General features: G+C 40.4%; 2 protein-coding genes, 1 long non-coding RNA gene and 1 pseudogene across 7 annotated transcripts; 1 reads left to right on the top strand and 3 right to left on the bottom strand.

Moving 5' to 3' along the window:
• Window positions 1–10,033: 10,033 nt before the first annotated feature.
• On the bottom strand, window positions 10,034–34,079 carry Ccdc198 (coiled-coil domain containing 198). 3 transcript variants are annotated; one of them, XM_070032805.1, is made up of 7 exons: window positions 33,975–34,079; window positions 33,663–33,896; window positions 32,064–32,155; window positions 21,771–21,857; window positions 20,128–20,226; window positions 18,574–18,733; window positions 10,034–14,575 (listed from the first exon to the last, which is right to left on the bottom strand). In XM_070032805.1, the coding sequence occupies exons 2-7, from the start codon at window positions 33,883–33,885 to the stop codon at window positions 14,340–14,342; spliced, it is 897 nt and encodes a 298-aa protein (XP_069888906.1). In that variant the 5' UTR covers window positions 33,886–33,896; window positions 33,975–34,079; the 3' UTR covers window positions 10,034–14,339. The 3 variants fall into 3 exon arrangements, with proteins under 3 accessions (XP_069888906.1, XP_069888896.1, XP_069888915.1); XM_070032795.1 differs by having other exon boundaries at window positions 33,663–34,067; XM_070032814.1 differs by lacking the exon at window positions 20,128–20,226 and having other exon boundaries at window positions 33,663–34,069.
• LOC138834084 (tumor susceptibility gene 101 protein pseudogene) lies at window positions 27,308–28,878 on the bottom strand (annotated as a pseudogene). The gene has a single exon (XR_011373998.1). The product of XR_011373998.1 is annotated as a tumor susceptibility gene 101 protein pseudogene (transcript).
• A 22,021-nt stretch (window positions 34,080–56,100) lies between the features above and the next one.
• On the top strand, window positions 56,101–66,107 carry LOC138834086 (uncharacterized). Its single transcript, XR_011373999.1, has 3 exons — window positions 56,101–56,352; window positions 65,500–65,727; window positions 65,984–66,107. It is a non-coding gene; the product is annotated as an uncharacterized lncRNA (long non-coding RNA).
• Window positions 66,108–75,996: 9,889 nt separating this feature from the next.
• Slc35f4 (solute carrier family 35 member F4) lies at window positions 75,997–282,960 on the bottom strand. Of its 2 annotated transcripts, XM_070032771.1 has the most exons (8): window positions 282,637–282,960; window positions 105,966–106,151; window positions 100,694–100,991; window positions 94,997–95,216; window positions 84,398–84,523; window positions 81,953–82,145; window positions 79,023–79,112; window positions 75,997–76,437 (listed from the first exon to the last, which is right to left on the bottom strand). In XM_070032771.1, exons 1-8 carry the CDS (start codon window positions 282,737–282,739, stop codon window positions 76,196–76,198), a joined length of 1,458 nt encoding a protein of 485 aa, XP_069888872.1. In that variant the 5' UTR covers window positions 282,740–282,960; the 3' UTR covers window positions 75,997–76,195. The 2 variants fall into 2 exon arrangements, with proteins under 2 accessions (XP_069888872.1, XP_069888882.1); XM_070032781.1 differs by lacking the exon at window positions 84,398–84,523 and having other exon boundaries at window positions 76,037–76,437; window positions 282,637–282,881.
• Window positions 282,961–288,358: the final 5,398 nt, after the last annotated feature.

Below are 288,358 nucleotides of genomic sequence, written 5' to 3'. Positions count from 1 at the left end.
CTGAGTGTATTTGAATCCAGAAGTGACGGAAATACTTGGAACAGGTAAAAAGTGGACAGTAATGGACATGGAAGCTTCAGAGCTAGAGTTAAAGAAAAAGCATGTTGTGCCTTAGGATATCTTGAGATCTCCCATATGATTAAGAAACCTAGGGTTTATTCTTGACCATTTGTCCTTGAGCATTCATAGATTTCTGTTGCAGAAATGCTGAGAAATAGTTCGCAAACACAGTTGATTTAAAAAGTATTTCCATATACCTATTTAATTCCATTATTAATTTAATTCCATTATTAATACTAAGAAATTTTCCAGTTGTTTCCTTTGAGTAGTCTAAATACATAAAATCATGCTGTCTGTAAACCATGATAAATTTGTTTCCACAATTCCACAGTTATATACCGCTGGCTTTTGTTTCATATCTTGTTGCATAGACCAGATTTCTAAAACCTCACATAATGCACACAAGTACTTATTTTTATTTTTAACTTAAATGTGAAGATACTGGTAGTTTGGTATATATCTTGTAGTTATGTGTTAAGATATTGCCTAAGCAACTTACATGTGTTAGCTAATTTCTGTCCCAACACATTGTGAGGCAAGCCTACCTTTTATCTCCATTTTCACAGTGTGTATGCTGGCCAAATAGGTTAAATGACTTGTTTCAAATAGGAAGCAGTGGAGCTGAGATGTGATCTCTCACTTTCATGTCTGGTGGTCTTTACCTCTGGCCAATTGTACCAGTGTATGTTTGTCATCCAGCTTTCTGGGTGTGTGGCGGGAGGCGGGGAAATAAAACCCGTGATTTGCTCATTTTTAAAAAAATTTTTTTTATTGTAAAGATATTATACAGAGGGTTACAGTTACATGAGTGAGGTAATGAGTACACTTCCTCTTGAGCATTGTTACCCCCTCCATTGTTTTCCCCCTACCATCCCCTCCCTCCCTCCCTTCCCCAAGCTTCTTTTTTTTTTTTTTTTTGATTGTGATTAAGTGATTACTTAATTTCCGGTAATTCACAGTATTGTGGAATAATGATGCTCGTTTAAAGTCACAAGTTCATTCTAACTTTCCTGGAGCAAATTGTCTATCACAGTCTGTAATATATATAACAGTGCTCACATGTTATATACCATATATGTGATCAGCAGCATGGGGATATTTGGTAGTGGTTCAACCAGATGAGTGGGAGTTCTTTGTTTCTTAAGTCCTGTTAGTTTTGTCATATCACCTAACATTTTGGATTTATCATCCACTTATCAGGGAGACCATGTACTGTTTGTCTCTTCGTTCTTGGCTTACCTCGCTCAACATGATTCCTTCTAGCTCCATCCATTTCCCTGCAAATGCCATTATTTTGTCATTTCTAATGGCTGCATAATATTCCATTGTGTATATATACCACAATTTTTGGATCCATTCATCTGTGGTGGGGCATCTAGGTTGTTTCCATATCCTAGCTATTGCGAACAGTGCTGCAATAAACATGGAGGTGCACGTGTCCTTGTATATTGGTTCCTGTTGTTCAGGGTAGATGCCTAGAAGTGGTATGACTGGGTCGTAAGGGAGGTCAATCTTTAGCTTTCTAAGGACCCTCCAGACTGCTTTCCAAAGTGGTTGTATGAGTGTACATTCCCACCAGCAGTGTAATAGGGTTCCTCTTTCTCCACATCCCCTCCAGCATTTGTCGTTGGCTGATTTGTGGATGTGGGACATTCTGACTGGGGTAAGGTGGTATCTCAGGGTTGTCTTTATTTGCATTTCCTTCACCACCAGGGATGATGAACATTTCCTCATGTGTTTCTTTGCCATTTTTATTTCTTCATTTGAGAAGTCCCTCTTTAGTTCCCTTGCCCATTTAGTAATTGGTTTGTTAGGTTTGGGAGGGATTAGTTTCTTGAGTTCCCTGTATATACAGGATGTTAACCCCTTGTCTGATATATTGCTGGTAAATATTTTTTTCCAATTAGTTGGTTGTCTTTCTAGCTTGGTTGCGATAGCTTTATCTGTGCAGAAGCTTTTTATTTTAAGGTAGTCCCATTTGTCGAGTCTCTCTCCAACTTGTTGTGACCCTGGGACTCTGTTCAGGGAGTTCCTTCCTGTGCCTATTAGTTCAAGTGTCTCTCCTACTCTGTCCTGCAGTAGTTTCAGAGATTCAGGTTTAATGTTAAGGTCTTTAATCCATTTTGAGTTGATGTTGGTGCATGGTGATAGGCTGGGGTCCACTTTTAGTTTTCTGCATGTGGCTGCCCAGTTTTCCCAGCACCAGCGGTTGAAGAGGCTGTGTTTCTTCCATTGTATGTCTTTGGCTCCTTTGTCGAATATCAGCTGGCTGTAGGCCTGTGGATTTATTTCTGGATCTTCTATTCTGTTCCATTGGTCTTTGGGTCTGTTTTTGTGCCAGTACCATGTTGTCTTTGTTATTATAGCTCTGTAGTAGAGTTTGAAGTTCGGCATGGATAGCCCTCCCATATTGTCTTTATCCCCTAGAATTGTTTTGGCTATTCTAGGTCTTTTGTTGTTCCATATGAATTTTTGGACTGTTTTCTGTATTTCAGTGATGTACGTCATTGGGATTTTAATAGGAATTGCGTTGAATTTGTATATTAGTTTTGGAAGTATTACCATCTTTACTATATTAAGTTGGCCTATCCAGGAGCATGGGAGGTCTTTCCATTTCCTAGTGTCTTCTGCAATTTCTTTCTTTAACTTTTTATAGTTCTCATTAAATAGTTCTTTTACATCTTTGGTTAGGTTAATTCCTAAATATTTTATTTTTCGGGAGGTTATTGTGAATGGGGTTGCTCCCTTTATTTCCCTCTCTTCCTGTACATTATCAGTGTATAGGAAGGCAACTGATTTTTGTGGGTTTATTTTGTATCCTGCTATTTTGCCGAAGTGATTTATGATTTCTAAGAGTTTGGGGATGGAGTTTTTGGGATCGTGGAGGTATAGTATCATGTCGTCTGCAAAAAGGGATAGTTTAACTTCTTCTTTCCCTATGCGGATCCCTTTAATGTCTTTTTCTTGCCTTATTGCCCTGGCTAAGGGTTCTAGGACTATATTGAAGAGGAGTGGAGACAGTGGGCATCCTTGCCTTCTTCCTGATTTTAGGAGAATTGGTTGTAGCTTTTCCCCATTAAGTATAATATTGGCTATTGGTCTGTCATAAATGGCTTTTATTGTTTTTAGAAATGTTCCTTCTATTCCTATTTTCTCCAGAGCTTTTAGCATGAATGAATGTTGAATTTTGTCAAAGGCCTTTTCTGCATCTGTGGCGATAATCATGTGATTCTTGACCTTGGCTCTGTTGATATGTTGGATTACATTTATTGACTTACGTATGTTAAACCATCCCTGTGTCTCTGGGATGAAGCCTACCTGGTCATAGTGAATTATTTTTTTTTATGTGTTTCTGGATTCTGTTAGCTAGAATCTTGTTAAGGATCTTTGCATCTGTGTTCATCAAGGAGATTGGCCTGTAATTCTCCTTTTTGGTTGGGTCTTTGCCTGGTTTGGGGATGAGTGTGATATTGGCTTCGTAGAATGAGTTTGGGATAGCTCCCTCCTTCTCTGTTTCTCTGAAGAGCTTGAGGAGTATGGGTATTAGTTCTTGTTTAAAGGTCTTATAGAATTCTGCTGTGAATCCATCTGGTCCTGGGCTTTTTTTTTGTTGGAAGACTTTTGATAGCTTCCTGTATCTCATTATAGGATATTGGCTTATTTAATTGGTTAACTTCTTCTTTGCTCAGTTTGGGCAACTTGTATTTCTCTAAAAATGCATCCATTTCTGCCCGATTTTCTTCCTTTAGAGAGTATAGCTTTTGAAAGTAGTCTGTTAGAATTGTTTGGATATCTTGGGTACATGTTGTGATGTTTCCCGTGGCATCCCTAATCCTATTAATATGGGTTTCCTCTCTTCTTTTTTTTAATTAATCTAGCCAATGGGCCATCAATTTTGTTTATTTTTTCAAAGAACCAGCTTTTTGTTTGGTTTATTTTGGTTATGGTTTTCTGATTTTCTAATTGGTTAATCTCTGCTTTTAATTTGGTTATCTGGCTTCGTCTAGTAGCTTTAGGTCCCATTTTTTCTTGTTTTTCTAGCTGTTTTAATTGCAACATGAGATTATTTATTTGGTCTGTCTCCATTCTCTTGATGTGGGCACTGAGGGCAATAAATTTGCCCCTCAGGACTGCTTTTGCTGTGTCCCACAAGTTTCTTTGTGAGGTGTTTTCATTTTCATTGAGTTGTAGGAAATGCTTTATTTCTTCTCTGATCTCTTCTGTTATCCAGGCATTGTTAAGGAGTGTGCTGTTCAATTTCCATGTATTAGAGAAATTTCTGCGGTATGCTTTGTTATTGAGAGTTAGCTTGATTCCACTGTGGTCAGATAGGATACAGGGGATTATGTCGATCCCTTTGTATTTGCTTAAGTTCCTTGCATGAACTATGATATGGTCTATTTTGGAGAAAGTTCCGTGAGCTGCTGAGAAGAATGTGTACTGTGTTGTTTTAGGGTGAAATACTCGGTAGATGTCAGTTAATTCTGCTTGAAGTATGGCCTCTCTTAATTCGGTAGCTTCTTTGCCAATCCTCTGGTTGGTAGACCTGTCCTTTGGTGAGAGTGGTGTGTTAAAGTCTCCTAGTATTATCGTATTGGGATCTATTTTATTCTGTAAGTTTGAGAGCATTTGTTTGACATATCTGGGTGCACCAATATTTGGGGCATATAAGTTGATGATGGTTATATCCTCCTCTTGGATTGTTCCCTTTATTAATATGTAGTGTCCGTCCTTGTCTTTCTGTACTGATTTTAATGAAAAGTTTATTTTGTCAGATATCAGGATAGCTACACCTGCTTTCTTACTGGGGACGTTTGATTGGTAGATCCTTTTCCACCCCTTCACTCTGAGTTTGTTTGTATGTTTGGCTGAGAGGTGGGTCTCCTGAAGGCAACAGATGGACGGGTCTTGTTTTCTGATCCAGTCCTCAGTTCGTTTTCTTTTAATTGGCGAATTCAGCCCATTTATATTAAGAGAAAGTATAGAGAGATGCATTGTTGTCCCTGCCATTCCGTTTTCCTAAGTTTTTCTTCTTTCCTTTCCTCCTGTGCTTGCTCAGTTAGACTTTGAGTAACGCCTGTTTGGGGCAGGCCCCAGTTCCTGGTTGCTTTCTTCAGGTTGTGTCCCCCCTCTTAGAATTCTTTGTAATGCTGGCTTAATGTTTATGTATTCATTTAGTTTTTCTTTGCTATTAAAAGTTTTCAGTTCTCCATCGAATGTGAATGCTAGCTTTGCCGGGTATATCAGTCTGGGTTGGCAGTTATTGGCTCTCAGGGCTCGTATGGTGCTTTCCCAGGCTTTTCTTGCATTCATTGTTTGTGTGGAGAGATCTGCAGTGATTCTTATTTTTTTCCCGTTGTAGTATAGCTCCTTCTTCATTTTTGCTGCATGCAGGATTGTTTCCTTATTATTCAGATCTATCATTTTTACTATAATGTGTCTAGAAGTGTTTCTCCTGGGGTCTTGCTTGTTGGGTGTTCGATAAGCTTTTGTGATGTAGTTAAGATGGTCATTTTTGAGGTGGGGAAAATTTTCATTGATTATATTGTTAAATAGGTGTTGCATTCCCTTGCTCTGGAATTCCTCACCTTCGTCCACTCCAATTATGCGAAGGTTAAATTTTTTAGCATTATCTGCTTGCTCTTGAATTTCCCTTTGGTTTAATTTGAGTGATTTTTCCATATCTGTCACTTTTTGGTCCAGTTGGTGTATTCTGTCTTCTGTATCTGACACTCTACCTTCCATTTCATTCACTCTGTTGACAGTGGCTTCTATTGTGGTTTGCATGGAGGAAATGGATCCCTTTATGGATTCAATGTTGGTTCTCAGAGTACTGATCTCACCTCTCAATGAGGTATGCATTACCCCTAATTTGGCGTTTATCTCACTTCTTACTGAGGTTTGTGCAGCTTCTATTTTTGCATGCATCTCTTGTTTGATACCCTGTATCTCTTTGGATAGTTCATCCTTGTGCTCTTTCAATTTCTGATCAATTTCTCGCTTTATTTCTTGAGTCATTGCCTCCAGCAACCCTTGGATGTAGCTTTTGTCTTCCATTCCTGCTTTGCTCCCACTGGGGCTCTCCCCTGCATGGCTGCTGGCTTTTGAGGTGAGCTTGCTGTCCTGGGTGGTGGTAAACCTTGTGATTTTTCTCTGTGATTTTCGCATGGAGGTTCAGGAGACTGCTCTTCAATTTTGTTTTGGTGTGTCTGTCTTTGCTTGGTTGCTGATTCTGTATTGGTAGAGAGAGTCTGTGCCTGATCTGGGTTCTGTTGGGAGCCTATTTCCAGCTGCTATTCTGACTTACTTAGGATTCTCAGCTCTCTGCTGTAGATTGCTGGAAGTTCCCGCCTTTGGAAGGGTTGAGCAGCCTAGACTGCTTGTGTTTGCTCCTACGGGTGCTCTTGTGAAGAACAGATGCTCTGGATGCACTCTCCCAAATACTGGAGTCTGCTATGGGCTCCTGATGTGTTTTTGTTTGTTTGTTTTGGGCTGGTTGTGGGCTTGAACTCTAGGTTTGGGTGCTGTCCCTCAGCTTTTCAGCTCAAGGCTGGCACCCTACCATTTGAGCCACAGCACCACTTCTGACCCTTTTTGCTTTTGTGATGCTGAGGAATCAGATCCAGGGCCTCATACATCCAAGACTATCACTCTATTGCTGAGCCACCTTAACAGTCTGAGCTCCTGCTTACTATCAGGTGCTGGCAGCCTGTGTTGCCCAATTCCCAGTCTAGGGTATATGGGTGGAGTTTTGGTGGGGTTTGGGCTTCTCTTGTCCTGGGCCTCCAGGTCTTTTGTTGTCACAGGCGTGCTTCCCGGGGAGTGTTGTTTCCTGGTTTTCTCCCCTCTGTTGAGGCGTATGCTCAGCTTTTTACTTCAGTTGGGAGGAGTTGGTTGTGTTGTTCAGGCTCCGGATCCCCGGGCCTGGTTCCGGCCCCAGCCTGGAGCGCGCTTGTTAGGCCTGTGCTGATGTGTATACCACCTAGGTTATACAGCCTGGGGGACACAGTTCAAATTTCTTCTACTGTTGGTAGTCTTGACCCAGGGGTGCTGTTCCTGGCTTGGGCATTTAAGCTCCCTTCCAGGGGCGCTCTTGCTCTAGCCTGGCCAACTGTGTGCTCCACGGGCTGGTGGAGCTCTCAAACAGTTCCCAGTTTTAGTGGGTCCTGTGGTCCGGGTGTTGGGGTAGGGAGTCTGGGTCAGGGTCTGGGGATTCCCTCCAGCTCTGGTCTCCCTTGAGGGATACACTTCCCCTGTGGGGTACTCACCCTGGAGCTGGTTGTTTCTGTGTGGTGTAGGTCATCAGTTGTTGTTGCAATCCGAGTTCAGTTGGGGTGGTTGTGGGCTGGGTTGTGGCTCTGTGTGATTCTTTTCTGTCTCCGCCTCTGTCGAAGCTGTCGGGTCAAAAGTGTCCACGCTCAGGCAGCTTCTTCACGGTGTCTCTGGGGCCCCAGCGGCCCCGCCGGGTCGTTGCGATCGCGATTGGGCGGGTGATCTGCCGACAGGTCCCTTTGTCGCGATGCTGGTGCCGAGTGGCTTTGGCGGGATGGAGCCTCTCCGCTCGGGTGGAGAGTGAGGGGTGGGGTTGGGATCCTCGTGGAGACTCCTGGCTGGTAGGTTTCTCTGTTCCTGGTGATCCGCTGTTCTGCAAACCGGTACCTGGTGATCTGAAAGCGGCCCCCTGTGTCTCTGGGGCTCCCGCAGCCCCCGCTGGGCCGGCTGGCCGGCGGCTTGGCGCACTGCCGTGCCAAGCTTTTCTCTGTTCTGAAATTCTTCTTTTCCTCTCTTTCTTCTTTTGTTATTCTCCGCCTCTGGTTTTTCTCTGAGTGTTCGTCTTTTTGTTGTTGTCAGTCTCTTGGGGAGATTAAGCGTTGGAACTCAAACTCTCTTTTTGGTTGGAGAGAGCTGTGGCGTTTCCCTACTGCCCCGTCGCCATCTTGGTCCCCCCTCTGATGTGCTCATTTTTGTAGCATCAAGACTCCCACTATGGTTGACAAGGCATTCCTAAACATGAATTGGGAAGAGAACCTCACAAGAGGGGTTGGGAATGTGGCTTAGTGGTAGAGTGCTTACCTAGCATGTATAAAGTCCTGGGTTCGATTCCTCAGTACCACATAAACAGAAAAAGCCAGAAGTGGAGCTGTGGCTCAAGTGGTAGAGTGCTAGCGTTGAGCTAAAGAAGCTCAGGGACAGTGCCCAGGCCTAGAGTTCAAACCCCAAGACTGGAGGGGGGGGAGGAGGGAAGAGACAGGGGGAGGATCTCACAATTGTACTTTGTATCTGCAGCTGGCCACTCAACCAGATTCCACAATACCACAGCTTCTAAGGTTGCACCAAAAGGCAAGAAGGTGATTACCACCTAAGATAGCCAGTAATTGTTATTGTCTAGTTTTAAGGAAGGGAAATCAGCTGGATCTGGCCCAAGTAGAAAGTAGCATTTGCTATAAGCACACAGTCTGAGAAGGGGAGGGCAGCAGGGCACAGGGAAGGGCTGGGATGAGGAACTGATGTGACCTGGGACTTCAATGTCCCTCCTAGACTCGCTGTCTACTGCAGGTCAGTTCTGTGCTTCTCTGGCTTCTGTGGCAGAACACTTCCACCCATCACTACAGAGATGGAAGCCCTTCTGATGGTCTCAGTAGGTCCAAGGTCAGCCCAAGGTCAGACTTTAGAATGTTCACCTTTGTTTATGATGGAGAGGTCAATCTCAATGAGAACCCCCTCTCCCCCCATCTCCTGTTACATCTCAAAGCCACGGTTGTACTATGGCCTCCTCCCATCTGGCCATAACCACCTTTGTGATCACATCCCTGTTTGCTCCTTCCTGCTGTTGTTTGGCTGTGCTTTGCTCCCCAGTGGTTTGTGTGCTGGAAGCTGGGTCCCCAATGTGTTGGTATTGAAGTGGTGGAAGTTGATTAGGAAAGTGATTGGATCATGAGGACACAGTCCCTAGAGGGAATTAATGTAGTTTTGTGGGACCCCAGTTAGTTTTTACAAAAGTGAGTTCTACAAAGAACTTTAAGGGATAGGTTAGGGACGGTCAAGTTATTAAAGATCTGAATTTACATCTCATTTTAAAGGAAATAGTTTTTAATCCAAGGATAGAATAAACAATAGCACAATTGAAAGCTATTCAGTTCAGTAAGCCTGGCTCCTGAATCTCTCCAGCTTTGTGTCTCAGCATGTGAACTCTTCTGCTCCTGTGCCTACCCCCATGTCACCATGTTGCAATGAAGCCAGGGGTCAGGAGGAGGGGGGGAAGGGAGGAGGACCTCACCAGAAGCCCAATTAGTGGTGTTGTCAAATCTGGGACTTGTAGTCTACAAAAATGTGACCTGAATAAACCTCTTTAAAATAAAGCACCCAGACTCAGATAGTTTGTTATAGTGATAGGAAACTAATTGAACAGAGATTCATTTGTTCACTCTGTCATTCTAGCCTTCTTGTCGGGACTTTGAAAATTATAATCTCATTGTTACCTCAGGGCTCTTGCTCCTGGCTCCTTTGATGTCTGGAAGCTGATTTTTATCTGTCTTCTTATTGTTCACTTCCTGCCTCCACCTTGTTTTTGTTTTTTTTTTTTTTCTTTCCTTTAAAGAGTTCCTTCTTCAGCATCCTTTTCCAAACAATTTACTGCATTCATACTTATCTCTTGCCAGCTTTACTTTTCTTCCTAATGGTTAAAATCACTTATAATTACATTCATATACTTGACTTTCTGTTCATTTTCTCTCTACTGGAATGTAATCCAGAGGCATAAAGACTTTATCCTGGTTTTGGCTATATTTTTAGCATGGATACTCAAAAGTTTATTGAGTGGAAGATTAAATGAATTGCAGATTTACTAGGAGGTATATACCTAAAAATGAGCCTTAACTTCAGTTTCCATTTTTTGAAAGTTGTAGCAAAAATTTATTTTAATATAACAGGTTAAAGTAGAGAGAAGTAGAAAAACAAAGAGAAACATCTCCTGTTTTCCTCACAGAAAGTTTTCACCTGTAGCTTTTATGTTGTGAGGTGAGCAAATACATGCAATCATATCATCTAGCAACTCTCAATACTTAAATAATCCCTCCACCCTCAAAACACAGGTAACCTTTAAGATTTCCTTTTACCAGGTCATGCCTTTCTAGCTACTAATCCTGCTTTTCTACTCACTCATGAAGAGGTCCAGATCATCACCATTTCAAAGAAAGCAGATTTAGATAGCCCCTACCATATCTGCTAGCCTTGTAACATATGTTAGTATTTATATTCTCTATATTGTTTATTACTTGAATAAGATAGTGTTTCTTTCAAAAGGAAATATAATTCAGATTTTTGATAGCATAACATTCCCTAACTTACTCTTTAGTATACTTCTCACAAACCCACTGTCAGTACAGTAAGTTAGTGAGGTTTTGTTATTCATTCAAGACAGGAAATTGTTAATATTAATAGAATCTGATGATCAATATACTTCCATGGTAAGAAAGGCATCAGCACAGAGTTGGTGTTCTGTGTTCTACCTTGAAAGGTTCTGTTTTAGTAGCAAAAGCTACCCATTTGTTTACAAGTCTACCAATTCTTGTAAAAGTCATCTTTAGTTAAATCTTAACTCAGTAGCTCAGAATTATCATCAAGATAAAGTCAGGAGCCAGGTACTAGTGGCTCTTACCTGTAATCCTAGCTACTCAGGAGGCTGGGATCTGAAGATTTAGGGTCAGTCTGGGCATGAAAGTCTGTGAAACTCTTTTTTTTTCCTCCTTGTCAGTTGGGGGCCTGAACTCAGGGCCTGGGCACTGTCCCTGAGCCATAGTGCCATTTCCAGTTTTCTGGTAATTAATTGGAGATAAGAGTATCATGGACTTTCCTGCCCAGGTGTCTTTGAACCATGATCCTCAGATCTCAGCCCTCTGAATAGCTAGGATTACAGGTGTGAGGCACTGGAGCAGGGCTCATGGGACTCTTCTCCAATTTAACACCAAAAGAAGCCAGAAGTGGAGCTGTGGCTCAAGTGGTAGAGTGCTATCCTTGAGAACAAAAGCTCAGGGGTTACACTCAGGCACAAAAACAAACAAGAAAACTCACCTTACCTTAGAAGTTGTTGCTTTTAGAGAGAAGTTGGCATGTTCTGGCAAAGTAGAATATTTATAGGTGCTAATGCTGTGATTTTCAACCTTAAGAGTGGTTTAGGTTTACATGGAAGCTAAAATCCCTAGCTAACTAAACAAAAAACAACCTATCAGCCCCATGTCAGCACCCCTCCGCTACTATCAATGTGAGCACCCACAAATCTTGACTGTTATTAATTTTTGATCATTCAACAGGGGTGCTACCTGTCACCAGCAGTGAGCACTGTTGTTCTCAGCCCTAGATACAGTATGCAACTCTATTTTGTCTGGGTGGGTGGACTGGGGAATGCTTTCCCTGCTACTCTTAGCCCAGACAGGGAAGATGTTATGTTAGTGCCTACTTTCTCATCTCCAGTTTTCAGGGGGCCTTTAACCTTTTCCTGTGCCCACAGTTCAGCTGTCAGTTAATTTGGAATAATGAAGCTGGTGTGTTGGAAATAAAATTGGGGAGAGGAGGGACAAGCCCCTGGCTCCCAGCAATCCATTTTTGGTAAACAATTGTCTAGCCTGAAAGGAAATTTTGCTGGGTGAATGTGGAAAGTTACTAAAAAAAAAAAATCTTTCCGTGCCTCAGTTTCCTCATCTGCAAAATGTTAATGGTATTAATACCAACCCACAAAACCTGATGTGAGGATTAAATATGTAAAGCATTTGAAGAGTGCCTGGCACACATAGGTAGTTATTGTACACAAAGGCAGTTATTATGATCATAACTTATCCATGTCTAGTTCTTGAATTTATTAACAGGTGAGGAAGAGTTCTATACAAAGGAAGCAAATAACAAAAGAATTCTGACTGGTTGTCTTGCAGTTAGTTTTGAGAAATATATTGAGCTATGGAATCTTCATTGGTATATATGTATAGCTTATGTACCCTATGGCAACGTTTAATTTAGGCCATCTATTTAAGAGGTACAAATTTTGAAAATATCCCTTTCTGGGCTTACAACCACCCTTGTATATATAAGACAATTGAGAAATGATGGAAATGTGCAGGAGCCACTACATGGCAGGGAAGAAACAAGTGCTTCTCTAATTGACTAGTTAATTCAACACATTAATGAATGAATGCAGCAAACATTCAATAATAAACTTAGTGCCAGATGTTGTGCTAGGAAATAGAGGTACCACAGGGAGAAGGTGCTATACATGCCCTCATGAAGCTCACAGTCCACTGAGTTTGGAGATGAGGGCTTTATCTAATTTAAGTGACAAAGCAGAGCTGTGAAGGCTGATTTGGTTCTCTTACCTTCAATGTTTGGGAGTTTCCCATTGTACTTTAAAGGCTGTTAGATCCACCATAATAGATGAGGACGCTAGGGATGGTTTGGATTCATTTTTCTTCTCAAGGGCCTAACTGGAGAAGGCTAACTGGTTAAGCACTTTATTTATTCATTCAGTGCAAATAAGCTTATTGCCTGACACACACACAAAATGAAACAGCACATTTTTAAAAATTAAAATGCAACAGAAATTGATGAGGTCATTTTAGTACCATTAGGTAGTTAAAAATTCCTTCATACCTGCCCAAGCCAGGATAGCCTAATTGCCCTGCATAGTCAGAAGAAACTTTGCTTTTCATCCCCTGGCAGTTCAAACTTTTCATCTCCGTAGGGACTTGTCTGAACTGACTAAATGTCAAATTCACATAGTGTTTTCTTCTTCTTCTTCTTCTTTTTTTTTAGTTTTGGAAGTTTCTTATTGAAGACTTAAAAGGATGTTTTTGTTTTGCTTTGCTTTAAAGTTTTACTAAATCCTTGAAAACTTCTGGATGGCTTAAAATTATTTTTCCATTTAGCTTTTTGTTTTGTTTTTGCTTGTTTGTTTGCCAGTCCTAGGGCTTGGACTTAGGGGCCTGGGTACTATCTTTTAACTTTTTTGCTCAAGGCTATCATTCTACCAGTTGAGCCACAGCACTATTTCTTCCTTTTTGGTAGCTAATTGGAAATAATTGTCAGGACTAGCTTTCAGTCTCGCTCCTCAGTTCTCAGCCTCCTGACTAGTTTAGGACTACAGGCATGAGCAAGCACTGCTTCATTTAGGACTTTTTGTTGTTGTTGTTGCTGCTGATGTTCTGTTTGTTCTTTTCAGTCAGGAGGCTTGAACTCAGGGCCTGTGCACTTAGCTTTTTTTTGCTCAAGGCTAGTGCTCTACCACATTGACCCACAGTACCACTTCCAGTTTTCTGGTGGTTGATTGGAGATAAGAGACACACAGACTTTCCTGCCTGGGCTGGCTTTGAACCATGATCTCAGATCTCAGCCTCCTGAGTAGCTAGGATTACAGGCATGAGCCACCAGTGCCTAACTCTATTCAGTTTTTAAAAAACTCTAAAATCTACTTTATAATCTGAGGAGTATTAATATTTTGAGTTTTAATTCACAATGGCCTGATATGCCAGACATTATTCCACATCTTTTTTTTTTGAGGTTTTTCTGTTATGTAAAACTTATGAAAATGTGGCCTAAGTGAGCTGAGAAATTAGCATAGCATCACTGACTTTTCTTTAAAACAACACTTTATTTATATCAATACATATTTGGATTTGTATTATTTGTTTTATAGGTTCTAATTTATTCTTAAAAGCATGGTGTAGTGGAGGGTCTGAAAATGGATGCCAGTGTGCCCTTGTATAGACCCTTTTCATTGGCTAGCATCCGGCACACAGCTTGCTTCCACAAAATAGGATGTGGCAGAAGTGTAGAGTCAGTTCTCTGACTAGAGATTGGCAGAGTTTGTTAGTTAGAGGCTTGGGCAGGTATGCAGGAAATTTCACTACCCTGTCATGGAGACCTTTGTGAAGAGGCATGGAGAGCTGGCAAGGTGCAGTTGGCACCATATCCTGATTGGGCCTTCAAAGGACTACAGATCTAGTCACTGTCTGATTTCAGCTACATGACAGATGTGCAGAGACTAGCAGAAGAGCCACCTTGCTGGCCCAACCACAGACAGAATGGTGAGGAAGAAAATGATGGTTGTTTCAGCCCTTCAGTGTGGAGGCGGTTCTACAGCCGAGGTGAACAGCGGGTGTGATACCGGCAGTAATCCCCATAGTTTGCCAGAGTGAATCACTTTGAGATTCATATGCGAACTTGAAGGATTTTAGTTTTCACCAGAAAACCTAGCTTTCAATACCCTCACTATTTGGGGGGAGTGAGTGGCATTCTTATTCTTGGTCAAAAAACTCATCATAAAGTAGGATTTTCTCTGTCCTAGTTCTCACAAGAGGGCGTGGTTTTGTCTCATCTTTCTCCAGCTCATCTGAGTCTGAGCTCCAACTGTCCCAGACGAGCTGTCTCCCAGCCTCTTTTTCATGGAGCCATGTTTCCATTTTGCCATTTTGTTGGTGACAATACTCATTTCTTGCTTGATAGTCCAAAAGTTCTGAATCATGAGAATTTCCTATGAAAGATGAGAAGGTCTTTTAATTTGATTTTTTCTAACAATGATTGTTTTATTACATGCCTAGATTTTTATGAACACAGAAGAATCTGCTTGATATTTTTATATATTCCAGCTAAACGTTTTTCAGTTGTTACTTTTACAAAGGTGGAATACCCTGAATATCACAAGACTAGTAGAATATGCATCTATATCCCCAACCCATCCACAATGTTTTGCCACAATGTTGCTTTCAGCTGAACCACTCAAAAATTAATTGCAGGTACTCCTAAATATATTACTATAATCTTTCAAGAATGAAGACTTTTTTTCTTACATAATTACAATAAAACCTTACATTTAGGAACTACAACACTGGTAGAATATATGCTCATAGAGGATCCATATTCAAATATCTATGATTAGTCCAGCAATACTTTTTATGACTACTTCTTGTTTGCTTGCATTTGATCTTTTAGGTCCTGGGTCCAATCTTGAATTATCTATTGCATCTTTTTCTTTTTGTCTCTCTTCAAAGCTATGTATGCATGTACATACACATATGTAAGCATGCAGCTATGTGTCTAATGTGCTGGTTAATTAGAGATGGAGTCTCCCAGACTGTTCTGCTCAGGCTGGCTTCAAACCTCAATCTTCCAGGTCTCAGCCTCTGAGTAGCTAGGATTACAGATGTTAGCCACCAGTGCTCAGCTTTATATTTTTCATTAGAGGATACTTGTTTGTTTTTTGCTGTGGAATTTGATTTACTTTAGCTTTTCATTTAAGAAGTGCCCACCATCCTTTTAGAGTCTACAGAAACAATGAGTGTGTTACTGCAGACCACTCCCTCCAAAGGGTCTTAAATAAATGCAATCTCATTTTAGTGAGAAGAATTAAAATTGCCCTCTCTCATGCTAGCAAAATCTTCCCTTTCTAAGCTCATTTTGTCATGTGTATTCACACACAGAGTTATTAAAAAGAAAAGGTTTCTCATAAAGTTTGGGTGTTGAGAACTTTCAAAGGTTATTAAGTTCATCTATGTTGGATTAATCCTAAAAATCACTCAGAAAAATTTTCAACTGTAAGATAACACCTCCTCCCACCAATCCCCAGAGATTCTGATTCAGGAAGATGAAGTTGGGACTGGTTCCCCAATGAGTTGCTGTTTATGACCTGTTTGTACCTGTTGACATAGCCATACCTCCCTGTCTCGAGCAGGACTTGACTCCTGAATGAGCTACTCTTTCTGCCACCTTGATCCCCTGAGAGATCAAAGGCAAAGGATTATGTAGGCCAATATCTGAAAGCTGCTTCCACATCCATTCAGAACTTACAGAGTATAGATTTTTCTTAAAGGATCAAGAGCCATTTAAAGGTAAAGAGTCACTGCTTTTCAGATCTGTAGGCTTTCCTAAGGTGGTGGGCCTAGAGCCTCGAGTCATCTGCATCCTGATGAAGCTGTAAGTGAGTAGATAAAAACAATTCTGGTCTGGAATCCTGCCTCTGTCACAGAGGCGATGGTAACTCCTACCTTCCATGCTGCATAGGAGTTGAGGGGACCACAGTACTGGCTTACAATGAGCACTCAACAAAACCATAGCTGGAATGTTAGGAAGGCTCAGGAGAGCAAAAGAAAACTCCCTTCTCCACATGCCATAGTCTCTCCTGGGCCACTCCAAACCTGGGGCATCTGCCAAATCCTTTGCCAGTATTGGTCTTCTAGGCATGCTGTCACGTGATGACTGTCAGTGCCTAACTTTCGCAGAGGCCCTTTCCTTGGTGGTTTTGACAGTATTTTTTCAATTATGAAAGTTGTTTGTATATATGACTACAAAATAGATCTCATTCTGAGACTTGAAAGCGTTGGGTGAAATGGATGTCCTGAGTAGATTTTCAATTATTCAGCCTTTTCTTATTTAATCACCTTATTGATTAAGCATCTTGTTCTCTGAGCAGAGACAAAATCTATTTTAGCAGGTGATTTTGCACTTAGAACTTAAGACCTCCAGAGACACAGCCAGCATTTCTGCAGCGCTTCAAGTGATCAGTACTGCTGATGTGAAGATTTGGTCTACAGCACAGCAATTGTGTGAGTGTGAACAATATGGATCATTTGCAACCTTGGGGAAATATGGACAGGAAGAACTTAAGGGGCTCTCTAATGGGTGGGGCAGTGCAATAGAGAGTTATGAAAACAGATAGATGGCGGCTGGACAGCACAGAACAACCCAAGGCTGAGTTTGCCATTGGGTGTATGAAAGGCTGGAAGCCAGAGATGGAGATAGGAAGATAGGTACCAGCAGGCTCCTAAAAGGCCTAGTCCATATTAAGGAGTTTAGCTTTCGTTTTCAGGTCAATGGGGACTACCCGAATGAGACTGTTTTTTCCCTCTTCTGAACTTGAACTCAAGGCCTGGGTGCTGTCCCTGAGCTTCTTTGTACTCAAGGTTAGTGCTCTACCACTTGAGCCACAGCACTACTTCTGGCTTTTTCTGATTAGTTTATTGGAGATAAGAGTCTCACGGACTTTCCTGCTGATCCTCAGCTTTCAGCCCCGTGAGTAGTTAGGATTACAAGCATGAGCCACCATTGCTTGGCTGTGGTTTGTTTGTGTTTAGGAAGGAGATTGACATGAGCAGAGTTGCATTTTACCATTGGTACAGTGCTTCTAGAATGTCCATATGGGTGAGAATCACTTGGGGATCTTGATAAATGATCCTGATTCAGAAGGTGTGGGTGGAACTTGAAATTTGTTCTTGCATTTGTACTTCCAGGTGATAACAATACTGCCAGACATTGGGAATACTGGAATATTTTGATCAGCCAGAAGAGTAAAGAAATATTCCTAGTTCCTTGTTTCTTAAGGTGTGTGTGGTTTTTTTTTTTTTTTTTTTTTTTTTTTTGCCAGTCCTGAGGCTTGAACTCAGGGCCTGGACACTGTCCCTGAGCTTCTTTTGCTCAAGGCCAGCACTCTACCACTTGAGCCACAGTGCCACTTTGGGCTTTTTCTATTTATGTGATACTGAGGAATGGAACCCAGGGCTTCATGCATGCTAGGCAAGCACTCTACCACTAGGCCACATTCCCAGCCCCTGTTTCTTAAGTTCTGGGGCTATTAGGACCCTCCTGGAAGGCTGATTAAATCCAGGTTGCTGGTCCTCATCCAGAAATTTCCATTTCAGTCACCCTGACTGAAGCTGAATGTGTCTCCAGCTGGCTGGCCTGAAGCCACATTGAGAACCGCTGAAGTGAATGTCCAAGGGGAGGTAGGTAAGACCTGAAGTGGAGAACCTGGTCAGGTGGCCCTGGAGTGACAGGCTGAGGACCAGATCCAAGGCAAAACCATTGGGAAAGAAGGAGATGGCAGATTCCAGCACTAGAGAACATTAACAGTCCTGTGTGCTACTATTCTTCCGTAATAATAGAGATGTTAATGGTCTTAACACTTACCTGGCAAGGAGAGGGAGAGAAGGGATGAAGAGGGCTCTGGCTTGAGTAACATGGCATGGAGGGGGGGGGCACCCACTGAGACAATGGAGGAGCAGCGTAGGGAGGGCCATGGTGTTGGATTCATTTTCAGTGTTCTAACTGTGCCCCTGAGTGCTGACACTAGGGGGCTGTGTGACCAGGCATGTACATAGGACCCCAAACCAGCACATGCAATTCCAACACATGCCACAGCAAGTTAATGTGTCCCCATGAGCTTCATTCTCTAGAAAATGAAGCTATTTTTTTTTTCTCCTCCTGGGAACAGGACAAGGATTCCCATAATGCATATAAGGTATGTTGAAGGCATAAAAGAAGAGAGAGAAAATATCTTATTACAGAGCTTCTGTCTTGTCCTCCTAGGATCCAAAATTATGTGACAACATTCTCACTGTATTCTGAGATGTAAAATACCAGCAAAACACGGAGATTGTTTTCTGTCTTCTCACTTTCTTCACTAGACTCACAGCCTGGGAGTTTACTTGAAGTTTGGAAAACATTTGAAATACTCTCTTCTACAAAAATATGATTTACCTGAACGTCTGTTCATGGTTTCATCAGGCAATATGGTTAGAACATCATAGTCTCCATTCTTTGGAATGCTTTCAAGTGTTTTCTTGGCTTTATGATTTCTCTGTTTTTGCTTATTGTTCTTTGCTTCCCTGGGAAGATTTTTCTTCAGTTCCACCTGGGCCTAAAAATGAACAGCCATAAGTAGTTAATGTTTTCACTAACTCCCTTTGCTAGAACACATCAGCCCATCCACCACTTGGCAACTTGTAGCCTGTCCATAGACACCTGTAATCCCTGAACATAATATTTTTTTCCCTCCTATTAGAAGGTATGAGAGCTTCCTTTGTCTCAGGCTTATTGGGAGGGAAAGGTACCCACATGCTCAAAGAAGTATAGCTTCCTTACGATGAGGATGGAATGGCAGATGGCAATAGGTTTGGGCTCATTCCTTTACAGGGGAGACTACAGAGTATGACAGCTACAGGACATTATTAAAAGAATTGGTTATCAGAGGTCTGTTTTGAATGTGTCCCCTCAAATTCATATATTGAAAAGTGTGTGTGTGCATGTGTGTGTGTGTGTGTGTGTGTGTGTGTGTGTGTGTGTGTGTGTGTGTGCATGCGCATGCGCGTGTGCGTGTCCCTATACTGGGGCTTGAACTCTGGGCTAGGCTGTCTCGTAGTTTTTTTACTCAAGGTTAGCATTCTACCACTTGAGCCACATCTCCACTTATGGCTTTTTGGTCGTTAATGGAAGATAAGAGTTTCAGAGACTTTCTTGTCCAGGCTGGCTTTAGCCATGATCCTCAGATCTCTGCCTCTTGAGTAGCTAAGATTACAAGCAGGAGCCATCAGTGTCTATATATAACGTTGGAAACTTAATCCTCAAATTTATATGTTGATGGTATTTGGAGGAAGAGTCCTTTAAGAGACATTTAAGGCTCTAGCCTCTAGGCAGATTAAGGCCTCGATCACAGGAGTGGGTTATTTAAAGAGTGGGTTATTATGAAAACAAGTTCCATGGCTGTAGCTTTGTCTTATTCCTGTCTTCTCACTCTCCTGTACCCAATGTCTATGAGATATTCTCTACTATGTTATGACACAGTATGAAGGCCCTAATTAGATGCCAATGAGTTACACTTGTCTTAGACTTCCCAGCCTGCAGAATTATGAAAGAAAAAAGTCTTTATAATTGCCCAGTTTCTGTATACCAGCAGAAAATAGACCAAGACAGGTCTTTCTGATTGGATAATTATGCAGCATGAATTATAGACAGAGGCCTAGGTATCAGAATAAAGATCCAATCCCCCTTACTAAACCAAGAAACATCATCATATTTTCCCACTGGAGCCAGAATATCAGAGGAGCAACCTTCTTTAAAAGGAGACATTCGAAGCCTCTGTATATCCTTGAGAGGACTGAAAACAGATTCAACCCAGCTGTTAGCGTTAGTCGTTGAATCGTTGATTCCAAAATGCTAAGTACTGACTGCTAAATCATCTATTCTCAACAGTAGTCATGTGTCGGGGTTGCAATTATGTGGTACAAATTTGGTCAATATGACACTTTTATTTACCTCTTGTCTTTTACGGTTCATTTCCAGCATCTGCAACTTATGCAAATATTGTCTTTTCCCAGAAGTATACATGGAAGTTGGCATTTTCTTTTCTATTTCCTGCCATGAAAGATGACATACTCAATTAGTATGGGGTAATTTTTTACTGATGATGTGTAATCCGCATTGTTAAATCCTTTTTGGAACAGAGTAAGACCATAATCCATCCTAATCTATACAGATCTTTTTGAGGATACAGATAAAGTATTGTGTGGCTTTAGCAAGTATCATTATTAGTGAATGAAATGGCATTCTGCTATATATATTACATAGTTGCAAAGGCCCTTAAAGAGTTTTGCAAACGTGGCATCCAAGAGTTTTGACAAGTTCATTAAAATCTCATTTCCTTTGCCAGGAGATATTTATTACTAATTCTCCAGAGATATTTTCTGGTTTGATGAGACCTTTCGTTCTCTCCTTACCATTGACTGATGGTCAGGTTATGAAATGAGAGGAGAACCACTGAATGGTTAAATAGGATAGATTTCACCATGGTGTAGTCTCGCGTGCCCATGTAAGCCACCAGGTGCCTTGCAGCTAAGGAAGGATGTGACTTTGATTATCTATGACTCTGCTGGTCTCCCTGAGGGATATCATGAACTTCAGTTGGGACAGTGCAGACAGTTTTTGAGGGCAAGTGAAGGTGACTAAATCTCCATTTGTCACCTGCTGTTGCCAGCAAAGGAAGGGCTGCATTGAGTGATAGCTTTAGTGCTGCCGCATGAACAGTGACTGTGTCAGCCAATAAAAGACTCAGGGAGGGGCCCACCTCCACTGTCAGCAGCACAAATGTGGCCTTGAGGACCTGATAGTATCTGGGCATTGCTTACCCAATCAGCCAGCCACATAGCAACCACCTAGCCAGCTTCAAGATGAACCGTGTGTGTGTGTGTGTGTGTGTGTGTGTGTGTGTGCGCGCGCGCGCGTGTGTGTGTGTGCGTGTGTGTGCATGCGCACGTGCGCGCGCGCACACGAGAGAGAGAGACAGAGACACAGAGAGACAGAGAGACACAGAGAGACAGAGAGAGAGAGAGAGACAGAAACAGACACAGAGAGACAGAGACAGAGACAGAGACAGACAGACAGACAGACAGACAGACAGAGAGACATGGAGACGGAGGGGGAATTCTCAACAGAACTTTACAAAAGTGTAACAGTATCAAGATCCATAGAAGACCTTTCCTGGGATTAGATTTTGAGGCCATGACAGAGGCAATAGGAATAAACTATAGATAGGTTTCGCTTGCAAACAGAATGAAGAGAAAGCTTTAAATGGAGAGAAGAATGAGAGAGGAGAGTTGTGATGTATTTTTCACAGATTTGAACGTTTCTAGGACCATCAATTTCCATGTAACATTCCTCTCGCTCATCTACATGGCCATTTTCACCACAAAGCAGAAAGAGCCTAGAGTTCACCTAAGAGGAAAAAAGCAGTGCACAGCTAGAGAGAACAGACAGGTAGCCTTGCAATGTTCTGACTGTGAAGGACTTAACTATTTGATGTGGCTTTGAGTTTTCTGTGTAGGGAAATCATGACAAGGACCACTCACCACCCCATACAGTCCCACGGTTAGCCACCACCTCTGGCGACTGCCATAGCTCACCTTTGTATTGTGCCTTGTCCTGGCTTCTTGCCGGCCCAGGAACCTTTCAGAGGTAATTACTTGTGGCAGGTCAATGGCCTCAAGCTTCTAGAAGTTTAACATTTAGAGTATTCAGCACTTGTCATACCATGAGATGATGAAATATAAAAGCCAGATATTAAACTACTTTAGCACATTGCCAAAGCAGCATTTGTACCCACAAACATCCTGGGAAGGCGATTCCAACAGTTTAACAGTTACAGCTGTGCTAAAGGCTCTTCAACCTGTTTGTTGCTTCCTGTTCTGTTGCACTGTTATCAATGGCTTAATAATTGAAACCTTGCTCAGTGAGTTAAGAGACTAAGAGTCCTTTCTCTAAACTGAGGGGTCATGTCCAAAATTATCACTTAGCCAGGCTCTTATGCTATTAGAGATGAAAGAGGCATCAGGAAGCGACTTTATTATAACTTACCCAGTCCTCAGGGAAGTGACCTGAGAGACACTTCCTCAAACACCCCAGCGATAATCACAGATAACTCTGAGACTCGTAGCAAGGGAGAGTGCATCTCTAACAGATCTCAAGAGATCTGTTAGACATCTTTAAGAGATGTCTTTTTCTAACAGAGTTTGGATTTATGGTGGACACAATGCTGGAGCTTCAAAGATCACTTAGACTGAACGCAATGCATGACTGTGGGTCTGCTTTTCTTACCTTGGATCACTTTATGCTTCTCAAGATAAGCACTGGGGGCATGGAGGTAGGTGGGGGGCGGTCCTGACTGAGAAGGCATGGGAGAAAAGCTGGTTTTCTCACATTGATGTACCAAGAAGGACCTGGAGAGTTTATTTGCTCACCGCATACTGTTTGCCAGGTGTGGAGATGTAATGGTAATCAATAAAAATGGACATGGTTCTTTGTGGAGCTTGTAACTATGCAACACAGACTTGTGTGATTGCTTGGCTGATAGTTGTGAAGAGTGCTCAGTGCTTGGAAGAAAAAGTCACTTGGGCATGAGTAGGACAATAAATAACTCGAGGACACAAACTTGAAAATGAATGTAACAAGTCATATATTGAATTAATCTGTACTCTCCATGTCTTCAGAATATGACCTTATTTAGAATATGACCCATCCCACATCCCCAACAATGAACACTGTCCATAACACAGAGGATGGACAGTGTTCATTGTTGGGGATGTGGGATGGGTTGAATTTAGAAAAAAATATACAAATTTGATTTGGAGCAACTTGAGTTGGAGAGACCTTTAAGACAGTGTAAATGTTGAGTAGATAATTAGATACACAGGCATACAGCTCAGAGGAAAGATCTGTACTAAAGATGAATACTGGGAATCACCCCTGAGTAGAACATGATTGAAACCAGAGTGGCAAGCAAGGTCAAGAGTGAGAAGTACAGAACAAAAGACTGTAGACTTGAGAAAACTGTGAAACTGATAGATTGGAATGATCTGGAAAGGAGACTAAGAAACAATGACTCTAGAGTAGGAGTGCTAGGCAGACCCCGTGCTACAGCCAATGACATCAATACTGCTCAGACATTACAGCAACACTCCTATGTCAGGAAAAACAAGCCATAACTGGGAGAAGCTATGGATAGAAGGGGAGATCAAGGAAGTGTTTGTGTCTCCTCTTTCACTGGTGGGTTCAGGATTTAGGTCTTTGTGTTGAGTTCTATATGACTTTGTAGTTACTGATGTCTACCAGGTCTAGGAATATCTGTAAAGCGTCACTTAATCCTCACGTGAATCCTGTGTATTTCAGATAAGTTAATGACTTGTCCAAATTTTCACAGCTACAAAGAGGCATCACTGGGATTCAAGCTCAGGTCTGTCCAGTTCCAAATTTCCCATGGGAAATTTCTTCCACTGTTTCTCAAAAATACTTTACTTTCAGATAACCCTGGAATTAACTAAAGAAATTCTAGGCAATTCACTGGAGATGGACAGTCTCCAGGTTTTAACTGTATCTTGAGAGTAGATATTTTTCTGAACGTTCCCAAGAACTCTAATGATTTCTTTCCAACATGGGGTTTATTGGCTTCCACAGCACTTCTAGTGAATAAACCAAATACAGCAATACATTAGTAGGCCACAGAAAAGTTTTGGTTTTTTTTTTTTGTTGGTCATGGGGGCTGAACTCTGGGTCTGGATGCTGTCCCTCAGCTCTTCAGCTCAAGGTTAGTACTCTACCACTTGAGCCACAGTGCCACTTCTGGCTTTTTCTGCTTATGTGGTGCCAAGGAATCAAACCCAGGTCCTCATGCATGCAAGGCAAGTGCTCTACCACTGAGCCACCTTCCCAGCCCAGAAGATTTTTTTATACAGTATAATTGAAAAAATTGAGTTTGAAGAAGGCAGATATTTAGTCACTTAAAATCATCTGCTTGTGACTTCTTATACCCAAGGTATTGCTTTGATAAGAAGAGATGAGAACTCTCAATCCTTGTCTTCTAGTCTCAATCTTTCAACTTAAATTTACATTTCAGGCAAGGGTTAAATGGTAGATGTCTTCAAGACCTCTCTCCAGGCAACTAATTGCTTGTCTGCCCTTGAAAGAACTAAAACACCCACATCATTCCTCCACAAAAACCACTAGATGGCAGCAATTGACACATAAACAGGGTCCATTTGCACTTGTTCTGAGAATTACCAAAAAACATGTTAGGAACATTGACCTTATCTAGATAAATATACCTACAGCTTAAGAAATTAAATTCTCCAAAAACAAACCCCCAAAGAAACAATCATCCCATTAAAAAGTGGGCAAAAGACTCTGAAGAGGAAATACGAATGGCCAAGAGACACATGAAGAATTGCTCAACAACTCTAGCCATAAATGCAAGTCAAAACAACATTGAGATTCCACCTTACCCCAGTTAGAATGGCCATTATCAAGAAATCTAATAACAACAGATGTTGGTGGAGATGCAGCCAAAAGAGAACGTTTCTACACTGTTGGTGGGAATGCAAACTTGTCCAACCACTTTGGAAAGCAGTATGGAGGTTCCTCAAAAAACTAAACATAATAAAAGGTGAAAGATTTATATGATCTGAAGAGAAACCGTACTCATGTAACTGTAACCCCTCAGTACAGTATTTTTACAATAATATATATGAGGGAAAAAAAGACTAAACATAGAGCTTCCCTATGATCTAGCAATCCTTCTCTTGGGCATTTACCCAAATGGCCACAAACAAGGCCATACTAAAGCTACCACCACAACCATGTTCATTGCAATATTATTTACCATAGCTAAGATATGGAACCAACCCAGATGACCTTCAATAGAAGAATAGATCAAGAGGATGAGGTATATATGCACAGTGGAGTTCTGTGCTTCCATCAGAAAGAATGACATTGTTCCATTGGTAAGGAAATATAAAGACTTGGAAAAAATTATATTAAATGAAGTAAGGCAGACCCAAAGATAAGTAGGTTGCATGATTTCCCTTATTTGTAAGAACTAGAATATGTCTACAATATTTTTAAAATATTTTTTGTCTACAACATTCTTTTTTTTTTTTTTGGTCGGTCGTGGGGCTTGAACTCTGGGCCTGGGCGCTGTCCCTCAACTCTTCAACTCAAGGCGGGCGCTCTACCACTTGAGCCACAGCGCCACTTCCGGTTTTCTGGTGGTTTATTGGAGATAGGAGTCTCATGGTCTCTCCTGCCCGAGCTGGCTTTGAACCACAATCCTCAGATCTCAGCCTCCTGAGTAGCTAGGATTACAGGCGTGAGACAGCAGCTCCCGAGTCTACAACATTCTTAACAAGGGATCTCAATAACCCAGCTGCTTAGCGCGTAGGACCATATATAATAAAGCATATCAACATGAACTCCAATATATGCAAACAAGAGGTTCTTATGCCCTGTAGGTAGATTTTTTTAAATTTCTCTTCATTTTCTGTACGTTGTACCTTATATATAAGATTATTCACTATGTGGAAGAGAAAGAGAATCACAGAAACAGCAGGACAAAGGATGAACCAAAGCAACATTGATACTTAACACTATGTTGGATATAAACCTTACAACTTGGGGGAGGGGAAGGAAAAGGAGCAGTGGAAGATAATGAAGGATGGGGTAACAATGATTAAAAACAAATGTACTCATTACCTTACATAACTGTAACCTGCTCATCACTTTTTCAATAAAAATATAATTTAATTAAAAAAAGAGAATTGACTGCATCTAAATAAACCAGTCAAGTGATATTGCCTCAGGATTTGGGGCTCCTATGCATGGTCCTTTTCTCTACCTAGGAAGTGACATGCCTCAATTCATCTTCTTCACAAAGAACATGATGGAAAGAAGTACTAGACAATTGATGGAATGATACTCCTCCTTCAATTTCTGAATTATCTGGCTTCTTATACAAATCAATGGTCAGCATAATCAGTTGGAAAGTCTGCTAGACGGTTCAAGCACCAGAATGAGACCATAGACCACAAGTCTCTGAGCTTGGTGATAGACACTGACCTGAATGTTTTTGCTTTTGTTTACTTGTAAGAACTGGAAGATGGGCCCGAGCAACTAGAAAAAATGTAAACCTGGGCTCACATCAAGACTGAGGAATGTGTCCTTTAAAGTTCTAGGAAGCAGAAAAGGTATCCAGGACACCTTTTCATCAGTATTGAGAAATCACAAAGCTAAGGAAGAATTGCTGATCAAGGCCTTGCAAACAATTCATGTCTTATTAACATCCTTTTCTCCGAACAACTAACAATGAAAAACACAAAAGTGAAAAAGATATAGCTAGCTTGGCCTTAATACAAGACAAACATTTCCTTAGGCTGAGAAACTGAATAGAAATGTTAGAATGTGTGTGTGTGAGGGGAGGGAAGAGAGAGAGAGACAGAGACAGAGAGAGAGACAGAGACAGAGACAGACAGAGAGACACAGAGAGAGAGAGAGAGAGAGAGAGAGAGAGAGAGAGAGAGAGAGAGAGAGAGAGAGAGAAATTAGTCCATAAGGTGTTTAGGGCTTCTGCTGGTTGTGAGTTATTTCTACTTGTTAAAAGGGATCTAAAATGCTCCACAGGGCAGGAAATCAGAGCCAGGCTCTCAGCTTAAAATTAAGATATGAGTTGAATATGAAGAAGATGAGACTGTACAACAATAAATCCAAACACTTAGGTAAATGGACAATTTCCTGGAAACATACATTAGCAAGAAGAATAAGCTGTGAAAATAAACTAAGAGACATAAAAGAGATTAAGTTAGTAAGAAAATTTCTGATTTCCCTTAAAAGGACAAGTGGCCAAGAAAAATGGTATTTAAAGATACTTTAAAGATATTTTACTAAACTTAAGAGGAACAGATAACACATGTTAGAACAAACATTTTAGAGACTAGAAAAGAGCTAGAAGTAATCAATTCATTTCACAAGACCACATAGAAATAAACTACTTTAAGATCTGTTTCACTTATTAAAATAGAGAACACAAAGTATTAGAAAATCCAATTTATCAATGTATTTACTTATTTTTGTGCCAGAACTGGTGCTTGAATTTTGGGCCTAGGTGCTGTCTCTGAGCTTTTTTTTTTTTTTTTTTATGCAACAAATTTTATTTAGCATAGTCAGTCCCAACATTCAGCACAAAAAGTTTACAGAGGATAGAAAGTGCATTAATAAAAGCCAGTCTTTACCCAAAGAAACAGAAAATATATTATTGATTCAAAATATTTTACACTTGAATGATAAACTGCAATAACTTATCTGGGCACCTACTGATAAGAGAAAGAAAGAAAAAAGAAAAGAATCCTTTAAGAAGAGGTCACTCTCCAGCCGCTATCAGAAGTCAGTAGAGGTCACTAAGACCGGCAGTCTTTCTTGCTTTTTGCGTTAGTGCCCTCAGCTGGAACTGTTTTCGGGACAGTAGACGTACATGCTTCAGGAAGACATCCAGGTCTATTACTCCCCGCCTCAAGGCTTCTCCCAGGTAAAAGATAGTATCTTCAATAGCATTTTCCTCTGCATACAGATTTAGGATCTGTTTATATAGCGGGGCTGTGGGAATGATAACTTCATCAATGTCATTGTTTTCAGATTGATTTTCCATTTTCTCCAGAGCAGAACTTAGTTCTTCATCCTTCTTTTTCAAAAGTTCTATGTTTTTATCAACTTCAGCCACTTCTTGATCTAAACGGTTGACCATTTCTTCCAGTTTTTGGTGACCCTTTTTGAGGTCTTCCTTTGTTCATTTCAAGGCATTGAGCTCTGCCTGGGCTCGGTCCATTTCCTCCTTCATTGGCCATCTCAGTTTGTCACTGACTGCTGAGATAAGAGAGGCTCGAATGGTGTCCTCGCTGATTGTGCCGTCTCTGCTAGGACCAACAGTGGTCACAGGAGGCTGGGAAGGGTACTAAGAGCTTGTTGTGGCAGGGTATGGGCCACCAGGTGGGTAAGGACAGCCCGGATAACCACTGGGATTAGGAGGGTATCCAGAGGGGTAAGCAGAGATTCCACTTGGCATGCTTGGCATGTAGGAGGTATTTGGTGGCCCTGTAGCCTGATATGGTGGATATGACGCTGAAATAGTAGGACGAGAGAAGACTGGAGGTTCCTCTCCAAATACCACAATCATGACCTGAATAAGCCTCAACAAATCTGACTGTGGGTGTTTCCATTCATAAGGAAGATATATTTTCCCATTTGCATCAACATGCTTTCCTGTTTTAATAGTCATTGAAATAGTAGGCTTAACGAAACAGATAGGGGGGTTATATGGGTATGTGTCCAGCAGCCATAGGCATATTGGGATATTATATGTATTACCTCTGTAAGGCACAGGAATTGTTCCAGTGAGGTTCATTAGTTCTCTGGAACTGCCATCATTAAAAACATATGACTCCAATACAGGTTTGAGATCTTTGTATAGAGTAATAACATTGACAGTTTCTCGTACAGTTAGGTCTCTGTATTTGTACTTGGACACCATTTTCTTGAGCTGGCTCTCTGACACCGCCATGACGGCCTCCTCACGACTCCCGTCCCCGCAGGCAGAGGGTCAGCCGCTGCGGGGCCGTCCCAGGCCGCCCCAGACAATCGCCAGCCGAGCGGCCTGCCCCCCACCCCCCACTGTCTCTGAGCTTTTGCACTCAAGGTGGTGCTCTACCGCTTGAGCCACAGCTCTACTTCCATCTTTTTGGTGGGTAATTGGAGATCAGTGCCTCGTGGACTTTCCTGCCTGGGCTGGGACACTATAAAATATCATTGAAAGATGAAAAAGAAACAAAGAGTAAATAGACTATATTCATGATTCAGGAGACTCCATGCTGTCTGATACCAAAAATAACACCTCTCACAGCAGATTCCTAATACTTTTTCTCTCTTCTTATTTATTCATTCAGTATTCAATACAAACCTATTGATCACTTAGTATGTGTCCAACACTGTTCTGGCCCCTTGGATATATTAGTCAAGACAGAAAAAAAAAATCCCTGCTTCCGTGAAGACGATTTTCTAGCATTGAAGGCAAGGAAGTAGTGAAGGAAATACGCAATGAACACAGTGGATATGATTAAAGCATTTGATATGTTAGATGGAAGATGGTATAGAGGTAAAAACAAGATAGTGAAGGGCAAGGGAGTCAGAAGGGCTGGGATGAGGGTTGTAATTGTTAACAAGTTGGTCAGGCTTGGCCTTATAGGGATGGTAAAATTCTAACAAATTTTGGAGATAAGGGAATTATCCAATTATCAATCTAAGGGTGAGCAGTAAGAAGGGAGTGTGTGTATGGTACCCCAAGTTAAGCGGGGTTGGGGATATTATATGAGAAGATGATGAGGGGCTTTCCTGGTCAACTCTTTCACATAGGGGAAGCATTCAATCCAAGGTCCCTGGCAGAGACTCCCAGTTCTGAGATGAAAAACCTTAGTTCATGACCTTTATATACTTGAGGAGTATACTTGAGGAAGTAGAGAGTGCCAAATGTGCAACTCAAATTATTTAGGATGCAATTAAGTTTGGTTTAATAATTAAAAATACTTTTAGAATTTTCTTTGGCAGAGATCAGGCTATTAATTAACATGTCATGGGAACCTAGCATTTATTATTCTCTCAAAAACCCATTTGTGGTGGAAAATGTGCTGAGCCTCATTTGTGAAGATAATTATAGCTGATATCTTTGGTAGTGTCTGCCAAGTTCCTAGTGATTTCCCTTTTCTCTCAGAGCTGACTCCAGAATCTACAGGGTGACTCCTCCGCCCACAGTTCTACTGTGTGAACATGTCTTCTGCTCAGAGCTCATTGGATCAGAGCCGAAAATCACAAGCAAAGCTGAACCAATAAGATCTTTACCTCCAGGAATTTGGAATCAGAGCCTGGAAGGTCCAGACAATCTGTCCACTTGACTGGAACCTAAGATGTAAGTCATATTTTATCAAATAGATCTGAGGAGCAGAGAAAACTGATCTTCAGGGGAGGTTAAAGCAAATGTACAGAGGAGAGCGTAGAGTTGGCACTTAAGGCATAATTCTTCCCTAAGTTTAGATGATTCTCTGTTCTTGTGTTCACTACGATATTTATCTATGCTAATAATTAAGAGACATTGATTGCATTGGCTAGTCAGTTGGACTTCTAATACAGTAATATTGGAGGTAGCAGTAGCAGAGAGTACCTTGATTGTGGAATGTTGGGTCTCATCATTCATCTGTTCATTCATTCACACACTTTTTTGTTGTGCATATTGCTAGTGGTTGAAGATAAGAGATGTAGTAAGAGAGTTTTTGCATTAAAGTAATTCTTTTCTTGAGTTTTCATTTTTAAAGCTGTCTGTTAGTATAGAGGTAAAGTGTTAGAGCTGGAAAGATCACTAGGAAAATCAAAATCCAACTACAAGTTGGGTGCTGGTGGCTCACACCTATAATCCTAGCTATTCAGGAGGCTGAGATTTGAGGATTGTGGTTTGAAGCCAGCCATGGCAAGTAAGTCTGTGAAGCTCTTATCCTCCAATTAACTCCTAGAAAACTGGAAGTAGCACTGTAGCTCAAAGTGACAGAACATTAGCCTTGAGTGAAAAAGCTCGGGGATGGTGCCCAGGTCCTGAGTTCAAGGCCATGACCAACCAACCAACAAACCCAAGCACAGCTTATTAAGGAATGATAGATACTAAGAGTACTTTGTAAACCATAGCATATTATACTAGTTATAGTATACTTCTGCCTGAGTCAATCCTTGATTCAATCAGCTTAGCAGTTTCACAATGATATATCTTCAACACTCCTTAAAAAAGATATTTGGTTTAAGAATAAAACAAATTTTAGCGTTGTTTAGTTTATTCAGAGATACACTCATTGTTTTTGCACACAACTTTAAAGATATTAATTTATTACAGATATGCTTTATTTTTCTTAAACTAAGCAATATAATTCAAGGCTTCTAATTTTTGGAAAAAGGTGCTTTTTTCCCCTGCAACCACAGACCATAATAACTTCAAACAATAATTTTGAGCTTCTGGAGAATTAAGTAAATAAAACCAATGGAAATAGAAATAATCCTTAACAAATGAGCTCCTGGGTTTGATCCAGGCATCTGGGTGATTTGTAAGCAGGTGGATTGGGGCTATAATTCCTTTTCTCAAATGTCAGTGATAGATCCTGCTCACAAGAGAGCACCAAACCCTCCTGTTAACTGATGCACATTTTCAAAGACCACTCTGATTCCTTTTCCTTTCTAGGGTAAGATTTCTTAGAATTTGTAGCGCTCTAAAGGAAATCCATTAAAGTTTTATTAAGGTGAATGATTGAAAGCTCTAGCTTTATTACCTTAGAATCCAATGCCTCTAACTTAAAGAACCAGTTGACATCTAGGATGATAAAAGGTTAGGGATTGAAAGAGGTATTAGAGATCATATACACTGATGCAAAAAGTGCAGATTTTAAAGACTGGGTGTCTTTGAGCAAATAACCCTCTTTACTATATCTATAAAACAAAACTAAGACTTTCTCATGGGGGTTAAGTGATGAAATGAATGACATAGATCAAGTTGCCTAGTGTAGTAGTTGACTTGTAGTAGGTAATAATCATGTAAGTGGCTGTTATTTATCACATGTGGTTTTCATAACCCTCAACGAATCACTGGTAGATCACATCCTTTAAGTTTCCATGCCTCTGTCTTTGCTGCCACACTCATTTTGGTTGCCTTAAAAAGCAAAATCATTTCTGAAGCAAATCCTAAGTCGTTTCTGCAATTGGCCACATTTTCTGAAAACATTTTTCATTAACAGCTTAGTTAATAGTTACCATTAAATCCAAGAAATTCCTTATGAAGCCGTTTAAATTCATCTTACTTGAAGTCTTCGGGGTGGATGCCTTTTAATAATACTTGTTTCTCTAGGTTCCAGTGGGATGTCAAAATACATGGCCGTGGGTACTTGAAGGACTGGAGGCAGAAACAAGAAAAAACCACTAAGCAAACAATTTACCATTAGATTAGGAAATTAGACTGACCATGAGTTAGTAGACTTTGTCAACACAATTTTTCTCCTTTTAGTCACGGATGTATAACCCATATATCAAGTGTGGAGATAAACCATCTATAGCAGGATCCCTCCATAAATGCAAATGATAAAATATTGGCCTAAAATCGTGCTTCCACATTCCATTCCCAGCTTGATATTTAAAGGAAAATAATTACCAAAACCTTAAACATCTGGATTGATGGATTGGAAAAAGAAAGGGGGGGGGCAGAAATCTGTCAGTAGAACTAAGGAAAATTTCCACTGCTGTGCTGAAGAAGTTGAAAGAGTATTATTTGAAAATGCTGTATAAGTGACAACTAGTCAATGTTGTCAATTGTGTGGAAAGTAGCCATGGAGGTCATTCTGGACATGATTTGCTAGTTATCATAAGAACATTCAAAGCACTCTCACCAAGTCATCCATTAAGAAGACATATTTATATTGTTGATCCAGAATATGAAGAAGAAACAAATGAAATACATATATGTATTATATGGTATATGTGCATGTACTTTTCTACCCAACTTAGAATGTCTGCTTAAATATCATTTTGATTCCCGCAAAACATGCTACATGTCTTACAAGATATCCCAGGATAATTTCTAGGCTCAGAGCTCCCAATCATCATGGAAAATATTTCCCTTAGTTCTGTAGCTAACCATGAAAAACATGGTTAGCTACAGGCAAGGGTGACTCATCCACTGTTTGTCCTACAAAATAAATCATTTCTGCTTGGAGTGGTTGCAAAATTCCCATTCCTAAAGTGCGACTTTGTTTTTGCTGATACTGAGGCTTGAACTCAGGGCCTGGGTGCTGTCCTTGAGCTCCTTTGCTCAAGCACTCTACCGCTCATGCCATAACTGAACTTCTGGCTTAAAAAAAATTATTGGAGATCAGAGTCTCACAGACTTTCCTGTGTGGGCTGGCTTCAAACTGCGATCCTCAGATCTCAGCCTCCTGAGCAGCTAGGATTATAGGTGTGAGTCTGGTGCCTGACTAACGTTCTGCTTTGAAAACCACAAAGCCTGATGCATTAAACTTTATTGGAGATAATAACTTAAATTTAGAATCTACTGAAACATAATTGTCATCATTTATCACATCCATACCCATATGATGTCAACAGCCTAACAAAAGCAAGCATAAGCACAGAAAGTAGTAGAAGCTAAGGTGAAATATAATAATTTTTCCTTCTCATTTGGAATGGTGAAAAATCCCTTTGTACACGATGGGGTTTGTACAATCGTGGAGTTTACACAATCATTCTTACATACCAAAAGTCTTTAAATTGGCGACCATTCAATTCTCAGCTTAACCATCCAGACTTCATTCTCAATCATCTACGCTTTGTGAGATCACAGTCACTTAAACCTAGTAACAGCTTCCTTTAGTCCAGACACGCAATCTCATGCTGAATTTTATGTTTACCTGCAGAAGGTCCTCTGTACCAGGATTCTCGCAGAGGTGGTAGCTGCTCTTCCAAAGCTTTATTCCCATCCTGCAGTTTTTCAAATGAATAGGAACTCTTTTCTTCCAACTTCTGACTGGATGACAAGTGCGTAGAGCCAGCTGAGGGAATCTTGGCTTGTTTGTTTTGCAAAGGAGTGACTTTGGTCACCCGAGGGTGAGCCCTGGAATGATTCAGGCCCATTCCTCATGAAGCTATTCAAAGAAAAACCATGATGGTGGGTTGAGAACCTTAATGTAGCTTTTAAAATTAAGATATTTCCAGAAGCTTACCCCAGTTTTACAAAGCAATCATTTCCTTCATGACATCTTTCCATCTCTATTTCACCACACAGTAAGCTTTCTGGCCACTTCCTGGAAGACTGGTTTCTATGGAGATTTCCTTCCAACTCCTAGTTGGCTATTCGAGACCAAAAGAATGCAGTTAAACATTGACTTGGTTATGCCAGCTTCTGAAAAACTCAGTGCTATTGATCATTAAACAAATAGCTAACACTAGGAACATTAACAGAGATGCAGAACATAGATTTAGAGAAGTCTTAAACTTGACCCTTTCATTGCAAGTAATAACAGAAAAGTTAAACCATCTTTGGAAATGCATATCAATTACAGTGGGCTTTGATAATCTTTCCTTTCAGAGAACATGTCTTCCAATTAGGACAGGAAACAGCAGAATAGCAACAAATCCATTTGAGTTTTTTCTGTTCATAACTTCGGAGGTGAAGAGTTCATGGAGGGCAAAAATACAATGTAAGCTGTTATTTTTTTTTCCTGAGAATGAGGGCCCAAACTTGCATTAAAAAATTTTGTTCTTTATGTACATATGACCATATAAGATGATGTTAAGCGAACTGAACCCCAACATAGGGACACAAATATTTTTTCTTGCTTGCTATTGTTTCTAATGTATTTATAATGTACCATGTATTTTTTTCTATGTATGTTCCTCCCCCACAGTATAACTGTATTTGATGTCGGTTCCCTGCATCTTGTATATACACTTCTCTAATTTGGGGAGGGGAAGGGAAATAAAATGCTGAAATAAGGATACAGGATGATCCATTGTATCAATGAGATGTACAAAACAGTGTATTGAAAATGAACTTTATAACTTTGTGGGGGAGGAGAGGGAGGAGTTGGGGAGGTGGGGAGGAAAGGGATGGTAGGGGAAAATAAAGGAGGGTGTAATAATGCTCAATAGGAAATGGACTCATTACCTTGCTCATGTGACTGTGATCCCTCTGTATCTTTACAATAATATATCTATATATATCTATATATAGATATATATTATATATACAAAAAAGTTTTGTACAAATGACTTTCTGGGCTGCAGGTCTTTAGGTCAGGAGTCCACCTGCAGTTTCTGGCTTTCTAATAAAGATTCCCAGTTTGACCTCTCAAGATGTGGCCTCTCTTTATCTCATAAAGGAATTCCCGTCTAACATTCTCTCTCTCTTTGCTTTCATGCTGGTCTTGGGGCTTGAAATCAGGGCCTGGGCACTATTTCTGAGCTTTTTTTGTTTAAGGCTAGAGCTCTCCTACTTGAGCCATACCTCCACTTCTGGCTTTTTGGTGGTTTATTGGAGTCTCATGGACTTTCATGCCTAGGCTGGCTTTCAACAGCAGTCCTCAGATCTCAACCTCCTGAGTAGCCATAGAACCTGCCTGCTTCTCTTTTGATTACTAGTCAATTCCAAACTTGTGATTTTCACAGGTTATCAATTACCTGACCTATAAAATGAGATTAATAATAGTATTTCCTGAAGAATGAATCAGTCAATCAATGGAGTCCATTTCTAGGACTTAGAATAATATAATGAGTTCATAGTAAACATCAGCCAGTATTCTCTTCCTCCAGTACTAAAACTTGTGGATGCTGAAATCTCTCATCTTTACATATTCTTGAAATAATATCTAGATTGCTTATAATGCTAATGCCATGTAAATACTTATGCGAAGGCTAGTTATATTGTTTAGGGAATAGTGATTTTAAAAAACCAAGTCTGTACAAGTTGAGACTTAAAACATTTTTTTTTTGCCAGTCCTGGGCTTGAACTTAGGGCTGGGCATTGTCCCTGAGCTTCTTTTTGCTCAACGTTAGCATACTACCACTTGAGCTACAACACTATTTCCAGCTTTTTCTGTTTATGTGGTCCTGAGGAATCGAACCCAGAACTTCATGCATGCTAGGCAAGCACTCTACCACTGAGCCACATTCCCAGGTCCAACTTTGTTTTTGTTTTTGGGTCCGGTCGTGGGGCCTGAACTCTGGGCCTGGGCACTGTCCCTCAGTTCTTCAGCTCAAGGCTAGCGCTCTACCACTTGAGTCACAGCGCCACTTCGGCTTTTTTCTTTTTTGCTTATGTGGTGCTGAGGAATCGAACCCAGGGCCTCATGCATGCAAGGCAAGTGCTCTACCACTGAGCCACCTTCCCAGCCCCCAACTTTATTTTTGATTGCACAGTTGGTTAGAAATGTGGATGGAGAGCCTGGTATGGAGACCAATTGTATTAAGCAGATGACAACTGCTCAGGTAAAATTCCTTAGGTTGGGTGGTGGCTATATGAATGCAGGTTGGTTAAATTGCTTTTTGTTCCTTTGGCATATAGTTTGCTTGAAAGGGTGTTAGATAGAATTTAAAATAATGTGTACATAAATATTCCTTGGGGTTATATTTAATTTCACATATAAGTTCATTATTATGTATTCAGTCAGTAGGTTTAAATCCCAAATGTTTACAGGATTCCTAAATTATGTTCTAATAAACTAACTGCCCTTCTGCAATTGATCTGTAATGGATAAGCAATCACTGGAGCTTTTCAACAATGTGAGTTATGTGATTGCCAACTAAGCAGAGTCAGTGTATGACCCCAACCTTAATTTTCCTCCTAGTCATGATTTTGCTTTATATTTCCTTCTACATTGGGTAGTAAGGTAACAATGCAACCAGATCTACTTAGCTTGGAGGTGCTCAGGCAAAACACATATTAAAAAAGCATTCTGAAATTTTTCATGTTAAACTGTTAAATGAATGAAATTTTTATCTTTACACTTTAAATGTAGTCTGCCAGTACACCATTGAATGAATCAGCTTGTCACCTGCCTGTGCTACTCTGAAAATAGCCAGTGGGTGACTTTCACAAAAATGCATTGCTAAGGGATTTACTTAAATGAAAAAGTAATTGTATATTTTATCTTTCATTGGGCATATCAACCTTTTGTTATGCCAATACTTTTTAAGTCATCTTTGTGAAATCATCTTTTCTCTCTCATGCGTGCATGCACACGCACACAAACACACACACACATACACACACAGAGACATACAGACACATACTGTAATTTAACTATATAGAGTCCTTGACCTTGTTTGATCTAAATGATCACTTGGGATATATGCCTAAGTAAATAATATCTATTTTTTCTCCTAAAGCAAAACAAACAAAATAACCTTGCTCTGGTTGATTTTGAGATGTTTTTAATTTTGAGACATTTAAATTGTGAAGAAGTTAGAGGTACTCCAGCTTCTGAGTAGTGTGGTGAATCAGATATCCGAAAATTCAGGTGAGCTGAAATGGCTCAGAGTGAAGCTTCTGCTGTTATCCTTGAAGTACATGTCAGTGTAGCCAGCACTAGCGCTTGGGCACCAGAAATCCCAACTGTCAGCAGTGGGCTTTGAAAAACATTTGCACTGGGGTCAGCCCAAGATAGTCAGTTATCCTATTGTGGGGAAAATCTTCACTTTGATGAAAATAATATTGATAGGAAACGTAGAGGATATCAAATAAGAGACCAGTCCCAAAGATTCCTCTTTCCTTGCACTTTTTTTTTGGGTGCCAGTTATGGAGCTTGAACTCAGGGCTTGGGCACTATGCCTGAGCTGCTTTGGCTCCAGGCTAGAGCTCTACTACTTGAGCCATAGCACCACTTCTGGCCTTTACTGCGGATGTTATTGGAGATATGCATCTCACAGACTTTCCTGCCCAGGCTGATTTCAAACTGTGATCCTTTGAATTCAGCCTCCTGAGTAGCTAGGATTACAGGCATGATCCACCAGCTCCTGGCTTCCTTTCACTTCATTCTTTTTATTTCTCATTAAGAATATTACATAGAAGTTTCAGGGCTTCTGAGATTCTGCTGTGTGTTTTTCTTCCCCAAGGATTGCCTATCTTTTTTTTTTTTAATTTTTATTGTGAAAATACCATACAGAGGGGTTACAATTACATGGGCAAGGTAATGAGTACATTTCTTATCTAGCATTGGTGCCTCTTCTTTTGTTTTCTCTTCCCATCCTTTCCCGTCAGCCCCCCCACCTCCTAAAGTGATAAAGTTCATTTCTCAACATAATGACTTGTACATTTCATTGTTGCAATGGGTCCACCTGTATCCCTATTTAAACCGTTTGTTTTTGCCCTTCCCCTCCACAAATTATACTAACATCAAATACAGTGAAAGCAGGGGTTATACCGTGGAGGAGGGACATACAAAGCAACAAAGAAATCATCTTATAAATATGTTAGAAACAATCGCAAGAAAGAAAAAAATCATTTGGATACTTATCTTAGGGTTCATTCCCCTAACTTCAACTTATCTGACCGTTTCTGCTTGACTCAGACATATACTAGTTATTGCAAATAAGGGAAACCATGGGACCTATGTTTCTTTGGGCCTGGTTACTTCACTTAATATAATTTTTTCCAAGTCTTTCCATTTCCTAACAAATGTGGCAATGTCATTCTTTCTGATGGAGGCATAGAATTCCATTTTGTATATATATCACATTTTTTGGATACATTCATCTACTGAGGGGCATCTGGGTTGGTTCCATATCTTAGCTATGGGAAATAATGCTTGATAAACATAGTTGTGCTGGTAGCTTTAGTATGGTCTTGTTTGTGATCATTTGGGTAAATGCTCAAAACTGGGATTTCTGGGTCATAGGGGAGCTCTATGTGGAGTCTTTTAAGGAACCTCCATACTACTTTCCAAAGTGGTTGAACAAGTTTACACTCCCACCAACAATGCAGTAGAGTTCCCTTCTGTCCACATCCCCTCTAGCATCTGTTGTTATTAGAGTTTTTGATTATAGCCATTCTAACTGGGATGAGTGGTATCTCAATGTTGTTTTGATTTGCATTTCTTTTATGTCTAGAGAGGTTGAACATTTCTTCATGTGTCTATTTCTTCATGTGTCTATCATGTGTCTATCCTTCTTTCCTTTTCAGAGAAGTTTCTCTAAGTCTTTAGCCCACTTACTTTATTGGGCAGTTGTTTCTTTAAGGATTTGTTGTTGGGGGATTTAATTTTTTGAGTTCCAGGTATATTTTAGATATGAGACCCTTGTCCGTTGTATGGCTAGTGAAGATCTTCTTCCAATCCGTGGGCTTTCTATTGATCTTGCTAGCTATGTCCTTTGTCATGCAGAAGCTTCTGCAGTTTTATAAGGATTGCCTATCTTTTACTCAGGGCCGCATGCTTTTACTTTTTTTTTTTTCTCTCAAGGCAGGCCCTTTACCATTTGAACCACAACTCCACTTCTTTTTGCTGATTAATTGGAAATAAGAGTCACAATGACTTTTCTGCATGGGCTAGTTTCAAACCACAAACCTCAGATCTCAACCTTCTGAGTAGCTGGAATTACAGCCATGAGCTGCCAGGGTCTATCTAGGGTTGTCTATTTTACCGTCAACTTGTACCTTTAAAATTTTGAAGTAATCTCAAGTGCCATACACAAAGCCTTTCCAATGTTTTGTCTAGCTGCCTGTCTATGTATCTAATTGGCTTGTCCTGGCTCACCTTAGGCTGTTCACAGACCTGGCTGCTTAGGGCCAAAATCTTGGGATTCTGTGCATCAGAGAAGTAGAGTTTTCCACGGTCCTTTCTGGGGCTTTCTTGGTTATCCTGTGGAGGACAAACCCTTCATACCAGACTCACACGGTACCTCAGATGCCCCCTGTAGAACTGCACACTTGGATTTCAGACTTTTCTGATTAGAAAAGAGTAGATAATTTCTATTCAATTGTTTGTGGCCGAGGTGACTGTGAATGAGACATGACTACTCTGACTCCATCCAAACTCTTATCATGAACTGTGAGAAGGCAAAGAAGGGGTGAAATGATGGGGGTCTCCTAAATGACACAGAGAGTTGCCTCTCAGAGTGTTTCAACAGCTTTCCTGCTCCCCTTGGAGCACAAGCTTTCCTCAGATAAAGCTTCAAATGTCAATGATTTATTTGAGAAGTCATTCTAGGAAACAAGCAACAGGTCAGAGGAGAGAGACTCAGCAGAAGGCAACAATTAAGCTAATGAAGGGGTTATCATCAGTATATTAACCCAGAAAGAGAAGTTGATACTGCTGCAGAATTCTGCATGTTCCCTTGCAGCCAGGCAACCACTGGTCCTGACTCAGGAGGGAATATGTATAAGTATGTTTAGCATTTGCGACTTTCCAGTCTCCTGGGTCTTCCTGTTTAAGGTTAGTTGCAAGACCTGTTTGTCTCTGCCACAGGGCTTTCTCTACTTTCTAGGGCCTCCTCTGACTACAGCCAATTATGGATGTGGCTCTCTAGAAGTGCTAGGGAAATAATACCTCTCAGAAACTCTCCACCCATGACTGACAAAGGTTGAAGCACCCTCTGGTGGGATGCCTCTGAGGTAGCATTCCACTCTACTTTCCAGAATTCTGCAACAAGACGAACTTACCCAGATTTATTCCAGGCAAAGCTGGGCTCCTCTTTGCCACTCAAGCCAGCCACCACAGGTCCTGAATAAGCAAACTTCCTGCTTCTACTTCTAGTTATGCCCAATGGAGCTAGAATGTTACCAGATCTTGTTGAATCCTCAGATAGACTCCCAAAGCACCCAGAAGAATTCTAACATCACTTTCCCATCATCCTTGACCTGGCACCCTGCTCTAACAATCAGGTGCATCCTGGAGTCTAGAACTGCACAGGGGCAGCCCAAGGCTGAATTGCTTTAGCTGCTTCCCTGATGACCATTGATGCAGGCTCCTTTGTCCATGCCTCTCTTCCTCTCTGCCCTACCACAACATTAGTTTGGTTTAGGTAATGTAGTGATAACGCAGAGAGAAAGCAAGATGCAACCAATAATAATAAGAAGAATAATAAGAATAATAACTGCAGTTTGGTCTAAAGGATAAGCCCAGGAATTTGAAGCATATGAATGAATGCTGGGACAATACATTTAGAAAGGGCTGTTACTATCCCTTTCCTCCCACCTTCAAATCTCACTGGGTTTGCAAAAAACACGTGGAATATCTATGGGAGAAAACTAACAGCCAGATTTTTTTTTTGTAAAATTTCTGATCTTATTTTGTTCCTGTATGGCAGGCCAATTTCTGTATGAGAGGCAAGTTTTTTTTAAAAAATATTTATTTATTTGTGCCAGTTCTGAGGCTTGAACTTAGGGCTTGAGGGCTGTCCCTGAGCTTTTTCTGCTCAAGGCTAATGCTCTACCACTAGAACCACGCCTCCATTTCCTGCTTTTTGGTGGTTAGAGATAAGAGCCTCATAGGCGTTCCTACCTAGGCTGCCTTTGAACTGTAATCCTCAGATCTCAGCTTCCTGAGTAGCTGGGATTACATGTGTGAGTTATCAGCACCCAGCAAGTTTGTTTTTTTTAGATTAATTTATTTTATTGTTATTATAGAATTGATATACAGAGGGCTTCTGAAAGATTAAATGAAAGATTATTAGACATTGCCAGAGAACCACACAGATGTCCAGGTACAGAGAATAAAGAAAGGTTTATTGCTGGAAAAGGGGCTGGCAAGACTCCTTCTCACAAGGGAGAAGTGAGAAGAAGCGCCGGCTATTGTCTGAGGTGACCTATATAGCTTAGGAGGTTTAGGAGGGGCTAGAAGGGGCTAGGAGGCAGAGATCCTGGTGTGGACATGAGGGCAGGGGCTTCATCACGGTGGACTAGGATTTATGGCTGCTATCCAAGTAGTAGATAAGGGTCCTGCAGCTGCCAAGACCTGAAGGTCACTCTTAGGGGCTCTTGTTGCCTTATATGGTGGTAGCTGCCCCAGAGAAGTGCCATCCCAAGGTAAAGGGGGTTGAAAGCTGATTATTTACTGCCTTTACTACATGGGCCTAGTGCTGCCTAGGAAGGGAGCATGCTAAACTGTGAAGGCAATGAATGGACTAAGCTATGGGAAGGGAGCTCATTTTGCTAACAGATTCCAATGACATGCGTTAGGTAATAAGTACATTTCCTTTCATACAGTACCTTCTGTTCCCTCATTTTCTCCCAGTCTCTCCCTCCTGTCTCCACCTACAAGTTGCATAGTTCACTTTCATCAATGTTCAGTGAGCTCCACTGTTGTACCTTTTCACCCTTTTCCCCTTGAGTTCTGTCTCCTCCCTATGACCCTTCCGAAGATGTATACTTGAATACCCCGTACATAAGGTAAAGATGGAATCATCAAAAATTAAAAAGAAAAACAGAAAGAAAAAAAATAAAGAAGGAAAGAAGGAAAGAAAGAAACAAACAAAGAAACAAAGAAAGAAAAAGAAAGAAAGGGAAAAAGAAAGATAGATCTTTTGTTTCCATAGCTTGAAGTTTGTTTCAGTATCTATCTTTTTTTTATTATTATTAACATGAAGAGACACATAGGCATTGAGCCTTTCTGAGTCTAGTTCTAAAGAAAGACTTTGAGGCTAAATGAGAGTGCAGTATAAATAGAAGGAATCTGGGCTGGGAAGATGGCTCAGTGGTAGAGAGCTTGCCTTGCATGCCTGAGGCCCTGGGTTCAATTCCTCAGCACCACATAAGAAAAAAGAAAAAAGCTGGAAGTGGCGCTGTGGCTCAAGTGGTAGAGCGCTAGCCTTGAGCTGAAGAGCTGAGGGACAGCGCCCAGGCCCAGAATTCAGGCCCCATGACCAGGACCCCCCCCCCAAAAAAAAATAGAGGGAAACTGGCATAGCAGCTCTGTGGCCAGTGTAGCAAGAAGATCCAGAAAATCTGCCCTTGTACTCTTTTCAAATGTTTTGTAGAACTTCTAGTCATGCAGGAAACCAAATTATTTCAAAGTGTGTACCTATCCAAAAACCTGATGTTCACCTTTGGCGTAGTGATTTTCCTCTGGTTGTGATAGTTTATCATCACAATAACAACAAATAACTGCAAGCATCATCTGTGTTCTAGGCATTCCACAGAAATTTGATACACGCTCTGTTAGCTTTCCATTGTTGATGACAAAACGCCTAAGAAAATCAACTTAAAAGGAGGAAAGGTTTGTTCTGGCTCACAGCTTCATGCTTCTAAGTCCATTTGGTTAGCTCTGCTTTGGGGGATTTATGGTAAAGCAGAAAGAACATCATGGGTGGGAGTGCACGGAAGATGGCAGAGAAAAGTTTTTACCTTGTAGGTGGCTGGGGAAGAGGAATGGAAGGAGAGAGACAGACAGACAGAGAGAGAGAGACAGAGAGAGATACAGAGAGAGATCCCAATATCCCCTTCAAAGTCGTGTCCCAATGCCCTAAATTCCTAGTAGGTTCTAATGTTTCTACCACTTTCCAAGAGTCCTTTAGAGGATCAATTAGGATCCAAATCATAACACATAGTTCTGTTTAATTCCTACAGTAACAGGATGGTAATTCTATCACTTAACAATAAGGAAATGATAGCAGAGAGAGTGTCATTGGCCTGAAGAGGCACAGCATGTGTCCCCTAAGATTTGAATTCAGGTAATCTGGTTTAGAAATGCAGCTCTATTTGTGTCTTTAGCATGCCATGAATGAATTCCTGGAAGGGAGTAATTATACGCTCTCTTATCTTTATGCCATCTTTTCCCTTCTCTCCACACACCCAATCCAGAAATGGATGTATAATGGCCCCTGTAAGTATTAATGGGAAGAGTAGATATCTTCTTTCTCCTTCCTTCTGCTTCAGGCTCTAGGGAAAGACTCTGGGTTTCTAATTAGTGTTAAATCTTTAGAATGACATGAAGAGGGGGAAAACCCCCTTAAATTCTCATTAAGCTCTTAATGAGTTTTGTTATTTCCACAAATGAAGAGTAGTGGCCCTTTCGGATCTTGCAGCTGTCGATCTGTAATTGTCATGTACATTTGTGAAGTCTCCAGTGAAACCTTTTGAGTCCTTCTCTTTGAAAAAAAAAATCCTTGAAAGCAGAAGGTGCTTTTTAGAAGCCAAAATACATGCTGAGAAAGTGTACTGTGAAGATGTGGTATGCCCATTCCCAGAACACAGGAAGAGAGCTTCCTTCCCATGTTTGCGCTGTGCTTTGGATTCCTGGGGGCTCCATGCTTCCCTTCTGCCTCTGGTCTTTCCACCAAGTCTGCTGAGGAGGACAGCCATCTTGGCACAGTGGAGACAGCTCCACTGTGATAAGGGTATGCTAGTACGCTTCACAGGCAAGAAGTGATGTCTAGCGGCTACTGAGCCAGTTGTATAAGCTCACTTGAAGCCAGCAAGGTTTGGAGCTATTATGCCATGCTTTTGACTATCCACGATATGCGGTCATCACACAAGAGTGAATCAATAGCATTGCAATGGTGAAACTAAGCTGAACATGCACATACACTAAACCAGACATGATCTGATGCAAAAGATCTAAGAACATGTCTTGGGATGAGATTTGACCTCTACTCTTGTGAGGTTCTACTCTGAATCATTTTAGCCCTGATTTCCTCTGTGAACAGTGGCTAGTTCTTTTGTCATCTTTCTTTGCTCTCCAGGGATGTTGTGAATAAGCTGACCAAGAAAGCATAGTGTCACAGAGTGAACCTGGGCACTGGGAGCCTTGCACTTGTCAACTCGCTTTCTCTAGTAATAATATTTAGCATTTTCTTCATCTCTTGTCACATGCAAGACATTGTATCATGCTCTAGAGAAGTATAGTAGCTTGGATTCAGTGAAGTGCAGTGGCATAGGCCCATAATCCTAGCTCCTTGAAAAGCTGAAATCAGGAAGGTTTTATCTAGGCCACCCTAGATAAAAAACTGACCAGCCCCATTTCCACTAATACAAAATCTGATCATGGTGGTGCATACCTGCCATGGTAGCTATATGGGAAACATAAATAGAATTGTAGTCCCAGTCAGCTTGGGCATAAATGCAAGATCCTATTTGAAAAGGGCTGGAGGTATGGCTCAAATGGTAGAGTGCTTGGACTTACTATGGAGACAGATATCTGCTCAGAATCCTGGTCCTACCATAACTTTCTAGCTGTGTGGCTTATGTACATGTTGCTGGGATGTAAAAAGGAGTGATCACCACTTTATCCACAGTAAGTTATTATGAGGACTGGTTGCGTTGTTACATGAGGAGTGACTGGCATGGAAGTTGCTTATAAATTCATTTCCAGAACAAAGAAACAAAACCTCAGAACTCTGGACAACTTTTTATGCCTGTTTCAAGGGCATGGAAATACTGATTTGAAGCAGTTGCTAAGCTGCTTTCAACCCAGATATGCAATGTGGACTTAAAAGCATATCCCCTATGGCTCCTTTTTGGACTTCAGTTTCCTCAACAGTTAATAGGGGACAGGGTGGGTTCTGAGGCTATTTCTTTTTTTTTTTTTAATAATTTTATTTTATTTTATTTGTGAACATACTGTACAGAGGGGTTACAATTACATGGGCAGGATAATGCGTACGTTTCTTACCAAGCATTGCACCCTCCTCCTTTGGTTTACCCTTCACATCCCTTCCCAGCCTCCCCCCTCCCCCCCCCCGAGGCTATTTCTAACTCTAACCTTCCACAAACCTTGCATCCCCACCTTCTCCAAAATGTCTTCAATCCCAAATAGACTCGGATCTCCCTTAATCTAGTGTCTTTGTTGTACCCATTTGTGGGTGCTAGCTTTTGTTTTTCCTCTGCTCTCCTGAAAGGACATTATAAAGTGTAGAGAGCACAGCCACTCATCTCCCGTGATGTCCTTGTATGTTGTTTTCTTACCTCTAGTGTTCAGCTGAAGGTCGGCGAGGATCTTTTTCCTATTCAAATGCACTTGCATTTTCTTCCTCCTGACTTTGAAGAATATGAAATGTCCAAAGGTAACGATCCATAATGATGCATCCTCTTTGGAAGATCTTTCTCTCCATTGCTCTTTTCCCCACCAAATGCACAATTACCTGCAGTTTCCAATATTGTGCCACCCCTCACATCAGTTCAACATTATTGCTAAATATCTTCCATAGCAGGTCATTGCAAACTGCCTTATTCATTTTGATGGCTATATATTACTTCAAATTCATACACATACTTAACCATTCCCCACTGGATGGGCATAAAGATTGCTTATAATTTGTTGACTGCAAACACTACAGTGAAAGACAGTGAATCCCCTTGCATTCACTCCTTGTGCACAAGTGTGGATATTTTTTTCTAGGATGAAGACAAAGGCAAACCTTTCTTGGTTAGAAAATATTGAATTTTAATAGATGAGTTATCTTTACTATCAGTCGCCTCTTAGCTTGATCTAGCTCAAATCTAGTATTCAAACATTTGCCTAGCCTAGGAGGAAGCTGTTAGGAGATTCTACTTCATTGCAGGACTTATAGTAATCTAATTTTGTTGGAGGGCCACCTGTGACTGTGGTAACTCATTTGAGCTCTGGCTTGACTTCCCTGCTCAGTTATTTGCTATGAGAATCCCATGTCTGGATTTCTCATCTTTACAGCAATGTCTCTAAGGCACTTAATAGTTACTTTCTGGAGTCTCCACCAACTACAGTTCTGTTCTCCTCCTCCTGCATACTTATCCATTCACCAGCTCTTGGCCCCTGCCCCGACCCTTACTTGTGGGATTTTGATCCACAGTTGTCCTTTTTCCTTACTCCAGAGATTCTCTTAGAGTATATATTCCACAGCTTCTGCAAAACAATCATTTTTGGGTTTCATGCCCTATCCTTCAATGCTGCGTGGATTTATCCAAACACATGTTTTTCACACAGTTATACAATACTGATAATTTTCTATTTCGACCCACATCTCTTGGGTTTTTTTTCCCCTTTATGAAAAACTTGTCATCTTTTTTTCTCCCTCATATTCTTTGATATGCTCATACCTTTATTGTTAATAATTCCAATGTACATTAATAGACTCAAGTACTGTTTTTGTTTTACCAAGTCAACATGTCTGGCCTTCAGCCTTCCCTGTGCTCCAATAGTGCCTTTCTACCACAGCATCTCTGGCTGGATGTTTCCTATCACGTCATTTTCAATATGTCTAAACCCAACAGAACCATCTGCTACCAACCTACCCCATCTGTTCTCATTCCAGTTTTCCTTATCTCTGTAACTATAGGAATCTTGGAACGATACCTATTTCTTTCCATACCTCTTATATAGAATCCATCACTAATTCCTGTTGATTTTTTTCTCCTTTAAAAATAACACTGCAGGTGACTTCTGGTTGAAAAAGTAAGTGCAGGTGTACATCTGTCTTTTCTCTTTTCTAAAACTTTCTAAGATGTGAATAAAGATACGATTTAAGGGAAAAAATGTATGGTAGAATGAAAAAGGAGAAAGCTGCAAGTTGGAAAGGAGATGGATGAGCAATAATTGATTTAGCAAACTTAAAAGAGTCACATCATAAGCCAGGAATACAGAGATCCTAGGAACAGCACAGTTTTTACATCTCTGAACAACTTAATGGCCCAGAAATTGGAGGCCCTAAACAGCTAAAAAGAATTTTAAAGTGTTTTTTTGAAGCAATAGAACCTAGTTGTCCTTCCCTAATACTCTCAATTCCATAAAAGATTAGATATTTATTCTTTGGTACAGTGTGTTTCTGGCCTGGGAATATTAATAACTATAGTCGGTAGTAGTTAACTACCAAGTATGAGCTATCAGTTCACAGTTTATATTAGAGCGCTGAGACTCTTCCTCAGCTGCCTTACAGCTTAAGCTTCTCTGAAGGAGGAAGGGAAGGATTCTTGGCTGGGGACTCAGAGACCTAGACATCAGACACTCCCTTGTGACAACAACCTTCAGCAAGCTCCATCCTATATCTTTCCAAGACAGACTCAAACACAATAGCTGATGCTTTGGCTCCCTGTCTAGGCTTACTGGCCACACCTCCAACCTTGGCCCCCTTCCTACTTAAAAGAGCAAAAAGTCTTCCAGTATTACAGACTGGACATCTGAAATTTAGGGTTCAGCAGGGCCATATTTTCTCTTAAATATGTATGGGGAAATCCCTTTTTACTTTTTCTAGCTCCCTCCTATCTTCCTTCCTTCTTTCTTCCCTCCTTCCCATCTTCCTTCCTCTCCTACATCATCTTCCTCTTCCTCCACCCTCTCTTTCTCTTCTGCTTTATGAACAGACAAAAAAAGATTACCTAGGCCTTTGAGGAAAACCCTAACATAATAGAAACAGCCAGGTGCCACTGGCTCACACCTGTAATCCTAGCTACTCAGGATGCTGAGATCTGAGGATCATGGTTCAAAGCCAGTCCAGGCATGAAAGTTCATGAGACTCTTATCTCCAATTAATCATTGAAAAGTCAGGAGTGGAGCAGTGGATCAAGTGGCTTAGTGCTAGCTTTGAGCAAAAAAAAGCTTAAGGACCATGCCCAGATCCTGAGTTCAAGCCCCAGGACTGGTGCCAAAACAACAAAAAGAAATTAAAACAAAGCAGTGAACAAACCCTGCAGTGGTATTCACTAGACACTATGTTGAGATGAACTATACAATTTATGGGAGGGAAAAACTGGGAAAGATGGGAGAGGTGACATTGTCCAAAAAGAAATGTACTCTTTACCTGACTTACGTAAGTGTAACACTTCTGTTCATCACTTTTGCAATAACAATAAAGAAATAAAAAAAGAAACAGAGACTCATATAGGAAGAAGGAATATGAGCTAAAACTCCTAGATTTCTACTTACTATCCTAGGTGATTCTATTATGATTCTATGAGGAAAAAACAACCTACAAAAACAAGAAATAAAGCAAAAACAAGCTAAAGATGTACACAACAACCAAAAATGAGCTCTTAAAATTATAGATATTACCTAATAAAAATTTAAAAATTCAATAGAAATTTTAAAAAATTCTGAAGAAGAGTAAAAAATCAAATAAGATAGAAAACAAGCAAATCCCAGAAAAGGGGGTAGAGGGAGTGAAGGAGCAAAACCAGAGAAGTTATCAAAGAAATAATCTGCAAAAATATCCCATGACTGAAGGACATTGGTTACCAAACTGGAAGTGTTCAGGAGGGCCATGTGGATTAAAACACCAAGTCCAGTTCTTGTGCATTCTCAGAGTACATGGGATTCAGAGAAAAATCCACATTCTTTCAGAAAAGAGAACACCTAAAATATCAAGAAAGTGATGGGAGTCATAGCGCAGTCAGAAGTTAAAAACAATGGAACAATGGAATAATGTCTTCCTTCCTTCCTTCCTTCCTTCCTTCCTTCCTTCCTTCCTTCCTTCCTTCCTTCCTTCCTTCCTTCCTTCCTTTTTCTTTCTTTTTTTCTATTTGCCAATCCTTGGGCTTAAACTCAGGGCCTGGCCACTGTTTCTGAGCTTCTTCTGATCAAGGCCAGCACTATACCACTTGAGCCACAGTGCCACTTCTGGCTTTTTCTGAATAATTTTTATTGGAGATAAGAGTCTCATGAACTTTCCTTCCAGGCTGGCTTTGAACCACATCCTCAGATCTCAGTCTTCTGAGTGGCTAGGATTATAGGCATGAGCCACAGGTGTCCAGCTAGCAATGTCTTTAGAATTTTGAAGGTATATTATTTGCATTTTCAAATTTTGTACCTAATAAAAGCAGCATGATTCAGTGTAAGGATATAGGAACGATGTTTTCAGGCATGCTATGACTCAGAACATTTTTATCTACCATACTTACACTTGTATTGGTTTATCTATTTGGGTGATTGAACCTTTAACCTTGAACTTTCTAGGCAATAACTCTACCTCTTGAGCCAGGACTCCAGCCCTCCCATGTACTTCCTTAAAGAATATAATGATGGATATGGCTCACTAGAATGGTAAACAAAGAAAGGTAAAAATGTAGAACTTAGGAAAGATGATGCAACCTAAGAGATAGACAAAAGGAATTTGGGGAATGAAGATGAAAGGCAGACACGAGTTATGAGATGTATATTGTGCCTGCAACAACATACTGGAACAGATCAGAAGGTCTGAGAAGAAATTTCTTCATGATGAAATTGATAGTTATTTTCTCCTCTTACCCTTCCCTCCTTCATTATTTCTTTCTCTTCTTGTTACATGGCTCCTCTTTAAAGTTTTTTTTTTTTGGGGGGGGGTCCGGTTGTGGGGCCTGAACTCTGGGCCTGAGTGCTCTCCCTAAGCTCTTCAGCTCAAGGCTAGCGCTCTACCATTTGAGCCACAGCGCCACTTCCAGCTTTTTTCTTTTTGCTTATGTTGGTGCTGAGGAATCGAACCCAGGGCCTCAGGCATGCAAGGCAAGCACTCTACCACTGAGCCAACTTCCCAGTCCTAAAGTTTTTTTTTTTTTGCCATAGGTATTTTCCTTTTATTTCAAAAGCATACTTGATCACTGTAATGAATCAAGCAGAAAAAAACAACACCCCAACAATCCACATTAATCAAGTCTTTGCTAGGCTTTAATCATCCTTAAGTGTAGTACATGGATTATCTCAATCTTCATCCTGAGCTAAGTAGATAAGAAAACGAGGCACAAAGAGAAAAAGCAACTTGTCTAATGACTCATCTGAGAGGTGCCTCAGTTGGTATTTGAACCTAGTCTAAGGCTGGCACCCATGAGCTTAACACTGTGTTCTGTACAAAAGTCAACTTACGTAATTGAAACCTCTCTGTACATCACCTTGACAAAGTCAGATCCTCTCCATTACCTCGTTTGTGAGACAAACTTGTATGAACACACATATATAAGACTTCTTTTTCTTTAAGAAAATTGAACTATCATACCTATTTTCATTTTATTTCAACTAACGTTTATTGAAAGTCCCTATTGTGCATGAAACTGTGCCTAGATATTAGGACAACATTCTGCATATTCCCTGTGTATAAACAGCTATATTTGTAAACTGACTGTCCCCAAAGTGCTCATCCTAAAGCACCATTTTTTCAAAGAATTACAATAACTGTATTTAATGCTTAAATTAGACCAATTCTGAGTTTTCCTTTGGTTTCAGATATGGCTTTATAGTCTAAAATTGCCCTCGTCTTTTTTAGTATGAGTGTCAGTTCTATCTGAGTAGTCCAGCCAAGAGTTCTGCTATTTGAATTTTCAGCTGTTTGGATTTCAGGGAAGTAGTTCTATGACACATTTTTTTCCTGTCATTCTGCCAACCCTTTTCTTTTAAATGCCATCCTCTCTCACACCGTGCCAAGTAACCACCAGCATCTCCTTGGCTGTAGGCCATATAACTATGTAAATTTAAAAACTTCTAGATAGTGTTATCTAGGATGTTTATGTGTCTGACTCGTGGGTTTGTGACAGACTTTATGGTATAGTTAGCAGAGATTTGCTTCCTCGCTTCATCACTGTGAGAGAGAAAATGACAATAACTCAAAAATAAAGCCTGTTAGTCTAAGATGAATTGTTGGCTCAGGGTGATTCTTGTATGCTAAGTCTAGTAATGAGAAAGTGGATTCTTGCAAACGGTTTATCTTGAGAACTACTATGATTTTTTTTTGCCAGTCCTGGGATATGAATCTAGTCCTGGAGTATGAACTCTAGTCCTGGGTGCTGTCTCTGAGCTTTTATATTCAAGGCTTGAGCCAGCACACAATGTCTGACTTTTTCTGTGATTAACTGGAGATAAAAGTCTCAAAGACTTTCCTGACAGAGATGACTTTGAACCATTATCCTCACATCTCAGCCTAAGTAGTTAGGATTACAGACATGAGCCACTGGTGCCCATCTACTATGATTTTTATTACATATGTTAGTCCAGTTAGGTTAGAGACAGCTTGAACTGTATCTATTTTAACTGGAATTCAAGTATAGTCCATCTGAAATTACTTTGTGCTAACTAACCACCCTTCTTTCCTTTCCCTTTTTTCCTCCCTCCCCCTGCCCCCCCTTCTCCTTCCAGTCATTGGTTTGAACTCAGGGCCTGGGCACTGTCCCTGAGCTTCTTTTGCTCAAAGCTAGCACTCTACCACTCCACCACTTGAGCCACAATGTCCCTTACAGCCTTCTCTGTTTATGTGTTACTGATGAATCAAAACCAGGACTTTATGATTGCTAGGCAAGCACTCTACCACCGAGCCACCTTCCCAGTCACTAACCACCTTTCTCATCTGTCATGTTTATCCTGAATAGCTTCCTCATGGTTTTGAATTTTGTCTGAGAACAGGAGAAGAATGACTGATGCTCAGTTGTGTGAGAGAGTAAGGTAAAAGGTCCATCTCCAGTGCTCTTATCTGTAGAATGTAGTGTTTTGTTGCAAGTGGTGGTGACTTTTGTAAGGCCAGAGAATATATCACATCCTCCAGTGACAGGAAATACTTACAATCTCTGCAACGAAGTGGATGTTCCAGCATCTGGGAGCATGTTTGCTGGTTATAATCATATTCTAGAGGCTGCTGTGGAGCAACTGTGATTACAATCCACAAATCATTTGTGAAGAGTGTCTGAGCATGCTGGCAATAAAGCAATTTGTTTGCTGAACAGCTTTAATGAGGTATAGCTAAAAACAAAAACTGCACAAATTTTAGGTGTACATTTCAATAGGCTTTTAGGCAGGGCTGTATGATCATGTAATTCTTACTCTTTCTTCTTCATCATCATCTTCTCTCATGCCATACACTCCAGGTTTCACATCACCCCTGGCTGATATTTGTCCTTTCTAGAGTCTTACATAAATGGAATCAGATCATTTATTCTCTTTCAGGTCTGTCTTCTATAGCTTTGTATAACTTGGGGTTCATTCATGTGGTTTCCATTGTATGAATAGACCAAAATTTGTTTTTCCATTCACCTATTGATGGGTTATTTCTAATTATTGGCTATTACTACTAGAGCTCCTATGCGCATTTGAGTTCAAGTCTTTATGTAGATATAGATTTCCTATCATTTGTGTTAGTGTCTAGAAGTGGAACTGCTCAAGTCATATTTTGTGTATATTATTTTAACTTTTATTTTATTTTTAGTTTTTGCTCAGTCATGGGGCTGGAACTCAGGGGCTGAGTACTGTCCCTGATCTTTTTCACTCAAGGCTAGCACTCTACCACTTTGAGACACAATGCCACTTCTGGTTTTCTTGTGATTAATTGGAGATTAGAATCTCATGGACTTTCCTGCCAGGGCTGGCTTCAAACTGTGATCTTCAGATCTTAGCCTCCTAAGTCACTAGGATTACAGGAGTGAGCCATCATTACAGAGTTACTTACCTTTTTAAGAACTTCTCAATTTTGCTTTTTAAGTTGAATCAGGCCCTTGCGTTTGCTTGTCTGATACTCTACCCTTTGGACCATGCCTCCAGTCTTACTTCTGGCTAGTTTTTTGGAGATGCAATCTAGCAAACTTTTCTGCTTGAACCTTCGTCTGCTAGAACTCAGACTCCTGAGTAGCTAGGATTACAGGTGTGAACCACCAGCACCTGGTTGCCAACTACATTTATCAAAGGGTACAATTTTGCATTCTCACCACCAGTATATGAGAGTTCTTGTTTTAAACCTTGCCAACATTAGGTATTTTCAGCCAATTGAATTTTAGTCATTCTAATGAGTAAGTAGTAGTATTGCATAGCAAGTTTAATTTTCATTTGTATATTTGATATCCATCTAAACTCTTGGGCAAAGTATCTATTCAAATCCATTTCAAATGAGCATGTTTGAAATTTTGTGCATTTTGTGTTTTTGGTCCTCCTTATTCTTCAGTTGTATTTCTGATGTATTCTGAATAAAAGTATTTTATCACAAGATGCTTTACAAAGGGTTTCTCCCATTTTGAGGCTTGTCTTTCTATTTTCTTAAGAGTATTTTTTGAAAAGTGCTTCTTTAAAAATGTAAATGACAAGTATTATTTCAAGTTTATGTGATTATTTTATTATATTCGGAGAGATCATTGCTTAACTATTCTGCTATTTTTAAATGTTTCTTTTATTCATCAAAATGAATTATTCTCAGATAATATAACTGTGTGCTTCTTGAGAGCAGAGCAATCAATTTAACAATAATGAGAGCCAAGAAGAAAATTAAATAAAGCAATTGGAATGAGATTCAGATCTCAACTTTCTTGAACAATCATTTGTTGGGGAGTTGGGAGAATAATACTGATGTTCAAAAGATGTGGCTGAAGAAAATTTGATGAAAATAGTATCTATGCGGATGCAGGCAGAGTCAGGTACTTGATCTTAGCAGCAGGAAATCTCCACGAACTCTAGACTTGATGTCTCAAAGGAATAGTACAATTTCTAGAACCAACTATTTATAGCTATAGGACAGGTCCATCCAAAGGAGAAGTGGCTTTTGGTAGAGGAATAGAGTTTCTGCCAGTATGTAGTATGTGACTAGGTGGACAGACAAAACCTTATTTTCTTAGAGATTTGATTCCAGGTAACTAGAGATAGGTAATGGTTTTGTCATTGTGTGCTAGGGATCATCTGTATACATTTCACTAGTGGACACTTGATCATATTAATACCTTTAAATCTAACCAGGCCATAAAAGAAAATCCATATTTTCATCTCATAATTCTTATCTCCTGAGACTACTCTAGTTTTGTTTTTTTTTTGTCAGTCTTGGGGCTTGAGCTTGGGGCCTGGGCACTGTCTCTCAGTTCTTCAGCTCAAGCCAAGTGCTCCACCATTTGAGCCACAGTGACACTTCCAGTTTTCTGGTGGTTTATTGGAGATAAGAGTCTCACAGACTTTCCTGCCCAGGCTGGTTTTGAACCATGATCCTCAGATCTCAGCCTCCTGAGTAGCTAGGATTACAGGCATGAGCCACCAGTGCCAGCTCTATGACTATTGTTTTATTTCAGCTCTCTGGACTTCACATATAGTCTTATGTTGTCTAACTCCAAACCAAAGCCAATTTGTAATTCCTGAACTAAATTAGCATAATACAATCTACCACACGAATGTAGACAGGTTCCTTTTCTACTTAGCCAATGATCATCAGACTTTTCAGATTAGTAAATTATTTCCAAAATTAATAGAAGGTGAGGAATCCTGAAATCATTCTTAATGTTATTTAAGAAGTAGAGCATTTTTGGTGTTAAAATTAACAGAGAGAAAACAATTAATTAACAGAGGATTTAATATGATATAAAATATTCTTTTAATTATAAACAAGAGATTTATTAAACATTTCATACTTACTATTCTACCACAAGAATTTGTTTCAGACATCTAAAGGACTTGCTTTGGCAACATCAGAAATTTTTCTTGACTAACACCAAACTCATAACTTTAGTAATATTTCTGCCTTTCAGAAGGTCCATTCCTTGGCCTACAATCTGTGTAGTTAGGGTAAATTACCTGAACTAATCTGCATGATTTTAATTTTTACCATCTTTAGGGCAATGGTGAGACCTCTTGGAGCAATTAGATTTTTGTGAATTAGAGAAGCTAGAGAAATAGGCAGGATTAACAAGTCAACCCTAAACTACTGCTATTATATGATTTTGTTTTAAAGGTACTCAAGGTCATATGACTAGGGCATTTGAACCAAGACTTTTGTTTTTATGATTTCCTGACATTATTGACCCATCTGAATGTCTTGATAGATCTGACTTTGGGTTTTCCATTTGATTGTTATTAATATCTCTGTGGTGTTGGACTATTCGATATAATTGGAAGATGTTAAGAAACATTCCTGCACTCTGTCTACCCACTACAAGCCAGTAGTACGTTCCTTCTAATTATAATAAGCAAAGCATATTTCCAGCCATTGCCAAAAGGTCCACTGAGAACTAAAACTACCTCTCTTGAGAACTAGTGAGTGAACTTCAGTACAAGGGATATAGAAATATGAATGACAGAGCTGAGAGAAATTACTTGGGGATGCTGTACATAGAAAAAGAAAAGGTAGAATGGTGGGAGAAGATCTGCTTTATGCTTATCTGCAATAACAAAGGCCTTTAGATGTTCTTCATCACAATGCCTGATTTCGATGGCAACTTCAGTGACCAGGCTTATATAAAGGCAGGCTCAAGTGCATGTAAGTTCTTCTTTCTAAAAACAATGCCACGTGACCTTCTATATACTGCACTGTAACCATTTTTATTCTAGGGAAGCCTACAAAGGTCTGGCACAAGTACAAGTCGTAAGTGTGTGTGTGTGTTAGGTGGGATGTTACCATTGGAGGCAGGCAATGAATAGAGTCAGAATCTGGAGCCCCAGATTCTTTGTCTCCCCCAGATTCTTTGTCTCCCCATTCTTTGGGCACAAGATTCTGGGAAGCATTCTCAGTGCTTCTCTGAAGGGCCCTATGGAGCTAACATGGCAGTGACCTCAGTGTTGCATTCGTATTCGTTTTCTCTCTTTCCCATCTCACACTTTTCCCTCCCTTGACCTCAAATCACCCAAGTGTTTAACCTGAGCTCAATTTCAGAAAATCAAAACTAAGACAAGCCCCTTTAGTTTTCACAGCAAGTTATACAACCATCTAAAAACATGCTTACATTCAACATTCAGCCATCAGAGGAAATTCAGTTTGTTTCTACAGCAAAGTGAAAGATTCCACAAGGTAAAAGAACATTGTCTTCCTTTCCCCTTCCTACCTGTTACATTATTGAATTTATTTATTATTTAACATATATTTGTTTGGTTTCTGATGGCTAAGGAGCTAAAGGATATGTTCTTTGAACAAAATAGGCAAAAATAGATGCCAGGGCCTGGTGCTGGTGGCTCATACTTGTAATCTTAGCTACTTAGGAAGCTGAGATCTGAGGAGCCAGCCTGAGCAGGAATATCTATGAGATTTTTATCTCCAGTTAGTCACCAAAAAACTGGAAGTGGAGCTGTGCTTCAAGTGGTAGAGTGCTAGCCTTGAGCAAAAAGAGCTCAAGAACAGTGCCCAGGTTCTGAGTTCAAGCCAGCATGCGCACATACACGCACACGCGCGCGCGCGCACACACACACACACACATACACAGACACAGAAAATCTATATTATCTATCTAGCTATCTGTCTGTCTGTCTGTCTGTCATATGAGTTGTAGACTATAGCATAAGCTACTGAAGTTAGAAGACGAAGGGAAGGAGCTGTTAGAAGTGGGATTAATATTCTGAAACCCGAAGCCCCGACTTCGGTGTTTCTATCTCTGACTTTGTTGGCCTCCCACTTTGTTGCCCAACCTTGTCTGACGTGCCAGGTCTTTGCCACGCCCAACATAACGCCATGTTTCTATCAGATCTTTTTATTCCCGTTCTTTCAGCAGCTTTATCTTTCCTAACACTTGACTGTTCCCATCCCACAGAAGGGTCAGTGCCTCTCTGGCATCTCCCTCTGGCTCTGGGCTGTGACATTTTCTCCAATTACATTTCCAGCTTTGTCTTTTCCTGACATGTCTAATTCTTCTGCCACCATATATGCTACCGTGTTGTCGCTACAGTCATTGCTTCTGATCTTAATTTGTAAATGTCCATTTTTCCATGGGATGAATCGAGCAGAGTGAGTGAAGCAAAACAATAATACCTCATTTGGTAAATAGAAAAGTGTCAGGGCCAGGTACAGATAGCTCGTGCCTGTCATCCTAGCCCTAGCTACTCAGGAGGCTGAGATCTGAGATTGTGGCTCAAAGATAGCCCTGGGAGGAAAGTCTGTGAGACTCTTATCTCTAATTACTTACCAAATTCTGGAAGTGAAATTGTGGCCCAAGTGGTAGAGCTCTAGCCTTGAGCAAAAATACTCAGGAAAAGCATATAGGCCCTGACTTCAAGCCCCAGGACCAGCACACACACACACACACACACACACACACACACACACACACACACACACACACACACACACACACACACACACACACACACACACACAGAGTGTCAGCTCCACTGGGGCATAAGAAATGTGTTGTTGGGAAACATAAATAAGAATGGCTGTAGGAAATAGACTGCATTAGAGGTGGGGTGATGGTTTACAAATGGACTATACATAATTTCCCTTAGAGAGATTCAGCAGACTCATTCTCTACCACCAATGTGATTTTCATATCAAGTTTGTCTTTAAAATAAAGGGTAATTGTCAAAGGACAGAGCAAACACTTTCTTTTTGTCTACAGAAACTGATGTTTTCTAGCAGCTGGGAAAAGAGCAATGCCACTCAGATTTAAAGTACTTCAACATTCTGAAATGTTTTGGAGCTTGTGGGGATGGCTGGTGGCCTGTGTGGTTTCACAAGATCCAGAGGTTGTATGTAGCCTAAAGCTTTGGAAACTGCATCATGCAGCTTGGAATAATGACTTGGATCTTGTCTTTCTCCATTACTCAAGGTGGTTAGGGACTAACCCTGACCAATGATCAAACCAGAATGGGGTTGCATGAGGCGGGGAGCTAACTTGTGCTTCACCGACTTCTCTCCTCTCCCAGCTTAGTCATAGAACTTGCTACTGGAATGTAGATAAGGTGACTAGGGTTAAGCTAATGGTCTCTAGTCTGACTTTCACAGTGGAGGCAAATCTTAAATCCAATGTCAAGTCAGAAAATCTCCTGGGAGTTTAAGGAAACAGTGGAAAGTCATAACTATATGCTTCTTTTCTATGAATAGTTTCTATTAGGATCTGCTCTCCACAGATCAATTCATAACTTTTAACTTAGCAATAGAAGAAATAAACTCAAAGAAATAACCTCAGAGAGGCTGGATGTCATGCGCCATCACTTCCAACTTACCATCTGTTCTCATCAGCTTTTCAAGACCTCTACTTGAGCAACATGATTTTTTTTTCTGGGAGAGAAAGTATCAGATGGAGAACGTTAAATTCATGGGTACACACACATTTGAGGCTAAATGTTGGAGGAATCATTACAGAGCCTATCTTAGAGGCACAATGTAGCTTTTGGAAGGTGTTTCTCTCTCTCTCTCTCTTTTTAAAAACAACAGCAACGATGGATTTGGATTTTCCTAAAGACTTTCATTGTCCTGCCTAGCCAAGATCCTGGAAAAAAATCTCTACTTTTTCATATCAAGGCCGTCCCTTTTTCATTTAGTTGTTATTCACCGGGCCTCTCAGGACATTTATTTTTGTATCATTGATTTTGTTTGACACTCCAACTTAACAGGTAAGGGGAAGGAGGTCCAGAAAGGCAAAGTAATTGACTTTCATAAACAAAACAAAGCAAACACACAAAAACCCACACAATGTTGGTCCCATTTATTATATATTTTTTTCTTTAAAAAATAACCCAAGGGGCTGGGAAGGTGGCTCAGTGGTAGAGTGCTTGCCTTGCATGCATGAGGCCCTGGGTTTGACTCCTTAGCACCACATAAGCAGAAAAAGCTGGAAGTGGTGCTGTGGCTCAAGTGGTAGAGCACTAGCCTTGAGCTGAAGAGCTGAGGGACAGTGCCCAGGCCCAGAGTTCAGCCCCCATGACCAACAACAACAACAAAAAAGAAAACCTAACCCAAGCCAGGTGCTAGTGGCTCATACCTGTACTTAGGAGGCTGAGAGCCGAGGATCACAGTTCAAAGCCAGGCCAGGTAGGAAAGCCCATGAGACTCATATCTCCAATAAACCACCAGAAAAACCCAAGTGACCTTGTGGCTCAAGTGGTAGAGTGCTAGCCCTGACCTGAAGAGCTGAGGGACAGCGTCCAGGCCCAGAGTTCAAGCCTAACGACCACAAATAAAAAAATAAAAATAACCCAATGGTAGAATTCATAAATGAGGAACTTGATCCTTTGAATGCTAAAAAAGACTTAAGGTCATGGATCCCCTGGCTCCTCTTGCAGTACTAATTCCAATAGAGTATGGAATCGTTAGGAACACATGGGAGAGTATATTTTCTGTTCTTGGCATTAACTCTGTTATTTTCTAGGATTCCATGGGATTATCCTGTCTCTCTGAAGGCCCAGCCCCTCAGTACAGAGCAAACTCCATTTGGTGTCCTTGAAAAACCCCAAGTAAATGAAGTTATTTACCTACTCCTCCTGTGAATCACTTCATTTGTTATCCTAAAGTAAATGATAAAAGCAAATGTGAGACTCAAGTGAGCAATATTATTTTCTGCATGCACTGCAGAAAATGTCTTTCATTTTGCACTGCAGATTCTTACTGAGCAGAAGCCAGGTCACTTATTTGCTTAGCACCTAGAACAAGAAGTAGAACATAGCAGACATTCATTAAATAGTGGAAGGCATGAATGGAGTTTCAGAGCCACTGTCAGTGAGACTTCTATTTTCCCCCTAAGGATTAGTAATTAAAGACTTAGAGGGGGTTGGAGAGTTAGCACAGTACAAAAGCATTTGCCTGGCAAGTGCAAGGCCCTGAGTTCAGTCCACGGCTTTGAAAAAGAAAAAAAAAAAAACAGATTTAGTATGCAGGGTGGCCTTTTCCTCTAACTGACTCTATACACATATGTGAACTTTTTTTTTTTTTTTGGTCGGTGGTGGGGCCTGAACTCTGGTCCTGGGCGCTGTCCCTCAGCTCTTCAGCTCAAAGCAAGTGCTCAATCACTTCAGCCACAGCACCACTTCTGGCTTTTTCTGCTTATGTGGTACTGAGGAATCAAACCCAGGGCCTCATGCATGCAAGGCAAGCACTCTACCACTGAGCCACCTTCCCAGCCCCTTATGCGAACTTTTTTTTTTTTTTTTGTGAAAACACTGTACAGAGGGGATACAATTACATGGGCAAGATAATGAGTACAGTTCTTATCAAGCATTGTAGCCTCCTCCTTTGTTTCCCCTTTCCATCCCTTCCTATTCTCCCCCTCCCCCCCACCCAATCCTCTTCCTCCCCCTTCCCCCCCACCAAAGTTGTAAAGTTTGTTTTCGACATAACAACTTGTACATCTCATTGTTGCAATGGGTCCACCGGTATCCCTATTTAAATGATTTGTTTTTCCCCTTCCCCTCCACAAATTATGCCAATATCAAATACAGTGAAAGCAGGGGTTATACTGTGGGGGAGGGACATACAAAGCAACAAAGAAATCATCTTATAAATGTGTTAGAAACAATCGCATGAAAGAAAAAAATTTGAATACATATCTTAGGGTTCATTTCCCTAATATTAAGTGAAGTAAGCCAGGCCCAAAGAAACATAAGTCCCATGGTTTCCCTTATTTGCAATAACTAGTATACGTCTGAGTCAAGCAGAAAAGGTCAGATAAATTGATGTTATGTGAACTTTTTTTAACTTCTCCAACCTTCACTTTTCTCATCTTTAAAGTAAGAAAGGTATAAGGTAACCTCTTTTCCTCCCTAGGTTCAAAACTCGGTTGCTTTTTCTTAAAATATCGTTTCAGGAAATGAGAAAAGCACTTCAACTAACTGTTTTATATAGAAAAATCACTTCAGAGAACTATTTTATATTTCATGGCCAATTTCTCATTTTCTAAAGTTTATATGGCCAAATTATTTTTCTTCCTATCAGAAGAAAAGGCAGTCAGTAATTCTTGAATGCTATCCTTGGGAAGTTATGTTTGAGTTGAAGAAATACATCATGTTCTGGGAGCTAGCCAGTGTGGGTCTCTGTGACTCATTTTTTATTTGATACAACCAAAACTTAGAATAAATGAGAGCCTTGGGAAAGAGAGAGCCAAGTCATTATGACGAAAATGAACTTTACAACTTTGGTGGGGGGGGGGAGGGTTGGGTAGGGGGTGGAGGGAGGATGGGACAGGAAGGGGAAACAAAGGAGGAGGCTACAAATCAGTGAATTATCTGTGTTGATTCATTATTATTTTCTACCTACACAAGACTGAATCATTTAAGTTCTTCCCTCCCCACTTCCATCATCTGGTCTGAGCTTTTTTGTAAAAGTGTGTGCCAGTACTGGAGCTTGAACTCAGAGCCTGGGCACTGTCCTTGAGCCGGGTGCTGGTGGCTCACACCTGTACTTTGGAGGCTGAGAGCTGAGGATCACGGTTCAAAGCCAGGCCAGGCAGGAAAGCCCGTGAGACTCATATCTCCAATAAACTACCAGAAAAACTGGAATGACCTGTGGCTCAAGTGGTAGAGTGCTAGCCTTGAGATGAAGAGCTGAGGGACAGTACTCAGGCCCAGAGTTCAAGCCCCATGGCCACAAATAAAAAAATAAAAATAACCCAATGGTAGAATTCATAAATAAGGAACTTGATCCTTTGAATATTAAAAAAAGACTTAAGGTCATGGATCCTGTGGCTTTGATTTTAGATCTCAGTGCCCAATGAGTTATCAGTTCTAGACTGATTTAATGCTAATATATTGACTGTATTTTTCAGGTAATATAAATTCAAATCCCTCACCCATATTGGTACAAACTTGATTTTCGATATTTATGTGATTTTCTTGCCATTCAGAGTCATAGGCAGATGGGAAGATTTTTTTCCCTCCCTTTATCTTAGAGGCTAGAATCTTCCTACATGTTTTCTGGATGAAGCACTCACCCTAGAACTCGTAGCTTTATTTAAGTAGTTCAGTTCTGGCTCCAACTATGCATGAGACAGTTGGGTTTTTTTTCTCCGAGTTTTAGCATCCTGTGCTCAAGATGTAATGAGATAACCCTGTAACTTGGTGGCCTTTTTGCATTCAACTTTCAACACTTTTAGATCATTATTTCTGGCACTTCTTTATTTCTCTTTCTTTGTTTCAAGTTATCATAATGTGGTGTATGAAGAGTAATAAGCTTTTTCTCATCAATATAATCCACCACATTTACTGGAAATTGTCCTAAAGACAGTTCCAGTAAGACCACATGCATCCTTATATAATTTATGCGTTTTTATGCATAAGTCTATGGTTAGAGCATTGCTCAGTTATCTGTAAAGATGACTTCAAAGGCTTCCTTGGAGAAACCTACTTTTGTTCTCTCAGTAGCCATCCTCTTTTTCCTCATACTATTCTTTTCATCTAAAATTTCTTCATCATCCTCAGATATGCAAAGGAGACATATTAACTTTTCTACAGTGAGACAATTTTCTTTTCACTCCTAGAGCCCATTTCCCTAAGAATCAGAAAGGTCAATGTGCTGATCATTTGCAAAGTTAATGCCTTTCATTTATTGACTAGTCTAAACTCCGATTTTCTTTATTCTCCTTTTTGTTTGAGAATAATAGAGGTTGGGATGGGAGCTGCTTCTATTTCTTCCTCCCCTTTCCTACTCACTCTGAATCTCAGACCCTGATTCTTCTCTGAAAATAGATCCCCTCATGCTGAATGAAGCTCATCGAAATGTCAGTGACTCAGCAGCCTTAAGTCTTAGATGGAGATTTTTAACCTTCTGTTTATCTCCAAATGGAGAGGGTCACTTATTTACAAAGGTTGTGAGATAGGTGAACCATTAAAATATAAGACTGTGCTAGGAAGGAGGTAGATAATGTTAGCAAGATAAATGGCAGAAGGCATATCAACTGAGATTCACTCATTGCCTTACAAAGGCCTAGTTGCCTTTTAAATACTTCGTTGAAGGGCTTCTCCTCTGCTTTACTATACTAAGGATATGAGCTGACATCTTCTCTCTATGCTTCAGCGGCACTAGAGAAAGACACAGAATAACCTACAACTCATGATAAAGGTAAAACACAAGAAAGGAAGATACTTGGAAAGAGGGAGAGAGAGAGAAAGAGAGAGAGAGAGAGAGAGAGAGAGAGAGAGAGAGAGAATATGTACAAGGGAAAGAGGAAGAGAATAGGAGCTCTAGTGATTCTGACAAGAAGTTCTGCTCAAAAGCCTGGGATCAACAGCCTAGAAGAGAGCTAGGAGACATATTGAACAGACTTGCGTGAATGGACTTGATAGGACTTTTTTTTTTTAAAGCATGAGGTCTGACTTTCTCTAGAATACTCTCTGTGTACTTAACTGGCTGACTATAAAGATTATTTTGTTTAAGGTTTCCATACTGTCACCGATGACACTGTGTCACACATCATAGTAAACAGTCCACAGTCTGAAGATTCTGAGTCACTCACACAGTGTCTAACATCAAGTCTACTTGACTCTCTCTAGCCCCACATCAACTGTATATGAATAATTAGGATTGTGCTGTGATGATTTATAAACTCCTTCCTCACTAGCAGTGTTATGAATAATTGGTGCTGCATGGAACACTCAGGAAATACAGCAAGAATTCATTTTCTGTCAGCCAAACCCAAGAGTGACTCTTGGGCCAGTCAGCTAATATTGGATCAATTGGCCAGCCAGTTAACTATGCACATGGGTTAAAAGATAGTTAATGATGAAATTGTAATATTTCATGAATCAAGACATTTACATAGCTAAAAACTTCCTTCACAAAATGCAGGACTTTCACAAATTATTGCTGAACAAATGAGTACTTTAAAAATGATGCTCCAGGATCTAGTGTAATTCTCTGCCTTTTGTATTTTTTAAAATTATATTTAAGTAGTTGTACGAAGGAGTTGCTATTCAACAGTTTATGAATACAGCGCATCTTGATCAATGTCACCCCTTTCAACATTCTCACCCACCCTGCCCAACCCCCTCCTTCCTCATTTCCTTAATTTTTAGGTTATGAATTGAATCTTCTTGCTATTTAACAAACTTACAAGTTGCTGTTTAACAAAAACACAACTTGTGTAGGTTGTTTATTTTTTAGAGTAAAAGTACTTTGATTTACAGTGTATAACACAGAACTTATTGTCTTATCTGAAATAGTAGAAACTTGCTCTACATTCTAACCTAAATAAAAAAGTTTACAGAAGCACAGTCATTAGAGACACTGAACCAAGAAGACATGCTTATCAACTTGCCATTTCTGTACACATTGGCCTTGAAACTCAATGACAACTGTAATTCACTGATTTGGAAGAGAAAACAAATGCTACTCATCATCCCTGTCTTTTACAGAAATAAAATGTCCTTGCCCACAATGAGACAGAAAGTTAACTGTAATGAAGAGGGCAGTGAACCAGGAATCAGAACAGGCTAGACATGGAGCACAAGCTAATGAGTAGCCTTGAGCAGACCCTCTTCCTTTTCATGGGTTTCAGGTTTTCAAAGGCACTCAGATAAAGTATAAGGTTCTTTCCCACAATGATGTCTCTAATACCTTATCAATGATGGGCCCACCTTTCTCAGCACTCAAGCCAAGAGTTTGGGATGGATAAATGGATGGATGGATGGAGGGATGTGGATGTATGTATGTATGTATGTATGGATAGATGGATGGATGGATGGATGGATGGTGTGTGTGTGTGTGTGTGCTTGTGTGTATTGTATATAGTGTATGCTTTATTTCCCACCCACTGTTCATCTTGTCAAGAAGGTACAATCTTGGGCTGGGAAAGTGGCTCAGTGGTAGAGCGCTTGCCTTGCATGCCTGAGGCCCTAGATTCGATTCCCCAGCACCACATACGCAAAAAGAAAAAAGCCAGAAGTGGCACTATGGCTGAAGTGGTAGAGCCCTAGCCTTGAGCTGAAGAGCTGAGGGACAGTGCCCAGGCCCAGAGTTCAGGCCCGATGATCAGAACCCCCCTAAAAAAAAAAGAAGTTAAAATCTTACTGTGGTAGGCAACTTATAAGTTGGTCCCTGGTGATCTTTCTTATCTTGTATTCATCCATTGAATTATCTTTTTAACTCTTGCCTTAAATGTGGGCTGTACTTACTAATTTACTTCCAATAAATACAATGCTGTGTGTGGGACGGCATTGCCTTCGGTTAGGTTACCAGGTTATTAAAATATTGTGACTTCTGTCTTGCTTACTCTCTCTTGCTCACTTGCTTTGAGAAAAGCCAACCATCATGTTGTCAGCTGTTCGAAGAGAGGATCATATGTATAACAAGGAACTGCTGTCTCTCTCCGACAACCAACAATGACGTGAGACCTACAGACAGCTAGCTACTTGACTGACTTTGGAAGACCTTGGTGCCACACTTGGATTCCTGACCATAAAAATCTCTGATATGACAAAAGAATGTTTTAATCCACTAAGCTGTGAAATAATTTCTTATGCATCATAGGTTAGTTAACATACTCATCAAATGTGTGTCTTCTAATTTGCAAGCTTCCCTCTTGACTATTTCCAAGTTTTCACTCTCCATCCTCAAAGTATGTTTATGTGGAGGCTGTGGACAGTGCTAAAAAGAGAAAGGTCAGATCTTCTTCCCCTAATTTTTTTAAAATGAGAATTGTGACAATTTACTATTATTGAACACTTCCTATAGTCAAGGTACTAGTTGATAATGGACAAATAATGCTACTATCCTCTTTTTACAGATGTGGAAGGTGAAAATCGAGGCCAAATACTGAAGGATAAAGAACTCCCAAGCAGGCTTGAAATAAAGACAGCAGTGGGTCAGTGGTTGCGACATCAGTGTGACACTATCTGTGCCCTGTGAAGCCGGTTAAGATATGTAAGGACAATTGAGTCTAGGATGGGGAATCTCACTTTGAAATGAGTTTGTATAGATTGAAGTGAGCTGGCGTTCCATGGGGTGTTATTTCATCTAAGAAGAAAGCCATAGAAATATGGCCTTCCTTCTGTGAGCAAAGAACTTCTATTCTTTATGTGGCTTCAGATAACAGAACCGACAGGGGATAGTTTTAGAAAGGCAAACATCAGCTTATTATAGGAAGCAATAGTGATAATTACAATTAAGAATTTGAAGTAGTTACGAGTTTAAAAAAGATTGGGCTACTTCAAACAGCCACATTTCCATTTGCTTGGGTGTTTAGGTACCTGAGGGCTTCCTGCCCAGTCCTCTGGGACGTTTTGGAGATTTGGCATTGTTTGGAGTAGATGTTTCACAGAGAACCTTTCCAGCTGAGATTTGGCGATTCTGAACCTTGACTGACATTACAGGAGGAGCTAGACCCACAGGAGAACTACGAAATTCTACTCTTCTTCTCAGTCAACATCCATGTAAATCACCTCGTTTCCCCTTCCCTCCTCTTCTTTTTCCTTCCCTCTCCTTTCCTTTCCCTCTCTTCTTCGTTCCTCTGCCTCCTTTCCTCTGTCTCCTGTCCCTCCACCTCTTCCTTCCCCTCCCCCCTCCTTCCCTCCCATCCCCACCCTCCTCCTCTCCTCTCCTTTCCTCCTCTACCGTTCTCTCCCCTCTCCTGTCCTCTTCTCTCCAGATGGAAACTCAATACCTTTGCTATTCCTTATTGTCCAACAGGGAGAAGTCTATGTACATAGAGGAATGAAAATTAAAATGGAAATTTTAAGAAGGGAAGAATTTAAACCACGTAGCTAACTCTGCTTGCTTTGCTTTTAGGCTCATGGAGCAAACTTTTTCTTTTTAATATTCAGCTTCCAGAAAAGACTGTACTAGCTCTACTCATGTTAGGGTTTGGGTCCACATGACAGTTAAATTTGTGATTATCCAAAAATTCATTTTATGCTATAATTCAGTGGTCATCAATCTAGTAGTGTGCCAACTTCAGTATGAATTGGATCACTTGTGTATATTCTGGGTTAATGTCAAGCAGGTCTTGTTAACACAGATCTCTGGACTCTATCCCCCACCCTCGCAGAGATTTTGCTTTGCTAGATACGGCTAAGGCTCCCAAGTTTACATTCCTACCAAGTTTTCAGGACACACTAGTGCTTTTGGTCTAGAAGCCACACTTTGGGTACCAACAAGACTTAGTTTCTAGCCCTATAGTGTAAAGGACCAGATGCAAAACATTAATGATACAAGGAATCTTCTTGATGGTTTACTTGCTTGCTGGACACATTCCCAAAAACAGAGAGCATCTTTCAATCATTGTTTCAGAGTTATCACCTATTGGTCAAATGTTTCCTGACTTTGTGATCTCTAAAAGAAAACATGTAATACATATACATCATGGAATGCTGTCCAACCATAAAAAGAGTAAAATGTTGTTATTTATGTCAACACAGATGGGACTGGAGATAGTTACGTTAAGTGAAATAATCAAGGTACAAAATATAAAGTACCTATGTTCTCACTCATGTGAAGTATAAAAAAAGTTCATCTCATCGCAGTTGAAAGTAGAATGGTGCTTACCCTAGGCGGGGGAGAGCATAGGGAATAAAGATCAGGAAAAGGCTGACCAATAGGTATTAAGTTATAGTTAAAACAGGAACAAGAAGTTCTGGTGCCCTGTAGGGTAACAGCAATTATGTATTGTATCTTTCCAGAAGCTAGAAGAAAGGACATTGAAAGTTTTCACCATAAAAATGATAAATATTATTGAAGATCATTAGGATGATGATGATGATGATGTCATTTGAACTTAGGTTTGAACTCAGGGCTATGGCACTGTCCCTGAGCTTTTCTGTTCAAGGTTAGCATTCTACCATTTGAGCCAAAGCCCCATTTCTGGTTTTTTGATGGTTAATTGGAGTTAAGAGTCTCTACAAACTTTTCTGTTCAGGCTGGCTTTGAACTGCAATCCTCAGGTCTTAGCTTTCTAAGTTTACAGGTGAGAGCCACTGGTACCCAGCTTGAGATGTATAATTTTAACCTGATTTAAACATTATACAATAAGTACATGTATCAGACCAACACATGGTACCCCATTGATGCATATAATTTATGTATTTTTATTGTTTTGATTAAAATAAATTGACATTTAAAAAGAAACTTAATAAATTCTTGTTTTGCACCTTGAGTCCTTGCATTTAGCAATGTTATGGGAGTAGGCATCTCTGTTACATTCTAAGGAATAAAATTTGCCTTCTTTTCTACAATTTAATAAATATCTGAGAGTCAAATATTTTCTTCCCTGAATATCATGACTTTCTTTGCACCTTATTCTTACCAGGGACTTTTTGCCTTTTATTATTCAAATCAATTTCTGTCACTTTTGCGTTAGTAAGAAAGGGTATCAAATGACAGTTTTGGCTAGTTTCAAATCACTTCTCCCAGTTCTTCCCAAAGTTTACCAATTAATTGTGGTTTCAAAATGCTGTCCTGGCTTCTGTTTATTCCCTCTGTCCATGGCTGGCAGACTCCACTTATCTAATACAAACAATGTCTGATCAAATAGTTGTTTCTGATCAAATAATTGTTTCTTTCCATAGCTGTTCTGTCTATCCTGATTCCCTCAGGTTGTTCTTTCCATCCCTCTGCTATGGTCAAAATGGTTGTGTCCTCCAAAATTCAAATGTTGAAGATAATAAGGCAATAAACAAACATACAAATAATAAATAAATAAACCAGCATAATTGCAGAGGAAAAAGTTTAAACATTGAAGTGCCATCCTCTAAAGCTATGGTATAAAAGGTGAGGGCTTCTGGGATGTCATAAGGACATTGAACATGCTGAAGGATTGACCCTCCCCTATTATCCCAAGTGCATATCGACAAAACCCCAGGCATGTGTAGACATTCTTGACACAGGTAGGGCAATACGACCTAAGCCTGGTCATAAACATCCCGTTGTGGACCCAACTGAAAGTCCCTGCCTTCCCCAGCCCTAACAGCCTTTTCTATAACCTCTGTCTCCTTGCTCATAAAAGCCTAATTCCAACCCCAGCTCATTGCACAACCTCCATTCCTACTGGGAGGTTGCTTGCCCCTGGCTACTGCAGTAAGCAGTCCTCACCTGTTGAGCCCATGTCCAGCCTGTTCCTTTCTCCTCCAGTTTCCTAACACTTACCATTATGAACATGACTAGTGCCTTTATAATTATAAAGGAGGTCCAAGGGGATTTGTTCTCCCCTTCTGCCATGGGAGGATACAGTGAGAGACACTTTCTATGAACTAGGAAGCAGATCTTCATGAGATTTGGAGCTGCCAACTCCTTGGTCTTGGATTTCCCAACCTATACAATAGTTTTATTTCTTCTAGTTTTGTATATAATTTTTTATTGTAAAGATACTGTACAGAGAGGTTACAATTACATGAGTAAGGTAATGAGTACATTTCCTATCCATCATTGTTACCCCCTCCTTTGTTTTCCCCTACCATCCCTTCCCTCCCCACCTTCTCAACTCCTCCCCCCACCTCCCACGCCCAAAGTTCTAAAGATCATTTTCAACATAGTGTCTTGTACATCTCATTGTTACAATGGATCAACCTGTATCCTTATTTCAGCATTTTGTTATTTCCCTTTCCCTCCTCAAATTAGAAGATATATACAAGATGCAATATACAATATACAAGATGCAAGGCATCAGTATCAAATACAGTGAAAACAGAGGTTATACCATGGGGCAGAACATATAAAAGAAACAAAAAAATAACGTAGTACATTATAAATATATTAAAAACAATAGCAAGAAAGATAAAGCCTCTTGTGTTCCTGACTAGGGGTTCATTTCACTTCGAATCATTTTATCTAGCATATGTAAATAACTTTTGACCTTTTCTGCTTGTACTAGACATATACTAGTTATTGCAAATAAGGGAAGCCATGGGACCTATGTTTTTTTAGGCCTGGCTTACTTCACTTAATATAATTTTTTCCACGTCTTTCCATTTCCTAACAAATGAGGTGATGTCATTCTTTCTGATGGAGGCATAGAATTCCATTGTATGTAAATATATATAATATAATTGATATAATTGATAATATAATATATAATTATATAAAATATAATTATGTACACTATTATGTATTATAATATAATTTGCCTCATTTCCTGAGCTGTCCCTTGCTAGTGGCTAATGTGACAGTAGTTTTAGAGTTCCCAAGTTCTACAAATATATTCATTATTCAGCCAAAACAAGGTAGTTTCTCCCCCCTCTCTCTTATTTATTTTATTTATTTATGTATGCCAGTCCTATGGCTTGAAACCAGGGTCTAGGCACTGTCATTGAATTTTTTTGCTCAAGGCTGATGCTCTACAACTTGAGGCACAGCTCCACTTCTGGCTTTTTATTGTTGTTGTTGTTGGTTGTTTTTGGGTTTTGGGGGGGTAGTTAATTGGAGATAAGACTCTCATAGCCGGGCACTGGTGGCTCACACCTGTAATCCTCACTACTCAGGAGGCTGAGATCTGAGGATCGCAGTTCAAAGCCAGCCCAGGCGGGAAAGTTCGTGAGACTCTTATCTCCAATAAACTGCTAGAAAACCGGAAGTGGTGCTGTGGCTCAAGTGGTAGAGTGCTCGCCTTCAGCTGAAGAGCACAAGGACAGCACCCAAGCCCAGAGTTCAAGCCCCACGAGTGACAAAAAAAAAAAAATAGACTCTCATAGACTTCTCTGCCTGGGCTGGTTTTGAACCACAATCCTGGGATCTCAGCTACCTAAGTAGCTAGAATTAGAGGAGAAAGCCACTGGTGCCTGGCTCAGTTCTAGAATCTAAAATGCTATTTTATAAAATTGTTTTAAGAACGCAGGGGGTTTCTGAAGTCTGCCTTTGAGCTCAAGTTAAGGGTTGTTTTTCTGAAGATTTCTCAAGCTCCAAACAATATGGCACTTCTGTCTCCTGCAGATTGCTTCTGCTTTGGTGGTCTCCATGTAGATCATACTAGACATGCAGAGTATTAAAGTGTCTTCTTTCTTCTCTGAGTTCTTAGCACCCCCATTCCACTACCTTTAGACACTCCCCGCTTTCACTATGTTTCCAGTTGTCACCGATATGGAAAAAAGACAAAGAAGAATTAGAATTAATAGAGACTTCTCCTTGTAGGGCGTCAGATCACACAACCAGGATTGCACTAGATATTCTTTGTATTTCTGCCAGGGGTTTGTGGATAAGCAAGAAAGAGGATTTGTATTTAAATACTAGAAACATTCTAATTCTTGGCTGGGTAGATTGTTCACTCGCTTATCTTTCATATTGTTTTTGTCTTCTCCCAATCATTTGTCCTCTGGATCTTGACAAAATGTCTGCATGAAATTAACAGGCATGCAAAGCCTGGATGAGCAAAACTGATTTGCCTATAATCTGTTTGTGAAGAGATCAGGACGTGGTTGAAGTGATTTTAATTCCAGAGCCCAAGTTGCTAGTCTGTCTTTTTGTCAGGCAATTAGTTCCACTGACTGGGCACAAATGCTGGGATGTAACCTGCCCAGGGGAGTGTGCAGTGGAAATGGCACAGTCTTTTCTCTTCTTCAAGTGATTTTCATGCCAGGTTTTTTTTGGTTTTTTTGAGGGGGGGTTGGTCTCTTTCATTTATTTTGGTAAAATTCCCTGCTCTGAGACCTCTCAATGACCCAGTGTCTGGCAATGGGTGGCCAAAGAACAAGACAGGACAGAAATCTGTATGTGAATGTTCCAGATAAAGACCTCAAGGGAGGTAAACAAACTCTGGCAGGATTATTGCTTTGGATTATCTGGTTGTGTATTTAGATCCTCACACATGATTTAATTTTTTTCAGCAATACTAAATGATAGCTATTTGTATCCACTTTTGCTGATGATGCAATTGAGGGTTCAGAGGGAAGTTAGCAATTTGACAAAGTCACAGCTCTGCAGAGTGCAAATTGGAGATACATAGGGATATTCTTTCCCCTGAATCATGCTGGCTCCTCAGTAAACTTGAAGCTATTGCCTCTAGGATTCCAGGTGACGGTCATTTCATAGCACCTCCACGTACCCAAGCAGAAGTACCTTAATTATCCTCCAGACCCAACTGAATCTGCTTCATTGAAGGCACAGCTTAGTTATAGCCATGTTTGTTCAGTGATGGAAGTATATTCTTCCATCTGGTTCTCATGGTGAAGATGAGAAGTAACAAAGAAAGATATTATTATCTTTACCTATGAGGATTTCACCTGAATTAAAGGGAGCATTGTACATTTCCAAAGCCAAGTTAAGTGCATTTCTGAGTTGTTTTCATTAAGGTGACAACTTACCTGTAAAGCTGTCACACTTCTGCAAGCAAAGACCCTTCTTCACACATTTTTGTGTCCCTTTTCTATAATGCATAGAACATTTCTATGGTCACAGGAAGCTGACAACCTCACACAATACTCTACTTCAAAGTCAGAGATAGAGATTAGTAATTTTTGAATGAGTAAATAAATGAATGCCATCATGGATGTATTTTCTTAATATAGACTGAGTTAATTATGTGCTGAATTAGTGTTTGCCAGGGGAGTGGACTCTATTTTTTCAGAATGAATCACCAAAAGACCCAAACAACTCATTTCTTAGAGGTGTCAAAATGCAATTATAAATGTCATGTTTAAATAATAGCAAGATGCTGGAGAAGGTTATTTGGTGATTACCATTATTTAATAGTAACTTAAAAACAAGGCAAGAACAATGTTTGTGCTAATCTGGCATTTAAACAGTCAAAACCAACTCTACTTAGATAATGAATTAATTCATATTTACTAAGAGCATATCACATTTAATGTTTTACCGTCTTTTATTTAGCTTAAAATGTGTCATGAGACTTAAAACGTGTGTGTTATTTTAGTATCCTGTCATCTATCTATGCCAAGAGTCTAATGTTGCCTTTCAGCACCGTAGCATTTTAATTTACCATGATGCCTAGCCAGTGAGTGTAATACTCTGTGTTTCTTTGTCTTGATGTGAATGTCTCACCTACGCTTTTATGGACACTTGAGTAAAAGAAAAAAGCTGTAGTAAGACATGCCACAGAGATTTGATTTCTTGGGCTGAATTTCCCGCCAACATAAAGTACCTTCAATTGCTAGATGCCCTACCCAACCTCTCAGCATAGGAATGTTTCTTACTGCTGGTATTTTATGGAAACGTGGTAAAGGCTATGGTACCCTACAGTCCTTACATTAGCCAGGCTCATCTATGAGAAAGATTGTCTTTGACCAAGGCTGGTCTCATACAGTCAGAGAAGGACATTATCTCCAGTAAAGAGCTGCCCGTTGGTTTATGGGTAGAATGCCTGTCAGCGCTACATTATGGGAACACAACAATGCCACACAGGCTCTGCTCTCAAGGAGCTTATGGTTTACTGGACACTCCATAGACTGGTAGTCTATCATCATAGATGGTGTTATCATAGATCAGTATCCCCCCAAACTGTTAGCTTAAATGCTTGGTTTCTAGGCTGTGGTGTTATTGAGAGGTAATGGAATCTTTAGGAGATGTGACCTAGTTGAAGGAAGCTAGTTAGGTTGTTGGGACATGACTTTGAAAGAAGATATATTGGAATCCTACATCCCCTCCTCTGTCTCTCTTCCACTCCCTCCCCCCCCTCTCTCCATATCTCTCCATTTCCATCTCGAATTCCCTCCTTTTTCATCTTTCTCTTTTCTGGTTATCTTGACATAACCATGCCTCTTCTGTCACATGTTCCTCCCCTTATATATTATGCCATCATAAGCCCAAAACACTAGGTCCAAGCAATCATGGGCTCAAGTCACCATGAACTCAAATGTTTGAAACCATGAGCCTCAAAGACACCTTTTTATATATAAATTGTCTCAGGGATTTTGTTGTAGGGCAGGGTTGGACGTTGACTAACAGGAAAAGCAGTCAATGCTAAAATAGGGGTAAGCAGAGACTGTTAAGGAACCACATTGTTCAGACTGGAAGGTTAGACTAGATTTCCCAGGGAAATGGCAACAAATAATGTCATGAAGCCTAGGTTATTTAGGCCCTGAGAGAAGGAAAGTAAGCAAGAAAGAGAGCGAGTCTTGATTAAGAGCTGAAATGGGCATAGAGTCATGGAAACACTGGGCATTCAAGGGCTTTCCAGCTGTGCTTTCTAATATGGTAATTGAATGACAAATACATTAAAATAAAATTTAAATGCAACACCTCCATTGTACAAGTTATATTTGAAGTACTTAATAACAACCCATAGCTACTGGCCTATAACAGTGCAGATACAGACCATTTCCACCAGCACAGAAAGTTCTAGGAGACATTACAGCACTAGAGGCTGGTGGGGGCCAGTCAGTGATAAGCTTTGAATGATATGCCAAGGTGTTTAACCTGTATTTAGTGGACAGTGGGATGCTATTGAAGGATTTTATATAGAAGAATAAATCTATATGTTAAAAATATCAGTCTGGCCAGGTGCCAGACCATGGCTATAATTCTAGCTACTTAGGAGGCTGAGATCTGATTATCATAGTTCAAAGCTGGCCCAGGAAGGGAAGTCAGTGAGAAACCACAGAAAAAGCCAGAAGTTGTGCTGTAGCTTAAGTGGTAAAGTGCTAACAACCTTGAACAATAAGGAGTTCGGGGACAGCACCCAAGCCCAGAGTTTCCTTCCAGTCCCCAGGACTGGCAAAAATAAAAATAAAAAATCATTTTGCAGGGCACAAAAGGGATTAGAAAGAGGCAAGTCAAGGAGTTAAGGAGGCCCTCAATAAGAGTGCTACATTAATAAGACAAGAGCAATGGGGGCCTGGAACAGGTGGGAAAGTGTATATATACAAGAGATACCAGAAATAGGGTTCACAGGACATGTTAAACAATATGGAGCAACAACTTCACAGATAGGCAGCGGAGGAGGGTGGTCACTGGCTTGGGTAGCTGAATGACAGGATATTAACCTAAATAGGAAACCAAGAAAGCAGTCAGTATGAACAGTACCATCACTTCATTGTTGGTTTTGCTGTACTTGAGGTATATAAGGAGCTATCCAACTAGAATACATAAGGCCTTGATCCCAAGCCCAAGGGGAAATCTGGTCTGGAACAGAAGATGTTGAAGTTATCAAATGGCTGAAGCCACAAGCTCCCTGAGAGAGAATGTGTGTGGGGCTGCGAAGGTCAAGGACAAAACCCAGAGAACACTAAGGTGAGGAGCTTCCCCTGGGAAGAGGAACTAGAGAAGCTGTCTGTGAAATAGAAAGAGGACCAATGGGGATAAAGCATTTTTTGGGGGGTGGGGAAGAGGCTATTGTATCAAGTGTTTCAGAAGGCCCTGCAGGGGATAGAAGTTTCATTGAAGTGGGCTGAAGAGTGAATGGGAGTTGGAGATGAAAAGGCAGCAATGTATACATAATTCTTTCAAGAGACTTGGTGGCAATGGACGTTAGGGCTGGGAGGTGTCCCCTGCAGATGAGGGCTCTGTGAACCCAATTTTGTCCTGCACTGCTTGAAGCATGTTAGAAACTCAGCTGGATCTTCACCTTCAGCTTCATTATTTCAAGTGGAGGTTTTGCATAGAAGCTCCATCGAGATTTGCTTAATGACTTCTCAGCTTTCGAAGCATCAGGCTCTTAGTTGACTTAATTAAATATAAAGTTGTCTCGTTTTCATACATCTTTCCTCTTAGGTGATTTTCTGTGATTGAATGAAAATGCCTCTGTCCTTTGAGAAAAAGATGATTCTACGATTTAAATAAAGCTTATATTTTCAAGAAATCAACTGGGTCACCAGGGAATGACTCTTCCCAACCCTCAAACAGAATAAACAAGGACAAATGTTTTAATAAAAAATTTATTATGATTATTTACATCAGTTCCTTGATAAGCATATAAATGTAAACCTTCATTGTTGGTCTTATTTCACATATGATTTATCCAAATTCAGAGTTAATACTGTCATTTGAGTGTTCAGGTAGTGAGAAAATTTTATTATATTCACAGAATATACATATGTGTGCATTCAAATTGTGTCTCTCTTTAAGCCAGTGGTATAGACACTGTCCCATTGACCCTGCTTCTGCTCCGCAGGTGGGCGCTGGAATCGGTCAGGTCCTCCATGTGCTCCTCGTTCTTCTTCTCCTTCAGGCTGTTGATGAATCTCAGGGTGATTTCATCCCATTCCTCAGGCAGCAGCATCAGCAGGAACCCAATGCAGATAATGATGGTGGCAGCCAGGCGAACAACGTTGAATATCACCTCCTGCTTCAGGAGGTCCACAGCTGGAGAAGAAAAGTCATGTCAGACCCAATCAATGATTATTTCCAAGTTTCTCTGAAACAAGTGGCCAGACTCAGTGTGCCTTTTCAAGATTTCCCTAGGTAGTGTTTCCTTTTCCTGTATCACTACACTTGCTCTTCATTCTTTGTCTGGACATCATGCTTATCCATCAAGGGTTAGCCAAAATTCCTTGTCATCTAACTCTATCATTTCTCCCGTTTTCCCTCCTAGCACTTTTCCTAGGTATGCATTTACCTAGTTCTAGTTTGGACCATTGAAAAATAATGTGTGTGTGTGTGTGTGTGTGTGTGTGTGTGTGTGTGTGTGTGTGTGTGTGTGTGTGTGTGTGTGTGTGTGCGTGCGCGCGCACACACGCGCACGCAGTTACTAGGTTTAGAACTCAGGGCTGTGGACAATGTCCCTTAGCTTTTTCACTCAAAGCTGGTGCTCTACCATTTGAGTCACAGCTCTTCTTCTGCATATTTGGTGGTTAATTGGAGAAAAGAGTATCACATGCTTTTTCTGCCTTACCTGGCTTAGAACCAGGATTCTTAGATCTCAGCTTCCTGTGTAGCTAGGATTACAGGCATAGACCACTGGTGCCCTACCTAGAAATTTTTCATATGAACCAAAAGTTGTTCATGTTGGGTATGTCTTTGTACATGTTGTCTGTCTTCTTTCAGAATTTGAAGTGGAATTAATATAACATAACATCAATATTCCAAAGTGACCTTGGCAGCATTTATGATATTGTTTAAACATCCTCTGTCTAGTTCTAAAACATCTTTATCACCTCAAAATAAAACTCACACTTGTTAAGCAGTTACTCCTCAACCCTATTATCCTTATTCCCAAGCCTCTGAAACTTAGCAATCTGTTTTAGGTTTTTTTGCTCTAGGTATACCTATTCTGGATCTTTCATATAAATGAAATTACATAATGTTTGGCCTTTTAGACTTCTCTCATTTAGCGTCATGTTTTCAAGGTTCAGTTTTGTAGCACGTGTCATAACATGAATGGCTGAATAGTAGTCTATTATATGTGTCCCAATTTATTCATCTGTGGGTGAACATTTGGGTGTTTCTTCGAGGAATAATATTTCAATAATAATTCAAGTACAAGAACATTTTCAAATCTATGTCTTCAATTTTCTTTTTGGAAATATACCTAGCTATGGAATTGTCTGCCACATATATGCTGCTCTTTTTGCTGTTTTGTTTTTGTTTTCTGTGCTAGTATTAGGGTTCAAACTTAGGGTCTTACACACTCATTTGGCTTTTTTTGCTTAAGGCTGGAGCACTATCCCTTGAGCCATGCCTGCACTTCTGGCTTTCTGCTGATTAATTGGAGATAGGAGTCCCACAGACTTTTCTGCTTGGGCTGGCTTTGAACCATGATCCTTAGATCTCAGTTTCCTAGTTGTGTAAGATGCCCTTCCTTCCTCATATTCCATTCCATCCACCCAAACTCCCTAATTAGAGACCTAATTAGGTCTCTGCCTCTTACAGGAAGCCTCTTAGGGATGCCTTGCTCATGTGCTTCCAGTGCATCCAGTACCTGCCTGCCCTCTTTATAATGACTCAATTCCTTTGCTTTTTCTCTGTGAGATACATGGTTTTGAGGCAGGAACTGCACTTACTTGGGACCTATCACTAATGCTAATGGTGTTCCCAGCATATGCTAAGTGCTCAGAGGTTATTTGTGGAATGAGCGAATTATGGTGGAATGGATGAACTTCCTTGGCAGCTCTGCTTCGTTGAGCTATTCCTTTCCTCTGGAATGTCCTATCGCTTTTGGAGTCCAGCTCATGCAATTTAGAATCTACTAATAAGTGACTTTGTACAGTTCCATGTTGTTTTTGTATACGTTGCTTTGCTTTGCCAAATTCAATTGTAACCATCTTAAGAGAACAATAATGTAATTTTTTTTCTGTCCTGTTTACAGCTCTGATCCTTTAATACATGCTCAAAAAACAGCTGCTGCTTGTAAGGATGACTCTAGGCAGGACTTGGAATCACAGAGTTTTCAAGCTGGAGGGACTGTGCAGTGATTACCCATTCTCATTCCTAGTCACACTAAAAAGATAATCCTGGAAAAATAGCTTTTCCTGCTGCCCCTGAAGCAAATCCAGTTGCTTTTCCTAGAGGACCACCTACTCAGCCCCAGGAAGAAGTTCCCACAGCTCCCCATGGATAGCCTGAAGGGGAGCCAGTGCCCTACAGGGTTCTTGCTTCTTCATTAGTGACGTTTACTTGAGAGTCCTCTGCTGGGATGCCTTTTGTTTCCACAGGACTTCCTCTAAAAATACCACAAAATTAGGTTGTCAGGGAGATTACATGAAACCTAAATGATACATTTGGTATTTATTTCTAAGAGCACCACCAAGTTAAAAAACAAAACAAAACAAAACAACCCCAACAGTGTTTTTGTAGCTGTAATTAAAAAATCTGCTGCATAGTGATTCTGTTGTCTGCCACCTTCATGAAATTTAAGACCATCTGAGGCATAATGCATAACTGCTAGAGAAAACATGCCAGCACATACGGCAAACATGAACAGGAGACTTATGGTGGTGGTCAAATAATACCTGCATTTCCAGGGACGCTGAGCACTGTGCCAATGGAGATTAAGATTGGGTATGTCAACACCACGCCCACATTCACCAGGATGTTGAAGGCTGTAACATCAAAGAAGATATTACAGAATGAAGGGGAATTGGGATACTAGACGTCTTAATGTAAAGCAGTCATTGTTTCTGTACATGTGCCTTCTCAAGTATCTGCACTTTGATCAATTAGTCCTCTAATCTTGCCTGAATTAGCCATGGTCTTTTGTCCTTCCCTGCCAACTGTTTGCCTGAGCTCTTGCCAACTGGCTGGTAAAGGCATGTGAGTCTACATTGCTTATTAGCACTATAAAGACCAGCTAGGGCTAGCCAGAGGTTGAAAGCAAATTACCAAATGAAGTTTGGCACTTCATTACTTTTGTCACTTGGCCACGTTACGGCTCGACCCTGCATGATGAAAAGTTTGCTCACTTCTAAAGGGAGAGCTATAGTCTGATAGCTTTTGCTATTGTTTTCCTTCCTCTCTTAAGGTCAGTATCATACACACACATCCTCCTTTGACAACGTAAGGAAGAGAATATCATTTTAATGTGCTATCTAAATCATGGTACTCAGTTCAAATTTAAATGCAATTCAGGCAAGTAAAGTGAATGGATGAGCAGACCTACGCTTGGGCGAAGGCACTATCCCTGGAGGATAAGAAGTCTGCAGCCATTGCTACAGGAAATGTGAGGCAGTTCAGAGCACGGACTGCGGTCTCCCAGATTTACCTCTGAGCAGGCCCGAGTAGGTTGTAATGGATTCCCAGGAGAACCTTAAGATGGTGAGTACGGAGGACTCTAAATCCCCAGGGTTTGTAAGCAGTCAGGAAAGGGCCTGTCTCTTCAAATTTGTCATAGCCCAGCTTTGACATAGTGAACTCTATTGTATACTGTGTGGGTCTGGTTGAGCAGTTACAGTGTTCAGCTGGTGCTAGGCCCAGTAGGGTAGATTTGGGGCAATATTGGGCACACTAAGAAATACATACATTTATAGAAGGCTACTTGCAGTGAAGTGGAAACTATATGTTTGCAGTAGGGGCTAGGAGTCAGTGAAATGTTGGTTTTGTTGGCAGTTAGGTTGTTTTTGGCCAGAAAATGATCCAGGCACTTTTAATTAGGATACTTCTGTCTTATAGAAACACTGCTATTGATTTCCACTCAACTTAGCAGAGGTAATGAGTGATGCTAGCCATACCATTTTTGGCTTTGAAAAGTAGAACTCCAGGGACCAACAACTAATGGCTGACTTTTCTCCTGAGTGTTTTCTGGTTGTTTTAGACCTCCCCTTAAGAGTCTGGAGGTGGGGTTGAAGTTGAAAAATAAGTGAGCCAATCAATACCCTGGCTGGAATCACATCTTCTCCTGGGAACTGCCATGCTGCTGCTAATTCAGATGCTATCAGTTTGGTTAAGAAGGTCAGCTGAGGGTAGGCAGAAGTCCTACAGGTAGACACTCTACCTGACACACCACACTGGTGGGTAGATGTGGGGCAGACAGAGGGACTAAACTTGGGCAGTGTGTGGAAAGAGGAGTCAAATAGGAATGGTTTAATTCTGAGTAAACAGACACTAGGGCATTGGGTGATTGCTGTCTTGACTGCTTGGAGAGAAGAAATCAGGTTCATTCTTTTTCCGGCTCCTCTTATTCTAAGGAGTGCAGCTTGAAAGTGGGAGCCGTCCTTGCTCCGAAAATGAGAAGGGTAACAACAAACGGACTTGGGTAGGAGCCTGCAAATGAGTGAGGAGCTCTTCAGAATCAGTCAGCCTTGTAGTCTTGTGTGTGTGTCCCGAGCGCAAGGCCACTAGTGGCACATGCTTGGCCAGGAGCAGTTGTGTCCGGGATTACAGACAATCTGTTCCATGCTGAGGCAATTGTAAGGGTGGCAAGCCAAGGGACACATCGTTTGCTTTTCTTTTTAAATAGGAACTAATTTTCTAAAACTAAAATAACTTGGAAGTGTCTGCCAACAGCATCTCAGTGTGCGTTACTTTTTGAGTAACGCACAGTAATCTGTAAATGGGAATAAAGGAAAAGAAAAAAAAGCCAAGGGGAACGTGGGAGTCTAGAGCTGAAGTAAGGAAGATAGACTCCCTGGTCTAGGGAGCTGGAAGGGAAAACATGAAAAAGGATTTTTGCTTGGTTTATGACTAGGCACGGTGGACTCAATCTAGACAGCCAAGCACCTTCTCCTGGTAAGGGCTTCCTATCACCAAACATGCTCTCTAAGCTCAGCAGTCAGCTACTTAATACACAGTTGTGAGCATGGCATCTCTTGGATTACCTACTAAGTACATTTTAAACCAGGAGCCCGCACGAGCTACTTCTGTCTTGAGTGCCATCTCTTTCCTTTCTCTTGAGTCTGCTTCTTAGGCAATTTTGGTGTCTGGTCCTAGGGTTTGAACTCAGAGCCTGGGCACTGTCCCTTAGCTTTATTGCTCAAGCCTGATGTTCTGCCACTTGAGCCACAGTTCTACTTCTGGCTTTTTGCTGTTTAATGGAAGATAAGAGTTACCTGCCTGGGCTGGCTTCAAACTGTGGTCCTCAGATCTCAGCCTCCTGAGTAGCTAGGATTATAGGTAGGAAGCCATTTTGAACACTGAGTTTCTTAGATATTCCATACCCTCTCTCACCTCTGCCTGACACTCCATAGCACATATGTGCAGAATAAGTCACCTAGCACATCATAAACATTGGATGAGGCTACCTGAAGGCCAATGGAAAGCAGTGTCCTAGACTGCCACTTGCATGCCTTAGCATGCCACAGATAGCTATGAAAAGACCCTTCTGAACTTTCAGTGATATGAACTAGTGCAAGCTTGAGCAATAGAACATAGGGAATACTACTACTAGGACCATCTGGCAGAGGATAAGTTGACATAGGAAATAAAGGCAAAACATGTGCCCACTTACCCAACCACAGCCCTGCCATCCCACAGAGACAGCCCCATGGCAGAGCTGCAAAAGAAGACCAGTGCTCCACTTTGGTGAAATACAGGATGACAGGGGTGAAGGAGATGAAGATCAAATTGAAGAAACCCAAGGTGGAGACAAAGTGTGCGGCTTCACCAAAGTTGGCACTTCCCAGAAACATCTTAAACAGAACCTGGAAAGAGGAAGAAACTCTTCAGCTACACAGCTGGAGATTTGGTTGGAGCAGAAAGGCGAGTTCTACTGATGGACACAATGAGCATACTGCTCCAGAGTTTATCTCTGTGTCTTCTGGCTCTGTCAGCTCTGTGGCACAAAATAGACTGCTGAAATAGGGAACTAAAATACCCTAGGCTGGGCGTCGGTGGCTTACACCTGTAATCCTTAGCTACTCAAGAGGCTGAGATCTGAGGATCACAGTTCAAAGCCAGCCCAGGCAGGAACGTCCATGAGACTCTTATCTCCAATTAACCACCACAAAACTGGAAATGGTGCTGTAGCTCAAGTGGTAGAGCGCTCGCCTTGAGCTGAAGAGTGCAGGGACAGTGCCCAGGCCCAGAGTTCAAGCCCCACAACCACAACCACCAACAACAAAATACCCTAGATCCCTCACAGGAAACAGCAACTGCTATGAGATGGATTTCATATAGTGTTGAAAATAGCCGGGGGTACTATATACTATGGAAAGAGCCACCATCAGGGTGGGTACAGGGGGAATGAGAAATCACAGGACAGACGAGCCCAGCAAAGTCTAGGATAGAAATGCCATCCACTCTTCCTTTCAAGATGGTATTCATTGCATCCTTATTTTGATAGATAAAGAAAATTAAATTGAACAGAGAGCCTGTTATTAGGTTGTTGAAATACTAATGCCTTGAATTTCTAAGCACTCTTTCTATCTGAGCTTATAATGTCTTCAAAAACATTATGTTAATTTATTTTATTTTATTTTTTTCTGGATTGCATATCTAGGTACAGAGAATGAATGCAAGAGATCTAATTTGAAGCCATAGAACAGGCTAGGGCAGAAAGCTAGCCCTAAGCCCATATTTTGTGTTTTCTTAACCCCTGTTCTGGGCTACAGGAACAGCTCAAGAGGTAGAAGGCCTGTCTAGCAAGCATAAAGTCCTAAGTTTAAACCCCAGTACTACCACACACATTCACACACAATCATACATAATGAATCTCTCTTCTTCCTTTACTAACTCACTAACCAATATTATAGAATGAAGCAGATTATTTTTGTCTAGAGTCATGGTACAGATATGATTTTGTACATGCCAGCAATGATTATAGAATGAATATATTCTATTACCTGGTCAATACACATATCTCTGTAAAATGGCCATTTTGGCTTTCTAGCAATTCCATGGACTGTTTTATGTGAATTTGTTAGTTTTTCTCCTGAAAGATTTAGTCAAGAGCACTTGAACACATATTAGTCTCTGGTCATTTCAGACTTCTTGGCTGAATTTCCACTGGGGAGCAAGTTAGGCACTAATGGCAAATAAGTAACTTGTCAAGCTTGTCACACAGAATCAACGAGCCAAGAAATGTCAATAGGGAAGTAAACTTACCCACAGTGAGCCACAGTGGTGGTGAATAATCAAAACAGGGCTCCAGAAAGATGTAAAGGATTTTTTTTTTCACTGAGGTGAGTTTTTTTTTTAAAATAGACACTAGGAAAGGTGAAATTGGAATTGTCCTTTAGATACATCCAGAAAGTATACTGGGTCTTAAAAGTAGAACTTCAGAGAATAACCCTTTAGATCTGCTCTCTGAGTCTTTGCCCGTGAAGTCAAGTGCAATGAACCTGAATGACATTTTCATGGATGACAGAGAGAGCCCATGAAGAGAAAACAGTGAGCAGATAGAGCAGACTCAAGAAGAAAAGTGCATTTGAACATGGGCTCCTGAAGCCTGGGGTCCATATGTAGTCAATATGAAGGTTTCAAATGACAGCTTCTTTGTTAGGCTTACAACTCCTTTGGGTTAAAATCATGATGACTGATTGTAAGTGAATGAAACACAAAGGAAGCAAAGTCTTTCTTTTCTGCTCTCATTGCCTGATATATGGGGGAGGAGAACATGGCACCCGGGCTGGGAGCCGGCTAGTCCAAAGTATCCTCTTCATTCTATCACTTCCTGGATGTATGAATTATGGCTATTTACTCAATCTTTCATAGTCTCCATTTCCTCATCTGGAAAGTCGCAATAAATATCTGTGCCTCATAAAGTTGTGTTAATATAGGTGATATTTTTCTGGCAGGCATCTACCACATAACATGTACTTGGTAACTAGTTCTTATTATTGTCTAAACACACCTACTGTTTTCTAACCAATGGTTTCATTGTACTCCCCTATTTTCTCCTTTAACTCTAAGCTGTGAGTGACAGATTGACGACTGGCAAAGATGTATAACCTACCTTGTATAATGCAGACGTGGAGGCTGAGCCCACTGCAAACGCCACCCCTATGATGGAGTCAGCATGGAAATTATCTGCATATGCCATCATGACAATGCCTGTAATCGCCATTATTGCAGCAACTATCTGTCAAGTAGAATGGAAGAAAAAAAATTATGCCTTCATATCCCAGATCAAAAGGCTGAAGACTTCATGAAAGTTGTTAAGTATTTCCTTCAGTCTAATTAGCTCTCTCTATCCTTATTAAAGTGTAAGGAGGGTTAGTATTAAAAATAAGTCAGTATGCTCATGAGACATCCAGGCAGAGACTATAACAGCTCCTCTCACATTTTAGTTAAGGAATAATCATTTTAGCTTAACTTTTCAGCTCAACTTTCTGGAAATTTTTATCCATACTGATGAAATGGATTTAATAGGAAGCTACCTCTAAGTGTTTTCATCTGTATTCTTTTCATACTGTATTCTTTTCCTTCAGATAATTCAGTATACATTGCCATCTTGTTCTTTGGACAAACATACACATTTCTCATAGTCTCTATATAACTAGGACTTGATTAGGGAGACATAATTTGAGTACAGTTAAGAGGCAAGACTTAGACCAAGGACAAACAAGACAGTGAATAACCTTCTCAGTGATTTATGCAGCAGCAAGCTGAGTTTGGACGATCACTTGGAATGTTAAATAGAGGCCACATCTTCCTCTTGTTTACATGCAAATTAATTCAATTTTAAGGTAAACTACAGAAAGATAATATCATTTAATTATGCTATGGCATTCATTAATTGCATAAAGTGAAATATTCATAATTTGACTGACATCATAAAGCTAGGATCCTTGGTATATTAGAAGTCCACTGCCTTAGTTTGTATCTATTTAATTGTCTTATACTGGAAGCAATTCAGAGTAACAACAAAGAGGAAAACAGCAACCCTGGAATGGGGAGTCATGTGGCATTTTCTCACTGACTTTAAAGTTAAGATGAGATATTTAAACCTAAGTGGAGATTAATTTTGCTAAACTTCACTTCTAAATACTCCCAACTAACTTACTCTGTAGCTAAGCCTTTCATGTCTCTGATGTTTGGAATCTCTTGAACATTATGGGTGAATTACTTATTATAAGAATACATCGATTGTTAGTTAACGTGTGACTCTGGACTGGAGGACAGGGTTAACTCAGGTGCTGCAGCAGCAATGCCTTTGTTAATGACCACCCAAGGTAAATACAGAGGGCGATGGTTTCACAAGTGTCTCCACACTGAAGTATCCTTTGTGAAAACCAACAGGAGGAATTGAGAACAAACACCAACAGTGAAAAACCACCTTCATAATATGTTATCCAGAAAGCTGTCAGATGAGAGGCATTTCTGTTACTGAGCAAATATCTTACTCTACATCACTGCCAGGTCTGCTTCTAGTCATCTCTGTCTCAAACTGTGGGTAATAGGATTTAATACACACGCATGCCATATCAAGGAAAATTTCCAAATGAGAAGTAATATACTCACAAATAAACATGGTGAGAGGGTTACCTGGACCTAGAAATTGTTTGAAAGTTATCATTTTCCTTGATTTGGGGATTTATGGTTCAGCCAGAGATTGCAATCATTTTGGGAATGATCTGATTTCAGAGAAATGAACAGGCAGCTTAAACACTGACATACTGTTTTGTGCTTAAATGATGTTCATGGGCTATGTTATTCATGTGCATAGATAGATTTCCATTATAATACTGAACATAAAAGATAATAAACTTGAGTTGTGTTAGCCAACCATCAGTTATAGGTTCTTGGCCAAATAATCGTGGTTATTTCGCGACTATGTTAGAAAAGATAGTGGTATTGTGATGTATGGTTTTTATCACTGAAATTAAAATTCTTATGAAAAATTTTATTGTACAATATTACGTGTAGATTATCATGTATAATATATAATTCTGAGTTGAGGGAACAAATGAAAACAAGAAATCCTGTCTCTAATGACTAGCATATAATTATCCCAAGGTAACAGGTAGAAATTCTTCCTTTTCTGAATTAACCATTAGTAAAAATATAAATGTATGAACTTTGTATTTTTAAGTTTTCTCAAGATAGGAATTGGAGATGGATAAGATGAAATAATTTTATAGCAATTCTAAATTATAACCCTAGCGAGTCTCTTAAAAAGCTCTATTACTTGTTATATTCAAGTACTTGTAAAAAAATATTCGCCTCAACTACTTAAATTGATGTGTCAATTATACCAGTGTCTCTTTCAATTGCTTTCATAGAGAGAAGCATTTTTCGCCTTAGGGAGCCTGATAATGCTGTATGTGAAGTTCTGACAGCGTGAAAAGCTGAATATTCGAAATGTTAGACAAACCCTTCTTCATGGGGCAATCATTTATATAGGTTTGATAGTAGATTCCTGGAGGGAGGAGATAGGATAAATTACAAACAACATTTGAATTTATAATTTATAACTATCTGATAGGATAAATCCTCTATGGTTTGTTGTAAGAAATTCTCAACCTATTTTCTAAGTATCCCTATATACCAGCTCATCTTGAAAATGCAGGAATGTTGAATGGGAGGCCCAGTTGAACCAATTCATTTGAATGATTTCAGAATAATTCTGCTTGACACCATTGGAATAACATTGGAGAAGAAGTACTCTTTAAATGTCTAGAGAGCAAATAACCTAAATGTAGATTTGAGTCACACGGATTTTCAGAATCAGTCATCAGAGGAAGGATTCATAGTTTTCTCTTCTCAGCAAAAACACAAGAAATATTCTTGTTTGTGCTCAAGACACTGGAAATTCAACTCCAGGAAGTTTGGGTTTAAAAAATTATCTGCGGGGCTGGGAAGGTGGCTCAGTGGTAGAGCACTTGCCTTGCATGCCTGAGGCCCTGGGTTCGATTCCTCAGCACCACATAAGCAAAAAGAAAAAAGCCAGAAGTGGCGCTGTGACTCAAATGGTAGAGCGCTAGCCTTGAGCTGAAGAGCTGAGGGACAGCGGCCAGGCCCAGAGTTCAGGCCCCACGACCGGACCCCCCCAAAAAAATCTGAAAAAAATCCTACTATATGCTTTTTACTCAGTGACCAGGACAAAAATACTTCTGGCACATGCTAGCATCTGAGGTCCTCTCCCGCTAAAAATGCACCATTGAATGAATGGTCCCAGTTTTGGGATTCTTGAAAGTATGGCTCTGCTGACAACCTGTTGCAATTTCAGCCTCTCAACAAACCACAAATGTCTGAATAAAATTGAGAACCCAGCATGACCATGACTTGAATCTTTGTGATGTAGCAGTACTAAATAGCAATCGTTATAAATTTATCTTTCAAAAAAAATCACGCTAGAGAAACATTGAGCATTGGCTATTTTGTTTGTTTTCATGTATCTTTGCTTTTTCCATTTCCCACTCAGGTCCTCCAAAGGCCACAAGAGTCAGTCTTCTCTATCTTTCCATGAAGGCTTAGGAGCCTCATCCTGTGTTCTATTCACACATTGCTTCCAGTGATCCGAAGGTATTGAAATGAATCTTCAGTTCAATTCCCTTCCTATAGTGTTCCTTTGAGGATCTTATAGGTCTAACAGAGAATGTCATCCAAATCTGTTTCCTTGAGTCTATGTCTGCTTTTGGAGAGTAGGGGAACGTGAAGGATTCTCGCTGGTTTAAGGAACCCTCAAGTCCCAAAGGCAATAGCAATTCCTTAAATAAAGGTCTCAAACTACACTGCTAGCAGAGGCTATGCTCAAGTTCAAGCCTACAGGTCTGCAGTTAAGGAATACATTTATAGCTTGGCCAGTGATAGCTGCATTGATGATCATCAGTGCATTTATCTATTTAGGTAGATCCATTGGTGAGCAATCATGGCGATGTAGAGTCAAACTTCTGCAAGAGTTATAAAAAGAACTCTTTCTTTTTTTTCTTTTACAGTGGTAGGGAGACTTGACCCCAGGGCCTCACTCTTGCTAGGCAAACACTCTATTACTTGAATCACATCCCTCAGCCCTTTTTACTTCAGTTATTTTTCAGATAGGGTCTTTTTGTTTTTCTGGTATGTTCTTTTCCTGAATAACTGAGATTACAAGTATGAGCCACCAGGCCCAATTCAAGAACTATTTCTTTTACTCAAATCCAATTAAATTGAACATGGGCTGAAGTGTGAGAAATGACAACCTCTCAGGTTGTGCATATGAAGAGGAGGAAACGGAACTCCAAAGGGGCAAACTCAAGGGAGTTAGGGTCTCTGGATTTCTAGTTCCCTTACATCTATTTATATGTGTATAAAATCCAGTTAAATAAGATTTGTAAAGAAGGTCTAGATGGAAAGTATGTGTGTGGGGGGAGATCCAAGAAGGAAAGATTCAAGGATATATTTGGAGGGTAGACCCACTATACGTGGATGAGGGAATTCTGGATTCGTTATGAGCATTGAACCTGAGAACTATTACAACCCAGATTTCTCTCTTGATTCTATTCCTTGCCAAAAGAGGATGAGAGGCATGGATTCCATTTTCTATCCTCCACTACTTTTGTGACAAGCACAAAGTTTCCCGATTAAGTCTGTGCTGCACATGAATGAGCACTCATCAGAGGCAGCATGGAAACTAGTGGTCACCTTGAATATTTTCTTAGTATCAACTCAAGTCGATTGCAGCTCAGCTCCCAGGCCCTGCTTTCAAGTGTACCATAGGCCCCACTGAAATTTAAAGTGCAGATAATGCAATCAGTTTAGCTGACATACTCCCGTCAGACTTCGGTGGTCTCAAAAGATTCCTAAAGAACCAATGTGTGAAATGAACTCCCTAGAGATCCACCTATAGCTGGAAGAGAGCTGGGTAGCACAGGAACATTTATTAAAAGTTTACAAATTCATCCTAGAACTGCTAAGAAAGTTGGGGTCTGCTGAGCCATTCTCTGACCATTAATTTTCTCCAGGTCTTCAAGGAAATTTGAAGGTCAAGGAAAAATGTGATTATGTAACTGTCACCTCTCTGCACATCACCTTCACAGTAACATTTAAGAAATTTTTAAAAAGGAAGAAAAATGTGAAATAATAAAAATAAAATAGAAGGGAAGGACAAAATCTGAAATAAAGCTAAGTTTATGACAGCTACCTTCCATTGCAGTGAAACAGGCAGAGTGACAGAGAAGAAAATTCTCAGTCAGCTGGTTGTTATTGTTTAGTATTGTCTTTGTGGTGCTGGGGATTGAACCCAGTAGACTGAACCTGGGGCAGGCGAGGTAAACCCTTTATCACTGAGCCACATCCTTGGAATCAAGAACCTTCTTTCAGTAAAGTTGTAATGAGTTCTGTAGTTCTCATGAGTTTAAGAAACATAGCTACATTGTACATGATCTCAAGGATAGGAAAGCCCCTACATTCAAAGCTGCAAAAACTAGATGAGCATTTTCTAATATTTTTGCAGTATTCTGAAAAATTGTAATCTCTTAAAGAAGTATGCTCTTTTCTATGTACTGATCATGCATGAACTGTAAACAACTGCTCAGAAAAGTCTTTTACTATACTAAAGATTACCAGTACATCGGTTGAAATTACTTTATAATAGAAAATGAATGTCTCAGATTACATTTCTGCCTATAATCCAGTGGATAGTCCAAATAAATATTAATAAACTGTTCAGATTATAAAATTCATTTTTATGTGAATATTGCCTTTCGCAGTCCAGGTGAATATGTAACTATTAACAGAAACTTATTTGGGGGAGTGGGGTAGGGAGAAGGCTCATACCAGAGCTTGAATGAAGGCCTTATGTTTTCACTTGGTGATTTTTTTCCCCTCATAACCAATATTCTACCACTTGAGCTATGCCTTCAGCTCTACATTTTGCTGGTTAGTTGGAGATAAAGAGTCTGAGATCCTCAGATCTCAACCTCTTGAGTAACTCAGATTACAGGCCTGAGCCACTGGCACCCAGCCTGATATTATAACTTCAAGCATCTATTTATTCGTGTTGCCATTAAAACAACACAACAACAACAACAAAACCAAAGTAAGCTAGGTGCTGATGACTCATACTTGTAATCTTACTCAAGAAGCTGGAGTCTGAGGATGGAGGTTTGAAGCCAGCATGGGCAGGAAAGGCCTGAGACCCTCATCTCCAATTAACTAGCAGAAACCTGGAAGTGAAGAAATGGCTCAAAGTGGTAGAGCACTGGCCTTGAGCAGAAAAGCTCAGGGACAATGCCAAGGTTCTGAGTTCAAACCCTACAAAGACCACCACCACCAAAAACAACAACCAAAGTAAAGCTGGGTGCTAAGGCTCATACTTTTAATACTAGCTAGTCAAGAGACTGAGATCTGAGAATTGAGGTTCAAATCCAGTCAGGGCAGGAACGTTCATGAGATTTTTACTTCCAATTAACCACTAAAAAGCCAGAAGTAGAGCTATGATTCAATTGGTACAATGTCAGCCTTGGGGAAAAAAATCTAAGGGGCTGTGCCCAGGCCCTAAGTGCTACCATTGGCACAACTGAAAACAAACAAAAGCACAAAACACTGAAGAAGGTCAGAACTTTTCATTTGAAATATGATCCTTCTTAGAGTTTAGCAAATGAGAATTATAACCCAATCATTATCTGTCTTGAAACTCCTGAAGTTTCAGCATGAACAAGAAAGATAAATTTTAACTTGATAACTGACTTACAGCATCTCTTTACTGTTTTATTTGGAGTCCAATGGGGTGATATCTGGAGGGACTGAGCTTCAGATTATTTATAGATGTAAGCAATAAGAGCATCATTTACAGTGCCAGTGCTGTATTTGCCCTCCTTTAATTTCTCAAATGACCTAATTATACATGTTCTGTATATGTCTCACAAGGAAAAGAGTTGCTGACATTGTCGAAAGGCGAAATGCTGAATATGTTTTGGTGCTTCTCATATTTCATGGCCTAATTGTGGGCATCATGAAAATTACACCTTGGCATTCTTCTGGAACTTGGTCTTGAACACTTGCTAGTGTTTAATAGTGAGAATTAGAACCCTTTGTTTGGCTCAAAAAAAAATCTGACTTGGTTGACCAACTTGCCTGACATGAATACTTACTAGTTGGCTATCTAGGATGTCCTAAATTATGCGCAGATTTTATTAATAAGTACTTGCTGGGTACTTAACATTTCTTCTTTCAGGATTCATTTCTTATCAAGCCTAGATTAGTCAGTTACCTGAGTCTGATGGAACAAATTACCACAAATTCTATGACTTAACATCATAATCTCTGGTGGAAGTTTAAGGCTGGAAGTGTAAAACCTAGCAGAGTCCTACTCCCCCTGGTTTCTCTAGGAAAAACATATTTCCTGCATCCTCCAGGTTGTGGAGCTGCCCTGACACTCCTGGCCTCTGGCCATGTCATGCTAGTTTCTATATCTGTGGTCACAGTACCTCTGCTCTCTGTGTGTCTCTCCTGCATGGATTTCTTGTAAAGATAGTTATTATTGGGTTTATGGCCTACCTAGATCACAGGATGATATCCCTTTCTCCAGATCCTTAGCTATAAAAGCTCCATTTCCCTTCCCCCTGCCAACAAGTAAGGTCACAGTCACAAGTTTTGGAAATTAGAGCATGGACAGCTACTTTTCAGAACTGCCAGAAACCCACTGCACATGACAGCTTTAAAATAGCAATGGTAATTTCCACTAAGCAGATTTCTTTTTCTTTTTTTTTTTTTTTGCCAGTCATCAGGCCTGAACTCTGGGCCTGGGCGCTGTCCCTCAGCTCTTCAGCTCAAGGCTAGCGCTCTACCACTGGAGCCACAGCGCCACTTCCGGCTTTTTCTGCTTATGTGGTGCTGAGGAATCGAACCCAGGGCCTCATGCTTGCAAGGCAGGCACTCTACCGCTGAGCTACCTTCCCAGCCCCTAAGCAGATTTCTTAAACTTGTTCTTTAAATACGTAGTACACAACTGTTTCTTTTCCCTTTAAAGAACCTCAAATTAACATTATACCTTTAAAAAATGCAGTCTCTTGTACCATGGGTAGGGTCCATAAATAAATGTGTTCATTCACTCTAATACAACTGAATTTCTCACTGGTTAAGGTAACAGTGACTGTATTGATTTTTTTTATTTTTTTATTTTTTGGGTCCGGTCGTGGGGCCTGAACTCTGGGCCTGGGCTCTGTCCCTCAGCTCTTCAGCTCAAGGCTGGTGCTCTACCACTTGAGCCACAGCACCACTTCTGGCTTTTTTCTTTTTGCTTATGTGGTGCTAAGGAATTGAACCCAGGGCCTCAGGCATGCAAGGCAAGCGCTCTACCACTGAGCCACCTTCCCAGCCCTGTATTGATTTTTTAACATTTGGTATCTAGATGCTGCTGAGCAGAAAATAAACCCCATATCTCCTGTCTTTTGCCATCTGCTAACAAGACCCTCCACAGCCTTACAAGTGGCTGTGGTCTATCTATCTATCTATCTATCTATCTATCTATCTATCTATCTATCTATCTATTGGTATATTGATTGATCTATCGATTGATCTATCTATCTACGACAAGAAAGCTTTCATGAATTCATTCCTTGTATTTTCAAGTATCAACTGACCTCTTCTTATCTTGTGCCCTGCATTATTCTAGGTGTTGGATATAAGGCCAGGGATGACTTTATGGTGCATGACCCATACGAAGATATCCCTACCTGATTTCTTGTTCTGTGGTTACTGTGTTAAAGTTACTTTTTGTAAAATTTATATTTGGGGTCGAGGCATGGTTCTGTTTGGTAGAGTGTCAGCCAAAGAGCAAAAGCTTCAGGTACCAAGTTTGAGTCCAGGTCTCAGACAAAAAAAAAAGCTATTTATACTTTAGTGTTCTAAAGCACCCCAAAATGATACAGCTCATCCTGAATAGAATAGTAAACAATAGAAGAAAGGTTTTTATGGTCAAGGACTTGTCAGTGTCCTTGATGGTAGCCAGCCTGCACTGGTCTTTCCAGTAAAAATACACAATGCTGAGTCCTATGTGACAAATCTAAGGTTATGCTAGTAGAAAATTGGATATCAGATTTGATATATTCTAATGGTATCATGGACTGACTCATGGTTTCCCATTTTCTTTTTTATTAAAGCTTTCTCTTTATTTTTATGTCAAGCTTCAGTTCTAAATTTCTGAATAGCATTTCCTGAAATATACCCAAAGTTTTTGAGTGGCTATATTTCTTTTTTCTAAGAGGTAGGCTGGCCTTGAACTTTGGAGCCCAAATGATCTTCCCGCCTTTATCTCCCAAGTAACTGGCACAATACACAGAGCCTATTTCTTAGTTGGTTACCTATTTATTTTTCTTTGGTCCTGGGGATTAAACTGTGGACTTCATGCTCTGTTGTAGGTAGTCTACAACTTGCACCATGCCTCCAGACCCTTAATTGACTTTTTTTTTAAATAGGAAAGTTTTGAGTGTTATGACAATATAACCTCTCTCCGTCTCTGTCTCTGTCTCTGTCTCTCTGTTCTGTCTCTGTCTCTGTCTCTCTCCTTTTTTCTCTCTAATATAAACAGCTACCTCAGCATTTGGGAAGGGACAAAGGTCTTGGAATCATTGCCAAGAGAGTTAATGTTTGGGTAACAGTATTTTTTTTTTGTCAGTTGTGGGGCTTGAACTTTGGGTCTGGGCACTTTCCCTCAGCTCTTCAGCTCAAGGCTAGCACTCTACCACTTGAGCCACAGTGCTGAGGAATTGAACCCAGGGCCTCATGCATGTGAGGCAAGCACTCTACCACTGAGCCACCTTCCCAGCCCAACAGTATGTTTTAAATCCATTCTTGGGCATCTCTTTCAGAGGAGAGTAAGTTGTATAATGTTGATACTCCAGGCAAAAGGCTATTCATTCAGACTTCTTTCTAAAGAATTTTCTGGTTTTTCATCATGGTGGAATGCCAAATGATATTCATGAGCTCTGGCTCCTAAAATCTACATGCTTTCCCAACTTTTCTATTTCTAATGTAGAACAAGTGCACAAAAATGTTTCTTTCTTTAAAATCCATGTTACTACGGAAAGGAATACACTCAGCACTGAAGTGGTTGGTGTATGTTTAACACAGTTCAGTTGAGGATTTTGACTCCAAAAGTACAAGTTGTTGCTTTTAGTTCAATTTCTAGATTAGTCACACTAAGATATATAGCCACTTTTAATAGCATTGTGCCATTACTAGTGACTTTAATTACTGTTTGGCAATCTTATCTACTCACACCAATATTAATTAACTCCATCTGGGTGGGGGAAGGAGGGAGTTATCCCAAAATAAGTTGATTGAAAAAAGCAAATCATAATCTTTACTGTGGCTTATTTTCTCAGACTCTTTTTCCTAAGGACAGAAGGAGTTGGACACAATATTAATCCTAAAAGTTAACTCTAAAAATGGAATTTATCAATCTGTTTTAGTGCTTCCTGTTGTAATCAGCTGACTCCCTAGTAGAAACAATCCCTTTGATCTTTTCAAGATGTTGTAAACTGCCAGGGCTTCCTAACACATCTTCAAGTTTTTTTTTGGACTCAGAACCAATGGTAAAAGCTGTACACAGACTCCATGAAGCAAAGCAGCTGGAATGCCACGATTTAAGAGGAAGGGAAGCATCACGCATTGAATTAGGTGCCATTACCCTCACTCCCATGAATCTGTCTTTCAGCACAATCCACGACAGCAAGAAGACAAAGGCTTTGTTACAACAGAAAAGAGCCGAGACATCTGTGGCTGTCAGCTTCTTTAAAGCCAGTAGGTACAGGTAATTTGTCAAAGTCCATAGGATAGAAAAGGGAGCAGTTCTTTTAAGAAAGAGTTTCAATGTCAGACCATCTTCACCAAAAATCCGACTGCATTCCCTAGGAAAGAAAAAGAGGTTAATATGCCAGTTCTAATGGTGACCCCAAACTCTCAAGTCCATCATCCATCTGAAGAAGACACTAAACATAGTTCTGGTCCTTTACAGGCTTCAGGGGGTACACAGGGTACCTTAGGAAAGAACCCACAACTCTTTGGCTCTGGCTAGGCCCTCTCTCACCCAAATAATCTCTTCCATAGCAGCCATTCTAGAGTGTCTGAACTATCAGGGAAGACTGGAGAAATAGAGAAATAGGAGTCACTAAAGCCACTAGCTACTGAGGGAGGCTTAAGATTCCCAATGGGGGACAGGAATATGACACGGTCAAGATGGCTGTAACATGTGAACAGGCTAGACAACTCCCAGAATCCCATGGAACGCTCAAAAGTTTGTGAAGCCACACATATCTTGGAACTTTGTTCTTCTTGAGACACTATGAATCTATCTAATATCTCTGTTCAGTTGACTGATTTCTTTTTCTGCCATTATTATTATTATTGATATTATTATTTGTGTGCTAGTTCTGGGGCTTGAACTCAGGGCCTATGCACTGTCCCTGAGCTTCTTTTGTTTAAGGCTCGTACTCTACCATTTAAGCCACAGTTCCACTTCCAGCTTTTTAGTAGCTTATTGGAAATAAGAATCGCATGGGCTGGCTTCGAACCACACTCCTCAGCCTCCTGAGTAGCTAGAATTATAGGCATGAACCACAGGCTCCCAGCAGTGCCAACATTTTTTAAGGTAGAAAATTTGATAACTCTGTGATAACCCTGAAAATAGCAAACCAAGGCTTGAAAAACTAGGTATATAACTCAAGTTGTACTTACTTTTAGGCTTCAAGCATTTTGGATGAATCATTTGAATTCAGGGTGTGAAAACAATCACTTCAATTAAATCTCTGATTTGTCTAACATCTGATTAAATTGGCTACCTAGCCCAAGGGATCATTTTAATCAAAATGTTCCAGCTACTAATACATACAGGTAATAAGAGAAGCGACACAATGACAGTGTCTACGTGACTATGAAGTGAAAACACTTACCCTGGGAGAAACTTAGCTCTGTCTTCTTCACTCAGCTGATCACGAACATTCTAGCATTCTCTGCGCAACTAACACTTCCTAGCATTGTATTTTCAAGAGCCGGGTAGCTATCTTCACCAAAGTAACAAGTTACTAATATTTGAGCAGGTGTAAAATGAAATGTATGAACATGGCTCTAGATAGAGACCAGCATTAGTTCTTCATTCAGCTTTTACTGAAGAGATAACATTGTGCCCCAAAGCACTGAAAAAACCCAAAGTATTTGCCTCATACATAGAAGATGCGTATCATGTGTGAAGACACACGTGGAGTGAGGAACTGAAACACCCAAAGAATAGAGACCGTAGTATTAAATGTCAAGCGTTATAATAAAGGCTGCTTCTAAGCAGCTGAGAATTCTGGGAGCTGTGGGTCAGTGGTTTTTAAGAAGGTTTAAAAGAGAAATGCACGTTGCACAATAGACCCTGTGCTGTACTTTTGCTTTTATGTGGGGTACAAACAAAAAAAGGGAGAATTATCATTAAATGAAAAGGAGATTTCCCAAAGGCAAATTGTACCTTGAGAGAGACACATATCAGACAGAGACTTCAATGAAGGGAACAAATATCCTAAAGGCAAAGCCTTCTGTAAAGTACACAGAAATTCCATGTGTGGACACACTCGGGAACATGAATGGCACCTCAAAGGCATTCTAGCCATTGGCATATTTTGAGGCAGCCTGGCAGATAGAACAAGTGGCAGTGCTCCTGAACATCCCGGGCACACGATTTCTCTTCTGCACTTAAAAGGAGACCAGCTCCATGAGAAAGCTTCCCTCGAGAGCTGGGGTTGAGAGACAAAGGTTTATACTGTCACACAGAACCATCAGACGCTTTTGTAAATACACATTTATCAAGTTACAAAACTCACTTCTGATTTGAAGTAAATTTTCTTTCTCCTTGCCAGTCCCGGCCAGTGATAATTCTCCTTACTTAGTCGAGCTATCAGGCTGGGCTGAATGCTAAGCCTTGGGATGCAGACACAGGAATACTCCATTCTCCCACAGAAGAGCAGGGATGCCCCACAGAGACAGTTCTCACCCGCTTGGTCCTGTCCCCAACATGTCCATTTCTTGACAATTCCCTTTCCTGTTCCCATCTCCTCTCACTGCCAACCTCGCCCTGTATCATTACTCTTGTAACGAGGTTAAATACTCTGAGAAACACTATTCAAGCGTTGGACCCCTTGTGTAAAACTTTATACTTCATAAGCATTAGACACTAAGGAAGGTGAACACACAAAAAAGGAATTTTTACAGAGGAGCAATTAATAGTAGGTCTCACTTTAGGGTGAAAAGACCAGAATTTCTGGACAAGAGGCACTGACCAGTAACAACAACTGAAATGAAACTCAGAAGCCAGGGGGTGTTAGTAATTTAATTATGTCCAACAATGTAACTATAGTTATTGAATCATTTCTGTATGCCAAACAGCATCACAGGTGTCAGACAAAGGATAGCATATTTCCAATTCAAATCCATTCTTTTCTGAAGAAAGCACACTTGTGAAAACTATGGTACACGTTTTTCTCTTCTAAATTTCTCAAATTCACTTGAGGACTTCGGAATAACGCACTCGACAAAAGCTGCTTCCAATGGACAAGATTTACTGTCTAAATCTGATACTTTACTGAACATTCTTTTGATGTCACGGATAAGTTAAAAAAACAACCCTGGAAATACTTTCACAGCATTCAGGAGAAAAATAGTCAGAAGTTCTGGTGCTATGGGACAAATTCTATCTCCATTGTTATTCACTAACTCTATGTTTTTCCTCATTCAGACGTGAGAGCTTTGGGAATACCTTCTTGGCAGATGGTGTTAATGAGTCTACAGGGGAAAAAAGTGAGGATCTAAGGATTTTCTGACAATGTTGACGCCTAATATATTCTCACTGGAGAACAATTCCTTTAAAGACAATATTCTCTGAGAGGAAACGCTCTTTGATTTGATTTCAGAAATGTCCAACTTCAGTGCTACCTACACTGACAGGTAGGATTTTTTTTTTTTGTCAAATCACAGATTTTGCCAAGTTTAGCGTCAGTCCAACATGGGAGATATGAGGAAGAGGAAGTTTATTCTCTAAACCACATTTCTGGCAGGAGCAGCCTGTAGTTACTATGCTACCTTAGCTAAAACTGGTATGGCTTGCTCTAAAATGATCTTGAGCTTTTGTCTTTCAAGAAACTTTCTGTTTCTTTTCCCCCCTCCTTTTAAAGTCAACCTGTGTTTATACTATAAGAACAGAAATACACAAGCCGAGCAGTGCAAATCTATTTATATGACACAGCTATTTTCAAATGGCAACAATTTTAGTCCAGTAATCACCTTGCCCTGCTATTTCATGTTAAATATTGTCACTTAAAATGATATGCCCTAAGGTCTTGTCTATTTTGATGGGAAACAAATGTGGGATACCTTTAGACATCACAACAGATAGGGGGCTCTTTTCTTTTTTCCTAAGCATGTATTTTTTTCCTTGGGTTTTTCTTTTTGTTTCTTTTGTAATAATTGAGTTTGCATGGACTTTTTTTTTTTTGTCGGTGGTGGGCCTTGAACTCTGGGCCTGAGTGCTGCCCCTCAGCTCTTCAGCTCAAGGCTAGCACTCTACCACTGGAGCCACTGCGCCACTTCTGGTTTTCTGAGTGGTGTATTGGAGATAAGAGGCTTATGAACGTTCCTGCCTGGTCTGGCTTTGAACCACGATCCTCAAATCTCAGCCTCCTGAGTAGCTTGGATTACAGGCGTGAGCCACCGGTACACAGCTGGAAAGATGTTTTAAAAAAACCTGTTTTTACACACAGAAAATCAACTCACACCATGACTTTATTATTCTCAAGTCCTTCTAAGTTGGAGACAGGAAACAAAATTAAAGATAAATTCATTACAGAAAAGCTGGGCGCCCGTGGCTCACGCCTGTAATCCTAGCTTCTCAGGAGGCTGAGATCTGAGAATCGCAGTTCAAAACCAACCCAGGCAGGGCAGTTCATGAGACTTTTGTCTCCAATTAACCACCAGAAAACTGAAAGTGGCACTGTGGCTCAAGTAGTAGAGTGCTAGCTTTGAGCTGAAGAGCTTAGGGACAGCGCCCAAACCCAGAGTTCAAGTCCCACGATCAACAACCAAAAAAAATTCACTACAATTTGTTAACATGTTAAGAGTACTCTAAGGTACCAATTATAACTAGCATTCTTGTTATTGTTGGGTATGTGGATGAGGAAGAAAGGTTACTGGGTTCCTGCAATACAAACTGACTTCATTCTGCTGCAAACCACTCCCTGATTTCTCTCAACAATGAGGGTTAGTTCTTCTGTATATATTATTCCTTAGCTCAGAGATTTTTCCTTTTTGAGAAACTGTTTACTCTCAAAGGATCTTTCGCCCAAATGCTGCCTTTGCCTTCTTTGAGTCCTGTGTAAAGTAGTAGAATGCTAGTTTTTTCAGCTTCCTGACTTCTCCCAGAATCGGGGCCTGCGGAAACCAGGCTTAGCACAAGGAACCACTAGAAACACAAGATTGTCATGAAAGCCCAGACACTTCAGCTCAGAGCAAACAATAGACAATGCTCTAAACCAGCCAAGAATGGCATCTCTTCAGCTTCCCAGGGCCAAACCTCCCATTGCATGTAACTAGGTCAGTTCCTCTGCTTATACATACTGGTGTCAGAAATACTGAGCAAACCTTTGTGTAACAATCTTACAAATATAGATGTTTTCTGAGTTTGAAACACCTGGATATTTATCCAAAAACTGACTTTCAGAGAGAAATCGATCTGAAGAGAAATCAGAGTTCTATTATTTATAACTGTTTGACCTTGGACAAGTCATTTAACATTTTTAAATCTATTTCATCTTATAAAATGGGGATAAGAATACCACCTTAAAATGTGAACATTGCTGAGCACTGGTGCATCAGACCTGTAATCATAGCTGCTTGAGAGGTTGAGAGTTAGGATCACAGTTCAAAACCAGCTTGGGCAGGAAAGTTCATGAGACTCTAATCTCCAATTAACTACCAAAGTGCCAGAATTGGAGCTGTGGCTCAAGTGGTAAGAACACTAGCCTTCAACAAAAAAGCTCAGGGACAGTGCTCAGGCCCTGAGTTCAAGACCCAGGACAGGTACAAAAAAAGAAAAAAAAAAGAAGTGAACATTGTTTCCTACAGTGCTGATGAAATAAAGCAGGGTATATAAAAAGCACCAGTACAGTGCCTAGCATATTGTAAATTTTTTTAAATTTGACATAAGGGATGACTATTTCTTCCTACTCATTACCAACCTTAAATTCTGCTTCTCCACACACCCCAGCTGAACTCAACTTATGTTCCAAAGAGACAAAAAGCATGCATAATTATATAAAACACCAAATAGTTCCTATAGACCATTAAATATGAATCTTACCTGAATTTTTTCATTGGAGATTGCTTTTCTTGAGCAGTGGCCAGATGACCAGAATAATAGACTGGGAAAAACATAATGTTCCAGTTTGTGGAAAACCATGTCATGAAAAATGGACAATAGAAGTTCTTATAAGTAATTTTCACAATCTGAGTGGTTCCCACCCAAGACGAAGATACTGACAAGATGATCAAGAGTCCCCAGACGCCCTTCAGAACCATGGACGTGCAGGACAGGCAGCGAGCCTTGATTCTGTTTTCTTGGCTGCTGTTCTCGGGATGAGTTTGTGTCCCATCATCCCCTGAAGACAGGAAAGGAATACAAATGGGTGGAAATCAGGCCATAAAACAGTGATCAAATGTGTCAGCTCTTCACAAAAAAAAAAAAAGATGAGGCAGAAAGTGGAGTTACTAGTGTTGGTTACTCAGATCTTCTTCCCTCTGAAATTGGCTCCTCTAAATACAGTTCGGCTCAGTACAGGGGCTTGCACTCAGCCAGGGCACTGTCGCTTAGCCTTTTCATTCAAGGATGGAGCTCTACTATTTGAACCACAGATCCACTTCTGGATTTTGGTAGTTAATTCAAGATAAGAATCTCAGTCTCACAGATGCTCTTGTCAGGCTTTCAATTGTGATTCTCAGATCTCAGCTTTCTGAGTAGCTAGGATTGTAGGAGTGAGCCAATGGTATCGTCTGCTTCATTCCTTTAAGAGCATTCCCAAGACTGGCTGTGGCCATGTGGTCTACTTTATCCAGTCAAATCTAAGAAGATGTGAGGTATGCCACCTCCCAGCAGAAGCTCTAAGAATCTTCATACATTTTACTCTCCAGCTCTCTCTCTTCCCACCCCCCATCACTAAAATGGAAAATCACAAATAGTCTTTGAGGGGGAATGAGCAGAGTCTAGCCACAGCTGCCCTGTGTCTCCTACCATGAAACATGAGTGAGAAACAAATACTTGTTTAATTTCATTGGGTATTTTTTAAATCTTAGCAAAGATGACTATGAAATTGAAAAACAATGTGTCCCAACACCAAAAGTATGACTGAGCTATACTAAGTCATTTCCTGCCTTCTAACAAATTACTGTTTAATATGTTTCTGGGAACACAATAGGCTCCACTTCGTATTTTTATTTAACTAAAAAAATTAATAGCATTTTCCCCATTAAACGACTCAAAGCTTTCTAACATTGACAATCATGAAGACCTGATAGAGAAAAAGAACTGGACATAATGAATTCATGTACTCATCAGGAAGTTGAACGGGAGCAGAGGCCAGGCTGACTCCCAAACCCAACATCACATACTGTTAGCATCCTGCAGAGGGGAGGCAGATTGTTCTGCAAGATTTCCTTGTATCTCCAGACACCTACCTTTAGTTCAAGAACTTCAATGGGAGCGAAGAAAGGTGTGGTATGGTACACAGGTTGTAAGTAGCAGTGGATGGGCCCTTTAATTTTCACTGCAGAACCTGTGGCTGAATGTGTTTCTATAGCCTGGTGAGTGAGGCATGATTATCCACTTACTTCTGGTCAAAAACCTTTATCCAGCTAAACCTTTACGGAACTAAGGTGTTCTGCTATAATTATAGCATCTGGGGGAGATGCAAGCTTTAAAAATGAAGTCTTCATCTGAGAATATGAAGTATGAACACAGTTATGACTACATGAATTGTAAGTATTATAAACATTACAGAACTCTGAGGGCCTAGAACTCCAGAAGATAAAAAGTGGTATTCTTATTGATTTGTTCAACAAAACATTTTGGAGACTCTCCTAGAAATTAGTTAGCTGGTTGGGTCCCTAGGGTTGAAAGATGAAAGACTTGAGCTCATAGACTCAGGGAAAACCAGAAAACACATTCAATACAGGGCGAGAAGGAGCAATTCTGGCAGATGAGGACCCAATTGATGGGGTGGGAGGAGTGGAAGGGTAAGAAATGATCCAGGAGAAACTTCCAGAATTCAGTGGCACTGAGCTGAGTGGGTCATGAATGGGTCAGCTCTCTAAACTGCATATAGATGATACCTGCTCTTGATAAGAGTTCTGAAACCTCCCTCAATGCCCATGTAAATTACACAGAGATGAGGTTGTAGCAGGGTGGGGGACAAACTAGATGAACAAAGATGTCAAATGAGAGACTACCTACCTTATTCAGTACGTACTGTCATTACCACTTAACAGATGAAGAAAACAGACTCATGAAGAATTACTCAAAGCCAGGTGCTGGTGGCTCATGCCTGTAATTCTAACTACTCAGGAGGCTGAGATCTGATGATTGTGGTTCAAAGCCAGCCCACGCAGGAAAGTCCATGAGACTCTTGTCTCCAGTTAACCACCAGAAAACCAGAAGTGGCTCTGTGGCTCAAAGTGATAGAGTACCAGCCTTGAGCAAAAGAGCTCAGGGCCAATACCCAGGCCCTAAGTTTAAGGCCCATGACTAATAAAAAAGAAGAAGAAAGAAAAGGAAAGAGAAAGAAAGGAAGGAAGGAAGGAAGGAAGGAAGGAAGGAAGGAAGGAAGGAAGGAAGGAAGGAAGGAAGGAAAGAAGGAAGAAAGAAAGAAAGAAAGAAAGAAAGAAAGAAAGAAAGAAAGAAAGAAAGAAAGAAAGAAAGAAAGAAAGAAGGAAAGGAAGAAAGAAAGAAAGAAAAAAGAAAGAAAGAAAGAAAGAAAGAAAGAAAGAAAGAAAGAAAGAAAGAAAGAAAGAAAGAAAGAAAGAAAGAAAGAAAAGAATTATCCAAGATTGGAAACCCAAGTCACAATATCTCTAGGATCTGAACTTTTTTTCCGGAACCCTCATTTGTCTAGACTTTCAGATTTCTACTTTTTCATGTGAGCACTGGAAGTTTCAGAAATAGTTTGAAGAAACATTTCTCTTTGCTGTCAGGAATGAAGTTCTGCATGAAGTTTAAGAGAAGTGATAGTCTAGAAAAAGGTGTATTTTTCTATCCTTCAAATCCCATTTTCTTGGAGGATTGTCCCATCAAGGATGAATAATAAGCATCTCTTTGTAGTGAAATGTTCCTTATCATCACCATCTTTAAAGATTGCTTCTGAACTATGGTTCCATCATAAACAGAGACACTAATGGTCATCCAAATCCTTCCGATGGCCAGTTTTTCTTCTGATAGCTAGACTTTGCTGCTGTCCATTCTTTAATTTTTTTTATTGTGAAAATACCGTATAGAGGGGTTACAATTATATGGGCACATTCTTTAATTTTTACAATGCATAGAAATATTGGATTTCTAGAGCTCTTCTATAGTCCTGATTAGGTTTATAGTTTTATGTACATCATTACAGGGATCTATGTGGGATTCCACCTATTACTATGAGCCTTTCTTGAAATGCTATCAATAGAAAGTATTAGGAAATGTGAATTTAGTTCACTGAGCGGACTAAATGTCCTTGAGTACATAATTAATTTCAGACCCAGCTTCTTTATCTGTCATAAGCTGCATCTCATGAGATTCATTTAGAGGTTAAGTGCCAGAGCATTCATGAAGTCAAGGTGAGCTCTTCTTCAGATTCTTCCCTTTTCTCTCTTCTCTTTGGTCCTTAATTTCCTTCTAATCATCACAGAAAGCAACTTATGTTCTTTAATGGAATGGTCTTTGGAATTTGTGACTTATGTATGATAGATGGGGCATGTTTTAATAGCCAGTGTATTTAATTAACTAGATCACTGTTTTGCAAACAACTAGGATAATTAGAGTATGGCTGTGATTTATTAAGCCAATTAAATCTTTCTAAAGACTTAAGGAAACATTATTGTCTTAATTTTTTAAAATAATTTTATTCTTTGGGGTTCATACAGTTATTGAGACACAATTTAGAAAATATTCTTTTTCTTTTTTTCTTAAAGGTCTTTTCTCATATTAAAAAAAAATCTGTTCCCAATCTAGTAGGACCCTAGAAGAAGCTTGCATATCTTCTCCACACTACTTTCCTTTTTAAAATTTACCATCCACCCCTAATTGAATTCCCTGAATTGACATTTTACTTCATTTTCAAAAAACAAGTTTTCCCAGCCTTCTGGTTTATTGATATTCTTTAATTACCCATCTGTTTTGGATGATATGTTTTGCTGTTTTTGCTGTTGTTACTGTTTTTAAAGATGAATGAGATTTTAATATGTGGCCCGCCAAGATGCAGGAACAGATGGAGAAGGAGACCTTGCACAGGCAGGGGAGAGGTGAGAGGAAACAATCATGCGTAGATTCAGGTGGATATAAAAAGGAGCATTAAGTCAGATTGAAAGACACCCACGCCAGAAGAGAGCTATTAGTGATCATTATAAAGAGGAAAATAATTATTAACAATTTGTGTGTGCCAGTACCTGGGCTTGAACTTAGAGGCCTTGTACTCTTGCTTGGCTTTCTTGTTCACTGCTAGTACTCTATCACTTGAGCCACACCTCCAGTCCAGCCTTTTGTTGGTTAATTGGAAATAGAGTCTCACAGACTTTTCTGATTAGACTGGTTTTGAACAAGAATCCTTCAAGTCTTAACCACCTAAGAATCTGGGATTACAGGTGCAAACCACTAGAGCCTGGCTTTGTTCTATTTTTTTTGGAAGGTGAATGGGTAATTTATGAAGGGAAGAAGTCAGTATGAATTTGAGGCTTGAGAGCATTCTCTGACATAGGAAATGAGATATCTATCCCCCAAAAGCAATGGCCTTAGGCAGCAATCTAGTGGATCCAGCTTTATTTAGAAATTAAAACTTTTCTAGGAAACTCATGGGCATAATTATTAGATCTATTGAGTAATTCCAGTAGCCCAGGAATGGGTGTGTTGGGGTGGATATGGGGTGGGGGCGAAGATATTAACTGATGAGAAAATTTTAATCATAGAGACAGGTAAAGTTTCCTGCAGAAGTGTAAAATTAGGAAAACTGGAAATGAACTAGGAAGTAATAGTCTAAAGAGAACAAGAGGAAGTCTATGATTTTACTGACACTACAACTCTTTTCAGAATAGATACAGAATGTGATTACTGAGTCCAAGGTCTGGTCCACAAAGATGTAAGTTTTGATGCTTTGTAGAAACCAGCTACCTTGAAAATGTAATTAGAAGTCATTGTCTGACCATGTGCTAAATGCTTCACCTACAGGTTTGCTATTCAATTTCTAGCTACCCTATGCAGCCCTAATAGTTTGTACCTACTGCATTTCCCTCTTGCTCCTATTGTCTGCATTCTGTGCAGACAAGACAAGCTCTTTCCCAGATGGTTAGAAGGCTATTGAGATGTATTATTAAAGAAATCATCTACATACCTGTCCTGTTCGGTCTCTCAACTCTGTGTCCACAAACTCCAGAGGCTCCTCGGCTCTGAAGTTCAAGAATAGGAGCAGAAGAATCTTCTGTGACAGAGAGTGGGGATAGTTGTCTACTGATGCCACTGTGTGAACTGGGACAATTGGCTCCAGGTTTACACCGAGGGACTGCGGATCTGGAGGTACCTGGGGAGACATGGCATACACCAGTTTGAGAAGTTTCTAGAGGAAAAATTGGAAACAGACTTCAACCTCCTTAGCAGTAAAGTATATGACACCAGTCACAGTCACAAGGCTTTGCTAATTCTATAAAAGGGGACTATAAAATTCTAAAAAAGGGACTATTCTCATTCTATAAAAGGGACTTCTAGAGAAAATTCTATGTCAGAAAGCCCTAGGCTTCTAAGACTTTTTTTTGAAACATCTGTTAACTAGAGATAAGTATTAGAAGACAATGCTTCGATGGATATTGCATTCTGAATTGTAACTGTTAGTACAGCCAAATAATTTAACATCAGGAAGGCAAAATGTGATGCTGTAATTGCTCCCACTATTGCCTTCTTAAAGTTGTCCAATTCCTAAGCAGCAAAACTGTCACTGGCATCTATGGAATCTATACTTTTGTGCCAGATTAATCCCTGGATTCTAATCTCATGTCTCCTCAATCACCTGCAGTCCCTAACATGATACAGATGGAAGGAAACTCAGTCTTAACATCGTCCCCCCAAATCAAGTCACCTCCTATTTTGATTAATACTCCATGAATCCACGATTTGGAATTGACTCCATGGTCCTGTAACTAGTACTGTGCTATAGAAGCTGGGCACAGAGGGGCAATCCTAACACTATATTTCCCTTCTCCTTCAACTATCCCACCCAAAATGATTAATTCAGCAATATTAAGAGATAATGATCGATGTATTACTATTAACTAAACTCTACACTTCATTTTCATTCTACACATTTTATCATTAACATCTTTTTTTCCTGCCTAAGTCTCCCAAGTGCTGTGATTACAGACATATGCCACAAACATCTAATATATTGACTATTTTGAAGAGTACTATTTAATCATTTTGTAAAATATCCCCTAATTAGGGTCTTACAATTATTTTTCTGATTATTTTAGGGTTAGGGTTTAGGGGACGAGGAATGACGTATCCTTCTTATGGCCTGATATCAGTTGTTATACACCACCAATCTGACTCATCCCTGATGATGCCAGCTATGGCTACCATTTGGCCAAGAGCTATCCACTATCTTTTTTCCCTTTTCATATTCTGTTACTTGATAGCTAGTCACTAATTCCAGTCCTTAATCTGGGGTAGGGGATGGTGGAGGGAAGTATCTGCATATAGAATCTGAATTTCTTATATAACAAAAATTAGTTTCTTTTTCCTCTTATGTACTTAGCAATTTATTTATATCAGTGTGGACTCATATAGATTTATTTCACACTTTGGGATTGTTATCGGAGTATCCCTGAAGTTAGACCCTTTCAGTTGTCAGAACTAGAATAGATGTATATATGTCAACTCATCAAAACACATATCCACAATCATTTATAGCCCTGTCCTACTGTTTTTTTTTTTCTTTCTAAGAGTGGGGTAAAACATTCTTTTTACACTATGACCTCAAACAAGCATTGTTGCTTCTGACTAGGAGCCACTGGTTAATTAGACAGAGAGTATCAGAAACAGTGATAGACATTCATTCCAGGACAGGAATGTGTCTGTCAGCACTGTATGTGCATATGTATTTATTCTTTGTGAGCCATGAGTCCTTTGTGCTCACTGATACAGGTGGCAAACAGAGGTATCATTCTCTCTGGGTTATGGAAGTTGCCTTGCTGTGGTGATTCTAAGATGGTAGAAAGGAGTTTTAAAAAATGCCAAACGAAAACTAAATCTTAAATTATCAATGGTATCTCTGCTTTAATCTGGTACGTACTAGGTATATAAACTTGAAACATTTGAATTAGCACCTTGAGAAGCAATAGTTTCTAGAAAATAAAGAAGAAGTTTCTGAGCTGTCAGGAACCAACAACAACCAAGAACCACCAGCAAAAACCCGCAGAATAGTGTAGCCTCAGAGAAAAGTGCTAATTCTATGATTCAGGCCTCTGCTGATGACACAAGTTTGTCTTGCTTTCTTTTCTCTGTTTCCTTTCTTAATCTTGGGGGGAAAGTAGTAGTAGTGTTGTGGGGGGGGGGTTGGAGGGAGAGAAAGTGGGAAAAATGAGGGAGGAGGTAACAAGTTTGACAAGAAATGTACTCACTACCTTACTATGTAACTGTAACCTCTCTGCACATCACTTTAACAATAAAATTAATTTTTTTAGTAGTGGTATATAAAGAGGAAGGTAGGCATGTTGTATCCTATTATCTCAAGTTAACATTATAAAAATTATCACTTAATATTGGATTAATTTTTTTACTTGTACAGCTGCTTAAAAGTCAAGAGTAGCAGCTTATACAAATTACAGCACTTAACTTAATATCATGCTAATATTGTTATGAAAGTATGAGGCTCTTATATTTTTATTCCCAAATGTTTAGTATAGCTTGTGCAACTATGTTTCTAATTGAATAGTTCATATTCAATAGCAAGAGTTCAGTGAACTCTTAATTATTAATGATTTCCAAGAGAGACCAATGCTTAGATACTTTAATAGTATTTTTTAAAAATTTATTTTTGAAGTATCCCCTATGATTTGTTTTCACATAGGCATACCTTTTCATCATTTCTTAGGTTAATGTCAGGTTTCCTTTTGTGATTACTCAGCAATTGCAAATAAACAGAAGGATGTCTGAAAATAAGTTGTATCCCAAGGTGAGATGGGGTTGATAGGAAATATTGGTTATGGTTATCTAAAACGTTGGAAACTTACGTATACCTTGCAAGTGTTGGGTTGTCTCATGGTGCCAGGAGTTGAAGCTAGTGCCTTATACACGTTAAACACATGATCTACCACTGAGCTACACTTCCAGCTGCAAGTGTTAGATTTGTAAGCCACACCAGTAATTTTTCTTGATTTCTTATTTTCACTGAACAAATACATCCTGGCTTCTGAATCTTCTGTTCTGTATATGGTATGGACCATTGCCTTTTGCTACCTATGTCCACTGGCTGGTTTGTGGAAGAGACCTAAGAGTAGTTCATAAACTGGAGACATCTTAATCATTGTCCTAAAGGAGACATCTTAATCATTGTCCTAAAAAGGCCAACTTTGGGCTTCATGGCCAGACCTAGAGGCATAGTCAGGGTTTGGGCCATGAAGCAGTCATCTCCAGTCCTGGAAATGAAGACACTGTCCCATTCTACATGGTATCTATCATACCACTCATTATAAAACCAGTCATAACAAAAACAAACATTCAGAGTGTTGTTCAGGACAGAGACAAGGACTATAAATCTTTCATATCTCTTTTCTATGCCACAGCACATCTCTGTGTAGAAGCAGGGATTGCAAACTCAGTTAGCATACAGTGCTCAGACTTCAATGGGTATGAAAAATAAATTGTATTAGGAGTGATAGGCTGAAAGTCATTCATCAAGCAAGGAGGTCTTAGAGACATCTACTCACCTCTATGATGGGTCATTATTCATATTTGTCCAGGCAGAGAATAAGATTTCTTCTGCACTGGTTGGGCTCTATATTATCCCAAATTCTATTTGGCCCTGCAACTAACTATTAATCATCTATTACTTGGTAGACATGTTAAAAGCAGAATCAGGCAAACCAAGAATACATAGTTGATGTGGACATGGAGCTTCAAGTCAGTATTGGAGTCAGACATGCAAGCAGTTAATCATAATTTTAAGTAAACTTGGGACAAAGAAGAAGGAACTGATTTCCTCCAAAGCTTGGAGCAGGGAAGAGTCTATAGGAGGTTATATCAAAGGTGGCCTCAAATGATGAACAACATTACATTAGACAGAGTTTTTGACTAAGAAACAGGCTTCCTGGCAGAGACAACTATAGCAATAAATACTCAAATATGTAAAGTTTATACCACAAGGTTTAATAGCAAGACAGAATCAATTCTAAGATGCTTAACTCTGAATACAAAAGAGCATGCAAATACCATTCTCCTATTACTACTTTTTACTTGAAATGGGATTACCAACTAATTGAGATCCAAATAGCCCATAAGAATCATAGTGCTGAGGAAGCAGGTAAGATTCTAGGTAAGGATCTGGGTCGAGCCATGTCCAACAGTAAATACTGAGTCAGAAGATGATTATATAATCCTTTTCCTCCTGCTTTCTCTTCTGCTAGAGCCATTTTGGAGGAGTGTTTGCATTAAATAACTCAGAGGAACTACTCAGTAAGTACAGAGGATCATAACTAATAATGAGGAGGTAAACAAAAGTGACTACTAGAGTACTTCACTAATTAGAACATGAACTTCATAAATTAGAAAGATAATCTTAATATGCTTATAGGGGAAATTGGAGTTTTGAATAGTTTAGCAACCAAAGGATAACATAACTAAGGTGTCCGTAAACATCAGAAATGGCTGTAACCAGAGGTGTGGCACAGCCAGACCAGCGCATCACTCTTCCTTCCTGCTGGGTCCAGCCTCTTTTTCCTTTCTTCTGACTGTTGCTGTTTGTCTTTCCCTGCAGAAAACTTGGGGCTTCCAAGTTTTCATTTTCACAGCTTTAGGCTTCGGAGAGGAAATTATTTATCCAGAATAGAAAACCCCATGGAAAGGAATTATATATTGCATCAACTCCTTGTCCAACTTCTGTAACTATGGCTGGAAACATTTATCTCCCAGGAAAAGCTGGAACAAATTGGGCAGATGGTACCTGGGGTATTTACTCCACGGTTTCAAAACAAAAGGAAAAAGAATCACAGTCATCCAGCAATCTCTCTCTCTCTCTCTCTCTCTCTCTCTCTCTCTCTCTCTCTCTCTCTCTCTCTCTCTCTCTCTCTCTCTCTCTCTCTCTCTCTCACACATACACATACACACACACACACACACACACACACACACACACACACACACACACACACACACACACACACACTGAGTATAAAGTACGGAGTTAACAAGTTGAAAAGCCAAGCTGATAAAAATTCTCCAAGTATTCGAAAAACATTGGGAATGGAAATCAAAGTGTCTTGTAATTTTTGTGCTAACAGGAGCAAGATGACTTGGAAGATGACAGCAAATTCATAGATGTCATTTAAACAAGGGCCCTACCATCAACTTTTAGCTCCTATGGATACCAAATGTCGATGCACAATACTAAAAACTAGACTGGGGACTTTATCCCAACTTTCCTGAAGTAATGAGGCAAACATCATGCTCTAATATAAAGGCAGAGATATAGAGACATAGAAAGCAAAGAATGCAATCCAAGGAATGAGAAGGTGTGCGTTGGGGGGTTGGTGGGAAGGAGAAGTTGTTCTCTGACATTCTAAACCACCTCACATTTTTTCATCGCAAGCTATATCACCTTAGGTAAATCACTTGATGTCTCTTTATCCATACTCTTTCTGCTCCAAAGTTAAATGATTGAACAAAGTGATTTCCTCAATTATTACAGTTTTCTTTGATTTGAAGATTTTTCTAAAAAACACCTATGAATTTTGTCTAACCATAAAGCAATCTATTTTCAACTAAACTGCACAGTTTTTTTTTAATTAGGGGGTTCCAGAAGGGAGAGGTAGAAAATTGAAATTCGGATAATTTACAAAAAAAGTTGTCAAGAAATAGGGCCATTGAGCAGATGTTTCTCTAAACTGTCCACCACAGCATCTCCTGGGAAATGGTTAGATGCGCAAATGCTCACTATTGAGTTCAGACCTATTAAGTCAGAAAGTCTGCAATAGGATGTGGCATGGTTTAAGGAGCCCCCAGGAGGACTCCTGTGCAAATTAAAATCTGAGAAATACTCTATTTGAGAGATCACTGGGGGAAGGGAAGTAGTCAAGTTTAAAATCAGCTCTTACCATGCCTATACCTCAAAGCACAAGGCATGGAGAGGAGGAGACTCTGAACTCAGTAAATTCAGAGGATTGCCTTGCTTGGACTCTGACTTTTAATTATAGCAGGATAAGTGGAAAGAAGGCATCCAATATGCCAGGTATCTGTAATATTATGATCCCCAAACCACACATTATAGATTAATTAGTCTCCTAAGCTTCTGTTAACATGAAGCTCTTTCCATAGATGATTCTTTAAACCAAACTCTATTTTTTTACTGTTATTATAAAGTTGATGTACAGAGTGGGTACAGTTACATAAGTCAGGTAAAGAACACATTTCTTTTTGGAAAATGTCACCCCTTCCCTCACTCTCCCAGTCTTTCCCTTCCATCCCAACCATAAATTGTACAGTTCATTTTCAACATAGTGTGTAGTGGGTACCATTGCTGCATTTGTTCATTCTTTCTCCCTCCCAATACCTATGTGTTTTGAATTAAGTTTTAATAGCTATAATGTTTCAGATACCAAATTTCCCCACCTAGTTGAAATACTAGCTTAATGATTATATTGTGATACTAATAAAATTCTGTTTAGAGTATGTTTAAAACTCATACTTTATAAAATTAGCTTTGACTATTTTAAAATATTTTTTGATGTTTCTTTTTCTCTGACAAAGCCTTGAACTATTTCATGAAGGTGTTATAATCACTGAAGAAACACTGAAAACAAAAACAGATCTCTGGATTTTTGGCTTGGTGATGGTTGACAGTCCTCATTATCTAGTATTTTGTCTTGCAAAAATGAGGTATTAATTCAGCAAGAGATTAGGTGAAAAGTTATGTTTCCACTTTATAAAAATCATATGCTACTGAATTGCTGTGGCAGCAAAAATTCCCTTAGATATGATTATTACCCCCATACTGGCTAGACTTTCATAGAAGTTTACAAGGGGTTTGCCTAAAGGTTACCTCAATCTTCATATAGCAACCTTCTGAATAGCTAGAATTACAGGCATGAGATGCCAGTGACTAGCTTTAGTTTGGGTCTTGAATCTCTTTCAAAGACCCTTATGTTAAAGGTTTCGTGCCAAGGGTGGTATTACTGGGAAGTAATGGAATCTTAAGAAGATTCTAATGGCAGGTTTTTAGGTCATTGGGAACATTTCTGTGAGGGGAATCATGGGATGCTGAGCCCTTCTTTGTTCTTTTCTGCTTCTGGGCTCATGATGTGAATATTGTCTTGTGTTTTGTTTTCCTTTTTCTTTCTTAAAATTTCTCCATCATGTGCTCCCACTATGGTATGTTGCCTGACTACAAGCCCAAAGCAAGGAGGCATCTTCAAAACTGAGAGCCAATGAGAAAAACCAATCCCCCCCTTCCCCCATCTCTTCATTCATCTACAAAGAAAAGGGCTTCCTTGATGTTTCTGAAAGTCATTCTAAGTTGATTATCCTAAGGTAGTATTTTACTAATAAATAATATATAACAATAGTATTATTATATTATAATAATATATAACAAACAATAAAGGAAAGGAAATTTCCTTTCTCACCTATCTGTTACCTTTTCTCTTCAATGTCTTGACTTACTTGTTTTCTTTGAATTGCTGCCATCTCCATGGGTAACATCTCTGTCCTCAGAAAGGAACTTCTTGAGAACATTCAGGAAGATTTTCTGGATTTATTTCCTTCTTCCTTATAAGAACTCAATGATAGGTATTTTTATGGGTATAGCTGGACTTTTAACTGATGAACACCTGGGGATAAATTTTCCCATGGAAAGAGAACTGGCTGATTTCCAAGGGAAGAAGGAGGAGCAGAATCTCTCACTACACTAACCTCAATTTTCCCTATCCACACCAGTCACTGTGATGCCAAAAGCAAATGGAGATCCGTTTAGAGTAAATTTAAAACTCATACTTTATACCTTTGACTATTTTTAAAATAATTTTTTGATGTTTCTTTTTCTTTGACAGAGCCTTGAACTATTTCATGAAATGTTACACATATCGATAATATATATATATATATATATATATATATATATATATATATAATCCTTAGTTGTACAAAGGAGTTGCCATCCAACAGAGCAGTTTATGAAATTTAATATGCCTTGATCAATGTCACCTCTTTCAACATCCTCACCCATCCCTCTCAATCTATTCCTTGTCTCACTTTTCTTAATTTTGTAGGATCTGCATTAAATTTTTTACTCCTCCCCCACACCAGTTCATCTCTTCATTCATCTACAAAGACAAAGTTCTTTCTTGATGCTTCTGAAATAGTCACTCTAAGTCTGGAAAACCAAAAGAAAGTTAGAACTAGCTTTTGCACATTTTCCAAAAAGATTAGCCCATTAATTGAAGCAATATAGATAAGGCCATGCCGTATGAAGAAAATAAAATTGAAAGTGTAGCATAAGTTTATAGTTTAGCTACTCTGAGAGTATTAAATGCAGTTCTAGATAATGTACCATTGAATACATACCTATTTCTTTTTTTTTTTTTTTTTTTTTAGGTCCGGTAGTGAGGCCTGAACTCTAGGCCTGGGCGCTGTCCCTCAGCTCTTCAGCTCAAGACTAGCACTCTACAACTTGAGCCATAGTGCCACTTCCAGCTTTTTTCTTTTTGCTTTTGTGGTGCTGAGGAATCGAACCCAGGGCCTCAGGCATGCAAGGCAAGCGCTCTACCACTGAGCCACCTTCCCAGCCCCATACCTATTTCTTTTAAGTAGTAAATTTACTGCAACACAACTACTTTGCTTTCTATAATGCCATATGTATTACTTCTAAAACACATACAAGTAACAATGGCATTTTAAATATATTTTAGAAACAATTGGAGTACTTATGCTGGAAATAATGGCATCTTATTCAAATAATTAACTGATTCTAATTTGCTTCCTTATTTGGGGTTTTCATATGCTGATCTTGCTCCCTTCAATAACCCTGTTCACTTTTCATTCTGCTTCCACATTGACTTTCTTCTATTCAGACCTCTGTGTCCTGTCCTTAAAGTTTAAATTTCGGTTAATGGTGCAGGTTCTTTACTCACTAGCAGTGAGCATACAGAGTACAAAACTACTTAGACATCTTATAGCATCATTACCATCATCCTGCCATGTCAGTACTGCCCCAACAACTTTGCTACATATTCTTTACTGATATAGAAACCTTCTAGCCACAAATTCCTCCCTAGTAGGCTTTTGGGAACACATTCCCCTGCAAGTGACCCCACTGAGTTTCTTAATTGGTAGATTTGACAAAAGCATTTGTAACACAGCCTCATAATTAAATATTGGTTCAAAACCTCATTCAACATAAACCAAAAGACTTGTAGCTATTGGCCTAGTTTTGTGATAAGTCATCAATTAATTTTATCCATGCCTACTGTGTGCCTAACTGTGCCTTAGCTCTTATCTAAGTACAGAAAAAAGCAAGAAGGCAGAGTGCTTGCCCTCATTTTCTTATGGTCCAGGAGGGGAAAAGCCAATTACACAAGCAATTTCTTGAAAGAGCACTAACTGCCAAGTGGGTGGACAAGCCCGCCTCTGGGAGTCAGTTCACTACGTAGTCCCTTGCCAGTGCTAATGGTCCACAAATACGTTCTCCTTGGGGAAATGGGCTCTTAAACACAAGCCTATGGATCAGTTCACAAAATATTCATTCATTGTTCACGAGCAGAAAACATAAACAAATGGGCAGACACACATGTCAGGGTCCAGCAAATGCTGTGAGTACACACATTTACCACTCAAGGGAAGAGTACAAGTCAGGAGCTGGCAGAGACAGCTGCTTTGGCAGCACTGCTATCTTTTAAGCCACAATCTAAATAAAACTATTTGCAAGTTTCTGGCTCCAGACATAAAAGGGAAAGCTCAACAACCAGTATCAGGTCATTTTCACAACCGTCACAGGTATCTATCTCTAGTAGGTGGGTGAGGAGAAATAGCCCTTGAACCTAAATCCGCAATGAAAAGTCCTAAATCCACACTCATATCAGCCTCTTTCCCATTTACTTAAGTCCCCTTCTCCCCGTCCAGTTCAATGGCTACAACAAATTATCTGGGGCCTACAGGTATTCACTGTCATTTGAATGAACTTCAGTGGGGAAATGAAATGACCAGATTTGGGTTTGGGGGAGATTGTTCTTCAATATGAATGAATGACTTCTTAGACCATGGACATTGTCTGGTCAGAGATTGTTAATGATTGTGAAGAGGCAGGCAAGGAGAGGTGAATTTGAAAAGAAATACAGAGATAGAATGGCTATACCTTGGCACATGATTGAAGTAGGTGTAGAAATGAAGATCAAGAAGGATCAAGAATAAGGAAGTTTCTATCCAGGACAACTAACTTGATAAAACACCATTCAAAGAGCTAAGAAGACTAGGTTGAGGAAGGATGATGAATATAGTCTAAGACATGCTGAGTTTAAGTGCCTGAACTCATCCAAGGAAAGATGGCCAGTGAGCAGACACACAAGACTAGTGTTCAGAAGACAGGTATTTGTTAGAGACAACAAGTTGATAGTCATCAGTAGATGGAAGAGCCACTGAAGCCATGAGAGGACTATAGAATTTATCCACATATTGAAATCTGCGTATCAAACAATTTATTTGGAGATAGCATCTTTTTTTGAGGCCATCAAAAAACTGAGGTCATTAGGGTGGGCCTAACCCATCTAAATAGTGTCTTCAAAAAAGAAAGAAATGGAAACAGAAACACACAGCCCTCAGAAGAAACATTTGACATCTTGATCTCAAATCTTTAGCATTCAGGACTATGACACAATCAATTTTGGCTCTTCAAGGCACTGAGTTGGTGATACTTTGTTTTGGAAGTCCTAGAAATTTAATACAGAAGAGATGAAATCACCCTGAAGGAAAATGCTGAGAATTGCAGATAATTAGGGCTCAGACCAAAGAAAGCAATAAGTAAATGGATACACACCTATGGAAAAAAGTAAAGGGATACACACCTATAGAAAAGCAGCCCTCCCCTCCCCCAAAAAAGGGAGGGAAATACAAAAGATTCTGTAACAAGATGGAAGCGACGGGAAGACACCGGAAGGAGGTGGCCATGATGCCAAACATGACTTTAGTGACATTCGATGGTCATTGTTGACTTTGGGAAGGGAACTCTTGGTGAAGAACGGCAAGAGCCAAGTTGGCATTACTGAGCCAGGCAAGGGACATGAGAAAACATGTGTGGGAAGTGTAGACAGAAGACATATTTAGTGAGAAAGGAACTACTTTTCTATCTAGTGCAGAGATTTTGAAAACATAAGAAATAGTGCTAATTTAAGTAGATAAGCTATCACAAATCTGTTGTGTGGGAAATGGGGATGGGCACACAGCGTGGCACATAAGTAGGGTGGATGGGTGGTGGAAGAGTGGAGAGATGGATGGAAGGATGGCATAGCTAGGCAGTTCAGGTAGTTTGGTTGGAAGAGAGACAATCTTTTACCCACACTACAAAGGATTCATAACAACCAGGCATGCCTTGGTGATTTAGTTGAGGTAATATTAAACTTCCTTTAAGCTGCTTGAAATCTTCCTACCCAGAATGCAGGAAAGTGATTTGGCATGTTTATTGCCTCCCCTGCTCTCATATTCAATCAAAATTCCCATCCTAAGAATCATTTCTTGGCTCAAGATAAGGACAAAATGATAGTACAGTATTTGATCTGTTCCTTTGGTAAGCAAATAGGAGTAAATTATTTCCTCGGAGAACCGTATTCACCCATGCGAGGCAAATTACAGCAGCTATACAAGTGTTAGGAAGCTTAATGTGCTGTTACTGGCAGTGGAGGATAATATAAAGTTTTTCTTTATAGATGGAGCGTTTGCATTTTGTTATGCATGTTCCTCTCTCGAAATCCGAAATGTATCTGCTGGATTGAATGATAATTCAGGAAGATGACAAACATTCACCTGCATTGGCCCTGGAATACAGTAGAAGATGCTGTGCTATGGCCATTGAAACTTTCCTTGAATCTGTCTCCCCTTGCCATTCTTAGACCTCTGTTTCCCCACGCTCTAGCTGCCATATCCAAAGAGAGCCTCTGCGTGAGAAGCTCCAGTATCAGAGAGATGGGAGGGTCCCGCACACGCGCAACTCAGAAGCTAATTTTCCTTACTGCTATTTAAAAAATGTTATTGTTATTATAAAAGTGAGGAACAGACGCATTACAGTTAGGTAAGTTGGGTCATGAATACTTCCTTTTTGGACAATGTTATCCTTTCCCTTGCTGTCTCCAAATTTTTCCCTCTTGTCCTCACCCACAAGTTGTATGGTTCATTTTCAATACGGTGTCCAGTGAGTCCCACTGCTGCATTTGTGCACCCTTTGTCCCTCCAAAGACAGTTGAATGAGCAAACAAGACAAAAAGAAACACAAACAAAAACAACAAAGAAAAAACCCTCTTGTTTTCATTTCCTGGAGTTCATTTCAATGAAAATTATAAATATATGATCAGAAGCACACAGGCATTGACCCTTTGTGCTCCTCCCCTATGAGTGTCCTTCTTTGGTCTGGCTGTATGTGAATGCTCTGAGTCCTGTACAATTTATCATGACCCAGTGTATTTTGGATCTAGCTTCCACAAATGAGAGAAAACATGTGCTGTTTGTGTCTCTGAGGTTGGCTTACCTCACTTACCATTGTTTGTTCTAGGTCCATCCATTCCCTGCAAATGACAATCTTTTTCTTTCTAATGGCTGCCTAAAGTTCCATTGTGTATAGGAACCACATTTTTTGGATCCACTCCTCTATTGTAGGGCATCTAGGTTGTTCCATAACTTGGCCATTGTGAATAGTGCAGCAATAAACATGGATGTGCAACTATCTTTATGGTATTCTGACTTGTGATGTTCTGGGTAGAGATGTCCAGAAGTGGTATGACTGGGTCATAGGGAAGATATGTTTAATTTTTTGAGGAACCTCCAGACTGCTGTCCAGAGTAGTTGTACTAGTTTACATTCTCACCAACAGTGAAATAGTATTCCGTGTCCCCTACATCCCCGCCAACATTTGTTGTTTGAATTCATGATGTGAGGTGGAATCTCAGAGGTATTTTGATTTTCATTTCCTTTATGGCCAGAGATGTTGAGCATTTCCTCATATTTTCATTTGCCATTTTTACCTCTTCTTCTGTGAAGTCTCTCCTTAGCTCTTTTGCCCATTTGGTGATTGGTTTATTAATTTGGGGAGGGGATAGTTTCCTGAACTCCTTGTGTATTTTAGATATTAGGCCTTTGTGGAACGTATTCCTGGTAAAGATCTTCTCCCAGTCTGTGGCTGTCTTCCTTACTGCTGTTTTTCTTATGTTTGCCAGCCATATTCGTTGAATGAAACATTTCCAGAAGTCACTTCTATGTATCAGACATTGCACTTGGCTATGTAGATTGCAAAGGTGGTGAAGAGAGTTCACAGTATGCTATGGCAAAGAGGCAGGAAGATAGATGAATCATAATGCATACTTATGTAACATTATTTATGTAATGAAAAATCCTGGGCTTAATGGAAACAAGATGAACAGGACCCTGAGCCTGGAAGGGGTGAAAAATTATGAAGATCCTAGAGGTAGGAGCAACACTTATGTGGCAAACACTCAAAACCTGAAGAAACTTGACATGAACCCAAGTTTGTCTAAGCATATCCAACGCCAATGCCTAGCACAGGAAAACCAGATTTGAAGGAGGAAATAGTGGATCTGGCATTCAGATGCTGGTGATCTAGTATGGCGCACCATGTCAGGAGTTATGCATGATGCCCTGAAGTCCCAAACTGCTCATATAGACAGTTTCAGTCCATAGAGAGAGCTTAGAGTAAGCAAGCAAACATCAAAGTGTGAACACAGTGTGATTAAGCTAATACATCAACAAGTAGTTACAAACTACCCATAATACTAAGAAAGCAAGAAGAGATAGTGGAGGAGAATAGCACAGAAGTATCCAGTTAGAGTACTGAAGAAAAGTCCTCCTGAAGAAAGAAGTAAACTGGGAGAGACTTTGAGAATAAATAGGAGGCAGAGGAACAAAAGACAAGGAAAAAGTGATTCAGAAACAGTATGTGCACAGGCCCTAAGCAGGAAAGGGATTGATTTTGTAAGAACTAAACACATCCCAGAGTAGATGGAGCATAGTATACAAACTAGAGAACACCATAATGTAAAATAGATAGAAAACAAATTAATTCTGAGATGGGAATATTCAACATAAATATCGACTAGGCAGGTATAGAAATCTGATAAAATGTGTACGACATGGTTGGTTATACAAAGTTGGGCTCATTAACATAAAAGAGACCATGGAAAGCAGGTCAAGAAATGAGCTAGCTAAAGATGTGAATGCAGAGATGTTCAGAGGGTTCAGGATAAACACAGTGGAGAATGCCATTAGAAGCAAGAGAAATGGAGGCCAGCAAACAACAGGAAGAAAGGTTGGGGCAGAAACAGACTTACTGAGGGGAGAGAATCCAAGAGAAGAGAGTTTCAGAAGAGATACAGCTACATCCCGATAAACTCAGAGAAGTTAAAGATGCATCGAAATACACCTCACCTATGGCATATCCTTGCCCAGCAACGCTGCACCATAGTCCTGGCTGGGAGTTGACTGTATGCTACAGCTTGCTTCCACTGTCCAGCATGGCTTGCCATATCCCTGGCCCCAGAAGAGATCAAGAGGCAAAATTGTGATGTGTGCTTCCCACTAGATATGTATCGCTTTTGCAACACTGTAAAGTTGAAAAATCATAAATTGTGATGTGTGCTTCCCACTAGATATGTATCGCTTTTGCAACACTGTAAAGTTGAAAAATCATGTCAAACATATTGTAAGGTGGTGACTGCCTGTACTGCACTCCCGTTGGAAGTGCACTCCCGTTGGCTATGCAATAAGAACGTCCCTGTGACTTACTGGCATAAGTAGCTTCATTGAAGAGGAAGTAGTGGGAGTGGAAGAAGTAGGAATGGGGGCAGAGATTGGAGAACTTGGGAGGCAGATAGCACCAAAGAAAGGGAAGGGTTAATCAACACAAATGTGGGGGAGTTCCGCCAACAGTGTAGTAACTTTTGCTGCAAAGTAAAACAGGACAAATCATCGAAAGACAAATGTTCTGGGCACCAGCTTGAAGACCTCAAGATTGCAAGCTCTAGGAAGTTCTCAAAGGCCAGCCATCTTCTGTTTCTGGCTTCTGTTTGGGGGCAATTCCTCTCTATGGTGCTGAACGATGGAGTCTGAGGTACCACTAAGTAGAGGAAACAGAAGCCAAACACGGGAGCAGCCAAAGGAGCTAGAACTTGTGGGCCATGTGGGAGGAGGGTGCTGTGACTTGTGAGGCTGAGATTGCCAGCCTTTTTCTCCAGCCTACTCCCTGCTGGCTTCTCCCCTTCCACACACTGGTCTACATTCTGTGAGCTCAGCTTCAAGCTTCAAGACTCAGCTCAGGTGTCATTCCTGTACTAGACCTTTGCTCTCTGTTGCGCACATAACTTACCTACTGGGACCCTGCCGTGTCGTCATTTTTGAACTTTGCCTTGGCTCTTTCCATATCTGTGGAGTTGGCCACTTAGTAGATGTTCAGGAAAATTTGTTTGGTTTTCTAGATCCTTGGAAGAAGCTAAGCATAATATCTTACGGTGTTCTACATTCTATTGTGTTCAAAAGTTGTCATATGCGGTGTGTATCTTATCTTACCAACTACACATGCTTGAGAAGTGTTTGTTAAATGATTCATGGATAAATAAGATTGGAAATACTGTAATCAGAGTCAGGATCATTTTCCATTTGCTCTGAATCTCTTATTTTTTTCATGAGAGGGTATGGGACACTCATTAAATATTCAACAAATATTTGTGAAATTGGGTGTTTATCAGGAAACTAAGCACCAGACTCAAACAAGATGTGAGCATATGTGGAAATTGTACTACAGGTGCATTTAGAAAGTCATGAATCAGGATGGTTTTGTATCCCTGCTTCTGTCTCCTGGGAGAGTTTAGGGCATCTGCTTTCTCTCTTGGGAAGTTCTCTGAGTTTCTTCCTCTTGATGGAGCATGAATAGATTTAGCTCTCTATGAGACTTTCTGGCAAACTTAATAGGATAATCATATGATTTATTGGGCACGTAGCTCCTTCAGGGAATGAGATGAAAGTGAAATATTGGAAGCTTGCTGTTGATAGAAGTTTATATTTTGTCAGTTACTCCATTGAGAAGATTCTATCCCTTCCTCTGGCTCTTCTTACAATACGGCACTCAGGGTCAGAGCCTCAGAGTTTCTCTGTCTTCCCAGAGGGCCAGTTACTCACCGTTAATACTCCTCAATCTCTCAGTCACTTGGAAGAATAGCACTTAGAAGTCTTTTCTTTTAAAATTTATTTAATTACTTTATTGTTGTTTTAGTGGTGATATACAGTGGAGTTACCTTTACATCTGTCAGTTAAGTCCTTCTTTTAGCAGTACTGGAATCTGAACTCAAGACCTTTTGCTTCCAAGGCAGGTGCTTTGTATTTAAGCCCCACCCTACACCTCAGCTCTTTCTGCTTTACTTATGCCCAACCAGGGCTTATCTCAAACCATGATCTTTCAACCTCCATTTCCCACCCAGCTGGGATTATAGATATGTGTCAACCTGGTCTACTAGGAAATAGTTCTAAGGCAGCATAGTACAATTCTTTTTTCATTTGAAATTTAACACAAATTCTTATCATTTTCTCCAGGAGCTGTTTACAGCATTGTTTCTACAAACTTTTTAGAAGTACAGGTTGGTTTCCTGCATAGTCTGCTTAGGGCATAATTGCTGTACCATGACATAGGTAAAAATGCCCAGACTTAGGAGTCATGCAGACTAGAATAGAAGATTAGCTCTACTCTTCACTAGCACTGTGCTTCTGACCAGTTCATCTTCCTTCCCCAAGACTCAGTTTCTCCAATGTTGGGGAGGAAAGTAATGTCTGTCTATTAATGTTGGTGTAATGACTTGATGACATAACTTAACTCATTATTATTTTATTGGACTGGTGGTATTTGTCAATATTTGTGGATTTTGTGGATTGAATTTTATTTTAAATCAAGGCAATCTTTGACTTACATAAACTCAAGCATTTCCAAGTCTAGATGTATTCCACATATTTTAAAAAATTGAACAAATTGTGGTTTGACTGCAGTTTGGAACTAAAATTCCAGTCAGCACATAATATTGCCAAAATACTATATATATGTAATGGAAGGAAGCACCATTTTATATTTATTTTAAATATGAGCGGTTAAAATAAAGCAGATTTGATTTTAGGGGGAAGAAAAACTTGTAGGTAATTGCTGAGCAGGATCCTCAAGGATTCCTGAAATACTCTCAGTGTTCATGCTTTGCATCTTAATTCTTCTTTCTTTCTTTATTTTTTTTTTGGGGTCCGGTAGTGGGGCCTGAACTCTGGGCCTGGGCGCTGTCCCTCAGCTCTTCAGCTCAAGGCTAGCGCTCTACCACTTGAGCCACAGCGCCACCTCCGGCTTTTTTTTTCTTTTTTGCTTATGTGGTGCTGAGGAATCGAACCCAGGGCCTCAGGCATGCAAGGCAAGCACTCTACCACTGAGCCATCTTCCCAGCCCATCTTCTTTATTTCCTTAAGCCCCACTACTGTACATCGCCCAGATTGGAGCTAGGCTGTGCAGGCTCAAAGATGGGTCTGATAGATCCATTCAGAGTAAAGAAAAAAGATGGATGAAGACTGCATCACCTGCCAGGTACCTTTGTGAGACCTTACCTACGTACCAAATGTTCACACTAAGTATGCTACCAAGAAAAACTATTTGTTCCCTCGGACTAGGTCCCAACCAAAGTTTGTAAGCTAATTGTTTTGAGATTGTTTCCATTTTAAATAACTGATTAAAAGAAAAGAAATGGTATTTAGTTTAGACATCACTAAGCATTTGCTGGTTTTTTTTTTATGGTTACTCATCAATGAAATATGAAGAACATATTTAAGCTTTCAGACAAACCCACAGAATCATATGAGAGAAACTGCCTTGTTTAAATATGATCTTTATTAAGCCATACTCAGTAAAATTAACTCTAAAAGCAGTCTCTTACTGAATCCATTATCAACTGTTTAATAAAAAAAAATAGTGTTGTTGAGAGAATTTTAATCCCTCTTTGAAAAAAAACTAAATGCCTTCAATGAATTACTCTATTTGTAATAATATTAATTATTCAACCAATGATTGTTGTTCCAACTTCATTTTTTAGGATTAGACATAACTCATATGTACTTAGACTATTAGGCTCATAAAAGTAAAAGTTTAAGCCGGGCTCATGCCTGTAATCCTACCTATGCAGGAGGCTGAGATCTGAGAATCATGGTTCAAAGCCAGCCCAGGCAAGAAGGTCCATGAGACTCTTATCTCCAATAAATCATCAGAAAACTGGAAGTGGTGCTGTGGCTCAAAGTGGTAGGGTACACACCTTGAGCTGAATTGCTCAGGGACAGCTCCCAGGCCCAGAGTTCAAGTCCCACAGCTGACAAAAAAAAAAGGAGGAAAGGAAGAAGGAAAGACAGAAAGACAAAAAGAAAGACAGAAAGCAAGAAAGCAAGAAAGCAAGAAAGGAAGGAAGGAAGGAAGGAAGGAAGGAAGGAAGGAAGGAAGGAAGGAAGGAAGGAAGGAAGGAAGGATAAAAATCACAATTTAATATACAGAAAAACTTAGATTCAACTTCTTTTGTATTCCTTTTCCTTTTAAAAGCCAAATTCCTGTAGAATCCTTACTTTACATTTTTCCTTTGCCTACAGTTGAAGAGCAATAGGCAAATAAACTACTGAATTATTACAGAAGTCACAAACACAGAAACTTTTTGTACAATTACTTAAAGATAATCAAATATAATTTTTAGAAAAGAATGCAATAATGAAAAGAGACAGCCACCAGGGACCCAATGATCTGACACCTAAATAACTCAGCCCTAAGCATCTTCCAAAAAGTTTTCTTGTGGAGTTTCCCTAAAGTGATTTTCATCTCCAAGCTGCCAATTATATGGGTCAAAATTGCTTTTGAAGGTTGCTGCAGCCATGCTTTGTGGATTTCCACTGAGATGAAAAAAAAAGGGGAAATCATGAGTCACGGAGCATAAAAAAGAACCGTGCTGAGAAGGACAAATGCCAGGTGGCAACGCATTGACTGCGAGACAGGTGAGCTCTCTCAGAGACACTAGAGGATACAAAGGTAGTAGGCACGGTGGCAGAATCTTTCTTCACCTCTCAAAATGGACTGTTTCATTCTCCAGGCTTCCTTTGACTTGGTTTTTAATTTTATTTTCTTTTTCTGACTTGGTTTTCAGTCTCTGTTTTACAGCAGACACAGTATTCTATGGCTGGTGTCCAAATGCCTGTCTGGAGAGGCTGTTGAAAGCTACAAGAACTAATTTGCAGTTTCCCTGGGAAACCATTTACCATGCATTCACACAACATTTGACCTCCACTAAAATTTTTCTTTTAATCGATCATTGGGCCCAGTAGGAAACTATGAAAAAGGAGAACTCAACATCACCTTCCATGTGAAGTATAGTAGAGTTGGTGGACTGAAGCATCACATACGCTTCTAGGGACCTGAATGTAAATGTAACTGAGACACAGTATTTCCATGGTGCCACCAGCAGGAAGAAAATCCTCCAGAAAAACAAAAACAAAAACAAAAGTTGGTTCATGCATCAGTCACATGAGAAGACTGTGTTACCAGGGTGCACATTCTAACTTTGATGAGGTGTGATTAAGGTGCCCCCATAAATAGACTTCTCTTATTTACTGATCACAAGAACTACCACTGTGTAGGTATCAATTTCCTCACAATCAGCAAGAGTCTATCTGTATGTTACTTCACATGTGGACACATAAGACTGGAGCCAAGGAAGCCAGGAAGCATTGGTGAGGAAGTACAGCTCCGGGAGATGGGATGCTCAGAGAGTGGACGTAAGACAGACACACACCTGAAGAATACCTTCTTTAAAATAGATTCTATTCTTGGATCAAGAAAATGTGGTATATATACACAATGGAATTCTATGCCTCCATCAGAAAGAATGACATTGCCCCATTTGTTAGGAAATGGAAAAACTTGGAAAAAATTATATTAAGTGAAGTAAGCCAGGCCCAAAGGAACATAGGTCCCATGGTTTCCCTTATTTGCAATAACTAGTATATGTCTGAGACAAGCAGAAAAGGTCAGATAAGATGATGTTAGGAAAATGAACCCTTAGATATGTATTTTAATGTTTTTTTTCTTTCATGCATTTGTTTCTAACACATTTATAAGATTATTTCTTTGTTGCTTTGTATGTCCCTCCCCCACAGTATAACCCTTGCTTTCACTATATTTGATGTCAGTATAACTTGTGGAGGAGATGGGGAAAAACAAGTCGTTTAAGGATACAGGTGGACCTGTTGCAACAATGAGAAGCACAAGTTGTCATGTCCAAAACGAGCTTTACAACGTCGGTGCGGGGGGGGGGGGATGGAGGGGGTGGAGGGGTAAGGGGGGAGGCTGGGAAGGGATGTGAAGGGTAAACAAAGGAGGAGGCTGCAATGCTTGATAAGAAATGTACGCATTATCCTGCCCATGTAATTGTAACCCCCTCTGTACAGTATGTTCACAAAATTAAAAAAAATAGATTATTTTCTTTTATAGCAGTTTTAGGGTCACAGCAAAAACAAGCAGAAGACACAGAGATTTCCCATATCCCATTTGTTCCCACACATGCATAGACTAACCCATTATCAACACTCCATAAACATCATTCATTGATTACAATTGGCATGTTATCATCGCCCAAACCCCACAGCTTACATTATAATTCTTTCCTGATGTTGTGCAACCTATAGGCTTTTGATAAGTGTGTAACATGCATCTACCATCATAGTGTCTTATAAATTAATTTCACTGCCCTGGTGCCCCCGAGCCCCAAAGTTTTTGCCTTTTATAGCAAGTAATAAAGTTGAAAACATACAATATATCATTTCTTAGATTAGCTTCTTTCATTTTAATTTCCTATATATTGTTCCATAACTTGATAGTACTGTGTGTGTGTGTGTGTGTGTGTGTGCATGCATGCATGTGTGTGCACCAACGCATGTGTGTGCACCAATCCTGGAGCTTAAACTCAGAGCCTAGGTACTGTCCCTGAGCTCTTCAGCTCAAGGCTACAGCTTTACCACTTGAACTTTACCTTCACTTCCAGTTTTCTGGTGGTTAATTGGAGATAGGAGTCTCATAGACTTTCCTGCTTGGGCTGGCTTTGAACTGCAATCCTTAGATCTCAGCCTCCTGAGTAGCTAGCATTATAGGTGTGAGCTACCAGTGCTCAGCTGTGCATTTGTTTTAAACATTGAATACTATGCAATTTGTATTGGAAAGCATCGTGGTTGTTTCCAAGCTTTGGCAATTATTTATAAAGTTGTTATAAGCATTGGTGTGCAGATTTTTGTGCAGACATAAGATTTCAGCTCCTGTGGGTAAATGCCAAGGAGTGTGACTGACATGCTGTGTGGTATGAATATGTTTAGCTTTTTCTTTTTTTAAGAAACTGCTAAATATCTTCCAAAGGAACTGTATCATTAATATTCCAATTATACCATTATTGTTTTTATTATTATAATAAACAATAGTTCCTGTTGCTTCCCACCCTAACCAGTATTTAGTGTTGTCATTGGCCTGGATTGTGGCCATTATAATAGATGCATAATACTATCTTATTGTCATATTAATTTGCATTTCTCCAATAACATAAGCTGTGAAAGAAAGTCTGGTGATCTTATTTGTGATTTAAAAAGATTAACATGGAGATTGAACTAGGTTAAAGTAGAGAGTTGTGGTAACTCATGGGTTAGCTTTGGCTACAATGGTGGAATAGAAATGAAGTAAAGGAGCTAAGTCCAAAATAAAGGTGGCAAGAATTAGTGAGATAGTGTCCTATCCATGTCAGGAGAGGGTAGAAAGCAGAAGATGAGACAATGAAGTATTAAGATAACCGGTTTTTGTAGGTAGTGTAGGTAGTGCCCATTACTAAACAACTGAAGAAGAATAAATATGGCAGAAGGAAGGGCCTTTGGAGTGTAGTGAGAGGTGGAAGGCAGACTTGCTGACATATTCTACACTTGTTAAGTTTGGAAGCAAGGTAACAGAGTGGAGATGTGAGAAAGGCTGTATTGCAATCTCCTGCTCAAAAGACAACATTGGGCTAGAGAATAGATGAGAATTGATGTTTTAATACATAAAAGGTGTCTTAGCAGCCACAGGATTGGGTCAGATTAAGCAACACAAAACATTATTAGAGGAACCAGTACTGATGCCTGTATCATCTAGAGGTGGAGCTGGGATGGAGCCAGTGAAGGAGACAGACACTTAGTGCATAAGCATTCATGAGTGTGATTCACAAAGGCCTCAAGACTAGTGGCGTAACATGACAATTTGAAACACCACACAAAATTGTTTTCCAGGAACTACAAATATATTCTTGGAAGCTAATGAACTGTTTTGTTTTTGGAAAACTAATTTAAATAAATTTATGAAATTACCTCATACAGTTTATCCCCTTACACCAACACCTATGGCACCTAAAACCACACACAACTCCAACAGTATGTAAAAATGGGGCAAAGCATGGGAGCATGGGATCTTAGCTAGAGCTTTTTGGCTGTGCCAAGGGAGGTAAGACAGCGCTCCTTCCATGTAGGATGTCATTGTTGATTCATTAGAGTAGATTTTGCATGACTAACAACATTTCCAGGGAAAATTCCCCAGGGTTGCCACAAAAAAAATTGTGTAGCAATTGCTACACAATCAAATAACCTAAGCCACTAAGTGAGCAGGAATTTGGTACAGCTCAATTGGTACACTGAATGGACTTGGTACACATGAAGCAATTAAAGAAATTATGTTCTACTCTTTTTCTTTTCTGTGCTGGGAATTGAAGCCAGGTCTTCACGAATGCTAAGGCAACATTTTACCACTGAGCTACCCTCCCTCCAGCCTCTTATTATCTATTCTTTTTTTTTTTTTTTTTTTTTGGGTCCGGTCGTGGGGCCTGAACTCTGGGCCTGGGCACTGTCCCTCAGCTCTTCAGCTCTAGGCTAGTGCTCTACCACTTGAGCCACAGCGCCACTTCCGGCTTTTTTCTTTTTGCTTATGTGGTGCTGGGGAATCGAACGCAGGGCCTTGAGCATGCAAGGCAAGCGCTCTACCACTGAGCCACCTTCCCAGCCCTTATTATCTATTCTTAAGGACAGAAACTGGATTGAAACATCATTCTCAGCGGCTCTGATCCTTGTGGAGCTACTAGCACCTTGACAGCACAACTGTAGACTATTTAACAACGTAAATATTCACACATCATGTAACCCTTCTATTAATCTGTAGGACATTACTATTCTCTTTGCTTAACAGATAAAGGAACTGAAGTTCATAATAGTTGATGAAAGTAACTTTTTATATGGCCCACAATTTTCCAGATAAATAGTGTAATGAATGCTTTATTTCTAGAATTGTGAATTATGCATTCGCTTTGGGGTTAGGCCTGGTGCTAGCATCTGAAAGCAGAAAAAAATATGTTAGACAATGACATTTTGCTCACAGTGGGTTGATGCACATTCTTGGAATTTTCAGATAATATCCCATGCAATGCACAGGTTAGACTTAAGTGAACTAAAGTTTTTTTAAAAAAATATTTGTTTAATCAGGCAACATTAGGATAATGGAAACATCTATGGACCACCAGGCCAACAAAAGGTCTCATTATTTATTACATTATATAAAATGCAAGTGTGTGACTATATAAAATAAGATTCTTCAGGAGGAAAGTTTTAGCTAGGACTACTACATTAGAAGCAAGATCCAATTTTCAAGCTAATTGTGGTAGGACTGAGTTGCCTCTAACAGGATGTACCACCAATATTTATCATTTGGCACATTTTAAATGACTGTTTTAATATAATTCTATATGAATATTATTACAAACACTTCCTGAAGAGAGGAGGGCATGATGCCAGCTGGTTCAGTGCTTTACAAAGTCAAGCAGGACTAAATCCAGAGTCAGTCTTTCGAAGATGAGAAAAGCAGGTGGCCAGAGGGAGCAGCTGTTCCTCTTGTCTGCCCAAAATTCTTTTTTTAGGCTCATGGCCATATTTCCCCCAACTTGTCCCTAATCCACTCTTAGTCTGTACGGGCAGTTGAAGCTGAAATTTCCTACACATGTACTAGAATCAGAGATGGGCTAGGACCCAGGGCTGATTTTATTTATTCTGTGCATCAAGCATTCAAGGCCCTAGGCAAGCCAATCAGAGCTAGCCTCAAGATTTTTCTGAGACTTAGACTGAAATCATAGGGAAAGACATTCTAATTGTCAGGCAATTGTAAGATCATCAGTGACAGAAGGACAGAGAAAGACAGAGTGCTCACTTTACCTGCAGTCAACATATCCACTTGACCTCAGTTTTATGAGGCAATGGATAACTTCTGACTTTTGTATATGTTTGTTTATTTGCTTATAAATGAGCCCAGTTTGAGTTAGGGATCTTTTACTTGCAAATAAAAATCCTCAGGATCATTTCAGTAGCTCCAGCAAGGCAGGCTGATGACCCTTGACCTGATCAACTCTTGTCAAAACTTAAGCCATTATAAACAGAACCTTATTAGCTACCTCAGAAGACTAAATCAATTAGGCAGAGTTTGGCGTGGCAAGAGATAATAAAAAATGGTCCCATACTAGTCAGTATGCTACTTGTTTCCCGCCTCAAAATATATCCTGCTTTGTTAACAAGTTATTCCATTTCTCATTTTTCTCCTGTTAAACCATTTTCTCATCCACATTTATCCAGACAAGATTCATAGAGTTGTCCCCATCCCTTCCTCTTTCTCATTAAATCAATGTTTCACTTGAAAACAACGAGGATCTATAATATTTTTGTGTAATCCACAATTATGAATCACATAATTATGCTAATTTTTCTGTTCATGAAAATACAAGAGCCATAGGCTGCCTAGACAAGTAAATGATATTTATTTTGTTCATCAGCCCCGGATTATAAAAACCTTACAAATATGATTTCATATTTAAACTCTCATAAATCCCTATTAGAGCAATTCCAGGAACATTATTGCTTTATTGATGAGAGGCCCTATAACTTATTAGCACAGGTAGCAAAGGATATGGTATTCATCTCCAATGTATTCCATTAGTAGCAATTGTCTAAGCTGATATTCTTACTAGTCACGAATCTCGTGGTCTGTCTGACTACTGAATTTCTGCCAGAAAACTTTCCTCCCTTAGAAATATGGTCTTGTGTTCTAGAGTAATGTTCTTAGAGTATATTCTAGAGTAATGAAGGCTGAGCATTTCCAAAGAATCTGAAGAAACTGTTTTGTTTTTGTTTTTGTTTTTGTTTTTTTGCTCATAGTGACCATTAACCTCATGGTATGTGAAACACCAGCTCAAGTCCATCATAGAGAAACAAACTCTTCCTCAAAGCTAACCAAGGCCAATAATCCCTTTGTCTAGATAAAAATCTTCTCTCCACCCACAATAAATCCCCCAAGTACTTGATCCAGAAGTGCAGGGAGAGAGAGAAGAAAAGGTGTCAGTTGTTTCTTTTCCCTCCAAAATCCTCCACTTAGGGTTTCTCTTGAAGGATTCCCAGTGACTTTATGTTATGGTATGCCCTTAACATGCTCAAGATGTATCCATGTGCTTCCAACACCTTGAATTCAAGGTATTCCCAACAGCTTGGCAAACAAAACTGTAGATCTTAATAGAGTTAATCTTAAATTAACTCTGAGTTCTTAGAGAAACAGGAATCCATCTTTGTCCATCTAAATCCTAACCACAAAATGTAGCAAGCTGAAAAGAAATACAAAATGCTTCTAGACCTTAGAGAAGGGAAAGAAATAAAAAAGCCAAGAAAACATAGAGACATTTAGGACTTGGACCAGTTGCAAATGTAAGCATTTTGTACCTCTTAACTTGAGGGAGAGAGTCCTTTATTTTATTTGAGTATTAGTTGACTACACCCAACAAATTCTAATGACACATTTTCACATGTGCCAAACATTATTTCACAGCATTGAAAGGAATATTTTGTTTGCTCTTTATCCAGTAAGAAATTATCTCTATTTTATGGATGAGAAGTTTGAGACTGAAGGAAGTAAAACAACTACTGTTACAGCTGGTACATTCACAGAGTCCTCAAATACTACTTTGAGTAATATAATCACCACATGTTTGGTTCACATGGATTATCTCTACTAAGACAGTGACTAGAAAAGAGATATCATACAGATCTTAAAAAGAACCACTTGAGACTTTTAAGGAATCAGTTGACATTTTATAAATAATATTAACATAAAAAGAGAACTCACACAGACCCAACTGAAAGCAGGTAGTTGATAGAGCATGAGTTTTTGATCTGATTTAAAAAAAAATAGAAATCTAAATAAGCTATGAATCAGTTGGTAAGTAAAGGCCAACAATGGTTTTCTGGTCTTTTCAATAATTCTTTTTTTGTAATTAGGAAGCATTATTCTTGAAATTGAAAATCAATATAGTGTTATAAAAAACAGATGTCTTGTAAACAAAAATTAACAAGGCTTAGAGAGGAAACAAAGGTAACTAGTTGTAAAAAGTAAGATTATCTTAGTTGAACAGAAACTGCAGGTTTCATAATTAACTCCAAGCTATAAACACTATGTTCATTGCATCAACACAAACACAGTCTATTTCTGGAATGTCCACATATCTAGAATGCTTGACCCTAGAGTTTCATTAGAGCTTAATTACCTTATTTCATTTTATTAGTAGCTCCCACAGTTGCCCATTAATAAATAAAATAGCAATGAGGTCAATTTCTAGGGTAAAATGGGAAGGTGATTTTTAACCTGCCAAGACAAATTTTAATTAACTTCAGTTACAATCACCAATTCTTCCTATGCTAGATTCTTCACACTGTTGATGAATGTGTCCGCATTGAAGACTAAGTGTTGGTGAAAAAGACATCTGTTACTGAATGGTTTCAAATAAATAACAAACTCATGCTCGAATGATTTCATGTTTCAGAGGATTAAAGTTATTTGCAATAGAGAAAATCATCCTAATAATAATGATCACCATAGTTCATAAAATGTACATTTTTTTGCAGGGGGTGATGTTGGTGCTGGTGGTTCACACATGTATTCCTAGCTATTCATGAGGCTGAGATTTGAGGATTGCAGTTTGAAGCCATCTTGGACAGGAAAGTCCATGAGAGTCTCATTTCCAATTAACCAAGAAAAAAGAAGGAAGTAGAACGATATAGTTTAAGTGGTATAGGGCCAGCCCTGAGTGAAAAAGCTGAGGGACAGCACTCAGACCCTGAATTCAAACCCTAGTATTATCACACTGGACTCTATCTGACTTAGGTAGTGTAACACCTCTGCACATCACCTTTACAATGATAATGAAAAAAATTAATTATATATAATTTATATAGATACACACTTCACAATGTAATACCCCCAAACAGCCCTTTTTAAACAAACTAATTGTCTTATAATCAGTGTGAATCATGTGACAGTGTGCAGTTGTTGACATTATCTCTAAACATAAGAACTTCACTGTAATTCCTAGTGGTGCTACTGGACAACTCCAATCCCTTAGAGTTTCAATCTGTGAAACAAGGATTATGTGAGGAAAGACCAAGAATCTTGGTTGTTCTTTGAAAACCTTCCATTACTACCACAAAGATTATTTTTCCTTGTCCAAACTTCTGTCGGCTCCTGCACCTTCTCCTATATATGCATTTCCTTACAAAATCCAAGTCAGTGTATTAAGAATTCTCATATTTGAGCATCCTGGATGCATAACTGGGTTACTTAGCTTCCATCGTTCTCCAAGTGATGTCTAATCACTATGTCTTGTCTTTAGTAAGAGTCCTTTTCAGTCACTGTAGCCAGAAAAATCCCTCACTCTTGATATTTACTCTTAGTAATTTTCCATACCCATGCCCCTTCACTCTTACTCCTTGACAATAAATTCTGTATTCAGAATTGAGCCCAGTTCCTCAAAAAGGTATTGTTTCCTTTATTGCTATAGTCCTAAGTGAAAGGTTCTCATTACGATCCATATCTGGTAGACAATACCTTCTGGCAAACTGAGAAAAAAAATACCAGCATTATAAATTTTACTATGGGAGTCTATAGCTTGCCAAATAATTCTGCAGACAATATTGGAGCACACTTTGAAGAAGTGATACCATCCTGACTACCCACAACCACCCAGTGGTATGAAAACATGAGCTTCCAAATATGAATTGACAAGTGACTTGGATGAGCCAGGCACTGAACTTTTCAATATTCACAAGACATTGTGAATATTTTATGTCTAAGTTAAACTCAAAGAGCTCTTTCAATAAGCATTAAATAAAACCATGAAACAATGTGAAAACAGAGAGTGATTCATGAGCTACCTAAAACATTGGTGTACCTTAAACATCTTAGATTTGATGACACAGTGGGCTTCAGCTCAGAGGCCACATGCAATAAGTTAGCTGTGGCTGCTTAAAGAACAAACTCAACAGGTACCTGTGAGAACATCCTGGTTCTGCGAAGAGAGGGCACTCAGAGATGCCAACAGAGAAAACTGGGGAGCATTGGGACCCCTGCCACTTTCTTCTAGTTTACTCAATCTCCAAGCAATATTCTTCTTCTTTTTCTTAATTCTTCAGCTAAGAATATAAATATGAATGGTTTATGAACCTTTCTCTTAAAAAAAAAAGAAGGAAAAACTCTGTGTGTGTGTGTGTGTGTGTGTGTGTGTGTGTGTGTGTGTGTGTGTGTGTGTGTGTGTGTGTGTTGCTGGTAGTGGGGCTTGAACTCAGGCCTCATGTTCTCATTTGGTTTTATCAGCCATGGTTGGGCTTCTACCACTGAAGCCACACCTGAATGTCCAGCCTTTTGGTAATTAATTGGAAATAAGAAGTCTCGGGGTTGGGAAGGTGGTTCAGTGGTAGAGCGCTTGCCTTGCATGCATGAGGCCCTGGGTTCCATTCCTCAGCACCACATAAGCAAAAAGAAAAAAAAGCCAGAAGTGGTGCTGTGGCTCAAGTGGTAGAGCGCTAGCCTTGAGCTGAAGAGCTGAGGGACAGTGCCCAGGCCCAGAGTTCAGGCCCCACGACCGGACCCCACTCCCCCCAACCAAAAAAAAGAAGTCTCATGGAATTTTCTGCCTGGGCTGACTTAGAATTGCAATCCTCAAATCTCGACCTCCTGAGTAGTAAGGATTACATGTTGAGCCACCAGTGCCCAGCTGGAAACAGCCTTTAAAATGCTGCATGCAAAACATATTTGGTCTTTTTTTTCCCTGAAAAACAAAATCCACACTTAATCCACATAAAGCCCTGCACGATCTGACCTTGGCTACAAATTAAGTTTCTCTCACACTAGTTGTTAAGATAAAATACAGCTAAAATACTGCATAGCTTATCCCTGAAAATATTTATTGTTTATCTAAACTTCAAATTTTCTGGATGAAGTTTCTTTAGCTCAATCTGTCAATTCTACCCTTACTCACTGTGCGCTAGGCAACCTCTTTCTTTCTCTGTTTTCATACTTGTTCTCTTTATCTGCCTCACTCCTCCAGCATTGTGTTCACTGCAGCAATGCAGCTTCTCAGATACCTTCAGATATCTTACCAATAAGATTCTGATTCCTGAACCTTAACCTAAATGAGCAATTTTTCTTTCCTTCCTTCACACCACGTGTCACAATTGTAATTATCCCATCCCTTTACTCATATATGATTAGCACTTGTATTAGTTTCTCTTGCTGTTATAACAAATGTAGTGGTTTAACACAGACCTATTTTTGCAGTATTAGTGGTCAGAAATCTAATATTGGTAGGGTTACATTCTTCTAGAGATAAAAGAAGGAATGTTTCCTTGCTTTGTCCAGCTTCTAGAAGCTGATTACATTCCTTGGCTCACGACTCCACATCACACCTGTGCTCATCCTCACATATCTTTTTTTTTTAATCTCTGACTCACCTTCTTCCCTCTTATAAGAAAGCTTATAGTTAGATTGAGCCCAACAGATCATCCAGAATGATCTCTCCATTCAAGAACCTTTATTTAATCACATAGCCCTGTCTCTCTGCCATGAAAAGTTCATGTTCACAGATTTGGGGGATTACAACAGAAGCATAAATGAGGGATGATTACTCTGCCTGCTACAACATCTCTGTAGAAATGGACCATGTTTCGTTTTCCAGTGGCAGTCCTATAACAAGCCTTTAATAGATGTTGGTGAATGAATGAATATATCCTTTTTTTTGTTTCTTCACTTAAAAGCAAATAGCAAACTCTCTGCATGATTTAACGAATAGGAAGGATGCACAGGAATGCCTCACAGATACAGATGATGTGGCTCTTTCCAGACCAGTCGTTCAGTTCCATGACTGTGGCTTGGGAACACATTTTTATGTGGGAGTATGTGAACTGTCTCTGTGCACCTCCAGTTCTGGAGTTCTGAGATTCCAGCCCAAGAGGCATGGAGGGAACCAACAGTGAGTGAGAGATGTGGGATTGGAAGTCCATGCTGGGTACAGGGGTAGAGCGGTGGGCAGGACAGCACAGACGGATCCTCATGATTCCATAGCAACAATGGCAAGAGAGGAGGCAAGCATGGGGGTAGATGGGCTTCAACTTGAGAGAGGAACATGCAAGGCTGACCTATTTGGACGGTATTTACATCCTAAGGATCCTGAGGACCTCCAGGAAGAAAGTTCAGGAGGAAAGAATACATAGCAGGAAAAGTGTGTCCGTCTCTGTCAGACATGAATCTTAGGATGCTGACACTGATCATGGGTAAGGTCAAATATACATGAGATACACATGAGAAAGACTAGAATGTTTCAGAAGCTTTGTGCACGCTTGATTACAAATTCCACATGGCTAATAACTTAATAACTGTTAGTAATCCAAAGGCAAGAAGTAATGATAAAAAACCCCGTGAACAGACACACTGGCATTCTAGGCTCTACCTGGCTTTTCCATTTCCCCAAGAGTATTTAAGTCAGACACTGCTTGTGGTAACTAAAATCCAACCATGATGTGTCCTCATTCTGTCTCAGTGGGAAATAAAAAAAATCAGTAGTTTTTGAGGCACATGTCTTCTATCATTTAGATTAGTTATTATCAGCAGGGGTGACCTTGCCTTTCTGGAGACATTTAGCTGAATTTGGAGATATGTTTTATTTTTGGCATGTGTGTATGCCAGTAGCTGGGCTTGAACTCGGGGCCTGGGTGCTGTCTCCTAGCTAGTTCACTCAAGGCTGTGCACTACCACTGAGCCACAGCTCCATGCTCCAGGTCCAGCTTTTTGGTGATTAATTAGAGATAACAATCTCATGGATTTTCCTACCTAGGCTGGACTTGAACTGTGATCCTAAGTTCTCAGTCTCCTGAGTAGCTAGGATGATAGATGTGAGCATATAGTGCCCAATTTGGAGGTGATTTTTGGTTGTCACACGATGGGAGAGTAGAACTAGACAAGTAGTAGATAAAGCCAGGATAATAAACCCCACACATAGGAGTAACCTGCACAAAATGTCACAGGATAGAGTCAGAGGAATTCTGATCTGTACTAAAATGTACTTGAATCTCTTCCCTGCTCTGATTCTAATGAAGAAATAAAGAAGAAGAAGAAATAAAAGTCCCTGTAACACTGAACCAACTCACAGTTTATCCTGTGAGGTATATTAATCCAGTTTAAGTGCTGGTTTTCCTTTGTCTTTAGTACTGGCACCATATCATCGAAGATTCTCTAGGACTCTTTTGTTCTAGGTATTGCTCCTTCCCTTGAATAATTTCCCTTTAGGTTGTAGGCAGCTCTGTCAGAGTTTAAGAGGCTTTACCTTCGATGTATTAAAAAAAAAAACTTAAGTACATATTCCTTTGGAAGTTCAATTTCACCAAAGTCACCAGGCCACTTATAAGGATTACTTTAAAAGGCCATTTATGGTTACTATTAAATAAATTATATGTTCAGTGTACCTACCAGAGCATCAGAGAAGAAATAAATGTAGAATCCTTGCCTTTAAGTACTTGCAATATCTTTCTAGACCCAATAAAATGAGGCATGAAAGATTGATTACCTCAGTGTAATAAGAAAAGTCAGGTCTCAGCAAGGGAAAAAATTCACCAGGGAGACCATTTCAGAGGAAGATCCAGGCAAAGCCAGAGCTATCTAAGAGTCTGCAGGGCATAGCAGAAGAGCATTGTTCTCTCGGCACCTGAAATTTACATGGTAGAATCATCCAGCAGGAGAGAGGTCCTAGCACCACCTCTAGAGCTGTCTGCCTAGTGCCTAACATTGTAAGATTTGTTCAGCTCTGGGCCTTTGATCACCACAAATTCAACCCTTAAAAACAGTACTGTGGTAAGGGGGACACAGAAATGGAGAGACAAAGAGTGAACAAATGCAGCTGTGATACTCAGTAGACACTATGTTGAAAATGAACTTTACATCTTGTGTGGGATTGGGGTCAGGAGGGAAAAAGTGGGAGAGAGTGAAGGAAGGGGTGACATTGTCCAAAAAGAAATGTACTCATTACCTGACTTATGAAATGGTGACTGTAAGGTCTGCCCTGGGCTATGCAGGCTCTGACCTGTTCATCTCCTTAAGATCTCCACCCAGTACCTGCGTTACCTAGGTAACTGGTACATCTGAAGGCACTTACCTCCCCCTTCTTCTAGGTCACATCTTGGGCTGCCCCATCATACCTCCCATCTGACCAGGGGAAGGTCCCAGGTCCTGAGGTCACATCCACGTCCAGTATGGCCACACATTTCCCCCTCCTGGCCACACCATCTCCCCGGGCCCATTTAAGTCTTGGCCCAGGGGTGGGGGTGGGAGTCATCCCTTATGGCCATGTGCTCTCCACCATGCATTGTGGGAAACAGTCCTCTTCCTCCTTGAATACTGCATGGTGTTCTCTTTATCAGCCACCTGATTAATTCTAGCTATTTAATTTACCTAACAGTAACCTCTCTGAACATCACCTTAATAATAACCATAAAATTTTTTAAGGTACTAGGAACATAACATTGTTTATCATCTTAAGAAATGGCTAAAGTATGAAATCCAGGTAATGCAAACCGGAGGTGTTTTTTGTGGTGTTTTGCTGATTTTGTTTTCTTTTCTTTTTGTTCCGTTTGTTCATTTATATGTCTTTGGGAGTATGAGAGGAGGCACAGAAATGGAGGGACAAAGGGAGGACAAATACAGCAATGGCACTCACTGGATACTATGTTGAAAATGAATTATACAACTTGTGGGTGGGGATGGGAGGGAAAAAACTGGGAGAGAGCGAGGGAAAGGTGACTTGTGTAACTTTGACTTCTCTGTACATTATCTTTATAATAACAATAAAAAGTTTTTAAATGCTTAACATCATGTAAACATTGGTCTGAAGTAAACAGATGGCAGGGAACAAGCGATGTCTGCTACCATTGTACAAAAGACAGGCCCTGCAGAGATGGCCACCTTACCAGGGCTGAAGCCACTCTTGGTCAGTGTATGCATTTTCTAGGATTACTATGACAAATCACTTCACAGTAAGTGGCTTAAACAATAGAAAGTAAACTCTGAAGACGGTAAGATCAAGACCAAGGTGTTGCTAGAATTGGTTCCTTCTGAGGGCTGTGAAGAAGAACCCATATGTCTCTAGATTCAGGTGGTTTGTTGGCAATCTTTGATGTTTTTATAGAAGCTTCTTTGATGTTCATAGAAGCATGGCCCCATTCTCTGCCTCCATCTTTATAGAGCATTCTACTTGTGTGTCTGTGTCCAGGTTTCATTTTTATAAAGTTACAAATCTGATTGGACTAAATACTCTATATATACCCATCTTAGCAAATTACACCTGCCACATTCCTGTCTCCAAACATAGTCATAGTCTGAGTTACTGAGAGTTAGAGCCTCAACATATGATTATTTCAGAAACATAAATCAAACAATACCAGGAAGTTGAAGAAGAAGAAGAGATGGAATCTGAGCTTTTGAGCAATGATGTCCCAATGCCCCTATATTGGAGATCACTGTATAGTGTGCCATACCATTTGACGGTGTTCTGTGATGGCCTCTGTTTATAGCAACTGCAGATGAAGGTCTCCAAATTATCATTGAGTTGCTTTCTCCATTGTCTAGAACCATCCTGTCAGATCAAAATCCCAGTCCCAGTATGTGAGGACCAGCCCTAAGATGCTATACAACTAAAAGGAAGAAGCCAGCAGATCCAGGATAGTACAAGGTACAGTTTGTTGGGAACTAACTGACGGAAGTGTGGTCCTCAGGGTGGGGGTGCAGCAAGACTAGCAGATCCTCATGATTTGGGACAGAAGGAAGGGGCTTATAAAGTAATCAGGCCCAAAGTGGCTTCATCCAAAGCAGACTAGACCTGCTTTTTCTCAAGCTAATATCAAAGAGTCAAGCTCATTTCTGCAGGGATCTGCTTGTAAAACTCCTCTAATGTTTTGTTTATAGTGGGGAAAACAGATCTGAGTTCTTTAAGGTGATGGTAATAGTTTGACTCAAGGTGGTTACAGTCATATCAAATTGAACCTCTACCTACAGCCATAGACATCAGGTTGTTTTTAATATTCAGGTGGCCTAAAGTATCAAATGAAGGCTTCAATGTCCTCAGAGCAGTATAGTCAATCCCATCACTTCCAGAAGTGGTGTGCGAAACACAGTGCCAGGGAAGGTGCATTTAGCACTATGGTAAAATGTGAGATATGTGTTTCTCTCTAGAAGACACCATTCACTAATGGTACCATATAAAGCACGTACCAGGCCTGATCAGGTACCTCTACTTGGTGCTTATTATCCCCTCCACCTCCAGTCCTGTAGTGCTACTTCTTTATCCAAAGCAATGCTCCTTCCAGTGCCTGCTGGTTCTTAGCTCCTGTGGTTGTCATCTGGGGACTCACACTCCATCCTTGCGGCATCATAATGACCCATCACCCAAAATATCATCCCTCCCATATCATCTGTTTATAGATCAAAAGTGCCAGTGCTGACGAGTGATTGCTTTCCTAGATTAGTCTGATGATCTCTTTCCTGTCTTTTCCTCTGCATATCTATATCCCAGTATAAGTGATGCTGCAATCTCATCATCCATAGAGAACATCCCTGAGGAACTGAGCAAAAGACATTCTCCCTGTTTCTGTCAAGATTCTTTCCCTAAGGCACAAATGGTTCTGATCCAGACTTTCCAGGAGCTTCTTCTTGCTTTATCCCTTGCATATCTATCACAGACTGGCCAGACTTGCAAACTTTTCTTCTTTTTCACCTTCTTTCCTTTTTCCATTATAGACTTATGGGACAACTGGTTTCATTTTAGAACTTTCCATTTCTGTGCTTCAGTGGTTAATGTTCTTTTTCACTTGTTCCCCCTTACCTGCATGATATGAGCCAAATCTTATCCATTTTCCCCAATGAGAACTTATCCCACTTCCCTAGTCTATGTTTTGGTAACCGTCTTTAGTGTAACTGACTTGGTAAAAAGAGTGCTAATATTTGGCTGTAGTTACCTGGATGTGTATTGGATTGTGTGGTATAAGTGACATTCGTGTCTATTTCCTTTGAGCACTGAACACATGGCAGATCAAAGTTGAGTGCAGAGAGGAGAAAGCTTTCATTGGATTTTAAGGGGAAAGTTTAAATACCAGCTGGATCTTTTGACTCAAATGGCTTTTTTAAGCCATTAAAAAGTGGTTTCAGATTGTAAGTACAATGCATCTTGGCTGATGTCACTCCTTTCATTGTTCTCTCCCATCTCTCCCAACTCAACCCATCCCTTCAATTTATCTAGTTCCACTTTCACATATATAAATCAAGTGGCTTTTGTTTCCTTGATTTCCCCTCTGCCCAAGATTCTGAAGGTTTCAAGTGTGCCTCAATTATTGGTATTAGTCACAGAATTATTTTGCAAATAACTAAGAATGCTCACAAAACATGTCAACATTGTGCCTGACACACGATAAATGTCAGTAAGTAGCTGTGATGATTAGGTTTATGGACACTCAGGAAAATTGCCTTTTCTCCTTAGTGACTCCATTTTTCTTCTTGAAAATAAAGATCATAATTATCATGTAGTATCATCTGATAAGAGTACTGGGGAATGGAAGATCCATTAAATGCACCAGGTCTCAGATGAAGGCATTACTATGAATTGAAAAAGTATGCTTCACCCCCCCCCCCAGAAAAGCAGTTAGCTATAATTTATTAGGAAATACTTGTTTATGAAATATTTGTTTAATATGAAAATATTCGTTCCCTCAGTACTTTGTTAATAAAACTGGTGGCAAACATGTAAGTTTTCAAATGCTCTAATTTATTATTTTAAGTGCTTCTTTATCAAGTGGAAACATCTGTGTTGAAACAAGTTTGGTTCAGTATCTGTCACAGTGACAATGTATTCATCAGGTCTACAATAAATTTCTTTCTGTGTTTGCATATATTTGGGGTGCTCAACAACTAATTTAGACAGAAAAGGAGCTCCTATAGTAGACATGAGGTCGCAGGCACAGAAAAAGGCTTCAAGGGACTTCCTGGTACTTTTCTCTATATTTACACATTACAGATTCTCAACTCAAAATGCCAATCCAAAGGGAAGCTTCAGTTTAAAACTATACATGGCTCTGTTTGCCAGGATTCTTTGGAGAAAGCGAAACCTGAGTCACCTGACCACCCAAGAGCAAAAAAAGACAGGCCAAAAGGTCCAAGAATGGCATCTAGCACATAATTTTCTCTCTCTATGTGTATAAATACATATATATAATTTATACTAAATGAATATTTTGAATATTTTAAGAGACAGATTTAGAAGTAGAGCCTTCAAGCGAGAACAAGTTAGCAAGATCCAGAGAGAAAAAAGAGGATAGAGTCCCACATTCATCCTTGGGAAAGGAAGAAGATAGGGAAGGCTGGGCTCCTGGTGACTGTCATGTAGAGAAGACAGTAGACTATGGAGAAGAATCTTAACTCAGAAGGGTTCAGAAAGATTCCCTTGGCTTTTTATTTTCCCCGAGGTGGGACTGTTTGTTTCTCTGCTATAATTAGCAAGAAAACATAAAAGAAGGAAAGACCTTGTACTGTGTCTGGCTTCCAAACACAAGGGGATAGCATCTTTAGTTGATCGTAAGTAAAACGGAATCCAAGGAACCAAGGGGATGATTGTAGTAATTAAAGAAAGGGAAATACGCCGAGTCCCTGAATTCTGCCCAAGAATAAAAGGTACACAGGCAGAGGGCCCTGCAGGGAAAAGTGTCCCTGAGTTCACAGAGTTTGTGATTTTCTACAACGGCCACAGGAAGACCTCATAGAGAACAACTGGTATTAAATATCAACAGTGGATGATGCTTAAGCAGTGTTTTCTATGCAACAAGTACTGTTGGTACTACTAACAAGCGCTTGATGTGTACTATCAACATTCCCATTTTATAGATGAGGAAACTGAAGCACAGAGGGACTGCTAAATACCTTGTTCAAGGTCTAATAGCTGGTGATACTCAGTACTCTATCCCAAGTTATGTTTGTCCCAGAGGCTGAACATTTAACCATAGGAATAATTCTTACTCTATAAATTAAGAATATATACCTGAGGGTTAGAACTGAGCTTTTTTTTTTTTTTTTGTCGGTCGTGGGGCTTGAACTCTGGGCCTGGGCGCTGTCCCTCAGCTCTTCAGCTCAAAGCGAGCGCTCCAGCACTTGAGCTACAGCGCCACTTCCTAGAACTGAGCTTTAAGCATCATTATTTACATAAATTCAAGAGTTCAGTAACAAATTATAATAGATGTGTTATCTTGATAAATGTGCCCTCTCAAACATAAGATGAAAGTGTTTGGGCAATATAATATTAAAAATTATTTTAAGTAGTTGTACCAAAGGATTTCAATTCCACAAGTCAGATTATGAGTACAATACATCTTGATCAATGTTACCCTTACATCATTCTCCCATAATCTTTTTTTTAAAGCATTTTCATGAAGGAGCAAATCTAACAAAAAAAAGTTATTCTAAGAAGCCCTCTGGAGAAACAGGAAATGATGAGCCAGTTATGAGCACACCTTGGTAAATTAGACTTTCCAATTCTATTCCAAATCACCAAGAGACAGAGCTACAAGAAGTGTAAGGAGTTCTGAGTTTCTGCTAGCATTCAAATGTTCAGAAAATATATGCTGGTTTGGCTTGTAGATCTATTTATGAGAAGTTACCAAATACTTTTGAGCATCTTAGAAAAGTGAAACTCAACTAGAAATGGCAGAAATGGCAGGTGCAACGTGATTTGCAAAGCTTTTCTTTTCTTTTCTTTCTTTCTTTCTCTTTTTTTTAATATGTCTGTCCTGGGGCCCTGGGCACTGTCCCTGAGCTTTTATGCTCAAGGCTAGCACTCTACCACTTGAGCCACAGTTCCACTTCCAGCATTATTGGTAGTAAATTGGATAAGAGTCTCACAAACTTTCCTGCCAAGCCTGGCTTTGAACCATGATCCTCAGAGCTCAGCCTCCTGAGTAGCTAGGATTACAGGCGTGAGCCACCAGTATGCAGCTTTGCAAAGCTTTTTTTTTTTTTCTATTGAACATTTGCAAACCACTGTCTTTAGGAATCATATGCTTGCATGTAGAATTGATCCATATGGTTGCAACAGCACAAAAATAAAGCAACACAAAGTGGAGATTAGAAAGCATTATAATTAGCACAAAAGCTTTGGCTCTGGACTGATTCATGCTGAGTCTACCTTACAATTCTGCCATCTGCATCACTCCTGTTTTCAAGCAATTTATTTATGGCTACAGGTCTACAGTGATAACCAGCCTCCAAGATGCCCCTCCCTCAGTGAGCTCTGTCTCCCAAAATTCACATCTTTGTGTGATCCCCTCCTCCATCTGTATGATCAATGGAACAGGGAAGAAATGAGAGCATGGAGATTAGGTTATAAAAGGCTTTGTGTTTGCTGTTTTTGCCCTTTAGCAGCACGCATGATCTAAAGGAAGCCAGCTACCATACTGTATGCACCCAGGGGGAAGGCCATGTGGCAAAACACCAAAGCCTCCTGCCAATGTGAGTAAGTTTGAAAGCTGGTCCTCCAGCTCCATCAAGCCTTCAACATACTGCCTGAAACCTCGTGATTGATCTGGAGCCAGAACCAACCAACGAAGCAACTCCCAGACGAGTGAGAGACTCCTGTCTATCAGAAAATATGTAAAGTCATAAGTACGTGTAATCACAAGCTCTATAATTTAGAATTTTCTCTTTTTCTTTCTTTTTTTTCTGTCTTACTTTCTTTCCTTCCTTTTTTTTTGTGAGGCTTGAACTCAAAGCCTGGGCTCTGTCGCTGAGCTCTTTTGCTTCAGGCTAGTGCTCTACCACTTCTTGTTTTCTGGTGGTTAATTGGAGATAACAGCATCAGGGACTTTCTTACTGGACTGGCTTCTAACTCTGATCCTGGGATCTCAGCCTCCTGAGTAGCTAGGATTACAGGTATGAGCCACCAGCACCTGGCTTTTGGAATGCAGAACTAGTAATTAGTATATTCACTTGGTTGATACTTGCAAGTTTGGAATGTTCAGTTTCTGTTGTATTATAGACTCATACACAGAGTTCACTCTAAATTAGTTGGCCTAACCCTATCTCCTTGACCTTCAGGTACCTCCAAATCTTAAGAGGCTTCTGTGATGCTCTGTTAATCACTGATATCAGAGATTAAGAGATGGGTAGAGGAGCCCTCTATCCTTGGGGGCCTTATTACTTAACTGCCTATGCAGCTCCAGTCCCATGCATGCCTTGTGCCCAAAGGACCACATCCTCAATCTCTAGAGTTTCCAGAACCTGTTTTATTAGGTCATTTTTCAACTTAGGAAAATCAGACCATATGGCCCAATGTTATTTTTTTGTTCCTCTTCCACCTTTTTGGGACTTTTTAATGTGATCTTATTAACAAAATGATCTTAGACCAGTAAATAACTTGCAATAATAAGCCTGTAAGAACCAATCCCAAACCTGCTGGAAAAAGAGATGAGTCTCCTCAAAGACTTGTGTCAGACTATCAGGCCAGTGTCAAATGTGAAATATGAGAGCTCCAAAGGTGAACATGTCCTAAAGTCTAACACAGCAAAAAAAAAATTCTTTTTTTTTTTTTTGGTCTATCATGAGGCTTGAATTTTGGGCCTAAGCATTGTCCCTGAGCTCTTCAGCTCAAGGCGTGCACTCTACCACCTGAGCCACAGCACCACTTCTGGTTTTCTGGAGGTTTATTGGATTTAAGAGTCTCACAGATTTTCCTGCTCAGGCTGGCTTTGAACTGTGATCCTCAGATCTCAGCCTCCTGAGTAGCTAAGATTACAGGTGTAAACCACCGGTGCCCAGCTAACACTGTGATTCTTGAACTCGAGCAATATCAGAAGTCCCTGAAAGGTTTGCAATAAGATTTGGTTAGCTCTGTTCTCCAAGCTTATTAGGATGGGTGCTGATAACCTGCATTGTAACAAGTTCTCAGTAAAAATGACCACACACTAAAAGCCCCTCTCCCAGGTTTAGATTTTGGGCCACAAACTCAAAGGCATTTGACAGCCAGTAACAGAGAGCAGGTGTACCATTAAGATATGAGACCTGTTGTGCCCCACTAAGTGTGTCTGTGATTTAAAACGCATTCAAAACAAAAGCAATTTTTATTTTATTGTAAAGATGCTGTACAGAGGGTTGCAGTTACATGAGTAAGGTAATGAGTACATTTCTCATCAAACATTGTCACCCTTTATTTTCCTCCCACTATCCCTCCATCCCAACTCCCTTCCCCCCCCCCGGAAGTTGTAACGTTCATTTCCAACATAATGTATTGTGAGTCTTTGCCTTGGGTACCCTTTGTTTGTTTCACCATTTTTTTATTCCCCTTCCCTTCCCCAAATCAGATAAATGTATACACAAGACACGGGGTACCAGAATCAAAGACAGTGATTGCCAGGGATAAACCAAAGGGAAAAAGAAAACTGAAATAAAATAAGAAGAAAGAACTTGATACAGTACATTGACAACAACAAGGTCAACAACCAAAAAAACTTGTTTCCATGTCTTGGAGTTCATTCAATTAGCATCATCTTATATGGGCACATGTATATAGCTATTAAGTTATTCTGCTCATCTACTAGGACTATCCTAGACATATACTAATTATTACAAATGAGGGAAACTATGGAGCCTATGTTTCTTTGGGTCTGGTTTACTTCACTTAATATGTTTTTTTCCCATCTTTCCAATTCCTTATGAATGGGGCGATGTCATTCTTTCTGATTGAGGCATTCCATTGTGTAAATATAGCACATTTTCTTGATCCATTCATCTATTGAGGGGCATCTGAGTTGGTTCCATATCTTAGCTATGGTAAGTAATGCTGCAATGAACATAGTTGTGCTGGTAGCTTTAGTGTGCACTTGCTTGTGATCATTTGGATAAGTGCTCAGGAGTGGGATAAAGCAATATTTTTAGGTTAGCAGGAAGAGAGATCTCTGGCACTCCGGTCCAGACTTTTGCTACTACTATTCACTTTAGCAGCTCCAAGTACACTCTTGAAATACCGCCACATCATATCAGAGTTCTGTACATTGAATTCAGTCTTTGTTTCTCCCTGATTCCTTTCTCACAGAAGTTATAGAAAATTAATTATTATGACATTTTTACTCTTTAGGGCCTATTGGAAACCAGCTGGCATTACCACTTAGAAAAATGTGAGTCAAACACCTTCTAGAAGTTTTCCAGATGGGTTAGATGGTTTCCTATGGAGCTTCCAAGCTCATTCTTCATCCTTTCCCACCTGCTGCTCTTCAGAGCTGATCTTTAGGGACTGAGAGAACTAGGATCCATTGTCTTCAAGTTTCAAGTTGGGATTTACCAGTGGGAATCACTGACAAAACTAGAGGTGGGAGGAGAGAGAGGCCAGTCTCTGATTAGCAGGGTCTTTCACACATGATTGACTCCTCCCAAAGTTACTGCTGTGTTTACCTGAAAGCCATTCCTTTTGCTGGCTTCTTCATGTCTAACAGTAGAAACAGTTTTCTGCTTCACACCTCCTCCTTGTTGTCTTCCCTTAGCCTAGACAACTCTTTGCAACTGGTGGTTTTATTATTCTCCATTTAATCACCCCTTTGAAATGTGTCATGCATTCCCTACCCTGATCCTTCCTGATCCAGCATTTCACTGTCCAATATGTAGAATATACTTCATTAGAGTCAAAGTTACATAAGTCAACTTAGTAGCTGTGAAATGCATGGCACAACAGTGGGCATTTGTCCTTTGGTAAAACTAAAGCTAAACATTGTCTGAAATACAGAATTTTTTTTTTTTTTACCAAATGTAGATCAGCATTTAAAATCTAGAGCCTAAATTCTGGTTGTTCAGAGGAAAGCCAAGTAAGTACAATATTGATTTTTATCTTGAAGGACACTACTGCAAAGTTCAAAATTGTTCATCTTTCTTTTTTTTTTTTTTTTTTTTTTTGTCAGTCATGGGACTTGAACTCTGAGCCTGGGCACTGTCCTTGAACTCTTCAGCTCAAGGCAAGCACTCTACCACATAAGCACCACTTCCGGTTTTCTAGTAGTTAACTGGAGACCTGGGCTGGCTGTGAACTGTGATCCTCAAATCTCAGCTTCCTGAGTAGCTAGGATTACAGGCGCAAGCCACTGGCGCCCAGCAATTCTTTGTCTTTCTTTTAGAGGGATCCTCAGCTCAGCAGTGGGAGCCCTTCAATAAAACAGAGAGCTGTGTGAAGTTGTACACATGCAAAACTTCTCTATAACTACTCAGGGTTTTCAAGTTTGTCAGTGACACATTTTGGACAAGTGTCAACTTTCTGTTTCAACAGGGTTCTGGCAATGGACGGACCACAGGCAAGTCCACACAGAACCGAGTGATCTCCACAAATTTAAGTCTGCTGGAGAGCTCAGGCTGCAGGGCCCTTACTAAGGAATATAGATCAGTATCATTTCTTAATTCATGACAAGAAAATAAAAGCTATCTTGAGCCATGAAACAAAGTTATTATCCAAACTATAAATGGGAAATTAATAGGCATTGCAGAAGCCACATACCTGGTTTTTTAGTTTTTTTTTTAAAAAAATTGGATCCTATCATTCAACATCTGGAAGATTTTGTATAAAAATGTGGGTGTGCATTTTCATTGAATAAATTTCTCATAGCAGTATCATCCTGTACATAGGACAGATGAATCCATCAATCCTGGTAGGAATGAGCATGGCTATAAGCTAAGAGAATGTGGATGATCCAGCATTGGTCCATGACCTTGAGACCTACTCACAATTGCCATAGTTAATGGCCATGGAGCTACTAGAGAAAGCTGCACCAAGAATGCACATTTAGGTCAACCTGAGATTCAGTGCACGTCTTGCTCTGATCTCAACATCCCTAAGAAATGATGGTTTCTCCTTTATCATGAGAGACCACCACTTAACAAGGAGCATGGAGACAGAATGCTAGGCAGCCCAGTTCTGAATCATAGCTTACATGATGCAAAATGAAAACTATGCTTCTCTCCATGAGGGGCCAGTCAGGGTAGTACTTGGTGGGAAGTAGTTTCATGAAAACAAGGATCTCTAACTCCAAAGCCTGTCTTACTTACCTGAAGGTACTAGGCCACAGTGATGGATGAGAGCATCCTAACCAAGCAATGAGAGTAAGGAGTCAGTGAAACCCTGGCCTGGGGTTCTCAAGAGGGGCATGCAGGGTCCATGCACTCTCTGTTTCTAAGTTGGGAAGAATGGGAGCCAAAACATTCTGGTGACTTTCATCCCCCTTTCTCTTTTATTACCCTTTACATCACTACCACCACTCCCAGCTTAAAGCCTTATAGAGGCTTATAGAAAAAAAGATACTTGCTTGAACAGAAAATATTTTATCTCGTAAGTCAAGCCTTTCAGATAGTCTACCCACACTAGACTCCACATCTGAGCAGTCTACAACATGATTTTAAATCGAATGACAATATAATGAGCAAAGTCATGTGAGGTATATGTGCACCACTCTATTTCAATATCCTTAGTTAATCCTCTCAATCCTTCTATGAGGTAAGCAACATTATTACCTCAATTGTCATCTTGAGGAAACTGAGGTTCTGAGATGTTAAATAGCTTTTTCAGAGGCTCCTACAGTGAGTAGTAGAGCCAGGATTTATGGGATTTTAAATTTTTTAAATTATTCTTAAGTACCTGTACTAAGTGGTTTCAATTCAACACGTCAGATTAAGAGTACATGGGATCGGATCCACGGAACACCCTTCATTGGTCTCCCCCTTTTCTCTCCCACCACCCTATCTCCTTGATACTTGCTCGGGGGAGGATTTAAAATGGATGTGTCTAATCCCTGAACTAGACAGACTGAATATACAAAACTGATTTGTTCAAAGGTTTCCATAGAAAATTCCTTTATTGTATGTCCAGCAGATACTGAGCATAAAAGGGTTTGATTTCTTCAACACTATATATATATATATATATATATATGTGTGTGTGTGTGTGTGTGTGTGTGTGTGTGTGTGTGTATGTGTGTGTGTGTGTGTGAATCAAAAGATTCAGATTTTAAATTTAATCAATCAAATTCTATCTTGTTTATTATTATTTGAATTAAGTAAAGTATCTTACAGGTTTTTTTCTTTTTTGGGGGGAGGGGGTCCAGTCGTGGGCCTGAACTCTGGGCCTGGGCGCTGTCCCTCAGCTCTTCAGCTCAAGGCTCGCGCTCTACCACTTGAGCCACAGTGCCACTTCCGGCTTTTTTTCTGCTTATGTGGTGCTGAGGAATCGAACCCAGGGCCTCATGCATGCAAGGCAAGCGCTCTACCACTGAGCCACCTTCCCAGCCTCTCTTACAGGTTTTTTTTCTGAGTATAACTATTAATCAATATCATTAGGCTTTCAGACTCTAAGTGTGGTCTTCATCTGCCAAAAGCCAGGACCTTCTGTAAGCCAAAACCTTCCATTTCATAACCACAGGAAATGAATCTAGCCAAGAAACTGAATGTACTGGGTGGTGAACCTTCCCAGCTGAGGTAAGACCATGCTTTGATTACACTTTGGAAACTTACAGTTGCAACTTTGTGAAACTCTGAACAAAGGATTCAGTACAGCTATATGCAAAAAAACAAGAGCCTAGTGCCACTGGCTCATGCCTGTAATCCTAGCTATTCAGGGAGCTGAAATTGGAAGATTCTGGCTTGAAAACAGACCAAGCAGCAAAAATCCCTGAAGTGGACGTGTGGCTCAAATGACAGAGCCTTAGCCTGGAGTGAAAAAGCTTAGGGAAAATGCTTGGCCCTTCATTCCGACCCCAGCATTGGCACACACAAAAACAATGCATGTGACTATAAGCCAATGTAGTAATTTGTGGTAACAAACGTTCCATTTTGCTGATTTAAAACAAGTATCTGTGGAAAATGGGTAAACATCTAACATCTTTTCCCCCTTAATTTCTTTTTTTTTTCCCCAACTGATAATTATTCAAGAGGAGTAGTTACGCAGAGAAGCTAGAAGCAGTCAGAAAGTCTATGAAAGTAATTTTGTTCTAGAAAGTTCTAGAAAGCCCAAATGCATGGAGTCATCTGGTGCAAGAACTCAAGTGTTATGCATAGGTAGGAAGATCCCAATCTGAGGGTAGCCCAGGCGAAAGTGGGGTACTATCTGAAAAATAACTAAATCCCTGACTTGTGCTCATTCCTACTGAATATTTTCTAGCCCCAGGAAGACTGTGAAGCTAGAGGAGCAATGTGGGGCATGGACAGTGCCAGCAGCCCACCCGTTCCTTGTCTCCCTTCTAGCACCTCTGACTTTCAAAGGCTTGTCCCTGAGCACAGGCACCCTCCCACAGCCCGAGCTAGCAATGGCATGGAATACAAATACCCAATCTCCTTTCCTTAATGTCCTTAGCACCCCAGAGCTTTTCTTGGAATCAGGATGAGTTTGAGCTACTACTTGAAACCACATCTGGTCTGGCTGCCTGCCTCTGGAAGGCCTGTTTCCCTTGCTCCTAGGACTATCTCCTTCACAAGTCATTCACCCTCAAATCCTTAACTGAAAACATTTCCCTGGCTTCAGACATATGGTATTGGGCTGCATTTCAGAGCTCAGGGATCTGCTTTGCCCACAGAATGTCTATCTAGAACGTTCTCTGGCATGAGCTGAGTCAGCACCATGATCACCTCCTGAGGCCACAACACCTCTTCCTAAGCTCTCAGCCACCTGTCTGTCCATCACTTCTGCAACCACCTTGAGGAGGATGCGGGGCTCAGCCTTCCAGAAGGGTCCTTCTGTCTCTAAGAATGATTCTCCAGGATTTTCCTTGTCTCACTGGATTCTGAGGAAGAGAAGGTGCCTTTTGTCCTCTTTCCTGAGTCTCTCAGAGGGGAAGTGGATTTCTGGGCATATCCAGTGGCACCTTAATTAACCACCTAGGAAAGTTCCAGTTACAGCTATGAGTGGCTTATGGGGTAGTTAGCATTTTTTGTTTCAGCTTTTGGTCAAATTGTAAATCAGAAACCTATAAAACATCCCATGTTATAGTAAATGTGACATGCATATTCTTCTAGAAATGTGATAAAAGTACAGTCTGGTGTGGTCTTTGAGAAAAGGTTAGGCCTTCAATTTACCTGACACTCAGATATTAGACCTCTAAAATCAATCTGGTGACAGGAGAGGGATTTCAAAAAGACACCAGAGACTTCCCTTTGGCTTAAATGAATGAACATAGTTAGTCCTTGGCTTTGAGTATCATTGGCAATGCCGGGTGATCTTCCTCAAGTAGCACAATTATCTTTTTCAGTACTATAGCTCCTTTTATTTATTTTTTCCTTATTTTATTTTGGATGAATATTTCCAGGATAACCAGATACTTATTTATAATCCTAAAGTATATTGATTATACCATACTCTCTTTAATTATTCAAGATCATCATTAGAGGATCTCAGATGGCCCTTTTCATTGCTGTATTCTACATATTACAAGTTGGGTTTTTTGTGGGTTTTTTTCCCTGGCGCTTGAATTTAAGGTCTCAAACTCCTGCTTATTATTATTATTATTATTTTGCTCAAGGCTGATGGTCTACCACTTGAGCCACACCTTCACTTCCAGTTTGTGCTGGTGCATTGAAGATAAGAGTCTCTCAGATTTGTTTGCCCAGGCTGGCTTCAAACCATGATCTTCAAATCTCAGTCTCCTGAGTAGCTAGCATTTCAGTATAAGCATGATCCACTAATCCTCAATCCCATTAGAAGTTCTTATAATCAGATGCTCCTGGTCTTTGGAGTTGAAAACCAGGTAGCGTATTCATTTTCACTGCCTGAAAACCAAGAGTAAATGAGCTCTGAGAATGGTAGAAGCAGATCTCCAAGGAATAAAGTACCTGACCTTCAGTACATTTGACCTCTGGGTTTGCTTCTCAAAGACCATTGTGGTGATTTGTTGTTGTTTCTTTTTTGTCCTTGACTACGTTGGGAATGGGCATGATTATCAGACACCTAAGTTCGAAGTAAGCAATGCTTACTCATAGCTTCTAGATAGGTGCAAAGAAGAAACATTAGTTCTCATATCACTGGGTGATTATTTCAAGAAAAACATAGCAAGTTTTGAAAATGGTCAGGGCATCTTCTCAAATGTCTTAATGTTACACAGCAGTCACTTACTGACCTGACTCAGATCCTGAAATTAATTCCTAAGGTTATTTATACTACATGGGCTCTCCCTTGAGCCACACTTTAAAGATGCTATTTCCAGCGTGAGCTCAGTCATTCAGGGCAGTATCCTGGGGTTTGTAGTTCAAGAAAAAAAATCAAATTAGTACAGCCGGGCTGATTACCAAAAGCCATTAGAAGATTTCAGCTCCCTTTATAACAGCTCCTTCCTTTCTTGCGCTCTTCCTGCCTTGGAACCAGGGCTGTTCAGCATGAGAGCCTTTTCCCGAATTGCTTTTGGCATAGGTTTCAGGCAGGCGAGCAAGCGGCTAGCAGCTCATCCAGAATCAAAGTTATATGACAACATTGATCTTGGCTCTAAAACCCAAAAGGAGATTTCTGTTTTAGCAAAAGATCTTTTCTGCTGACCAATGTCAAGCTTCAGTTATTCTGTTTTTATTATATAATATTCATATAAATGTTAAAATGTAGACCCCCCCAAAATAAGAAAAATGATTACTGAAGCCTTCACCACTTATATTTCCAGATTTGTTAAAAAAAAAATTCTAAGTTTATTCAGACTGAATTTTGTCTTCTCCATATTCATAGGTTGAAGTTATAACCTCTCATATTTCAGGTCATAATTTCATTTAATAGGGTCCTTGAAGAGATAATTACGTCAAAATGAGGTCAGGGGTGGACACTAATCCGGTATGACTGGTATTCTTGTCTGAAGAGTGACTGGAGAGTGCAGAGGGCAGTCCCTGTGCAGACAGGCAGAAGAGCACAACTGCTGCCCGTTAAGAAGAGACGCCCCTGCTGACATTGTCATGTTGACACTCTTCTGCTTTCCAAAACTGGGAGAAAGTTAATTGCCATTGTCTCATCCATCCAGTCTGTGGCACTTAGCTACAGCAGCCTACCAAACAGATACAAGGTCCTACTGATTGAACAATGCAGACAATGCTTTAGCCCCACTGGGCTAAACTCACAACCATGGATAGCAACTGGTACCTAAGTTGAGAGTGTCTTTTTGTACTGCAGCTGGACCTGTTTAGCTATCTTTAACATGTAGAACATGGAACCACTCATCATTAGCCCCCAATAAACACCGATTCTTTGCACAAAAGTATCCTTTTTCCTAGTTCAAATGTGGAAATGTGTTCCTCATTCTAAATACTGGAGATGAATGAGCAATTTTGAATTCCAGGCTCCGTGTCCTTGGTGGCTCCTTCATGATCTGTGTGTCAGCAGAACTAACCCTCTCCCTCCATGGTGGAGCTCCTCCCTGCCATTTCCTGTATCCCTTTATCCTTCAGCCAAATGGGAGACTTCCCTGCAAGATTCACACCTCAGCAGGTACTGCCTTTCACTCCCTGTTTTACCTTCTTTACTGGCCTTCACTTAGTTTACCACAAGCTAATCAGACATTAGTGACAGAGTGCTTCTTTATGTGCAAAAAAGAATAAGGGTAAATTTTTGAACACCATAAGGAAGAGAACCTTAGTTTGAGGAAAAAGAAGTTTTCAACACTATACAAAAACCAAAGCACTCATGTTAAAATAGTGGGGATGGAATGTGAATAATCACACTGCAAGATAAGGAATTATCAAAATGTATTTGCTCCAAGAAAATGATTGTTTTCAGCTCCAGGGATGCATTAAACTTTCCTGAGGATTCTAACAGCTTTCATTCACAGACAGCCTAAGTTAAGTGATGTAGGATGAGATGGATTCCTTGGTATTTCTAAAATATATCAGGAATTTAAGGATAGGTTGTTAATGAGAGAAAAGAGAGACCCCAAGAGAGAAAATTAGTGAGGAAAAGAGAGACGGTGATCATGAGAGAGGCTGAGACATAGATGGCGGGAAAAGGGCACGGGTTTATTTTTTGTCTTTAACTACTATGTTACAGACATGCAGGACCCAGTGTTTCCTTTGCAAGCAAAATTTGGAATAAATTAGGTTTGATTGCAGCTAAGAGCATCATATTAAGGCCTTGGAAAACAACTCAAATTGTTGCATTGCCAAATGGATGTTATCTTTAACTATGGCATCCCCATGAGACAGCTTTATAAATTACAGGGTACAATGGGTTATTTTGATGCGATTATGGGTTCTTTATATTGCTTACTCAGACAGGGATAATAACAGAATACAACTACATATGTTTATAGTTTCTATTGAAAAAGCCTTTAGGGATGATCAGGATGAAATTAATGAGGATTTCATCTTGGCAACATGTTTGCTTTAGAATAAAGTTGGTAATCTCTCCATCTGCACTACTACAATTAGACACTAAGGTGAACAAGTCACCTGGGAGGGACTAGTGGTCAACCCTCAAACTACAGCCTGATTCCCCTGTTCTTCTTCCTCACGAGTAAGGCTTATTTGTTGATTTTGTCGAGTTCTTTAAGGGACAAATACTTCAAAACTCATGAAAGATGGTGAGTTATGATAATGAGCTCCTGTTGTTTACCATTGTAAGTTAATTTAATCTGTTTTTGGCACTATACTACTTGACAGCAAGAAGAACTGGTTAAAGTAGGGCTATGATAATGTGAAACATGGTGCCAGGAAAAGTAACCGTGCTAGGGAAGATGGTTATGATGGTGTTGAAGCTCCTGTGCACCTACCTGTTAGTTAACTGTAATAAGGAATACCTTTATAAAGATATTAGTCAAAACTGCACTACCAGGCAGAAACCAGTGGCTCACATCTGAGATCTTAGCTGCTCAGGAGGCTGATATTTGAGGATGATGTTCCCAAGTCAGCCCAGGCAGAAAAGTTCATGAGATGCTCATCTTCAACTAACCAGCTAAAAGCCAAAAGTGGAAGTGTGGCTCAAGTGGTAGAGCTCTAGCCTTGAATGAAAAAGCCAAATGAGGCATGAGGCCCTGAACTCAAGTCCCAGTATTGAAAAAAAGCATACACACACACACACTCACACACACACACATTGAACTTTTTCTCATGCTTTCTAAGTTTTGACCACAGTACCATCCTCCCATACATTAGAAATCCCTCCTCCAGGTTCCTCAAAAGACTCCACATAGAGCTCACCTATGACTCAGCAATCTCATTTTCAGGCATGATCACAAACAAGGCCATACTAAAGCTACCGGCACAACTATGTTTATCACAGCATTATTTACCATAGCTAAGATATGGAGCCAACCCAGATGCCCCTCAGTAGATGAATGGATCAAAACAATGTGGAATATCTAGCTAGCTAGCTAGCTAGCTATCTAATCTATCTAAGGGAATTCTATGCCTCCATCAAAAAGAATGACATCACCCCATTTGTTAGGAAATGGAAAGACTTGGAAAAAATTATATTAAGTAAAGTAAGCCAGGCCCAAAGAAACATAGGTCCCATGGTCTCCCTTTTTTGCAATAACTAGTACATGTCTAGGACAAGCAGAAAAGGTCAAAAGCTGTGTACATATGACCAGATAAGATGATGTTAAGTGAAATGAACCCCAAGATAGGTACACAAGTATTTTTTTCTTGCTTGCTATTGTTTCTAACGTATTTATAATGTACCATGTGATTTTTTTTTGTTTCTTTGTATGTTCCTCCCCCATGGTATTACCCCTGTTGTCACTGTATTTGATGTTGGTGCCCTGCATCTTGTATATACACTTCTCTTATTTGGGGAGAGGAAGGGAAAAAACAAAATGCTTAAATAGGGATACAGGTTGACCCATTGTAACAATGAGATGCACAAAACACTATGTTGAAAACGAACTTTACAACTTCGGTGGGGGAGGAGGAGCAGTAATTGTGGAGGTGGGAGGGAAGGGATGGTAGGGGAAAAACAAAGGAGACAATAATGCTCAATAGGAAATGGACTCATTCCCTTGCTCATGTAAGTGCAACCCCTCTGTACAGTATTTACAATAAAAATGTACAAAAATAAATAAATGAATAAGAAATCCCTCCCCCATCATCAACACCTCCCTCTTATCTGAGATCCTTAATTCTGTTCAGACACCTGATTGTCTCTGGAGACACTCCTCCATTTCTTAGCCCATTGCCAGCAGCTTTCTTATGGTCCATATCATTACTTGCCTGGAGAGTTCCAAGTGTTTCCCAATGGGGTGTTATGCCATCACAAATGCTCAGATGCTATTAGGAAAGAAGCAGCTATTAAAACAACAAAACAGCTGCAAGAACAACAACACCAAAAAGAAAACACCCTGGCCCTATTATCATTATCCCATTCCCACCCAAAAATCATTTTCCACTATCTTCACAGAAGAATCTAGAAAAGAAAAAATGGAGTTTATCATTTCTTTGCTTAAAAATCTTCCAGCAGCTTCTTGTCATTTTAAAGATGTAACATTGATTTCTTTGCATTCTGACCACTTCATCCTTGCTCCAAATAAAGAATTCTGTTTTCTTCTTGTGAAGCCATGTTTACTTTCGCCTCCCTATCTTTACATTTCTAAATCCTTACACCCTCTTTTTGGAATATCCGTCAGCACTCCCAGTCTCTACCTCCAAACTCCTTATCTACCTCAACTATTAGACTTAAACTCATGGTTTCACTTGGACAAGGTAAGTTTGTTGTTTCTTCCGATCAATAATTATATCACTGAATGAATCCCTACTGTAGCCCAGATGTGTGCTGTGCTACGGTGTCAAGTAAGAGAGCTATTGACCATGTTCTTACAGAAATAATATGCAGATGAGGTGAGAGTGTCATAACAGAAGCAAAAGCCAGCACATATGGTGACATCTATCCCCAGCTGGGATAGATTAAGGAAACAATTAGACATGAGAAATGGAAGACATCTTATTTCATGTTGAATATTTTATCTTCTGTATCCTCTGACTGTGACCCTCAGAAGAGTATTCAGCTCTTATTTATTGATGTCAATGAGGGCACAGCCCCGGGTCTGAGTCACAGTGACCAATAAATATTAAATAAGAAGAAAGAAGGAAGACAAAAGCTGCATACTTAGCTTCTGCCACATCAGCTTTTAGGCAACAGTAAACTAAAGGCAGAAAACCTAAATGCTATATTTAGCACTCTATAACCACAATGGACTACTTACTACCTCGCTTCTTTTCATACACTGAAGGTCAAAGGGAACTATCATTCACAACAAATGGTGATAATCCCAGGGTGCTAAGGCAGTATATAGAGGTCACAGTCCGATGTACAACTAGTATCAGGGCACATAACATAGACATGCTATTTATTTATGGAAATTAATTATGGTCAACCTCAAGTAAGAGATGAATAAATTAGCAGACGCACTTTGAAGCTTGTTTTGGCTATGTAAAAGTAATATTAACGGTGGTCATTTCTGCAGGCGACTGGCTATTCATGTTTAATCATCCTATTATTTTGCGTTCCACCACTATAATGAAATGCCTGAGGCAATTAACTTAAAAACAAAAAACTTTTTTGGAAGTTCTAGTTCATGCCTGAGTGGTTCCATTGCTCTAGGCATCTAATGAGGTGGCAAATCGTCACAGGTATGTGTGTGGTGGAGAAAATTGCTCATCTAATCAACTAGGAAGCAGAAGAGGAAGAAGGAGAACAGAATATTTGAGCATCCACCCACTATGACCACAGGACTTCTCTTAAGGCCACACCTCCCAAGGCCACGAGCATTTCACAATAGAACCATCCCGGGCACCAAATCTTCAATACTCAAACATTTGAGGGACATTATATATATTCAAACCACAGCCAAATGATCATTTTCACTCACATAATACTTCATTTTTAAGATTATCTTGGTTATTTACCTCACTGAACTAGTATTCCATTGTTCAAGACATTCATTTGGGCTCTGCTCCTTTCTTAAGGAGTGTCAGGCTATTAGAAAAGGCAGATTCCTGTGCAGTTTGCTAATGTGACAGATTCTTCATGAGATTAACAATGTTATTGGAGTAAAGGATTTGACCAAGCAGATTCTACCAAAGAATGATCTGGAAAGATATGACAGGATTTGGTCAGATGAAATGGTGCAGAGAATCATAGTATCTATGACTCATGCCTGTCATCCTAACTACTCAGAAAGCTGAGAGCTGAGGATCACTGTTTAAAGTCATCTGGGCAAAAAAGTCTGAGAGACTCCATCTCCAGTTTAATAGTAAAATTATGGACTGCAGGTCTGGTTCAAGTAGAGTACCAGCTGAGTTAAGAAGCTAAGTAAGAACATGTGGCCCTGAGTCCCAGTCCCAGCCAAAAGAAATAGTGCAGAGAAAGGATATTCATTAGGGAACTATGTATGTCCAGAAATTTGGAGAGAATAACCAGGCAGAAAACTATCACACACAAGGGTTAGATAGGAAATAATCTTGGGAGGTTTCTTTGAGAAAAGATTGTAATGACCCAGTAAAGCATTCACTTGTTGGGTTTTTTTCTTTCTCGAGATTGTTTTTAAATTTTTCTGTTTCTCTTGTATGTTCTTCTCCCATGGTATAACCTCTGTTTTCACTGTATTTGACGTCAGTGCCCTGCATCTTGTATGTACATTTTTCTAATTTGGGAGGGGAAGGGAAATAACAAAATGTTGAAACAAGGATACAGGATGACCCATTGTAACAATGAGATGTGCAAGACATGTAGAAAACACATTTTACAACTTGGAGGGGAGGAGGGAGTAGGGGAGGTGGGGAGGAAGGAGATGGTAGGGGAAAAACAAAGGAGGAAGTAACAGTGCTCAACAGGAAATATACTCATTACCTTATTCATGTAACTGTAACCCCCTGTACACTATTTTTTTTTCTGCTTATGTGGTGCTGAGGAATCGAACCCAGGGCCTCATGCATGCAAGGCAAGCACTCTACCACTGAGCCACCTTCCAAGCCCCTCTGTACACTATTTTTACACTAAAAACATTTTTAAAAATCAAACAACAACAGCGACAAAAAATTAACTTTCCCCCACTTCCTTATACATTTCCAGAACATGTTAGGCAGACTGCATTTGCATTGTCCATTCTACATCCAATAGATTTGTTTTTTAATCCCCCAGATTCTTAGTGTAAGGCGTTTCTAGTGTGGAAAGATTCTTACACTCCAGCTCAAACATAACTAATTTGTTTAGTTCTCACTAAGGTCCAACATCCAACCTTTTGTTCTTCACATCAAAGTGTTACCAATTTGTGTTATATATGGATTGATAGAACCGTTATATATGGATTGATAGAACCATTTAAATTTTTTACATATTTATTCCTTGTATCTTCTTGTCTAATAACTTTTAACTTATCAACATCTTATATTTCAACAAAGGTTTTTGGGAAATCGCATTTATTTTTTGGAGAACACATTTGTATGTCAATAATTCATTCGGGTTTGTAACTTATCTGACATTTTCCTACTCTGAAAAGTTAAATTATTTTACTTCCTATTTCAAGGATCAAAGACCCGAATGTAAGACCTGAAATGTTGAAATTCCTACAGGAAGGAGTCAGTGAAACATTAGCACTTACAGCCATAGGCTGGAAGTTCCTGAGTAGAATTCCTAGGGTTCAGCAAATAGCAGAGTGAATGGACAAATGGGATTGCATAAGTTTAAAGCCTTCTGCACACCAAAGAATATTGTGTTTCTCAGCTAAAAAGACAGCCTACAAAGTAGGAGATCATTGTTAGCTATATGTCTGACAAGGATCTAACAGACTAGAATATATAGAGAACTAAAAAAAATCCCAAAGCCCTGAAGAATCAGCAACCTGATTAATAAATGGGAAATGAAGCTAAATAGACATATGGCCAATAAATACATGAAGAAACGTTCAATGTCCTTGGCAACAAAGGAAATAAAATCAAGACAATATTGAGATTCTCTCTCTTCACTCAAAATAGCTATCATGAAGAATAATAACAACAAATGCTTGTGATGCAGGAAGGAAGGGACTTTAATAGACTGTTGTTGGGAATATAACTTAGTGCAACCATTATGGAAATCAGTATAGACATTCCTAAAACTAAACACAGAGCTGCCCTGTGATCCAGTAATACAATTCCTGGGCATTTATCCAAGAGTGTTTTTATAACAAGTTAGATTATATTTTATAGCAAGATAGAACAAAGGCACCTGCACATCCATGGTCATTGTAGCATTATTCACATTAGCCAAGTAATGGAAATCGCCTAGGTGTCCTACAACTGATGAATGGATAAAAATGTGATATGTGTATATATGTATATATATGTGTGTGTGTATATATACACATATACACACAGTGGAATTTTATACAGCAATCAGGAAAAGTAAAATTATGTCATTTGAAGGAAAATGGATGGCTCTGGGAAAATCATTCTGACTTAAATAAGACAGGCCTGGAAAGACAAAGGGTCTATATTTTCTCTCATATGTGAATCTTAGATCCAAAATATAACCTTCCATAAACACTCAGACACACAAAGAGACATATGCCCATATACACAGCCAAGTTGACCAAAGTATAGTAAGTGAAACTCCATAGTGAAAAAAAACCCTTTGAATGATTAACGGATGGTTTAACAAATCCATATCAGGAAATTGAAACATGTTTTGAATGGGAGTGGGGCTAGTAGAAGAGAGATGGATGAATACAGTCATAATATTCCATGTAGGAAACCTGTTGTGACTAGTGGGGTATGGATGCTGGAAAGAGTGACTCTGATCAAGATACACTGGATATTCTCAGTTGTAACCCCCTTGTCCAACTATGTGAAGATTAAAAACATAAAAATTCCCTGCACTCCATGGTGTAGAGAGATCACAGTTTCTTTTTGTTCATACCTATATACCAACAAGGAGAAGCAGCTACCTGAAGAAAGCCTTCCTGCAAGAAGAGAAAGGGTTAAGAATCCAGATGTAATATGCTGCACTCATTCATTTTTTATATCTGTTACAAGACTCCACCTCCAGGTGGAGCCAGTGTTCCAGGAAGTGACTAAAAAACAGACGGCTCTGCTTAGACAAATGCTTCCAAGTCCTATTGGAATTTGTACAATTGTATTTCTCAGTTTTAGTGTGAACCTAGTTGAATACTCTAAACTTGAAAACAATAAGAAAATACCAAAGGCTATTTGATAAAAAGGTTTTTTTTTTCAGTAATGAGTATGGGAACCAGGTCTGATATCCAAGGAGTATACCATCCAAAGGAAATCAATGCAGGAAATTTGATAGCTCTTTCTTGAAAAAAAAAAAAATTAGAATTATATTTTAAATATTTATTCTTCTCTTCAAAGAGCTGAATTGAATGAATTGGACATTATAAAGAACAGATTTATGGAAGGGCAATATTTTTCCAGCAACACAATGTTGTTTATTTCCAAGTGTTTTCCCTCAGTCTGTGACGTTCTACATTCACTTAGCAAAGCTGGTAAGCACAGATCAGACATGTTTGCTTTCCCAAGAATTTTAAATATGATATATTTATGATGCTTGGATCCAGAGAAGAACTTAGAAAATGAAATAATTTTATGTAATTTCATCACCCTTATTTAAATCTTCTGCTTAAAAAAAAATTGTAGCACATAATATAGATTTAGAAAAGTAAACACACTAAAGATGTAACACTCAATTATTTATTTAAAAAATTTTCCAGGTCAAGAGACATTATCTTGGGAGCACCTGAGATGCTTTCTTATTCCCTCCAGTGACATCTTCCTACCTCTAAATATAAACACTTTCACAAGCTACCAAAGTATGCATCTCTAAAATCTATTGGTTAGTTTTTCCTTACTGTTTTATAAATCTGTATAAAATGCGGCACTTTTTTAGTGTCTTATTTTCTTCATCTTATATACTTAAATATTTTGCCTCGCTCTAGTTTATTTATTTTATTATAGAATAGTATTACATGAATAACCACAGCTTGAATATTCTGTTTTAATGGGAACTTAAGTGGCTTTTTCTTTCTGTTTTGTAGCTACTTACAAAAATGTGATGTTGGATAAGTATTTTACAAAAATGCACCAGTCATTTTAAGGAGAATTGACCTCTTTATACTATTGAGTTTCCGATCAATGAACATAGTATATCTTCTGATTTATCCCTTTCTTCCTTCATTTCTATTAATATTTCATACTTTTCTGTGCAGAAGTCTTACAAATAGCATGTTCAATTTTGTGTTTTACCAGCACTTGCTACTGTCAGTCCTTTCTATTTTAGTCATTCTACGTGTACAGTGGAATCTCACTGCAGTTTTGACCTCTGTTTCCCTAATGGCTATTGGTGGCATGAAGCTGTATTCCCTCCTGTTTAATTTCCTACGTAGCTATCAGGTAGAATTGCCACTATTCATTCCTTAAATGATTGGCAGATTTTACTAGTGAGGACAACTAAGTCTGGGAAGTTTTTAATTATTAAAATATATATATACACACATAATTATTTGCTAATCACATTTCTGTTTTTCTTCCTTAAGCTTTACTAGTATATGTCATCCTAAGAATTTGTGAATTTGTCAAATATATTGGCATAAAGTCCTTTATAATGTCCCTTATTGTTTAATATCTTAAGGTTCTGTGGTGATACTAATCATTTATACTCCCCCTTTTGTTATTTTGTAGTAGGTTTACCAGTGTTATTGATCTTTTAAAAAATGGTTGTTGTTGTTTTTTTGTTTCACTAATTTCCTGCACTTTTTTTTTTTTTTTTTTGCCTGTCATGGACCTGAACTCTGGGCCTAGGCGTTGTCCCTCAGCTCTTCAGCTCAAGGCGAGCGCTCTACCGCTTGAGCCACAGCACCACTTCCGGCTTTTTCTGTTTATGTGGTGCTGAGGAATCGAACCCAGGACCTCAAGCATGCAAGGCAAGCATTCTACCACTGAGCCACCTTCCCAGCCCTGCATTTTTAAAATATCTCCAAGGACATTTATTTGTTTTGTTTTGAAATGATTTCTTACTATGTAACTCAAACTGGCCTCAAAGTCATGGTCTTCTTTGGGGGATTATTTATTTTTTTAAAGTTATCTTTAAGTAGTTGTACAAAGGAGTTGCCAGTTAACAAAGCAATTTATGAATACTGTGCATCTTGATCGGTGTCACCCCATTCAACATTCCCACCCATCCCTCCCAAGCCACCCTGTTCCTTATTTTTCTTAATTTTGTAGGCTATATATGGATTGCATTAAGCTATACATTATTGATTGCTTTCTCCCCGCCACACTTTGCTTCATTTAACCCTCTCCTCTTGGGCCTACCCCACCCCTTTCAAGTACCTGGGGTGTTCATTTTGTTAGCTTTGACTTTGCCTTCCCAAGGAATGAGTTCACCCTTGAATCTACCATATTTGAGTCAATACACTTGTAAACCCTTGCAGACCACCCAATATGTTTACTTATAGGTTTATAGACTAATTCTAACTTCTGCATATGAGGGAAAACATGCAACCTTTGTATCTCTGTGCCTGACTTACTTTACATGACACAATTTGGAGGTATTCTAAATATACAACATCACATCCAGCCCATAGCTTGTCTTTATTATTGTCTAACTTCTGCTTGGTTTGGGGTTTAATTTGTTTTTTGTATGTTTATTTATTTTTTAGATTTTTCAAGGCATAGCTATGGATCAATGATGGGTGACTAAGACATTTACAGTTTTTAATGAAAATGTTTTACATGATAAATATAAGATGTATATAAATATGTACAAAATAGATATGTACAAAAATGTAATATAGATAAAATAAACTAATGTTATAAATATAATGTGATTTATGTTATAAATCAAGCTAAGAAGGCTTGTAGATAAAATAAACTAATGTTATAAATATAATATGATTTATGTTATAAATCAAGCTAAGAAGGCTTTAGATTGAGCCCACAATTTTTGTTCTATTGTGTTTTTATTTTCATACCATCCAAAATATCTCTAATTTCCTTCCTGACTTCTTTTTGACCCATTGGTAATGTAGAAGTGTAATGTTTAGGGCAGGGAATGTGTTCAAGTGGTAGAGCACCTGCCTAGTAAATGTGAGATCCTGAATTCAACCTACCAACAAAACCCTTCTGTGCTGTTTAATCTTGAGTGAGGTCCTTAAATGGTGTGCCTCAGTTCTTCACACACGGAATGGAAATGGTAATAACAGCACTTACTTCATAGAGAATGTGATGAGAAGGCTTTGAATTAACATAAATAAATGTCTTAGAACAGCACATGGCATCTTGTTAGCATTATATAAGTGCCTGCTATTTTCCATTACTGCTCTCCTCTGTCATTGTTACAGACTATGAATGCACTGTGATTTATTTATCTCATACTCTAGTCCTGGGTATTTGATTATTTTTAATACTCACTATTATGAAAGTGACAAAGACTCTTGTTAGGTCACACTCATGATGGCATTCTTTGTTCATTTCTAGGGATCCACTGAAATGCAATTACTGATGTAAAGGATAGGCATAGTTTTAGAAGTTTTTAAATACTTTCAATCGAGTCTCCAGAGAGTTTCTTGGATTTGTTTTTTAATTCACTTACAAACCTACCATCATACAGCTTAGTATAATAATAATGTATCATTTTAGAAAGCAATTTATAAAAGATTCCAAAGTATCTTATCGAGATTGAAGTAGATAAGAGAACAGTTCACAGGTTAAATGTCCAAGAGCTGCTCTGAGAAAGGATTCCATTCCAGGACACTCTGAGCAGGAATATGTCACATTTATAAATGAATCTCAGGAGGATGATGGCAAATGCCAATACAAATACAATGAAGTGCTGCTTCATTGATTAAGCTTTTAATATGTTATTCAATCTGGAAAAATCAATAATTGATTAAGGAAATTTGTGCATTAGGCTCCTTTAAATAAGAAATAAATCTGCCTTCCATGAGTGTGGATCGAACAGAGACTGGATGAGAGGACAATATTTAACACCACAGAGTACCCCACACTATGCACATTATTAAGAGGAACATTGTTTTCTACCATGAATACTTAACTTCCTTAATGAATGAAAAAGTACACTTGCTTCATGAAATCAAGAAGAGAGAGACAGAGACAGAAACAGAGACAGAGACAGAGAGGCAGAGAAGATTTGGGGTGATTTTGTCTATGACAAAATGCTGTGCATAGGAGTTGATGAATCAGTCATGAAGAGATCTTCATGCTTTCATCTTTATATTATTTCACACACAGCCCTGTATCTTCAAATGAATGCAAATGTCTGAAAAATCTTGAGTAACAAGTAAAATATAACCAACCTCAAGAATCTCTCATGTGCACCCATAAATCTCTCTGGTCACCCATAAAAATAAGGCTCATGCAACCAGGTCATATTTAAATATTTAACCAAGCCCCCAAAGTTAACATCTTTCAGTCATTCTTGTTGAAAATCAAGATTTGTCATAAGATAAATAAATTGATAACAAAAGAAAACATCACTTGAGGGACACCATTTTACCTTAAGAAAACTACATCACAACAGAAAGGCAGCCTTATTTTGGTTTTAAAAAAGAAGAAGAGATTCTATTTCTGTGTATTAAATAAACCAGTTGATAGAGAATGAGCTTATCTACTTTTAGGATTCAAAGACTCAGGGAACAAGAAAAATGAAATTCACAAAATTTATACACTCTGTTTTAAAAGAGTTCCAAAGCTAACCCCAGGGCTCAGGTGGGTTTTTTTGTTGTTGTTTTTGTCCAGTTTATGAGTATTTAAGTGGGGAAAGGGAGGCAGAAGGAGAAAGGGGTCTCATTGTTTTCCAAGGCTGGCCTTGAACTTGCGATTCTTCTGCCTCAGCCTCCCCAATGATAAAAGTACAGATATGCACCAGACGCATGTCTAGCTCTATTTTTGTGTATATGTAAGAGTTTATCTGCACAGATTAATTTGTTTACTATATATTTAATACTTGAGGAATGTGAAGCAAACCACATACATAATGGAGACAGGAAGGAGATCATCAGGACAGACAAGAATGTTCCATGACCTTGATTGCAGGCTGGGGCATTTGGAAAAAATACCCCAGTATGCTTAAATGAACACAAGTATCAAACTTGAGCCTGTCCTTTTCATTTTCCTTCTTTATATTTTAGGTCATATTCTGCTACAAGTTGTGGCTGAATCTGTCTGCCCATTTGACACGAGAACTCCAAGGACTCTTTTTGTCATGTTTAATTTAGCTGAATAAAATATCTCACTCTAAAAGTTGGTAATGATAGTTCATTGGAATGTTTGCTCTGTGCCTCTGTCAGGAGAGTGCATATTAACAGAAACCGTGAAACCACATCAGCTCCAAATCTAATCTAAACATTTTAAGACTAAGAGAGATTGCAAAACTAATTTGTTCTAAGCCCAGCAAAGTAGATAGCTCCAGTGAAACATTTTCTCCTTTCAAAGTGCTTTTCCATTATTACCCACTTTATTTACACAGCATTCCTGGAGCTGGTGCAGTATAGCTGCCATGTTATGGGTAAATACATGGTGCATATGAGAAGACAGTCATCTGTCATAGGCCACCAAATGAATGCATAGACACTGGCCACAACCAGCAAGGAGGATCATCCTCTGAGACCATATCTTACCTTTTCTGTGCATTAAGATACGTTGCCTTTATTTTTAAGATGCACACATTCTTTTAATATGTGCAATTATACTAGTACTGGGATTTGAACTCAGGATGTTGTACTCTCATTTGTTTTGTTTTTCTCAAGGCTAGCACTATACCACTTGAGCTACATCTCTACTTCCACATCTCTGCAGCTTTGAGGTGATTCATTGGAAATAGGAGTCTCAAGATTTTTCTGCTTAGGCTGGTTTCCAATCTTGAGCCTCAGATCTCAGCCGCCTGAGTAGCTAGGATTACAGGTGTAAGTGACCTGTGACCAGCTACACACATTCTTTATATCAAGCAACAGTTTAGGATGACCTTGTACATATGGCTATAAAAGATGACAGTGTAACAGCAAAGTGGAACTTTGGAGTTAAGCAGACCAATCCAAACCTTGGCTTTGCCACCTACCAGACATATAAACCCTTGTGAGGGCCAATCCTCATCTGGAAAACGGGGCTAATTGTACCATCCTCACAGGGACATTATGAGGTCACTGAACAAATGGGAGCAGCGTAATTGTCACATACATGCTCTCTCCTTCCCATCTCATCAGAAAAACATAGTAGATGCAAAAGCAAAGTATACCAGTGTCCTCTACTGCATTCTCTGAACAAATGCCAGACTGCAAGTTTACAGTGTACAGCTCTCCCACAGCACAAGGCAGGCTGAACTGGATGCACACAATCCTTAGATAAAGACTGCAGGTAATGCAGTTAAGCTCCTTATTCTTCTCATTGCCTACTCTGTCCAAAAGGTTAAGGTAGTATGCCAACAGGTGGGCTGTGGGAGAGGAGAACCAGTATGAGCAGGGCTAACCCAATACCAGATAATTATTCCCATACCGTTGGGATGGAATCTGCTTATGTCAGCTCCCTTCCCAAACACTTCTCTTTCCTGTGGGTGCTAAACTTCATATAAGCAAAACACTTTCAAAGCCTTTGTATGTATTAACAGTAGGCTCAAAACAACTACTTAAGAAATACTTCCTTATTCATTCTCCTACCCGCCCCCTCCCTGTTTATGTGGTGCTGAGGAATAGAACCCAGGGCCTCATGCATGCAAGGCAAGTGCTCTACCACTGAGCCACCTTCCCAGCCCAACACCATTTTAGTGACTTTTATTGTTACATTTATTGCCATACTTTATGAGAACAAGTGCCCTAAAGGATTCCTTCTTATGCTCTTAAAAGTCACCATGGGCATGACACGGGGGACTACACTCCCCCAAGACCTTTAAGGTTCTTAGCTGGAATTTTCTACTATTGTCATCCTTGATCCCAAAACTAGGAAATCCAAAAACTTAGCCTACTGTATTTCTCCCCATCTTTTCTGCAACAAACTATTTCTTTAGACTTAAAATTAGAGTTTAAAACAATTTTATTTTGATGAAAAAACATGTCGAGATTAACAAAATCATTACACGGCCTTATACAAGGGTTCTAAGTTTTTAGGCCTATAAAGAAGGTTGCGGGGGGAGGATTGGGGGGGCGGGGGGAGGATGGGATGGGAAGGGGAAACAAAGGAGGAGGCTACAATGCTTGTTAAGAAATGTACTCATTATCTTGCCCATGTAATTGTAACCCCTCTGTACAGTATTTTCACAATAAAAAATAAATTTTAAAAAAAAGAAGAAGGTTGGTAGCAAGTTTCGTACTTTGAATACTATCCCAGGGCTGCCTAAGTGTAAAAAGTTGGGTGCAATGGAAACCTTTGAACTAAGAGCTGGAAAACCAGGTAATAATCTTGGTTCTGATAACCTTGTGTGCCTTGACCTCTGTAGCTTTCTGCTTTCCATTTATATAGTAAGAGTCAATGGATAGCAGGCCACCAGTGGCTGAGTCCTGTAATCCTAGCTACTCAAGAAGCTGAGATCTGAGAATTGTAGATAGCCAGTTCAGACAAAAAAAAATCAAGAGATTCTTATCTCCAACTAACAGCAAAATACTGGCATGGAGGTGTGGCTCAAGTGGTAGAGTGCCAGCCTTGAGCAAAAAGGCCAACCAAGAACATTAGGCCACCAGTTCAAGCCCCAGTGTCAGAACAACAACACCACCAATAACAAAAAGAATCGGTGGCCATATGGTGATTGTTACCATTAAACAGATTCTGATAAAAGCTTGACTATGAAGGGGACTGTTAGGACTATGGAATGGAATTAAGGAATGGTTAGAGGAGGGTGGGGATGGGTGAAGGTGATTGAAGTATATTGTATCCATGTATAGAAATGTACAATTAATATAATCCAATTTGAAAGGAAAAGCTGGACTCTCCCCAGAAAACAATGGACTTAGGTTACTGCTCCTATATAGCCTGAAACTTGATGATACAAGAGGAGGCATCATCTCCTGATTCACTGGGACCTGTTCGTCTGGTTACAGGAGCCACGGAGGAGTAGATTAAGGAGGAAGAAGCACAAAGATACCAAAAAGGGATGTGATGACCATAGCTACAATGGGCTTTCCTTACATGTAATCTTGTAAACCTCTGCACAAAGAAAGAGCTCATGTCTGTGGCCTTGTGTGTGTTCATCTAGGAAGTTAGCTACTAAGTTTCAGTTATTTTTTGGTATTGTATGTATGAGACAGAATGAGAATGAGAAAGAAGAGGGAAGGAGAGAGATAGAGAGACAGAACTAGATATACAGATGGAGTAAGATCCTGCCCAGAAGTCCTCCCCTACCTAGGAATACTACAAGCACTTACTATGTTTGTGGGTTGTCCATTAGGACATCTTGCAACAGTGTGGAAGTGAAAAGATGTCTCTTACCAGGTGTCATTCTCTCTTAATTAGGATGAGACCGCAGGAGCCTGGGCCCTCATGATAGAATGTCACCAGGAGTAGCTCAGTGCACAAAGAATAAGAAGAGATAAGTGAATTTACATACGGGAAAGATTTTGAGCAGAGCCTGGCACAAAGATAACAATAACAGATGTTCACTATTAGTGCCAAAAAAAATTTTTTTTACCAAAAGGCAAAACAAGAAGAAAATACAAAAAAAAGAAACCAACCACTCTCAACTAAGAAACCAACTCACTATAGGTAGAGATTTCATATGAAATAAATATTAAATTTTTTTTTGCTTAAAGAGTAGATAACAGGGTCAGGATTTGATGATCAGCTAAATCTTGAGCTTATTGGTACAATAAAGACTACAGATGTGAGAACATATACAGTTATTTTCCTCTAACCCATTCACTGCATTTCTCTGCTCTACCTGGAATGCCAGAGAGCTGACCTCCACTGGCTCTACTCTGCTGACTAAGAAGAATGGGAATCATCAGTAAGAGATGGAGACAACTTCATTGCTTCTATAGGGTAGTTCCACTCCCACAACCCCAATTCTCTCAGGGTCTACCTAACACCATGTCCTCTCTTTGCCCCCTAAGTTAAGGAGTTACAGTCGTTTTTTCACTATGAACGGACTCTGGGTATCTCCCTACCTTTGTCTGGTCCCTTTTCATATCACTAAAATTGGCCTCTAGCATACTTACAGAAAACGCTACACAATATCATCATCATCAGACATACTGTCTGACTTTATCAAGACATTGAAGTCAAGCTTTCCTCTGTACCTAGAAGTGGGCAGTGACCTCCAGTTTCTTGAATACTTCACCTTTCCCACTATGCTGCCCTCTTCCTTTCCAAATCAAGGAACAATGTACTTGGGCACAAAAAAATCTGGCTTACACACTTAATGCTCCATTTACTCTGTATTTCCCAAATGAAGACATTTTTGAATAAAGCAAGCTTCTGCGACACTTGATGTTCTTATCCCAATGATTGAATATTTGTTATTCCTTACTTAGGTGAGCCTTTCTAGATAAATTGTTCTTAAACATCAGCCTTAATGGAACTATACCACAAACATGGTTACTAATAACAACTACACAGGTTGAACATCACTAAGTTAAAGTCTAAAATCCAAAACGCTCCAGAATCCAAACACTTTTGAGCACTGACACATCCCAATGTAAAATTTCACAGCTGGGCTCACATACACAAGCTTCACGTATACTCACATAAAATACTAGACAAACTTATCTTCAGGCTGTGTGTATCAACTTTCATCTTTTTCGTTTCTGAATTTCAACAGGTTGTATGAGGGGTGATAACTCCACATGCCCATCTAAATGTCCAGTGCTTCTTGACTGGAGTCACCCTTCTTACAATTTTTAGCAAGCATAAATGAGTTTTGTTCTAGGATTTGAGTCCTATCCTCCAGGCTCTCTCAGTCTCTCAAAAAAAAAACCATTTCAGTTAAGTAACATTCAAACTGTCTATGCATATTATAGATATGACATCTATATCAATCTGTACAAATTTAGAGATTATATTTTGTTAAAAATAACATCAGTGTCCTAATTTAAGTTTCTGTCTTGTCCTCATCAGAAAAAAATGGTAGAATTACCAATAGGGCACTCAGTATTTTAACAAAAAGGCTGATGATCTTACTTCAGAAGCTGGATATTACTTAAGAGGGTTAATTATTCACTTAATAATTAATACTATGGATTTAAAGCATAAGTCTGCCTGTGACACACTCTGTGCCAACCTCAGAAAATAAAGTAGACAGAAATGTGCTCTGCCTTCAAGGAGCCTGTAGTACGGGGCTCGGGTGAGAGGGACGAGTCTATGATGGTGGCCTGCAGAAGAAATTCAGATGTTAGTTGAGCATGGAACAAGGACCCAACTTATCATGGATAGACAAGTCACTTTCTTGGAAGAAGAAATTTTTAAGCGGATCCTCCAAAGACTAGCATTGACTAAAGAAATGGAGGGAGCAAGGAAAAAAGAAGGAAGAGCATGTGCAAAGGCCAAGAGATAAAAATGGTGTGTAAGGGGGGTGGGAGGTTGGGTGGAGATCATGCAGTCAAGGAACAGCAAAAGGCCAGTGTGGACATGGCAGAAAGAGAACCAGATGAGTCTGGAGAAGCTTGCCTGGTGAACGCAAGACTTGGTAATAAAGTTAAAGAATGTAGATTTTAGACAGACAGAGATCAAGAGAATCACGATGTGAGGCCAGCCTCTTGACAAAAGTCATGAGATCCTAGCTAAAAAGTAAGTAAAGCAACAAAGGACTAGAGGCACAGCTCAAGTAAAAGAGCTGTGTCTAACAAGCAGAGGGCTTTGAGTTTGAACCCCTTAAAAAAACAACCAAACAAAAAGAATGTAGATTTTATCGTAAGACCAATAGGAAGTTATTGAAAGGCTTTTAAGAGGAGAGAGTCATTACAAGATTTTGAAAAGCTCTCTCCTGCTATGGGCACAGCAGAAAGGCCAGGTGAGTCGGAGTAAGAATGGATGTGGGAAAACTGGTTCAAGATCAGGTGATTTGGTTCAGGAAAAAGATCCTATCGTTTGATCTCATATCGTGTGGAGAAGTAGCTGGGTTCAGAAGACATTGAGAAAAAGAAATCAGTGGGTTTTGGGAACTGGGGGCTGCGGAGGATGAAGGAGAAAGTGAAGTTTTGACACTTCCCTGTTACCTGACTTAGAGAGCTGGGTAAATGAGCTGGGTAAATAAGGAAACATGAATAAAGGCAGGACTGGGGTGTGGAAACACTTACAGACCCCTCTAGGGTAAATCATGTAAAATTAAACTGTAGGTTAAATCACAGGAAATTGCCAGTACTCGATTATTGATATTCAGTACTAAAGTAAAATAATGGCAATTTAATTAGGCCCAACATAATAGCAACACTTATACTAATGCCTCTCTTCTGGGATCAACATAATGTTTAAACAACATTATTATAGATTATAGATTATAATGCCCTCTGCGACTTTCCTGTAGTCACCTTCAAAGAGAATCTAGGAAGTAGCCAAACACACTAGAAGCTAAAATTAAGGAATAGAAAGACGCAAATGCATCACATCTAAGTGAAGAGAGCCAAACTGTATGCTACACAAAACCCAAATAAGTCCAATGTACCATAAAGCTATTTTTAGGTCTATTGAGAAACACTTATCCAATTAACTTACAGCCTGCAGTGAAGTTGAAATTTAAAACTGATTCACACTTATTTACCATAAAAGCAGGAAAATCAATGTACTGTTTGTTGCTAATTTTAAATGCAAGTGCAGGTTTGACACTCTGTAAATTGCTTAAGGAAACAGGTATGTGTGGGTGCCAGCCTAGATCTTGGATCTGTGTTGGTTCTATAGCACACTGGAAGATCCCAGCTCTTTTATGTTTGGAATGTGAAGAGACCCACAATGGCTAATAAGGTTAGATTACCAGGACCAGACATTCTTCACTACACTTTCTGTGTGTGTGTGTGTGTGTGTGTGTGTGTGTGTGTGTGTGTGTGTGTGTCTGTGTCTGTGTCTGTGTCTGTGTCTGTGTGTGTGTGTCTGTGTGTCTGTGTGTGTCTGTGTGTCTGTGTCTGTCTGTGTGTCTGTCTGTGTGTCTGTCTGTCTGTCTGTGTCTGTCTGTGTGTCTGTGTCTATGTGCCTGTGTCTATGTGCCAGTACTGGGATTTGAACTCAGGTTCTTGCAGTTTGGGCTTTTCTATTCAAGGCTAGTGCTCTATCACTTGAGCTATATATACCTCTTCTTCTATACTTTTGCTGGTTAATTGGAAATAAGAGTCTCTGATTTGTCTCCCAGGGCTGGTTTCAAACCTGTATCCTCAGATCTCAGCCTCCTGAGTAGGTAGGAGTACAGGTGTTAGCCACCTGCATCTGATATTCTTCAATCCACTAAGAGGAATATTCCACCTCCTCAGGCTGTGTCCTCTGCTGCTGAGATCCAAGGTCCTGAGCCTATTTATCTTGAAGCTAAATCACAACAGTAAGTCCTCGGGTGTCACTAATTGCCTCCACAATGTGAGATTGTTTTCACAGCACACAGCCTTAGCCTGAAGGTCACTTCAAAACAGGGATTCACTTCACTGTTAGTACATTAGTCATGATTAATAGGGAAATATATTGCTAGTGAAAGATAAAATTGCATATTTACAAGATCCAAACTTGATATTAGCCTAGCATTTTTCGAGATATTGACATTAACAGGTTGGGTTCTTTTACGCAATATTTTCCATGTGAAGTCATATTAGCAGACTGGCTTCAGTGTGGCTGTTTTCTTTGTTCCTTCCAACTCCAGGGAGAAATTTATCCCTCATATTTAATTACCTTCTGTGCTTACTTTAGTTCTGAATTGTTTTAGCAAAAAGATGGGGAAGGTGCTAGAAAAAGAATATTTTGGATTTTCATGACATTTGTTTTTCTCAAGAAAACAACCTGTATTTGTACTCCATAAAGATAAAAGAGCCTTTAGATTAGTCTGCCAAATGGGAAAGAAAGTATTTACAACCTACTTAATGGACAAATTTTAAAGTTTGAAGATGGCTACTTGGTTGCAGTTGGGTAGAACAATAATTCCTTACGTCCAGGGAGTTTGTAAGGATGCGTATCATTTCTGTTTTTGGTTTGATTTTGCATTTCCTAAAACCTCTACCTTCTTGGGCCAACATATATACATTCACACATAAACTATGTATGATGGTTAATCTTGATTTCCAATTTCATGGGACTGAGAAATGCCTAGATCATTAGGAAAGGAGACTCTCTGACTTCCAGAAAGGATTAGACTCGAAAGCTCAGCCATGAAGGTGGGTGGCTCCTTCCCACTGGCTGAGGGTCAGATGGTATGAAAGAGGACTAATATGCCCCCCCCTCCTCTTTCCTTTCCCATTCTTCCTCTTCCCTCCCCCTCCCCTTCCTCCTCTCTCTCTCACTGCCCTTCCCTCCCCTTCCCTTTTCCTCTCCCTCTCTCTCTCCACTCTTCTTCCTGTCTATAGTCAAGTAGCTTACTCTCCCCTGCCATGCCCTCCTGGGCATAATGGACTGAAATTGTGAGCCTAAACAAATCTTGCCTCCCTAAAGATGCTTTGTTCAGGTATTTGGTCACCGTGATGAAAACTCATCAACACCAAATATTGGTAGCAGAGAAATGGAGTGGGCTGTTGCTGTAACCTTGTCTTTGGAACTGGTTAATGGGGTGAGTTAGGGTAAGTTTGAAGATGCTGGCTAGAGAAATCACTAGAATTCACTTAATGGTCAATACTTGGCAGTAATTGAGAAGAAATATAAAGTAAAAACCAGAGATTTAGATGAGAGGGAGATTACTATTGTGAGTCAAACTGACCATTTGTGTTATACAGTGGCGAAGATCTTGTTTACAGGTTATCTTGTGAGACATTCTGGGAAGCTAAGAGATTTGAGGAAATTTGGAGGCATTCAAGCCACTGTGTAGTTGTGGCTGCCTACTTTTTGAGCCAAGTGAACAGAATTTAGAACCATGAGCAAAAAAGATGAGCAGAAAGGTTGGAAGATCTTATACTTTTCCCAGAAAAGAAGTACTTGTACAGTTGGGCGCAAGGAATGTGTGGTTCCCATTAGAAAAGAAGGCAAGCCAGGTGTGGTGATGCATATCAATCATCTCAGCCCTCACCGGGTTGAAGCAGAGGGATTTGTCCTGTGAGTCTGATGCCAAAACAGGCAGGGCAGGGAGACCTTTCCCCAGCAAAGAAGCAAAAACAAACAGAAACCAAATCTTTTCCATCCGAACTTTAGGAAAGATGCCTTGAGGCCTTCTCAGCAATTGACCCTATTCTACCCAGGAGAGGTCCAAATGTTTAATCGTTTTGGATGACCTGAAACGCGTGGCCCTGAGAAGGGAGCTGAGAAAAATGTTCCCCATGCCCTTCATGTATCCAGACACTCCAAAAGCCACTGCAGCCATGACCCAGTAACACCCAGCTACTGCGCCATCTGGAGGCAGACCTTGGCGTCATTTGTGAGGTTAGTTTTGCAGGCCTGAAGAATTCAAGAGTGATGAGAAGCATGGAAAGAGGCCATTTAAAAGTTGCTTTTGTTAGGCCCATGAATTCACTAAACACAGGAGAAAGGCTGGGTACCCAGACCACTTCCTTGGCATCTGTGCCCTTTGATCCCAGCCATCACTTTCTTCACCATGAGTTCCAGGAGCAACAGAAGTCACTGGTAAGCATTTTGTAACAAAAGGCGATCCTCACAGACAGGAAATACCTTCTTCTCATGGGTTTAGCAAAAGAAAAACCTTCCCCCAAAGGAAAGAACAGTCAAATGCTACAGCCACCCTGCCTGTCTCCAGACACACAGAGCAACAAAAAGATGAACCAGGCCACGCTTGAGACTTGGCAGACCTTTTAACCCAATTCTTCACAGTTAGCCCGAGACAAATATCTGTTACTCAGAAGACCCCTGAAGATGGCAGAAGATGGAAGAGTTGTTTTCAGGGCCATATCCACACCATGTAAGAAATCTCTTTTTTGTACCATGTCGTTTTGTTTGGCATATAGGAGCAAATGGCCACACCTGAGTTGTGGACTCCTAGAAAATTGAATATCCCGAGAATCTGATATCTGATTTTCTGAGAATCTGGACTCCAAGAAGTAACTGATATCTTTAATTTTTTTCTTTTTTTTTCCTGTCCTAGGGCTTGAACTATGGGCCTAGACACTGTCCCTGAGCTTTTGTGCCCATAGCTAGCACTCTACTATTTGGGCCGCAGCTCTCCTTCTGGCTTTTCTGATGGGTAATTGGAGATAAGAGTCTCATGGACTCTCCTGCCAGAGCTGGCTCCAAACCATTATCCTCAGCCTCCCAGGTAGCTAGGATTATGGGGGTGAGCTTGATATCCTTTCTTTATACCCAAATTAAATTATTGTCTAAAAGCACCACTAATCTTTGACTCATTTCAAAGGAAGAGATGCCCCACCCCAATTATTCAAGAAATACATCTGATGATAATAGTAGAAATTAAGCTAGAGACCTTTATATCAAAATGTAATAAAAAAAAAAAACACAATCCCAGAATCTGAGTGCTATTTTGTTACTCACTCTTTCAAAATATTCATTTAACCAGACCAGCTAACATATATTTCTCCACTGGCAGTAGTAAAAATAAACTTTAAGCATAGGAAGTCTGTGAAATTCAATCCCTTTAACAAAACCAAACCACTTTGTTTGTTGACTTTTCTTACAAGTGAAAGTGTAGAGCCTTTAATTTAGTTTAATTAGCCAAAGCTACAAGTTGCCCTCAAGTGTTTATATTCTTGCTCTTTATAAATAAGACCACCAAGAAAAGAACACAGAATCTCCTGCCTGGTGCATTCCCCATTCAGCAAATACCTATTGAAAGCTCTTGCTGGGCCCTCAGGCTCCTGAGATGAATAATTCACAGGTTTCCAGCTAGGGCTTCCCAGATTGGCTGGGGGTGGGGGAGCAGGGAGGGAGGAGCTATGACACCTGGGAAAGAAACTCAGACCACATGGGAAGTGAATGATGCCCACAGATAAAAGGCTAGGTGTGATGGTGAAGGGGCTGCACAGATTTACACAGGCTCATTTTTTAAGACTTAAGAGGCCAGAAATGACATGTCAGCTTTAAGTTTCTATGTCAGATTTAAGTTTCTAATGAAAGGTGAAGAGTGGGAAAATGAAGGAGTTTCTGTTTTCTGGATGGAAGAGGATTCTAGATCTTTTTACTGGGAGATAAGATTGAATAGAAAGATACCTTCCAAGAGTAGTAAAAGTACAGAAATATTTTTTGAGAGTAATAAGAAATGAAGTGACAAAAGTTTAATAAGAAACAAAAAAACAAACCCAACAAACCCAACCCTGGAAGGGTAAGGGAGGAAAAGGCAAATGGTAGCACAAACTCTAGGCTGAAGCTTGGTAGACCCATATGATAGAAGACTATAAGACTATGAAGGAGACCAAGAAGAAATTGGTTCAGTTGACTAATGAAAGACAATATGTTCTATGATCTCCTTAAAGATAGTCTGGGAGAAATAATAATGGAATCGCTTTCCAGATTGAAGGGGTATATGTTTTGTAGCAAAAGTCAGAACAAAGAAGACTGGGGCTGTAGCTCAGTACTAGAGCACTTGCCTCTCATGAGCAAGGTCCTAGGTTCAATCTCCCCCCTCCCATACACACACACACTACACACACACACTACACACACACACACACACACACACACACACACACACACACACACACACACACACACACACACACACACACAGTGGAATGAAGGAATTAAAAAATTGTAGTAGTTCTTAATAATGACAAGCCAAGAGTACGTGGCTGAGATGGCAGGGACATGAAATCTTTAAAGTCATGGTAGCCCAGGAAATCAGGAGTTCATTAGTTGGATGAATCATTCCCATGGCCACTGACATGAATGCCTGGTGCTCGGTAGACAGTCAATGATGGCCAATGTGGCAGGAGAGAATGGGGAGTGACCAGGTGAACTGGGGCTCCATGATACTACAGGAAGGTGGTCAGAAGCACAGAGACAAGTGAAGATGAGTTCAAAACAGCACAGATCACGTGCCTACGATGCAATGTGGAAACACATTTTAAAGAGTAATGGTCAGACAGCAGTGGGAGTTGGGGAGGCATGCAGTCCTTAGAGAATGGGAGAATAACAGGACTCCAGCTGTAGCTGCTAGAGAATTATCCTCAGGGGAGAAGAACAAAGAGACCCCTCTGTGAGGGCTTCCACACCATCTCCTGAGGATAGCAGACGCCTCATTAGAAGAGAGACCGTAGGCTCAGACTCAAAGCAAGCAAATCCTTCTGATTAAGAAAAAAAAAACAAACCCAGAAACCAAAATCCAATTTTAACACATGGTTTAAGGAACCAGGTAATTTCTCCATGTCATTTTATTTTTCCTGTATAGCCCTAGCCTGTACCTTCAAGGGATGATATAATGAAACAAAGATAGTTCACTGTTTTTCCTGGGCTAACATGCTAATTTTATGCTACTTTATGTTATTATTAATAACAAAGACAGAAAGACTAATGACTATAAATAAGTAATTTTTATTTCCACGTATGTATCCTTAAAATAAAATTTGTAATGTGTTTTCAGGAGAAACCAGTAGCTTTCCAGCATGTCTTTCCCCTACTGTGTGGAACACAGAGGCAGGTACCAATAAATTCCCTTCCACATATTGGTTTTGGACTCCCAGGAAATAGTCACTACACTAAATATCCTCAAATATTTTACCCTTTAAATGTGCAGATTAAATTATTCCAATCAGATACAGAGAGGATAAAATGCAAATGTACAGGTCAAGTAGGAGAATCTGAACAAATTCAATATTTGGAGGATCATTTGACAATGTTTGGGTTCTCCTCCTTGAAATCATTGTTTAGGGTTGGGAATTCACTAGACAACAAAGCCTTCCTGTTCTGAGGGAAAAGAGAGCGATTATGAATTCCCATAGGGCTAAAAGGAAGATTCATTCACACTTTCATTCCAATAAAACAGATTTGGAAACTCCTGACATGGACCCCATCCTGGTTTGGGACGCATCTATGAACATACAGTAAAAAAAACCTTGACTGAAAGTGTTCTGACTTATTAGATATTTCCACCTTTGCGAACACTGATCTTATGGTGGTCTTCAGACTCAGGATTCCAAACTCATTTCATTAATAGCTTCCTAGATTGTAAGGATTTTTCTTTGGATTCACCCCACTGGAAATATCAAACAAAACAATGGAAACATTCATTCACTAGGGTCAGCAATTGTGCAGCAATAGAAGAGCTGACTTTTATTTTGGTTTGCTCTTAGGAGGAAATCTTCAGTGTAAATAACGTAAACTTAATTTTTAAAAATCACTGTGCTAACGGCATTTCTTTAAAAAAAATGGTAACAGTACAGTGTGCGCTGGTGTATTTCTCCCTGTTTCATTATTTAGATCCACACACTTTCGCAGCGACAGCTACCTATATTTATCTCATCAGTCTGTCAAAAACCACTGCAGCTTCCACGGGGATTGAGTCAACAGATAAAAGAGACCAACACCCTTTTAAAAGGATTTTACACTTCAGATCAAAATGTCATACCACACAGTGAAAGACACAAGGTGTTTCAGGTGCACCTTGTTTGGGCAGTAGTGTCGGTTACCAACTTGTTCAGGGAAAGTATTGTATTTATAGTTAACAGAGGGAAAACCTTTGGGAAGAGGATATAGAAGAGAAGACTCAGACAAGACAAGAGAGCTCATGGGAGCCAGCCTCTTCATTTTATTGAGGAAGAATATCAACCCTTATTAGTATTATTATTCATTCAAAGACCCACAGCAGAGGCCAGGTGAGATCCTGAAGAACAGATTCTCAGACCTGAACTACCAGTACTCTATTTCATCCAGACTCTTCTTTAAGGCATACCTTTAGGTTTTGGAATTAGCATGGAATAGGAGTTTCTGTTTGTTTGTTTGTTTCAACAAAACACTGCTTGACCTGCCAAAATAACACCTGCCAAATTAAGTATTCGGATTCCTCCTTGAAATGGCTTCTCTTACTTGGGAGGGACAATCCTCCTTCTCCTCCACTGGGGAGGGTAAAGCCAACTGGAGTTTCTTTTCCTCCCTCTCTACTGCAGTCCAAACGCAGCTCTGTAGGTTGTGTTCACTAGTTGCTGTCCCAGACTGTCAGTGAAGACTGTCAGATTCCACTCCTGCTCTTAGACTTAGTTCCTTCTTAGTCCCTTAGACCCTGTCGCTTCTAAATCTGTGTTTTGAGCACTGTCTTCAATCCAGGGCTTTTCCGGTGTCTTTTCAGTGATATGTTTAAATGAGAGTCAAAGTTGATTTCTATTGCTTGCAACCAAAAGCTTGATGGAGTGAAAGAACGCAGAAGCCAATGGGACAATGAGATTCTAGCTGATTGTGAAAGAGAATTCTTTGGCAATGAGTTCATTTTAATGGACTCAGTGATGTTCACATCACTGCTTGTGACAAAAGCAGAGGAAAGCTAACAAGTCAGTTGAGATTTGGACAATAATCAGTTAATAGTTTTGATGATGTTAATATGATTGAATATGATTCTTAGAAGAATAAAATTCCAACTTCAATATATAAAAGTTAAGATGAGTTGGATTTGGGAGTGATTGGGCAAACGGTGATAGGGTAATATTGGTTGAGATGAATTGACTCACAAATTGACGTGTTTAATTTGAAACCCTTTTTTAGTTTTAAAATTAAAACAACAGGGCCGAATAAGACCAGGGTTGGATTAAAATTTAAGAAATAACAATAAAATCACGTGAAAGGTGTTATCTATATCTAAATACTCATTTCAATGTTTCTGTATATTAATTTAACTATGTGTTTTATAATACTGATTTTGTTGGTTCTTGGTAAAATTTACCATCTCAGGTAAAATATCCATGGACTTAATCTTTATGTGCCTATGAATTAAGGCATCATCGCCTTCCTGTGGTGGCAACTCTAATTACAGGTTTCATTCCTCTGGAATAAATGTTTTGAATTTACAACCTAAATTATAAAAAAAAAAGAAAAAACAAGGACAACAAACATGATTTGTGTTGCTTTGGAAAAAGTATTTAATATGATGAGAAAAGCTTCTTTGTTCTCAAACTCTGTGAGAGTAAAGTTTTAAAGATCCGTAATTAGGACAAGTTGAGGATTGGAGGTGGGGCTCACATGGCAGAACACTAGCTATGAGTGTAAAAGCTGAGCAAGAACACAAGGTCCTGAGTTCAAGTCCAGGCACAATTATGCCTATGTATATGAAAAGGTAAGTCAAATCTGGGTCTAGTGGCTCACACCTACAATCCTAGTTACCCAGGAGGCTGACATCTGAGGATTATGAGTCAAAAACCAGCTCAAGCAAGAAAGTCCATGAGACTCTTGTCTCAAATTCACCACCAAAGATCTGGAAATGGAGCTGTGGCTCAACTGAGCAAAAAAGCTTAGGGACAGTGCCCAGGCCCTGAGTTCAAGTCCCAGGACCAGCACCAAGAAAAAAAAAAAGATAAGTTGAATGCAATCACATTGTACTTCATGTCAATTCTTGCTCCAACAGGTACAACAACCCCCTTAGAAGGGCTTTGAAAGCCAGAGTCTCTGAAACCAGTCTCTGAAAGCTGATCTACCAGACAGGTAACACAACAGAGCTGAAACATTCCCAGGAAGCAACAGACAGGACTTGTTAAGAAAGGTTTTACAAGCTGAGGAAAACCCAGAGCAAATTAAACTGGGCTATGGCAACAGTTTTGTTGGAAGAGAAATCTATCCACAAAAAGAAGCATCCAGAATATCATACATGAAACCATTCACCCAAGCAGATAGAAGCCAAAGGGAATTTGTAACCAACACTTTAAAACTACTTTCAAAGATTGTCTGGAAAAATACCAAAAAGAAAAAAGTTTACTTTAAAATTCCCATTGCTTTTTGTCAACAAACCATCTGGGTGCTGAGGTCTCTGAAGGAAAAGATGAATGGAATGTGGAGCCAGAGGTGACAGGAAGGGCAGTGGTTCTGTAAATATGTAAATGAGAAGAAGCTCACCAGCCTCCAGATTTCAGCACATAGATAATTTATCACTAGAAATTGCTAGCACCAGGAGCTGTGACACTTCAGATTTGCTACTCTTTGTCTTGGGCTTTGGTCCAATGGCCATGTGATGGGTTTGTGTTAGGCAAAATCAGCAACACTAACTCTTCAGCCTGCTGATTTGGAAAATCACTATGACTTTGAAAAAAAATGGAAAGTTTTACACTCAGATGTCAAAACAGACATTTGCTTATGGATATTTAAAAGTATACATTTCTGCTACAAAGAGTGTGTATTTTCTTTAACAAAAACTCATTATAGCCAGGCACTAGTGGCTCACCTCTATAATCCTAGCTACTCAGAAGGCTGAGATCTAAGGAGTGTGGTCTGAAGTCAGCCTGGGCAGGAAAGTCTGTGAGACTTTTTTCCCCATTTAATCATAGAAAAAGCCAGAAGTGGCACTATGGCTCACGTGGTGAGCAATAAGGAGCCCAGGGATAGCACCAGGCTCAAAGTTCAAGCCCCAGGACCAGCAATAAACAAACAAACAAATAAATAATGACTTGTAAAATTAGCTGATATAAATAAAGCTAAGTTAACAAATACTCACATAAACAAGAAACTTAGATCCACGAAAAAATTTGTTGGTTTTTTTTTGTTTGTTTGTTTTAAACAGCCCAGAAAACACAGGAAACAAGACTGGAACGAAGGGAAAAGGCATATCTAGATGGAAAAACACAAACATCATACATTGATAGAGAGATGTGTGTGTAAGTGAGTGTGCATGTGTGCACACGCGCTCCAGTCCTTGGGGGTTTAACTCAGGACCTGGACCATGTCCTTCAGCTTTTGTACTCTACCATTTGAGCCACAGCTCCACTTCTGACTTATATTGCTGGTGAATAAAAGATTGTCATGGATTTCCTGCCTAGGCTGGCTTTTAGCTACAATCTTCAGGTCCTCAGTTCTCAGCCTCCTGAGTGGCTGGGATTATAGGCATGAGCCACTGGTGCTGGGCTATTTCATGCATTTTAAAACATAGATATTATTTTTTAAAGCAGCAGGTACCCCAGAAAAGATGGAGACAGGGGCTGGGATTCAGTACACATTTAATATCATGGTACCATGGAAAGAATGTGTTTGGAAGGCAAATGGATGTGAGTTTGAACCAAGGATTTTCTACTTGGAAGTTGTACTGCATTCCTGGGCATCTAGCTGGTCATCACAGCTAGATGGAACCCAGTTAAGTAACCAAATAAAATAAAAGATGCTCAGAAGACATCTTTTTTCAGAACTCTTTCCTCTCAAATTAAGTTTCACATAGTGACAGCAAAAAGACACAAACAAATATAAAAGTATTTGACATGAAGTCATAAATTTGTATTTGTCGGCCTCCGCCTTATGATGAGATGACATCTACTGAAGTACTAAGTTGGTAGACTTTTCCCATGGGTAGACTCTACTTCCCTATACAACTCACAAGCAAACAGGATCAGAGAATCCAGTGCCATCCTGTCAGTATAAGCTGAGACAACACTGGGTAAATCACCCCAGAGATTTATAGCGAGCAATTAGAGCTAAACCATTTTCTTTTCCCCGTCACTTTCTTACAATTTCTTACAGATTTGGAAAAAGGAAAAGGTTTTGGTGGAAAGGAAGAGCATGTAACAAGGAAATGGAGGAGGGGAAATGTACTTTTGAATGCTAAAGTAGATAAAAATCCTTAACTACTCTTCTCTCTCTAGCTTAGTACCCCGGCACAGAGGTCCAGCATTTCAAATGCATCACTTCTGAAGGTTTTCTGCACCTATGAAAGCTCAAGGTAAAATGAGCCTGCAGGCAGCCCGTGCCTGGGATCAGCATCCCTCTCAGGAACGGCTGGCTCCCTCTGATGCCAGTACTCATTCCCTAACGTGAGAAACTTCTAACAGCGACATGAGGCATCATTATTTTTCTATATGGAATCACTAGTTTCAAAAAAGGAACTTCCAGAAATACCTCCACATGACAAGAACTGACACCTGTAACATGGGCCGTACAAAGTGCTGAAGCGTCTGAGTCCTATGGAGCATGGAGCTTTGGTGACTTTGATGCATTTTTTTTCCCTCTTCAATAGTATGCTCTGATTTCCCTCTCCTCTCAGATGTCCTATAGCCTCTAAAGCCAAGATGATCCTATTTTTAAAAGTCTAGATATTAGCCAGGTACAATATTATTATATTAGCCTATAATATATAGCCTATAATTTATAATACAATATTAGCCTATAATATATAGCCTATTAGCCTATAATATTATTATATTAGCCTATAATATTAGCTACTCAGGGGGCTGAGATCTGATGATTGTGGTTGGAAGCAAGCCCAGGTAATAAAGTATGTGAAAGTCTTTACCTTAATTAACCACCAAAAGCTGAAAGTAGAGGTATGACTCAAGTAGTAGAATGCTTTTTTGAGTTTAAAAAAAAGGGGGGAGAAAGGGACAGCACCCAGGCCCTGTGTTCTAAACCATATTTAAGAGGCTCAGAAGTAGACTCCATTTCCCAATGGAAGTTATGTTGCAAAAAGGTTTGGGGAAGAAATGCTCGTTATCTTGGAAACAATCTACCACAAAGGACTTTAAATAAATAGTCTAAATTAAGTGTTGTGTCTTCTCAGAACTAAGCTTATCCTCCCTAAAAACCCAAGCACAGAACAATGCCTCTGGCCATGGTCTCCTGTGAATCAGAATCTAAGCCTTTCCTTAGAATTGTAACAGATTTCTCAGTGTTTGGGCTGCATGAATAATTCTTGTATCCCTATCTGCAAGTGGGTGTTTCAAGAAGAAAAAAAGAAAAAAGATTTTGTGCTTTTTTTCTTTCTTTCTCCCCCTTTCTTCCCTTCGCCTTCTTTCCCCCTTCCTTTTCTTCTCCCTTCTTTCTTCCCTTCTTTCTTCCCTCCCTTCTCTTTCTTTCTTCCTTCCTTCCTTTCTTTTTCTTTCTTTCTTCTTTCCTTCCTTCCTTGCTTCCTTTCTCTTTCTTTCTTTCTTTCTTTCTTTCTTTCTTTCTTTCTTTCCCTCTCTTTTTCTTTCCTTCTTTCTCCCTCTCACTCACTTGCTTACTGACTCACACCCTTCCTTCCTTCCTTCCATCCTTCCTTCCTTCCTTCTTTCCTTCCTTCCTTCCCATCCTGGGTCTTAAACTAAGCCTGCATATTGTTCTAGAGCTTTTGTGCTCAAGGCTAGGGCTCTAACACTTGATCTATAACTCCACTTTGGGCTTTTTAGTGGTTAATGGAAGATAAAAGCCTCAGTGAGGGAATGTGGGTATGGGTGTCATGCCTGTAATCCTAACCATTCAGAAGGCATAGATCTGAGGGTCATGGTTCAAAGTCAGCTCTGAGACTCCTATCTCCAACAAATCACAGAAAACTCAGCAAGTGGTGCTGTGGTTCAAGTGGTAGAGCACTAGCCTTGAGTAGAAGATGCCTGGACAGCATCCAGGCCCAGAGTTCAAGCCCCAGGACTAGGAGAGAGAGAAAGAAAGAGGGAGAGAGAGAGGGAGAGTTGGGAAGAGGCTCACGAACTTTTTGTCCTGTTTGGCTTGGAATGATAATTCTTAGATCTCAGCCTTCTGAGTAGCTAGGATTACAGGCATGAGCTACTGGCATACACCTCTTTTTTTTTTTTTTTTTTTTTTTAGTCAGTCATGGGGCTTGAACTCTGGGCTTGGGCGCTGTCCCTGAGCTCTTCAGCTCAAGGTTGAAGGGACAAATTTGGGAGAAATTAACCAGCCGTTGGTTTCTGTACAAATGCTTGCTAAAACTTGCTGTATACTTGAGAAACTTCTTGTTTGTGCAAACGGGGAAATCCCCACTATGAGTTTCGGGTAAATTCCGAGAAAAACCACAAGATGTTCCAACATGTTATTATCAAAACTGGGATGTACAAGGTGACTGTAGTCTACCCCTCCCATGTTCAAAATAGGGCATAAAAAGCTGCGGTCTGTGAGACCCAGCACGCTGGATGTCAATAAAGCCCTTTGCTGATTGCATAAGACGGCCTCTTGGTGTCCTCCATTACATTTGGAGGTCCCACCGAGATCGGCCCGTTCTGGGGGCACCAACTAGGTGAGCCTTGGGGAATATCTGTGGCGCCTTGTTCGTACTCTTGTCTGTGTGATTTGGACGTCTGGGACTCGGGGGAAGGCCGAGTCAGTTTGTGACTGTCCAGTGCGGACCTGAGTCCCACGGACAGCGGTCGGCAGGACATGCTTTGGGGACCGCAGGTCACTGCGCTGGGGGACGCCCTGGCAGGTACAGACTCCCCGGAGGGACGCCTGGGGGATGTCTCGGTAACCTGCCATTCTTCTTCAGAAAATCTCTTGTTTCGTTTTAAATTTCTTCTCTCACTTCCTTGCCGGCCGGCTCCTCTTTCTTTTTGGGTGTTTGTGTAGCCTCTTTCCTATCTTTTGGTTTTTAATTATGGGGCAGACTCAGTCGACTCCTTTGTCTCTGACGCGTGACCACTGGACTTCCCTTATTTGCAATATCTAGTATAGGTATGAGTCAAGCGGAAAAGGTCAGATAATGTGATGTTAGGAAAATGAACCCTTAAATATGTATTTTAATGTTTTCGTTTCTTTCATGCATGTGTTTCTAACGCATTTATAAGATTATTTCTTTGTTGCTTTGTAGGTCCCTCCCCCACAATGTAACCCCCGCTTTCACTATATTTGATGTCAGTATAACATGTGGAGGAGATGGGGACAAACAAGTCGGTTAAGGATTCAGGTGGACCTGTTGCAACAATGAGAAGTACAAAATGTCATGTCAAAACCAGCTTTACAATGTGGGGGGGGGGGAGGGGGGTATGATTGGGTGGGGGGGAGGGGGGAGGCTGGGAAGGGAGGTGAAGGGTAAACAAAGGAGGAGGCTGCAATGCTTGGTAAGAAATGTATGCATTATCCTGCCCATGTAATTGTAACCCCTCTGTACAGTATGTTCTCAAATAAAATAAAATAAAATAAAATAAAAAAAGAAAAAAAAAAGAATAGGGCAAGTAACTTAGGACTGACTTAAAAAGGGCAAATGGCAAACTTTCTGTTCTTCTGAGTGGCCCACCTTTGGGGTTGGTTGGCCCCCTAGTGGCTCATTTCACCTAGACCTTGTCCTCAGCCTCCTCCCTCCGCAGATGCCCCTCCGGCCACCGCCCCAGGTACAGGGACCGGCACAGGGGACTCGTGGACGATGGGCAGGGCAACCACCGGACCAGGCCCCCGTCCTCCCCTTGAGACCCTATGGGCCTCGCATTGATGACGGAGCTGGGGGAGAAATGCCTACCTTACAGTATTGGCCTTTCTCCTCATCTGATTTGTGTAATTGGAAAAACAACTCTCCCCCTTTTTCTGAGGACCCCTCTAAGCTAACCAATCTTGTAGAATCTCTTATGTTTTCCCATCAGCCAACCTGGGATGATTGCCAGCAACTCCTCAGTATCCTTTTTACTACTGAGGAGAGAGACGAGATCATCCTGGAAGCCCGTAAGAATGTTCCCGGACAGGACGGGAGACTCAACTTCCAAACGTTATCAATGAGTTCTTTCCCCTTGTCAGACCAGATTGGGATCCTAACACTGGAGAAGGTAGGAGACGTCTTCTCATTTATCGCCAGGCTCTGATGGCTGGTCTCCGAGGGGCTGCAAGAAAGCCCACCAATTTGGCTAAGGTAAGGGAAGTTGTGCAGAAAGCGGATGAATCTCCTAGTATGTTCCTTGAAAGAATAATGGAAGCCTATAGGAGGTATACACCCTTTGACCCCAGGTCTGAAGAACACAGGGCAGCAGTGGCCATGGCATTTATAGGTCAGTCAGCTCCAGATATCCGAAAGAAGTTACAACGCCTGGAAGGCTTGTCAGATTTGTCCTTACAGGACCTGGTCAAAGGAGCTGAGGGTATTCCACAAGAGGGAAACAGAGGAAGAGAAGGAACAGAGGAGAGAGAGAGAGAGAGGGAGGAAAGAGAAGAACAAAGGGATAAGGGAAGGAACAGAGAACTAGCAAGAATCCTGGCTGTAAGTGTGGAAAGAGATAGAGGCAGAGGAGGAAGAACGGGGTCTGGGCCCAATGGGCAGCAACCACCACTGGACAAGGATCAATGTGCCTACTGTAAGCAAAAAGGCCATTGGGCGCGAGATTGTCCTGATCTAAAGGAGAAACCAAAAAACCCCCAAAGTCCTACTGTTAGATGAAGAGTAGGGGGGACAGAGCCCGGTACCCCTCCCCGAGCTCAGGGTAACCTTTGATGTGGAGGGGACCCCTATCAACTTTGAGGTTGATACGGGGGCAACTTACTCGGTCTTGCAAAAATCCCTGGGCTCAATTTCAAACAGACGGATTCTGGTGCAGGGGGCAAATGGCAGCCGCTACAGGGCCTGGACCACCTCCAGGACCTTAGATCTCAGACAAGGCCAAGTAAGCCATTCTTTTTTGGTAGTGCCCGAGTGTCCGGCTCCGCTGTTAGGAAGAGACCTCCTAACCAAATTAAGAGCTCAAATCTTATTTGATCCAAGCAGGCCACGCGTTTCTTTTGCCAACCCAATGATCAAGAACACACCCATGACCACAGTCTTGACCTTGCAAGCAGACCTAGAATATGTGCTGTATCAAAATGCAAATGACAAGGGAGGTCAAGATATCGAAGACTGGGTACAACAGATACCAGAAGCCTGGACTGAAACCGTAGGATTGGGACAGGCAGTAGGACAGCCGCCAGTTGTAATTCAGTTAAAAACATCTGCCACTCCTATGAGAATAAAACAATATCCAATGAGTAAAGAGGCCCGTGAAGGAATTAGGCCACATATTCAAAAACTGCTCCAGATGGGGGTTCTGCGGACCTGCCAGGCCCCCTGGAATACGCCTCTCTTACCCATCAAAAAGCCCAGAACCGGTGACTACAGACCAGTGCAGGCCCTAAGGGAAGTCAACAAAAGGGTCCTAGACATTCACCCTACTGTGCCTAATCCATATAATCTCCTGAGCACTCTCAGTCCCGAACTTAAGTGGTATACAGTGCTTGATTTGAAGGACGCCTTTTTCTGCCTAAGATTGCACCAAGATAGCCAGCTGATCTTTGCCTTTGAGTGGACGGACTTGGAAGCGGGGATCTCAGAACAGCTGACCTGGACTAGGCTGCCCCAGGGGTTCAAAAACTCTCCCACCATCTTTGACGAAGCCCTTCACCAGGATCTCCGTGAGTTCCGCATCTGCCACCCAGAGGGAACTCTGCTCCAATAGGCTGATGATTTATTGCTGGCAGCAAATTCCCAGGCAGAATGTGAAAAAGAACCAGGTCGCTTCTAGAAACTTTGGCCAGGCTGGGTTACCGAGCATCTGCTAAAAAGGCTCAGATATGCAAAAAGGAAGTGACTTTCTTGGGATATACCTTAAAGGAGGGTAAGAGATGGTTAACGGAGGCAAGAAAAAGAACTGTGACTCAGATTCCTCCTCCCACCACCCACAAGCAACTCCGGGAGTTTCTAGGGACTGCGGGTTTCTGTAGACTCTGGATCCCAGGGTTTGCGGAACTTGCCGCTCCCTTATACCCCCTGCTTAAGGGCGACAACCCCTTTAACTGGGAAAAGTCACACCAACAGGCTTTTGACAAAATTAAGGAGGCCCTGCTGCACGCTCCGGCTTTGGCCCTCCCCGATGTAAACAAGCCCTTTACACTCTACTTGGATGAAAGACAGGGCATTGCTAAAGCTGTATTAACTCAGACTTTGGGTCTGTGGAAGCGTCCCGTGGCCTATTTGTCCAAACGACTGGACACTGTAGCAGCTGGGTGGCCCCGGTGTCTGCGAGCGGTGGCAGCAGCAGCCTTGATGGTTAAGGATGCTGATCAACTGACTTTGGGACAAAAACTCATTGTGATAGGGACACAATGCTCTGGAGAGCATTGTGCACCAGCCCCCAGACAGATGGCTGACTAATGCCCACATCACTTACTATCAAAGTATCCTTCTGGACAAGGAGAGAGGGATATTTGGGGTCCCTGTACACCTTAATCCAGCCACCTTGCTACCAGATGAGGCCATGGGTCCAGTAATCCACACCTGCCAGGAGATACTAGCAGAAGAAACGGGAACCCGGCGGGATCTGACCGAGGAGCCCCTTCAGGGTGCTGAAGTAATCTGGTTCAGTTTTGTGAGGGATGGACAGAGACGTGCAGGGGCGGCTGTGGTGAGCCTATAAAAAGCCATCTGGTCAGCACGCCTTTCAGATGGTAGCTCAGCTCAGAAGGCAGAGCTAATAGCCCTAACCAAGGCCTTACATCTGGCAACTAAAAAGTGAGCCACCATCTACACTGATAGCTGGTACGCTTTTGCTATGGCTCACATCCATGGGGCTAGTTACCAGTTCCGGGGACTCTTGACCTCTGAAGGCAGACCAATCAAAAATAAGACTGAGATTTTAAACCTATTAGAGGCCTTACACCTGCCTCGGCAGCTTGCTATTGTACACTGCCCGGGACACCAAAAAGGTGAAAGCGAGGCAGCAGGGAAAACAGGAAGGCAGATGAGGAGGCTAAAAGGGTTGCTACAGAAGAGACCGTCTCAATTCTGTTGATTCAAGCTGAGCCCGAGGCCACTAATTCTAACTCTGAAGGCAAAGAGGAGACCAAACTACAAAAAGCTCGAGACTATGTTAAGGCTTTGCATCAGCTAACCCACCTGGGCCCCAGGAAGATGCAGGCCCTACTCCAGGAGCAGACCTTTTCGTTATCACCAGCGGAAAACAAGAAATTGACTGAACTAACAGCCTCCTCTTGCCAGGCATGTCAAATAGTTAACCCAACTACCCTCCAGGCCCCAAAAGGAAAGAGACTTCGTGGAAACAGGCCAGGACAATTCTGGGAGGTGGATTTCACAGAAATCAAACCAGCAAAGTATGGATTAAAGTATTTGCTAGTTTTTGTAGATACTTTTTCAGGATGGGTAGAAGCCTATCCAACTCGGGGAGAGATGGCTCAAATAGTCATCAAGAAGCTCTTGGAGGAAATCTTCCCGCGATATGGACTCCCTCAGGTACTTGGCTCTGATAATGGTCCTGCATTTGTGGCCCAGGTAAGTCAGGGACTGGCCAGGTGTTTGGGGATTAATTGGAAATTACATTGTGCATACAGGCCCCAAAGTTCAGGACAGGTAGACAGAATGAATAGAACCATTAAGGAGACCTTGACTAAATTGACCGTGGAAACTGGCATAAATGATTGGATAATGCTCCTACCATATGCTCTTTTTCGAGCTAGAAATACCCCTTCCTCTTCTATGTGTGGACTAACCCCTTTTGAAATAATGTATGGAGTGCCGCCCCTGGCCTCCAACTTGCTGACCTCCGAGCAAGCCGAAATAACTTTCACTCCCCTTACCTCCAGACTAAAAGCTTTGGAAGGTGTACAAAAATACATCTGGAACACTCTGCACTCAACTTACGAGCCAGGGGAGATACAGACACCTCATTGATTCCAGGTGGGAGACTTGGTCTCCGTGTGCGGACACAAGAAGGACACCTTGGAGCCACGGTGGAAGGGGCCTTACCAGGTGCTACTGACCACCCCCACCACAGTCAAAGTGGATGGCATCGTCGCCTGGATCCACTCATCACACCTCAAGATGGCAAAGGAACCTGCGACCAGGTGGCAAGTACATAAGACTGCTAATCCTCTTAAGCTGCGGATTAGCCGTAGCCCAACAGACTAACCCTCTTGCCTCTTGTACAGACTTGGGAAATATTGGATGGGGAAACCCTACAGGTACTAAATTCAACCCAGGATACCAAATCCATTGGCTAGTTTCCTGATCTTTATTTTGACCTAAGTTTGTTATTCAAAGCTACAAGTGGTGGGGACCAATATAATACCAGGATGACCGGGTTCTATGCCTGCCCGGCCCCTACCAGCTCAGACCCCAGAAGACACTGTGAAGGAACTCACTATTACTTTTGTAAGCAGTGGGGATGTGAAACTTCCAATGATGGGCCCTATAAGTGGACAATAGCTGGGGATCAGGCTAGAGACTTGGCTCACTTCTCCTTCTATGACCCATACAAACCTAGCAATAGAAATACCTGTGTAAAAAAGGGCGAGCCTCCCTGTTCTTTAGTAAAAATTCAATTTACAGACCAAGGCAAACAGAGCAGCCTATGGACAGGAGTCTACGGGAAGGCCTGGGGAATGAGCTCATATGGGGAAGCTCGAAAGGCATTCCTAAATGTCAGGCTAACCCTTGAGGCTTACAAACCAGTGTCTGTGGGACCTAATAAAGCTATAAAAACCAAGAAATTATAGCTAAGAAGAATGCTGCTTTTATGCTGACCACTCAGGAGTAGTTAAAGAATCCATGACCAAGCTCAGGGAAAGACTCAGAAAGACAGCGAGAAAGGGAGGCTAGCCAGGGATGGTTTGAATCATGGTTCAGCTGGTCCCCTTGGATGACTACCTTGCTTTCCACTATAGCAGGACTGCTACTGCTGTTTCTTTTGCTTTTAATGATAGGCCCTTGTATTCTCAATCGCTTAATTGATTTTGTTAAACGCCAGGTAGGACAAGTAAAGTTGTTAGTGCTTAGACAGCAGTACCAGATGCTGTCTCAAGAGGAAGGAATCTAGTATTTCTAGGATTAGAAATATTCTCCTAAGATGGGGGGGGGGAATGAAGGGACAAATTTGGGAAAAATTAACCAGCCGTTCGCTTCTGTACAAATGCTTGCTAAAACTTGCTGTATACTTGAGAAACTTGAGATAATAACATGTTCCAACATGTTATTATCGAAACTGGCAGATGTACAAGGTGACTGTACTCTACCCCTCCCATGTTCAAAATAGGGTATAAAAAGCTGTGCTTAAAGTTGCTCAGGGCTCGCAGATCTCTCGAGGTCTGTGAGACCCAGCGCGCTGGACTTCAATAAAGCCCTTTGCTGATTGCATAAGACGGCCTCTTGGCGTCCTCCATTACGCGGCGAGACCCCGGCCCTTACAGGTGAGTGCTCTACCACTTGAGCCACAGCACCACTTCCGGTTTTCTAGTGGTTTATTGGAGACAAGAGACTCAACGGTCTTTCCTGCCTGGGCTGGCTTTGAACCATGATCCTCAGATCTCAGCCTCCTGAGTAGCTAGGATTAGAGGTGTGAGCCACCAGTGGCCAGCCATACACGTCTTTTTTTAAATAACTACTTTTTTCCTCTCCAAATTGTAAGCATAAGGTGCAAAGAATGTAGTGACTTCCAACAAGGAAGCTGGTGTGTTTGGAGGAGCAATGCAGTAAACTCCTCTAAATCTATCCATGGAGACTTCACCAGGATAACACAGAGGCCATCATATACCTCCCCATCATACATTGCCCCAGTGCAACAAGCAGCCTCTGCACACAGTGCACAAATCCAACCAAGGCTGAAGGACAACGGAACAGCAATAAGAGCAGGTCTTGCCAGGCCTGGCACTCAGCATCCTGGGAGCTCTGACCTCTACAACGCTACAGGTTGTAAACTGACCACCAACCTGACTGTGGTGTGTCTCTCTATGGTAACACTGCAACTGTCCACAGGACACAGAGAAAGCCTTTTAGATAGGAAGAAGAGCAGAATATGATTTTCCCAACATTTGGGGAATGCTGATGAGTGGGATGCTTTAAGGGACTGAATGGAAATGGAAATTTATGATAGGTTTTAATAAAATATCTCATTTGGAAAAATATAATCATCAAATTATTGCACAGGATTAAGAGCTGAAATTTTATTATACAGTATGCTACTAAACAGAAATGAGAGATACTGAACTTCTTTTTTCTATAAGTCAATAATGCCTTCTTTATAGACTTTATGGTAGATATTTCAAGGAGTCAGATGCTTACTGGTTTTGCATTTTGACTTAATAAATCTAAAAAGCTGTTCTCTTCTTTCATGTATATATGTTGTATGCATGTGGATGTGGAGGTGTATGGTATGTGGGTATATGAGAGAAAGAGAGAGACAGAAAGTAGAGAGGATTGGAGAAAAAGAGCAAAGTAGGAAGGGAGAGGAAAAGGAGAGAAAGATCTTCTATTAAGGCTCTCCTAAAGGAATAGTCCCACCTAACACCAAAAGCAATGTGTCCCTCTGTTAATTGTCTTGCTCTTGTTGTTGATCTTGTATGCTGGTTATCATCAGTGAACAGACACACCATGGATGATCTATCACAGCTATAAAGCTCTTTCCCTCTGGAGTACTCCAAATTTGTCAACTGCTCAGTTTCTTCAGGGTATCTCTGCCTTCTGTTCTGGGGTTAGCTGATGTCCTATGTTCATTACTCTGAAATTCTGCAATCATCACTTGATTCTTGACTGTGAATCGTGGCAAGGAAGGAACTGTGCACAGACACCTGGGGAAGCACTAATAGTGAGCCCTCAGCCATGAGCAAACCACCCGTGAACCGTAAGAAGTTGAACGCATGCCCTGTGAGCAGCAGTACTTGCCCAGGCCTCCAGGTTTAGAACACTCCAATCCAGAGCTCTGATTCACCACACCTTAGTCCTCTAGGCTCTCCCATAATACCATAACGCTACATTGGGTTTTCTTAAAGGGTGAAGACAAGCAAGCATCCCTAGCACAATAGAGCAGAACTACTGGAACCAAACCACAGTCAGGCAGAAGCTTGGCACCCACGGTCTCCCAGGGCAGAGTGGTGGAATTAATCTTTTCCAAATGTAACCAATTTCATGTTCAACCTCAAAGTAAGCAGAGATAAAGCTTATTAGATACAGTATTCCTAAGTGGAGAAGGCTTGGTAAGTACCAAAAGGTACCTGGGAAAAAACAGAAAAGTATGTGAGTAATTCCCATGTTAAAAAAATTCTGAGATGCGTCCTAATTATGTCTGCAAATGAAAGTTCTGCAATTTAGAAATATAGCTACCTTCCTATGCTGAAGCTTGTTAGACCCTGCTTGATTTCTGTGGGGTTGCTATTGAGTCCACATATTCTGTGAGCACCTATTTCTACGGCCCACATTGATCTCAATATCATGGGACATGTGAATCCAGACCAGGGAGGGGTTGGGGGAAAGGCCTCTTTCCTAGACAAGTTTGTCAATATCACACGGGCTAACACAACCTTTCCTTCAAGTGAGTCTATAAACTGCCTAGCTGGTCTCTACCCATAATGTTTTGGTGTCCCCATGGCTGCCTATATCCTGGTGTTGATTATTTATTACATGCAAAAATACTTAAGAAAGGAGTAGGAAGAGAAAGGGAAGGAGGAGGGAGAGGGAGAGAGGGATGCTGAGAATGGAGGACCAAGAGCTAGAAGAGAAAAGATCGACTCCATTTAATAAACCTGCCTTCGGCAATATTAAATTTTGTTTATTTCTCAACAGTTATTGGACTTCTTCCTAATCCCACCAGATTAACCATCTTAAATTGATTACTGCCCACAGGCAGACTTTACTTTATAAATGTTTAAATTTCTATACATACATGCACGCAGGCATACACTTGAGAGCTGCTATCAACGTTGTGATTCAGGAGACTCCAGATTGGCCCAGAGAGCTCTCCTCTAGTATGGAGAGGAAAAAGAAAAACATGTTCACTTTCTTATAATTGAAAAGTAATACAAATTACTCTTATAATCAGTTCACCGGTGATAGGCAGGCTTGCCCTATAACAATTATAGGCAACCCCTAACTCATCTAGGAACATTTTAGCCTCTGCCCTCTCTCTGCCCAGAGATAGCCTTGTAGCTGCCAAAAAGAGGACTCCGAGACAGATAGTGCTGGAACAGAGTCTTCAGGGTGCTTCCTAGTGCTTAATGGAATTAGGTTAAAAAAAGGACCCTTCAGGTTGAGGGTTTATTATTTATTTCCTCTCACAATTCTCCTTGGTCCTCAGAAATCCTCTGCTAAAGGATTCCTTGGAGTGGTAAAGTAAAACAACACAGTAATGACTTGGGCATTTATTATTTTATTACTATTGCTATACAGATACTGGGGCTTGAATTCTAGCCCTCAGCTTTTTTGTTCAAGGCTGTTGTTCTATCACTTGAGACACAGCTCCACTTCTGGTTTTTTGGTGGTTAAATGAAGATAAGAGCCTTAAAGACTTTCCTGACTGGTCTGGCTTCAGACTGCAGTCCTCATATCTCAGCCTCCGGAGTAGCTAGGATTCTAGGCATGAGCCATCTGCATCTAGCTCCAATGCATCCTTTTGTTGCTGTTATCGGTGGTAGTGGTGTTAAGAAAAACAAAACAAAGCAACAAAAAAAATCAGAATCTATAGATCCTCTCTTCCAGTGTTGGGTTAAAGGCTCCAGATAGATGCCTGAAGACTGAGATTTAGGAAGAGGCAGTGTGGGCTTCTCAGTTTAGACCAGAGTTAAATCTCATGCCACTTGCTCTGTTCCTTAACCTGGCTGAGTTTCCCCATCTAAAAGCCCAAAGTAATCAATCTTACCTGGTAAGTTCAAGTGTTCAAGACCCTGATGACCTCATAGAACATTCTCTAAACAAACAGTAGCGGTTACAATATTTAATTTAAAATACAAGTCAATAATAACCTTACTCTTGGGAGACTGCTGTATATGTTCAGGATAATCCAAAGAAAGCCACAGAATTCTATTTTTTAGACATAAAAAAAATCTATGATCAGTAGCCATTCATTTTTCTAGGGAGGCACTGATATAACATGAGCCATTTTATTTTAGGACTGTAAGTTACTTAATTGTGATTTTTCTATTTTTTTCTAATAGTATGCATATTTCCTTTCAAAAGACTAAAACCCTTAAACTGCCTCAATTACTTTACCCACAGGAAATCCTCAATGAATGCTTGCTGGAAAAAAATGATAAGGCTATAGTTTTAGAGTTTTGTTTGTGTTTGGGGTGGGGGGAGTGTAATTGGTTGTTTTGTCTTCTGAAGCTTTGTTTAGTTTCAAAATGACTCAAGGGATAACTAGATGCAAGCACCATTTATAATCCAGAAATGCAAGGATGGAAAAAATGTGTTTTGAAAAGATAGGAGTGTTGTTAGGGAGGGGTGAAAGTAGATGTAGTCAGGAGAGTGTGGACCAGATCTATTTGTAAGAGCCTGGAAGCAGCTCACGTAGGGGAAAACTAGCTGTCTGTCCCCCATGGTCTGTCCCACCCAGGGAAGAAATCCTAAGCTTGGAAGCTTTTGAGATAGTCCAGTCTTGGAGAATACAATGAAACGAACAAAGAATTAAGTGTGACCAAAAATAACTAAAGTATTAATAACTAAGAGATTTGTCTTGCTCTTTTGAGGGTTGTCTCGGAATACAGGGCCTGTTCTGTGATACTTCCAGAGAAGCTCAGATGCAGAGGTACTTTCAGGGAGGGGTTGAGTTGGATACCCCACCCCGGCCCTGCTTGCAGGGAGAGGGCTGCTGAGTCCGTGTTCATCCTCACCGATAGAGTCTGGAGTGTTTTAGGCCCTTGAATGAAGATGTGAAGTTCCTACTGGGTTAGACCACATTTCCCATGGCACAAGTCCAAGTGGAAGATTAGATTTTGTTGTATGGCCTCACTAAGGCTGTTTCTCATCGTGATGACTTTTTCCTTGAACGTTTCCATATGAACATTTCAAATAGGATACAAACGTAGAGTCGGTATAATTGATCCCCAGCTCCCAGCTCCAACAATGAGAGCCAATATCCATTCAGGGCCTCCTGCTAGCTAGAGTGATAGGATATCACTGAGGCATGCCTTCGGCCCTCCCCACCGCCCCCCCCCACACACACACAGAGCTTATTTTTAGGACAGGGGTTTGCTTCCTGACCTCTGTTTACTTTAAGGCTTCCTGATAGCCCTGCGCTCTCAGGCATTTACCTCTCAGTTATGGTATGAGAAAGGATCTTGTGAGCTTTACTGCCCATGTTGGCCTCAAAACACAATCCTCTCATTCTCAGCCTCTCAACTAGCTAGGATTGCAGGCATGGGACATTGGTTTACAGAATCATGGCCAATCTTCATCTACCTATTCTTCTCCTTATTTTCTTCCCTTGGATTACTCTGGGACAATTTCTATTTCGTTCTATCATTGTACTCGTTACTATTTCAGTATGTGTCTTCACATATTTGAATTCTATGCTTATACCTAACCACAACACTATTATGCCACCTAAAACATTTATAGTGATTCATGCAGGCAATTAGTATCCATCTCTGACCACCTTTCTCATAACTATGCACAAGGTAATTGTATACAAGCTGACCAATTCACATGAAAATGACAGCTGCCTTTGGTGAAGACCTCACAGCTCTGAACTTATCTTTAAATTATTGATGGAGAAGAGTGTCTAGCATAGGTAAGCCTTAAGATCAAAAGTCCATTTCAGTATAGAAAGCGATCCACTTTTAGGAGCATTTGCTTTCCCCCAGTAAACTTAAACAGCACATTTAATCTACCCACTTAACTGAAAGTGATGGAGTACCTGCACATGGAACACTGAAAGCATTCGATTTTTAGGTTCAAGTGGTTGAATTCTCTACCTGATCAAGAAATAGTGTAGTAATCTAAGAAAACCAGTTCCACCAAGCAAGCCGTTGGCTAATTTATTGATTTCTTTAAGGAAAACTGGCTGAAATTTTCACTGGTAGGTTAGGAAGATCAAGGACATAAACTAGAGAAGACAAATAACTTAAGTGCTGAAATTGCTTGTACAGTACATTCACAGTCTGGAGTGTGTGTGTGTGTGTGTGTGTGTGTGTGTGTGTGTGTGTGTGTGTGTGTGTGTGTGTGTGTGTTACTCAGGAACATAAGCTAGAGAAGACAAAAACCCTAGGTGCCGAGATTGCTTCTACAGCACATTCACAGGAACATAAGCTAGAGAAGACAAAAACCCTATGTGCCGAGATTGCTTCTACAGCACATTCACAGTCTAGATTGTGTGTGTATGTGTGTGTGTTTGTGTGTTTAGTGTAGTAAATCTGTGCCATTTTATTGCTGATATAAGTTCAGTCATTTATCACCTCAATCAAGGCACAGAATGGTTCCATTACTATGACCTCTTGCACTGTCCGTTTACAGTCACAATGGCGTTTTAAGGTGTAATTCATAGACTACATTCATCAAGATCATCTGGAGGTGAAGGTGGAGGCCAGCTAGTGCTTATAAATCCTGAGTTTTAGTCAAAGAAAGCTAAATCAGAGATGCTGAAGGCTGAGCTTCAGAAACTGCATTTAATAAACTGCCAAAGAAAGTTTTATTCATACCAAAGTGTGTCATAGTTCAGTATTTTTTCCATAGTGTATCTTTAACTTAAATTGAGGCCTGAAGGTGACCAGAATTGTTATAAGGCACAATTACAATTGTGGCATCTATAAGAACTTACTGCAGGCTCAAATGGAAAAACAGTTTGGACTTGGGGGAGGAAAGCAATGTGTGTGACTGTATTGTTTTAGTCAACACAATTATGAAATAACTCAGCAGAGACACCTTACGAAGGGCAGAGGTTGATTTGGACTCATGGTACTGAAGGTTCAAGGGCTCACATCTAATTATGGCCTTTTTGCTAGATGAGCCCTGAGGAACCATAGGGCATCATGTGGGCAGAGACAGGAAGTATGTATGTGGGTGCATCAGTCTATTCTCTTCCTCATAAAGGCATCAGTATTTAATGGTGGTCCCAGTATTTAATTGTAGTCCCAACTCAATGAAATTTATCTAGCCCTAATCATTTCCTAAAGGTCCTATCTATTAGCACCATGGTCTGATTTAAGTTTCTACTCACTTAGTAACTCACAATAGGGTTGACTCCAATGCATACAAGCTTGGAAGACGCTCAAGCCATATTCAAGCCATAACATTCATCTAGAGTCAACTAAAATAACAAAGTTTAGACTAGAAGACACCAAATATACAGTACAACAACAAACCTCCTTGCAAGTTTCTGGTCACTCTGCACAAGGTATTTAACCTTCAGTGCAATCCTTTGTGAGTTTGAGATGCAAGGCAGAAACAGGGGCTCTGAGAAGAAGTAAATATGTGTCCAACGGAACCACAGCTGGCAAACAGCTGGGCTGGAATTAAAACACAGCAACAGGTGTGCCTGATCGCAATGTTCACACTCTGTGATGCCAAGATCTATCTATAAAACAGAGGGTGATACATACCTGCTGCACAGTTTCTATTTTTGTGACTAAAATTTTATCTTTGTAAATTTTTTCTGCTTTTTATTCTAAGGTAGTATTGTTAAGATAAGGCAGAGGGAGCGGTGCCATTCGAAATATACTAACAGATGAGTTAAGTATAGAAATTGAGAGTCAGCATGGAAACACAGCAATCACAGCAATCTGACATTGATGTGATATTCAAGTGAGTGGCTGGGAATTTGTCTCACCGAGCAGAGAACAACACAGCTCCAATGCCAATCTTGCATGAGGTCCATGGGACTCAAGCCACTTCCTGATCCTACACCATAGGACCATGTTCTGGCTTAGGAATGACTGGGGAAAACCAGCAGATACTTCCCTCTAAGGATCGTTTGAAAAGCACTGTGTTCTGTAATTGAAGACATTTAGAGATGTGCCAAGCACCAGTAGCTCATGCCTCTAATCCTAGCTAGGCAGAGATTGACATTTGAAGATCATGATTCAAAGCCAGACCAGGCAGGAAAGTTTGTGAGACTCTTATCTTCAATTAACTTCTAGTAAAAAGCCAGAAGTGGGGCTGTGGCTCAAGTGGTAGAGCACTAGCCTTGAGCAAACACACTAAGGGACCATGCCCCGACCCTGAGTTCAAGCCCCAGTAATGGCAGTAAAAAAGAGAGAGATAACAGATGTGCTTTGCTGCCTATCTGCCCATGGTGCAGAGTAGATAGATAAGGATCTGCTACTCAGAAGCTGCCTAAGCCTTGGAAAGCTCTCAGCTCTGGTCACTTGCTACAGCTTCCTCAGACCACCCTGGCCATCATGCCAACAATATTCTAGCATACTCCCATACATTCTTTTACCCACGTCATTCCCAACACGTTCTGCTAGTATATAATATTTAAGGACGGGAAAGAAAGAATCTGTGAGGGGAGGAGTCTGAACACAAATATCAGTTCTAGGAAGCAGTATTTGAGCTCTGATGTTAATTTAGGGGCATGTTTTTCTTTCACTCTGTGTGTGTGTGTGTGTGTGTGTGTGTGTGTGTGTGTGTGTGTGTGTGTGTGTGTGTGTGTGTGTGTGTGTGTGTGTGTGTACTCTGAGCCTGAGCTTTTGTGTTCAAGGTTTGTGTGCTACCACTTGGGCCACAGCTCTGCTCTCAGTTTTTTAATTGGAGATGAGTCACACAGATGTTTCTTCCCCAGACTGGCTTTGAACCACTGTCCTCAGACCTTAGCCTCCTAAGTAGCTAGGATTACAGACATGTGCCACAGGTTCCTGGCTGGTAGATCTTTTGACTCCATTTTATTATCAGTCTCGAAGCTGTTTGATTTGGAACCTGGTATCTCCTTGTCCTCCAGCCCAGACTCCTGTGTCCCCTTTGATCTATCATATCACACTGGAAGCAGTAACTGTCTTTCACATCATCCATGCTACATGAAAAGTTATGGACCAAATCTACAACCAGAGGGATTATGTAAACCATTTCATTAATTTGTAAAACCATCTAAATCACATATAATTATCCCCATGTTTCAGAAGAAGGAACTGAAGCTTAGGAAAGTTAAGCAATTTTTTCCAAGTGCATCAACTTAATAAAGCCAGAACCAAAGTTCAGCAAAATAAAACACCAAGAAGCAGGTATTCAAAAGGGGTAAGTGGGGCGGGGGGTCAAGAAAAACGGAATAGATGAATGAGGAGGAGGAGAGGGAGGAAATACAGTCAAGAATCCAATGCATACCATACAAAATTAAGAAGAGTGAAGGAAGGGGTGGATACGAGAGGGCAAGGGGAGAATGTTGGAAGTGATGACAGTGATCAAGATGTAGTCTTAAATTGCTTTCTTAAATGGCAACTCTAGTTCAACTACTTAAAGATGTAAAGAATAAAAATAAAGATTGAGCCGGGCGCTGGTGGCTCACGCCTGTAATCCTAGCTACACAGGAGGCTGAGATCTGAGGATCGCGGTTCAAAGCCAGCCCGGGCAGGAGAGACCGTGAGACTCCTATCTCCAATAAACCACCAGAAAACCGGAAGTGGCGCTGTAGCTCAAGTGGTAGAGCGCTCGCTATGAGCTGAAGAGCTGAGGGACAGCGCCCAGGCCCAGAGTTCAAGCCCCACGACCGACAAAAAAAATAAATAAATAAATAAAGATTGAAATTATATAAAAATAAAATAAAAAAGGCAAAAGTTAGACTTCAAATTTAATCATGTGTGTGTGCGTGTGTATTTGTGTGTGTGTATTTGTGTATGTGTATTTTGTGTGTGTGTGTGTGTGTGTGTGTGTGTGTGTGTTAGTCCTGAGGCTTGAACTCAGGGCCTGAGCTTGTTTGAGCTGCTGTCTATAAGCAGTTTTTGCTCAAGGCTAGTGTTCTACCCACTTGAGCCACAGCTCTACTTCTGGCCTTTTTGGTAGTTAATTGGAGATTAGAGTTTCACAGGCTTTCCTGCCCAGCTGGCTTTGAACACCAGTCCTCAGATCTTAGCCTCCTGATTAGCTAGAATTGTAAGTGTGAGCCACCAGCATCTGGCTCAAGCTCTTTTTAACCACTTTGAGCAAATAAGTATTCCACATTGCTAATATATCTTCACGGTTAGGGCATGCCTTCACTTTAAAGATGAGAAGACTAAACACGTAGAGAGGGTGGCTACACAGAGACTTAGGCAAGTTCTCACAACTCTGAGTCATGACCTTCAGATTAATGCTCATTTAGAGATGTGATTTTCCTTGTGTTGTTTTTATCCACACAGCTCCCACTAAATGGTTTCAAAGCCATTATATTTCCTGGGCATGGAGATTTTATTTAAGCCAAATATATCAGAAAAGCCAACAAACAGCAAAACACATCATGTCATTTAACATTAGGCATGTGTAGAACTACTGAGCTGTGATTGTCTTTTGGTTAATATTTGATTTAGGTTCCTTGCAGATAAAGGCAAAATGAGGTTGCTGTATACACCGACAGAAAACAGAATTGAATTACAAGGGATAGGAAAAAAAAGGATATAAGTTCTCCAAAAGAAATGATGGTGCTACATTAAAAATTCTAGGCTCAAAATGAAAATAACACATAGCATTTATAAAGGGCAGTGGCAATGTTTTTGAATATGTCTGACCTGAAAGTGTGGCTTAAATGGTAGAGTCATTGCCCATCAAGGTGAGACCTTGAGTTCAAACTCCAGTATCACTGAAAATGTTTTAAAATAAATTCTATGAAGCTGGGCGCTGGTAGCTCACCTCTGTATTCCTAGCTGCTCAGGAACGTATGATCCAAGGATTGTGGTTCAAAGCCAGCCCAGGCTGAAAAGTCCCGCTGAGACACTTATCTCCAATTAAACACTCAAAAACAAAAAGTGAACATGTGGCTCAAAGTGGTAGAGTGCTAGCCTTGAACAAAAAGAGGCCAGGGACAGCACCAAGCCACGAGTTCAAGGCTTGGGGAATGTTGCAGGGATTACTTCTTTAGCACCAAAGACTGTAGGAAAGAGGAGTGAGATTTTTCCAGTCCTGAGTCTCATGTCCATGGGGGTGTCTTGTGATGATTTGGACTGTTTCTGGGGAATGTGGGTAGGGCTGCTGCAGTGCTGGCCTTTGCAAAGGTGATGTGTGCAGCCTTCTCTTCAACATCCTCCTTTGGTCATCCAGTGATTCAGACCCCATTTCCTGGCTAGGCTTCCTCAATATGTGACCCCATAGGACCTAGGCAGTCCCGGGTCTTCTGACCCTCTCTTTCTTCTGTGAACCCTTATAGGGGGCCATAGGTCCTCAAAGGCATTCTATGTTCTCTGAGGACTGAGTAGAGGGATATGGGGTAGGATAGCCAGTCAGCCTTGCTCTGATGCCTTGTTGCCTAGTTCTTTTGCCCCTAGAGCATCTATCTGCCTTAGTAAACCTCAATTTAGAGGCCTTCTAATCCCTTGGGCTCACAGCAGGGCTGTGTTGGTATCAATCCAGACAAAGATTAAATATGGTAAAGACCATCACCAGCCAGGTCCTGAAGAAAGAGTCACAGCCTATCCACAGTACAGAACAGACAAGACCCTGGCCCTTCACTCTTCCCCTGCTGCTGTAACCTGAGGCCATGTTGGGAGCAAGGGACAGAAATACAGGCAGTAAACACGATCTAAAGGATCTGTGTCAAGTGACAGTCTAATCCGTTTAATGTGGGGTTGACAATTACTTCTATTCTATTCCTATGAGGAACATCAGCTAGATTTTAAATAAGAAAAATGGAATTAGAGTTCCTCTAAAGCTTAGAACCCCACTACATCTTATGTTCTTCTCAAGGGCTACATTGAAAATTTAACAATCCATCACAATGGATTTTGTACATTATTTTGTACAATTAATATACACTATAAAAAGCCATAGTAAATATAATTTACAAAGCAATTTTAGCTACCCATTTCTTTTAAGCCACAAAGTCAGGCATATTATACCAGGATTCGTTTTCATAATTCCAAATTCTCCTTACCAAACCTTTTCTTTCCCCACTCCTGGGGGGGGGGGGGAAACTCTGGCCTGGGCATTGGCTGGCTTGGGCTGGCTTCAAACCACGATCCTCAGATCTCAGCCTCCTGAGATTACAGGAGGTTAGGATTACAGGTGTGAGCCCTTGGCACCCAGCTCTTACTAAACCTTTGATGTCATATTTTACTGCAATTCCATGTAAATTGCTTGGCCTTGCACTACCTCACTGTACCTCACAACATTTTTCAGGAGACATCAAACATGCTAACTAATTGTCCAAGGTCACCCAGCTATAAGAGACAGAACCCAGCTCAGAAGCCAGGCCAGATTCCATTTCCAGTGTTCTTTCTATCATGCTATTTATGACTTTCCCTACCTTTATTATCAGGCTGCTAAAATCTGAGTGTCTCTGTTAATCCATTTCCCTTCGTGGTCAGAAAGCCTTCCCTTGATGCTGCTATTTTCTCTTTCATTTATTTCCATCCTGATCTTTGTTATTTCTTTATTTTTGTTTACTATGGTTTTATTTTCTCTAGGAAATGAAAGAGGTCTTTAAGACCTCTCATTTAAAAAGAAATAATAGTGCAAACAGCAAGTACTATAAATTTTCCTCTAGGTACTGCTTTGACAAGATCCCACATTTCCATATGAGTTATTTTAATTTTATTTCATTTAGTTCAAGGGTCAGGGAAAACTTTGTTCCTGTTGTTTTGGGGTTTTTGTTTGTTTTATTTTAGGAGGTTGTTATTTAGTTCCTAAATATTGGGAAGATTTTCCAAATGTTTTGTTGCTAATGATTTCCAGTTCAACTCCATTGAGAACAGAAAACATATTATAAATGAGTTAAATTATTTTATGTTTATACTTGTCTTTATGATTCAAATGTAGCCTATCTTGGTATATTCTCTGTATTTGCTGCTTTTATGTACAATGTTTTATAATTGAATTAGGTTTAAATAATATATATTGCTGTTTGTTATTTTCCTATCTACTCTGTTCTATTTTTCTTTTTATTACTGCTTTCTTTTAGATGAAGGTCTTCCAGATTTAATTTCATTTCCTTTGTTTCTTTTTTAATTATGCATATTTGTTGGTTTAACTCACTTGGTAGTTGATTTGGGGTTTTACATTTGTATGTTTCCTTTTTTTTTTAATTTTTTATTTTTTGGTCGATTGTGGGACTTGAACTCTGGGCCTGAGCGCTGTCCCTCAGCTCTTCAGCTCAAGGCAAGCACTCTACCACTTGAGCTACAGCGCCACTTGTTTCCATTTATTTTGTACCCATACTAGGGCTTAAACTCATGGCCTTGAGCTCTTACATGGCTGGAGTTCTATCACTTGAGCCACACCTTCAGTTCCTTGTATGCTTCTTTTGCTTTTTTCTTAGGTTTTATTATATACTATCATCTTTCTGCTTATACCTCCCACCATATGTTGCTATTTTTCTCTTAACAAGATTTGTTTTTTAAAAAATTAAAGGTTTATCTTTTAAAGAAACTTAAAAACAAAAAAATGTTTGGTACTTAAAACATAAGAAAAATATATAATTTCTGTATATTTCACGCCTTTTTGTTGATCCAGATTTACAACTAGTATTACTTTTCTTCTTTCTTTATGCATAGAACATAGTTGCAATAGTGTTCTAATGTCTTGTCTTGTCTGCCAATTCTAATGTCTGTGAGTTCTGGATCTGCATATTAATGTATGTTCTCCTAACTATGCATCTTTTGAGGGACTTAGTTTTATACCAGACAATCTTTGATTTGATGCTAAGTATTGTAAATTGTGGGGCACTGGGTTTTTTTTTAATGTGATACTACTCATTATGAGATCAACTTTTAAACATTTATTTACTTCCTTGAGACAGGGTCTCACTATGTAGCCTAGGCAATCCTCCAACTTGTTATTTTCCTGCCTTTGCTTTCTGGATGTTGGTGCCATGCAACTTGCAACTGTCACTCTTAGAACACTTGCTGCTGGGCTGTTCCCTTCTGGAATACAGCTGCTATACCCTGAGAAGCCCACACCACAGACGAGGTTCCAGGTGGACAGACTAGTTTTGATTGCTCTAGTTGAGTCTTCTGACAATAGCCAAAGTCAACTACCAGCCATGTGATTGATTCAGGTTGGATGGCTACCCTGGTTGGTTCTTCAAATGCCTCCTGCCCCAACCTCTATCCTCTGACATGAGAGATGTCAAATAAGGGTCTTCCACCTGAATCCCACCAAGCCACAGAGCCATGAAAGATAGTAATAAAATGTGCTTTTTAAGCATTAAGCTTTCGGATGAGTTGTTATGCTGTAATGGATCACTAAAATGCATGCTTTTTTGGTACCTATGCCTGGATTCTAAGAACCTGTAGCCTGCTCCACCTAAATGTTAGGAGAAAATGCAAAACAAAATTCTGGCCATTTCAAATCATCCTTCCTCTTGGATGCTATCTGGAAGAGATACACTTTTGCAGCTCAGTTATAGTCATTTTAGGCATAAATATTTGAAAATAATGAGTTGTCATTCACTTACTTAAGCTCTCCCCCTGTTCTTGGAATTTTAAATTGCCTTTTTATCCAAGTAATCCTGGATGCTACTGAGTTCCAGACTTTTTAAAACCTGACGTGGGTAAAACAGAAAACTGCTCCTTTAGGAATGCATAACTTTTCCTTTGTGGCAGAAAGAATCTTTGGTTTAGAGCAAGAAAATCTGGTGCATTTTGGTTATGTAAAAACATTACAGACTCTTTTATGAAAACACAGAAGTTTAGCTGGGTATGGTAGTACACATGTATAATCACCACTACTCAGGAGGTAGAGGTAGGAAGATCTCAGACTCAAGGCCAGGGCAAATCTGTAAGATCTTGTCTCAAAAAGAAAGACACAAAGTGATAGAGCTTAGACTCCATGCCCAGTGCTGAAGAAAACCTCCAAAACCAGATCAAACAAACCAAAAGTTTGAGACTATTACTCGAAAGAGCTGAGGTATCTATAAATATTACAAAGTTAATCTTAGAAATCATTATTATTTTGAAGATACTATGGTCTTTAATGCAGTCATTCTTGAACTTGAAGCTACTCTTGAAAGAAAAAAAAATGAAAATCCTCAATGCTGTTTCAAATGACTACTATTATAAAATTCCCCAGCAAGTTACAAACAGAAATAAGCATGCATTGAGGACCTTCTATGTGCTAGGAATTACTGGAGGTATTAGAGACAGACTATGTCCTTGAAAGCAGGGATTTATAATCTACGGAATTACCATTAGGAGTGAGTCAAACCATTTGTGTTCTACACATAGTATTATCCAAGGTAGAAAAATCCACATTTGAGAAATGTATTAATATTGCAAAATTATTATGTGGTCTTTGAAAGACTAAAAGGGACCCAGAAGAGATTAGATGTGCACGCTGTTAATTGCTCTGGAAAAGGGCTAAATCAAGGGTCCAGAAATGAGGGTTCTAAAAGCAAGCCTCACACAAGGTAAAGACATCTTCTCTGCCAGTTCCTGTCAGAACTGGAAGCTGGGGCAAAAAGTTGCCCACTGAAGGGGGAATCACTTATTTTCTTTCCTTTTTCTTCCTTCCTTCCTTCCTTCCTTCCTTCCTTCCTTCCTTCCTTCCTTCCTTCCTTCCTTCTTTCCTTCCTTTCCTTTTTTCTTTCTTTGTTTTCCTTTCCTTTGCTTTCTTTCTTTCCTTCCTTTCTCTCATTTTTTCCTTTTTTTCTTTCTTTCGTGATTCCTCCCTTTTTTCCTTTTTCTTTTGTGTGTGTGTGTGTGTGTGTGTGTGTGTGTGTGAGTGTATGTGTGTGTGTGTCTGTGTCTGTGTGTCTGTATCTATATTTGTGTTTTGTACTGGGGCCTTGAGCTCAGGGCCTAGGTGCTGTCCCTTAGCATTTTCCCTCAAGACTGGTGCTCTCCCACTTGAATCATACCTCAAATTCTGGCTTCTTGTGTCTCACAGACTTTTCTACCTCTCTCTCTCCCTCTCTCCCTCTCTCTCTCTCTCTCTCTCTCTCTCTCTCTCTCTCTCTCTCTCTCTCTCTCTCTCTCTCCCTCCCTCTCTCTCTCTCTCTCTCTCTCCTCCCTTCTCCTTTCTTCTTTTTTTCTGTATTCTAATGGAGTTTGAACTCAGGGCCTTAAGCTTATACTTGGTTTTTGAGCTCACAACTAGTGTGTTGTGTTTCCACTTAAGCTACACCTCCAATCCAATGATAGAGACATTTTTTTTCAATCCATAGGAGGTTTGATAATTGGAGAACAATTATTAGCTCTAAAATATAAAAACTGCTATGTCAATATTAATAGATATTTAATTAAATGCCTACAAAATACAGCATATGTCAACCACACTAATTTTTAAAATTAGTATTCATTAAAATGTCATTACATTTGGAAATAATTAATGGGTCAGATGATCTCATTTTGCAAGAATTCTCAAATATGCACTGTGGTTGCCAAGAAATCATTGCCAATCATAAGTTAAATGAATTGCCAAATCATTTCCAAAGGAAATACAAAATCCATTCAAAAGGTTACTATTATGTTAATGTGGGATGTGGGCATGTATCAACATGCTTGAAAGAAGTGGAATATGATCTCTAACCATTTGTTGCAAGCAACAACAGTCTTTGTTTTGTTTTTGCTTTATTTATTTATTCATTTATTTTTTGTCAGTCATGGGGCTTGAAATCTGGACCTGAGAGCTGTCCCTGAGCTCTTCAGCTCGAGGCAAGGGCTCTATCACTTCGGCCACAGTGTCACTTCCTGTTTTCTGGTGGTTAATTGGAGGTAAGAGTCTCATGGACTTTCCTGCCTGGGCTGGCTTTGAACGAGATCTCAGCCTCCTGAGCGGCTAGAATTACAGGTGTGAGCCACCGGTGCCCAGCTTGTTTTCGCTTCTTTTGGTAGAGTTTGAACTCAGGGCTTCACACTTACTAGACAGGCACTCTATTACCTGATCCATAACTCCAGTCCTTTTTGGCTTTTGTTAGTTTTCAGATAGGGTCTTGAGTTTTTGCCCAGGTCCAGTCTCAGATCAAAATCCTCCTACCTATGGCCTCCTATATAGTTGTGATTACAGATGTATACCACGATACCCAGCTTTTGGGTTGAGGTGGAATCTTGATAACTTTTTGCCTTGAACCAAAATTCTCTCAATCTCTGACTCTTGTGTAGCTGAGATTACAGCCATGAGACATCATGTCTGGTGTAATCTGAAATGCTGAGCCAAAGTCAGATTTTTTTTCAAATCAGCAATGGTAAATGCTTTCCCAGGCATTAAGTTGGAGGCCAGGGAAGGAGGGAGATAGTAACAGATCAACAGGGCTACTTTGAAACATAATAGCACCGTGTATGGTGTAGAAAAAAGTAACCCCAGCCACATATGGGACTTGATGAGGTGGAGTGAATTGGATTTCAGCCCCTCTGTGGCTGCTTAATCAGGATGCATTATATGGACTCAGTGTAACCACCAAGTCCATAGTCCAGCTTCCCTCCCACAATCTTGAAACCTCAGTCAAGAACCGATAGAAAGCTTTGGTCTGGTCCCTGCTTTGCTGGAAGAAATGAAAGAAAAGGACACAATTCACACTAGGATAAAAAAGTAGAACTAGACTCCCTTCATTTAGGTCAGAAGATATCAGTGTTTACTAGGGTAGAGACATGGCCAGGGTCAGCCAATTGGCTCAGAGCCTAACAGAAGGAAAACTCATTACAGAGCATGCAACAGCATGCTTTAGGACCCTTAAATGAAGGGGGGACAGGTGGGAGCATGGTGTGTAATAATCAGATGAGTGGAGCTAAAGCCCTGAAGCTAGCTACTTAAAGTGGAGCCCCAACTTACTTTGTAGTCACAGGCTGGTGAGGCCCAGCACAAGGGTGATATCTCCATTCCTCTAGACTAGCAAAAAGGCTGAAGTCAAGTACAGCATAAAAATAAAAATGAGAGTTGTCTTTCCATCATAAGCCCTACCAAGTCAACAATCACCTTCAATGTCAACAGCCTGAACATATGATGCAAAAGACTGGAGTGGAAGAGCAGATGACAAAACATGGTCCCTCTGAATGCTGGCCACAAGAAGTTCACTTAAGTACAACTATGAGCAAGCTAAAAATGCAGCAAGAGAAAAGATAGACCAGGCAAACATTAATTTCTCAAAGGCAGCAGGATAGAGGATAGATAAATAGATAACAAATGAACCTTTTGTTATCCTTAAAAACAAGTTGAAAATGACCAAAAACAAGGATGGCCATTATGTAATGATATAAGGATCCATCCATCAGGAGAACATATAATCCTAAATGTGTAACCACCAAACAACACACCCTTGTTTTAAAAAACAAAAACACTGATAAAATTAGCCAGGCGCCAACAGCTCACACTTGTTATCTTAGCTACTTAGGATACCGAGGTCTGAGAATTGCAGTTCAAAGCCAGCCTGGGAAGGAAAGTCCATGAGATTATTATCTCCAATTAACCACCAAAAAAAAACTCACAAGGTAGAGTTGTGGCTCAAATGATAGAGTGCTAGCCTATAGCAAAAAAGTTCAGGGACAGCACCCAGGCCCTGCATTCAAACTCCAAGGTACGCACGAGTGCGCGGGTAAACACACACACACATACACACACACACACACACACACACACACACACACACAAATCAATGATAAAATTGAAAGGATGGTCACATCAAAGTTATTGCTGTGGACATTATCCCTCTTCTTTCATTGGCACCAACATAAAACCTCTGAACAATGCAATCAGCCAACACAATCTAATTATTGTATCTAGAGCACTATAGTCACCTCAAAATACATATATTTGAAAAATCATCTATGGAGAATTCACTAACATATACCATATTCTGGTTCATAAAATAAACCTAATGAATTTAAAAGAAGTGAAATTATGCAATGTGTTCTCCATCTATAATGCACCGAAACTACAAGTCCGTAAAAAGAAGAAACCTTATCAATCTCTAAACATAGAAATCCAACAACATACTTTCAAAAATCTATGAAATACCCAAAGGAAAAATTTTAAATACTTACAAATAAAACAAAAATACAGCATATCAAAATATGGAGGCTGCAGCTAAATCAGTGCTGAGAGAGAAACAGCCTAAAATGCTTGTTCTAGAATACAGAAAAGTCTCAAGTCAATGGAGAAGCTAGAAAAAGAAGAGAAAAACACCCCCCCCACACACACACAAAGGGAGTGAAGATAAAGATATTAGCATAAATAAGTCAAGGTAAAGGAAACACTACAAAAAAGATCTTCGTGCCTCCTCCTCCAGTGTAACTGTTAATGATAGGCATATATCACCATGACCTTCTCTGGTTCTTGGAGATATGATCCCGCTAAGTTTTTTTTAAGTTACCATGAAATGTGAGCCTCCATGCATCACTACTTCCCATGTAGCTGGGATTCCAGGTATGTATCACTACTCCTAGTCTTCTCTCCAACATGTCAACAAAAATGAACACAGGTTTTATACAAATTGCAGAAATCAGAATGAGAGGGATTATTTTCAAAAATCAATGTCTGAGGCCAATGCTCCCTGATATGAAAACTAATCCAAGATGATACAAAAAGAATAGCATAGTAAACTTGGCAAGATTTTCTGTTGGTTTTACCCATGTGTTTTTTCTTCAGTTGACCCAACATAATATGGTGATATATTTTTACAAAAACACATTTGTCTTCTTAACTTGAACTCCTAGTCCCACACGTCATAAGAAAGTATTTGTAAAAGAAAATAAAGACTCTCCAATTTCTGTGTAAGAACTTCAAGAAAAGAGGTACCTTTCTGAAATGAAATCCCATTCTCCCACAGAACCGACAACAGTGAAATGTCCTGGGATGGAATTCACGTAGCTCATTTCTTCTCTTTGACCTCTGAGTCTTGAAGATTCATTCATTACACAGTACCCTGTAGCTCATTTCTTCTCCTTGACCTCTGAGTCTTGAAGATTCATTCATTACACAATACCCCTTGATCCCTTTCTCAAGGCCACATCCTCAAAGCAATACATCAACAATTGTGGAGTCCATGATTTCTCTCGATCTGCAATTGGAATTACCATCAATCCCATACAGAATGGCAGATGAGAAAGAAAACATAATGTATTCCAAACACGGATGTTTTAGATACTTCTAGAAGACTTAACCGTGGTTCTTATTTCTAGCTACTCTAAAGATTCTTGTCTGGAAGAAATTTCCGAAACACCTCACCTTACCTTCAGAAAGCAGGTGACATGGAGCAATGAAGTGCTATCTCTGCTCTAGGGCTGATGGGCCTAGAGCTGTGAGCAGCCCCTCAGTTCACAGCTGCCCTGCTGTTCCACAACCCTGCCTCCATTGGGAACTCCAGCAGCCTCTCTGTTTCCATTCACAAGAATGGCCTGAGGGCCTGACTTACCGTCAGGCCAGACACCCATGCTTCTTGCTTTGGCTTCAGAAACCTCCCCTATATACAACAGGTGAATTGCTTCCCTGGAGAATCAATTCACATTTGGGGAATTGCTAACCTAAAGTCCTGGATGTTAACTTTTGGAAGAACTTGAACTTAAGGCCTGGACACTGGCCCTGAGCTTTCTTTATATTTATATTTATTTTATTTTATTTTACTTTTTTGCTCAAAGACAGCCCTCTACGACTTGAGCCACAGCTCCACTTCTGGCTTTGGGGTGGCTAATTAGAGATAAGAGTTTCACAGACTTTCCTGCTGAGACTGGCTTTGAAGTAATCTTCAAATCTCAGCCTCCTGAGTAGCTAGAATTACAGGCATTGGTCACTGGTGCCTGGCTTGGTCTCTAATTTTAATGGTCCTGTGTGATTATTTTGGATATATTTTGACTGTGAAGTCCCACTGCACGAGGCTGAGCCTTTTTATGAAAAAAAGCAATCATATGTTCCGTATTTTAGGGATGGTCCACATTAATCATTTAAAAATACCATCTGCCTCTTTATCAAAGGTTCCCATCTGGGTTTAGATGAGAAAGTATAACAAAAATCCCATGAAACAAAAATCAAACTGTGAAAACAGTAATTCATGGATAAAATCCTGCATGTAGCAGAGAGGGTATGAAGGGACATCTTTAGACCAATGGGATGGGGCTGCACTGACTAAGGAAGGCCCACTAGAATTCTGTTCTTCGGGGACAAGGACATGCACTTCACAGGGCCATGACAAGAAGGTCTGAGGATACAGGCTCTTCTCCAGACAAGTAAGAGCATAGCTCCTAAAGGATAAAACTTCTGTTATTGCCATGAACTATGGCATTTTGCCAACCTGGAGTACTTGGAGATTGGATTCTGTGGTCTGTGTGTGTGTGTGTGTGTGTGTGTGTGTGTGTGTGTGTGTGTGTGTGTGTGTGTGTGTGTGTTTGGAAGGGGGTGTTGGGTATGATGAGTTGTTTGGTTTTCCAATGAAAAAGCCAGAAATATAGCATTTCCTACATAGTTATCGCCACAGAGGTATGAGCTGCCTGTGACTCATGATCAAGGCTCCTAGAACCCAAGATGTAAATTAAAGCACTGGGTTTGGAGGTGTGGCTCAGGTGGTAGAGAGACAGCCAGTGAATGAAAGCATCAGATGCTGAGTTTGTCAGATACTGGGTTCAAGTCTCAGCCTCAGAAATAAAGCATTGTGAGGGGCAGGAGAAACAAGGGTGATCTCAACCTCAAAGTTCTTCTCTGCCCTCCCAGCCCCTCTCTCCTCCCTGTGAGCTCTTCCAGGAGCTGGGCTATGGAAGTGGGAATCTTAGGGGTGGAGATGGCTGGAGAAGGAAGGACTGGAGTATACATCCCCTAGTGAACACTGTCGAGCCAATCTGCAGCCAGAAAGTGACTTTGGGTCCTAGACCTTTTCTAATCCAACAGCATTGTCAGGACAGTCTCTATCTTGGGGCATTTAAAATCAGGAGAAAGATTAGCTCTCTAACTTTGTTTTTTCCTAGGTACTCAGGGGGTGGAATTTTTTGCACTCCAAATTTCTCCATGTGCCAAGAGTGAAGCACTAATATGTCACTGCTCAAAACCTTATTCATTGACTTTAAATAACAACTCCAGCCATTCCTCTGCAGTCTCACAGAAACTCCACATCTCACAGAAACTCCACATCACCTAACCAATTTTGGAGTTATTTCAAGACCCATCAGCATAGATGGATCCTTTTTGAGAACTGAGTTTCATTCCTTAACAACATTCCTCTTATATATAGCTCCTCTGTGTCCATGAAGTCAGCCCTTTTCTTCAGTGTGATGATTGTGGTGCCTACAAATAATATATAAATTACAATGGCTTAAAATCATATGCTTCATAAAAAATGGTCTTTCAAAACTTCCGGGCTAGGTGGTACATGCCTGTCATCTTTACTGTTCAGGAATGGAGATTGAAAGGGTGCAGTTCAAGGCCAGCGTGGGCAAAAAGTTTATGAGAACCATCCTTCCTGGATGTTTCAGTCAAGAAGAAAGTTTGGCTTAGTGGCATGTGCCTACTATTCCAGTTACATTGGAAGTGTAAACAGGTTTGCACTACCAGCCTGGCCCAGGCAAACAGAGACCCTATTTAAAATACAAGAGAATAAAAAAGGGCTGGAGGTGTGGCTCCAGTGGTACAACACCTGCCTGGCAAGTATAAGGTCCTGAGTTCACATCTCAGCAACGCCCCCTCCCAAATCTAACTCTCTTGAAGGTGTTATATTAGGTTTCAAGTTCTTGTTCCCCACTTATTAGTTCTATTGATCTTGAGCAAGTTACATCCTCCCTGGAAACCAAAGTTACCTCACCAATTAATTAGAGATTTAATTAAAAACCCACTTCCTTTCCTTAAAAGATGTTACAAGGCTTTAAATAATTGGATCTTATCACAGATCTTGGTACTCTGTAAGCATTCACTAAATGCTAGTTGTTACTATTGGCATGAAGTGTAGTCATGTCCTTCCCTAATTGGTTTGAATGTTGAAAATACACTTAAAATATCTACTAAGTTTGGGTCAATGGAAAAAATCTTAGTAAACAAATTTCATCTGTGTTTATGACTTTATTTATGGGTTCAGCTTTCCAGTTTTTCTTAGATCAACTAAGAAAAACACAAAGTTTTTATCAGGTAAGAAACTGTCATTCAAGCTGGTGGCATATACCTATAATCCCAGCACTGCATTTGGGAGACTAGGGTAGACAGAAAGGGGGTTCTAGGTCAGCCTGGGCCACACAGTGAGACTCTGTCTGAAGAAGAAAAGAAGTAGTAGTAGGTATAGGAGGAGGACGGGGAGGAGAAGGAGGAGGAAGATTAAGGAGGAGACAGGAAGAAGGAAGAACAATGAGGAGGAGGTGGAAAAAAGAGGAAGGAAGGAAGGAAGGAAGGAAGGAAGGAAGGAAGGAAGGAAGGAAGGAAGGAAGGAAGGAAGGAAGGAAGGAAGGAAAGGAGGGAGGGAGGGAGGGAGAGAAGAAGCAGGGGAAGAGGGAGGGAAGGAAGGTGTATTATTTATTGGGATGCCAATGTAAATATAAAGAAGAAATAAAGGTTAAGGAGCTTCCTACCATATTCACTTCCAAAACCCAGCTGACCACAATGCAAATATCTGAATCTCTGGTCAAACTTTACACATTCAAATAAATAATAGTGATACCTGCTTATTCAATGCAATAGGAAACCCCAATCGGCCTAGACAAACCATTCTAGATTCAATCAGAAATACTGGTTACTGGAAAGTTATCCACAAATCCAACTAAAAGTTCCTGGATAGAAAAGCCCAAATCTCAATCTTTGGTGGGGTGGGGGAGAAGCAACTGACATCAGGGAATTTAAGTATGATTTCTAAACAATTAAATGACTGAAAGTGATATATGAAGTACAAAATGCTTCTGTAGTGGAATTAGGAATAATTTAAAATAAATTTGAAATAATTTGAATAACCAAAATCTTTAACTTTTCATTTCTCTATAGTAAGAAACATCTACTTCTGAATTGTAGGTTTTTACAGTCTTCACTTATTTTTACTGGGGTTCCAGAAAGTTTACCTGATCACCTCAGCTGAAGAATAAACTGCTACTAATTCTTGTCTTCTTGTCTAGGACTTATCATTTCCTTGCAAGTTTCGCACAGTCAAAAATCAGAAACAATTACTGGGTGAAATAAAGATAATGCATTTCTGTCTATGTGTTTTATTTCAAGTTGACCTAAATGTAACATATCAAAACTCACCATCAAAAGTATTAAGGACAGAGTAGATATTGGAAGGCATTATCTTAGGACAGTAAAATCCAACCAACTGAAATGTGGTTCTTTCATATTTTTATTTTCACATAAATAGTGCCATTTTAACACATTACCTTCAGAAATGAAATAAAGAAACACAGCTGGCTTCCAGACAGAACCGATGGATATAAGTCAACCAAGCAGCTAACCATCAAGCTGAGGGGGACACACACACACACACACACACACACACACACACACACACACACACACACACACACACACCGCTTTTAATAATTATTATCTAATGTTGATGAAATCCTCAGTAGCTTCATGAGCACTGCAGGTGACAGGTGATAGATCCCATAAATGAAATTCTTAACACTAACAAGGTGGATTTGCTCTTGCTGCTCAGTTGAAATAAGCAAGGACATTAATCTACACTTGCACAAATCATCTAAAGCATCCTAATTATGTGGCTCTTTCCTACACAGAAGGTTTTCTCAGAAGCATGCCCAAAATTCCCCATGAAATATCGTGCTCTAACTTCCCAGTGACATCCTTTGATTCATGAAGCCATTTAAAGCCACCCCCTTCCCAGCCCACCCCCCTTTGGACGCAAGTTGTAAAGCTGACCTTTGGGAGAGCTGGGAACCTTATCCAGCGTCCAGCAGCTCCTGCCCCAGCTCCTGTCACCTGGATAGAAGAAGAAGGATATTTGCTGCCTGCTGGGCAATTTGCAAGCAGGACTCATTCCTGTTCCTTCTGCCTCAGGTAATCTATTATTCTGTTTTTAGCACATCTAATGCAGGCATACCAGCTGGATGCCTCCTGGGAAGTGGCATTGAGATTATTCATGGGGTATGGAAAGAGACAAGACATGTGAATCCAAAAGGGAAAGGAACTTGAAAATGTCCTCTCATGGAAATAGATTATCCCTCCAAGAAAAGGAGAGGGAGAGGAATGTCCCTGCCTTGGTGTTCTGGTGCCAGCACTTTGTCTTCTCTCTGGTTTTCCATTTCCTTATCTGTAAAATAATAGAGTTGAAACTCTAAAATGCTCCCAGGTCAAACATTCCAAAAAGGGTAGGTGGTGTGAGGTGGTGGTTATTTTTGCTCCATGGCCATAAAACTTACTTAAAGCCCGAGAAGAAGAAGGAGGAGGAGGGGGAGGGGGGAGGGGGGAGGGGGAGGAGGGGGAGGAGGGGGAGGAGGGGGGGGAGGAGGAGGAGGAGGAGGAGGAGGAGGAGGAGGAGGAGGAGGAGGAGGAGGAGGAGGAGGAGGAGGAGGAGGAGGAGGAGGAGGAGGAGGAGGAGGAGGAGGAGGAAACAATGGGAAAGATTTTTAAACACACCAAAACAATCAGTTGATCACAAAAAATAAATGGAAGCCAATAATCAATATTGAAACTCCAAATACAATGTGTGAAACATTGTGCGGGGGAAACAGAATTATGAGTCTCAACTTACCCTTTCCCTATAACAGATATTGACCATATTCTGAAAGTGTGGGAATGTAGTTTCTCAGTTCTTGAATTGGGACTTGGTCATGTGACTCATTTTATCCAATAGGATAATAGTCTTGAGTAATCCAAACTGCTTGGTATTGGAGTTGTTACTTTGATCTTCTATTGCCAGCAGGAAAATATACCCTAGTTGTCACTGCCCATCAGCCTGAATCCTAGAACACTTACCTATATGGAACTTCATCTGCCACAGAACCCAGAATGAAGCACTCTCAGAATGATAACCAATGTGTCCAAATGACAATGAGGGCACTTTGCAAACCACATACAAAGACAAGACCCCCCTACACCCAATTTGAAATGAAGATAATCAATGATCTTATGTGCTCAGCTTGATGACAAAATTAGTTCTTCATTGGGTAAGAAGTGAGATTAAGGAAAGAATCAAAATCATCCGGAAGCTTCATTTGGAGCATTTGTTTCTGCAAACCATCATCTACTGCCTTTTCACATTATCTCAGTTTGGAGAAGATGCAGATGTATGCAAGCCATGAAGCATCAGTACTGCACCTGCTAGGAAGATGGTGCTTCAATTCCTCCCAGGATCCAGAAGCTACTAAGTCTCAGCAAATTAACTTTATGGAAAATGAGCATATCCATAACTGTCTTATAATTAAAAGGCATTGTTACCTCACTATCATTTGACTTTTAAGCTGCTCTGTCTATTGGGGTCAGAATCAGGTCCTGCTCAACCAACTTTATGGCCTTCATAAACTCCAAAAGCTCAATCAAGCACCAATCACAAGAATAACCAATAAGTACCTGTGATTATATACCACTTGATACTATATACTATATACTATAATTATATGGCCAAATACAACTTCTGATGCTCTAAAAATTGTTTATGGTGTAATATTAAGTGAAAACCAGCAGCATGCAAAATAGTGTTTATAATAAGATCCTATGAATGTAAAAAGAGAAGGATCTAGAAAATATTAGAACATTATCAGAACACTTTTTTGTCAATATCAGAATTTTTTTAGGGGGGGGTCCTGTCCTGGGCCTGAACTCTGGGCCTGGGCGCTGTCCCTCAGCTCTTCAGCTCAAGGCTAGCACTCTACCACTTGAGCCACAGCACCACTTCCGGCTTATTTTTTCTGCTTATGTGGTGCTGAGGAATCGAATCCAGGGCCTCATGCATGCAAGGCAAACGCTCTACCACTGAGCCACCTTCCCAGCCCGATATCAGAGTATTTTTAATACATTGTCTTGAAATAGTGGAGCACTTGGTTGATTAATTTTTTATTTCTGTTCTTCTACATTTCCCATATTTTCATATTGAATATGTATTGTTGAAATAAAATATCAGCTGAAATTATTTTCCTCAGTGACAACTTTTTAATGTGGATTTTTTTCCTTTCTTTCTTCCTTTCTTTTTTGTTAACATACTTTGTTCTGTCTTCATCAATGTTCTTATAAAAAAAAGGGGAGAAAACAAATTAATTGCATTTGAGTTTATGTGTTTATGTTTGATCCCACAGCAAAAATTAAAACAGGAATTCTTGAAAATTTAATGCTAACTGGAATAATAAACTTATATAATCTCCACAACAGTTGAAAATGCTTTCAAGCATGGTTATTACAAATGAAAGAGCCATTTTTATTTTTGCACAATGGGGGGAAATTTGACATTACAAAGGACACAAAAATATTATTCTGTCCCAGACTAATAAATCTCAATTTGCTTTCAACAGAATAGAATTGACTAATTCAAAAGTTATATTTAAATAAATGTTATGATCTCAAAAAGAACTAGTACATTTTTTTTCTCAGAGAGCTTTAAAGACTGTTTAATAGAATATCATGACCTCTATTTCATCAAAGACAAGTAAAAAATAGAAAAATAGAATTTCCTAAAGTATGATTTTCCTAAGGCCACACAGAGTAAAACGTAATTGTACTTGCACTGACTGATTTATGAACATTTCCTGAGTGTACTATTAGATGCTTGAAAATATGTCACCACTGGGTTATATCAAAAATGATTTTTTTCTTAATCAAAATTCCCATGTTGCAAAAGTAATTTTGCAAAAAGACAATATTTAGTGTTTTCATTTCCAAAACATGCTTTTGGAAAAATTAAATGTACTTCCCACTTGGTTTTGTGAGGAAATTGCTACTAATAACTATTGTTAAAGTAGTTTGCAAAAATATGATATGCTATTTCACTACCCAATAATAACAAGTTTAGCAGAACAAAGCATAAATTTAAAACTGCACTATTGTTTTTTAGCTTTGTAAAATTATATGGGCTTTTAATAGTGGATAATTTTGTGTGTTTAAAAATTCAGAAACTTGCATTAAAATGAATAGCCTTATATATTAAATAATGCAAGCATATCTTTTTTTAATTTTTTGGTGCCGTTCCTGGGGTTTGAACTCAGCTTGGCACTGTCTCTCACCTTCTTTGGCTCAAGGCTAGTTTTCTATCACTTGAGCCACAGCACCATCTCTGGCTTTTTCTGAGTAGTTTAGAGTCTCAAGGACTTTTCTGCTGCAATCTTTAGATCTCAGCCTGAGTAGCTAGGATTACAGGTATGAGCCAGTAAACATACCTTTAAAAGCATGGAGATAGGATATTAACACTTTGTAAAATTATCAATGCAGGGCTAGGAATATGGCTTACTGGTAAAGTGCTTGCCTAGCATGCATGAAGCCCTGGGTTCAATTCCTCAATGAATGCCACATAAACAGAAAAAGCTGGAAGTGGTGCCGGGGCTCAGATGTGCTAGCCTTGAGCAAAAGAAGCTCAGGGACACTGCCCAGGTCCCAACTTCAATCCCCAGGACTGGCACAAAAAAGAAATTAACAGTGCAAGAATACTATATTCTACCACAAAGGTTTACCTACATTTCTAGAAAGGATCATGGACATCCATTGGTCATGTCCTCAGTTCTTCATCTCAAGGCAAGCACTCTACCACTTGAACCACAGCACCACTTCCAGTTTCCCGGTGATTAATTGGAGATAAGAGTCTCCCAGACTTTCCTGTCTGGGCTGGCTTTGAATTGTGATCCTCAGATCTCAGCCTCCTGAATAGCTAGGATTACAAGTGTGAGCCAACAGCACCCAGTTACGGGAATTTATTCAATGTATAATTTCTTTTATGAACTGTAAGAACCAAGAAACAGCAAAAACTTAGTTTCTACCTGTCCAACATACACCAAAATACACACACACACACACACACACACACACACACACACACACACACACACACACACACACAGAGGCATGCACACAGTTACATCAGAGTTATCAAGATATTCAAGAATTTCTTGCCTGCCTGCCTGCCTGCTTTTTTCTCTTTCTTTCTACCTTCTTTTCTTCCTTCGTTCCCTTCTCTTTTCTTTTTTCTTCCTTCTTCCTTCCTTTTTTCTTTTCCTTCCTTCCTTTCTTCCTTCCTTCCTTCCTTCATTCCTTCCTTCGTTCCTTCCTCTCTCTCTCTCTCTCTCTCTCTCTCTCTCTCTCTCTCTCTCTCTCTCTCTCTCTCTCTCTCTCTCTCCTCTCTCTCTCTCTCTCTTTCTTTCCTTCTTTCTCTCAAGGGCTCCACTACCAACCCTGTCTAGGGTACTAGGGGAAGTAGTGAGAACCTCACAGAACTTAATGGGAAGAATATCAAACTGTGAAGGTAAAACCAGAGCGGGGCACCATATGTGGTTAATTAATATTAAAGGCACTGCTGACAGTCTGGCTTCTTACTATGATAGGGGAGCTCAAGAAACAGAGTGCTCTCAGGGTCTGGGGACTTTATTCGAGACAAACATCTTTTCTCCCTTCACAAAAAGGGAAGTTTTCCTAAGTTCATTCTCTGCCCACTTTACTCACCCTACCCCTGAGGAAGAGGAGTAGCAACCGGGTGTGTGCAAATGGTGTACTCCATTTGGCTCTGCTCTTTCTCACAAAAGGGTGAGCTCTCTTGGCTACCCAAAGCCTTCCTTGGACATTCTGCTCCAGCCAGAGCTCCCGGAGTTGGGCTCAGCAACTCTGCTTGCCTCAGAGGGGCCTGGGTTAGTATCTCAGATGGCCAGTAGAGCCAGAGACCACATCATCTCCCAGCATTCTAGCAGGAATCACGTAGTATTTGACCCTTTCTTTAGGTTCCATTTGTATCCCAACATGTTTAGAAGCTAACAGTGTCATAACAAAATACCATGCTTACTTTCAGGGAAAAGATTTCAACCATCACTGATGGATTTGACACAACTCTCAGCCAAATCCACTGCCAGCTTTTGTATGACAGTGAATCCACACTGAAGTCATTGGCTTTCAATATCACCATTCCAGGTAAACACTATTATTGGTATCATTTTATAGATAGAGATACTGAGGCATAGAGCAATTAGGAAGTTTGCTAGCTCAGAGAGTCCTGCCCTACCACACATTTAGAAAGTGGCCTTAATGACAAAAATGAAATAATGTCACCACATTATACAAATGAAATATAGGGCATAATAACCAATGGATTAACAAGACCTTATATCTGATAATTCTACTCTTCCTCTGTGTGTCTTACTTTAAAATCCCCACTCTGTGCTAAAACATCGTAATAGGACCCAGCTTAATTATTCTCTTCCTACCACAGCAAATGTGCTGACAGCATTAATCAAAGGTTACATCATAGGAACTTACCTTCTGGCTCACTCTGTCTATAACTCTGTCGTTTTTTCTCCTTCAGCCAATCCTCTGCTATAACTGGCATACCAAATAAGCAGGACTCATGGGATTTCATCCCAAAACTAACATTTTTTTCCTGTTTCTTTAAACCTGTTCAGGTTCTCTCCTTACTCTGATTTCTAAGGTCATGCCTGGGTTAAAGAATGATCATCTAAAATTACACTGATGGTCTAAAAATCACCTTCATTAGTGGAAATGATCCATCAAGTAGATGCAGAATCAACGGATCCATGGCCTTTCAAAGGGAAGACCCTGCTCTGGACCCTACCCCCAAGCCAGCAGCAAGGGAAGGCACCCAGGGTTCACACCTGTCTTTCTTTTAATTTTTTAATTTATCTTTAAATAATTGTACAAAGTGATTTCAATTCCACATGTGAGTTTAAGAGTACAATGCATTTTTGATCAATACCATCCCTTCCATCATTTCCCCCCATCCCTTCATTTTGTCTGGTTCCATTTTCACATGTGTACATTAAATTGCGACTGCCTTTACCCACCTCAACTCTCTCTATTTGACTACCTAGTGTCAGCCTCAAATGCTTTCTCTTCCACTTGGCCCTATGCTGTGTCTCACCCAGGACGGTAACTGTGAAGGGAAGAAATAAAAGGGCAGGGACATTCCTACTTGACAGCTCTTCTGTGCTGGTGGGATCTGAAGTTAACATCTGCTATTGTGGTAGTCTTTGTGAGTCCTCACATTTTTACTTTTTACTTATTTTTTTGAATTATCTTTAAGTAGTTGTACAAAAGAAGTTCCCTATAACAAAGCCGTTTATGAATACACTATACCCAGGTCTCTCCTTCAACATTCTCACCCCCACTTCCACCCACCTTCCCTTATTTTTCTTAGTTTACTGGTATATGCAATGAATTCTGAACTGAATCCTTCCCTAACCCCACTTCCCCTTTTCATTTATCTTGCCCTCTCCCCGCGGCCCCACACACTGTTGGATCTGTCCATTTCCAAACACAACATGTTTACTTGTTTACAATACAAATCATGGGGCAGAGACTCTTCAAACTTGTCCCTTGTTTCCATCATTGACTGTCCCAAATCATGCGTCTGTTCCCACTTTTCTAGGTATCCACCGCTGATGTTTTTTACAGGACGCTGTGAGTCCCTCCTTCCTGAAACCATGAGTGCCAGTGGCAAGTACTTTCTCCCATTGCATAGCCTGGTCTACCACAGTCTGTTTGTGTTCAAGGCAGTATCTCACAGAACACTGTGTAAAGGTGCCAGGCCCAAGGTTGGCACTGAGGATTCTGAAGGGTATGTCTCAGGCTCGAAGAAAACAAAAAGCCTCACTCTCTGATCCCGCCAGCTATCCAGGTAGAAGGGTTGGCCCCCTTTATATCTTCTGAGGCACATGGAGGCTTTGTGTAAATTTGCACATACTTGGGTAACTTTAGTACTCTCAGGTAATAATCTGACATATTAATAGACGTTTTCTGTTTCTGTTTGTCCCAATTTCAAGTCTTTGAGGCAATAAACAAAAATAGACATTTCCCATTAACATTCGGACTTCAAAGCCAAGAGCAGGTGGGTAGCAGAGGCCCCCCGGCAGTGGGAATCTAGAGAGAAGACTTGGCAAAGTTGCTTAGGGATCTGTAATCATAAATGTGAAGATCTGGATGTGAAGCAGTAGCTCCTCTGAATCCCAGTTTTGTATGACCTTTCCTTTGGATGAGGGGATTCTCCCTTGTTTCCTGCCACGCATGAGCACTGTGAGTCTGGAAAGTTCAGAGTAGGACTAGTGGAAAGAGCAAAGATTTCAGACTGTGGGTTTGAATTGAGATTCTCTATTTGGCAACAGTTTGACTTGAGGCAGGTTATATAATCCTTTAAGTCCCGGTGGAGTCATCACTAGAATAATGATAACAACAGCCCTTCCAGGGTCATTTAAAGAATTTAAAAGAAACAAACAAAAGCAAAGAAGGCTTAATGCAATGCCTATGTAACAGGTGCTGAACAAAGAGCCCTCCTCTCCCTCTTCAAGGGCCAAAACAGACTTGAAAACATATGGTGCTTCGCAGGCACCTTCAGTTTGTAAAGCGCTTTTTAAACTTTTAGAGCATCTTTGCAGCTGTTTCCTTACTTTTTTTTTTCTTCAGGAAAAGTAAGCCATGAAGAAAAGAAATCCAAAATAAGAAGAAGCACAGTTCATTATATAAGAAAAGCAAAAAGCCCCCTGGTCCTACCAGTACTGGGGATGTGGCACATCGAAGTTTTCCGGAGAAAAGAGACGTGCCAAGTGAAGTCTTCAGTAAACAATCTCCGTTTAAAATAATAATAAGCCAGATATCTGTCTGTGTTGTGGATTTGACCTAGAAATTAGTTTTCAAGAAGAAAGAAGTCTTGCTATTGCAACTCTCTGCAAGTAGAGCCACAGTGGCGCTCGGCCTTGCTAATCACTGATGTGTACTCCCTGGTGAGACCATCGGAATGCAGCGGAGCCTGGCTAGCCTATTAAAACCTCCTAAATATAGCCTCTGAGGTGTCTTGTTTGCTGGACCCTGTTACATCTCAAGATCCAAAGCAAGCATAATGCGCATACAGATAAAATGGAGCCTAGATGGAACCCAAGCCAGGCCCTCGCTCTTCCTTTTCTCCATCTACATGCACTTGCCGTACGTCCCGCAGTCAAGTCCCAAGATACACATCATGCCAAAGGAATATAGTGCCAGCCTTCACCCTCCTGATCAGCCGGTACCACTCTCTTGGCCTTTGGAAAAAATGAACTTAAGGAGATGACTTTTCACAAACTGTATCGATAAGCATTTGAGAGACAAGGTCATAGCAGATGGCTGAGTCTTGGGAGTATGTGACAAATTCAGACTAAGACATCCATCTCATGACACTGTGGCATTTCACCCAGTAGTCATGTGTTCTTAGGCCCAATAGAATTGGATTTGAATCCAAGTTCTGCCATTTTCCCAGGGTATAAGGTAGAACAAGTCCATGAACCTGAGCAGCAGCTAGAAGATGGGCACAAACATAAGAGCATCTAAGCCCAGCACCATTGGTTCATACCATCTATAATCCTAGCTACTCAGGAGGCTGAGATCTGAGGATCATAGTTTGAAATCAGCCTGGACAGGAAAATCTGTGATACTCTTTTTTTTGGGGGGGGGGGATCTGGTCGTGGGGCCTGAACTCTGGGCCTGGGCGCTGTCCCTCAGCTCTTCAGCTCAAGGCTAGTGCTCTGCCACTTGAGCCACAGCGCCACTTCCGGCTTTTTTCTTTTTGCTTATGTGGTGCTGAGGAATCGAACCCAGGGCCTCAGGCTTGCAAGGCAAGCGCTCTACCACTGAGCCACCTTCCCAGCCCCAAGTCTGTGATACTCTTATCTCCAATTAACCACCACATAGCCAAAAATGGAGCTGGGGCTCAATAGTGCACTAGTTTTGGACACAAAAGCTCAGGCCCTGAGCACAGTGCCCAGGCCCTGAGTTCAAGCCCCATGATCAGCATGCGCGTGCACGCGCACACACACACACACACACACACACACACACACACACACACACGGAGCATCTTTTTTTTTCAACTTCTTTATTGTGATTAAGTGATTACATAATTTCCCAAATTTCACAGTATTGTGGGATAGTGATGCTTAGTTAAAGTCACAAACACATTCTAACTCTCATGGGGCAAATTGTCTATTGTAGTCTATAATATTTATGAGTTCTATGAGCTTTGCAATACAGTTATTTCTTCCACATTGAGTGATATGTACATTTCTGTTGTTTTGCATAGCATCAGCTGTTCGCTCTTTCCCACTTGTTCCCTCCCTCCCATCGCTGCCATTGTGTTGCTTAGTTCATTTTGGTCAATGTCCAGTGCAGCTGATGGGTCCCACTATTGTATGTTTTTCCCTGATTCTCTCTAGTTCTGTGTCATCTTCCTGGTTCCCCTCCGGTGTGCACATATATACCATACATGTGATCAGAGGCATGGGGTTATTTAATAGTGATTTGACCAGATAACGAAGTCCTTTGTTTCTTAAGTCCTGTTAATTTTGTTGTATCACCTAACATTTTGGATTTAACATCCACTTATCAGGGAGACCATGTGTTGTTTGTCTCTTTGCACTTGGCTTACCTCGCTCAAATGATTTCTTCTAGCTCCATCCATTTCCCTGCAAATGCCATTATTTTGTCATTTCTAATGGCTGCATAATATTCCATTGTGTATAGATACCACAATTTTTTGATCCATTCATCTGTGGTGGGACATTTGGGTTGTTTCTATATCCTGGCTGTTGTGAACAGTGCTGCAATAAACATGGAGGTGCACATGTCTTTGTATACTGGTTCCTGTTGTTCAGGATAGATGCTTAGAAGTGGTATGACTGGGTCATAAGGGAGGTCAATATTTAGCTCTCTGAGGACCCTCCAGACTGCTTTCCAAAGTGGTTGTATAAGTGTACATTCCCACCAGCAGTGTAATAGGGTTCCTCTTTCTTCGAATCCCCTCCAGCATTTGTCGTTGGCTGACTTGAGGAAGTGGGCCATTCTGACTGGGGTAAGGTGGTATCTCAGGGTTGTCTTCATTTGCATTTTTTACAACCAGGGATGGTGAACATTTTCTCATGTGTTTCTTTGCCATTTTTATCTCTTCTTCTGAGAAGTCTCTCTTTAGTTCCCTTGCCCATTTAGTAATTGGTTTGTTAGGTTTGGGAGGGATTAGTTTCTTGAGTTTCCTGGATATACTGGATATTAACCCCTTGTCTGATATATTGCTGGTAAATATTTTTCCCAGTTAGTTGGCTGTCTTTCTAGTTTGATTGCTATAGCTTTAGCTGTGCAGAAACTTTTTATTTTAAGGTAGTCCCATTTGTCGAGTCTCTCTCCAATTTGTTGTGACCTTGGGACCCTGTTCAGGAAGTTCCTGCCTGTGCCTATAAGCTCAAGTGTCTCTCCTACTCTGTCCTGCAATAGTTTCAGAGATTCAGGTTTTATGTTAAGGTCTTTCATCCATTTTGAGTTGATGTTGGTGCATGGTGCTAGGGTAGGGTCCACTTTTAGTTTTCTGCATGTGGCTGCCCAGTTTTCCCAGCACCAGTAGTTGAAGAGGCTGTGCTTCTTCCACTGTATGTCTTTGGCTCCTTTATCAAATATCAGCTGACTGTAGGTGTGTGGTTTTATTTCTGGATCTTCTATTCCATTGGTCTTCGGGTCTGTTTTTGTGCCAGTACCATGCTGTCTTTGTTATTATGGCTCTATAGTAGAGTTTGAAGTCCGGCATCAAGATCCCTCCCATGTTGTCTTTTTTGCCTAGAATTGTTTTGGCTATTCTAGGACTTTTGTTGTTCCATATGAATTTTTGGACTGCTTTCTATATTTTGAAAATGTATGTCTTTGGGATTTTAATAGGAAGTGCATTGAATTTGTATATTAATTTTGGCAGTGTTGCCATTTTCACTATATTAAATCTGCCTATCCAAGAGCATGAAAGGTCTTTCCATTTAGTAGGAGCATCTTTTAGAGTCTTTTTCAAACTTAAACTAGATTCATGTAATATCAGTACCTCTTCACTTTCCCCCCAGCATAATGGTTACAGAAAATGAGAGGCAAGCATGATCATCCTATGAGGTAATACAACTGTGTCCAGGTAACAACCTGGACATGAGGAAAGGCCTTTCCCTGTGAGAGCTGCAAGGGTGACAATGGTGACAGCAAACAGCCTCTCTGTAGTGATTCCTGTATTCCAGTGCTGTTCTATGTGCTTCCCATGAGCTAATTCACCTGATTCTCATAGCAATATTATTCTAGCACCTTATTATTATTACCTAAAAATATTACCTGATGATAGGATAGCACCTGATTCTTCCTGCAGTATTATGGATTGCACTAGAATTAGTATTATAAGGGGTTACACTGGGAATTATTATCCATATTTCATGAATAAGTCTCAGACACAGAGAGTCTAAGTGATTTATTTCCCCCAGATTACATAGCTTGTGAGTGTGAAGGCCAGGCCTAGGTCATGCTATTAGACCCAGAATCCTCTTTTACCACTGTTATACATTAGTCTCTGAATATCCTGACCAGACTCCCAGCCAGGTGCGACAACCCGCAGGGGACTCTGAGCATAACTTTTCTCATGGTTCCTGGTAGCCAGCAACGTCTAATGAACACTAATATCTATGAAAAGCAGGTTAATCACCTATACAGAAAGATCCCCCAAGGACACACACAGTATCCGTGGGTTGCCTGAGCAGGATAATTCAGGGCAACAGACATGGCCCGTTCAGTTGTGGCAGGATTCACAGAGGGACTGTCAGAGATGGCTCAGCAATAGGCCACACCAAGGTAGAAGGAAAAAAAGAGGATGGAGCTGGTAAATTCCTCTGGTGGTGAAGGCTCTGAGGTAGTGTCACTGTCCAGTAAATCATTGTAGGGCCCTCTGGAGAACAGAAGTCTCACGTCAATGGTGGAAATGAGGGTGTCTCTGTTTTAAACTATAAGCATTACTGGTACAGTTACCCCTACCCTGGCCTGGCTTCAAGAAGCCCACTGGTACAGCTTCATCTACTGAACTTCCAATGACCATCATGCTGATCATTAATTATATATTCCTAAAAGGCAGAGGATATGTTTCTAGCATTTCAATGCCCCAGAAACTGTCAGAGACCTTTAATTCATGTAGTAGTCCATTGATAAATGTGATCAATCGATCAAATATATTTAATAGAGATTTACTACCTAGGACTGGCCCTTAAAGTACTTACAATGCATTTCAGCCTGAAGAAGATTTCGACCTGAAGAAGTTATGAAACTGTAGCCATGCCTTCACTTTCACTTTTTCAACTTCCAGTAGTCTTCAGGAAATTACATGAGACAGCCAGTACTTTATTGTAAAACAGGCCTTGGATTAGATGATTTTGCCCAATGATAGGCTATTGAAAGAGTTGGGGCGTGTTTAAGGTAGGTTAGGCTAAACTGTGATGTTTAGTAGATCAGGTGTGTTCAACGCTTTAGATGTTTTCAGTTTGTGTGGGTTCATTGAGATGTCACCTTTTGTAACTCAAGAAACATCTGAACCTTTAACTTCAGAAATTTATCTTGCAGAGGCAATGGTATAAACTAATTTGTCTTTTCTAAGCAGGAATAGGAAAACTTGTGACACCTGCAGACCTTGACCAAACTGAAAACATACTTGCTGCACACTAATTCTCTGCAAGACTTATTTTTGTTTCCTTCAGTACCAGGGATCAAACCCAAGGTCTTGAGAATGCTAATTAAATGCTCTACCACTGACTGTATCCCCAGCTCTAGATTATCTTATTTAAAGAATCTTTCCTTGCTAGAGAAAGTTATCTCCAGAAAACTCTGTTTGAAAACTTAGTTCTGTTGCTTCCTCCAAGTCAAAGAATTCTTTCCTAATGGCAGATTGATTGCTAACACTTTACCAATTGTGAGTGCATTAAAGCAAATGTTACATGATGAATTAATAGTTACTTCTGGGCTGCAGTGAAGAAAAGCTGCAATTTGTGAAAATGCTTTAAGCCTCTGGTTTTCAAATGTCAAAAGGTAGTTTCAGGTCGATGTGAAGTACTGATTGTCATGTCCAAATAGCTGAATCCCTGGTATGGAGGTGGAATAGGGCCAGAATGTGATTGAATGAACACAAATTAAAGGAGACTGCATTTTCTTTCATGGAACCCTTAGAGGTGCTTGCCATGGAAACTGAAAATTCCCTGCTGTACAGAAATTTTTTTAAAAAAGCTTAAATCATTTAGAAGTGCTATGTCCCACACAACATTTCAGTGACAGTTTAGAAGTCAACATGCGCTAACTTGTGGGCCCAATGCAACGAACCCTTTCACAAATAAAAATTGTTGTATACAGCCATGCTCATCTGTTTCTATATCATTTGAGAATGCTTTCGTTGCACTGTAACTACAGAGTTGACAAGTTTCAAGAGACCAAATGGCCTGCAAAGCTAAAACTGTTTATTATCTGGCCTTCTTTAGGAAGTTTACTAACTTCTCCTTTAGAGTAATACCAAAAGTCACGGATTCAAGCCTCTCAATGACAATTTAGAATGCTACTGGAGTTCACTTCTTCAGATCAACTCTGTCAGTCCTCCGTGTCATGCAGAGAGCAAATCTCCCTTCATTGAACACTATCATTATACAGAAACCCTAGCTCAGAGCTTATCTGATTTGAGGTCTGTCCTCTGAACAAAACAATGCTTACCATCTCAGAACGAGAAAGCATATAACATTTTGTTATATATACTAGATGGTAACTACTTACACTGAGTTTAATGTTGTATCAACAACAAACATAGAATAGAATCTGTTTCATAAACATTTATAAACCCTAAATATTCATAGACTAGGATACAGGTCTGAGAGGTAGGGCTGGGATAAGAATGAGTTAAGTAAAGTATCTACAATGCAAAATTTAAGTAGGTGCTCACTTTTAGGGTCATATAAATCTTTGACCAATAGAGTGAGGAAGTTTATGGATAACCATTCCACACTTTTGCCACCCCCTCAGTGCACTATTTAAGCCATAGGCTATGCAGAAGAGATATGTAATTGAACTCCAGTTGTCCACAGCAGTGACAATTTGACAAGGAAATCTTTCATCCACCTTGGCCTCCTCCTCTGTTTCATTCCTTTGAAACTCTTACTCCAGGATCTATGGGATCACTTCTAAACTACCACTTCCTAAATGTAAATCTGTATCCCAGGATCTTGGATATCAGTGTTGAGATTTGCTACAGAAAGCAGACCTTTAGAATGGGGCTTTGGAATTAATGACTTACCAAAGACCAACATCCTATCAAAAGGTTCATCTATAGTGGATGGAAATGAGGTACAGGTAGAAAGCAAATCACTAGTGTGTGCACTTGATCAGTAAGGGGGATGCAAATTACAAGAGCTGTGGTAGGGTTGTCTGGCTCTGGTTAAGTGCAACCGCAGATGTGGTAGGGTTGTCTGGCTCTGGTTAAGTGCAACCACAGAACAGCCTGGAAAAGGGGCTGCTCTGCAGAGGTGGGGATACAGGTTCAGAGACATGCAATATCTGCTCATGTGTGTTGGTAAGAATCCAGAAAGTGAATAATGCATATGAAAATGGCTCTTCTGGGATTTACAGTAGAAGGCAGATAATATAGCTGGGGGAAATGTATTGATGTCCTATGACATCAGTAATGTTTCAGCAAGATTATCTGAGACTCGTCCAAAAACCATGGCTGAGACCCAGAAGAGTGGCTCACATCTATAATTCTAGCTACTCAGGAGGCAGAGATCAGAAAGATATGGTTCAAGGCTAGCTTTGGGAAGAGTTTGTAAGACCCAGTCTTAACTAATAAAAGGCTGGTTGTGATGGCAGGCTCCTGTCATCCAAACTTCTATGGAAGCATAAATAGAAGGATCATAGTCCATGCTGGTCTGAGTGTAAATTTGAGACCCTGTTCAAAAAAATAAATAAAGCAATCTTAGGTGCTGGTTGTTCACTCCTTTAGTCCTAGCTACATAAGAAGCTCAGATCAGAACTGAGATTCAAAGCCAGCCCAGGCAAAAAAGTCCCTAAGGCTCTATCTCCAACTAATAGAAAAATTCAGACTGGAGACATGGCTCAAGTGGTAGAACATCAGCTTTGAGCATGCAAGCAGAAAAAGAACATAAGGCTCTAAGTTCAAGCCCTGTTACCAGCACATATATGAAAAGGTGTTTGGTGGTGACTTAAGTAGTAGAGTACTTGCCTAACAACTCAAGCCCTGAGTTCAAACTCCAGTTCTGCCAAAAATGAGTGGCTGGAATGATCCTTTTAAAAATTAAACATTATGTAATAGCTTATAGTAAATGAGACAGAGATTATGAACTCATTTAACAGAGTATCAAGAGAGGATTTTTGTAGGTTCTGGAAGGTGAAGATGTTAGAATAGATTTGGATAAAGCTGGAAAACTTTCAACCTACAAGTATTCCCTAGAAGGACCTTAGGACATAATACTCATTAAGGCAATACGGAATACAGAGACAAGAGACATCCAAGACTTGTTAGAAGCTAGACAGTGGCTGTTCTAGGTGGGATGAAATTGGCCATATGACATACGACAGTAAAACTGGACTCCTGATCTCAGCATCAATGTATGTGAGGGATTTGGTAGGATTCAGGAATAGCAGAGGCTAGGTAATGGCATTTAATTATCAGAGTTAGGGAGGAAATAACATCACTGTTATGGTTTGAACCTTAATCTCAGAAGGCCATGTGTTGAAGACTAAATCACCAGCCTATTGGGAGGAACTGAGCCCTTCTAAAAGTGGGGCCTACTAGAAGAAAGTGAGATCAGTGGGGGAATGTCCAGAGTGAGGATGTTGGAACCCTGCTCCCACCTCTGTTTTTGCTTCCTGGCTGCCATGAGGTAGGAAGGTTTGCTCAACCATGAGCTCCTGCTCTGATGTGCTGCACCACCACAGCCCCAAACAACCAATGGAGTGAGACCTCTGCAACTCTGAGTCTGAGATAAGCCAGGATTTTTTCAGGCATCTGTCATAGTAATGGAAAGCGAACTACACGTGTCCCCATGACATCAAGCCTGGAGTATCAGGAGGCTACATCTCTAATCAATATAATACACAGGTCCAGAGACAAAATGGAAACAGGATTATGCCCTGCCACACACAGTTCCTATGAGAATGTGCTTCTTCTCTCCACAATCTTTAAATCTGTTTGTGTGCCAGGCTCACAGAGAAGTGGAGGCTGCCACCAGAGTATGAAGTCAGGGCCCTTTGAATTTGAAGCTGTATGAGCCATTTCATTTCTCATGAAATCCAGTAAACCAGGAGGCAACGAAAGGATCATACTAAAGGTAGAAGCTACTGACCCTGATTGCAATAGGAATTACACAACAAGGGCAGGAAGGAATATCTAGACACCAGAGAAGTCACAGGGGTTCATGGTACTTGTGTTCCTAGAGTCACACAGAAATGGAAATCTCTGCAATCTTGATCCAATAGGTACAACAAAACAAAACAAACAAGGTTCAGACCCCTTAGGAATAAAGATGTGGGTCACTGGCCAAATGACCAACTTAAATCCCATCTAGTTCCAATAACTCTGACAATTACCCTTGTCATTAGAATTTTAGCAATTCTGCTGATAGCCTAATGATAGAAAAAAAAACTTTTACCAAAAACCCACAGCAAATATCACACTTAATGATAAAACTTTAAAAACATTCCCTCTAAACTCAGTTTCAAGATCAGAACCCCTCCTATTAAAACAGCTGATTAATTCTGTTTCTCTCTCTGTTTCTCTCTCTATTTCTCTCTCTGTCTCTCTCTGTTTCTCTCTCTATCTCTCTGTCTCTGTCTCTGTCTCTCTCAGTCTCTGTCTCTCTGTCTCTCTGTCTCTGTCTCTCTGTCTCTCTGTCTCTGTCTCTCTCTCTCTCTCTCTCTCTCTCTCTCTCTCTCTCTCTCTCTCTCTCTCTCTGTCATCTTGGCCATTTTCAACCATCTTGACCTTGAGTTAAATAGTGAGAGAATAATTCCTAGAAGGCAGCTTTCTGATTGGTGGGTTTCTTTCCTGCTTTCTGTAAGATCATGAAGCCAAAGATTTACTGCCCAGACCTTATTTCTGCATTCTTTTGCCCTTCTTATGTCCTTATTCTTTAATGGTGCCCCCGACCCTCATTTCATAGTCAGGCAGGTTTTGGTATATCATCTTATCTTGCCAGCTGCAAGCTGTATAGGCCACAATTCCTCATTTAGCTGCTGTTCTAATTTGTATCATCCCTTTGGAGGTCCTTGGTTAAAAAAAAAGAAAAAAAGAAAAGAAAAAGAAAAAAGAGGTAGCTTGCTATCCCTGAAAACTTATAAACCATATTTTTCATATAGTTTAATTTACTATTATCAGCTATTAAAATTATTTCACTTATTTACATTTCTCCTATTTCATAATTTTAAGACATAATTCATCCATCACTTGACTGTCAGTGTTTCCTGGCTCATCACTTGTTGCTCTTCATATGGGGCAGAGGTCCAAAACTACATAATCTCAGCACAGTTTTGGAGCTATACTCATGTATTCTAAGGCTTTTAGATTTTTGTACTACTACATCAACTTATACTAGAATCCTGTATGAGTTGGTTCTTATATTAGAAGTGGCTTTTTCAGTTATCACAATGTACTATAGAAGTCATGTTGTAGCTAGGTCTACCACTAGGGAAAAACAAATTTTAACTTACCACTAGGTTTCTTGGGGGTAATACAAAGGCTTTACCCATGTGTTTTGGGAACTCCCACAGATAGTAAGGCCAGTCTGCAAAATCACAGCCAGATGTTCTTAGGCTCTTTTACATGTGTGTGCTCCCTTGTTCTCTCTCTCTCTCTCTCTCTCTCTCTCTCTCTCTCTCTCTCTCTCTCTCTCTCTCTCTCTCTCTCTCTCTCTCTCTCTCTCTCTCTTACTTCTTTCACTCCTTTCCTCCCTCCTTCTCTGGAAGTACAAACTTGGTAGAAAAGTTCACTTAATAACTTGTCCATTCAGGTAAATCTTATCTGTGGATAACCAGAGGCATTTGAAATATAGCCAGTCCTTTGCCTTTCCAGCCTGCTAGAGTCCATTGATTGCTTGGTGAAATCAAATAATCTGAGCAACTATGATATTAGGAAAATTAATTTGCAGAAAGGGTCTTCCAACAAATCAAAAGCCTGATTCTAGTCCAAGCATCTAAAATGCCTGGGAAACTGACGTTCATTACATCAGGGGCTGAGGTTATCTCTCAAATATGCCAATTCTGCATCAGTTCCCTGGACCTGGTAAGGAGGCCAGCAGATAGGAAGCCTAATCAAGTTGGAAGAAACATACAGCCAGGCAAAGACTGCTGGGATCAGGTTAGTGAGATGTCCACAGTGTAAAATTCAAGAAGAATTTGCAATCAGGCACTAGCCTTGTTTTTGCACCCTTGGGAGAATGAGTGTCTCCTTACATTTTGTTCATCTGCCTCCTAACTTCCCTACCCCAGCCCTGGCCCTGGCCTGGAGAATATAAGCAAACAGGCAACCAAGAATCCTGAGTGTATACCTGATGATATCCTACGGCTGTGCTCTTGCATCTCAGACACTGAACCCCCCTGGGAAACTCTGGGGATCTAGAAGCTTTTGCCTTTGTCTTGGAGCATGTTGCCTTGTCTGATTTCTGTAGTTACCTCTGCCTCAAGGTAAATTTCTGTGTCTTTTGCTTTATATAATTTTTCCTTTCCCTGTGTCTCCTGGTACCTTTCCATCAATTACATCATTATCCTGCAGTATCACCTATGCAACACCTACCACCAAAATAAGATTCTAAATCAAAGTACAGAATGAAAATCAAGTTCAGCCTTGGGAACAGCTGTGACTATACTGCAGGTGTAAGGAATTAGCAGATAGATAATAGCAGATAGATAATAATGGGAGGAAGGCAAGGTAAATTAGGTTATTCTCTGTATTCACTTAAAAGATGTTGGTTTCCAGCTATTTGACAGTTTCTTAAATAAGTTTCTGTGTGTGTGTGTGTGTGTGTGTGTGTGTGTGTGTGTATGTGTGTGTGAGTGTGTGTGTCTTCTTCTAAAGACAACTGATCTGAGTGTTCAAGGAGTCTCCTAGGACTCCATATCTTTTGCTGCAAGACAGGCTATAATTTTGTCTGTGAAAGCAACACCCTTAACTTTCCTCCTACTTTAAGTTTTTTTTTTCCCTTCATCACAGTTGCTGCTGTTTCCTTTGTGTCAGATCACTAGTTATGAGCATCTCAAGTTATTTTCCTGTGATCTCAACTCTTCTAGGTATCTTTGAGCTCATCTCCTAGTGTCCTATTATTCCTCACAAATCTATATGGTAATGTACTCTTAGGTCTGAGTCTCCAATGCAGACTTGTATGAACTGCAGACTCATGTTTGTGGGTGTCTAATCAGTGGACAGAGGGCTCATCAAACAAAATCAGATCACAGTGTCTCCTTTATGTAAATCTACCTACAATCACCACTGCACTTATAGCACCATCCATCTTCCCTACCTGAGCGACATCCAATTCTCTTTCTCAAGTAATTTCACTGGACTCCATCCATTGCTCACATAGTCCAACCTTCCTGGCCCCTTTCCTCCTCTCCCATAGCTGAAGCACTCTATTTGAACCCTTCAGCCTTATTCTGTATCCCTGGCTCACAGACGCCCCTAACTCATCCTCCTAGCTCACAGCAAAATCTCCAATTAGCTCACTTATTATTTACTTGTCATTGTCTGAGTTCTCTCGAGTAAATAAATCCCCTGGTTTAAGTGAGGATTACATTGTTTCACAGCACATTTGAAGCATGCTCCAGGGAAGCAGCCCTAATTAAAGTGATGCAAAGACCCTTAGGCACTTGGCTGTCTTGTTTACTGGTACATCCTCCGTGTTTGCCAGTGTCTGGTACCTCTATGGTGCTCAATTAATGTTGTAGTGAAAAACTGAACTAACGTCTCTAGGCTCACTAGTTTAAAAAGTCTTAGGATTCTAGGTGGCTTGGAACCTGACACCACATCTATCCTGCTCCTAGATACATATTTATGCACAGACATTCAAATCATATTGATATCATTACAGATAACATCTTTATTTTATTTTTAAAAACTAGTTTTTATAATGATCCTAAATTGTATTAGATTAAGTTATATGAAAATTTCAAATACTGATATGAAAACAATAAGAAAGTCAGCCAAGGGCTAGGAAGGTGGCTCAGTGGTAGAGTGCTTCCCTTGCATGCCTGAGGCCCTGGGTTCGATTCCTCAGCACCACATAAGCAAAAAAGAAAAAGCCAGAAGTGGCGCTGTGGCTCAAGTGGTAGAGCGCTAGCCTTGAGCTGAAGAGCTAAGGGACAGTGCCCAGGCCCAGAGTTCAGGCCCCATGACCGGACCCAAAAAAAAAAAAACCAGCCAGATGCCAGTGGCTCACCCCTTTAATCCAAGCTGCTCAGAAGACTGAAACCTAATAGATCCTGGCTTGAAGTCAGCCTGAGCAGTAAAGTGTTCAGAGACTCCATCTCCAAGTTAAACAGCAAAAAAAACCAGGCTGGAGGCATGGCTCCAGTGATGATGGAATTCAAGCCACAGAACAGGGAACAAAATATTTTAAATTAACGAGTGAAAAAAAGGACTGAAGTTATAACTTATGGGTTAAAGTATCTAGCAAGTGAAAGGCCTTAGTGCAAACCCCATTATAGCTAAAAAATTAAAATTAAAAAAATTACTCTTAGAATTTAGATTTCTGATTGTATCACAAAAGCTGAGACCTGGAAAAGGTGATGAATCCAGGCCTAGTAACACCTGGGGGAATAGTGTTCTGAGCAGAGGCAACACTGACTACAAAGCTCTCAGCTAAGTGGCGCTGTGGCTCAAGTGGTATAGTGCTAGCCTTGAGCTGAAGAGCTTAGGGACAGCGTCTAGACCCAGAGTTCAAGCCCCACGACTGACCAAAAAGAAAAGCTCTTAGCTGGAATGAGTTTGGTTGCTTTAGAAAGACTCAAAGTGTGGCTGTTGCTCAATGAGCAAGGGAGAAAGCCAAAGATTGTATGGTCACAGAAGAAAGCCATAGATTGTATGGTCAGAGAAGTTCAGATTACTGAGGGCTGTGGAGGCTGTTGGAAGGATTGGACTTTTGTACTGATTGGGACAGGACACTAGGGGAGTACTTGGGGCTTAAGGATAGTGTCATCTTAGCATTTAAAATGAGTACTCTGTCTGCGGTGCTAGGAACAGATGGAGGGTTAAGGGCAAATAGAAGAATCAGGAGGCTACAGCAACACTGCAGGAGAGAAAAGAAGACTTGGACCAGGATGGGGAAGCATTGGAAGCTGAAATCATTAGGTATGCTGATGGTTGAACAAAGAGCATTGGAGAATTTGGCAGTGGAGACCAGCTGAAGCCTTAATCTGAGAAAGGGGAGGGGTGGAGTTGACATTGGCAGACAAGGAGATTATGGGAACTAGAGGTCTCAGGGCAATAGTGGGCCATCCAAGCAACGTTACATACTTTTAAAAAAAATTAAGACTTAGAAATGTCTGGGGAATCATTGGCAACAATGAAAAAGAAAAGGTAGAAAGCAGATCAAATGGTGACTGAAGGTTGTTGGGGAATTGAATATTAGCACAGCTAAGAAACAAGATAGGCTTGACTCTGTTCTCATACTGGATGTATTTCTTTCAAAAGAAAAAGGGGGATACTCCATGCAGCTATCCAAGAGATTTGACATTCTCTACCTACCCCCAGTAGAATAGCTGAGAACAAGTCAATTTTCCAAGCAATAAAATATAGTTCTACAAGCCCAAGAACACATTCAGTAACAAGAAAGTAATTATTGATTTTTCTCTTGAGGAAATTATTTTCTCTATTCATCAAATATTTTCCCATATGTCCATTAAAAAACAACAACAAAAAGGAAGGCAAGGAGACCCAGAATGCTGCATTAGGTATGAACTAACTGTCTAATGAAGATCCTAGAGAGATGAGCATTGATGTAAAATTGTCAAAGTAGAGATCAATAGGAGTCAATACTTTGGTAATTTTGTTGTTAATGACTTTGTTTAATCTATAATTATAAGTCAGCACCACCATCTACCTTCTACTTTTTGAAAAAATACATTAAACAAACAACTTTTTTCATATGTACTTGGGTATATTAATCTTTCCAAGTATAAAGACAGTGTCCTTCATTGGAGATATTACTGGATTTTCAACCAATAACTTGCATCCCCATCAAAGAGGGCTTTGATGGACCTCTAGCCCACCTAATCATGCCTTTTCCCAAGTTTCTTCTCATAGTTTCTGCAAAGAGGCAATGCAGAAATAATAACCCAGAATGATTTAACTTCTCACAACTGAGCAGGACTTCCAAGAAGTTCTAGGTGAAATTCCAGAGAACTTCCTGACCCAAGAGAACTAAGTGACCCTCAACCTTATATATACATTTAAATCTTGTGAGAAATTTGCAGAAATACTCCAGAAGCAAAAATGTCCCCCAGTGCAGTGTCAGAGATTTGAATTTCATTGCTCTGGGAAGTTGGGACAAGTTGTTTAAAATTCCACACATGGTTGTAATGTAACACCTTGGACAGAAAGCATTACTTGGAAAAAATAAAAGCTATGAACCCAGTCTGTCTTGCAAGAGGTTCAACACTCAAAGAAAAGGGTGTTTTAAATAACAATATCTGGCAATCCAATACAGAGGGGAGATTAGATGAAAAAAGATAAGCGTATTTAAATTCTAGAAAGATATATTGTCTTTCTATAGCAGTAGACTTCCTATCCTCTTTCCCACATATCTCCTCAGAACCCTTTCAAATTATTTTTCTTTTAAATCCCACCTAAGCAGTGTGTGCTTTCTGCTAAATTCTTAAATGTGCACAAGAAATCCAGGTGTCACAGAATATCATCCCAAACAGCTCTTGGTCTAAGTGCCCAGCTCCTTCTACTCATGGTTAGTCATGCAAAATCTGCACAGGAGCTGGAGCAATATTTTTCCAGAAAAACAGCAAGCTCTAGGCAACACAAAGCATGCTGGAAGGGAAGTAGGAGTAGGGATTCAGTGTTTCCATCTTGGAAAACAGAAAGGAACAGAGTTCCGAGGAGCATCTTGAAATTGGAACATTATGCAACAGCAATAACAATTTCTTTGTAACCCAAGCTCCCCAATGGGACATCTTACAGTAAGGTTTTTAACTGGCTGCTTGTGAACAACTGTCTTCATGATGCCCTGTACAGGAAATAGACAACCTCAAATGGATTTTAGTGTTCTCGGACTTCCAGAGATTTTTGGCCACCTATGATACACATCCTCATCAGGTTCTGCAGTTGGTAACACATAGAATATACAAGCCTGTTCCTCAAACAAGGAATGGAATGCCCATGGCTTTTGATATGCAAGCACCCAACTGGGCTACACAGACAAACTATCTGAGAGATACGGAGAGCAGAAGACCAAAGAGGAAGACTTTATGAAATGAAAAGGGGAGCAGATTTTTGAAATGCAGTTAGGATTTCAGTGAAAGGAAAAGATAACCAGGCAGCAGGATTTACAGTGAGCAAAAGCAGTCTGGCAGCAGCAGAGAGATGGGGTAGGAGGGGGAGTAGTAGGAGAGGGAATGTGGGGCGTACTTTAAAGCTGGAGCAGCTCCTGTGGAAGTGACTCTCTGCAGATGTGCTGCTGTCACATTCGATGAAGGGGAAAACGTAATTTTCTACCACTGAGGAAAGCCACTGTTTTCTGACAGAATACCGGTTGTTGGGAGCGAAGGTGTGGCTCAAGTGATAGAGCATCAACCTTGAGCTGAGGTTTCTTGTCGAAGGACAAGAAAGTAATAAAAGTACGAACTAGTAAATGTTTCTCTCCCCACAGAGTATTCATATAATATTATCTTCCCCTAAGTAATTTCTCTTTGTTTCAGTTTCATAATAGTTCAATTGTGTGGCTCTTGTCAAATTGTTCAGTCTCTGCGAGCCTCAGTCTCACGAACTGTACAAGGGAGACAACTAGGTTCTACTGTCAGCTCAGAGAGGACTATGAGGACTAAATGAAACATTACCTCCTAAATAAATTCTGAGGAAACTTTGGATCTAGTTAGCTTTGGGCAAGAAAAATACTTCTACTTTTTTTTTTTTTTTTGGTCGGTCATGGGGCTCGAACTCTGGGCCTGGGCGCTGTCCCTCAGCTCTTCAGCTCTACTGCTTGAGCCACAACGCCACTTCTGGTTTTCTAGTGGTTTATTGGAGATAAGAGTTTCACGAACTTTCCTGCCCGGGCTGGCTTTAAACCGTGATCCTCAGATCTCAGCTTCCTTAGTAGCTAGGATTACAGGTGTGAGCCACCAGCACCCGGCTAGAAAAATACTTCTTATAGCACAAGGACAATGTATACTATGCTCAAATGTGAGGATTACAATCCAGTTTCACACTGTGCTGCGACCTGTAGTCTAGAATAAGAAAGATTGCTAAGGTAAGGAGCCAGGTGACTAGAGACTCTCTTAAGAAGCCAAGAAATTAAAACCCATTGTTGGATGGACCAATTCGGTCCTCCTTCTCTTCATCCTATGTCGCCCAGTCTGGCCTTGAGATCTTTCTGCCTCTGTCTCCTGAGCGCTAGAATTAAAGGCCCACCACTGTGCCCAGCTTCGCCATTGCTCTTGATGACTCTGCTCAGACCTCAGTCATCATCTGGCGTACTTTGTAAAGTACCAGCATTGCCCATGAGAAGAGGACCTGTCGCAACACTACAGAAACAAACAGTGGCTGATAATACTGAAAAAAAAATCACACTCTTCTTACACTTCTTATGTGATCCCTCCAAAACCAAAAGCCAAGATCACTTTGTCAGAGAGTTACCCTAACAAGACCCATTTCTACACACACTAGCCATGGAATAAGCTCAATACCCCTGGTGTAGATATTACCAGATATTTTTCCTTGGCATGAAGAAGGGTGGAAAAAATGGGATGAAAGAAAAGGCTGCAATCTAACTGCTGGCAGGACATGGAACACATGTTCTGTGAGAGTTTATCATCTTCCCTCCCAACTCTGATTTCCCCATGGTGCTTTCATTTCCATTTTTGCCCCATTTCTAACATGTCACTCAGGCCACCTTTGATTCCTCCTGCCCCTCTCCTTACTATTCACAGGTGCTGAGTCCAGGCTCCCTCCACAAGAGGCATCGTCTACCCTTTTATTTATTCTATTGGTAACTCACTGAAATAATTGAAAGTGCTAGGGATCAAGTCTCTCAATATCTGTTCTCTTTTCTTTTCCGAAACACCTGACCTTTAAAAGCACAACTCTAATTGGACTATCCCTTGGCTCGAATTGATTTGTGATTCTCCACTGCCCTGATGGGGAAAATTTGAATTCCTCAGTTTGACATTCAAGATCCAGATGATGCTCCCTCAAACTCTTCTTTCAACCTTTTTATCCCACCTTCTTTTTTTTTTTTTTTTTTTTGCTGTATTACATTTCTAGAAGTCATGGCTCCTCATCAGAACAGCTAGCAAGAACTTTAATTTTAAAAGGTGTTATACTAGACACATAGACAGCTCTCTGTCCAACATACAGCTTCTGAAATGTCCTCCAATGACCCCAGCCTCCTGGCATTGAGACCTCTGTGTTGTGCCTTCCCCTTGAATATGGACTAGGCTTACTGATTTTCTCCAATAAATAGCATAGCAAAATTGTTTATGGGTTTCATTGTTGATGTTGGTGTTTGTCTGTCTGTTTGTTTTGGGGTACTTGGATTTGAATTCAGGTCCTGTCACTTGCAAGGCAGGTTCTGTACCACTTAATCCATACCTCAAGACTTTCTTTTAATCTTACTTTTCAGATTAGCTTGGGAACTTGATCCTCCCACCTATGACTTCAGTGAAGCTGAGATCACAGACATGAACTACCCCATCCACTCTCTTGTCTGCAATATAGCAAAACAGCTATATTGCAAGATGCTCTCAACATTCGAGAGGGAAGTCACAGACCAATAGATCATCACAAAAAGAAGCCTTGGTCCAATAGCCTCTAAGGAACTGAATCCTTCCCATGCATGAAAGGAAGAAGATGCTTGTCAGTGGAGCCTTGAGGGGACTAGGAGACACCTACCAAGGACATAGCTAAGACATGACCCAGAGAAACAGTAAGAAAATAGATACTGTTTTAAGCCCCGAGTTACAGACTAATTTGTTATGCAGCAGTAGAAAAATAATAGTCGCCTTTGCTAAGCACTCGATTTAAAGAAATAATTAGACATTATAATAAGTCATTTTCTCCTCACTTCTAATTTCTCTTTGAAAGTTAGAAGGCAATATTTATACACTTAGAAATCACTTGATAATAGACTACTATACATATGAGAAGATATTAGAGGAGGATAAGAAGCAGAAGCAGCTGGATGCCTGCCTTCAAGACATTGATAGTCTTCACAGGAAGATGATACTAGGAAGTGTGATCACAGAGTTGAAGAATTTGAACAGGTGAAGGGAAAGCAAGTTGAAGTCTCTTGAAGGAATTTTCTTTAAGTCACAAGCCAGGTACTGGCAATCTTAGCTATTAATAAGTGATCATAATAGTTACATATGTAATCATAATTATCCAGACAGCTGAGGATCAAGGCTTAAAGCCAGCCTAGGAAGAAAAGTTTATGAGACTCTTAACCACACAAAAGCCGGAAGTAGAGGAGTGGCTCAAGTGGTAGAGTGCCAGCCTGGAGCAAAAATAACAAGGAACAGTGCCCAGATCCTGAGTTCAAGACCCAGTACTGTTTTATTTTATTTTATTTTATTTTGGGTCCGGTCATGGGGCCTGAACTCTGGGTCTGGGCGCTGTCCCTCAGCTCTTCAGCTCAGGGCTAGCACTCTACCACTTGAGCCACAGCGCCACTTCCGGCTTTTTTCTTTTTGCTTATGTGGTGCTGAGGAATCGAACCCAGGGCCTCTGGCATGCAAGGCATGCACTCTACCACTGAGCCACCTTCCCAGCCCCACCAGTACTATTTTAAACAAAACAAAACATATTACACACACACACCAACACATCACATTAAGTAGGTGTCTTGTCTTCTACAAGACAAGAAGAGGTTTGGTTAAAGCCCTGTGGAAATGCAGAGTGGGGCAGAGGACTTCAAGGTTGGGCCAGGGAAGTCTTTAGGGAAGTTCATTTGACAGGAACTTGGATCAACAGCAGGATTTTCTCCATAATGCATGGGGTGAGGGGCATGATAAGGGATAGAAACAATTTAAGGAAATAGACACAAAAACACACACTCAGAAAATAATTGAGTAAATAAATCCAAAATGAAATGTATCCTGAAATCAACTCCTTACTGGCTCCCACAACTCCAACAGTGGAGAATGTGAGAAAGAACAACCCCATTTCTAAGACCATTCCCAGGACCTCGGAAGGGGCCTTGCCGCTCCATCTTATGTTCAGGGGGCATCTGCCTCTGGTAACAGTCAAGAGACTTATTTTATTTCCCTTCCACTGGGCAAGGTGTTTTGGCAAGATAGGCAGGGCGAGCAATAGATCCTGACATATGATCTCTCTGTATTGTAGAGACTACTTACTAAGGTTTGTCCAGTTCAGATAATTTTATAAGTCTGATAATAAAACAACTGGTTTAATACCTCTTAGTGTTCCTGTGAGGATAAAATTAGAGGAACCATTTCAAAGCACTTTAAAAAAACTAATGCAACTAATATACCACGTAAATTATACAAAAATTATGGATTGTGTGTTGCTGTGACTTGCAGAGTCGAAATCTAAACACAGGACCTCCACTGCTAGGGGATTAGTCTTTTATAGTCAGAAGACAGACTCTGGGCTCCAAATTCAGCTCCAAACTTGCTAACTGTATGGCTCAGACGAGTTTCTTCATTTCTCTCAGGCTGTTTCATCACCCATAAGATAAGCATTATACAACCTACTCAGCAAGATGGTTGAGAAAATCCAAGGACATACCATGTGTGGATGGATGCCTGGCCCAGAGCCTACAACACAGCACATGATCAATAAATGGAAGGCATTATATGATTGCAAGTATATATGCCCTTTCCACCGAACCAGATGCAACCCATTCCAGTGACTTGTTGGTTATGATTTCTGCTATCCGTCAGGCAGTTCTTAGGCCATACTTAAAATAGGAAAGATCTATCTTCAGCCTCTTACTATCCTTATTTCAATGTGCTTACCCCCCAAATTTCACCTCCTGTGCCAGCACCTTAAGTAAGTTCTATGATCCAAAATACTCCATCCCTTCCTCCTTTTCCTCCTAAACTTCAACAGTGCTTTGTTCCTTCTGAACCCTGCACTTGCCCTAGCAAAGGAACATCTAATTACCCAAGGCATGGTTTGCCAAAAGTGGGTAGTGCAGTCCCTTGCCTACTCCATGCCTCTGAAATCTCTTCAGGTCAGCTACCCATAGGCATACAGGCTGTTCGCTAAATCATAAGGTTTTCTCTCTCTCTCTCCTATAAAACCATCGCTATCCTTATTCCACCTCCATCTGAGAGTCTACCTTGACACAGAAAATGAAAAGATTGACTCAGCTTTGCATAATGAATTCAACACTCAAGAGTGAGGACTAAAATCAATTTCCATAACTCAATCTAAAAGAATATTTTCCAACCCCCCTGGCCAGCAAGGAAAAAAGGTGATAGATGTGGGAGAAAATAAAACTATACTAAAAGAGATGTACAAATAAAACCAATGCATTGAGTAACTGTAAGAGCAGAAAATACATAGGAAATGATTTTTCAAAACATCCAACAAAAACATCAGTGATTACAACAGAGTACAGGCATAAAGATAGATAGATGAAGCAATGGAACAAAATAGAGAGGCCACAAGGAAGCCCTTACATAGATGGCCAAGAGATTTTCAATCATAGTGCCCAGACTACACAGGGGGAGTGTTTAATTTCTTCAATAAATGATGTTAGGAAAACTGGAATTCTGCATGAAAACAAGAGAAATTACATGTTTACCTTATGCCACACAGAAAAGTAACTTCAATTTGGATTAAAGACCTAAATGTCAAACCTAAAATGATTAATTTTCAGAAAGAAATCACCGGGGACAGGGGGAGAGAGCTTTAGGGTGTCAGATTTGGAAGTGAAGCTGCCAGTGGAGAATGTGGAGGAAGTCCCACCGAACACACAGCTAGGAGAAGGGTAATCTGACTTCACTCTCCTCTGGCCCTGGCAGCCAGTTTCTTCGATTCCAGATAAGTGATCCCAGTGCCTATGGACTGAATATTCACACCCTCCTCCCATCCATATTTTGAAGCTTTCGCCCCTACGATATTTGGAGGTAGAAATTTGGGGAGTTTGCTTAAATGAGGTCATGAAAGAGACGATCCCACTATGGGATTCCTCTTCGCCTCCTTCTCCCCCTCTTTCTCCCATTTCCTTTCTATCCTTCCTTTCTCTCTCCCCTTTCTCTCCTATAGAGAGAGAAAGAAACTGTGAATGAGCAGGCATCAAGTATGCTGACTCCTTGATATTGGACTTCCTGACCTCCAGATCCATGAGAACCAAGTGTTAATCCACACTGACTGTGGCATATTGTTGCAGCAATCCAAACCCAGACACTGGTAGATAAGGTCATATGGTGCATCCTTGCAGGATTCTGGGGAGGGCAGGGAGGGAGAGGGAGTGAATCTGGAAGAGCAATCTGAAGCTACAGATCTCAGACAGCCATTAGAAATGAGCAGGGCTTGTAGCATTGCAGGATTATATGCTTCCCAAAACACTGCAGTAATTAATCCATCTAGTGTTATTATTTTCTATGGAATTCTCAAGCAGAGAATGGGAATATTACCATGTAACCAGGTCCCTTTAGTTCAGTAATTGGCACTTTTTACTTCTCTAGAGATAAGAGTATATTTGTAGGTCCAAAAACATTCTTGCAGAACAGGCTAGGGGGAGAAAACATTGACTATATCTTTATATTACCCAGGCAGAAGAAAGCATTCGAATAGGCAATTAAATAACAAAAAAACAACCCTTACTGTGATAGAATTTACTTTTCTAGAGAAATGGCAGGAAATAATCATGAAAGTTTCATTAAAATGCTTCCTAATCATAAGTATATATCTGTGTCTTAACAAGTATATGTTCTTCACACCACAGCTCTCTAAGCCAGCAAGCAACTCTCTTTAACCTCGCACAAATGTTTATTTTTCCAGAAAAGTACAGGAAGTAGTCATTAATGTTTCATTAAAATGTTTCTTAATCATAAATGTAGATCTGTATCATTACAAGTACATTTTTTAAGCACTGCAACCCTAAGCTAGCAAAGAACTTTATAACATTGTCTTTAATCCCTCACCAATGTCAGGAACCCCACTGGGGCTTTATCACATATTATTTAGTGACTCTATGCATCTACAAACCAGGAGCTGTGGGAAACCATAGAAACCAGGCACAAGGCCAGAGAGGTGGCTGGAGCTTGAAGACAACATTAGTGGGGGTGTACAGTCTTCCTAAGCTCTTATCTCCCTCCCTAAAAGTCCACCCACTTGTCTTAGCCACACCCTCTCCTCTATAGACTGATGCTTACAGTAGGAGGAGCTGGGTGTTTACAGTAGGGTGAGCTAGAGTCTATGGCTTTCAGACAAGTTAATATTTTATACATATGGAAAATAACACCCAGAGACTTTAACTGGCTAATCTAAGGCCACAGAACTAATAACTAGAAGAAGAAGAAGAAAAAAAGAAAGTGTTAGAATTAAAATCTTGGTCTTCTTATACAATGATTTTACCAACTCCATTTTTTTGAAGGGTCTGGCTCTATAAGTGCAATGGGGGAAAAGGGAACCAAATTCTCTATAACTTGATAGTTATAAGGATGTTGTCGTGTCCATTGAAAATAAAATTAATCTGTAAATTATAATCTTTGATTTAAAAAAATCTTGTATTTCATGGCAAATTTCCCTTTAGGAAACACGCTGGAATATTTCAGGTATTATTTTCAATGGCTACAGCCAACAAAGATCCAAGGTGCTTTTCGTGTTTTGCAGTCCTCCTAATGGTTACAGCATTTGTTCGTTAGTTAATGATAAATATTGTAAGAACATGAGAACAAGTGTTTACAGAATATTAATTAAGCAAAGATCACCTATGCAAAGAAAATAAGAGCAAAAAGCTGCCTCTACTTCACACTACTAAGATAGTGACTAAAGCTGTTACCTACTGCCACTGTCATCATCATTTAGCTCAGAATTCTCAAACTCTTTCACAGACAGTACTGAATTTACCTCAACCCTACCCCTAGTTTTGTATGTGCTGAACCACTGCTGTAAGCTAAGCCCAGTATTTTCATTCATTTTCGAATACAAGTACAGAATTCCCAGGCCTTGCACCCAGATGATCTGGATGAGAATTCTGGGATGGGGCCCAGGCATCCACATGCTGTAAAGACTCTCCAGGTGATTCTGATGAATCAAAGCACAGATGCCTGGGCCCTGTCCAAGAATGACTGACTCAGAGTCTCTGGAGTTCAAAGCGTGGCAGATCTTTATTATGAAAACTCTCCCTTGTGTGAATCTACATCATTCCAAAGAGGGAGAAATAGTATCCTCAATTGACAGCCATAAATCTACCCACATTGTCAGGTGCACACAATGAAGCAACAACCCATACTAAATGAATTTTTGAATGCAGACTACAGCCACGCCCACAGCTAACTATCATTGGCTTTCCAATTTGGATACATACTAAATTTGCTCCTTAGGGTAACACAGAGTGTATTTAAATACACCATGGAGGTTTCATGCACGGCTCTAATGAATCTTTTATCTTTTCATATATCCACAAATCATCTTTATGAATTCTAACTTCATACAAAATAATAAAAATGTACTTTAAGAACACAAACCCAAGCAACAGCATCCATTTGAAAAAGTGTTTAATTTTACTGTAAGAGTCTTTTTGTTCCTTATCTTTTCATGTGTTAAAATAAATTTGAGTCTACTTGTAAAATCTTGTGTTGAAGTAAACATAAAAGGAACATTTAACATAAAAGAAACATCCCCATTAAAATTAAAATAACAGAGGCAGACTCCAGTCTCCTTCTAAGATGAGAACAACCTGGCATTTCAAGAACAACTTTGCCAGACAAGTCACCAAGCATGACATCTTAAAACTTTAGAAAACAAAATGTCAGCACCAAAAGGAATGAAGTGGTTAAAACTGAGAACAAGTGGTTCCTGAGAAATAAAATCTGATTCAAACAAAACAAACTACTGTAAGATTTTGCACTTCACTGAGTCTCTTGCAGTACACTGATGTATTCGTTTTTTTCTCCCTGCAGATGCTTTCTCTCTGCTTTATACAAGTCCTGACAGTGAGCTACAAAAATGTCATAAATTACAGAGTACAAAGAGTATAAAACCTTACACTCCCCATGAGGTCCAGAGTGGTAATCATGCATTCCTCAGCTTTAAATACAAAGAAAACATGCTTTTTGCCTACAAAGTAAAAGGATAACAACTGCAACAACAACAACAAAAAACATTTAAGTAGAAATGGTTTCTAATCTCTGCTGCCACGGAAGGAAGAGAAGATATTGGATGTGTATAAGGAAGGACAAATGGTATAACTATAGTATAACATCTTTCTACAAAAGGAAAAACATCTCAATACAGTGGAAGAGAATATCATATTTACTCAAACTAAAATTAGATCAAACCCTCCTTGTCCAGCATGCCAGTACAGCAACTGCCTCTCAAAGGACAGAAATAGAATGGTTGAAATGCTAACGGACCAATACAGAATTTGTCCTTTGCTGCAGACACTTGAAAACAGAACCAATGTTATTCACTGTGTCTGTCCATGAGGTGAAATATCCAACTCATCTCCCACCCCTGCCAGAATCATATTCCTCCTCATTAAAGATCAAGTTCAAGACCATGATAGGTCCAGGTTGGTCTTGTAAAATGTCTCCATTAGTCACTGCAGTCCACACGCCGTGGTGCAGCCCAACAATCTGAACTCACATAAAATAATGGAGAGGAAATAAAATTAGAATTCAGTTCTAATAGACAACTTTACATAAACCAATCGTTTCTAACTCTCCCAACCCCTAAACCTTTCTTAAACAGCTGCAAATGACTGATTTGCATTTCACACCCTCTCCCTTCTTTTGCTCTGCCTCATTATCTGTCAGCAGACTAATACTCAAAATGTGACTGACAAGAAAGAGAAAGAAGAGCAAAAGCATTCTACATAGGAAGGCCTTGCAGTTAGCTATTAAACTAACTTACGAGTTGGCTGGGGAGAAGTGGTCCCAGTCCAGTTTCTGTCATTCTCAACATCTCCAGATTCAACATACCTAAAACCTCATTTACCACTGGTCATCCCAAGCAAAACAAAACAAACAACAACCACAACCACTTTCAGCCTTCCTAGGCTGTCAAAGGTGCCATCATTCCATTACAGTCTTGACTCCTTATCCTGGCATCTAACCACAGTCTCTGATTTCAAAGATGCCGATCCCTCAGAGCCTCTCAGATTATTCTTGTGTTTTTATTTTCATTGTTGGGGTTGAGAGTTACAGAATGAGCAGGAATTCTCCATGTGAAGTATGCTTGGAAGGCCTTCCAATGGGGCTGAAGAGTCTTCATCAAGATGCTGGTGCGTTGGGAAGTACAGGGACCTAACAGTGCTATAGGCCCAACATAGCCAGAAAAGAAGTGAGAGCATCTCTCACCTTTAACTTGAATGACCTCCCACGGTTCAGTGAGGATCCTGGACTTTTCCCAGTAGGCTGGTGCTCTACAGACAGCAGTCATTTCATCAATGGATAGCCATGTACCACCCATATTGTTCTTGTTTGCTTCAGCTTTTCTGTGAATCTTATTTTTAATTAACCTGTTTTAACATCGGCATTTTTATCCTAACTCTTAAACATTGTTATTATGGAAATTTTCCAATATCTACAAATAGACACATTGGGAGGTGCTATAGTTTAGAGCTAAAATTCCCTTCTAAGAAAAAAAAAATGCCCACGTGCTAAAAGCTTAGTCTCCAACACTTGGCACTTAGCACTATTGGCGGTAAGTGAAACTTTTTTTCTTCTTGTTTTCATTTCCTGGTAAGTGAAACGTTGAACTCAGCCTGGTGGGAGATTTGAGATCACTGGTGATAAATCTTCAAAGGGATTTGTGGGACTCTGTACTGATTCTATTGCTCTCCTCGCTTTCCCACCACAAGGTGAATAATGCTAGGCTCCTTCATATGCTCCTGCTATTTCCTATTGCCATAGGCAGCAACTGAGTCACTCCTTCACCAACTCAAGTCACTAAGACAGTACTCAAATAAACATTTGTCTTTACATAAGTTGATTTGTCTTTGGTATTTGTTATATTAACCGAACGCTGACTAATACCATATAATAAATCTACATATACCCAATACCACAAATAGCAATCCACATCCCAAGCTGTGTCCTCCCAACTTCCCCTGCCAGGACCTCTTCCACCAGTTCACACACAAGCACTCTGCCACTAAGTTACTCCAAGTGGAGTAACTGCTTTATCTTTTTATCTGTGTAAGTCTTGTGGATCCGTAAAGGGTGACTTTTTCTTAATGCAACTACCGTGTCATCATTGCATCTAAGAAAGTTGATAGTAATTCCTAATTATCCTCTGTTGTCCAAGCTATTAAAATTTCATGTCATATTATATACAAAAGAATTTGCCCTTTGTTTGAAAAATAATTTTATTCAAATCATGAGACATGACATGCTGACTTTTAGAACACTTAGCTCAAGGCCTGCACTCTTGATTAAAAATGGAGATTAAAAAGTACTAATATTCAAGAATATATTTAATTTAAAAATGAGTCATATACTATTCTTACACTTTTAGTTACTTGTGGTCGAATGTAGAAATATTGAAACAAAATATTTTTATGTTTCCCATTGATTATTTAATGTCATGACTACATACCACCTAAATCATCTTGCACTGAACTAGGAATATTTGTCCCACACTTTGGGAGAGCCTCCTATAGAGAATAAGAAAACAATGTAGCTGGGTGCTGGAGGCTCATACTTCTAACCCTAGCTACTCAAGAAGCTGTGATCTGAAGGTCACAGTTCCAAGCCAGCTCAAGGCAGGAAAGTCCTTGAGACTCTTATCTCCCATTAACCATAAAAATGCTGGAAGTGGAACTCATGTGATAGAATGCCAGCTTTGAGCAAAACAGCTAAGGGACAATGCTTAGACACTGAGTTTGAGCCCCCAAACCAGCACAAACACACGTACACCTGTATGTGCGTGTGCATGCGCGCGCGCGCACACACACACACACACACACACACGGAAAAAAGAAAAAATGGTAAGGATTCTGGGCTTGGTAGAGTTCAGGATTTGGGAAAAGTACTCTTGCAGCCGTGACAACAGAAAGGAGTTTATGACAGAAAAATAGCCTCTTACCATATCCTACCACTCTGACCTTCACTCCATTACTTCCTGAGAGCTTGATTCATTCTAACAGGATAATTCTATGAGTGCTCACATACCTTATGCCAAGAATAGACCTCCTCTATCTGGAAGGCTGTTTGCTTTGACTGAAGTCACCTTCAGAGAAAGGGGACACACATGGATACACGGGGAAGAAGGAGACAACACCCAGGCAACCCGATGAGCCAAATCGAACCTGTTCATCACTGAACTGACTGACCATTGTCCAAGCCACACTATTATTTCTTGAACCTGCACTGTCATTCAAGCCACTAGCCAGCTCTCCAAAGCCTCTCTTTCTGAGAAGGGAGGGGCTTTAGTGGCAGATCTCTGATCCTCCTTCCTCCAAGCATCTCTTCTGTGAATAAATTACCAAGCCTTCAAGAAATGCCAAAATCTGACATTTTCCAGAATATTTCTCTTTCCCAACTTCACATGCAGACACTCAAATATCTTCTGTGGCTTCCCTTTCCCACAGTGAAAACTTCCTTGATATGCTACTCAAGAAACTGATCTTTTCAACTTTATTTTCTAATATTCTTCCAGAGGCCCCTGTTTTAGGTCAACTGATGCCCTCATTCATGACCACCATACATGGTCTCATACTACCCTAATATTAGTATTGGTATTAGTAGTATTGCAGTGCAGCTTAGCATTTCTGTCTTCTTCTCCGGCCTACAGAAGGTGAACTCTCTACATCTTTTTTTTTGGCTTGCATTCAGGACATGGGCACTGTGTCTGAGCTCTTTTACTCAGGGCTAGCACTCTATCTGCCACTTCTGGTTTTCTGGTTGTTAACTGGAGATGACTCTCACAGACCTTCTTGCCCAGGCTGGCTTTAAACTGTGATCCTCAAACCTCAGCCTTCTGAGTAACTAGGATTATAGGCATAAGCCACCAGCACGCAGCTTCTACATCTTTCAACTTTGACCAGCATGAGGTGATTCCGCTGTATACAACAAAATCCTTTTCCAGTATGCTGCTGATGCCAACGTGCATGATAATAATAAATCTTTGCCCTCAGTGACACAGAGGCCAGTGGAATAAGTGCATGAATAAAACATGTAAATTCAGTAAGGTTCTATGATTGAGGGTCTAGGAATTCCAATGGAAGAACAGCCCACTCTCTCTGGGAGAGGTAAGAGGAGGGGTAAGAGGACAGAAGGGAAGGTTTACAAGGCAAACAAAGAGGAAAAAGCATATCCTCTGCTTCCTGAAACCCTATAATCCCCCAAATGGGACTTCTTCCCCAAATATTTCTTATGCTTAATCTCTTAGTCAAAGCCAGCAAGCATATATCTAAGAAAATAGATAAGCATATTTCTATTTCAAGAAAAGTTTAATTTTAAAGACTCATCAAGAAAAAGGAAGAAATCAAAAGGAAATAGAGTCAAACTAATTGTAAACCAACACATCTTTATTGAGCTCTTATATAAAATACAACGTAATACTGCCCTTGTCTCGAGGCTCAGTGTTTGTTTAAATGCTGTGTATCTGAGAAACTTTATATAAAAGCAAGGAAAATTGAACAACAAAAGAGTTGGCAGTTTAATCTCACAATAGACACAAGAAACACATATCAAGTGTCAAAATAAATGTGACTAAAAGAATTCTTCTTTTCTTCTTATCCCTTTCTTCTTTCCTTTCTTTCTTCCTACTTTCTTTCTTTCTTTCTCTCTAGAATAATCACAGCCAGGTGTCAGTGGCTCACACCTGCAACCCTAGCTACTCAGGAGGCTGATATCTAAGGACTGTGGTTCAAAGTCAGCCCCGTCAGGAAATCCATGAGACGCTTATCTCCAATTAAGCATCAAAGAAAGCCAGATATGGAGCTGTGGTTCAAGTGATAGAACACTTTTCAGCCTTGAGAAAAAAAAAAAAAAAAAGCTCAGGGAAAAGGCCCAGACCCTGAGTTCAAGGAATGGCCCAAAAAATTAAAAAAGATCGGTTTACAATCTGTGAGTCCTGGTAAACAATAGAGATGCTATATGTACTAAATATTTTTGCTAAAGCAGAAAGCTGAGGGATGTAAGTTCAGGGGTTAGTAAATAATCATTTGGCTGAAATAGTGAACGATAGTAGAAATAGGGGAAATGAAGCAACTAGTAACATAGGTAGAGATGACTCTTCTTGTAGGCATTGTCATTATGTTTGCATAGTTCACTGTGTAGCCCAGGCTGGCCTTAAATTCACAGTTCTCCTGCCTCCGTCTCCCGAGTCCTGGGATTAGAGGCATGCAAAACCATGCCCGACAAGGCTCACTTTTGAGGCTATCATATAGACATCCACAAAGAAGGCACAAATTACTTGTTGAGCAACTACTTCATACAGTACCCATTCGTTATCTAAATAATTTTTAGTTAAGGTCACAGGGGACTCTGAGAAGTTGAGTAGTTTGTCTTACGTCATTCTAGGAATAACCATGTGTCAAGGAGAGCTATGACTCCTGACCTCCAAGACTAAGACTGGAGTATCAACAGAGCTAGTACAAGAGAGAGCTCCATCCAAACTCTGGACTCCAACCGAGTCAAGGATTAACATACACTGATACCTCTCTGCTTCTATTTGCACCAAAATAGAACACATAGGTCGAAAATTAGAAAACCTCACTCCTTACTTCCTTTTTTCCATTTAGTGTGGTCTTGTTTAATTCTTTTATTGATTTGTTTCCTTTCCTTTTGGGGGGATTGATACTGGGCATTAAATTCATGGTGTTGTGATTGCCAGGCAGGCACTGAATCACATGAATCACACCTCCAGCCCTTCACATAGATTTGATGTCAGTAATTCATGACCCTGCCCATTAGAATCACCCACTAAGCTTTGGGAAAAGGAACATGCTCTGGACCCAGTCCCAGAGATCTGACTTGAAGTCCAGGCATCAGAATTTAAAGAAAATATTCCCCTAGGGATCCTATGTTCAGACACAGTGAAGAACTTGACATAGATATTTAATAGTCCTTAAACATCTTGCCTAAGACCTAAATGAAAACCACATGTGCACTCTCGTCTCCTACCAGCAACCCAGACAGAGAATCTAATCATGGTATTAATGATATTGCTTTACTAACATTAATAATTACCTTTTAGTGAGTGCCAGTCCTATACCAAGGCACTATGCTAAATGTTTATATATGCACTTTCTAATTTAATTATCACAAAAATTTAATGAGGAAAGAAGTTTTATTATTCCTAGTTTCTGAGTCACAAAGCTAGACAGAACAGCAGAAATTCAAAGACTGTATTTATCTAAAATCAAAGCTCTTAATAGCTCTACTTCACTATGCTCCTCTTCAATTTAAGGATATCCATTAATTTACTAAACATTAGCTCGAACATCATCTATATGCCAGACAGAGCATCCTCAGTCATATACAGCATAAATCAATACTCACACATTCAAAAACAAGTGCATATTTTCTTGAGGACTAACAGATAAAATTTGTCCCAGACACTGTACCAAATAGGCTGAAAATAGAACAAACAACAAGCTTTGTTACCCAGCAACTAAATAAGGTAAAGATTTTGCTATCAGAGAATTAGATTTTTCTGGAGAGAGAAAAAAATAGAGCAGGCCATAGAAAGGAAAACACAGACATGAGGCTCTAGATAAAAGATGCTGGCTTTTGTTCCTAAGGACCTAGTCTGCCCATCTGAGACTCTCTCAGCCTTGCTCATTTCAAGGAGCCAAAGGTTAATTATCAGATTATCACATTGTTAACTACCAAACAGAAACTCTACACTCCAGATGATTAAAGACTAACAAACGTCATTTAGTATGGATTACTTTTCAATGTACTTCTCCATCAAAATATCAAAGTAGGGGCTGGGAAGGTGGCTCAGTGGTAGAGCGCTTGCCTTGCATGCCTGAGGCCCTGGGTTCGATTCCCCAGCACTACATAAGCAATAAGAAAAAAGCCGGAAGTGGCGCTATGGCTCAAGTGGTAGAGCGCTAGCCTTGAGCTGAAGAGCTGAGGGATAGCGCCCAGGCCCAGAGTTCAGGCCCCATGACCGGACCCAAAAAAAAAAAAATCAAAGTATCCCCAAAGAAGAATTTGTTCAAAAGAGCAAATCACTGGCTCCATTTTCACAAGTACATTTTCAATTGTGAGTATTAATCTTTTGAGAGCCATATATACCAATGAGAATCTAAAGAAATTTACAAAAGCTCACAGAAAAAAAAGCCCAGTAATGCATAAAATCTTAGTTCACAATCCCTCATCCATTCTGCTACTCCTTTTTTTCCTTTTGCATTTAATTTTTTAATTGCAGAGTTGAACTAGGGGTGTGGCTCCCATGATAGACACTTGCCTAGCGAATGTTCAGTCTCTACTACTCCAGTCCATTTGAGCCCCCGCTGATAAGCGTTAACTCCAGAAGGAGACAAGTTATGTGCTGGAAAATCCAACAAGAGATCAGACAAAAGGGAGTAGGGTTCATTGACCAGTCACTAGTCCCTAAGAAGGCCTGGGTTAGGGATTAAGACAAAGCATCCGTCTCAGGTGTATGAGGCAGAAAATGTATTAACATATTGTCCAAATGTTAACCCATGGTCTTAGTGACCCAGATCCACTCACTAATAAGAAAATAAGGAAAGTGCTTGGTCAAAAAGAAGCAAGCAAATCTCTGTACCCATAAAGGAGCAAGCAAGTACAAAACCAGGATTTTAGCAAGCTCAGAGAGCCCTGAACTTGGGAATTACTAGCCTATTACATTATGGTTTCACTCAGTCTCTAAAAAGTAGAGAACGGTGCCAAGGACCATGGTGTCAGATAATGAAGCAACGGAGCTTATAACTCCACAGGAACTAGAAGCCAAGAAGATTGTGACAAGCAGTAACCACATTGCACAAGATGTCTTCTATTCTCCAGAGCGCTTGGCATAGGAGTCTACCCAAACATAAAGGATGGAAAGCTAGAATAAAAGTTCAGCCAAATACTTAGAATTTTTGGTCTGCAGAATGTCAGACAATGTGAAATTGGAAAATTAAATAAAGGAGATATCTGGAATGCTACATTATTGCTATGCCCCATCAGATTTTGTCAGTAACAATAATCTATTTTCTGGCTCAAGCAAATTCTTCACAATAGGTAATTCTATGTACTGAATCATTTCTCTCATCCCTCTCTCTAAAGCAGAAATGCTGAGTTACATCCTGTTTGTGCTGAGAATATGAGAAAGAGAAGAAAAATAATCAAACTTGGAGAGAGAGAGAGACAGACAGACAGACAGAGAGACAGACAGACAGAGAGGGGAGGAAGGGAGAAATAGATGCTTTAATGGTAAACAAACAATATGGCTGCTGGTTTGGCTAGGCCATTGAAATTTTTTTCTTACTTACACATTTTCATGTACTACCTCACGTACCAATTCAGTTAAATGAGGACATTTCCTCTCGTCTCATAAAAGAACATTCTGAAATGGGACCGTAAAATAAGTAGCTAAACCTAAAAGAAGATACTGGCTGTTGGGAGTGCTGGAGACATTCTATTTGCTTCTCCAGATCCAATATCCAATCTTCTCTACCCTACTCTGTGCCAAGGACGGGACCCTTTCATCTTTGGCTTCCGAGGTATTTAGTCACTGTAGAGCACCTGCAGGAGATGGGAGAAAACAGAGCAATATTGAGAGATCCATATCTCAGGTGCTCCCCAAACGGTCAGGGTAGCTATAGATGGCTTCCACTCCACACAAGTAGTCAGTCAGACTTTTCCACACAGCCATCTTGTTTTCTTCCTGTTTTTCTCACAGTCTGTTTGGTTCTAACTTTTTTCAGCTTGCCTACATCTTACTCATCCCTCCAATTGTCCATTTTGGGGTATCTGTTTCCTGCCAGGTACATCTCTTCCTTGGGCAGGTAGATGCAGAGTAATGTGACCCCCCCCACACACTGACAATTCTGTTTATATTGGTGTCAGAAGGCATTTGTCTTAGGAGTAAAGGGATGGGGTTTATTTCTACTTGACCTCTACGGGGCAAGGCTAGAGCTCTCTCCCCCAAATCAGTTCACAAAGTTGGGAGTGTGGATATTGTGTGGAGCAAAAACAAAAAAAAATCATCTTCCTCAACTAGAGAAAAACAGAGCAATCAATAGAAAAACATATATGACTGGCATAGAAAGTTTTGAAGCATGGATTATCTCCATTTGGTTTTTTCCCCTAATGTATTCAAGATACTTCTCTTCATTTTGTAATAAAGATATTTAAAACTGAATTTACACTTTTTATTGGTCAGATTCCCAATTGAATGAAAATACAATGCTCCAGCAGCATATCCTAAATCCCAAAACAGTTTGAGTAGGTCCGCAGGATGCTATAACCTCCGACTATCTTTTCTTAAACTCACCTTTTTTTTGTTTCCACATAATATATTAAGGGATTTTATGTTCAAATTTGGTTGAAGATGGCAGTGGATAGGAATAATTTATTTTAAGCTTTTCATTAAGCAGAAATATAAATGATTTTTAACATTTGAAATACCTCTGGGCACTGGTAGCTCATGCCTGTAATCCTAGATTCTCAGGAGGCTGAGACCTGAGGATCAAGAGTCAAAGCCAGCCTGCGTAAGAAAATCTGAGAGACTCTTAATCTCCAATTAACCAGCAAAAAGCCAGTGGTAGAGCTGTAATTCAAGTGGTAGAGTGCTATTCGTGAGCAGAAAAAGCCAAGCAAAGGTGCAAAGCCCTGAGTGCTCACACTCACACACACACACACACACACACACACACACACACACACACACACACACTCATAATGGACTTATTAATGTCATATTTGCAAACTTAGGAAGACCTAGCTGAAGACATTCATCCAGAAAGGCTAGAAACAAGCATGGTTTACTTAAAACTGTGGTGAAACCAAGATGCCCAAACACCAGCTGGAATAAAGCATCAATACAACCACTCCATCCATGGTTCCAAGACCATGGATAGAGGTCTAAATCAAAGCCTGGAGGGCTCTTAGTAATACAAATAACAAAGATTGAGACTATAGGCCTCACAAGGCTATCGTGAAACAACATTGAATTCCCTTTTCTGAAGAGAACATCAGCACTCCAGTGACTTAAAGCATTAACTAGAGAAATTTCACTAGTACTTAGAGTAATTGCTGAAAGCTAAGATTGATATATGGTTATGAACAAATGATTTAAAAAATACAGACATCTGCACTTGACCACAGGAATTGACTACTTTCTGTCCTCTTAGTAGAGGTATTGTTTTTAGCTCATAGATCTCTCTGTCTCCTTGTCTTGCTACCTGTCCTCACTCCTTTCTCTTTCTCTTTCTTCTTCTGTTTGTTCTCTCTGTCACTCTTTTGCTGTTCCTGTCACCCCCTCCCACAATTCCAAGGCCATATTACTCTGACCCAGACAAAGGAGAAGTCCTCCAGGACTCAGAAGGAGGAAAGGATAAGGGAAATGAGGCAGAGAGAAAGGAGGGAGAGGAGGAGAGGGAAGAGGAGAAGGATATGAGCTATGGGAGGGTCTGAATTTCGCCATTTTGATTTCTTGTAAATCTAGAAGAGAGGATGGGCTTGGAAAGCAGATAGGTTCCTAGTTGTGCCTTCTCTGAAAATCAGTTTCCTCACCTGTAACAGGGCAAAATAACCTCCACTTTGAAGAGTGGCTGTGTGTTTTAATGAGCCCATTCATGTATTGCCTTATTAAGTGAACAGTGCACACAAGTGTCAGATAGTGGTTGTCCTATCATTTGTGTGCCCTAGAAAGTTAATATTCTTGCTATTTTTCACTGTGTTTGTTTTTAAGTCTCATAAATATTTAATCTTTGCTCAATCCTCAAGGATTATTCTGAGAACAGTTCAGCCTTACTCTGATTATAATCCTACAATGACTCCATACAGTATCTATTTTGGTATAATTTTCTATTAAAAGCCACAGAACTGTTGAGTCTTTAAATTATAGCATAAGCTGATATTCCCTTTTAAAATTATTCCCTGATAAGCTCTCTATGCCAGATGCTGTGGGCTAGAGTTTTGTATGCATAAGCATTCAGAGTACTCATAGACAGAGTATAAAAGTTTAAAGAGTAGAGAACCCTAAACGAGTGTTATTCATTTTGCCTCCATTTTCCACATAATATAACTTTGTGGGAAAGGCACCAAAGTACCAAATGCTGGAGCTGATCCCCTTCTCTCTCTCCTACTTCCTTCCTGGAAGATAGACCCATGTTATATCAAGACAGCGCCATAATATTCTATGCTCCCAGCGAATATAATCATAATGCAATGGAAGTCAAGAAAAGTAACAAGGTCATCAGAGACAGCTTTATTGAAGACTGCACATGCACACAGAGAGGAACTAGCAACATATGGAGCAAACTTTGGTTCCCTAATAAGCATAAGTGTATCCTTCTCTCAGAAAGAAGCCCGTATTTAGAAGGAGGACGAGGAAGAGGAGAAGGAGGAAGAGGAGGAGCAGAAAAAGGAGCAAGAAGCCAGGTGCTGGTAGCTCACACCTATAATCCTCAGGATGCTGAGATCTGAGGATCGTGTTTCAAAGCCAGCTCAGGCAGGAAAGTCTATGTGATTCTTATCTCCAATTAACCACCAGGAAACTGGAAGTGGCACTGTGGTTCAAGTGAGAGTGCTCACCTTGAGCTGAAAAGCTCAGGGACAGCACCCAGGCCCAGAGTTCAAGTCCCATGACCAACCAAATAAAGAAAAGTAAAAGGAGTAAGAGGAGAGGGGAGGAGGGGGGAAGAGGAGGAGGAAGAGCATTTAAACCAAGATAGTCAAATGATCTGCTTCAATAGAATCTGGTTGCATGATCAAAATAAACCCCCAGAGGGTAAGTGTCACGTGTGTAAATATCAGACCATTCATCTGACTTATTCTGAGCTCCTCTCTAGATAAGGTTCTCATCAATTCCAAACCTCTCTCTAAATTCCGTGCTTCATAAACCTGATGAGATTCCTTCCAGCTGGGTAAACTTCCATATTGTCAGAATATTGGTCCATATGTCTATGTGTAAGTAATAGAGGATTAGAGCCCATGTCCTGTCATCAAGATCTGCATAAACAGCAACTCCCTTCCCTTTCCTTCCACGGACCTCTGCAGGAAACTCGAGTTGTCCGGTAGATAGCTTCCATTGCACCCTAGCATAAGATGCAAGGTCACTGAAAGCATAATAAAATTTTGTGCCACAGAGTCTTTAGTGGATTTTTTATGGATTAAAACCACTCCAATTACATGTGCCATCCCATGCTATGACTTTAGTAGTCAAGGGCTTTTCCTGAAAGAATGGAGCTGAGAGAAAATGACACTTGGAAAATCTCAAACCAACCCATGGCTTGTCAGTCATGATTCTTGCCCCAAGCTTGGAGAGCCTAGAAATGCATCCCCAACTGGGATGAAATATATTGGAAAACTGCAGAAATGGGTGAGAACACACTCTACTATAGGCCAGCCCAAGCCCTCTTAGGTTTCCAAAAAAGGCTTCCAAAGAGAGGAAAGGATATGGAAACTCAGCTTGTTCTACGAAAGAGATTATTCCCAACTCAGTGCTACTCAAAGTGGCCTTCAGACTTGACTGATCCTGACCATGAACCCTTACCAGTCTGTGATACATAATACAGAAATAGGAAGAAAGCACTGAGAAACTTGGATACCATATGATACACATGACAGCTTTTCCAAACACTTTATTGATGTTGCCAGAGTTTTGACCTATGATTAATTGGAAATCTGGAAACACAAACTGGCTTGGGTGAAGAACCAAATCATTTGAGAAGCATTAACCAAAGCTCTTATTTATACTTTTGGTTACTCACTGGGGTCTTGTGAGGAGATTTATAAAGTACTGATACCTGGACCTCAATGCTATAGAGTCTATTTAATCAGGATGAGGTACTGACTGAGCCTTTGGTTTTGTTTTTTTTTTGATTGTTTAACTCCCAGGTGTTTATTATATGCAATCAAATATTTCAAAACTATTTGTCTCATACAAGTTAGGAATTTGGGGATTCACTTGAAGGTTAGAGAACTTGCAATATACATGAAAGTAATTCTATATCTTCTGTTCTTTCAAATTTTGAAAAAAATTATATTATTAAAATTTATATTACTAAATTAAGTTGTAAATCAGTGCCTCGTTATAAATAAAGATAAAATGGGCTAGCATGCTATGATATGTAGTCATGTAAGATACAGTGTTTAATAAAAACATTTTGCTGTTCTAGGATTCAAACCCAGGGTTATGCGACACTAGGCAAGCATTCTACCACTAAACTACTTCTCAGCCCTTGATTTCAAAGAGACAGGGTCTTGCTACAGAACTCAGGCTGGTTTTGAATTCTCAGCCTTCCTGACTCCACCTCCCAAGTGGTGGGATTAAATGTATAAGGCACCATCCCCAACTTTAATGCAAACTTTTTATTGCAATATAGTATACAAACAGAAAAGTGCACAATCCTAAATGAACAGCTTGATGACATTTACATAAAGTAAACCAGCATTCATCAAGAGACAATATATTATTTGCTTTCACATTATGATATCTAGGGTAATTTCTCATAGAGAGGATACAAAAATAATGTGCTCTGCCTCTCTGAATATGCCATTTATTTTGTTTTAAGTTGGAAGATTTCAAAGAATAGAAACAGAAAGTACAGTGATTCGTTCTAGTGAAGATGACAGGTTGAATAATACACACATCTGTATTTGTTCCTCCAGGACATCCCACTAAAATTATAATACATGAACTTTTAAAGGCATAAATCTATAAGAATGAGAGAATCAGAAGACTATTATAAAATTTGAGGGACTACAAAGTAAGAAATAATTTTTCAAGCCTGATTAAAACAAAACCTAAGCCAAGGCTGGACAAAATAAAAATTGATTTTATTTACATCAAAAAATTTCCCAGAGCCTCCAAAAATGTGGCACTAGTTACTACCACCAGAGGGAGGACAGTGAAGCTAGCAGAAGTCCTCGTTGAATCTTAACCCCAGTCTTCCATTCTGCACAGCACTTGACTATGCCTGCCTTCATTCTGGCCCAAGTTCATCCCCTGAAGAGGCTTGAGGAATATCTCCTGAAATGCTAGGCACAGGCAAAGACAGGGGCACCATACCAAGATTATGGGAGAATTAAGTGAACCTGTCTATACTGCTCAACAACATACCCAGGCTTCATTCCTACATGGCTCCCAGAATCAGGTGGTCATCAGAAGATTTTTAAAAAGCCTTCTAAGATGCAGGAAAACCAATCTGAAGAAAATGATAGTGAATGTTCACTATCCAGTCACTGTCCAGTAAAGTCATCATAAATACTCAATTATCCATAGGTCTCTCTTTCATTTCTGTACATCCTATGCAGGCATTGACAGTTGTATGTTCTAGACTATCTTTTCAAGAGCCTCTGTAGTGATCGGTTTGGGAGGTGAAGGAAAATGTCTTCATTTAATACAGAAACAAAGTTTATTGGCTCATATCTCAAAGATGGTATAGTTGTTGACCATTCTAAATAACTGGGATTTCCAGAGCTCAGAATTCCTCAGGTATGACACAAATCTACTGCTTATGAAGAATCCATTCTGGTTGTTCTATATTATCTCTGGGGAACTTTGGATCAAGAGGAAGACAGTTAATATGTTCATGCTATTTGCTGCACTGTAGGTGACAAAGTCCTTTGATTCTGACCCAGGGATCTCATGACTTCTGTAACAGGTGAACTTGTTAGGTTGAAATTAGGGTAAAATCTCAGATTCTCCATTCTAACCCCAGACATACTCAAAGATTCTGATTTTTTTGAGTCTGCATTCTTGAATATGAGCAGATTAAAAATCACAAAAATCCCATGACCACTAAATCAAAAAGATAATAGATGTTTAAAACAACTTAGAGGAAACAGCCCACTGGGGAGAAGAAAATGTCAAAAATAAATTAGTATCCACAAAGAGATTTTAAAGTTATATATTCTGCTGGTGCCAGGTTTGTGCCTGTAATCATAGCTACATTGGAGGCTGAGATTGGGAGGATCACTTTTCCAGGCAGAAAAGTTTGAGAAATTCCTTCTCAACTGAGAGCTAGGCCTGGTGAGACTTGCTTGATATCCTTACTATAATGTGAAACCTAATGTACACAGATCATGCCTAGACAGGATGCAAAACCCTGTCTCAAAAATAACCATTAAGGGGGCTGGGAAGGTGGCTCAGTGGTAGAGCGCTTGCCTTGCATGCATGAGGCCCTGGGTTCAATTCCTCAGCACTACATAAGCAAAAAGAAAATGCCATAAGTGGTGCTGTGACTCCAGTGTTAGAGCTCTATCCTTGAGCTGAAGAGCTGAGGGACAGCGCCCAGGCCCAGAGTTCAGGTCTCATGACCAGAACCCCCTCCCCCCCCCAAAAAAAATAACCATTAAGGAGAAAGGGCAAGGAAAAAAAGCAGGGCCAAGGTGTGACTTAGTGGTAAGAGTACCTGCCTAACAAGCACAAGGTCTTAAAATTCAAACCCCAGAACAACCAAAAAAAAAAAAGCAAAACAGTTACTGTTTCAAAAAGATGCCATATTTTTAAAAAATCACAAATTAAAAAGAAATATTAAAACTTTAATAAAAACCTTTAGTAAAAACTTAATAAAAGAACTTAAAAACAGATGATATTGTTTACAAAGTGCAACACATAGACATGACAAAAGAAGAAGAGATGACAATCCAGTTTCTTCGTTATACCATAAGCCATCGGGTCAGAAACAGCATTGCACAAGTAACTATTATACAAGACATTTCTTTATTACTTTAGTCAGTGTAAGATGAATTTTCTTTACTTGCAGCCAAAACCATTCTAACTGACTGCTAAACAACATCCACACCTCAGAAAACTTTGGGAGACAATGTGTCTTGAAGAAGAACGAACTGATTTGTGGTCTGGAGCAGAGAATAAAAACAAAAACATTGCCTTTATCAAAGAAAATCCTTTCTCCAAACTTTCTGATGTATGATGAGTTTGAGATGAATAGTAGAGATGCCAGCACCTATGTGATTTGCCTTCAGCAAATCACTGGGTACCTTACAGTGACTGATTTTCTGTATGTGCATATGAATGTCAGTGAAGGAGAAAGCCTATTTTGAGGGCCCTTTGGAAAACATGAAAAGTTGCAATGCCAAGCAAAATTGTATTTGGGGAGAAATGTAGGTTGTGCTGTTTTGGTGATGAAGCTAGCTTTGCACATCAATATAACTTGCTGCCTGAAACGTCAGCATGTAACAGTACCTGAAATATTGTCAATAATCCCGCAAGGAACCTTTGCTATCGCCTTGCAAGGTGTCTCCATCAGAGCCAGGACTCTTCATCAAGAAAGGTTGAACAGAATGTGGAGTTCTTTTGGACTACCTGGAAGCTGCTTGTTTATTAAAAAAAATGACTTGAAATCTTCAATAATATTTGAGAAGACATTTGCATCACCTTTTAGAGAAAAGGAAACCCTACTCCTAGAAGTCTTCAGTAAAGAGAAATTCATTTGTAGATTGCTTACTATAACGTAGGCATGAAAATTGTACATGTCATCATTCAAAGTTTTGCAAGAACCAATATTTTATATTAAATTTATTTTTATTATATTTATTTTTTATTCTCTTTAAATAGTTGTACAAATGGGTTTCAATTCAACCTGCCAATTTATAAGTACAATGTATCTTTGTGTGTGTGTGTGTGTGTGTGTGTGTGTGTGTGTGTGTGTGTATGTGTGTGTGCATGTGCAGTGCACTTGCAAACACCAGTACTAGAGCTTGAATCCAGGGCCTGTGGGTGCTTTAACATTTACACTCAAGGGCTGGGAAGGTGGCTCAGTGGTAGAGTGCTTGCCTTGCATGCATGAGGCCCTGGGTTCGATTCCTCAGCACCACATAAGCAAAAAAAGCTGGAAGTGGCCCTGTGGCTCAAGTGGTAGAGCGCTAGCCTTGAGCTGAAGAGCTGAGGGACAGCGCCCAGGCCCAGAGTTCAGGCCCCATGACCAGCAAAAAAAAGAAAAAACAAAAACAAAAACATTTACACTCAAGGCTGGAATTCTACCACTTGAGCCACAGCTTCATTTCCAGCGATTTGGTAGTTTATTGGAGATAAGAGTCTCACAGGCTTTCTTGATCGGGATGGCTTCAAGCTGCGATCCTCAGATCTCACCCTCCTGAGCAGCTAATACTACAGGTGCAAGCCACTGATACCCAGCCAACACACTTTGATCGGTGTCACCCTTGCACCATTCTCCTCACTGCAGTAACTATTATGATGCAGCTAAAAACCATAAGCACTTAGGAAAATATAGACCCAACATGAAAGTATCATAAAATGACTTTACAGAGAAACAGATTGAGACTACAGAAAAATGCTACCGGATGTGCTTGAAAGATAGTTCTACTTAGGTGGCCTTAATTTTGAAACCTGGATTCATCATGCTTTCCTTGTTGATAAAAACAGCATGGGTAGTAGACCTTGCCTCAAAAATAAACGCCTTGACTTCAATCCAAAATTATGGGATTTTTAACTCAGTTTGGAAAGTCTTTAAGAAATGTGGTGCTTCTTGACACAAGTCTACCTTCTTCCTACAGAGTAAGTGATGGGATTTCTCATTTCACTTGGTGCTTCACATCATGGTGAATCAGAATTTTTAGAAGGTGGGAAGACCAACTGGATGCTAAAGATGAGTTGCACATCACCAAAATCACTCCAAAATGTTAACTTCACACCAAACCACCAGAGAGAGCTTTCTTACTAAAATTTGTTTTTGAATAAAGCATCAAGTTCATTTTTATCTTAATTAACAAGTTTTGAATTATATCTATTTTCCAAGTGTCACAATTAAATTTCACACGCCTTGCCATACAGTTTTTTAAAGAAGATAAAATTCAATGGGATTATCATTTTATCATCTGCTCCTGTGAAGTAAACTTTCAATGTAATAAAATAAACAGCATAAAAATTTTTAGTAATATATGTGCATTTACAAGCAAGAAGTGGTAGTTCATAGTTCTCTGAGCTCTTTTGCTCAAGGCTAGCACTCTACCACTTTGGGGACCTTTTCTGCCTGGCTGGCTTTGAACCACAAACCTCAGATCCCAGACTCCTGAGTAGCTAGGATTACAGGTATGAGCCACCGATGCCCAGCTAGTCTGCTATATTCTTTACCAGCATAGAAATGGGATTCTATTGCTTACAATCAACAGGATCCAAAATGACTCATTTTCCAAATCTTTTTTCTATAAACAGAAATGCAATAAAGTATATCATATGATGAAGCAAAAGAACTGTATATAAGATAGTACATGATTCCCATGTTTCAACAAAGAATATTTCTCACATGAACTTAATCTGTGTCATCTTGAAAACCAGTACCTGAATTTTCAAGTGGGCTTTGGTTCTAGACATAAAATATCTGCCAGAAATTTCCTGTGCAACTGGAATTATTTTTCAGGTTCCATGCATGAAAGGTCAGTTTGAGAAACCTAACAAGTAAACAAAACAAGTATACTATATTTAATTCCTAAAACAGAAAGAGAACATGAATGGGAAAACTGGCAATAATCCAAATAAAGTCTGGAGTTTTATTAGTAACAACACACTAAGGTCTAATGTAGCTTTCTTAGTTTTGACACATGAACCACAGCAATGTAAAGTGTTAATAATGTGAGAAACGGGGAGAGGGATATTCAAGGGCTCTGTATTATCTTTGAAACTTTCTATAAGCCTAAAATACATTCTCCACAAAAAAAAGTTCATTTGGGGAAAAAAATCTACTTGAAATCTTAAATCAACCATTCAACAGTGCTATGGAGTATGCAGGCACTGTTCTTTGTGCTAGACACAGTGCTGAACAAAACAGACCCACACCTACCCTTAGGAAAGTAAAAGTCTAGTGGGCAGGGAAGACATTAAGTGTTCACAAAAACGAGCATAAATTGTCATTGGAACCCACAGTAAGTGCTATATTATCCATGGGATGAGAGTTGTAAAGCAGGAAAGCCTCTCAGAGACAATGGCACTTAATATATAAGACCTGATAAGATGACAAGGAGCCAGCCAGGTAATAGCACCAGGAGAAGCAAAGCACTCATTCATCAGTCTGGAAGAATGGCAGGACCTTGAGTAGGTGCCAGAATGACCCAAACATAATGAGGGCATGGAAGAATGAACCATGTAAGAAACTGTGGGCTGGCTCCAGAGAGAGTCTAATCATTTCCCTAAGAGATACAGAAGCCATTGGAGTCTTTTAACCAGAGGAACGACACGATCCAATATACGCTATTAAGAGATCATCATCAACCAGGCTCAGTGGCACACGCCTGTCATGCCAGCACATTGGAGATGAGGCAGGAGGATCATAAGTTGAAGGCTAGCCCGGACTACAGAGTGAGACTGATTTGTTGTAAAGGCAGGCACCATGACAGCTAAGTAGATGTAAACTGCAATGAGCAAGATAAGCAACATCAGTTTCAGGTACTCACGGTATTTAAAACATTCCAGAGAAACTAAAAAAGAGAAAAAGTGCTCAGCTTCCAAATATCTTTGTTCAAAGATCACTCTGGGAGTGATCTTGTCACTTTAGATGTGTATGTCACTTTCCTAGAATCTGCCACCCTAGTAACTCCAGCAGGGAAGATGGTACTCCAAAGGATTCCAGAATGTCTATAATTAGACAGAGGTGTGAACAAAAAGCTTTAAGATAACCAGAAGCTCATGACTTAGCCTTTAGTAAGGTATCAATAGCAATGACTTACCAGCCCTAATATCCTTGGGGACTCTTAGCTTTCATAAAGCAAAAAGAATTCTCAGTGTGTCCGGTTTTCAGGACCAGAAAAATCATTATTGACACCTCACTGGTGCCATCTTAGCAGTAGCCTAGGTCTAAATATAGCAAATCCCAGACTACCGCAGAGTAGTGTAATTTTCAATCTCTGTTTAAAATATACAATGTTAAATGTCATCCTCCATTACTGCTTTCTGAGTCTGAAGGAACGTGTGTGTTGCCCTCTCTGACCTAGAAAAAGAAATATATTTTCCAAACTTGATGTAACCAGGGGCACTTCAATAAAGCTTAATAAGCAGTCTGCTGTGCTGTTTGAGAACTCTTAAAGTTCCCTAGAATCATACTCTGAAATAGACACCTAGATTTTTCTCAGTTTGTAGGATTACACAGTGTCTATAACTTCACTACATTTTGGTTAAATCTGCTCTTAGAATTATAAAGACTAGAAGAAAGAAAAGATTGAATCTTGATGGACACCTATGATTCAATATAAAAAAAAAAAAAAACAGGCAAAGCTTTGTGAACCAAATCACTGGAGTTTTCCAAACAACTACTTCTTTTCACTGGGAGCTACCCTCCCCTCCCCCAAACCCACCACCCAGCGGTCCATAAGGGGGCAGAAGAAAACCTCAAGCAGCCATCCTTGGATAATTTGACCCTGCCCCCAAACTACAAGTCAATAGGATGAAAATTATACACGTGACCTAAATTGGGCCAGGAGTCATTTTTCCTAGGAATCTGGATTTAGAAGTAAGAGAGTCTTGCTCAATCTGTCTGCTCTCTTGAATAGAGGACACGTAAACACTGGAACTGCTGGCAGTGGCTATTTTTGCCCATTTGGACAAGGAAACAGAGAAAGCCGGTCTGCAGCAAGAGACAAGAATGGAGAATATGTACCAGAATAAAAGAGAAATAGGGCCTTTGGTTTTCTCCTGCAACACTCCAGTACCTGATTCAAGCTAACAAGAGTCTATCACTGCGCTTGAAACCCATGAGAAACTCCTCAGAACCCTTCTGATAGCTTCCATTTGGCTTAAGCCAGTTCAAGTGAAATTCTATGACTGGAAGCTGGATAAGCCATCACGAACACTATAGGTCTCTTCATTGTATTTAGTCTCAAGTAATTGAGAGCCAGCATGGCCAAATTCTTTAAGCCAAGATCTCTGAAAGGAGAATTCAATTCCAGTCTCTCAAGAAAATAAATGAACAGAGCTTATCCTGAAATGTTAAGTGTATGGGGTGGGGGGCCACAGGGAATGCAGGGTACTAACTATATGTTTATAAAAGTTATGGCTAAACTATGGTTCATATCTTTCAGAGAATCAAGAAATAAAGTCTTGTATGCATTAGGAAGGTTGGATAGAAATTAAGAGAAATAACAATAGTTACATCACAGTGATCAATTATTTGCTCTTTATGTTAGCTCATAAATTTTGCTTTCTATTCCTCTCTTTCTGTAATTAAATGCTTTATAACTTTAAAACATTATAACTGTAAAGACTGTAGAACTATGTAAATGTGTTTATAATATAATGATGCATATTTCAAAGTAGAACATAAAACAGCCTGTCTATATATATAAATAGCTAAAAGAAAGAACTATCCTTTTAGCACTCCAAATGGGAAAAGAACAATGCTACTTCCAATAGACCATTCCCAAATTAGCCCCCACTCATCACTTCCTCTGCCTCTGTTTGCCATCTTTATCCCTTTATCCCACCCCTCCCCATGCTTCCATTAGCATTCCACTCTTTCCCTCTGCCACTTGGGTAGGAGAGTTGGGTGCCTGAGTTCCTGCCTCTCCAGACATACAGCACATCCTATCTCTTACTGGTTCTACATTGACATCCCCTCCTGTGGACTCAGCTGTGAGCTCCAGATGAGTGACCACCAGTTCATTTTAAATAAACTATCCCTTGGGGGCAATCTAGGGAGTACTGTGAACTGTTACAGCACTAGACATACTAGGAATAGGTAGAATGGAAGGCAATATCCCACAATAAAAGTAAGTTTCAGGCCAGCCTGAGCTGCAGAGGAAGATCCTTTCTAAATAACAAGATCAAGGAAGTGGCACTGTAGCTCAAGTGGTAGAGCACTCGCCTTGAGCTGAAGAGCTGAGGGACAGCGCCCAGGCCCAGAGTTCAAGCCCCACGACCGACAAAAAAAAAAAAAATAACAAGATCAATAGGAAGGGGTGCTGTGGCTCAAGTAGTAGAGCCCTGGCCTTGAGTTGAAGATCGCAGGGACAGCACCCAAGCCCAGAGTTCAAGCCCCACGACGCCAAAAAAAAAATAAAGATCAACAAAAACCAATTAAAACCCGTTGTACTATGAACGTACATGATTTTTCACAGGAGTATAAAAAACAACTTCTCAATACTATATGTCAAAGGAACTTATTTATTGCTTCACAAAATACTACTCATCATATAAAAAGAAACATAAAGTGTGTTTTCAGGATGTGAACAGAATATAAACAAGCACAAATATTTGCTGCATTTATTTCACTAGAAAGACACAATTTCATAACTTGTCGTGGTTAGAGTGTTTAAAAGTTACATTCTTATTGTATCATGAAGACTAATAGTAACCACTTCAAAAGAGAAAGGGTGAAATCACATTTTCTTTGTAGGTTTCTAAATAAATTTATACTGCTCCATACTCTGTGTGTGTGTGTGTGTGTGTGTGTGTGTGTGTGTGTGTGTGTGTGTGTGTGTGTGTGTGTGTGTGTGTGCGTGCATGTGTGTGTGTGCGCACTAGTTCCAGGGCTTGAACCCAGGAACTGGACATGGTCCCTGAGCAGTTTTACTCAAACCTAGTGCTCTACCATTTGAGCCACAGCTCTACTTTTGGTAGCTGGTAGAAATCAGAGTCTCATGGGCTTTTCTGCCCAAGTTGATTTTGAGCCATGATTCTCAGATCTCAGGTTCCTGAGTAGCTACGATTACAGGTGTGAGTCACTGGTATCCAACTTGCTCTGTTCTGAATTGTCTTTTCCTCCTCACTCAAGCACAAAACAATCTGAAGAAATAAGGACATATAAATCAAAAGTTACAAGTCAGGTAAAATAATCATAAAATGTCATTTGATGTATTCTCATTCTCTGAATAGGAACATCTGTTTGGTGCCGTCATTGCTGGAAATTTTTTTCTTTCCTGCCCATCACTACCATCATGTACTCTTTCTTTTTCTGTGTGAAAGTAATTAACTCTCCAATTTCTCCAAAAGAAACTGAAATAACTCATTCATTAGTACAGCAGACTTATCTGAGCACCAGAATATACTAGACATGTTGCCTAAGCTAAAAATCAAGGAAGATGAATTCCTTGCCATCCCCAGTTGCTGTGGGCGAGACAGTCTTGTATAAGGCAAACATCCCAAAATAGTGTGCTAAGTGCTGGAGCAGAGGTGAGCACACAGCATTATGGTGACACAGGGGGAGGATTAACCTAGCCCAGGGACACTGGGAAGCTTTGCAGAGGATAGCACAGTTAAACTGAGCCTTTAAAGATAAACAGGCACTCTCCACAGAGCAGAAAAAGGGCACACAGAAAGGGATCATTTGGGCCAAGCTGTAGTAAGGCACAGAGAAACAAAAGCATACAGAGACCTTAGTATTATTAAAACGACAAGTTACTTCTTGATGAGACTATGAGATCGTATGGGATATGAGACTAGAAAGAAAAGTTGGGCTTAAAAATCCAACGACTCGTAATTGTTAGATGAAGGTGTGAGTGTATAAAAAGATTATGCACACATTAAAATAAATTCTTTAAATGTATAGACCAATGAGAAACAATTTGGGTACAATAAGATATGTACATAGTTCTCTGAATATAAAAAAACGAAAGATTAATCACCTCTGGGTGGTGGAATTATGAATAATTTTGTTTTAATCTCTCTTTGCTTCTCTGCCTTCCAGATTTTCTGCATTAAGCATGTATTATTTTGGCAATTATGGATGGAGAGGGATGTGTGGACAAAAATAGAACTATGTAAGCTAGGCTCAAATTGTGGCATGAGGAGGAATTTGGACTTTATTGCACAGAAAATGAAAAATTATTCCAAGTACTTAATTGGGATGTGAGATGAGCAGGTTTGCACTTTAGGGAAATAAATATTGTTAAGCATGAATGCTAGACTGGGAGAGCTTCAAGCTGGACAAAAGATGAGATGGATGAAGCTAAGAAAGTGACAAGAGGGAGATATGAAGCTTCTAGGTGGGACAGAATTATGTTGGACTTATTAAATCTGACTTGGGCAACTAGTTGGATACAGATATTGGGAATCGATAGGGATGATAAAAAGGAAAAGACAATTATTAACAACAGAATGATGGACTTGGTTTTATGTGTGACCCTCTGTGGGGGAGGGGGCACTCAGGTAGAAATGGAATATGAATGTGGGTTCAGAAAAAAATGGACCTAGAAAAAGAGACCCATGGACTAATGAGGGCGCTCGGGGAAAGCAGAAAGTGAGCAGAACCTTGGGGAATGCCAAGTCATAGCCCTCAGAGCATTCTGCAGAGCCAAAAAGCCACAAGTAGAGAGAGATCTTTTTCCCAGCTTTTGATTGACACATGATTTTGATACATGTTTATGAGATACAATGTGATATTTTGATTCATGTGTACATTGTGTTTTGATGAACTCAGGCTAATTAGCATATCCATCACAAATTTTTATGATGTGTTTATGGTAAGAATATTCAATTTCCTGCCTTTCAAAGTAGATAAAGTACTCTTTGGAGAAGGGATGATCAGGCCTGCTATGAGAAAAAGGATGGAAAGTTTACTATAAATTTGTTGTTACCAGTAGAAAACAGCCACAAAATCTGGTCTCTAAGGGGGTATAGAAAGAATAAAAAGAAACCACATAAAACAATGGCACAGAACAAAACAAACAAACAAATCTGACAACTATCTGAGATCAAAGATGAGTGACAAGACAGTTCCAGAGTTTACCAAGGATTCTCTGTAGAGGGTAAGACTTTCCTGAATGCTGTCAATGCTGATGACAGCAAGGAAGGAAGAAAGGAAGGGAGGGAGGGAGAGAGGAAGGGAGGAAGGGAAGGAGGGAGGGAGGGAGGGAGGGAGGAAGGAAGGAAGGAAGGAAGAAAGGAAGGAAGGAAGAAAGGGAGGGAGGGAGGGAGGGAGGGAGGGAGGGATGGGAGGGAGGGATGGGAAGGGGGGGGGGGAAGAAAACTGCTATCCACAAAGAGATGTCCCAAGTCTCCAATCACTAACACAGTTCACTCTACATTTCAAACTCTATCTGACCACCTAACTTCCAGTAGTTTGGGATCCTACTGTGATCACCATCCTATGTCCTCTCTTCTCTGCTTACAGAGAAGGTTTAGGTTTAGGTTCATGGCCAGTCATATACTAACTACTTCCTTGTACACAGCTCCTTTGCCCTTGTCATTTTACAACCATTGGATAATCTGCAACTCTGGTTATGTCCTTATCACTTTTCCATGCCTTTGTTGTATCCGTGGATAACAAGATCTATTGACAGGTGGGCCCTAGAGCTGCCGGATGCTCTTCTGTTTATTGATTCTCCGTATTTTTTTTTTACATATTTTTTCTTTTTTATTGTTAAGGTGATGTACAGAGAGGTTTCAGTTACATAAGTAAGGTAATGAGTACATTTTTTGTCAAACTTGTTTCCCCTTCCCTCAATTTTCTCCTACTTTCTGTCTTCCAACATTTATATATACACATATATGTATATATATTTCACTGTTGTGCATTCAGATAATTGTAAATCAGTTTTTAAATGTTTTATTGTGAAAATACCATACAGAGGGGTTACAATTACATGGGCAAGATAACGAGTACATTTCTTATCAAGCATTGTTACCTCCTCCTTTGTTTCCCCTTCCCATTCCTTCCCATAACCCCCCTCCTATCCTATCCCCCCCACCACCAAAGTTGTAAGGTTCATTTTTCTTTTTTTTTTTAATATTATTTTATTTTATTTGAGAACATACTGTACAGAGGGGCTACAATTACATGGGCAGGATAATGCATACATTTCTTACCAAGCATTGTTTACCCTTCACCTCCCTTGATTCTCCATATTATCGTAACCATTCACGCATTCCCTCTATTCCAGCCTCTCCTGCTCTCACCCATCCTTACTCTTGGCTGATGACTTTGAGAAAACTAAAGCAACCATAGACAACCGCAACAGCTTTCCATGATCTCAAACATCCCCCTTCCAGACCTGGCCCCAACACTCTGCTGTTGCTGTTCTTATGGAAAGCCCCATTAATGAATATCTCTTGGGCTCTGGATTCTATATCCTATCTCCCAACACCATTTTTTACCTTTCTGTCGAGTTATTTACTTTGCATGAAAACAACTTATTTCTCATATCTTTAAAAGAAAAAAAATCTAGATCCCATTGCCTTCATTTATTTTGCTCCCCTTTGCACACAAACCACTGAATAGTCATCTATACTAAGTTTCCAATTCTTCTCCCTAGTCCTTTAAAATACATCCTACTACATGTCTTCGCACCCTATCTGCTCTTATCCAGATGCTTATGTTCATCTCCCTATGGTATATCTCCTGTTGTCGCTGTACTTGATAATGGTCCCTGCATCTTGAATATACATTTGTCCGATTTGAGGGGGAAAGGGGAATAACAAAATGCTGAAACAAGGATACAAGATGACCCATTGCAACAATGATACCCACAAGACAGTATACTGGAAATGAATTCTACAGCTTGGTGGGGGGGGGGGGGGGAGAGGGAGAGAGGTGGAGGGAAAAAGGGATAGTAAGAGAGCAACAAGGAGGGAGTAACAATTCTCAACAAGAAATGTACTCATTGCCTTACTCATGTAACTGTATCCCCTCTGTACAGCCTCTTTATAATAAAATAAAGTTTTAAAAAAGAAAAAAAGTAAAAATAACAACAACCAAGTCACCAATGACCTTCCTTTGTCAAACTCCACCTTAGTTACAGGCTTCCTGGCACTTGGCTTTTTAACAGCATTGGGCTCTTCTGATCCCTTGCCCTTGAAACTCTTCCTTCCCTAGATTCCAGATTATCACATGCTCCTGCTTTTCCTACTGACTCCTGGAGTTCTTTCTTGGTCTCTTTTAATCATTTTTCCTCTTTTGCCGTCAGTGTCTCCATGCTCCATCCTTGCCTCTCTTGTCTTATCTTTATATATTTATTCCTTGAAGATTTCATCCACTGTCCAGCTTTAAATACTGTCAAAATGTTGGGAAATCCCTAACTTATATTTCCAATCAGGCATCTACGAACTCTAAGTCTACTCTGTATCTCTAATACATCCAACATTGTTAGGAGAGCTGGGAAATGTGGCTTAGTGGCAGAGTGCTGCTTGTCTACCATGTATGAAGCCCTGGGTTTGATTCCTTAGAGCCACATAAACAGAAAAAAAGCCAGAAGTGGCACTGTGGCTCAAGTAGTAGAGTGCTAGCCTTGAGCAAAAGAAGCTCAGGGACAGTACCAATGACCTAAGTTCAAGCCCCAGGACTGACAAAAACTAACTTCATTAGAATTTTATCTTCTTTTTTCTCTTTCTTTCCTTTTTTCTTCTTCTTTTTCTTCACCCTCCCACCCCACTCCAGTCATGGGGCTTGAACTCAGGCCCTGCGTACTGTCCCTGAGCTCTTTTGCTCAAGGCTAGCACTCTGCCCTTTGAGCCATAGAACCACTTCCTGTTCTCCAGTGGAGATAGTTTCATAGCCTTTCTGCCCTAGCTGGCTTTGAACCACGATCCTCAGATCTCAGCTTCTTGAATTTCTCTACCTTGAAGCCTTCCTTCCACACATACAATGAACTTGGTCAAACCAGAAAACATGGTTAATTTTAATTCTCTCTCTCTCCTTTCTTCCCTTCCTTCCTCTCTCCCCCAACCTTTCTCTCTCTCTCCTTCTCTCCGATACTGTATTCAAACCATCAAAAAAAAACCCTATTGGCTCTAATTTCAAATATACCAGAATTTGACTACATATCACAACTTCTCTTGCTATCTCTTAACAGACATCAGCTCTCCCCTAGGTTATAAATAACTCAAAGCTAGCCACTACGCTTTAATCATCTTTGAACCCTGATTGTGGATTGTGTGTGTGTGTGTGTGTGTGTGTGTGTGTGTGTGTGTGTGTGTGTGTGTAAACTGCTCATCAAATTGAACAAGATTGTTTAAGTGGCTTGGCGGCCATAAAAGTACCTTCATTTCTCTGAATCCTGTTACAATTTTTTTTTCTCAGCCATACAAGACTTGCTCTGGACAAGATACAAGCTTAAGCAGCAGGATATATTACTACAAGGCTGATCTTCTGTGCAAATTTCTTGTTTTTTTTTTTTTTTTTTTTTTTTTTTTTTTTTTTGGGTCCGGTCATGGGGCCTGAACTCTGGGCCTGGGCGCTATTCCTCAGCTCTTCAGCTCAAGGCTAGCGCTCTACCACTTGAGCCACAGTGCCACTTCCAGCTTTTTTCTGCTTATGTGGTGCTGAGGAATGGAACCCAGGGCCTCAGGCATGCAAGGCAAGTGCTCTACCACTGAGCCACCTTCCCAGCCCATGTGCAAATTTCTTATAGGTGGGTCTCATCTACCTCCAAAAAGGTAAAAGTTATAGATCATCCTATCCTTAAAGTCTCATAGGTGACAGGCAGGAAAGTCACCTTGCATTCACATATCATATATTCATCACTGTAGCTTTTTCCTAAATATATTCTTCCAGACTTTCCCCAAGCTGTTGCTCATTTCTGGTAGCAGCTAAATCAATTGACCATATTGTACTAGTTTGCTTCAATGTGTTTGTTTACTAGTTGAAGCCTGCATTAAGAGCAGGATTATTTCATGGTGCTTGGTTGCTTGGCCCTCTTCCAGCTCTCTCCTCTGCCAGTCTCTCACTGTGAAAAAATGGCAATCTCTCTCTGCATCTGAAAGTGTGAATGTCTTCAGAGATATTTAACTCTATCTCTAAATTCTCTATTCTTGTGAGAGTCTCTGTATTCACAGTTTGAACTCTGTGGCCTGAATTTAGGCAATCGACCATCACAAAGAACTATGCCAAATGCATCTTTATCCTTTCTGGCTTCCAGTCACAGCCTTGGCCAATGCTCTTCCCTTTCTTTGTCCTGCTATTGTGTTGCAAATGAAACATGTGCAGCTCTTTGAGCAAACACAAAAATAAGATAGGAACATGTTCTTATCTAAAATGTCACTTTCCTAGTATTCAACAAAATTCTACTTTCATAAAAATTATAATAATAAACTTGCCTGAGTCTGTGGTTTTAGATTCTATATTCTCTCAATGACCAAGTCTCATGGTTCCTAATTTAACTATTTAGAGGTGAAATTCAAGTAGTTTTCTCAAGATCTATCGGTGCTTTTACTTAAGAATAGAGGCTTAATTTGCAGGGAAATGGATGGAGCTAGAAGGAATCATGTTGAGCGAGGTAAGCCAAGAACGAAGAGACAAACAGTACATGGTCTCCCTGATAAGTGGATGATAAATCCAAAATGTTAGGTGATATGACAAAACTAACTGGACTTAAGAAACAAAGAACTCCCACTCATCTGGTTGAACCACTACTAAATATCCCCATGCTGCTGATCACATATATGGTATATAACATATGAGCACCGTTATATATTACAGACTGTGATAGACAATTTGCTCCAGGAAAGTTAGAATGAACTTGTGACTTTAAATGAGCATCATTATTCCACAATACTGTGAATTTCCGGAAATTAAGTAATCACTTAATCACAATCAAAAAAAAAAAAAAAAAAAAAGAACCTTGGGGAAGGGAGGGAGGGAGGGGATGGTAGGGGGAAAACAATGGAGGGGGTAACAATGTTCAAGAGGAAGTGTACTCATTACCTCACTCATGTAACTGTAACCCTCTGTATAGTATCTTTACAATAAAAAAATTAAAAAAAAAAAAAAGAATAGAGGCTTAAAGTAGACAGACACCTTTGAACAATAAGAGGGAGGGGGGAAACTTTTGAGGCTATAGTATAAAGACTTCAAAGAGCATTCCACGATGTGTTATTTTCTCCCCAGAAAAATTCTACCACTATCTAATTACTTTTGTATGGAAAAATGAATAATGTAAGCTTCTCCTGCTAAAAACAGCTAGGCAGAGCCCATCCAAAGCGGAGAGGCCTTTTCCTGAAACCAAATGAAATATTAAACTAGAAAATATCTGTGTGAGAAAGGCCCACGGAACAAAGCTGCTGAATTATGATTCAACAGAGAGCGAGCATAGCAGGGAACAAAGTTACATGAGGAAAAAAGTGATTTCTCATCTATATGTGTGGCGGGGAAGAGGTTGGAGGGGGAGAGAAGGTCCACTAACTTCAATGACCCTATCCTGTCAATGGCACCCCCAAAATGCAGATATGCATCGGGTAGCTTCAAAGGCGAGAGAGAGAGAGAGAGAGAGAGAGAGAGAGAGAGAGAGAGAGAGAGAGAGAGAGAGAGAGAGAGAGAGAGAGAGAGGGAGAGAGAGCACAACAGTAACAAAATATTCATTAAGCCCTTTCTATTGAGACAGAAATGAACTGGTAAAGTAAAAAAAAAAGGGGGGGGGGAATCGAGCTTCACTTCTGTGCCTGGCAGCTCTTGGGGTTTGTGTGCTGGGAGGGGGCAGCAGAGACCCCCCCCCTCGCCCTCCCCCCTGGAAATCTGCTCCTGAAACGTGAGCACCTCCTCCCCGCCAGGCTGCGCTTCGCCGCGGGGAGACAGCGGGGTTCGGTCAGCGCAGCCCGCTGGGCACGGGGTTGGGGGGGCCCTGCCGCGCCTGCCCCTCGCCCGTCCTTTGCTGCCAGCTCCTGGCTGGGGTACCTGAGCGGGTGCTTCGCTCTGCCCCGGGTGCAGAGCCTCCTGGAGCCCGTTGCTCACCAGGAATTCCCGCGCTGACCACGTCCCATCCACCCCCGAGTGCGCTGAGCCCACCCAGCCAGCCAGGGGACCCACGTCTAGGTCACCCGCCCCCGGCCACCCCCCGCCCTGTCTCCCAGTCCCCCCGCCTGCATCCCCTGTACGCACCCCGACACCCAGTAGGGCTTTTCGGGGAGTGTGCGCTAGGGGAACAGCCATGTTCGCCTTCTTCCCCGGCGGCGTCCATCCGCGCGGGGCGATCGGCCGACGGCGGGCCGGGCTGAGCGCCCCGGGCGGGTCCTCGGCGACTGTCCCCCCCTCACCCCCAAACTCCCGCTCCAAACCAGCCCGGGGGAGGGGGGAGACCCCTGGCGGGCTCGGGGTTCAGCACCGCGGACAGCGGACGCACTTTCCACCCCGCCGATCCCCAGGCCCGGAGGGTGGCTGGGCTGCAGGTGTCCCGCCCGTGCGCCCCGCCGCGGCCCCGCGGCGCCCGCCCCAGCCCGGCCCGGGGCACCGCAGCCCCGCCGCCGCGTCTTACTTTTCTGGCTGGAGTAACCCGGGTAATAGCCATAGTAGCCGGTGATCCGCAGGATTCGGTCTTCGATGGTGGCCACCCCGTTGGGGGCCGCTTTGACGTCCATAGAGAGCGCGGGGCGGCGGCTCCCGGCGCGGCGGGGTGGAGAGCGCGGCTCGGGGCCGGGGAGCCGGGGCTGCTGTGGCCGCCGCCGCCGCCGCCGCCGCCGCTGGCCGCGCTGAGGTTGCAGCTCCGGCTCCCGCGCCCCGGCTCTGACTCCACCGCCCGGCCCAGCACCCGCTTCGCATCACCGCGGCGGCGGCGGCGGCGGCGGCCCCCACGCGGGCCCGCGTCTCCCGTCAGCCTGGCAGCAGTCCCGCCCGCCCGCCACCGGCGCACGGCTGCCCGAACAGCGCCCCCTCACCTCCGACGCCCACCGCGGGCAGGACCGGGCGGGGAGCGCGGGCGCTGGGCGCCCCACCTGGCCAGCTCTCCTGATTAACCCCCTCCCCCTTCCCAGCCCCACTTGAGTGAGGGGTGTGTGGTCCCCAGGGGCGCGGGGAGGAGGGGGATGTGCAGGCGAGGGGTGCAGACTGTCCCTGGGGGGAGGGAGATGACTCTTCTGGGTGCCCCAGGCTTGAACCGCGCTTGATGTCTGTTTACCACCCCCTTACCCCCCCCCACACACACCCCCTCTTGGATGTGGGGATAAACCAGCCATCCTAGACGAGCATCAGTTCTCCACAACTTATCTCCAGGACCGAGTGTCATTTGTTCTTAAGAATGCTTTAAAAAGAAATCCCCAGCACAAGGCATGTGGAGGGGCCGTGGACGCAGATCTTAGGGGTTCAAGACCCCCGGGTCTGACAGTGCCCACGGACCCTGCGTCCTGCAGAGAAAAGAAATCCAAGGCCCGGGCGCGCAGCTGCACGCGGCATGTTCGTTTTGCCAAATGCAAACGCGCAGAGGAGAAATGGTTTTCCTCTTTTTTTTTTTTTTTTTTTTTTTTTTGGCCAAAAAACTTCAGAAGGGAGGCCTTTCAAATTGTACATAACGTGAGCTCATGCAAGCCTAGACATGTCATCCTGAGCAGAATGTCTTCGAGCTGGGTGATCAGAATGAACACACACACACACTAACCTGTGTCTCCTCTGTGTTGAGGAGACACACTGGGTTAAGGGTGGTTACGCAGTGGAGATGGTTTTTCTACTCAGAGTTTGCAGTCACAGCCCAGGGGGTCGAGGGTGCACGGGATTCTTTAAAGTTTCATCTCAAAAAGGAGAGGGGTGTGAGTAGGGTTTGGTGGAGGGTGAGGAGAGGAGGCTGCTTATTAGGTTAGAGGTGGTCCTGCTCGACTTTCCAAGCAGGGTCACTGTGACACCCCTGCCAAGTTTCACATCTCTAAAGCTTAGGGAAGAAAGCCAGAAACAAGAGCCTTTCTCCAGTGTCCCCAAGCTTTTCCTCTATCAGTCAGGTGTGGACCCTTAAGAGGAAAGCAAGGTACAAACTTCCTCTATAAGAGGAATGAAATTTAAGAGGATGGAAATGCAGTGTTAAATTTCACAACATGTGGAGTGTTCTCATCTGGACAGAAAGGTCTAGCAAAGCGGTCTTGAGAACAGACGGAATGTGAGATGATTGTGGCTGGAAGGAGAGAAACCAATTTCCTCCCACACCTGCTTTCGGGAGTTAGGCAAGAAGAAAGGGTAGAAGGGACAAAAAAGCCAAAGGGACTAAGAGGAAAATGCAACTCCAGTGCACAGGCAGAGAGCTCAATATTTAAACTAAAAAGGAAAGGGTATGCCTGTATAGACTGCTCCCTCCTCCCACCCCAAACTCACACACCCATACCTGGAAGTAATTTTTAGCATACATTTGTTGTATTATTTCTGTGGCCAAAGTTATATGAAATAAAGATACTGCACACAGGAAAATATAGCAATCATATTCATTCAAAAATGTCCTTTGGTTTAAGGTTTCTATAAAAGTAAAATCTGTTATTACATCTATTACATATTTAATACAATTCATTATACCACTTAGCACATTAATATATGCATTCAGTAAGATGGAAATTAGAAAAAACTCGAACAAAAAACTCTTAGTGTCACAAGAATATGAATGTGCACAGACTTTAAAAGCAAGTGGCTTTGCCATATTGAAGTTTATAAATTACCATAGTCAATTTATTTAAAGTATAAATGACACTTATTGTGTTGTTTCCTTCTTCTTCGTTTTGCCTTGTTTTCAGAAATTTCCAAAGAAGTAGATAGGAATGCATTTAACTAGATCTAATCATTAATTTAAATAATCAAAGCATTTTATCTACAAGAATCTATGGTTTGGCAGCTCCCAGGCCCAGAGTTCAAGCCCCATGACTGACCAAAAAAAAAAAAAAGGAATCTATGGTTTGGAAGGATAAGGGTTTTTGTTTATTTGTTTTTTGAATCCTAACACCAAATAACTCTGGAATCTGTGTTTTTCTAGAAGATACAGATATAGACCTAGATACAAATGTAGGTATATTCTCAGACTGTCCTAGAAATAAAATCATAAATAGCAGAGCATTTACAAATGTCTTTGTAATTATCTGTAACAGTGTAATTGAAGTAGTAAATGCAAGTTGATGCTGTAATCTAGGACACACTTTTTTTTAATGGCAGGAAGCAAAATCCTACTATTACAAATTGGTTAAAAAGTGACTAATCTCATCATGGCAGTGTCGCTACCGCCTCGACCAGCAAGGAAGACGGGACACCGGACTCTTCTCTCTGCAGTTTATTCAGGACCTTTGAGTAATCTTCTGACCCCAACCCCGGGGAGAATTCCCCACAGCCTTAAGTACCCGCTGGGTAGCCAACCCTGATACGCCACGTGGGAACCACCAATAGGTTCAGGTGCTCAAAAGCAAGCCAGATTCTTTGCCTTAGCCATATAAGGAGTTGTTTACCACGAGAGCATTCGCCATCGGGAAGGCGGAGGGCGGAAGCCGGCGCCATCTTCCAGGTGCGGCCTCTCGCAGCTCTCTACATGGCAGTCTTTCATATAAACATTTCTCCTAGAAATTACAAATCATAACTCGAATGACAAAAATTTGATTTGTGTGCAACCCTTTAGAAATATCTTCAATGCATGAAACTAAGGACATCTATGTACTTTTCCAAGCGAGTTTTGATATCTGGGACATCTTTATTTTAATTATCTGATTAAGTCAGATTAAATATTTATTTTACTTGGGTATACAAAAATCTATTTATGTTATTAAAAATGCCAAATAATCTGCAAAATAGTTCCTGTGATAGGCATTTTCAAGTCTTTGTGTTTGATGTTAAAATAGCTATACTAAGTAATAACATTAAGAACCAAACATGTTTACTGGTTATCAATGCTATTCTAAGATACAATCTATCATAAAAATGCCTTAAAATGCCACATCTTTCTTTATTCTTTGGAAGGGTTAGTGGAATAAAACCCATAAAATCTGCTTGCAACTAGGTTTCAGCAAATCTGGTTTGCTTCCACTTCTCATGGCAGGAACCAGTTCCTTAATCTTTCAGATTCCCTGTTCAAAGTTACCAATGAGAGTCCAAGGAGGGGAAATGATTTCTTTTCCCCCTTTGGGAAATTAATGTAGTATGCCTACCTCCTTGAAGAGCCAAGAATATTTACACTTGTGTATCTGAGGGCAAATGTGGCTTGTAGAATCACCTGCCCTGCTCACAAAGATTTGACCCCAAATAGTTTACACAGTGTTAGTGTTTCCAAAGCCAGGTGGCTGCCAGCCAACCAAGTAATAAGAAATCGCACCTGGAAAGGAAAAAAAAAACCATGGTCTTAATATGCCATTTTTTAGGAAAGCTGTTTTGAATATTTATTAAGTCATCTTCTGTCCCACTGGGAATGCTGACAAGGCCTTTCCTTTTCAATCTTAAGCAACCTTAGGCATTGCTAATTTACCTCTCAGCTGAAAGGAGGTAGGGACCAGAACTTAGGGTGTCTGTCTGGGAAATCAGGACAATGTCTACTCTTCATTGACCTCCAGTGCCTGAATTCATCCCAGGACTATTTCTTTGGAAATGCATTTAATTTCTTTGTAGGAATTCTCATGAACTATGTCTGACACAATTTTTCATCTTTAAAATAAGATTTTTTTAAATAGTGCCCAGATTAGAACTTGATGTCTCATACTCCCTTGATTTGATTGCTCAGCTAGTAATCTACTACCTGAGTCATGCTTCCAGCATTGCTTTTTTTCTAGTTATTTTGAAGATGGAGTCTTGAGGACTCTTCTGTGAGGCCAGCATCAAACTGCAATCCTCTGAATCTTAGCCTCCCAAGGTACCTAGGAGTACAGATAGGAGCCACTAACCCTCAGCTCAGGAACAGTGTTTCTATTGGACCTCATTCAGGAAGTTGTAAAGATCTAATGAACTCGTCATAGTGATTGGCATATAATGAGCATCACAAATTTTAGCTTTTATTTTATTCTATTCATACATAGAAGAGGCTGAGGTTAAGTTTCTCTGGGTTCACACTCTCCACTTCACAATATTGCTCTGAAGGTTAAGTGAGATAACATATAAAAATATCTTGCCAAGTTCTGACACAGACTAGATGCAAAATGAATTTTCTTCTTTCTACTCCGTCCTTGCTATCTATTCTGTATGACTACAGTGAATTCACACAATTACACTTCATTGACACCACTAGGAATTCTCCTGTAGCAGTCTTGTTGACTTGTCTCCTCCAAGCCTTCCAACCAAGACAATGACCAGAGAGATGGGACCGGGATGCCTGTGGAATAGGTGAGTTTTAGAAAAGAGGAATTGCTCATTGTCAACAGTTGTTACTGTTCACTGAGGATCCAGGAGAACAGGAAGAGTTTGCTTCCAAGTGGAATGGATACAAAGACTGGTGGGCCCAGACATGTGGCTCATGTCTGTAAGCCCAGTGGGAGGGAAGAAAAGAAAGATTGCTCTCACCTACTCAGTTCCTAGAGAGGAAGAACAGCCAGAGAGGATCAGGGAGTGGTGCCCTTCAGGAGGCTCACCTGTGAGTCCCGGGGCCCTTTCCACTTCAACAAAGAGACTGTGCCTCCCATCTTGTCCAAAGCAGCAGGAGCTCCAGCCCTAGATGGGGATCACATGTGACTTGATTAATGCACATTTCAACAGTGCCCAGTGGGTTAAAGACTGTAGCATCTCCCTGGCACAAGAGTCTAGAGCTGGGGAGTCCTCTAACATGGAGTTTGTATTTCTCACTCATATATATATTATATATATTAAATGGGATCGCAGAGTAAGACTTTCAGTAATTTAAAGGAAATAAAGATTTTCAAAATCCTTTCTGAACAGCTGTGTTGGTGGTTATATATTGAAACCTGCTACATACTCATTTAACAAATAACGCTTCCTGCAATTTAAATGCCTGAAAATGTTATGCATGCCACAATGCTGGCATGCATGTCAGACATGCTATTACATATTCCTTCTGACACAAGGTTTAACATCACATTAACTATAAAAACACTATTGGGCTAGTCATTAGTATTATCATATTGTGTGTGTGTGTGTGTGTGTGTGTGTGTGTGTGTGTGTGTGCGCGCGCGCGTGCAAGTGCGCATGCGTGCACGCATGTGTGCATGCCAATCCTGGGGCTTGAACTCAGGACCAGGGTATTCTCCCTTAGCTTTTTTTTTTCTCTCAAAACTGGTGTTCTACCACATAAGCCACATCACTTCTGTCAT

This window comes from Dipodomys merriami, unplaced genomic scaffold, assembly GCF_024711535.1.
Source record: "Dipodomys merriami isolate MVZ:Mamm:240054 unplaced genomic scaffold, mDipMer1.0.p SCAF_1, whole genome shotgun sequence".
NCBI lineage: Eukaryota > Metazoa > Chordata > Mammalia > Rodentia > Heteromyidae > Dipodomys > Dipodomys merriami.
This window is presented reverse-complemented; position numbering and strand designations above follow the sequence as displayed.

What these genes read in the sequence shown, in the direction of transcription:
- Ccdc198 (XM_070032805.1), bottom strand. Translation starts at nt 33,885, where the DNA reads ATGGGCCTGAATCATTCCAGGGCTCACCCTCGGGTGACCAAAGTCACT. An exon ending in ATCCACCCCGAAGACTTCAA is followed by an intron (nt 21,858 to 32,063) that starts GTAAGATGAATT and finishes TTAAACTTCTAG; the next exon opens with AAGCTTGAGGCCATTGACCT. An exon ending in TGAACCGTAAAAGACAAGAG is followed by an intron (nt 18,734 to 20,127) that starts GTAAATAAAAGT and finishes GTTCATTTTTAG; the next exon opens with GCCCAGGTGGAACTGAAGAA.
- Slc35f4 (XM_070032771.1), bottom strand. Translation starts at nt 282,739, where the DNA reads ATGGACGTCAAAGCGGCCCCCAACGGGGTGGCCACCATCGAAGACCGA. An exon ending in GGGTTACTCCAGCCAGAAAA is followed by an intron (nt 106,152 to 282,636) that starts GTAAGACGCGGC and finishes ATGTCTCCCCAG; the next exon opens with GTACCTCCAGATCCGCAGTC. An exon ending in TCTCCAATGAAAAAATTCAG is followed by an intron (nt 95,217 to 100,693) that starts GTAAGATTCATA and finishes TTTCTTTCCTAG; the next exon opens with GGAATGCAGTCGGATTTTTG.